Genomic DNA, 263,738 nt, shown 5'->3' on the forward strand with positions numbered 1-263,738 from the left:
ATTGCACTCCACGTTACATTTCTTTTTATATTATAAAATATTTATCTCTCACATCAAAAGTTTGTGAGAAATTGTGCATTTCTTTGGTAAGAAACTGTGTAAAAACACAATCTGCTCTGCATTGGAGTCCTGATCATGGTTTATTTTGTGATAAAAACGGTTGACAATACAATTCCTTGCATATCAAACAAATACAGACAGAAACATTAGTATTAATTTAGTACTCACCGCATGTCCAATGTTGCTGGTCCAGCTACATCTTTCAAAGTTTCTTTGCAAAGTCTGAATCATAATAATTCACAGAACAATCCTTAGAGAAATGTGCTGACCAAACCATATAATCTACGGAGCCCCTAAAGGGCCAAGGTGGTGGGGGGAAAAATAGTGGCATGGGAAATAATAAGCAAATGCTTTTGTGTTCTCTCTCAAAACTTTGTGTTCACCTGACAAACTTTGCGTGCACTCGCAAAACTTTTGCATTCCCCCGAGAAACTATGCATTCTCTCGCAAATTATTTTGCCTTCTCTCGCAAAATTTGTGCTCACGTATTTGCATTCCTGCTCCTGAATGCTCTCATCGGTTTATGACACAAAAAGTATCAAAACTTTAGGGGCTCCATAATAATCCACATTGACAAGTTCAGTAACAAAAACAAACATTATCCTTCAAAAGGCTATGCAGAGATGCTAAATTTCCAAAGCCAGGAATGTCCCAACAGATTCAACTCTTCCCTGGCATTGCATTCACTTTGTTAGTTCAATAACAACTACAGCCATAGTTCCTCTATGTGTAAAGGAATGGTTGTACCTGTCCAGCTCTCTCCTTGTCACTCACTCGAGCTGCGCACCAGTGGGTGGGACAAATGTTGATGTAAATGGAGGCGTTGATGTCGTGCTGTCTTGGAGGAGGTCATGCATTAATGAAAACCATTTGTGACATCACAAATATATACAGATGTAGAGAATGAGGCGTTTCTGAAGATTGGTGACATTAAATCCTCTGTTTGGAATGGGGAGGAAGTTCTTAGTTCTTAAACTTACTGTATGTTTTTATAGTAAAATGAACTCTTACAGTATATGTCAAAAGATCAAGGAAAATTTGATTCTTCATGACATGACCCTTTTAAAGGATGTAATCAGACCCCATATATTGATGTAGTTATGCATAATGACGTGCATGAATATTTCCCAATGGGAGAATGCTCAGGGCTCAGTTACCCGTGTGACAAGGCCGCCACGGCTGGTGGAACGCATCACCTAACATGATTGGTGAGAACCAAGCACTCGATTAAAATGAAATATTGCCACTTGAAAAGCGATAATGATGCAGTATAAGGGATATGATGAACAGAGAATTGAGAACATTGATAGCTGAAAGCCTAGACCCCAACACTACCAACTACCTGCATTGAAGGTTGTTCCCCCAAAAGATATAGATGGAGAACTTAGATTATTTTCCTGATGGAGACCAGCTAAACTGAGGAGCATGAACATCACGGTGAGTAGACCACGATGTATAATCCAACATGAAGCAACTTTTGCTTGAAAAAGCGAGGCATAGCATGTGACATGATTGTGTGTTTCACCCACATACGCATGAGTGAAAACAACAAGGCATTACGAGCGATGAAAGGCAGCTGTTTCTGCTTATAAGGCAGAGGCTTGATTGTGATTGGATTGGATGCCTGATTGAATAAAAGTGTAAAGATCACGAGTCTTCCTCCTAGAGCAACCGCTTATGCTTCCATTTCTCTGATCATGCCAAGGTTGATTGTTTATTAAATGTAAGCGAGGAAAAGAATTTGGGACCTGGATATTGGAAGTTAAATTAATTTGTTTACGTCTGTGGGTGAATGGTGGGAAGATCGTAAAATCAGAGTAAAATGATTTTTTATCAGGGAAGGTAAGAAAGTAGCGTCAAAGAACTGTTCTGTGCTTAATAGGTGTCAGAAGAAACTACAGAGCTTCTACCGTATGGCCAACTCAGGATTTGACATTGCAGAAGAAATTACAAGGTTAAAAAGAAAAATATATAAGATCTATACCTATCAAAGTAAAGTAAGTATTATAAGGAGAAGAATACAACATATGAAGTAAAAATTAAAAGTGTAGTCATTACTTCTTTAAGAAGGCTGTTAATCCAAAAAATACTACTAATAGTTTACAAATTTAAGAAGGTGATGTAATAACAGAGACACAGTGATTACTTATACATGTGCATTCTTTTTTACCAAAATCTGTATTGTTCTAAGAGTATTGATGAGAAAATTGTTTCAGATTTTTTTTTCTCCACTATTGAGAAAACTACAAAGGAAGACTCATCTTTTATTGATGCTGATCTTATAGTTAGTGACCTAATGAAGGCGGTGAAGAGTATGCAAAATAGTAAGTGTCCAGGTGCTGATGGTTTACCCAAAGAATTCCATAAAAAGTTCTGGGATGAATTAAGAAGGATATAGCTGCAGACAGGGCTTTAAAAAGGGTGGGAGCTCCAAAAAGCAGGCAAAGATATAGGGAGCCCCTAAACAAACCCTTTCCCTAACCGTGAGTGGAAGTGATGCCTCTTTTTGGAGCTGGCACAACCCCAATAGGTGCAAAAGTGGATGCTATGTTTTTAACACCTATTTTGAAAGCTTGTTTGTGTGAAGTCAAAGACAATATATGGTCGTACTTTGGTAGATTTCAGAGTCACTATGTGTTGAGAGTGTGGAGTGAGAGAGTTCCCCAAGACATACCCAATGCAGAATTTAAACCAGATATATATTATAATAGAGCTTTGACCCTCTTAGGTAAATTCAATGTTTTTGGTATATATATATGTAACTCGTAGTGGAGGAGAAGTTGCATCCAGCCATACTTAAAATAGCTACTTTAGGCAAACTTACAGAATGAGATTGCATTATAACTTGGAAAAATTGTAAACAGTAGTTTTTATTCAATGCCCATAAAGATATAGCCTGTCAAGTGGTACATGAATGTTTACCTACTCCTGTCCTAAAAAAGAGAAACTGTACACATAGTGCATGTTGCCCATGGTCAAATTGTGGTGAAGACGAGACAATTAGACATTTATTTTGAACATGCCAATATGCGAAGGATTTCTGGTCCTTACTATAGCCTTGGCTAGTTAATTTATTAAAATGACATGATGTATGGGGAGTTAAAAAATGTGAGTTGTTATTAATGTTGTAAAGGAAGGAATATGGAAATCAAGAAATATATATCAGATTATAAAAAGTATGACATACCAGTTAATCCAGTGATATCCTCAAGCTTGTTCTCTATTCAAGATTATGTTTTAAGAGATAAGAAAAGTTTTTCAACTCAGGTAATATAATATGTGGAAAGTCCCAAAAAATAATTTGTTTAACGTCTTTAAATTTTGGCGTCTGATATGTAATATTGTCATGGAACTGCAAATGTTATATTTCCTGTTGTGTGAAAGTTGAATTTACTCACTTTCATTAATATTATGTCATGAAGTATATTTCACTTAATTTTATACCATTTAAATATCCATAGAAAAACTGTGCAAAAACTTGTGAAATACAAATTAAGTAAATGCATTACATTTGAAATTCTTGTAAATTATGACTTCCTTGCAAGTTAATCACTTTTAAGTACATTAATTGGTCACACATTTCTATATAATTTTCACTTAAAATACATGCATTATGTTTACATGTACATCTGTTTGTGTTTCTGTGATGGTTATGCGACAATGAACTAAGAGGAAATAGACATTATTTTGAATTCGTTGAACGGAAACATCTGTGAAAACTGTTTTAAAAATAGTAACGTGATTACTTTTTCTGTTTAAAGTCAATAATCAGATTACAATTTTACAGAAGTAATTAGTCATTTGTAATGGTTTGTAATTTTTTATTAATATTTCTTTAATATTAATATTTCTACTTGATGATCTAACCCTTAAAATTTGTTTTATTGGTGGAAATTAATGTAGTCAAGTTGATTGATATACAGTGGCAATAATTTTTTTTCTGGTTTTCTGCAGTAATTGCTCATAAAATGTGATCTCATCTTCATTAAAGTCACAAGTATAGACAAACACAATGTGCTTATCAACACACAAACAATTATAATCTTTCATGTCTTTATTGAACACATCCCATTAAAAATTAAACAAAAGTGCTGTGGAAAATGTAAGTTAATCTCTATGCTAAGGATGAAAAAAAAGCAAATTAAAGTCAGTAGTTGGCAAACCTGGCATCCAATTAATGAAATGAGATTGGAGGTGTGGGTTAGAGCTACTTTGACTTATAAAAAGCATTCAAACATTTTGAGTTTGCTATTCACAAGAAGCATCTGCTGACGTGGACCATGCCTCACAAAAAAGAGATCGCAGAAGACCTACGATCAAGAATTGTTGCTTTGCATAAAGCTGGAAAGGGTTACAAAGTTATCTCGAAGAGCTTAGATATTCATCTGTCCACAGTTAGACAAACTGTCTATAAATGGAGACGATTTAGTATTGTGGCTACTCTCCCTAGAAGTGGCCGTCCAGCCAAGATAACTCAAAGGGCACACCGCAGAATGCTCAGTGAGGTAAAAAAAAGAACCCTACAGTGACTGCTAAAGACTTGAAGGAATCATTGGAACTGATTAACATCTCTGTTGATGAGTCTACTATATGGTAAACATTAATCAGGCTTGGTTTCTATGGTAGGACACCACAAAAGAAGCTGCTGCTTTCCAACAAAAACATTGCTGTGCCTGAAATTTGCCAAAGACCACCATAACACTCCACAACGCTACTGGTAAAATGCCTTGTGGACTGATGAAACGATGGTAAAAATTGTTTGGGAAGAACACACAACATTATGTATGGTGTAAAAAAGGGCACTGCATACCAACATGAAAACATCATCCCAGCGATGAAGTACTGTGGAGGGAGCATCATGATTTGGGGCTGCTTTGCTGCTTTGGGGCCTGGACCACTTGCCATCATCGAGGGAAAAATGAATTCCCAAGGTTATCAAGATATCCTACAGGATAATGTCAGGGTGGCTGTGTGCCAGCTGAAGCTCAATAGAAGTTGGGTGATGCAGCAGGACAATGACCCTAAACACTGAAATTAATTTACTACAGAATGGCTTCAAATAAAGAAAATCCACCTTTTGGAGTGGCCCAGTCAGAGCCCAGATCTTAACCCAATAGAGATGCTGTGGAATATGAATGTAACGGTTTCAAGGTTTCACAATATACCTCGGTTTTAAAACAGATGGTTATCATACCGTTTAACTCTTCTCATTGATGGTATTGCATGAATATAAAGACAGATATTTCAGAACTTTTCTAAAATCCAAATCAGTTTAATTAAGACAGAATCGGCGACATTTACACAGCATCATTTAAACTTGCCGAGATAAAATAAATCTTTAAATTGTGCCTTCCTCATGTTACATTCAACTGTCACTCAATTTTAAAGATGACATGCAGGTGTTGCGAGCGCAGCGCATCACAGGCACATCAGAAGTGCAGCATGAGTGCATCATACAGACATGTCTGAGCCCGAACCTTTATTTCCACCACCAAATCAGTTGAAGTCTGCTGTCTGGGATTACTTTGGGTATGTTAAAGACCCACGAGGCACCAACAATGATGATGGTTACCCAGTCTGTTTGTTGCAAAAAATTATCGGCTCAGGCAGGAAACACTTCAAACTTTAAGCAAAATCTCCATGAGATGAATATAAGTGGAAATACAGTACAAAGAATAATAAATTCTAGCCCATGTTTTATAAAAACTCCAGATTCTATGTAGTTTTACATGATTTGTAATGACTAGGTAGGCTAAAGTTATGTTTATGCTTTCTGTCACATTCACAAATGCAGCAAACGGATTTAAGCACTCGTTCAACATTACGAAGTGCCAACTGTTTGTTCAGGGATATTTAGCCTTTTTTTTATTTAAAACACGTGCTCAAAATATCCACAATGGATTTGTAAATAATGTATATTTGTTTGATTTATTTATTTGTTGTGGGTCAGATGAGGGGTCTGACTGTTTAAAAAAAAAAAAAAAAAAAAATGGAAGAGGATATTTGTATCGTTTTATTGTGCTGTTTTCTTTCTCTTCCAAAAAAAAAAAAAAAAAAAAAAAAAAAAGGCCCTTCTACCTGGCTATTCTACCTGTTGTTCTTTACATAGCTAGTAGCCTACATTGTGATATGTAGTCCCGTTTAGAGCACTGGTAATTTGGTAATCTTGAAAAGTTTGTATCTGGATCAGGGTGATCCAATCCAATGTTGCTTTGAAAAACCGGCACAAAAGTAAGATGGATTACCTGAAACTGGATAGCAAAACGTGAACTTTTTGAACAACTGGGCCCAGGACACTCTCTTAATCTGACAAGATAAAATCACAAAGAGGTAAAAAAAATAGTAACAAAAACACTTTGCAACATGTACAGTTGTCAGATGATAATAAATAAGAAAATATTTTGTTATTGTTGTTTTATGATTTATAAAATTGAATTGTAATAATTTGTAATGATTATTGCCCAGGTTAACACTTGAGATATGCATTTGTATGCATTCAGTAATTTGTTGCATTTGTGATTTAGTTTAATTCTAAACAATACCTACTGAAAATATTCATTTGCAGTTTATTTATTGGCATTTTGTCCAGTACTGTCTATTTTCTGCCATTGTCAATTTCCTGCACATCAAAAGCCATGCACTTTGTAGACCCTATTTAGTACAACAGTATGCTTTACAAATAAAACATATTATTAGTAGTATCAAACACATTGTTGGCCTACTATTGCACTGCACTTAGGCAAATGAACAAACAGTTGGCACATCGAAATGTTGAACGAGTGCTTAAATCCATTCGCTGCATTTGTGAATGTGACAGAAAGCATAAACATAACTTTAGCCTACCTAGTCATTACAAATCATGTAAAACTACATAGAATCTGGTGTTTTTATGAAAGAGGGGCTATAATTTATTTTCCTGTATACTGTATTTCCACTTACATTCATCTTCACAAATTCCGTGGAATGGTGCTCACGGAGATGGTGCTTAAGTTTCGAAGTGTTTACCGCCTGAGCCGATACTTTTTAGCGAAAAACTTTACAGATTGGGTAACCATCAACATGATGGTGCCGCAGCCTCGTGGGTCTTTAACATACCCAAAGTAATCCCAGACAGCAGACTTCAACTGGTTTGGCGGCGGAAATAAATGGTCAGGCTCGGACATGTCTGTATCATGTGCTCGTGCTGCACTTCTGATGTGCTCATGATAAGCCGCGCTCGCGACACCTGCATGTCAATGTAGCATGAGGAAGGCGCAATTTAAAGACTTATTTTATCTCGCCAAGTTTAAATGATGCTGTGTAAATGTAGCTGATTCTGTCTTAATTAAACTGATTTGGATTTGAGAAAAATTTTGAAAAAAATCTGTCTTTATATTTATGCAATACCGTCAATGAGAAGATTTCAACGGTATGATAACCGTTTTAAAACCGAGGTATATTGTGAAACCTTGAAACCATTACATCCCTAGTTAAAGGATTAAAGCTGAAGGAATCCAAAATAAAGTTCAAGAATTGGTTATAACTTAAATATTTCTCTGTGTGTTTATCAGACATATTTCAAAACCAAATATTAAACTGCTAATTATATTATTAATGCAACTCAATACCGTGATACCGTAATACCGTGGTAATTTTTGTGACAGTTATCATACCGTGAAAATGTCATACCGTTACACCCCTACTGTGGAATGACTTCAAGAGAGCCGTTCACACCAGACATCCTTAGAATATGGCTGAGATGAAGCAGTTTTGTAAGGAAGAATGGTCCAAAATTTCTTCTGAACATTGTCAAGGTCTAATCCATAGGCTACTGAAGAGCTAGATGTATTGCTGTCCTCAATCCCTGAGAACAGCCGGCACTCCGCTGGTGGTTCTTGGGGACACATCCACCTGGACAAACCTCAATCAGCTGACTTTCTAGCTCGTCTGACCTCATTTGACCTTACAAGATTGAACATCCCTGCAACTCACAGAGCAGGGAAACTCCTCTGCATATCTCTGACCATTTCTTCATCCAGTTTTCTCTCACTCCACCTAAGGTCTCCTTTCGCCGTAACCTTCAATCTCTCTCACCCACTCACTTCTCTTCTATAGTCTCTGCGTCCCTTCCCTCCACTAATCATTTATCTTCACTTGATTTAAATGAAGCTACAAATGCTCTTTGCTCAGCATTAACTTCTTTTCTTGATAGTGTCCACCCTCTTACCTTCAGGCCATCACATGCCACGCCCTCCAGCCCCTGGCTGTCAGAGACACTTTGTGAACACCGCACCGAGCTGAGGGGTGTGGAGAGAAAGTAGCGCAAGTCAAAAGACCCTGCAGACCTGAGCAAGTATCAATCACTCCTATTTTTCCACAAGCGTTTCTAGTGTTAAAATGGATTATTACCAGAATAAATTCAGTAACACTTCAAATTCACCCAAACTATTTTCAACTTTCTCATCTCTTCTCTATCCTCCTCCACCTAATACTTCTCTGACTGCTGATGACTTTGCCACATTTTTTACTGACAAACTAGCGAGCATCAGCAGCCAGTTCTCTACACCTAACACCCACAGCCACTCTCTTCCAACATCCAATCCTCTGTTCTCCTCTTTCTCCCCTCTCTCCGAGACTGAGGTCTCCAAAGTGCTTCTTTCTAACTGCCCTACCACCTGCCCACTTGACCCTATCCCCTCACATCTTATGCAAGCCGCCACTCCATCAGTCTTACCCACACTCACACACATTATCATATCACACTCACACACATTATATCTCTCACAACAGGAAACTTTCCCAATACATTAAAGCAGGCTAGAGTAACCCCACTGCTAAAAAAAACACACAATCTGACAGCAGTCGACAACTACAGACCAGTTTCTCTCCTGCATTTCCTGTCTAAAACTATTGAGAGGGTCATATACAATCAGTTGTCTGCTTTTCTCTCACAGAACAACATACTCGACAGACATCAGTCTGGCTTCAAACAAGGACACTCAACAGAGACTGCCCTCTTGTCAGTAGCTGAAATCCTGTGACTGGCAAGAGCTAACTCCAAATCATCAGTCCTCATCCTCCTTGACTTGTCTGCTGCTTTCGACACAGTGAACCACAAGATTCTACTGTCCACCCTCTCTGACCTGGGCATCACAGGAACTGTGCTTGGATGGGTTGAATCATACCTCATTGACAGATCTTTCAAGGTCTCCTGGAGAGGAGAGGTGTCCAAGTCACACCAGCTGGCCACTGTTGTTCCTCAAGTATCATTGCTTGGACCCCTCCTCTTCTCGATATACACAACATCACTCGGGCCGATCATTGAGGCACATGGCTTTTCCTACCACTGCTATGCAGATGACACGCAACTCTACCTGTCGTTCCAGCCTGATGACCCTACTGTCTCAGCTCGTTTCTCTGTCTGCCTCTCTGGCATTTCGCCTGGATGAAGAAACGCCACTTTGTGCTCAACCTTTGCCAAGACAGAACTCCTAGTGATTCCAGCCAACCCATCTGTTGACCACAACCTCACTATTCATCTTGGTTCAACTACACTAACACCAACCAGAACAGCTCAGAACCTGGGAGTGATGGTAGATGACCAGCTTAATTTTACCACCCACATCTCATCAACCGCCCGGTCTTGCAGATTCGTGCTCTACAAGCATCAGGAAAATCAGACCTTTTCTGTCTGAAGATGCTGCACAGCCCCTGGTCCAAGCTCTGGTCATTTCAAGACTGGACAACTGTAAAGCTTTGTTGGCTGGCCTCCCAGCAAACACAATTAAGCCACTGCAGAGGGTCCAGAATGCATCAGTGTGTCTGGTCTTCAATCAGCCAAAAAGGGCTCATGTCACCCCACTCTTGATTTCACTTCACTGGATAGCTGCCCGCATTAAATTCATGGCTTTGACTCTGGCCTTCAGGAAAGCCAATGGAACTGCACCCTCTTACTTCAATTCACTTCTCCATGTCTATGCGCCAACTCGCTCTCTGCAATCTATAAATGAGTGGCACCTGGTGGTCCCATTACAAAGAGGCTCAAAGTCTATTTGACGATCTTTCACTTTCTCTGTTCCACAGCACTATGAATGTTTAATGGGATGTGTTCAATAAAGACATGAAAGATTATAATTATTTGTGTGCTGTTAGATTAAGCACATTGTGTTTGTCTATACTTGAGACTTTGATGAAGATGAGATCAAATTTTATGACCAATTAATGCAGAAAACCAGCAAATTCCAAAGGGTTCACATAATTTTTCTTGCCACTGTATGTTAAATAATACTAGTAAACTTAGGTGTTACCACATGAATCACATTTTTTAAGTTAAACATTTTTTCAGTGTACTTTTGGACATGTAGTGTATGTTTTAATGTGCTATAAAAGCTGTTTTGCAATATTAGCACATGGATTAGACGTGCAATTATCCTCAACCAAATTCTTGACCATATGTTTTTATAATATTTTAGTATAAATAATATATAATAATAGTTCCACTGTAAAATCACATCAAAGAACAGTGATTATTTTAAAGTGATATTTATTCATAAGCTCTCTATAAAAAAAAAAAATAATTAATACTAAACCACGTTGATACTCATTTTTTTGTTTTGTTTTTGTTGTAAAATGTTTACCCATAAACCAAACCTTACTTTACACATTTACAATCTTTACAACATTTTAAAGAAAAGAAAAATACAATGAAACCAAATAAACAAATATAAAGATATACATCATTTTTCATTAACAATGTTAGAACATCTCAGTACTCAAAAAGAGACTCTCAGACAAGCGTAATATAAGTACATACCTCATGGCTTTTTCGCACATAAAGCAAAACCGACATTTAAAAAAGCTGTTTAATAGGACAGACGTTCCTGCGTCCCCCTTGTGATTTCTGTTAACTGTCAGCAATTGCAAAAAGCCTCAAAATGTCGAGAGCTGTTCAAATATTTAGCCAAAGTAGTATTGCACCTTTGCCGTGGGCAAGTGACCTGCTCTTGTAAAGGATCAGACATGCTGATCTGAATATCCATGTTCCCTCACAACAAAAACACTGATCTTCATTTGGGAACACTAATCATGTTCCTCTCCTGATTTAAAAGGAGACTATAACCAATAGCAACTCTGATTCTGTTTGTAAAGACTTACAGGCAGGTCTTAAGATAATACGCATGCTTAACTTATGCTAATACATTCATGACTCTATCCAGTGCCCTCCTGTGTCAAAACAGTCTAACATAAAGGCAAAGTACAAAAGGCACACATACTTGCTCACACACAAAAAACATTTTTTTTTTTTTTTTTTTTTAATAAACATTGCTCTGATTACTTGAGGAGTTTTATAAATAATCAAACCTAATCAAGTTCTAATACATGAATCATAGTCTAATGTCACAATGGAATGGAGTATTAGCTTACTACTTCGTGAACACTGTTAACAACCTACTATTTTTGGAATATAGTTTGTGAAACAGAATGCATTATGCAATACTAAATAGTAGTATGCTACACTGTTGTCGCATGACCTCATGTCGAATGGTGTCCAGTTAGGGTTAGGATTAGTTAGCGTGCAGTCAACAACATAGACACAGTAAAGTAACAATCTTGGAAATAAAAATGATTGTTGCATTTTTTTAATATAACAGGGTTCCTTTACATCAAGGGTGCCAAACTTTTTTGGTTGGGGGCCAAATGCAGAAAAAAATAAGGTGCCATGGGCATCCCTGTAATACTTAAAAAAAAAAAGTTTTAATCTTAAATTGTGCTCTATGCTTGTGTAGGCCCTACATGTAAATAAAGTAAAGGGTATTTCACTCACAAAGATCTCTTATAATGGAACAGTGATGCATCTTGCACAAATATTATATTCACATTTGTATCTTTCTGATGTCCATTTTTGTCAGAGGCACTGCAAAGAACATATAGAGCTGCTACAAGTGTTGGGTGTGACCCATCACAATAATAAGAATCAGATGACATTTTACTTTTATGATGTGATGCAACAAATTACTCTTTATTTTTCAAGGAATTACTCTTTTATAGCTATTCAATTATAGCTTCTGTTCTGCTATTACTCGTAACAAATACAATTTTAATTTGATCAAAATTATTGTGCTTCATTTTATTTTGTAGACGTGCATGTGCAAGCTGAGTGAGCACATCAGGTACAGATGTGCAAGTGTTTTAAGCGCTCTCTCTTCTACAGTGTGTCCTCACTCAAATGGCGCTGGGAAGCCCGTGAATCATTTTTCTTGTTTCAACTAAATATCAGAACGAACCAATTAATTATACTTCCCAGTGCTACAGAGGATGCTCTGGAAGAGTATGCTCGGTTCGCACGTCTCTGTACGTGCTCAATAAACTCTGGCAGCCGCTCGCACAACAGCAGCTCTACTCAGTTGTATGATGTGAGGTATCGGGACATTTTAACAAGAACAAGTGCATGAGTAAAGTATCTAACATGATGTCAATCCTTTAATAAATGCATCATTCTTTCTGCGGGGCACTTCATCATTGGAAATAAGGAGTATTCCAAACTCCTGTTGAACTCTGCCAGTGGATGAAGCTGATGGCAACAGCACAGAACTCACTAGAGGAGACGATGCACTGTGAATAGTAGCTGTACGTGATAGAGACATCCAGTGTCCAGAATATGAATTTCATATAATTTCTCCATAGCGGGCCTAATTCTGTTGTATTTCTAAAGTCTCTCGGACTTTGAACACCCCTGCTTTACATGTATCGCAGCAGTTCTGAGGTGAAATACCCACTGTGTTGGGCTAAAAGTGAATTAAATGTTCTTCCAAACAGACGAGGTTAAGGTTAATGCTCCGTCCAAGTTTAAATTGATAAAACCTACCTCTCTACCCCACACCATAAACCTAAACCTAACCGATAGAGTCATTAAAGCAAATTTTAAATTAAAAACGCAATTGCTGAGGCAGCCATGTCATTTTGTGGTGCTTCTAAGACACTTTTGGCTCACATGTTGACTCGTATGCTCTTCAGGACTCGTACTTTGCATAAAATGTGCAACACTTTATCAATTGTGCTACCGTGCAATTTGATCAGATGCAAACAACCTTGTAAATGTAGTTGATTATGTAATGCAAATGTTATAATGTGTCACCTTACAAGTCGTGCTATAGTAAAAGTGTTTCAATATCAGATAGCATAGTGAAAAGTGTTTATGAACTGATAATCTGCCGTTTTACTCCAGATGTGTCAATGTGAATAAGTCATTTTTCTTTCACTTCTAGTGTTCATTTAACCTGAAAAGCTCATTGTACATTAAAATATTTTAGCAAAAATATAGGTATAGTAATGTCTGAAGAGATGTTAAAAATTTTGGTTGATATTTTTTCCTGTACATTGCAGTATATCCCACTGGAAATGGAAGATCAAGTCAAACGCTGAGATATAAGGGTTTGGAACAACATGAGGGTGAGTAAATGATGAACTGGTGAACTGTAAATGGTGAACTATTCCTTTAAACAGATCCCATCAAATAAGACATTTTCATTCATATCTATTGGTTTTATGATGAAACAGCAACACTGACAATAAATAAACAAACACTAATGATTAAAAAGCAACAACATTACAAAATTACAAAATAAAAAAATAATACTTGTACAGTGAAGTTTGCATAATCAGATTTTTTTTTTTTTTTTTTTTTTTTGCGGCACAAACAAAGAAATGCTGTGATTGTGTGAGCCTTTCAAACAGTGCACGCTCCATGCATGAATGCGATTGTCGCTCACAGTGAGAAATGAGTGCATGAGATACAGTCTGACTGTCTGCAAACTACTCTACCAACTCCAGCTGTGCCTAGTGCTCCAACAGTCCCTTGTTTTAGTGCCCAGACCCTGGGATACTAAGACTAAAGGTTCAGGTCTCACGCACCCTTAATAGACACACCACTTTTTAATGAGTACTAAAATAAAAAATGTGGTCAAAACTTTGTCAAAAAAGCAAAGCAATATGTAAATACAGTGCAGGATGCATCTGACAACAAAAAATGCATCAGATACAGTAATAACACATGTTGAAATTTGAATGTACTTTTCAGTTTCATCTGGTACTCAATTCCAGTATTTTGAGTGAATCTCACGAAACCTGTCAAGAACATATGCAGGTCATATAACATAAAATCAAAAGGAAGGAATACATTATTTTGTACATTTAAAGGTGCACTCAGTAATTTTTTCCACATTAAAAAAGTTGAACTCCTAAAGACATGAATTGTAATTTTGCAATATATGTATGAAATCATGAGCACTCACATTAAATGAAGACTCCAGTCATATCAGTAACCTTATAAAATCTGTTTTATTCTACATGGAGAGGGTCCGCACATGGGGGCTGCCATGTTAGAATCACATGACCAGCCGAATACTACTCGCTTAATCTCAGTAACCGTCCTGTTATTTGACACTTTCACTCATTGATTAAAGCAATCATGACTGACTGTGAATACTACATTTCTACAATGGCATCTGAAACTGAAAACTATTGATTTTAAATTATGCTGCATCCAAGCCGCTAGGTGTCAGTGTAAGTTTAAGATGACACAAAGACAAAAGTTACTGAGTGTACCTTTAAGAAAATAAGGCCTAATTTTTTTTTTTTTTTTTTTGCATTGTGACTGCTTTCTTGACAATTCAGCATATGTTCCTCCTAAATGTTTATTGTTATGATTCAAAAAATCTTTCTCATCAGGGTTTCTCTGCCCGTACCCATGACCGCGTGACCCGACCTGACTTATACTGTAAAATTTTAATCCCCAACCCAACCACAAATCACTTACTATCTTTATCATTTTTACTCCAAGCAAGTAAAGGTGCTGCAATGTGCTGTATTTTATTTAAGCATTGTAGGCAACATTCGTAACAGTAAACATACACAGTTTTAACAAGGCACGGCACACCCTCAGCAAACCAGAGTAAAAGGGAAAAACATTAGTTTACCGTTTATTAAGAGCTGGAACATTGCATAACAGAGCCAATCTTGAATCATGTGTAACAGTGTAACAGTCACATTTAGTTCTCTTTGTAACCTGAACTTCTTCAGAATGGTGAATTGACACCTGTTAAGTTAGACACAGCACAACAAATGAAATGAAACGGAGGTGTCTCAAAGTTTTTTTTTTTAACTTAAAGGATTAGTACACCCAATAATGAAATATCAGTCACTGTTTACTCACCCCTGTGTTGTTAAAACCTATATGACTTTCTTTCTTTTTCTTAACACAAAGGGAGAAATTGTGAAAAAAAAAAAAAATTGTGCACAGTGATGTCATACAATGGCAGTTTATGGTGACCACCTCTTCAAGCTTCAGAAGAACACAAAAGTATAATTCAGAAGTCTAATACATTATTCCATAAGACTCGTGATTTTTATGAAAGCATATGATATCTGGTGAGAAACAACCCGAAATCTAATGTATAATTTAGTCAAAATATTTACTGTCCATTGATCTCCTGTGCGCGTTCATGATAGGGCACAAGAGCAACAGTTCTCGCAGCCCCCTCATGACATTGGGGCATTCGTATAAAAACAGGTCCGCCACAGCGATAATGACAGCAGAACTCAACACAACTGCACACAAAATAGAGAACAGAACTTCCTAAACATGTCTGAAGAGTTTGTAGTCAAAGAATTGATGCATTTCTATGCCCATCCTTATTATTTTGAACGGAGTATTCGGAAATCAAACAGAAACATGGAGGAGGCTACAGGCAACCACAGTCACACCGTGTCCTAACCTGACGGCAAACAACATGCGATAAAAGGTATATTATCTATGTTAATCAGATTTTTTGTCCTAACCAGTAGTGACGAGCGACGGTACATTCTATCGATCGCTTGTTTCCTACTTTCGGCATCAAGCAGGTAACTCCGTCCCCTGTGAACTAGTCCAAAAACTTAAAAAAAAAATTAGGCTGGACATAGAAATGCATGAATTCTTCGACAACAAACTCTTCAGACATGTTTAGTAAGTTCTGTTCTCTGTTTTATGTGCAGCTGTGTTGTGTTCTGTTGTCGCTTTCGCTGTAGAGGACCTGTTTTTAGATAAACAATACGAGTTTTCACTTGAACACCCCACTGTCGCGAGGGCACTGCGTGAACTGTTGCTCTCGTGCCCTATCATGAACGCGCACAGGAGATCAACGATCAGTGAACATTTTCACTAAATAATACATTAGATTTTGATTTGTTTCGCACCAAACTTTATCGTATGATTTCATTAACAATTATGAGTCTCATGGAATAATTTATTAGACTTCTGACTTTTTGGTTCTTTTGAAGCTTGAAGAGATGGTCACCATAAACTGCCATTGTATGACATCACTGAGCACAATTTTTTTTCACAATTTCGCCCTTTGTGTTAAGAAAAAGAAAGAAAGTCATATAGGGTTATAACAACACAGGGGTTTGTAAACAATGACTGACTTTTCATTTTTGGGTGAACTATCCCTTTAACACAAAGACAAATTTGGCAGTCCTGTGTGAGATTTTGAAAAAGTAGTGAGATTTGACGCAATGATCAAAGACATCTGTCCAACGTGTGTTTACATTGAAAAACAGAACAGATTCAAAAACACGTTTGGTGTGAACAGCCCTTTCTAGTGTTCATGCACATCGTTTTTCATTAGTTACAAACCCGAACCCAAAAAACGGTTTGTAATAAAACAAAATAATATGTAGCTTAAATTTTGAAGTATTTATGCAAGATGGTAGTATTGGTTGTTCTGAATAAATAAATTGTGCCCAGACAAAAAGATGAGATTTTTTTCACATTACAGTAAAATACATTTGTGGGAATATCTGCTTAATTGGAAATAATGTCACAGTGCAAAAAATCTTAATGTTCCCAAAATAGGCTTCAATTTCTTTTATGATGGGGGGTGGGGGGGTGAAATATGACCTGGACATTTCTTCATTTCTATTCTCTGTATATGTAGACTCTGTCATTTCCAATACTGATTTAATTTAAATACTGATAGCAAATTCTAACAGGTAGGTAATACAAATTTTGTGGAACAGTTTTAAAGTGTTTGCAAGACATTTTCCCTTCGTTTTAGCGCTAAAATGTTTTGAGTCTGCAAATATAGGCAACAACAAACAGAAGTTCGACATTAGAGAAACAAACGCCCAAAGTGCAGCCGATAGAGGTATGCTATCCCGTGTAAGACCAGGGCAGGAACCCAAACCCCTCACTGTCTCAGCAGGCCATTTGCAGTGCAATACATACATCTTCAGCTCACCCTCTTAGAGAGAAATCAACAACAACTACCATGTCAGCCACTTATACAAAAATAAACCAATCAGAACATGGTAAGATTAGCCTCTGTACATTACACTTATATAAAATAGTTTCATATATATACATATAGACAACCATGTCAAAAAAACAAAGCAAAAAAAAAAAATAAAATAAAAAAAAATAAACAAGCGACCTGTACAATATACACCTGAATAAGAAGACATGTTAAGAGGTACTGAAGTGTATGGCTTGATAGGAAACAATTCCCTATATACTGTATATACACACATAAATGAACTTAATATATCTTTAGATCTATATGTACTTAAATATCCCTGGAATCATGAAAGTGGTGTGCGGAGAACGCTCCACACGTCTCCTCCTCTGACATGGCTCAAGTCTTCTCAGTTAGACACCATGTTCTCCAATCCAAGTGTTCTGCTTTGGTGGTCTAAGACCATAGTCTGCTAGATGTCTGTTAGGTGAACTCAGAAGAGAATTAGGACCATGGACAAAGTGCCTATACTGATAAAGTATCGCTAGGGGATGCATCCAGATTTATCCCCAAAGTAGACAGAGTGTTTGGGTATGTAGGGTGGTACGCTACCTCCTGGTCCTCTTGCACCCCAATCGAACCATAGACAACTCAGTAGTATACTTGGATAAGCAAGTGCAGTGCTAACAGAGTAAGGACATCCCATCTGCAGTGAGCAGCTGGCCGCTGGTTGGGTCGTAGGTGCCGGCCAGGTAGTACAGGTCATGATAGCTTCCATCAGACTTCCTGTTGCGGGTCAAACACTCATATTCCTCACGGGTGACAACCTGACACTTATGAGAGATCGTCTGGACGTCATTCTCATCTTCATGACATGATTGGTACAGGGCATGCTTAAGAAAATGAAAAACTAATTAATATCCTCCAACACAATTTCCGTAGTCAACAGCAATAGCAGTGAAATCTGACAATTTGTAATTCAGTCAGAGAGCAACCTGGTGCAAATTATTCAGCAAAATTCACCAAAAACAAGAGTTTTTAAAAAGTTTTTATGTGGATTCTTCTTTTTTACTAGTCACTACAGCTAAATTTCAATCTCAGCAAACACTGAAAATCCACAAAGTGCTCCCAAGTTCAGTTCATCAAGACCTGTATGCAGAATTATGATTTCTGCTATGCTGAAGGCTTTACTCATGAATATTCATTATGTTTCATGATGGAATGCTTCAGGAAGCAGCATCCTAATTTGGTCTTATTAATATCCAAGAAGCTATGCCTTCGGCAAAGCAGGATTCGTAATTTTGCTACCCGCAAGTCAGATTGAGTCAGTCTACCAATGCCAAAGAATATTTTTCCAATTCTGGTATGGAGTTGGTACTGAACTACCTGTACACTGGACATCCCTGCCACCTGCAATTAAGCATATTTAATACCTTACTCATTGCATCATATTTTACTGTTCTCCAAAAGCCAAATTGTTTTTAAAATTTTGTCAATTATTCTGGTTATTTTATCATTACAGGCCTTCAAAATCATGGATACATACTTTGCCATCACGGTGTCTCTTGCCAAGATTGGTGTCTTCGGGGTGGTAGAACCACTTGACCTTCACGATCATACTGTTCTGCCACGATTCCCAGAAACTCTCAATGCGTCCAATTAGTGGCAGATGAGGCTGACCAGCCGAAAGGAACACTGCACAGTCTCCTATCCGAACCATGTCCTTGCCTCGTACAATGGCCTTGTAGAAAACCTTCCGGGCCTTACCCTTTAATCCACGCCGCTAATTAAATAGAAGGAGTTTAGATGTTTGCACTCAGTACACAAAAATAAATTAATCTGCATTAAAGTGTAATTTCTGCACCACTAGTGTCGCTAGTGATGGCTTTCCAAACAGGTTTCCCTAAACACTCTTACCACCCCTTCTACCCCACCCCTCGCCATCCATTGTTCAGAAAAACTTGTCAATTCCCCATTAAACATGGTAAAACATTTTTTGTCTCTAAAACATGGTATCAGTGCATCCCTAGTTGACCAGAATCAGTGTTTACATTCTTTATGAACTAAACCTATGAATGACTTTTATATAGTTGTCTCTGCACTTTCAACTGGGATTGGAGAAAGGATTTTGGATATGAAAAGTAAAGAGATTACACACTACATCTTTAAAATTAGTAATGACCTAAGCTGTTATCTTGTCAGCAGTCTGTAAAGATGTATGCAGTAGGCGGCTCACCTGTGTGGGGTTTCCAGACCACCTCCACATCTGTCTAGATGGCAGGATGGGTGACATTTTGGGCTTGGTCTGGTCTGTCAGAAGCCTTTGCCTCTTAAGCAGCTCCTTTGAGTTTTTGGAGACTGAGCTGGGACATTCTTTCCTCTTCGGTGGCTTGCTGCTAACACTGTGGTTGCCTTCTTTGGCACTGGACATGGCCACAGCTTTGGCCACAAACGAGTGTCGTGGAGGTCCAGCAGGGGGTTCAGTGGTCTGGGGCAGAGAGTGGTGTGTGGTCAAGCAGCTCTGCAGCAGCAGTGTGGAACTCTCCTCATCCTCCGAGCTATATGACGAGTCGTTGTCAGAGGAACACAAGCTAGAACTGGAGAGAGAACCTGAGCTTGTGGAGCTTGAGGAACCTGAGGAAGATGACGAAACTGAGATGCTCGAGAGAAATCGGCCAGCTGTTCTCAAACCTCCCGAGGCTTGAGCAAGTGACGCACTGCCTGTTCTCCTTCTTTGGTCTTCCTCTTCCTCATCCATTTCCGAGTAGGAGATGTGGCAGTCTCTATGGCAGCCGAGGTTTAGGTCTCCATACTCATTCATGCGCAAGGATGGTGAGGGCTTCCTCTGGACTTGACTCCCTTTTAGCAAGAGCTCTGCACGGGAACCATCACCTTTCCTATTGTCCTTGACAAGCAGGACTGGGTGGGAATAAGTCTCCGTCCTGGGCAGACCACCTACACCGTTGGAGCCAAAACCTGAAGCTCCTAGCAACAGCAGAGCCTTGCTACGCTTAGTCTTTGGAGATGTTACACCTTCATGGTCCAGTTTCACTAGAAATTCTGCTTTCCTACCCCGAGTTGGTGCTGGCTCCTCAGTTCTCTTTTTTTGAACATAAGAGGTGTTTTTGCCCTCCAGTGACATACCAAAGGATGAATAACCATTGGCTATGCTGCTGAACGAGTCCACCTCAAAGGAGCTACTACTAAAGAGACCTTTGGCTGGTGTCGTCATGGAGACTGAAGGTCGAAGAGATGTTTCCGGCACCCTGCCTCTCAAGGCTTTCTTCGAGGCTGATCCATTAAGCTGGAAAAAGTTTACCGGTGTTCTCCTCCTGGGTGCAGCTACTGATGGCCAGGTCAAAGCAGATGCTGAGGTCTTCGCCACATTGTTTGAGATAGACTTCTTCAGCCCTGAACCCTTAGGCCTCCCTGGGAAAAAAACATTCAAATGTCTGTGAAGAAACCTAAAGATCACAGGATTGCTGAAAAGGACTATACAGTTTTACCTTTGTGGGGGAAAAACACAAAGGAGCATTACAAAACCGAATGAGCTACCAGAGGTGGTGGAAAAATCAATATTGTAAAGTACTGCGATATTTGACTTCATGATACTGTATCATTACTTTTAGTTAAAGTTTTTACATTAATATATTTGGGGGAAATCATTGGGCTAACTTACCCCTGGTTTAGAGCAAGTGTGTGAGGAGACGAAACATAGTGCAGAATTCATACTGATCTCAGCATGAATTTACAGTAAGCGACAATAGGTTGAAAGTTCTTCAGCTAAAATCGGTCTGTGCTTACTGATATTCCAACCACTGCCCCCAGTGGCTAAAGCGGGAAGTGTTTTTAAATGTATGGGCATGCGTGAGCTCCAGTTTCTGGGTGAAATGTCCACAAAGGAATGCCAAAAGCAATTGTTTTTAGTTGTAAATGGTGAATGCATTCTATTGACTTTACACCCAAACCCTAACCCTAAACCTAACCATCAGTAAAAATGTAATCTTAGAGGGAAAATAGTACCTCTGATTTGTGCTCGTCATTGATTATGTGAACATAATTACTTTCTGGTTTTAGTGTAGGACAATATCCCAGGTTTTTGAGGCTGCTGAAGGAACATGCTACTGTATCAGTCACACCACAGGAAAAAGTATACATATTTGAATTAATGCAAAACTGTCTGATGGAAGATGCTGCTTGTCAGTAACTCAGCAGAATGCGGTCGATGTCAGGGTACTGGAACAATCAGTAGCAACATGTTGACTTCCCGTGTGATCACGTTGCAACATTAGGTCAACAGTACTTCAATGGCTCTACAAAAGTCAGCACGTATTGTACAAACCACCGAAATCCAATGAAAAAGAATGCAAAACTCTTTTTGAAAAGGTCACAATATATCACAGTTTTGAATGGCAATATTATTGTATAGTGAACCAGATGTCATTTCACCAGGTCCCAGGTGATTCCCACCCTTATGACCCACCTTTTTAGACAGTATTTTGGGTATTATAAGGGACCTTTGGAACATGCCTATTATGCCCAAACTGTTGTCTAAGTAGGCAGTCCACTTGTTTTGAGACACATTGCAAGGATTTAATTACAGGGTTCCAACACCTTTTGATTAACACATTTCCATGGCTTTTCCAGTCTTCCATGATTACTGGATAAAGATTTTTTTTTTTAATAATTTTATAGAGATTGTGTAACAATTTATAGATATTTAAATCCAATTAAATATTCAGACCCGAGAATAACTACCAAAATGTATACTCAATATAGAAATTTCCTATGACTTATCCCAATTTTTCAGGATTTCATTGACCTCTAATGGTTAATTTGCATACCTGGTCCTCTGACTGGTTTCTCCTGAGCTTTGGATCTGCCTGTACTTGTTGTCCTCTCACTCAGAGTCCCGTTCTCTTGCACTGAGCTACTTCTGCCAAACTGTCTAACAGAAACCAGCACAGTGTCCGACTCAGCACCTGTAAAAGTGGAAGTGGTGGAACTTTAATGACTTCACAGTGCATGACAAATGTATGAGAAACATCTATGTTTAAAGATCAATGATATTTGCTCTGTTCTAAAACTTAGTGAGCTGCCTACCAGCATTTGACCTCATCATAGGCATCACAGCCTTTTAAGATACAACATCAGATGTATCAAAATATTTCATGTAAGACAGTAGAAGGAATCGACATAAATTCAAATTTTATTAATTACTGGAAGCATTACAGTACATGAAAATTGTTCTAATTAAAATAGACTTTCACCCAAAATGTGTGTGTGATGTATTTTTTGTGGTCATTAGAATTTTGTCTTGTACTGGAATCGATTGTTAGCATTAGTCTTATGCGATTCTCGTAAGGGTTGCTGTTTGTGTGATGCGCATCAGTGACTGTTAAACAGAGTTGCTTTCTATGAAGAGTGTTTTAAATCAGTCACTTGTGATGCTCCATTTCAGTTAGGATGTTGCCTTACATAGTAGACATCTCACCAGGTATTGAGCTACTCTCCAAATGAATCAGAATCACAATTGAAATATACAAAACATTGTGAGACCTACATTGGATTTGGTAATCGGGTGGAAGGAAGCGAATATTGGAGAGAGATATCCACCCTCTGTCCCCGTCATCAAACTCCACCATAACTCCACCAGGTTTACCTGTATCACCAGCACCACCTAGAAGATCACCAGAATCAGACAATTTAAAGCTCCTATTGACCAAAGAAACAGCACTCAAAAAGCATTAAGTTTGTCCCACAATGAAAATCATTACTTATTAATCCAATTTATGTATTAATGGGCCAGCAGGACTAAAGACCCCCTTTAATAAAAATTTTTTTTGAAAGTGTATTTATATATATATATATATATATATATATATATATATATATATATATATATATATATATATATATATAAATGAAAATAGATAGAGTAACACAATTTAAAAAGAAATGTTAAAGAACTTGAATAAACAACTTTAAAATTGGATGTCCTCTTTACTGTTTATTAACATGTTTAGAAAACAGGATGTGTGAGGGGATAAATCTTTGCTTTTTTAATTTATGGACTTTACAAAAAGTTATTAAAACCTTTACAGATGTATAAGTCTACATACTGTAGGTTCACAGATGTAACAATTTTCAAAAATGTTTATTACTATAAATTAGTTCTATATACATTTTCCGAGAAGAAATGTTCTTGAAAATGTCACAAAAGCCTGGTTCCAATATCTAAACCTATATGGTATTTGTGATTATTTATATGGATTTTTTCTTTTCTTTACTAGATATGGGTTAAAAATGACCCAAAGTTAAAATAAGGGGTAATGTGTATAATTTCTGTGCCACTAGTGTCACCACGCCATGTGTTTTTAAACTGGTTTCATAACCCTTACAAAAAAAAAACGCAAACTGCTGCAAATTTTCCACTCATTATTTTCACATGCAAATGTGCTTGTGATTCGCCGCATGTTTGCCAGAAGTTTGCAGCTTTTTATCGGTAGTGGTGAACTTGCAGCAAACCTTTGGCAAGAATGGACAATTTGCACAAGTTTGCCATAAAGCTCATTTGCATTGGCAAATTTGCGGCAAATTTGCCATGAACTCTAGATTTTGTAAGGTAAACACTCCCACTATCTTCCACTGGACAAACAGATAGTCCTGCCCCCAAACTCTTACTACTGGTTTAGCAAATGTTGCTTTGTCAGGCTGTTTGAAAAAATTGTTTTGATAGTGCCACAGGTTCACTTTTTTTGGGAAACCAGTCCGCATAGGTTCACTTTTTTTTGGGAAACCAGTCCCCATGGCTTACTTAGAGTTATTACTGCATATTAAGCTTGGATGGGAGGATATCGTTGTACCAGCATGTGTTATCACCAAACTGTACTGGAATCAACTGTGAGCGTTATCAAGTCTCATAAGGACTGGATAAAGGTTTTAAACTTTACAAAAAAAATTACATCAGTTTTACACTGATGAGCCAAAACATTATGACCACCTACCTAATATGCTGTTGGTCCTCAGCATGCCACAAAGCAGCGCCGAGTTGCCGAGGCATGGACTGAAGGTGTTCTGTTGTATCTGGCACCAAGACATTAGCAGCAGATCCTTCAAGTCCTGTAAGTTGCGAGGTAGAACTGCCATGGATCGGGCTTCTTGGTCAAGCACATCCCACAGATGTTCAATTGGATTGAGATCTGGGGAGTTTGGAGGCCAGGGCAACACCTTGAACTCTTTGTCATGTTCCTCAAACCATTCCTGAACAATGTGTGCAGTGTGGCAGGGCGCATTATCCTGCTGAAAGAGGTCAATGCCATCAGGGAATACCATTGCCAAGAAGGGGTGTATCTGGTCTGCAACGATGTTTAGGTAGGTGGCACATGTCGCATGGGTCCGGCCCAAACCCTGGACCCAGGGTTTCCCAACATAACATTACCCAGAGAATCACACTCCCTCCACCGGCATGTCATCTTCCCACAGTGCATCCTGATGCCATCACTTCCCCAGGTAAATGGCACACACATACATGGCCGTCCACATGATGTAAAAGAAAATGGGACTCATCGGAGCAGACGACCTTCTTCCACTGCTCCACGGTCCAGTTTCGACGCTAACATGCCCACTGTAGGAGCTTTCAACGGTGGACAGGGGTCATCATGGGCACTCTGACTGGTCTGCGGCTATGAAGCCCCATACGCAGCAGGGTTCAATGCACAGTGTGTTGTGACACATTCTTCCTGTAATAATCCTTAAAATTTTCTGTGACTTGTGCAACATTAGACCTTCTGTTGGTTCGGACAAGACGGGATAGCATTCGTTGCCCTTGCGTATCGATGAGCCTTGGGGACCCAACACCCTGACACCAGTTTGTCCCTCCTCAGACCACAGTCGGTAGGTACTCACCACTGCTGACTGGGAGCGCCCTACAAGCCTTGCTGTTTCAGAGATGCTCTGACCTAGTCATCTGGCAATAACAATTTGGCTCTTATCAAAGTCACTCAGGTCTTTACTCCTGCTTATTTCTCCTGCATTCAACACATTGACTACGAGAACTGATTGTTCGCTTACCATCTAATCTACCCAAACCTTGACATGTGGCCTTGTTAGGAGATGATAAACGTTATTTGCTTCACCTGTGAGTGGTCGTAATGTTTTGGCTCATCAGTGTATATTTAATTTTAACATTTGATTACGTGAAATGAAAAAGACTTGTGATTTCAAGGGAAGGGAAATTTATGTCTCACCCCTTTGCACATATCCTGGGTAAAGACATCGTGAGCGCTCGCTCCAGTAAGCACACACTCTAGTCCCCTCTGTTAGCACAGCCTCGCTTTCAGGGCGTACGTCCAACACCTAACACATGCACACACACACAGACGGAAACAAACTTCTGTCAATCAGTGCATATGAAAGTGGTTTTTGGACTTCCAAGATAAAAAACATTAACCCACACGAATCACCGAGTGAAGCTCTTATGAAAGCGGCACTTATCTCAGGCCAGCATGTTGGGCTGAGAGCCACGGAAGCGGAGGTGTGGTAAACAGTAAGTTGCTGAGTAATAAGGAGCGCTGTGTGAATGGAGCGACTGTGATTGCGGGTTTGCAGCGTTTCTCTGGATAACAGAGCACCCAGATCCCACCATTCACATCCAACCCCTTTCAGGCTTCTTTAATTTACTGTTGCCATGGTGACGTGCAACTCTGACTGATGAGGTGTGAAGCTGGAAGCTTGCATGTGTGTAAATTGGTGTCAAAGGTACATGAAGGAATAGATGCCTGTGGAAAGTGGAAGTTGAGTGTAATTACAAACAGCTGCTGTTCACACAATGAAACAGCTGAATAAAGTCTGTGTGTGTGTGTGTGTGTGTGTGTGTGTGTGTGTGTGTGTGTGTGTGTGTGTGTGTGTGTGTGACCCACCCAAACAAATGTTGCGAAATATTTATGTGAAAATGTTTTTTTTAGGAAAAATAAGCAGGAAAGGTTTAGAAGGAAGCAGTAACAATACACAATATTTTATTCTGGTCAGCACACTTGATTTAGCAAACTATTTGTCACAATGAAGTAGCACTCAGACACTCTTCAATAGTTTAATGACAGTAAAAGCACCATTGTGTAAAGGGTTCTATGTGAGTACAGTCTTGAAGGTTAGGTGTGAACAGATGCAGAGCTTGATGTGGTATGAAGACAAGAAGCAAAATGTGTGTTGGAAACTTGGGCCTTTAGGAAACGCTGTTGTGGAAAGGAATGTGTGGAAAGAGGATATGGTTTTGTGTAGCTCTTTAATGGCAGAGGGGATTTTGCAGGATGTGTTGATGTGTGAGTCCTGAGAGGCCAGAGCTCAGAGCGTAGGTGGGTTTGTTTGCTGTTTGAGTGGGAAACTTACCGCTTCGTGCAAGAGCTGCTCCAGGGAGTAGATTCTGGGCCGGTTTCCTCTCTCCCCATCTATAACAATGCTGTAGCTGCAGAGAGTACAGAAGAGTTATTTTCAATCTTGTGTATAATGCTTGGCTGTCTGGGTCAAACTCCTACAGATGGCTCACTTTCATTGGTTGTTACTAATTATCTTCAGCAACACTCGTACTGGTGAACAGAGGGTTCGGAGGAAGTGATGTCACAAGAACTGTGGGAAACTAGCGGGTGATGCTCACTCATTTAAATGACTAAGTTCAGGTATGAAACTGATAGGTTCTTTGAACTTGTTTTCTGTTAGCCAATGAGCTCGCTCACATGTGGTATGTCAAACCAATCGGCTAACATGGTGTAAGTTGATAGGTCCTTTGACGTGTAATTGGGTAGCCAATAAACATTGAAATCTGCACAGTTTTCAAGTAAGCCGGTTTCACTGCAGCACGCTGCGAGAGTTTTCTCTGAAAACCTCCTCCTCCCCAGCTCCACAGTCCTAGATCTACTACATGTATAGATCTACTACATGTATTATGTGTAAATCATATGTTTATTGTTTTTGTCATACTGCTATGTTGCTTGTAACTGCACCCAAGACTTTCACCCACTGTTGCACTTGTGTATATGGTTGAGTGACAATAAAGGGATTTGATTTGATACATGGGGATTGTATTTATGTCTAATTGTGCAGCAGCATGTCATACATGTTTGATGTAGCATGTCTTGTGTTTTTCTAATTGTGCAGCAGCAGCAGCAGCAGCAGCAGCATATCCACATGCTTAACTCAGTATGTCTGTATATGTTCTAGCACCAGCAAGTCTCCGTACTTATTCTTCAGCAACAGCAGCGTAGCAGATCTAGTCCAACAAGACCAATATCTAATCAATATATCATACCCACATTAACATGCTAAATCTTTCAGAGAGTTGTCATGACTGAACTGTGCTACTGAATATAATCCCCATTTACACCTGATATTAAGATGCATTTTGGCAGATCTGTTGGGAATCAAAGACAGGTTGTAACAAGGTTCAAAACGTTGAGATTTGTCCATTTCAACCACTTTCTGAGGTGGTCAAAAAGCATGTGACCACAAAGAAATTTGAAAATAAATAACCATCCAATCAGGCAGACAGTGTCACCAAACAACACATTCCCAAACACTCTGACTTCCATTGTTCACACAGACAGATAGTCCCACCCCAAACTCTTGCCATTTTTGAGCCAATGTTGTTGAGTTTGACCCCTCAAACAAACAGAATTATGTTTTGCACTGCTAATCCATTCTGCATATTTTTCCTCTTATTAAAAATGCGAAAAAAAAGTGTGCCAATTCCTACTGGGAATACTCATAGGCTCAGTGAAAAACAATAAATGTTTTTAAGGGTATGTGTTGGTGATACACTTACACATCTGGAGACTCCATAGGTCTCACACGAGCTGCATACAGAAGCTCATCTTCTTTGGAGATCAGAATCTTCAGTCCATCGGTCAGCATTTCTTTGGTTAGCACACAGTTTGGAGGCGCTGCAAGACACAAAAACAACAACTCAAAAATACACATAAAACACAACAATCAAAAACGTTGTGATGGGCCTAACCACACCCCTTAACCATGGTAAAATCACTAACACACAGCCTCAAAATTACTAGCCGTGTTTCCACTATTGGGCCAAATGAGGGCATGCTAGTGCGTGCCTGGGCCAGCTGCGTTTGCACTGTAAGTTCTGAGGCTTCATCGTGCCTCCTCTGGGCTTTCTCGGGGCCAAGGCCAATGGGCAGTTGAGGCGGGATCAATGTCAAAGGCGGAGTTTCGTCGAACTTGCCAGGTTGTGTATCCAGAGCACAACGATACAGGTTCGAGAAAAATAAAAAAATTGTGGGTACAGTACAAAGCCATTAAAATGCACAAAGGACAATATGGTGCAAAAAGCAAGACATTTCCATGGTTCTAAATCATGGACGGTCTGCTGGGACATCGTCCCGCTGTTAGTGGAGAGACCACTCGGAACACCATGGCAGTTACAGTCCGTGAGTTTTCAATGCTAACCTATCTTGCTAGCTGTTTACAAACTATATAAACACGGTATTCTAGATAGCATGATACCTCAGCTTGAGTTTCCCTCTTGCTTGTGAAATGGGCAGGGTGTGTGACATTGGCACCAGGGCGGCGTGTTAAAGGTATTAAATATGTTTAATCGTGCAATAATATATTTTATTATTTATAGGTCCCACTTTTTATTAGGTGTCTTTACTATTTACTAACAATAAAATACATACTATACAATGTACTTATTGTGTAACTACATGTTGTTCTTCAAAATTCTCACAAGACTCACATTTGCTGCTACTGAGGCTGAGGTATGGGTAGGTTTAGGTGTAGGGTTAGGGTTTTTATTAGGGGTTAGGGTTTAGGGTAAGGGTTGAGGTATGGGTAGGTTTAGGGGTAGAGTTAAGGTTTAGATTAGGGTTTAGGGTAAGGGTAGGGTTGGGGTTTGCTTTAGGATTAGGGGTTAAGGTTGACAGTGTGATTACAGATGTAATTAAATGCAGGTACATTAAATGTATGTACAATGCAACAACACATATTTACATAAGTACATTGTATCAAAATGTACAGTTGTGCTCAAAAGTTTGCATACCCTGGCAGAAATTTTGAAATTTTGGCATTGATTTTGAAAATATGACTGATCTTTTATTTAAGGATAGTGATCATATGAAGCCATTTATCACATAGTTGTTTGGCTCCTTTTTAAATCATAATGATAACAGAAATCACCCAAATGGCCCTAATCAAAAGTTTACATACTTTGAATGTTTGGCCTTGTTACAGACACACAAGGTGACACACACAGGTTTAAATGGCAATTAAAGGTTAATTTCCCACACCTGTGGCTTTTAAAATTTCAATTAGTGCCTGTGTATGAATAGTCAATGAGTTTGTTAGCTCTCACATGGATGCATTGAGCAGGCTAGATACTGAGCCATGGGGAGCAGAAAAGAACTGCGTAACAAGGTAATGGAACTTTATAAAGATGGAAAAGGATATAAAAAGGTATCCAAAGCCTTGAAAATGCCAGTCAGTACTGTTCAATCACTTATTAAGAAGTGGAAAATTCGGGGATCTCTTGATACCAAGCCAAGGTCAGGTAGACCAAGAAAGATTTCAGCCACAACTGCCAGAAGAATTGTTCAGGATATAAAGAAAAACCCACAGTTAACCTCAGGAGAAATACAGGCTGCTCTGGAAAAAGACGGTGTGGTTAATAGGCACAATACGATGATACTTGCTCAAAAATAAGCTGCATGGTCAAGTTGCCAGAAAGAAGCCAATGCCACAAAAAAGCCCAGTTACAATATGCCCGACAACACCTTGACACGCCTCACAGCTTCTGGCACACTGTAATTTGGAGTGACGAGACCAAAATAGAGCTTTATGGTCACAACCATAAGTGCTATGTTTGGAGAGGGGTCAACAAGGCCTGTAGTGAAAAGAATACCGTCCCCACTGTGAAGCATGGTGGTGGCTCACTGATGTTTTGGGGGTTTGTGAGCTCTAAAGGCACAGGGAATCTTATGAAATTTGATGGCAAGATGAATGCAGCATGTTATCAGAAAATACTGGCAGACAATTTGCATTCTTCTACACGAAAGTTGCGCATGGGACGCTCTTGGACTTTCCAGCACGACAATGACCCTAAGCACAAGGCCAAGTTGACCCTCCAGTGGTTACAGCAGAAAAAGGTGAAGGTTCTGGAGTGGCCATCACAGTCTCCTGACATTAATATCATCGAGCCACTCTGGGGAGATCTCAAACATGCGGTTCATGCAAGACGACCAAAGACTTTGCATGACCTGAAGGCATTTTGCCAAGACGAATGGGCAGCTATACCACCTGCAAGAATTTGGGGCCTCATAGACAACTATTACAAAAGACTGCACGCTGTCATTGATGCTAAAGGAGGCAATACACAGTATTAAGAACTAAGGGTAAGCAGACTTTTGAACATGGGTCATTTCATTTTTTTCTTTGTTGCCATGTTTTGTTTTATGATTGTGCCATTCTGTTATAACCTACAGTTGAATATGAATCCCATAAGAAATAAAAGAAATGTATTTTGGCTGCTCACTCATGTTTTCTTTAAAAATGGTACATATATTACCAATTCTCCAAGGGTATGCAAACTTTTGTGCACAACTGTACATAGAAGTAAAAGTCACCTAATATAAAGTTGGTCATATTAATATTTACTTCTTTATAATTTGTTTTATGTTGCTAAATAAGGCGAAAACGCATCATCGCAGTCTGTGAAAATGATCCAAGCTTTCATACTCAAGTCACTATGCCAGAAAGAATTGTGAAACTTGTCTAATGACATGCTGCTATTTGGGAAACTGAACGGCCTAAGTGCATTCAAATCATTGAAATATTCACAGTATTGCCAGCAAAAAAATAGCGAAAATATTGTACATATTCAATATCCTCCAGCCCTACCACCAAGTACAGTTGTGGCCAAAAATATTGGCACCCTTGGTAAATATGAGCAAAGAAGGCTGGGGGGAAAAAAATCTGCATTGTTTATCCTATTGATCTTTCATTGAAAAAATTGCAAGAGGGGAAATATCTCATTATTAAATAAATATTTTTCTCCAAAACACGTTGGCATCAATTATTGGCACCCCTAAAAATTCTTATGAGTAAAATATATCTGAAGTATATTCCTATTCATATTTTTAATTTTTTAGTGCACCTGAGTGACTATGAACATGAAATTGTTCAGCCATGACTTCCTGTTTCATGTGGTAACACACAGGCCAAATTCCCTTAATCATCAATCACAGTGGGTTAGACTAAAGAATATAGTTCTGATGTGTGGCAAAAGGTTGTTGAGCTTCACAAAATGGGAAGTGGCTATAAGAAAATAGTCAAAGCATTGAAAATGCCCATTTCCAACATCAGGGCAATAATTAACAAGTCCCAATCAACTGCAGATCTTAAGAATCGGCCTGGAAAAAGACGTGTGTCTATATTGTCTCCACGCACAGTGAGGAGGATGATTCAAGTGGCCAAAAAATCTCCTAGGAACACAGCTGGAGAATTGCAGAAATTAGTTGGGTCTTGGGGTCAGAAAGTCTAAAAAAAAAACACATTTTCACATTTATTTATTTATCACACATGATACATTTGCACATATACAGTGAAATTATTTTTTTCACATATCCCAGCTAAGCTGGGGTCAGAGTGCAGGGTCAGCCATGATACGGCACCCCTGGAGCAGATAGGGTCAAGGGCCTTGCTCAAGGGCCCAACAGTGGCATCTTGGCAGTGCTGGGGCTTGAACCCCCAACCTTCGAGCAGTAACCCAGAGCCTTAACTGCTGAGCCACCACCGCTGAGCCACCACTGCCCCACCACCGCTGAGCCACCACTGCCGAGGCACCACTGCCCCCTGTTTGGGAGGGTTTCAAGAAAAAAAGCCTCTGCTCTCATCCATCAACAAACTCAAGTGTCTTTACTGGAACTTCAAATGCGACCGGGTTCTATGGTCAGATGAAACAAAAAAAAATTGCTTTTTGGTAGCAAACACCAGAGATGGGTTTGGCGCACACAGCGATGAAGAAGTACCCAATGCCCATGATTAAATGTGGTGCTGGATCTTTAATGTTCTGGGGTCCTGGACATCTTGTTCGGATACATGGCATCACGGACTCTATCAAATACCACAATGATCCAAAACAAACATCAAAATCAACACAAAAATGCTTCACTGACAACAAAATCAAGGTTCTGCCATGGCCATCCTATTCCCCTGACCTGAACCCCATAGAAAATTTGTGGGGTGAACTGAAGAGGAGAATATTTTGAGATTCTGTATGGAGGAATGGTCTCAGATCCCTTGCCAGGTGTTCTCCAACCTCATTAGGTATTATAGGAGAAGACTCAGAGCTGTTATCTTGACAAAGGGAGGTTGCAAAAAGTACAGAATAAAAGGGTGGCAATAATTATGGCCAATGCATTTTGGAGAAAAATATTTATTTAATAATGAGATATTTTCCTTATTTCAATTGTTTTACTTAAATTAATGATAGAATTTTGCGAATTTTTAGAATGAAAGATCAAAAGGATAAACAATGCAGATTTTTTTTCACAGTGTTCTTTGCTCATATTTACCAAGGTTGTCAAAATTTTTGGTCACAACTGTATATTATCCAAACGGAAGACCGTTTGCAGTTGCCAAGCAACGTAACAACTTGGCACAGATTTAAATTAATGTGTGATCACAGCAAAACAATGACTTTAGAACTTTCAAATGTTTCAAATGTGGTTGATCCAATCAGATGGAAATGATTAGTTTACCTGGAGGAGTTCTGCTATGAGATGAACACTTCCTCTCCTCTTCCTCGTCTGAGAAGCTGCTGTCTTCACCCAGGTGGAACCCATCATCTGCCGCAAAGCTCTCTAACAGACGGCTGACTGCTCGACCTTTAGACTGAACCACAGACACAGCAGAGAGAGTGAATCACTTGAAGAATCTCTTCTCTACATTCTTACATCTCCAGACTGAACATCAGAGAGTGAGAACATTACCTTTACATGAAGATACATCTTACTCAGCAAGAGGAATAGACAAGTGCTAAATGTATCAAACATTGTGAATGTGTTGGTGTGCACGTACCTCTCTCAGTCTGGTTCTCCGGGTGCTGCTGTTATCATCGCTATCTGGAGACTGAGCCCCTGTCGACCAGTAACTTCTCCTCTACAGAATCAAAAAGAAAACATAAAAGATTAGCTGCAAACAACCTGAGTATCTGATTTTAAGTTCAGTCTTGAAACTCTACAAGGCCCAAGGTGATGGGTCCTTTGAATCTATTAGTCAATCAACTTGGGTATGCTGTCTTTGTCTAACATTTAAATTGCTCAATTCTTTGCAGGTAAGCCGGTTTCACTGCAGTGTGCTACGATTTTTTTCTCTCTGAAACCCTCCTCCTCCCCCATGTCTAGATCTGCTTCATGGAGATTATACTTATTGTGTACATACATATTGACCCCATTTCCCCTTGGTATTCAGATGTGTTTCAGGTGATCCGATCACATGTGGTCAGCGTTGTATACAAGTCAAAACGGGGTCTAAAACGTTTTGTGATCGGATGACAAAAACCACATACAAATGTGCTCAAAAACGCATCTGTCCACATCGCATTTGAGGTGTAAACGCTAATCTGTCCTGTATGCGTCCCGGCAGCAGTAAAGCACCACCCCTCACCTGTCAATCAACTGCTGTGCTAAAACAAGAGTATAAACATTGCCGATTACAAGCGACCTTAAAAGGAAATAACCGTCTGATCAGAAAATTTTAAAAAGCGAATATATACACAATCATGAGAGCTAAACGGATCTTCTTTAGTGTGTCTGATATAAACACAGATGACAAGCACAAACACCTGAAGCTCCTTTAATACAGGTAATCCACTAAAATAACGGATAATTCTGCTTGACATGTTGCATTTGTGCTTTGAATAAATTTCAACCGTATCTGGGAGAAACAGCGTGTTGTTTTTTCACGCTAACTTTATTGTGCTTGTCATTGTTGCATTGTACTTATATTTAAAGTACCTGCATTTAATTACATCTGTAGTTACACTGTTAACCTTCCTAATCTTGCTAACCCTAAACCTAACCCTACCCTAACCCTACTTCTAAACCTACCGTATCTCAACCTCAGTAGCAGCAAATGTTAATTAAATATATATATATATATATATATATATATATATATATATATATATATATATATATATACATATATATATTGCAGAACAATATGTAGTTACACAATAAGTATTGTATTGTATGTGTTTTAATGCTAGTACATAGTAGTTAAAGACACCTAATACTAAGTGGGACCAATTCAATAAACTAAGTGTAAAAAAAATTATTAATGAGACTAATGAGATAATGAGAATTAATGAGATAAGAAACACCCAATAATGAATTTTGGGACTGCACTTAACTTGAGGAGTGCTATTGGTTTGTAAGTGTCTGTTAATGGAGTTGCTGTCCATGCTCGTCACTCACATTGCTTACCGTGGCTCTCAGCATGGAGGTCTTCCGAGTAGCTCTCTTTAACCGCTCACTGGTGCTGCTGGGGAAAGAGAGGAGGCCGCCACTCTTTCTGTAATGACCCGGCCTGCCTGTGATCCCAGACCAGCGTTTGTCCTGCAGTCTGGGCCGGCCTGGTCGTCTTCTGACACATGGGGATTTGGAGACCGTTATGGGGAGGGGTCGACAAGAAGCCCGCTGCTTCACCTTCACGTCCCCTTCTGTTACAGAGTGAAGCTGGGACCCTGAGCACGAAAAGAGAAAAGGATTGGAGAAAGAAAATGGGCACATGGGCAAATATACTAAACAAGTGCAGGATTTCAATCCAACAACCAGGATTTTAAGATGCGTTCGATGCATGTGTACTATGACTGTTTTGACCCTCAAAGATGCAAACTGTTCACGTGTCTAGAAAAACAGGATGTCCACGTGTATTGTTCTGAAGACTAAATGTTTCATGCACTGTGCGCAAGACATAACGGCATGCAGAAAACCGAGGTATACTTTGGTCTTTATTCAATAACCACCTGCAATCTAGTTGAAGTGTGCAATGTGCGTTCAAGTTTTGGTTGTCTTTGCACCGTTACCTGATTTGTATAATTCCTAGTGGGCACAATTAATTCTTAGAGAATCCCACCCAGAGATTTGGAGAGTTATTTCCAGCTCTGTCCTTTATAAAGGGCTTTACCGTAAAGTTCCTGCCGTTCCCGCTTAATCTTTGCCTTCTGATTGGCTTCCAGTTTGACGATGGAGAAAGGAGAGGGGCCTGTGGCAGACAAGCTGAATGATAAATCCCTGAATGCTGGAGCTTTGATGTCTTGGCTTTCCTCACTTCCATAACTGCCTTCCTCTTCATCTTCCTCTGTATCATGAAAATGACATTTCAATGGGACAGTTCACATCTGATAACAATATATTTAAATATTCAAACATAACATTCTGGATTCAAAATAAAGAGATGGTTGTAGTAAAACAACATCTTGAAGTCATTTGTAAATCTCTCCCAACACAAACATTTGTCCTCCATATGAAATAATGAGTTATTGGGTTGTTTTTGACAAGTATTCTGCCTCTGAGTTTTATAAGTGAGTATGCAGTGAGAGATAGTGGCCACGTACACACTGCAGCTAAATACAGTTGTCACTCTGAAGAACTTGTCATCAGAATTGTCAATGTTTACAATGGCTCAAATACACTACCTGGCCAAAAAAAAAGTTGCCGTTTGGATTTAAGGCAGTGTTATGATCTGGGGTTGCTTCAATTGGTCAGGTCTAGGCTCAGCAACACTATGCGGCAATAAAATGAAGTCAGCTGTTTACCTGAATGTACTGAATGACCAGTTTATCCTTTCAATGGATTTTTTTCTTCCCTGACTGCACGGGCATATTCCAGGATGACAATGCTAAAATTTATTAGGCTCAAATTGTGAAAGAGTGGTTCAGGGAGCATGAGGAATCATTTTCACACATGAATTGGCCACCACAGGGTCCTGACCTTAACCCCACTGAAAGTCTTTGGGATGTGCTGGAGAAGGACTTTACAGGAGTAGTTCGACTCTCCCATCATCAATACAAGATCTCGGCCAAAAATTTAATGCAACTCTGGACGGAAATAAATGATGTGACGTTGCATAAGGTTGTGGAAACAATGCCATGAGGCAGCTAAATATTAGAATATGCAACTTTTTTTATTTTTTTTTGGACAGGCAGTGTATTTGAATGACATTTAATTTTGTGGCATTTACTACTGCCCTACAAAGGCAAAGCGCAGCAACTTTGCAAAACCTGAAACTAAGAAAAATGCTTTCAAAATTACTTTTAGTCTGCATTTTGTAGTTACTCCAATGAACTGATAATCTGCCATTTTACTCGTGATTTGTGTGAAAGTGAATAAAAGTCGTTATTGTAGCAGCTCTATGGGGTTTTTTCACCTGGAAACTGCCGCAATATGTACAACGGAAAAATTATTTTGCAAAAATGTAGGTATACTAACCAGGTTGCATGTCGGTCTCAATTTTGACAAAATGTATAGATACTGCGATTAGCTTTTGCACTGCAGAATATCAAGTTAAAACTATATTTTCAAAACTGTGAATTCCACTTTGTTGATCTGTCGTTGAAATAATTTTGCAGATGTTTTTTGCTGTAGTAGTACCATTTTGCAGTACCATTTAAGGTATATACTGTATTATTTTCAGTATGTGTTTTTTCCCATGCTGGTCTATTAATGTGGTATTTATTTTAGATAAACCCTCCTCTTAAAATATGTAAAACTAAAACTAAATCTAAAATATGTCAGTCTTTGTTCCTGTTTAACCCATTATACTCTGGTGCATTTTTGGGCTGTCACCCACAATTTTTTACACTCAAATTTAAATGCTCACCATTCACACATACTGTGGACTAATTGCAAAAAAATTTATCTCATTTTTCAGAGAACCCCCCGAAAAAAAATAAAAAATAAACTCCAATTATTCATAAATAATATTGTATGTGTATAATCTTATGATAAACAGAATTTTCTTTTTTTTTCGGTAACTTTGTAAACGTAATTCTGGTTCTGTTTACTCTACCTCACTTTGAAAAGTCTCATTTTATTCCACTAGATGGCATCAAGCACTAGAAAAAATATTTTATTCTCTATCACATTCCATCACAATATGCAGATCTAAAATGTAGGTGGCGCTCTAACGAATTTTAGCCCTCAAATATGTCTCAACCATGGACATTCAGTCTAATTTTCAGTTCATGCACCACCCCCATTTTTCAAAGAAAATCTCGGCCCCTGAGTGGACTAGAAGCTCAGTCTAGGTGTCATTAGAAAGCTGAGATCCTCCGATGATATACATTTTATCATCAATAGTCAAAAAACAAATTTTTCTGATTATTTGTTTAGCATGCTTTTCCTGCTGGATGGCATATTTTGTTCTGGACATCTAAGATATAACATTGGATTATTCAACCTTTTTCCCACTGCAACCAACTTTTTTTCCAATTTCAATAAAAAAATAAAAATAATCATTTTCAATGTAACAGTTACATTTTCTCATGGTTTGGTTTAAATTTTTCAAAGAGCCATTTTCTCCCACATTCATTGCAATAAGGAAAACAGATATGATCAGTTCTGTTGTCACAGTCAAAGTCACTGTCAATTTATAATTCCATGAGTGTTCAACATCACACTCACCTGAGATACTATGTTCCAAAACAAGAGAGATATATCCACTATTAATTCCAAAATTGTTCCAGTGAGAAGTCAAAGATTTGTTCACCCTCTTTAGTGTTTTGCGGTGAAGTAACGCATATCACTAAATAGCATTTGTGTGGAGGCATCTCACCACCATTATTGCAGGATTATTTTTTTCTGTTATGACTGTTTCATGACAAGCAAATATCTCTGTTAAGCTATTCAAATGAGTTTGACAGATTTGCGCTGATGAGTGACTCTTAGGTGAGACTGAGAGCACGCATTCTTGATTGACAGACCGCACGTGTGCACACATACTGTTTCTATGAACGCGCCCGCTGACGGACCACCGCTTTCATTAAACATCAGCTGTGCTCAGATATTCTTTGTTGCTTATTTCATTCGTTTCACCATTTTGCAATTTATTTCCCTCTCGAACTGTGCTTCAGCCATTCAGAGAGCTACCGTAAACCCTCTAATAAAGGAACACTTCAACTGAATTCATGTACATTTGGTAAGCTACTGATAAATATATTTTTATGATGAAATCATAACACGGGCCACAAAAGATGGCTTGAGGGCCATATGCGGCCCACGTGCCGCGTGTTGTGTAGCGCTGCTAGCACATGCAACGCTATGTAAAGAGACCTTGTCCAAAAAGAACGATTCGTAGCATTTATGGATTATTGTGATTGGACAGCTAATAATTAACATCAGAGAAATGCAGCCTCTGACTTACGGTCGATTCGACAATAGAGGTCAATTTTGCCCCAAACATTGGAAATGTACAGTTCAATCCTTCTAGTTGGTAATTTGTATTCATGACAGAAAAGATCTCGCAACCCAGCAGACAATGATCCATGACCCAAAAGTGGACCCAGTGGTTGAGAAACCCCAGCCTAAGGTAAAAGCAGATATAAAGTTTTTGGCTACTTGGGGCTCACAGCAGCAGTTTTCAGAGCATAAAAGAGAAGTTTGTATTTGATGACTTTCAGAAATCATATTTCACTTTGTGATTCTTTTGAAAATATTTCGAAATGTGGTATTAGGGCAACAAAATAAAGTGTACAGTCACATTCCTGAGAATGAGAGCTTTTATTTGATTTCTGACTTGTCCATGTAGGTGCTATGTGAAAGACTTTACTTCCAGGGGGCACTCATTTGTGACACTACATTTTTTTATTATTTTGTTATATTATGTACCATAAATGCAGAAGTGATGGTTATCTCTGAAAATTTTAAATTCTAAGCTAACAAATGATACCTTATATGCCTGACTTATGTATATGGAAACTTTAACGTTTTATATGCAAACTTTTTTCGTGATATAGTGCAACCGGCGGGTCCATAGAGTTTAAGGGTTAAGTGAATGGTTTTTAGCCCAAATGAAATACACCATGTAACCAGATTTTATGCCAATAGAGCGAAACAGTCTGGCCATAAATATTCTATATTGATTTTTTTAACAATAACTTAAACCTTTCAAGAGAGACCAACCATGAGCTCTGAGATTGGTAATCGATGGTATATGCTTCTGTTGAAGCATCAGTCTGCGTTATTTCAATTGAAGAACTACACTATCCATGATCTTGAAGGGAAACAATTCACCAATCAGAGAATCGTGGCAAACAAAGCTCATCAAAAGAGCTCTGCAGTGACCACAATGACACACTGTGAATGACACAATCAAGTCGCTCTCCCTACACTCTCAAACACTGCAATAAACTTAAAATATTATGCTTATAATCAACAACTTTAAATCAATAGTTTTAGATTTTTCCATCAATTTCCAATGATGTCATTCACAATGATTAATGGGAGTGTAGTTCATTCCCTCATAAAAGATGCTAGGTACACAGTCTTGTACCTTCTTGTACCTTGAATTTCAAATACTATTTTGCTTCAAGTCAAAATTTGTAATGTTGTGATTCACCTTGGAGCTGGTTGGTTTGGTTTATGGCGTAAAACTCTTTTGTGAAGAATTTTGTGAAATCCATATGGAAAAAATGAATGGGAAAAGTATTCCAGAAGCAAGATGGCTGAAAAACTGGGCGGGCACTGTTTCGCTCTTTAGTCAAAAGTCTGGCTACACGAAAATAACTAACGTAACACACACCTTTTCTTGCTTGAAAATGAACAACTCCTCTCACTACCATTAGGGGCACACATGTTCATTTGGAATTTTTGAGAACGACTGCACTTGTGTGTTTGAGAGAGAGAGCAAGAGTGTTGAATAACTATGGTGCATTACAAACATCAAAAAAGCTTTTCATATTTTCATTCGCCATTGGCACTCACCTTGCTCAGAGGACTCGCTCTCTGGGGGGGACGTCTCCCCATCCTCATTCACTTCCTGTCCCCTGCCCTGCAAACATGCTGCTGTTCCAGAACTTTTCTTCCTGCTTCGTTTGATGGATGCAGGCTCGTGTCTCTTCCAGCATTCCTGAGCCCCACTGTCCCCACTGGTGCCTGGATAAGAAAGTCAGACACAATCATTTGCATTCTACATCAGGGGCTGGTGTGTCACAAGGATGTAGAGTAAAATCGCAAGGGTTTGCAAAAGTGATGCTCCATCATATTACCAAAAATCTTTAACTTTTACTGCGAAGTCAACAAATTACTAGGGATGTATCAGATGTTGATATCTTTGGCCGTCGCATCTTGTCTCACGGCACGGTTGTTGCGTCATTAAGACTTAAAAATAATTTCACTCTTAAAAATGGTTTGTCTAGTTAGCATGGGCAGTTAGCCCCTGCTGGTAGATGCTTTAGTTACACCAGGGTTGGATTGGGAGACCAAGAAATTCAGGATTTATCATAGATATCTATTATTAATTATATTATTATTATTATTGATCTGTATGAGTTTCATCAACTACGTTGTGCATAAATAGAACCGATCGGTCAGTGTGTCATGACACACTGATTAAATTTGACGAGTCGACAATTCACAAAAATTGTTACAAAACACAACCTAATTTACCCTCTGGATTTTCTCTCGGCTGCTTATCTTTATACAAGAGCTGAAGGCTTTTAAGTTATTTAGAATGCATTTTTGCATTTGTCCGCACTGTTTTTCAATTGTTTTCCTATGTAAACCTGCTTTTCTTTAACCATTGTGTGGCATTTCCCTGTTTTTTCAGCGTCTTGTGCAGGAGCGTCTCATTTTTTATATGCCAACTTGACAAGTTATATATCAAGTTAAAAAGAACTTCAACTGTTAAAAATGCATCTTTCTGTTATAGCTTAAAGTGTATTTCATTCATTTATTTTTATCTTGGAAGAAAGAAAAGTTGTATGAATAGTGTTCTAAGAATTATATAGATTATGTTTATGTATGTAATTTGTTGAAGGTCTTAAAACACATCTCAAAACACTTGCATTCTGCTCTTTTTGTGGTGCTGTGCTTAGCTTATTTTAGTGCAAGGATGCAAAAATATTGTCTTTCTTCAAATCCAACATCTTTAAATGATGACAAAGCTAGGCATGTGAAACATTGGGAAATGATGCATTATGAGGACTGTTTTTTTTATTTTTTATTTTTATTAAATATTGTACAATAATAATATAAAATGTTAAAGGATTTATTTGTTTAATTGACTATTTTTATTTAATTTATTTTTAAATCATAACATTCATCGGCTTGCTAGCGGCCCACCAGAAAAACTTCAGCCCCTCTCGATGGCCAATCCGACCCTGAGCTACACCATTATGGGGGCAACTACCCTTGAGATGAATAGGAATGCTAATAGACCTCTTTTCTTTATCTAATGTGCAGAGGTGTGTAGTAACGCACTACATTTACTCCACTACATTTACTTGAGTAACTCTTTGGAAAAAATTTTAACTTTTATGAGTATGTTTTATGGTGGGTACTTTTCAGTCTTACTCAAGTAAATGTCTGATGAAAAAAATGTACTTTTACTTTGTTACAATGGGTAGTGTTCCAGTCATTACATTACTGGTTATAATTTAATAAGTGTTAATAAATGCGTAATTTATTGAGATTTTTGAATGGGACTCTTACGACAGCGGAACTTCACAACTGCACGCTGTCACTCGAGTCGAGTTCAACACTACAGCAGCAAGCACACAAACAAACATTTCTTCAATCCAAGACAAGGATATATTTCAAGATTAAAACTGCAGCTCCATGATGAGGTAAGTTTTAGAGATTGTGAAATGTGGGCTCTGTGTCATGTCTCATTCATTTTCAGCGTGAATCTGTAACTGTGAGCTCTTATGTCCGCAGTTTCTAAGTTTACATTTTTATATCAGTGCTGCAACATATCAGTGACTACTGTATAAATCCTTGTAAACATCCACGATAAGTGCAAATGTTATGCCCTGCCGATAGCGATTGTGAGCATTTCTGCACGTGCAAGGTTGGCACGTACACAGCGTTTGACAGATGTGGGCGGCTTTGATTTATGAACAACAATCTTCCAAACACAGAGATAAGGTGCAATTTACCCTTAGTGTACAGAACCGATTATCTAAATTCTTTCGACACTGAAAATGCTGGAGCGTTACTGAACTAAAATCACGCAGGACGTAAAAAGCTGTGAAATGACACAGAAGGCATGAATAAAGCATGATCTTGCTTCAGTGTATAATTAAACATTATATATAACTTGGGACTGTGTGACATTGTTCATGTTTTTTACCGTAATAATTACTAGAAAAAGGTTTCCAAACTTCTAACTGACAGATTCGTCCAAATCTGAGAAGCATCCTTAAAGTGATAGTTCAGCCTTAAATTAATATTAAATCATCATTTCCCTGCCCTCATCTTCTTACAACCCAGTGAAACTTTCTGTATTCTGTGTAACCCAAAAGATGTTAGACAGAATGTTAGGGAGTGACAGTCTCAGTCACCATTACCTTTCAAAATATTGAGTGGGGAAAAAAAACATGCAGTTTAAGTAAATGATGATTAACATTAGCATTCTGTCTAACAACTCCTTATCCTTATTCTCGCATGATTTACTCACCCTCATGACATCCCAGATGTGTGTGGGTTTTTTTTTTCTTCAGCTGAACACAAATATTTTTAGAAGAATATCTAAGCTCTGCTGGTTCATAGAATACAAGTGAATGGTGAATGAAACTTTGACGCTCAGAAAGCACATAAAGGCAGCATTAAAGGAATTCAAATGACACTGGTTCAATCTATGTCTTCAGAAGGATATGATAAGTGTGGGAAAGAAACAGATCAATATTTAAATCATTTTTTACTAATAAATCTCCACTTTCATATACTTCTTGTGTATGGTGATTCAATTCGTTGTGCATATCACCACCTACTGGGCAGGGAGGAGAATTAATAGTGAAAAAAAGGACTGTATATATTATAAAGTTATATATATTTATCTGTTTCTCACCCACACCTATCATAATGCTTCTGAAAATCACTGGAGTCATATGAATTACTTTTATGCTGCCTCTATGTGCTTTTTGGAGCTTCAAAGTTCAAACCATTCACGTGCATTGTATGGACCAACAGAGCTGAGATATTCTTCTAAATATCTTCATTTGTGTTCTGCAGAAGAAAGAAAGTCATACACATCTGAGATGGAATGAGGGTGAGAAAATGAGAGCATTTACATTTTTTGGTGAACTTTCCCTTTAATTTGATGCATGGAAGAAAGAAGTCATGGGTTTGGAACAACATGATGGTGAATGATGACAATTTCCATTATTAACAATAAAATTCATAATAGTTTTATTATTATTAATAATAATAATAATAATAATTCTGTAATGCATGTTAAATGTGTATCATGTACTTGAAAATAGGAGAGTAAAAATCCATTATGTTATATGTGAAAGTAACTAGTTACTACTTGAGTATTTTTTTTATTGGGTACTTTCTTACTCTTGCTCGAGTAATTTTTAACATTATTACTTTTACTTCTAATTTAGTAATTTTTTTTTTTTTTTTTACTTGAGTAAAGTTTTTGGCTACTCTACCCACCTCTGCTAGTGTGTAGAAGCCTTCAAGGCTTTTGCACGCCAGAGGAGTCACGATAATCCAAAACATATCACCCACAAATGGCCTATGACATTAAAAGTGAGGTGAATGATCACCATTATCATATTCACACCTTTACAATAGGTAGCGCTAATTGACAAGAAATTTTACCCCGGTACGGTAGGAGGCGCAAAGCACCTTGCAGCTGGTCTGCCCTTCACCTATCACGGATGAGAAGAACTACTTTGTGGTGGTGGGGGCATGGTCAGGCGCCGGTTTGTGAATGGAGAGCAAGTTCGGGAGATGAGAGCGGTAAGGATTGTCACCTGTGGGAAATCATCTCTGACAGCTGTTTTGTGTAACAGTGAGAGTTGTGGGGAGATAAAGGAGCAGCCAGAGCCACGGTGGAGGGAGAGAGAGGAGCTAGAGTCCCAAGACGATGCTGTCTGTGTTAAAGAGGAAAATTGCTTTTGTGTTTATTATTGAGCGTCTGAGTGTTTTTGTGTTGGTGTGTGCACTGGAAAGCGACCTATAATAAATGACGCTAAAGAGTGTGAGCTGGTTCCCGCTTCCTTCGTTTTCCTTGGGACTGACCTGAGACCTGTCACATACTTATTTCCAAAATAACCATGAAACTGCAATACGGAAGACAAGCAAGTGATTTCTCTACAGAGCAGATCGAAAAAAGAAAAAGGATTCTCTACAAACTGCAGCAGCGATGATGATATTGAGTTTGCTCAACGAGAAAGAAAAAATTCTAGACACTTTCACAAACTATTTCAGTTTACCTGCTGGAGTTGACTGACAGTATATCATGTGTACAAAGTTTGAGGGGTGATTAGAAAGAATCAAGTGTAAAAAATAATATTAACTGTTAAAAATGTTATCTGATTATATGCCACTGCCACGCATACTGCACATACTTGTGTTACAATAAAATCACTGCGTAATGCACACACATAATGAATGCTAAAAAACAAATGTTGTCAATTGGAACAATACTGATTGTCTAGTTACTTCAGCGTTTAATGTTGGTGGTCAAACCAGCTTTCTGTGCTCTAGCGCCACCAGTTGTGCTGGTGTAGTTAACTGCAGCAGCTCCTGACACGTGATCCAAAGCTCATATTTTACTGGTCATGGCATTTCATCGCCGGGCGAAGAAAAAAAAACAACACACTCACCGTAAAATAATAACCTCGCTTTGCCGAAGCTTGAATGTTCACTCCAGGTGTGAATCGCTTCATAGGAATCGCTTATTTTGATTAAAAGTGTTAATCGCGGCGAGAAAAACGGCAAAATTTCGTGTTTGGTGTGCAAAGGTCTTTAGCCAGTAAATTTAATGTGAGACACATGATAAGACACAGTGGCATCATGTAGGAGTTGTACCTGTATCGCTTAGGCTCTCAGATTCATTGGCTGTGCTGAGGTGTATGGAATCTGCTTTGGAATTACTCTTAGAGGCTGAGGAAGACTCCCTGTCCTGGGACATAGCTCCAGAGGTGGTCTGTCCACCTGCAATCTTTTGCTTGAGTTGATTAATGTGTTGACCATGCAGACTGCTCTTACGACAACACTGTGACTTCATCTAAGAAAGAACAAGAGAATAGTTAGGAAAGTGAAAAAGAGGATAAAAATATTAAGACAAGCAAAAGAGCAGAGGACAACACACTGAGGGAACATGATCAACATCAAGTACTGTCTTGGGCCCTCTTAAAGGAAGTATAAGGCGTTTGGGGTGGGCGTTTTTCAACCGCTTTATTTTCTAAAATCGAGTGGTCGGTTCCCAGTACCTTTCTCACCTCAATAGACGCGTTTCCACTATCGGACCAGTTGCATTCCCACTGTCACTTCCGGGGCTTCATCGTGCCCCCTTGGTGCTTTCTTGGAGCCAACGGTCAATGTCCTTTGGGGACTGAGGCCAAACAAGCCCACCTGGCGATTGAGGCTAACTGGGGATTAATGAGGGGTCAATGTCAAAGGCGGAGTTTCACAGAACTTGCCAGGTTGTGTATCCAGCTGCCAACGGTACAGGTTTGGTCAAAATTAAAACATTGCGGGTACAGTATAACTCCGTCGGACAAATGGACAAAGCGGTACCCAAAGAAAGAACTTTCCATGGTTCGAGATCATGGACGGTGTGCTGGGACATCGTCCCGCTGTTAGTGGAGAGACCACTCGGGACACCATGGCAGTTACAGTCGGTGAGTTGTCAATGCTAATTTATCTTGCTAGCTGGGTAATGTTTACAAATGATATAAACTCGATATTCTAGATAACTAGATCACAGGATAACAGGATACCTCAGCTTGAGTTTCCCTCTTGCTTCTGAAATGGGCGGGGTGTGTGACGTTGGCACCAGGGCGAATATTAAGGGTGGGTTTTAGGGCAACGCTGCGGGGCTATTGGCCCGATGGTGGGAACGCAGATAGTTTTTGGCCTTGCGTCTATTGGCCCCGGCTGGCTAGCTGATAGCCCTGGCTTGCACTGGCCGATAGTTGAAAAGCGGCTAATGTTGTCTGAGCTCACATAGAGGTTCCCTATTTTAATTAGACAGTTAAAAAAACACTCATTGATTGGGAAACCCCCATTTTTGTTCTGCAGAGATATCAGTATTTTATAAAATACTGATATCTGCGACAGAATAGTTTTGCATTCTGTCGCAATAGCTTTCGTTCCCTCTCAATAAGTTTTGCGTTCCTTTTGCAATAATTTTTTGCGATTTCAATGATTGTGATTTTATTTCCAAAGTTTTGGTTTTCCTGTATTATTACAATGGTTTTACTGTGCCTATCATTGTTCAACTACAGTTACTGTAGTAAAACCATGGTTATTGGTTAATTATTAAGAGATGACTGCAAGGGAACGCAAAGCTATTATGAGGGAACACAAAACATATTGCGAGGGAATGCAAACTATTGTAAAGGAATGCAAAATATGAGAAAATAAAATTTTAAGTCGAGACGGGTTGAAGAGATGAGAGAGACAAGGAACACAGGGATACTGACCAGTGCAGAGTTAAGACCGCCAAAACCTCTACTGGACAGTTTTTTCTTCTTCCTCTGAGAGTCTCCACCTCCCTGCTGCTCCTCCTCCAGTGGACTTAGCCCCGCCCCCACTAACCTGTCAATCAAACAACAGCAGAGACTGTCAGTTCAGCTCTAACAATGGCAGTACGATAGGAGGAAGCAAAAGAGAGATCAGAGAGAGAACTAGGTTCAGAAGCCTCTCTGCGGTCTCAAATCGATGCCTGCGAAGAAAAAAAAATGTGGTCTCCACACCTCACAGTTGAGGAACTGCGATCAAACGGCCATCCTGCCACTGTTCAAGGGCAGTTGCTGGATAAAAAGCCCTGCGTGAACTACCAGGGGAGATTCCTGCTACAAAAGAGGGGCCCGCATCTTTGAAAAGACACAGCGAGCTGTTTGAGCGCACTGCGTTTGTATTTGACACTATTGTTCTGGGTGAATACCAGAGCTCTCGTGGTTGTATATCCATATCAGCGAGGCAGTGCAAACTCTCTTGGCTCTGAACGAGGGCTGGGAGAGAATTTCCTTGAATTTCCCTGGAAACCTGCCTATCAGACTGCACAAACACAAGACGGTGGCACTCACATAAAAGATTACCTTCCACCCTCTAGCAGGGCAAAGCGCTAGTGTGCAGTCAATCACATGAGCTGGAAAGGCATTGTTTAATCGCTGTTAGACATAACATGAGAGACTGTTTGATTGAGATTTTGTTTGCTGTAATGTTTTTCAGTTTACATAATCCCAAAATAAAATATTATTGCTCAGAGATCACTCTTTCATTGTTCAGGAAACTCAATAGAGGTCTAAGTTATGTTTCATTTTAGTAACTGATGAGATTGAGCAAATGAGATTATTGTTGACATGCAGTAAGAGTATAGCAATGTCAAATTAATGTGGATAGCATATCAAAGCATAGTTTGATCTTGGAAGAATTTGATGGGATCACTTGAATTCATATAAAAATCTCTGGGGGGAACTCACTGAAAGTAAGTTGTGGCAACTGATAGCATTTGCACATGCTGTCTGCACTGTTTAAGCACCTGATTCACTAAAGGAATTATGTAAATCAGTTACTGCCGCAAACACGCCCACAAATTGGTGCTGAACACAATTTGCATAACGCATTAGAGCGCAACAGTGCCTGCTCACTTTACAGCCGTCTTGGTTTTGGAAGCATTTTCCCCATTAATTTTTTCCATAGGGATGTCATAAAATACTTCATAAAAGAGTTGTAAACCATGAACCAAACCAACCAGCTCCAAGGAGAATCACAACATTACAAACCTTGATTTGAAGCTAAACAAGTATTTGAAAATCAACCAAATATACAAAGGTACAAGGCTGTGAACTTAAAGTATTTAACTAGGGAATGAACTACAATCCCTACAATCCCATTGCGAATAATGAAATTAAAATAAAAACAATGTAAAAATATAAAACTCTTAATTTGAAGTTGTTGATTATAAGTATAGAAACAATATATTTTGAGTTTACTGCAAAGTATTCAGATATACAGAAATATATAAGTAGTTAAAGCATATAAGGACAGAAACTTGGGTGGTTGCTGCAGAGCTCTTTTGGCGCACTTTGTTTTTGTTGCTATGCATGATTTTTGAAATAATGTGAAATAATGTGGACTGATGACTTCAACAGAAGCATCTACCGTTAAAAACTTCAGAGCTCATGGTAGATCTGTCTTTAAAGGTTTATAAATTATCATAAAAAAATCTATTCATGTTTGGAGAAAATGAATAGAATTTTTACTTCTGAAACCAGACTGTTGCACTCTATTCCCTATTTTGAGGAATACAATCAGACTGGCTGCGTTTTGTGCTGGGAGAGCATCTGTGTCTACTAGTGCCTTTATATTGTAGCAATGCATGTGTGTGTGTGCAAGAATGTGTGTGTGATTGACAGGACAGAGGCAGCCGTTGAGTGTGTTTGGGCCCCGTGAGGTAGACCCTACCGTGACACGAACTGACAAACACAACGTGACATGTCCCCTCTCGGAGCACGCTTACGGCGGCTAATTAAACACAACTCTCTGTCTATCTTAAACACACACACACACACATTGGGTTTCTATCACCATAAGGTATAACAGGCACAGACACACGCGTCAGATACAAACACACACACATACAGGAAGTCAGCTTGAGTTATTACCTACTGACCCACTGCCCTCAATCACATGACGCTCAATAGAAAGCAGCAAGTAACAATTGCATATCTTTACACATAGCGTCTCCAGCACTAGAAAACCACTGAATTCTGTCTTTTAACAGCGTCTCATTATACGATGCAGTGTCACTCTGAGATACCCACAAGTCCAACACCAGCACTGACAACATGTATGATCATAAAACAAACCAAAACAGCATAACAGCAGAAAATCTAGTGTGAATTTCAACAATGAAGAATCTGTCTGCTAGCCTGTTAAATGCTACTACTCACATTTCCCTCCTTTATACGGTCAATGCAAAAACACTCACATGCACACAAGTTTGCCTCTATTGAACTCATAAGTGTGAATTTGATTCATGAGCAGCTTAAATTGGAATTTGAATCTAATTACAGAAATTCAACACAGTCACACAACAAATCAAACTTTACAACAAAAATGATTTACATCATTCTTTTTGACTAAAATGTATATTTATTACCTGATATGTAGAATACAATTAATGTTGTTTGGCTCCAGTTTGAACTTTGAGGCATTTTCAAACTTTGGGGTAAATTAAAGCTTTCTGAGAAATGAAAGTGTTCTTTTATCATAAATCATAAAGAGAAAAGTCATTTGTTAAACGTATAAAGCTAATTTCTATAGGTTGCATTTCAAACATTGATATTTAATAATCTAATGTTAGTGGAAATACCTCATATGTTGTGTGTATAACAACATGTTTATGGGTAATTCGTACTGAAATATTAAAGATATACAGCAATTACTAATAACTTTACTATTAAGGTACTGCCTAAATCAATTTCTGCAGAAAGGTTTGGTTTTTCCGTTCAATGATTTTAAAATAATGTCTAAATTCCATCCTTGTTCCTAGTCGTTATCCCTTCAGCTGTCACAGAAACACAAACAGATGTAAACATAAACATAATTAATGATTTAAATGTATTCTACATAAATAATATTATTTTAGAAACATGTGTAACCCAATTAATGTACTCAAAATTAATTAACTTAATTGAAAGTCAGTAACTGTAATCTGATTATGTAATGTGTTACACTACAATCTGTCTTTAAAAGTAATCAGATTACAGTAAATAAATACTTTGTAAACAGATTACACCCAACACTGGTTGCTAAGGTAAAGCTGTGATAATACAATGGTATATGCATATGCTAATCATTCAGTTCCATGGTATACACTATATCTGTATACTCTACCATCATACTAGCACTTTTGTAGTAACAACCACTGTACTTTACTGTAACTATGGTATTGTGGCTGAAATTATAGTTACCATGATACATTTTTGTGAGGGATGTCTACACTTATTACATGTTTATATAATTAAATACAACAGCAGCAACTGTCATTACAGCTCCACAAATAATTACACATTAATTACATTGTTCATAATTTTTATTCAATAATTATATATGTAATTACTCTGCATACCTTATTGTAAAATTCCCAGAACAAAAAGCAGCTGCCTACTTGTATCATATTTATAAACACACAATAACACATACAGTGATAAATTTCAGTGAGTGTGTGTGTGTGTGTGTGGTGTGTAAACATGACCTCCTCCTCTACTGGCCTGCCCTGACCTCAGTGCTAAACGACAGGAATCTGTCACATATCTGGCAATGCAATAGATTAAAAGAGAATTCACAGCGCTACATTAACAGCCACGGTCTGTTGAACCTCTCCGGCTGCTGTGGGACAGTCATACCATTCACATCAGCGACAGACACAGAACAGGTTTTTGCACTAAGTGCAACAGTGACCGCCCACAGCCGTCTTGGTTCCAGAAGTTTTTTCCGCATAATTTTTTTCCATAGGTATTACAAAAACGTATTAAGTATAGAGTTCTAAGCCATGAACCAAACCAACCAGCACAAAGGTGAATGACAACATTATAAATTTTGTTTAGAAGCAAAAGCGTTCATGAAAATCTTTTATGTTGGATAGGCCCGTCGCAATTGTTAAATAATCACCTGATTGTGATTATATGAGATAACCACAATTATTGTGCCTTTCATATAAAATCACATTTTACTGTCCAAATAAGGCAAAAATATATAAATAAGCAAAAATAGAAATGTTGTTGGCACCAACAGTCATGCCACGGTCCAAATCACTGAGATCACATTTTTTCCCCATTCTGATGTTTAATGTGAACATTAACTGAAGCTCATGACCCGTATCTGCATGATTTTATGCATTGCACTGCTGCCACACAATTGGCTGATTAGATAATCACATGAATAAGTAGATGTACAGGTGTTCCTAATAAAGTGCTCAGTGAGTGTATATCCCTATTTTATAATATGATTCCAAGTTAAATTTGAATAAATGACTTCTTAAAGGAATAGTTCACCCAAAAATGAAAATTCTCTCATCATCTACTCACCCTCATGCCATCCCAGATGTGTATGACTTTTTTTCTTCTGCAGAACACAAAGATTTTTAGAAGAATATTTCAGCTCTGTAGATCCTCACAATGGATGAATGGGTGCCAAAATTTTGATGCTCCAAAAATCACACAAGTCAGCATAAAAGTAATCCATAAGACTCCATATCTTCAGAAGTGATATGATAGGTGTGGGTGAGAAACAGATCAATATTTCAGACCATTTTTGCTAGAAATTCTTCTCCCTGCCCAGTAGAGGGCGCATGCATACAGACTCACCAAAAACACAAGAAGAAGAATGTTAAAGTGAAAGTGGAGATTGACTGAGCAGGGAGGAGAACTTATAGTAAAAATGGACTTACATATTGATCTGTTTCTCACCCACACCTTACTTTTTTGTAAACTTTTATTCTGACCTATGTGATTTTTGGAGCTTCAAAATTTTTTCACCCATTCACTTGCATTGTATGGACCAAAAGAGCTGAGATATTCTTCTAAAAATCATCATTTGTGTTCTGCTGAAGAAAGAAAGTCATACACATCCGAGATGGCATAAGAGTGAGTAAATTATATGAGAATTTTCATTTTTTGGTGAACTATTCCTTTAAGGTTTATGGGTAATACAATTTGTATGACAATTAATCGCCATAATCGCAATTATTTGTAAGACAATTGATTGTCAGCCGAATTTCACAAACATAATGAACTACTCTTTCCATGAAGCCAATGAGGTAATCGAATAAAAAAGGATGGTATAATATAAAACCATTGACTTGCTGTCATTGATTCTAAGTATAAAATATATTTTAAGTTTATTGCAATATGTTCAAATATACAAAAAAAATATATGTTACAAATATATGACTCGAAAGCTTTTTTGCCTTAATTCCCATTTTCATGGCAACAGCACACACTGTGATTGGTGGATCTCTCTTCACAGTTATGGATAGTGTAGTTCTTCAACAGGAATTGGGCAAATATGTACTACAATCCCATGAAGCATTGCAAATGACATAACCAAATGAAAAAAGATGGAAAAATATTAAACCAGAAACTGCGTATATAAAACATCAGTTAAATAACACAAAATATACTCTTACTGTATCATTGCTGAACCTCGGAGATCATGATTTTATATTTTAGCATTAAAAAGTCGATTTCCATATGAAGAGAATAACTAGGATTTTTACTTTCAGAATCCTACTGTTGCACTCAATTGACAGGGCAGTGTATATACACAGATTTTAGATACTGTCCTGGCTCACAAGCTTGGACTATGCATTTACATACAGTGAATCCAAATACAGTGCAGAAGATACAAAGACACAGCCAACTGCTTTGTCCTGCCAAATGCATGTAATGCAATTCAGGTCCAGTGCTGATTAGGAAAGATACGGCATGACTTGACTTCCTCAGTGAGGTCATATGAGTTCTCCTGTCTCCTGTTTATGGTTTAAGGAGTTGTCTGCTGGGTTGTGCAGATATGGGAGGTTTATCTGTTGTGTGTGTGCATGAGAAACAAGCAAGGAGGACAGAGGAACGGGAGTTACTTACTTGACTTTTTTCTGGGGTTCTGTAAAGGTCCCGGGGCCAAGGCCAGGAGCTGATTTACGTTTGCGTGGTCTGCCAGGCCCTCGACGTGCAGGACTACGTGGAGTCTCCTCTTTCCTGAAGGAAAACATTTACAGTTTATCCAAAATGTCATTCTAAACTCTATAAGCTGTTTTTTTTTTTTTCAGTCAAACACAAAAGTAGATTTTTTTTTGCAGAAACCTTTGTAGAAGACTATACAATTATCATAAAAGTAGTCCATACAACTCATGCACTAAGTCAAATGATAGATTTGTGTGAGGAACAGACCTAAATTTAAGACTCAATATAATCTTTCCCTTTGCTAAAGCTCGTATCTAACCAACATTTACAGTCAGAATTCCAAAGTTGTGCATTATATTCGGTTTTTATCCAATACCATTTTCAGTGTTAGGTATAATCTGATAACAAAGTAACTATCAAAATTATCCTTTTAGTACATTTAGTACATTACATTTGAAATTCTTATTATCATATTGCAGTTACTGTCTTTAGTTAATTGCTTTTAAGTACATTATTTAGGTTTCACTTATTAAAAAAATTATATTATGTAGAATACATTTAAAAAGTAATTTTCATATGTATATTTGAAGTCAGAAGTTTACATACACCTTGGCCAAATACATTTAAACTCAGTTTTTCACAATTCCTGACATTTAACTGTAGAAAACATTCCCTGTCTTAGGTCAGTTAAGATGACTACTTTATTTTAAGAATGTGAAATGTCAGAATAATAGTAGAGCTTTTATTTCTTTCATCACATTCCCAGTGGGTCAGTAGTTTACATACACTTTGTTAGTATTTGGTAGCATTGCCTTTAAATTGTTTAACTTGGGTCAAATGTTTTGAGTAGCCTTCCACAAGCTTCTCACAAAAAGTTGCTGTAATTTTGGCCCATTCCTCCAGACAGAACTGATGTATTCGAGTCGGGTTAGTAGCCTCCTTGCTAGCACAAGCTTTTTCAGTTCTGCCCACAAATTTTCTATTGGATTGAGGTCAGGGCTTTGTGAGGGCCACTCCAATACCTTGACTTTGTTGTCCTTCAGCCATTTTGACACAACTTTGGAGGTATGCTTGGGGTTATTGTCCATTTGGAAGACCCATTTGCGACTGAGCTTTAACTTCCTGGCTGATGTCTTCAGATGTTACTTAAATATATCCACATCATTTCCCTTCCTCATTATGCCATCTATTTTGTGAAGTGCACCAGTCCCTCCTGCAGCAAAATACCTTCACAACATGATGCAGCCTTTCAGGTTATGTCGATATAGGACTCATTTACTGTGGATATAGATACTTGCCTACCTGTTTCCTCCAACATCTTCACAAGGTCCTTTGCTGTTGTTCTGGGATTGATTTGCACTTTTCGCACCAAACTACGTTCATCTCTAGGAGACAGAATGCGTCTCCTTCCTGAGCGGTATGATGGCTGCGTGGTCCCATGGTGTTTATACTTGCGTACTATTGTTTATACAGATGAACTTGGTACATTCAGGAGTTTGGAAATTACTCCCCAGAATGAACCAGACTTATAGAGTTCCACAGTTTTTTTTTTCTGAGGTCTTGGCTGATTATTTTTTGATTTTCCCATGATGTCAAGCAAATAGGCACTGAGTGTGAAGGTAGGCCTTAAAATACATCCACAGGTACACCTCCAATTCAGTACACCTCCTATCAGAAGCTAATTGGCTAATTGTCTAAAGGCTTGACATCATATTCTGGAATTTCACAAGCGCTTAAAGGCACAGTTAACTTAGTGTATGTAAACTTCTGACCCACTGGAATTGTGATATAGTCAATTAAAAGTGAAACAATCTCTCTGTAAACAATTCTTGGAAAAATGACTTGTGTCATGAACAAAGTATATGTCCTAAATGACTTGACAAAACTAAAGTTTGCTAATTTGAAATCTGTGGAGTGGTTAAAAAATGAGTTTTAATGACTTCAACCTAAGTGTATGTAAACTTCTGATTTCATTTGTATGTCTTGTACAAGAGTTAATGCAGAGAAACATGTTGAGTTTATGACTTGTGTGTGACAATGAACAAGGAGAAAATGTTGACATTATTTTAAAGGGGTCATGTCATGACCAGTCCAATTTTCCTTGATATTTTGACATGTAAGAAGACTTTCTACCACTTTCTACTTTCTAATAAAACATACTGTAAATTTCAGAACTCAGAACTTAATCCCCAATGCAATAAAAGTATTTATTGAAACCAAGCTGCAAAAAAGCCTCGTTCTCTACTTCCGCAACTTCCCTACATCATTTGGGGGCATATTAATTCATGATGCCTCTACAGCAAAAAAAACATCAATGCCTACTCCACATCATCGCACCCTTGGCCCCACCCAATGGTGCTTCAGTTCGTATACTCAGAGAGAAGGACAAACTTGGCCTACTGTGGCCTAACTATTCCTGAACACCAAAGGGGACCCATCTAGGCTATTTTGAATGATTTTTAAAAATTATTATTTACGCAATGGCTTGAGGCTGTCTACATCGGCGTGTAGACATGAACTTTCTAAACCATTTATTTCTGTTGTCGGCAGTTGTAGCGCCAATGCATGCAGTGTGAATTGGAATGGGACATCCGTTTACTGTCGGCACAATGCTGCACTACAAGGGACGCACCGCAATGGACGCCTCCGTGGTAGACAGCATCATTGATTATAATGGGTTCTATTGCTTTTGAAGCAACATGACGCAACTCTCACTTCTGCTGTAGACAGTTGTGCTTGAGATGAGCAGTTTAATAAATTCGGATGCAATGTGTTGGATGTGCATTTTGCGTAAACCCTGAAATTTAGTTTTATAATGTTGACGGGCTTGTTTCCTTCACTTCTGATTGAGTTTCAAATATGGCTGATTTTGAGGGGCTGCATGCTATTAGCCACTCAGAACAGTGGGTTTACATTGAAGTTTTAAGGAGGTGCTTAGGCCAAAACCGAACGTTCCCCTTCTGTCACTCACCCGATGTTTTGTCGATGTAGTGACACTAGGGGTTGCCCTTGGGAGCCCCAAACACCTCTGATCTTTGAGAAAAGGCCAATGGGAATTGGCGAGTGGAATTTGCATGCCACTCCCCCGGACATACGAGTATAAAAGGATCTGGCTTGCAACCACTCATTCAGATTTTTTCTTCGGAGCCGAGCGATTGTGTTTCATCGAGCTGAATTCCTCCGCTGATCCATTCACCTCTACAAAAGCTGTTGGATTTATGGCGCATTACAACGGCTTCTCCCCCTCTTGCGCCGGTTGAGTGCAGAGAATGCCCCTGGGCGCTTCAGCAGCCTAAAAGAGTATATTCTTCCTCTAAAAGAATATATTTCCCTTCTAAAAGAGTGGCACTCACGGAGAGCATCTTTTTAAAGATGCCTTTCCGTTTGTGTATATTTCCTGGTTGCGATCGTTACCTCTCCGCTTCCCACGGCCATGATCGATGCCTCACATGCTGGGGACAGTGTTCACGGACGGATCATGTTCTCACTGCGAGAGCATGATTATGGCAATATTGCAATCACGGCTTTCATTGCTCAGAGGGAAAGCCACCCCAGTGGCTCCTCGCCACAGTCCTTCTACCTACGGGTTTGAGGGCGCATTGGTTAGCACTGGGAGCGATTTGGGGATTTCAATGGGAGCCGCTCTGTTGGGAAACCCCCTGTGGACCTCCCATTCCCCAGCACACTCATTTGCCCCAGCAAGTTTTGCAATGGGACCGCAGGCTCGTCTCAGGGCAAGTTCACGATCTCATTCGCGGCTCGCGAAGTGGATGAGCTTTTGATTACAGCATTGGAGAGCGGGCCATGCGCAGCTGACAGCCTGAACCCTCGCGGCCCGTTGATTGGTTCTGGGGCCCCGAGCACCGCTCACGGCTGCACCCCGCCCCCGTACCTTTCTTCCCGGAAGTGCGTGATGAGCTTACGCGATCGTGGTGGGCACCTTTTACTGCCTGGACACGGCCTCTGAGCTTCTCCGCTCTCACTACCCTCGAAAGAGGGGCTGCCAGGGGGTACTCGGCGATTCCCCAGGTGGATAAGGCGATTACGTTGCACCTGTGCCCGCAGAGCACCGCCGCCTGGCGGAGCCATCCGAGACTCCCGTCCAAGGCCTGTAGGTTTAAGTCATCACTGGCGACTAAGGCCTACAGTGCCGCTGGACAGGCCGCCTCCGCCCTGCACGCCACGGCTCTCCTGCAAATGCACCAACCTGAGGCGCTCAGAGAACTGCATGAGGGTAGTTCTGACCCGAGATCGATGCATGAGCTGCGCTTGGTGACTGATCCCACCCTCCGGGCGACAAAGGTCACGGCGTGGTCTCTCGGGCAGGCGATGTCCTGGTGGTCCAGGAGCGCCAACTTTGGCTCAACCTGGTCGAGTCAAGGGAGGCTGACAAGGTACAATTCCTTGATGCCCCCATCTCCCAGGTTGGCCTATTCGGTGACACCAGTGAGGAAGCAGACGGAGGCCATCCAACATATCCTGCCCCGGCACAGCTCAAGATCCCGCACCCCGTCTGCTCATCACCAAGGGCATCCCCCTGCGGTGACACCAGCTCTGCCACAGCCTGCCCCAGCAGGCCGGCCCCGACCCCTGGCTACGAGGCACACAGAGGTCTGCCCGTCTTGCACTGCCAGTCCACATAACACAGTTCAGTTAGTCATGGCATTTTGTATAGGGACCCCTAGTGTCACTACATTGACACAACGTCGAGTGAGTGACAAAAGGGGAACGTCTCGGTTACTGTCGTAACCTCCGTTGCCTGATGAAGGGAACAAGACATTGTGTCCCTCCTGCCACAACACTGAACTATCCGCTGAAATGGCCGGGACCTTGTCTCGGCTCCACAGCACAAAACCTGAATGAGTGGTTGCAAGCCAGCACGTATGTCCAGGGGAGTGGCATGCAAATTCCACTCGCCAATTCCCATTGGCCTTTTCTCAAAGATCAGAGGTGTTTGGGGCTCCCAAGGGCGACCCCTAGTGTCACTACATCGACACAACGTCTCGTTCCCTCCATCAGGGAATGGAGGTTACGACAGTAACCGAGACGTTTCAGACAGAGGGCCAGAGACAAGGTGGAAAATGATCATATATTACTTTAATGCTAAAAATTTGTACTAACATTATCAGTGGCCCTCAGAGAAGATAATAAAACCATAAAAAAGAGCATTTCATGACCCCTTTAATTTTATAGAGCAGAAAAACAAAATCTTTTCCGTAAAAATAGTTTTAGAAAGTAGCTTAAAAGTAAAGTAATAGGGGGGGCCTGGGTAGCTCAGCGAGTATTGACGCTGACTACCACCCCTGGAGTCACAATTTCGAATCCAGGGCCTGCTGAGTGACTCCAGCCAGGTCTCCTAAGCAGAGGTGTGTAGTAACACACTACATTTACTACATTTACTTGAGTAACTTTTGGGAAAAAAATTTACTTTTAGAGTAGGTTTAAAAGTGGGTACTTCTTACTCTCACTCAAGTAAATTTCTAATGATTTTTTTTTACTTTTACTTCTTTACAATGGGTGGCATTCCTGTCATTACATTACTGGGTTTAATTTTAATTAATGTGTAATTTATTGAGAGATTACTGAATGGGACTTTTACGAGAGCAGAAGTTCACACAGAGGCGTGCTCTGCTGTCACAGACTGTCACTCAAGTCATCCGTGCTGCAGCATCATGCTCTTCAAACAAAATGAAACACTTTCTTCGCTCCGCACACGGAAAAAAAGAATAGTTTCATCATTCAAAGCCTTCATTTAACACCAAGACAAGCAGATATTTAAAGATTAAAATCACAGCTTCAACTTAAGGCAGCACGCTGAGGTAAGTTTTGGCTCTAATGATAACACAGGCTTTTCTGTGTAATGAGATGGTAATTTTCAGTATGATTCTGTAAATATGGGATCCTATGACATCAGTTTTTAAGTGTACTTTTTTTAAATCAGTGCAGCAATATATCAGTGCGCTTTGTCCCGCATCTCGCATGTCATGAGCAGTATTTACGCATTTACCCTGCACCCTCGTGGCGGTACTGGAAACTAGCGCAGCTACTTCAGGCGGATTAACTATAAATACATGTAAACATCCAAGTTAAGTGTAAATAAATGCCTTGGCTCTGCTGTTCGTGTGATTGACAACTTGAGCATGAACAGACAAAATTTCTGCGCATGCACAGCGAGGTGTGCGGGGCGCACGCGTGAGAGAAATGTGCAGGCGCGAGGCAATCATATGGCGAAGAGAGTGGCTGTGTCCGAAATTGTTCACTCGTTCACTATTTCCTATATAGTGAATGGCAGTTAGTGCACTATACCTCAGCAGTGAGTGAATGAAATGAGTGAGTGAATTCGGACACTGACGTATACACAAAGCGTCAGATCTCTGGGGCTGTCACACAAACAACATCACATATAAACTTTTAAAATACTTGGGCCTTACTTGTTATTCTTATTAAATAATATATTAATACAATAAATCTTCATTCTCTTTGTCATTTTTAACATATACGTGTGTTAATATAAAGAGTAAACACATTTGATCAAATAAAGAGTACATTTTAAAATGTATCTTTATGTTTTGCCTCTCTATATGTTATTATGTTATTTTAATCAAGTAATGATTTGTCAAAAAGTAATTTAATACATTCAACATGAAAGAAAACATTGCAGGAGTGAAGGAAGCAGTAAACTCCCAGCTCGTACGTCTTCCCCATGGTGGATTGTGGGAAATTAACCGTCGTCGAGTGTACATCAAATGTACGCTCGAAATTAGAGTGCATTGTGGGTAATAATGAGTGAACAAAAGTAAGGAACGAGTGGCTCACTCAGAATTCAGACAATCCTACAAAATGGCGGACACTCTAAATAGTGCACTGTACAGTGGATAGGGGGCGGTTTCAGACATAGCGTGTGTTCCACGACCGGGGTTGGTGCTCTACGCACTAGGCTGCGTACTCTGCGTTTAGAAAGCAGCAGTACTGCTGTACAGAACTAATGAACTAAATTCTTTCGACACTGAAAACTGTAACTACACTGAAATAAGAATCCGCGCAGGACTTTAAAAGCTATGAAATAGCGAAAGAAGGCATTAATAAAGCATGATCTTGCTTTGGTTTATATTTCAGCATTATATATAATATCCTTGTGGGACATTTTCACGTTTTCACTGTAATAATTACTCGAAATGTTTCCAAACCTCTCTTATTGACAAATTCATCCAGATAGTTCACCCAAAAATTCAAAATCTCATAATTTACTCACCTTCATGCCGCCCCAGATGTGTATGACTTTCTTTCATCTGCTGAACTCAAATGAAGATTTTTAGAAGAATTTCTCAGCAATGTAGGTCCATATAATGCAAGTGAATGGGTGGCGACATTTTAAAGCTAAACAAAATCACATAAGTCAGCATAAGAGTAATCCATAAGACTCCAGTGGTTCAATCAATATCTTCAGAAGTGATGTGATAGTTCAGAAGTGATGTGACTTGTGTTTTTGGTGATTCACATTCTCTGCATATTGCCCCCTGCTGTCTAGCAAAAAATGACAAATATTGATCTGTTTCTCACCCACACCTATCATATCATTTCAGAAGATATGGATTTAACTACTGGAGTCTTATGGATTACTTTTATGCTGCCTTTATGTGCTTTTTGGAGCATCAAAATTGTGGCCTACAGAGCTAAAATGTTCTTTTAAAAATCTTAATTTGTGTTCTGCAGAAGAAAGGAAGTCATACACATCTGGGATGGCATGAGGGTGAGTAAATGATGAGAGAATTTTCATTTTTGGGTGAACTACCCTTTTAAAGTGATAGCTCAGCCATAATTTTATATTCTGTCATTATTTCCCTACCCTCATGTTGTTCCAAACCAGTGTGACATTTTGCATTATGTGGAACACAAAATATGTTAGACAGAATTTTAGGGACTGACAGTCTCACTCACCATTCACTTTCAAAATATGGAGAAAAAAAACGTTCACTGAAAGTAAACAGTAACTCAGGCAAACATTCTGTCTAATATCTCCTTATTGTGTTGTATGGAAGAAAGTCATACGGGTTTGGAACAACATGATGGTGAATGATAACAGAATTTCCATTAATAATAATACTAATTCTGTAATACATATTAAATGTGTATTATGTAATGGAATATAGGGGAGTTAACATCTATTATGTCATTTGTGAAAGTAACGAGTTACTCACTACTTGAGCACTCTTTTAATTGGATACTTTCTTACTCTTACTCAAGTAATTATTTATGATAGTACTTCTACTTGAGTAATTTTTTAAGTAATTGTACTTTTACTTGAGTACAGTTTTTGACTACTCTACCCACCTCTGCTCCTAAGCAACCAAATTGGCCTGGTTGCTAGGGAGGGTAGAGTCACACGGGGTGACCTCCATGTGGTTGCGATTAGTGGTTCTCGCTCTCAGTGGGGCGCATGGTAAGTTGGGCGTGGATCGTGGAGAGTAGCATGAGCCTCAACATGCTGTGAGTCTCCGCAGTGTCATGCACAACGAACCACGTGATAAGATGCGCGGACTGACAGTCTCAGAAGCAAAGGCAACTGAGACTTGCACTCCGCCACCTGGATTGAGGTGAGTAACCGTGCCACCACAAGGACCTACTAAGTAAAGGGAATTGGGCATTCCAAATTGGGAGAAAAGGGGATAAAAAAAATAAAATAAATAAAAGTAACGTAATTAGTCACGTGATTACTTTTCCAATGGCATAATTAGTAATGTAATCTGATTACAATTTTACAGAAGTAATTGTGTAGACATTTGTAGTGGATTACACTTTTTGAGTACATTACTCAACACATCATTTTTTTTTTTTTTGTCCTTATTTGAGCTTGACAGACGGGGTTCAAAAATCTCTAGTTTTGTGTTCCACAGAAAAAATAACAACATGCGAGTTTGGCATGACATATTTTGCATGAACAGTTCCTTGACTAAACAGTATACAGTACACAACTTAAGCAGGGATGACACTATTTTGACTGAAGTCTTGTGTTCAGGGGTGTCTGACTGTTTTTTTCATGAAGAGGCTTTAAGTTATTAATAGTTAAGTAATTTTGAACACAGTCTTTAATCTGCTGCTTACTGGTGATCGTGTTTCCTCTGGAGTTTGGCCAGTTCCTTCTGTTTCTCTTTGTAACGCTGTTGAAGCTCTGCTAGTCTCACACGCATCTCTAGCTCTGGACCATCCATACTGTCCATAGCACCTTTCGCTGGACACACCTGGAACAACAAAATAAAACAGCTCAAGTCTTGGATGATATCTGGACAGATTCCAGCTCTGAGATAACACATCCTTTCCAACTACCCAAATTTCCATTGTGTAAGTCTAAAGACAACATGAAATGACAAGTGCAATTTTATTGTGTTCACATATTTCCTTTTGAAAAAGGAAGTTGGGGCGGGACATGTCCAATGGCTTTATTTTAAATGGTTAGAAGTCTTTAGTTTGTGTCACAGCAATTATTTGCTACTTACTATTACTCATTTTAGAAAGCTTTTATTGATCAAAAGTTTTGGCATGAGTCACATGAGTCATCAGTATTATTTGTCTGTTTTCTCGGCGTGCACTAGCATACAGATGGCCTCAAAGCTAACAGACATGGACTAACATGGACTGCTTCTGGACAGTGTTTATGTAGGGCTTCTGCTTTGCATAGTAAAGTCTTAACTTGCATCTGTGGGTGCAGCGGCGAATGGTGTTGACTAACAAAGGGTTACTAAAGTAATCCCAAGCCCATGTTCATGATATCCATTACAGATGAATGGCGTTTTTTAAGACAGTGACGTCTGAGGGATCGGAGATCACGCGCATTCAGGAGTGGTTTTTGTCTTGCCCTTTATACACTGAGATTTGCCCAGATTCCTTGAATCTTTTAAATATATTGTGCACAGTAGAGGTTGAAATGCCCAAAAACCTTCCAATTTGTGTTTGGGGAACATTGTTCTCAAATTGGCAAATTGACAAGTCTCGAATGATCTGCTCTTGAAGGACTAGGCTGTGTTTGGAGGCTCCTTATAGACTATGACACGATTGCCTCACCTGTTTAACATCTCTTGTTTCACATTGCCTTGTTATTTTAACTCGTCAAATTGTTACTCTTAAATTGCCCCTGTCTCAACTTTTTTGGAGCGTGTTGCAATCATCTGATTTGAAATTACTGTACATTAGAAAAAAACAAACAATGAAATTCACAAGGTACAACATCTTATAATGTGTAGTTGTAGTGTTTTCAATATAGCAAAGGGTGAATATAATTTACAAATCACTACTTTTTGTTTTTATTCGCATTCTTCCAATTGTTCCAACTTTTTTTGGAATTGGGGTTGTAATATATTTTCTGCAACTTAAACGTGTTTTATGTCCATTATACAAGAAAAAAGTGTCTATTATTATGAAGTTATGTTGCATAAAAGCCATTTAATTGTTCTCATTTGCTATGCATGGGGCTAGCCCTTTATCCTCAATGTTAGTCAACGGAGATCTGGAGAGCATCATGCGCATGTGCAACGAGCATTCAACGATGGCTTGAGGGGCTAGTTTGCCTTTGCCCCGAGCCAATCAAAAGCTTTGATCATATTTATGTCAAGCTGTTGACATGAGCATCGGAAGTAACCGGGTGCAGAGTAGACCTGCGTATTGTCCTTCATTGGAAAGTTTTAAAAGCTAATTTTATTATAATGTGCTGCTAGTTGGATTAGTTAAAGTGCACCGTTCATCATTTCAATGAATTGTATGCCATTGCATTGAGGTGTTGTGTTGTTGGTGCATTGGTTTGTATTAGATTACAATGACTGCTAAATATTGTGAGTCTGTTGTTTTGATTAGTTTTGTTATGCTGTTCATTCGAGTTAGTGAGATAATATGCACACCCTTTGAAGATTTGCCTATTTGTGATATACTTTCACATTTACTTGAGCTTTTTGACGTGGATGTGCACATTTTAGTGGTATTTTGTGCTGAGATTAAATCATTAGGAATGTTTGTATGGCATCATATTCAGAGGTTGCTCTAGAAAAAAGTCTTAATTCGTCACTCTCTGTACAATTTTTGTCATGATCTATTTTTATCAGTCATACTTGTTTTCATTTTATAAGTACTAGGGCATTGAGGGACGTAGCATCCATTTTAATGGCACAAAAATTACAGTAGACAGGCTATTATGATAGAATTTTTGACTCCACTTGTTTGAGTCTGGTAAAACCAGTGAGTTCTAGTGTGAAACTTCTACCTGTCAATCAACCGCTGTGCTAAAATGAGGTTTTTAAACTGTGCCGGTTAAAGCGCATACACACATGCACAAGTTCACAGAATTTCATAGTCCCTGACGTAAACAAAGTGTGACATGAGAAGCACATCTGTGACAGAATTTGGAATTATTTGTCAATGTTTCAAAGATCGGTCAAATAATTGATTGTTAAGTGATTGTGCCCCACACTAAATAATGACCCTGAGACCCCACTGACTGTACGCCAGCATTAGCTTATCTTTACACACATGTAATATGAACTGCTTATGGAAGATGTACATGCCATTTGAAAATCTATATACACAATGTGTTGCTGAAATAATCAAGGATGTGATACCGGCTCGTGGCGAGGCGTCCAGCTGCATTTTCTGCGAAGGTTGATAGTTCTTTGAGCGGGATACTGTTTCTCGGCATCTGTGGCACTGTTCTCCTGTGAGTTTAATTCAAGGGCACGAGCTGCTGCCAAAGTAGCAAGACTCTGTAGGTCGAAAATCCATTGATCCTCTACATTGGGGGGAAAACACAATGGAAAACTATTACTTTTTTCATACTGAGAAATCTACCATGTAAAACAGGCTTGATTAGTTAGCTATTTATTTGACAGCCTTGTTATCAGGAAAAAGTCTAAGTGAATCTTAGAAATATCAGTTCAGGCATGAAACTCTCAATGGCACAAGCTGATAGGTTCTTTAAACTTGTCTGTTAGCCAATCAGCTCACTTACTCACTTACGGCTCATGGTGCAAGTTAATAGGTCCTTTGACGTGTATTCGGGTTGCCAATCAACATTTAAATTTGCTCAGTTTGCAAGTAAGCTGGTTTTACTTCAGCGCTGTGAGTTCCCTGTCTGTCACTCACTCGAATTTGTGTCGATGTAGTGACACTAGGGGTCACTCTTGGGAGCCCGAGACACCTCTGGTCTTTGATAAAAGGCCAATAAAAATTGGCGAGTGGTATTTGCATGCCACTCCCCTGGACATACGGGTATAAAAGGAGCTGGTATGCAACCACTCATTCAGATTTTCTCTTCGGAGCTGAACGGTCATGCTCATTGAGCTGAATTCTACTGTTCATTCACCTCTGCTGGATCTGATGGCGCATTTCAGCGGCTTCTCCCTCCTCTGCACTGGTGCACTGCAGAGAACGCCCCTGGGCACTTCGGCAGAAAACAAAGAGAGTATATTTTCTGATAGAGCCTTTTCCTCTAAAAGAGTATATTTCTCTAAAAGAGCAGCACGCACGGAATGTCTTTCTAAAGACGCGTCTTTTTAAAGATGCCTTTCCGATTGTGTGTTATTCCTGGTTGCGGTCGTTATCTCTCAACTCCGGATGGTCATGATCGCAGTCTTTCATGTCTGGGCGCGACCCACACGGAGGCAGCGTTTGTGGATGGTTCATGTTCTCATTGCGAGAACATGACCATTGCAACGTTGCAGTCGCACCCCAGCGGCTCCCCGCCTCAGTCCTTCTACCTATGGGTACGAGGCCAGTGCGGCAAGCACTGGGGGCGATTTGGGGACGCCAATGGGATCGCCTCCGCCGGGTATCCCCCCGCGGACCTCCCATTCCCCAGCACGCTCGTCTGCCCCAGTCGGGCTTCCGGATGAGTCCGCTGGCTCGTCTCACAGCGAGTCTGGCTTCTTGTTCGGAGCCCGTGAAGATGATGAGCTCTTGAGCACAGCATCGGAGAGCGGGCTTATCCAGTCAGACGCAGAAGCCTCAGCGATTGCCCAGTCACAGGCTGATGCCGAAATGACGGACATGCTTTCCCGGGCGGCCGCGAGCGTCAGGTTAAAGTGGAACCCTCCGCTCTCCCCTGAACCCTCATGGCTTGATGATTGGTTCCTGGGCTCACGGCGCCGCTCAAAGCAGCCACCCCCGCTCCAGTGCCTTTCTTCCCGGAAGTGCATGAGGAGCTGACGAAATCGTGGGAGGCACCTTTTACTGCCTGACCCCGATTCCGCAGTTCCGCCGCTCTCACTACCCTCGATGGCGGGACGGCCAGGGGCTATAAGGCGATTCCCCCGGTGGATAAGGTGCTCGTGGCGCGAAGTCTCTATCTTTTGGGTAGTCGACTTGTCCCCAAAGGGCCGTTTGACACTCATAACTATGTTGGGGGAGGTTACGTGTTGACCTGGTGTGCTGGCTATGAGGCACACAGTAGTCTGCGCACCACACACCACCAGTTCACGTAACACAGTTCAGCCAGTTGTGGCATTTTGTATAGGGACCCCTAGTGTCACTACATCGACACAACATCGAGTGAGTGACAGATAGGGAACGTCATGGTTACTTGTGTAACCTCCATTCCCTGATGGAGGGAACGAGACGTTGTGTCCCTCCTGCCACAACGCTGAACTACCCGCTGAAATGGCCGGACCTTATCTCGGCTCCTCAGCATAAAACCTGAATAAGTGGTTGCATACCAGCTCCTTTTATACCCGTATGTCCGGGGGAGTGGCATGCAAATACCACTCGCCAATTTTCATTGGCCTTTTATCAAAGACCAGAGGTGTCTAGGGCTCCCAAGAGTGACCCCTAGTGTCACTACATTGACACAACGTCTCGTTCCCTCCATCAGGGAACGGAGGTTGCACAAGTAACCATGACGTTTTCTAGATATGTTACATGGGGATTGTATTTATGTCTAATTGTGCAGCTGCATGTCATACATGCTTGATTCAGCATGTCTTGTGTTCTAATTGTACATCAGCAGCATATACACTTAACTGTGTATGTTCTAGCACTAGCAAATGTAAATACAGTATTTTTTCAAGAGAAATCCTCTTGAACTAATTAAATGAATTAGTATGTTCTGTCAAACACCAAACATCATCTTGCATTAATAAAGAAACTCATGTTAATATGAAGGAAGCATTTAGAACAAGAGGTTAAATCTTTTAGCCAAGTCAGTGCTCTAGAGTCAGAAACGTCTGCTTTTGTGATTCCACATAGACTTTTCACAAATGTGTTCTGTTGAAGAGAGATGCAGAATTGCACAGAGATGTATAGACTTATCCTTAGTAAAAAAGCGTGACAGTATTGGTTCGGTTGTAATGCATTTACCAACAATTGCCATCATTATGCTATTTTATTTATTTTAGTCTTTAACATTTACACTTATGTTATCTGGATTTCGAACCCTTGACCTTGGTGTTGCTAGCACCATGCACTATTAATTGAGATATCAATTCAAAATGCTACTACTCTTAAGCAGTAGCCTACAACTAACTAAATTAACTCTTTATATTTGCTTGCTGTGATAAGTTAACAATGTGTAGACTTTGAGATGTTCTAATACCGTAAATACGAAGTAATGATTATTTCACAGACAGAAAACAAAGCGAAATAAACAGCACTGCTAAAATGATTATAATGGGAATTGTATTGGTTTTAATGGAAACTATAATAGTCCCTGTGGGTCTTTACTGATAATGTGTTGGCTTCTGTTGGTGGCATGTTATGTCTAGTTGATACCATTAGAGGCCAATACATATCTGTAATGGAAACTAGTAGAATCTATTCTAATGGTTCTTGTGTTTTTTCATCTGGGAATTCTGCTCTAAAATATATTGTATTTGCTATTATATGGCTTAAACAAGACTATGTATCTTTCAAAGGTTTAATGCACCAACCAAGTTGGGAAACTTTGGCATATGTGGCAGTGATTAGTTCCTTAGATGTGTTCATAATAAACTTTTAAACACATTTTTTCCCTGGAGGACTGATAAAAACATGTGCACTAAGACTCCCAGAAGTTGCATAGGAGCTGACTTAGGAACTTACCTAGAGTTTTACCACAATTTTGCTGATACTGTTGCAGTTCCAGATCAGCCAGCTCACTCAGCAATTCCATGCCATGACAGGTGGAGTTAAGTGGGCCACAATATTTCTGGTATGGGGATGAGGAAGGTGGAGAGGGTGGAGGACAGTCCCCAAAGAAGGCTGCAGCAATCAGGAGCTCTAAACTCCAGTAGCTTGAAGCAAGACTCTGAGAGCAGGCATTCGGCAATGGAGATAGTATTTCCACGCAGTTTTTCTGTTGATCTTCTTCTCCCATAATTGCAACCTCTGCCTGGGTGGTGGTGTTTGGCAACTGGTTGGGTAAACAATCAGAAACACTTGTTTGTTCTGGCAATGAAGCTCCTTGATCTTCCTGTGTCTCAATTTCTTCGTTCTCTTGAGGAGGTACGTTTTCACCATTTTCTTCTTCACATGTAATAGTTGGGTCACCTTGATGGATTTCTTCCTTAGATGATAGGATAGGTCCTTGTCCTACTTCACAAACTGGACCTTCAGCAGGTGGGCAGATGAGCAATTCTGGCTGTTCCTTTCCCTGATCAGCCCCTACAGGTTCACAGCAACCCATTACCATAACTGTCTCCATATCCTCCCCTTGTGCGAACTGCGGCTGTTCCTCAACCAGACTGGTGGCATCATCTTCCACCACTGGTTCTTGTGGCTCATTTAGTGACCTCACCATTGTATGACATTCCAGGCCTTTTCCTAAACTGGAGAGAGCTGGAGGGGCATGCTCAATGGCTTCAATTTGAACAGCTTCCAGATTAGCGGGCTCTGCCAACTGGATATCTTGAGACATTGCCATGCCAATTTCTGGATAGGTGTATCTAGGTGGCAGATCTGTGAAAGGGAGCATAAACAAAGCTCAAGAAATAGAAAGGCAAGGGGAAAATCGATACTTCAAAGTATCACAATATTTCACTTCACAATGCTGTATCTGTATTCTAATACCAAACAATATTTTTAGTTACATTTTTCACAGAGCAAGAGTATGAAAAGATGAAACAAACTACTGCTTTAGGTCAGTTAATACTCAGTTATTTCTATTTGACTAAAATGCAAACTCTGAACAAGCTAAAGGCCGATTTATACTTCAGTGTTGTGACATTTATACTTCAGCGAACCTATGCATAGCCTGATGTGCAACGTCCCTCCAAAAATATAACTGTGCGTCGCATCTACGCAGATCACAACAGCTGAGATTAGTCCGCTTTGTAGCCAGAGATTCTCCACCAGATAATAAAAAATATATTTATATAGCTTTGCATATCTTCCAAGATTAGTTTAGACTATGCGTCATGTCACATTATATTTGGGCTTGTTTTAATCGGGAGCATATGCTGTTAATCTATTTGGCCTGTGAGTGAAACAACATGCTTGTTGTTTTCTACAGTACCTTTCCGATCTGTACGTTTTTACTGTATGTTTTACAATGTTCACTGTAACCACGTCCGCTATTCCCTCACATCTTTTTGTTTTACTGACACTGACATGTCTATGTGATTTCTACGACTCTACGATGGGGTAAAGTAAGAAGTTTAGCAATTGTTGCACAATGCACCGAAGTCCAATGACAATGAATGAGAAACAAGTAAAAGATTGCAATATATCACAGTTTATAATCGTAATAGACTAAATACTCACTATATTATCATACCACGACCCAGCTATCGATATAATGTCGCTAATTAGGTCCTTGCTGATTCCCATCCCTAACATGAACACAGCATTAAAAAAATATCAGCAAATGTAATATATTTTTGACAATTTTGTAGGGGTGACATGTTTAATGAGCTTTGCGCCAGATATTTGAACAAGAACACAATTCATTTCACAACACAGCGACACAATGCCTTGATTCTAGTTGGAATTTTTGAAGTGCACCTGTTAGGGGGTAAATCTGAGGTGACACTGCTATATCCTCTGACATGCTAAAACAGTTAGCAAGGTGTAAATTATGATAAAGAGTGTGTAGGCTGGGGGGTGGAGAGTCTGGATGAGGTGTTTCTCCATCATTACTGGTGTGTTGCGCTGGGGAGTTGAGCTGGCTGACATTTTTTTTTTTTTTGCATCTATCAGCAACTAAGTCAATCGTGCTGTTGCCTATATAACCACCCACACAGAGCCGCAAAGTCTAAAAACAGCCATGATTGTTTCTGCATGAGGGGCTCAGCATGAATTACAATCAAAATGTGGATCATGTGTTTTTTAGACTTTTTTTTAGACAACAGCAAACCAAGACCAAGTCTAACCACAGAAATACCAAATCTCCTCTTGACTAGGGTTGTGCAAAATTCCATATGTTCAAAATCGACTAGTGAGTTTCCTGAATGACTAGTCGACTATTTGGTTTTAAGGATGCCCTATAATTTGGCTGGTTTCAGGTTCATCTGACCCCAATCAGATGCATTTTTGGGCGCATTTAAATAAGAGGTGTTCTTGTGTTTAAAAACAGCTAGATGGAGTGCAAAGGATCTAAGGAATCCAAGCACATTTTCAAGGTCACATCCACACTAATTTGTTTTCATTTGAAAGCTCCATTTTCAGTTTGCTAACATCATTTTCCAAAGTATATGGTAATGGAGAGTGTTTTTAAAATGCATTTCTGTGGAAGATGAATTCCTGATTTCTTCTATTTTTGTGTATTTTTCATACTAAATTGTTTTAGATCTTCAAACGAGATATAACATAAAACAAAAGCAACCTGAGTAAACACAAAATACAGTTTTCAAATATATATATATATATATATATATATATATATATATATATATATATATATATATATATTATTGAAACAAAACATTATCCAACACCTATATTACCCATGTGAAAACCTAACTGCCCCCTTAAACTTAATAGCTGGTTGTGCCAACTTTAGCAGCAACAACTGCAACCAAATGCTTCCAATAACTGAAGATCAGTCTTTCACAACACTGTGGTGGAATTTTGGCCCACTCTTCTTTGCAGAACTGCTTTAGTTCAGACACATTGGAGGGTTTTCGAGCATGAACTGCCCGTTTAAGGTCCTGCCACAGCATCTCAATTGGGTTCAAGTCAGGACTTTGACTAGGCCAAAGTCCTGACTTTAATTTTGCTTCTTTTGAGCCATTCAGAGGTGGACTTCAAGTCACCCTGGCCCTTAAGCAGCAAAGCATCCCCACACATCACACTACCACCACCGTGCTTGACCATAGGTATAATGTTCTTTTTTTTGGAATTCTGTGTTTGATTTACACAAGATTTAACAGGACCACTGTCTTCCTAACAGTTCCACTTTCGACTCATCAGTCCACAGAACATTTTCCCAAAAGGTTTGAGGATCATCAAGGTGTGTTTTGACAAAATTCAGATGAGCCTTAATGTTCTTCTGGGTTAGCAGTGGTTTTTGCCTCACCACCTTCCATGGATGGCATTTTTGGCCAATGTCTTTCTGATAGTGGAGTTATGAACAGTGACCTTTATTGATGCGAGAGAGGTCTGCCATTCCTTGGATGTTGTCCTTGGCTTTTTGGTGACTTCCTGGATGAGTCATCGCTGTGCTCTTGGAGGAATTTTGGAAGGTCAGCCACTTCTGGGAAGGTTCACTACTGTGCCAAGTTTTCTCCATTTGGAGATAATGGTTCTCACTGTGGTTCTTTAGAGTCCCAGAGCCTTTGAAATAGCTTTGTAACCCTTCCCAGACTTATGTATTTCAATCACCTTTTTCCTCATCATTTCTGAAATTTATTTCGACCTTGGCATAGTGTGCAACTGGGTGATATCTTTTAGCCAACCTAATGCTGCTGAAAAGGTTCTATTTAGGTATCGATTTGATTGAACAGGGCTGGCAGTAATCAGGCCTGGGTGTGTCTAGTCCAGCTGAAACCCATTAAATACTAAATTAATCATTTGGCCAATTAATAATTTTTAGCGATTAATGGGCGCGATTGTTGTTAAATGTGTGTAGCTGTAGCGACTGTGTTTTAAAGTGGATGAATTTAGCCTCTATGTATGGGCTGACCCATCACAGTAATGAAAGCCTAATTATCTTTTTTTAACACATTCACTCCATAGATTTTAAAAACTATCAGCTGATTAATTAGTTATGGGCTTTCTTCCAACACCTTAGTTTGATTGGTATCGTCAAAATCCAATATCGGTCGATATCTAATACAAACTGTCTAACTGGAAAAGCACAGTATGCTGTCAACATGCTATTTCAAGAACCACCACTAAAAATATAAAAACTACATAAATATTAGAAGAAATCTAGATAATCTAGCTGACCTCACTAATCGACTAATTGGTTGTTGGACAAATAGTTGACTTGTTGAACATTGTGACCCATCCCTACTCTTGATGCGACACCAAGAAAGACAAAACTATTTGTAAACAAACTTTGCATGTCAGTGAGTCTATTTTAGGTATGTAAAGGAGAATAGTTCCTTACCAGGCTCCATGGACTGAGGGTAGTCCTGGGGTGGCTGCCCTTCCACCTGCTCGTCCTGGGACTCTGCAGCTTTGGGCAGTTGTGATGGGGATGGGCTGATTGTGGGTGAGCGGGGCGTTGCAGCTACTGGACTTAGGGCAGGGCAGGGGGTAGAGGGTGTGCTTTTAGGGTGAGGTCGCATACAAGGGGACTGACAGCAGGGCGACAAGTGGACAGTGGAGCCCCTGGTAGGTGAGGAGGCCCGGTTAGATGGGCCATAGTCGTAGCACTTGGCAGGTTTGGGAGTCCTGGGGTCAGACAGGATGTCTTCTAGCTCCATGCTCTGCTCCTCTGGTTTCTTCTGCACCTAGCATTGAAGATGTATTAGAAGAGTTAAAACAGGCCTAGAAAAGGATTTAAGCATCATAATGAGATCTGGGCAATCTAGATAATTAAAGCAAACTGACAAACATTCTGAAGCCTGCCAAGACGTGCAATCTCTAGATCAACGGAAATGCAATTTGGCACCCCTATTTTGATGAATCAGGCTTTAATTTAGACTCTAATAGCTCAGATCTATTGAATTTGACATAGAGCTTGGTCTACTAATGCCAGAGTCTGTTGTAGACAGCAGTTTGTTCTGTATCTCTGGAATGTAACTAGACCTTGGAGGGATTCTAGGGAAGTTATGGAGCATTGGGAGCAGTTGTGGTTTGATAGGGGGATTTTTGGGATGAAACTCATGATTTATTGGCTCCAAATGTTGTTTACTTCCCTGCACACAGAGACGGCTAAATCGCTACAAGGAGAAGAGCACATCCTGTCATCATTCATGTTATTCACAGATAATCCTCCCCTCAAGAGAACTGTTAACTGTTACAACTGGATCATTGAATCTTGAGATGAACATGAGAACCAGATCAGTCTGCATTGTGAACAAATCATTCAGAAAGAATCAGAACTGAATCATCAGATGAAAAAAAAAAGATCCTACTCAATAGATTAACTGCGTTTCCACTATCGGGCCAAATGAGAGCATGTTAGTGCATGCCAGGGCTAGTTGCATTTCCACTGTCACTTCTGGGACTTTATCGTGCCTCCTCAGGGCTTTCTCAGGGCCAATGGCCTTTGCTCCACTGATTACCCTTGGGCCAAACAAGGCCAACCGGGGATTGAGGCAGGTTCAATGTAAAAGGCGGAGTTTCGCCGAACTTCCCAGGTTGTGTATCCAACGCACAATGGTACAGGTTCGGGAAAAAAATTAATAAAAAATGCGGGCACCGTTAAAAAAATGGAGGCCATCGTACACACCCATTTTAAACCTGTTAACTGTCACTGGCGAACAGGTGGCCCGTTTGAGTGTGGCTAAAAAAACAAATGCTTTGTTTTATATCAAAAATTTCATCAGTGTTCACATACTTGGTATCAAATTAAATTTAAAAACTCAACTTTCATCTTCTGCAGTCTATTTTGCAATTAGAACATTACACTGAAAACATTTTAAATTGTTAAAAGAGTGCATTTTTAAAACATGCGACATGTGAGTGACAGTAGGCTACTTATGTTTCATATTCACTGCTTATGATCCAACCCAATGATTGAAGAAAAAACAGCATGCTTTTGTGAGTTCACAAAGTGGACAGTGTCATTTCTTTCATGAGCGAGCTAAAGTGAGTTTGGTTTGATGAAAATAGATCTTCTACCTCTTTGTACATTTTTAAACAATAATTTCTAAGTATAAGGGCCACCTCACTGGGACAAGAACTGAATCCAGTAGGTATCCAGTGAAGGTATTTGCAGGTTTGTCTTTATTTTTTTTATTTTTTGCCGTGTGTATACTATTTAGTTTAGTTTAAACGTAATCTGACTCCATTATTAATTTTATCTGACTCCAATTGTAAAAGATCTAAAATTTAGGTTGAGATACCAATTATTATTGATCATTAATTGATATTCTATCTCAATTCAGGTACTTTATTATCCTAGTTAATTCTATACTTTTAAGTTGCTCTCGTTTATCCGGAATCCTGTTACTTGAGTCTACACACCGGCGTGTACACAAGCTCACATCACAAACTCATCAGTTTTGCATCATTAGCCATAGGTCAATGACTAATACTATTCAGACAGATTTTTCCCTGCTAACCTTTATCAAAATAGTAGTTTTGCTTAGTCCCTCTAGATCTGCATACACTTAATTAAAGCAACATTATCCTCAGCCAAAGGGAGTGACTAATACTTACTGGATGGGCCGACCAACGCTACCATATCCAAATAGTACTTTTGATTAGTCCCTATAGCAGGGGTATTTAATTAAAGTTTTAAAAGGTCCGGTCTCTACATCTCCTTCCCAGCAAAGGTCTGGAAAATAACATTTTTACAGTGTCAGTAATCAGTATGGCTTTGAAATTAAGTTTTTGTTTGTTTGTTTTGTTTGCTACACCGGCAGCAATAGTACTTTGTAAAAGAAAAAAGTTTTAAACAGTCAAAATAATCTCTTCAAAGCAGAGATGAGGACACTGGCCCAGAGACAAAGCCAAAGCAGTGGGGTGTCAGGGATCTTTTCTACCAAAAGATTAGGCTAATACATTTCATAGAGTTCATTAGTCGAGGGCACTTGGATATTAATATTACAGGATAAGATCAACATTTGTTTTCAAGCTGGGTGACAGCAGTCCAGTTTTTGTGTTTGAATATTTTTACATTCTGAATATTTATTTTTAATTATTTTTACATTCAGATAACTGTAATAGACATAGGAGTACTTCTGACTGAGAAAATATAGGTTACTCAATGGGGGTTCAGGGGTAACACGAAAGAAAATGTAGAAAATGTAAAAGTCTGAATGGACCATTTTTTTATTTTCCTAAAGTGAGAATCTAATAACAAATATAATTGCAAGCAGCGATGATGGGCCCAAGCACAACTGGTCCTTTTCCACCCGGTGGCTTTCGGAAAACAATGCAAGGTGGACACATGCATTTGGCATTTTACATTATTTAAAACAATTTTGAAGCAATTTGGGTAAATATAAGAGGACTATTTTAAAGTCTGTTTTAAGAGCCACACTTCTTTGTGGTGGCGCTATGACCATGACCCAAAATAGTCAAATCCATGTGATTAGCCCCCAAGACTAAACATACATCTCAATTTTTATCTAAATCACACATTGCACACAGAAGATATGAGACACTTCCTGTTTCCCATTTTTCGCCATTAATTTACCGCCATGGCAACACCATTCGATATATCAAAAATCCATTCGCAATTTAGCATCTACAATGTCTTGGAATGATGTTGCACAAATTTGGTACCAGTAACATGTATCCCTAAAAAGAGTATTTAAAGGTTCAGAGCCTGCGAGTTTCAGAAAATCCCAAATGACCAACTTCTTGTTGGGCGGAGCTAATGACTGAGTATAAAAGTTGTTTATGAGAACTATACATGTACCTGTTGACTGTAGGTGAACATGGGGGCACTACAGAGCCCTCTGCATACCCCCTGCAACTTTTTCCAGCCATAATGGCCGACGAATTTGATGTTTGTGCAAAATTTCAAGACTTTTCACTCATGTTAAGTACACCAAAAGTACCGAAAACATTGAAAAGAATAATAATAATAAACATAGCTGCAAGCAACCATGAAGGGCCCAAGCACCATGGGTCCATTTCCATTCAGTGGCTTTTGGAAAACAATGCATGATGGACACAGCAAAAACTCAACTAATCATGCAATGTGTATTCGATATATGCCACCATATAGTTTGACTACTACTTCATGTTATTTAATCCGTTGCCATGACAACACTATTAAAGCTATCAAGCATCCCTTCCAAATTTTCCTAAACAATTTTTAAGCAATTTGGGTAAATGTAAGATGACTATTTCAAAGTCTGTTGTAAGTGCCACACTTCCTGCTGCCAGTTGGTGGCACTATGACTGTGACCCACAATAGCCAAATCCATGTGTTTAGCCCAAGAAAAAACATACAACTCAATTTTGATCTAAATCACACAATGCACACAGAAGGTATGAGACACTTCCTGTTTCCCTATTTTTACCATTAATTTAGTGAATCGCCATGGCAACACCATTCGATATTTAAAAATCTGTTCGCAATTTAGCATCTTCGATGTCTTGGCATAATGTTGTCTAAATGTGGTGACAGTCTCATAAATCACCTAGGAGGAGTATTTAAAAGTTCAGGGCCTGCATTTTTCAAAAAATCTAAATTCAATCCAAAATGTCCAACTTCCTGTTGGGCGGAGCTAATGACTGTAATTTTGAAAGTTGTCCAGCTTGATGAGAACAATATATGTACCAAGTTTGGTGCATGTAGGTGAAACTGACCCCACCACTTTAGTCTAGAGGTGGTGCTATAGAGCCCCCCCCCAGTCACGCCCATGTACGAACTTTTGCCCAGTCCTAATGGTCAATGACTCTGATGTGTGTGCAAAATTTCATGACATTTTAAGCATGCCAAGTGCCTCAAAAACACCCAAATAGAGGAAGAAAGGAATGGTAACAATTAATGCATTGCCATGACAACAGTATTTAAGATTTTATTTATTCTTTAAAATTGACATCAGCAGTGTCTTGACATTATTCTAAAGAAGTTTGAAGCAATTCATGTAAACGCAAGAGGACTATTTCAAAGTCTGTTAAAAGTGCCATACTTCCTGCTACCAGTTGGTGGCGCTATGACGTGACCCATAATAGCCACACAAATGTGATTAGCCCCCATTACCAAATATACAGCAGAATTTTTATCAAAATCACAAAATGCACACAGAAGATATAAGGCACTTCCTGTTTTCCATTTTTTGCCATAAATGTATTGCTTCGCCATGGCAAAACCATTCAAAATATCAAATATCCTTTCACAATTTAGCATCTACAATGTCTTTGCATGATGTTGCACAAATTTGGTGCCAGTTACATGAATCCCCCAGGAGGAGTATTTAAAATTTCAGAACCTGCGATGTTCAGAAAATACAAAATGGCTGACGTCCTTTTAGGCGGAGCATAAATGTGAGTATAAAAGTTGTTCGGTTTGATGAGAACTATATATGTACCAAGTTTGGTGACTGTAGGTGAAAATGGGGGTGCTACAGAGCCCCTCTTACAAGCCCATTTTCAAGGGGGTGCTACAGAGCCCTTCACAATTTTCCATCAACAGTGTCTTGACATTATTCTAAACAATTTTGAAGTGATTTGGGTAAATGTAAAAGGACTATTTCAAAGTCTGTTTTAAATGCCACACTTTCTGCTGCCAGTTGGTGGCACTATGACTGTGACCCACAATAGCCACATCCTTGTGATCATCTCCAATTACCAAATATGCAGCTCAATAGACTTTTTTTCACAGATTGTGATGGCGTGTTTCCGCCTTATTTATCAGTGTAAATCTCAATTTTTTTATATTATAAATTTTTTTAAATATTGAGTGTAAATTTATAACATTAAGCTTTGTGTTATATTACCCTGGAATTAGTTTTAAAAAATGAATTACCACAGCTGCGAGGGGGTCTCTATTGCAGCTGCTGAGAGAGTGACAGTGAATTTGGCATCTTCACCCACTTTACTGTCTTAATCCACTGCTCTCTATATTTTTTTCTTCTTTTGGAAAGTCATTCAAACTTAACAGTGGATTTTTTCTTTTGGTCTTGGAGCAAATGGTTGAGAAAATAATATTTGCTGTGAAAATAATATTTCCCATTCACCGCTGTTGAAGTGTCTTGACATTATTCTAAAGAAGTTTGAAGCAATTCATGTAAACGCAAGAGGACTATTTCAAAGTCTGTTAAAAGTTTTTGTTATATTACCCTGGAATTAGTTTTAAAAAACGAATTACCACAGCTGCGAGGGGGTCTCTATTGCAGCTGCTGAGAGAGTGACAGTAAATTTGGCATCTTCACCCACTTTACTGTCTTAATCCACTGCTCTCTATTTTTTTCTTCTTTTGGAAAGTCATTCAAACTTAATAGTGGATTTTTTCTTTTGGTCTTGGAGCAAATTGTTGAGAAAATAATATTTGCTGTGAAAATAATATTTCCCATTCACCGCTGTTGAAGTTTACCCTGCAAACTTTTACTTCCGTCTCCCAAAACCCTGAGTGTGAAAAAGGTATATTTTGATCTAAATCACACAATGCACACAGAAGATATGCTAATGTTAAATGCCAAATGCATGTGTCCACCTTGCATTGTTTTCCGAAAGCCACCATCTGTTCACAATTTAGCATCTTCAATGACTTGGCATAATGTTGTCTAAATGTGGTGACAGTCTCATGAATCCCCTAGGAGGAGTATTTAAAAGTTCAGAGACTGTAATATTAAAAAAATCAAAAATGGCCGACTTCCTGTTGGGCAGACCTAATGACTATAATTATGAAAGTTCTCCAGCTTGATGAGAACTATATACGTACCAATTTTGGTTACTGTAATTGAAATGGGGGTGCTACAGAGGCCATTGTACACACCCATTTTAAACCTGTTAACTGTCACTGGCCAACAGGTAGGCCGTTTGAGTGTGGCTAAAAAAACAAACGCTTTGATTTATATAAAAAATGTCATCAGTGTTCACATACTTGGTATCAAATTACATTTAAAAACTCAACTTTCATCTTCTGCAGTCTATTTTGCAATTAGAACATTACACTGAAAACATATTTTAAATTGTTAAAAGAGTGCATTTTTAAAACATGCGACATGTGAGTGACAGTAGGCTACTTATGTTTCACATTCACTGCTTATGATCCAATCCAATGATTGAAGAAAAAACAGCATGCTTTTCATTAGGCTCGTTTGAGATGGGCAAGTTCTGTGCAGACCCAATCACCTATGTTCACTGACAGGTGCATGCCAGTTAGAAATCTGTCTGACTTGCTGTGATATCATGACCACGTATAAATAAAACACGTCAAAAATACTCCCGTGAGAGCGAAGCGGCCACAGTTGTAGCAGGCAGGCAGCACAGAAATATGATACCTAACACATATCCCATACAGAGATTGCATTAGTTGGGAATTGTCACATCACAGTTGTTTAAGACAATTAGCATTAAGCTGTCATCAGCCAGTAATTTCCCATCGTGCTTACAGTTCGTGCAACTCGGAAAAAGCAACTGCGCCGCCTGCCTGCTACAACTGTGGCCACCTCACTCTCGCGGGACATGTTTTGACATTTGTCTTCATGACATCACAGCAAGTCGGACAGATTTCTAACCGGCATGCACCTGCCGGTGATTACTGGTGATCGGTTCTGCGCAGAACTTGCTCATCTCAAACGAGCCTATTGAGTCTGTCCTTGCTGCAGCATGTAGCGCGATGACGTACTGGATTAAATCCTCTACATACTGGATGTTTGTAACCTCCATGACGTTGGCACCCCATATAATAAAATAATTACCAAATCTATACCATTAATTTAAGCTGCATTTGTGCTGCAAAAATTTGACATTTGTGCTAGTTCGGTGTTTGAGATATTAGATATAACTTTTTAATTATTTTTAATTTTTATTTTTTAATCATAATTATTTTTGGCTGTGTGATGTCACTTTCCACCCCATGTGGTCCAAATCTCTCCAAACTGGTCTCGTTTGTTTGTGCTCGATTTGTGCTGATTTGTGCCATTAAAAGAAACACCATATCTATTTACCTGAATTCTTCCGAAATAAGAATTTGAATTCGGTAGCAGTGACGTCACTCTCCACCCCATGTCATCCAAATCGCAGCAAACTGGTGTCGTTCATTTGTGCTTGATTTGTGCTGTAAAAATTAATCTTGTATCTATTTCCCTTCCTTAGAAATAACATGAAACTTTTCAGGAGCAGTGATGTCACACTCGACCCCTTGTGGTCCAAATCGCTCCAAACCGGTTTTGTTTGTTTGTGCTCGATTTTTGCCAGTTTGTGCCGTTAAAAGATACATCATAACAAATTCCTTTCTTTGTATTTAACAAGATAGCTTTTAGGAACCATGAAATCGTGGAGGCTATACCCCATGTCAATCACTCTCACCTGTCTTCATCATTTGTGCTTGCTTCTGGTTTGTGCCACGTTTGGTATTGTTGAAGAATTAATTTTTGGGCAAAGATTTAATCTTTCTCCACATCAAACTCAAACACATCTCTCTGTCAGGAAATATCAGATTTGGTCTGATATTTACATCAGGGATGCAAACTACTCACCTTTCAGCTAAAGTCACTTTTTCCGAAGCAGATTTGACCAAATTGTTTGGTAAAATTTCTAAATTGTCCTTATTAAAATCACTTTAAATGGTTACTTTAAGCTTAAAAACTTAAACTAAAAACTTGAAACTCAGTTATCCTCGATTTATCTACAGCAATAGCAAAACACAGCAAGATATGATACAAATCAAATAAAAAATAGTAATAAATAAAATTAATATCAAGAACTTATAAATATAAAATAAATATAGCCTACACAACCAGTTCAAAGTACACTGACTGAGTTTCTTTCTCATAATCTTAAAACCTAAAGGCTCTAAAGGATCTAAAGGCTTATGGTCAAACGCTTAGGATTATTTCTGTACTCAAAAATAAATTGTACCTAATTATAGATGTCTATACAAACATTTTATTTATTTGCTTTATTTATTATCATTTATTTTTTAAAGCAGCCAACAAGTATCCAGCATATGAAATCATTCAATACTGTTTAAAAAGTATCCCAGGATGCACCTGAAGTTGACTGAGAATATGAACTGTGTGCAGAGCTTGAACAGACAAAAGACACTGAAGAAGTTCAAATATAAGATGTTTCTGATTTAATTTGTTTTGGTCTACATAATTTCCATACTTTTGTGTTACTTCTTAATTTTGATGATGTTATACTCTAAAATCTAAAATGTGCAGTAAAAAATAATAAAGAGTAGGCAAGTCTTACACTGAGGGGCCGTTCACATTGAGCGCATTTTTGTGTCCATCCGCGCTGTTTTATAATTTATTTCAATGCAAACGTGCGCTAGATAGACGTCTTTGACGGCTTGTTCGTGTTTTTAGACGGCGTCAAGTTAAAAAGAATCTAAACTGTTAAAAGTCTCGAGTCGAGACACATACGTTTTGCTCTTTTGTGGCACTGCGTGTAATTTTAGTGCAACATCAACTCATTCCAGCAAGTGAACAGCACCAAACATGTTTTCAAACATTGCGCTGAAATTTCAAACAAATATTTGGAATATTAACTAACACAGGGATCGGGAACCTTTTTTCACTAAGGAGCCCATTTTTTAATTTTTGGTTGATGCATTTTTTTTGAAAGAGTCATAGCACAAATTAATAATTTACTATTTTCAAAAAGTTTTTCAATAAAATAAAATGTTTATATTGCCCATAGACTACTCAAAAACACAAAAACAAACAAATATGCAAAAAATGAATAGGTGTCATGTTGCAATATGGAACTGAGAACACATGTTTGTGCAGGTCTCCATAAAATTTATTCATTTTACAATTGTTCATGAAAAATGTAACTTCCCTTTTGGGCTGGGCGATATGTAAAAAATATTCGATTATATGGTCAACCCCCCTGCCAAGGGTAGATGAATATTTTTGCTTTATTGATTTTGCTTTAAAAATTAAATTAATTTATTTAAACATGAAAAACATAAAAGATTTTCCTAAATTCAAATTGCACTTTAAACGAAACGAAAAAAGCAATTAAAATAACGAAGTGATTAAAAAATCTTATATAACCACCTCCCCTAATCCAAACATTTACTGTCTCCAATGGCCCCATTTGCTATCACGCAAGCATCCCTCAACGACACCAGGTGAAAAATTACTAATAGCCTACAAATTAAGAACTAAAGTCAATTATAAATGTAAAGATAATTATAATAATCATCATAATAAATAAGCCTAATACTTTCCCTTGTGTTCCCAAAAAATGCTGCCAAATGTGTGTTATTATCGAATGTGTTTGTATTGCATTTGTTAATACAGTTAATGCTGCCTAAAGAAAATAAAACAGAACTAAATTTTAGGTTCAAGGTGAACGTGTCTTGTATTACTTTATGATTTAATCACTTTCATCTTTGTTTCTTTAATACAAAGATACCTGTATATATTACTGAACCTGCAGAGTTGCGTTCACAATGCGTAAGAGTGAACTGCTCCGTGGAAATAAAGCAAACTAAACTCACAGCACCTCATGAGATGATCGGAGATCATTTGCAGCATTTTCATAGACTACATTATTCTTGCAAATAGTTTTCAGTCAAATGAAACAGAGAAAAGGGAGTGATAACTCTTTACATGTGCTTGTTCCACGAGACAGGGTCCCGTTGCAAGCCTCTGAACAAACAGCAAATCAGACACGAGCATTGATGGCTTTTCTTTTGTCTGTTCTTAAAAATATAATAAAGCATGTTTCTTCAAGTGCATGTCTTTTTGACTAACAGCATTACTTGTCGTGTAACTCCGAGACATCAGGTCACCCACCTGATGCGGGTAGATGAGCAAACTTACTCACGCATGAAATACATTTGAACGAGGAGCTCGCGAACAGGATTGAGCGGGTGCTATTTCACACCCTGGATGCACATAAAAAATAACAAACATTTGTAAAATCGCTCAAATGCTCTTAACAGCTAATATCAATAGTTATTGGGATATGAGGCCCAGAACTCTATGAATGTGCGTGTCTTGGAGAAGCGCTTTCATTGCACTCGTGATCAGCGGAGCTCACTGCGCATACATATCAAACGTGCATCTTTGTGTCTAATTTTTTGTTATATATCACTCCGAGAAGTCTTACAGATCGCCTTCCACAGTGGCTGGTACATCAGCAAAATACTCCGCATGAAAAATCCACATTTGGCGGGTGTTCATTTCAAACCTTGTTCACCAGGAGTAGGCTGTACGACAAATTCGGGAGAAAGGAAATAAAAACAGTGTCATTGACTTCAAGCTTTGCAATCGCACCCACATTTTCTGCAGGAAAGTTATATCTAGTAAGTTTTAAACGATCATGTGTTGGTGAATGGTGAGACACCACGCAAGCCACTTGATTTTTAACAAAGAGCCACTTGTTGCTCGCGAGCCATAGGTCCCTGACCCCTGAGCTAACATTTAGGACAATGCAATTACACAAACACCATCAACACAAGTCGGGCCAGCTTCTAGCAGAATTAAAACTAATAAACGAATTCAGAGCTGAATACTGTGGCTGTTTACTAGTGAAAAACTTGGAATAATTTCACGGCTCCCAAAAGCCATCTTACTAAATACAAAGAAAGAAATATGTTATGATGTTTCTTTTAACAGCACAAATCGAACACAAATGAAAGACACTGGTTCAGAGTGATTTGGAGTGACATCACTGCTCCCAAAAAGTTTCATCATATTTCTAAGGAAGATAAATAGTTTCAGTGTTTCATTTAACGGCACAAATCAGCACAAACGAACAACACCGGTTCGGAGCGATTTGGACAACATGGGGTGGAGAGTGATGTCACTGCTCCCGAATACAAGCTGTTATTTCTAAGGAAGGGAAATAGATAAAAGATTAATTTTAAATGGCACAAATCAGCACAAATCGAGCACAAACGAACAGTACCAGTTTGGAGCGATTTAGACCACATGGGGTGGAAAGTGACTTCACACAGCCAAAACAATTATGTCTAATATCTCAAACACTGAACCAGTACAAACGTTAATTTCTGCGGCACAAATCAGCACAAACAAATGTACAGATTTGGAAATGTTTTAAGTATATGGGGTGCCAACTTCACAAAGGTGGTTTGTTTCATACTGGCTATTTATACACATCTAGCACGTTAAAAATGACAAAGCATTTTACACACATTAAATCTACTAATTGCTTATGACTAATCACAAAATTAATTTAGCTTTAAAACCTCAGATCACATGATAAAAAATTAATTAATCTCTGCAACAAACACAAACATTGAGCATGCATATATCATGAAATATTAATGATCTATTTTACATGTGGTTATTGTAACATCCATAACAAATATGCATATATTTCATTAAACCAGAAATAAACAATGACAATTTTACCACACAAAGACAACATGAGCACTAAAACACATACAATAACATTTCATCTGTGCCACTGATTTAACGCATGCATGTTCATAAACAATTATGATGTCACCAAAATCCACTCCAGCACATGAGTGTTACAACTTCCAGTACATACTGGATCTAATCCAGTGCGTCATCGTGCTACAGGCTGCAGTGAGGACCTCTTGGAGCTTGGCTGTCCTCTGACCAATGGAGCATGGCTGTCCTCTATTGGACATTTCTGGAACTGCACCTGAGCACTTTGCCACTCGATATAAAATTTGGAACAGAACTGACTTTGATTTTCTAGTATTTTTACATTTCAGTTCATATTTTTATTATATTTTATTTATATAACAAATAAAAAGTTTGTGCAGTACATTTTCATTACAATAAACTTAGACATATAGCTTTTTTATTTCACTTTAAAAATTGCTTTCACTTGCAATGGCAACAGTATTTAAGATATCAAATATGTCTTTACAATTTTACATCAGCAGTGTGTTGACATTATTCTAAAGAATGTCTTGGCATAATACTGCCTAAGTTTGGTGGCAGTCACATGAATCCCCTAGGAGGAGTATTCAAAAGTTCACGGCCTGCAATTTTCCAAAAATACACATTCAATCCAAAATAGCCGACTTCTTGTTGGGTGGAGCTAATGACTGTAATTTTGAAAGTTGTCCAGCTTGATGAGAACAATATATGTAGCAAGTTTGGTAACCGTAGAAGAAACCGACCCCACCACTTTTGTCAGAAGGTGGTGCTACAGAGCTCCTCAGCCACGCCAGTGTGTTAACTTTTTCCCAGTCCTAATGGCCAACAACTCTGATGTGTGTGCAAAATATTATGAAAATTCAAGCATGCCAAGTACCTCAAAAACATGTGAATATACATAAAAAGGAATGATGACATTTAATGCGTTGCCATGGCAACAGTATTTAAGATATCAAAAATCCCTTCAGAATTTTAAATCTGCACTGTCTTGACATTATTCAAAAAAATGTTAAACAATTCAGGTAAAAATAAGCGGGATATTTCAAAGTCTGTTAGAAGTGCCACACTTCCTTCCGCCAGTTGATGGTGCCATGACTGTGACCCACAATAGCCACATCAATGTGATTAGCCCGCTTGGACAAACATTTAGGTGGAGTTACAGAGCCCCTGCACTGCCATGGCAACAGTATTTAAGATATCAAGAATCCCTTCAGAATTTTAAATCTGCACTGTCTTGACGTTATTCAAAAAAATGTTAAACAATTCAGGTAAAAATAAGCGGGATATTTCAAAGTCTGTTAGAAGTGCCACACTTCCTTCCGCCAGTTGATGGTGCCATGACTGTGACCAACAATAGCCACATCAATGTGATTAGCCCGCTAGGACAAACATTTAGGTGGCGCTACAGAGCCCACCCCCCCACCATCTTTGCCCAGCCCTAATGGCTGGTGACTCTGATGTGTGTGCAAACTTTCAAGAGTTTTCACACATGTTAAGTACCCCAAAATTACCGAAAACCTTGAAAAGAAGAAGAATCCTGAAAAGAACAATATGGCCTCCGCACTTTCAGTGCTTGGGCCCTAATACATTTACATTTACATTTATTCATTTGGCAGATGCTTTTATCCAAAGCGACTTACAAAAGAGGAATACATTATAAGCGAATCATCTTTAAGGAGACAGTGGAACGAAAAGTGCTGCATTATAAAGTTTCACTAGCAGATTAAAGTAAAAATCCTTAGAAGAACAATAGGGTCTCCACACTTTCAGTGATTGGGCCCTAATAATAATAATCCTTAGAACAAAAGGGTCTCTGCACTTTCAGTGCTTGGGCCCTAATAATTCTTAGAAAAACAATAGGGCTTCTGCACTTTCAGTGCTTGGGCTCTAATAATAATCCTTAGAAGAACAATAGGGTCTCCGCACTTTCAGTTCTTGGGGCCTAATGAACTAACAATTTACATCTTACATGTTTGCTTAAGTTAAGTATAAATGGGCCGACTATGAAATAATGGGAACTTACTCATCCAGGATAATTAATCATTTCTATACATTATAGCTAATAATCAGAGATGATGACATCTGATTAATTTTCACAGAATTAAAACAAAAAACTGTCATGAAAGGCACGTAACATGCTGATTAATAAAGCTAAATTTAGACGGAAAAAGATGTTAGTCTAAAAAGGTGACACGTGAACTTGTCCTGTCACAAACTTGCTTTAGATGAACCGTCCGAGTAATTTATCAGACAGATGACGATAGTTTCACTTTGCATTATTCTCATTTTCTGCAGTGTGTTTTAGCGAAAGATGCCAGTCTCCATCTACATTGCTGCTCACCGTGCCTCCACTGCTGTTGTTAAAATAACTGCACCTGGAACTCTACATAGCCTAATCAGGCTTTATGCAATGCCACGTGTATATTGCAAGGGAGAGAGGCAACATGCATGGAGCAGGAATGAAGCGTGTTTTCCACTTGTGAAAAAGATGATATAGTGCTGATCGCCCGAGTGCTTGTGGTGTGTATAGCTCTGTTGTTTTGACGCACTGCTCACTAAAACTGTAGAAACTTTAAGATATGACATCACGGTCCGCTAATTGGTGACCTCTGCCCTATAGTTTCCTATGTATCCTTAACTGGAATAATATTAACAGTAATCAGAGGTACTGAGCAGCACCATTTTGACGGGTTGATCAACATTATGTTGTTCTAAATAATGATTATATTTAGTCCCTACAGTGGCCAAATTATAGGGCATACTTAAAAACGATTAGTTAACTAGATGTTCAGGAAACCCACAAGTCGATTTTGAACATATGGAGTTTTGCACAACCCTAGTCAAGAGTAAATTTGTTAGGTACACTTAGCTTACACCAAATATTTAGAAAGCAAAAGTTCCAGAAGATTTGCCTGATGCGCCATCAACGCTGGGGTGCCCGAAACACAACACCATGGGGCTACAGAATACCGCTGATTACTTTTTAAGCTTTCCATAAATATCTAGACAGAATTAACATCATTGGCCAATAGTAAAATTCGGAACTGAATAGAATCCAGTGACTCAGGAGGTCACAGCTTCCTTAGTCCAGGTAGTCATTTACATTGAAGACCCCTGGAAGACACACCCCTACAGCAGAGACATAATTTCTCTAAATTCTAAAATCTTTGTTATGACTAATTCTACTAAGTCTGCAGTTGAAATGAGACCACTGTACCAGTCACACTGAAACCTTTTTAATTGGTATCAAACTTGAATGTTAAAACCCCCTCGCATTCACAAAACACAAGGTATTTTTATACAGTCATTTTAAATTATTTGAGTCTAAAGAGAATGGAGTGGAAGAGAAGGGAGTGGGGCAGAAGAGACAAATGTTGAGAAAGAACTAATGAGAAAGGAACTTTCCATTCATTCCCTCTGTGGGGTGTGGAGACAAATGTCTGTTTGCTAATTTACTGTACATGTATTGTCTGTCTCTCAGGAGACCAATGTTTCTGGGGTTCTTCCAGCCTTACATAAGCAAAACAGTGAACTGATGAGTAAGCAAGCAAAATATCAGTATTGGCATATAGTTTTTGTTAGAATCGGTATAAGTATCGACCAAGGAGGCGGCAGGAGGCCCGGCTCCACCCTCCTCCTTGCCACAGTTATCTAATGGCTTCAGAGGCCTTGGAATACAGCATATGTTGCATGGGCCACTTTCATGGTGCTTTTGCGTCATTTTTTAAGCTAGAAAGCTCCGGTCCCTACTCATTGTAACAGCATGGGGAAAAACGACAAGTACATTCTTCAAAATTGCTCCTTTTGTGTTCCACAAACTAGATAAGTTAATATGGGGTTAGAATGACATGAGGATGAGTAAATATCATTATTTTCAATTTTCATGACAGAATTTTCATTTCATTTCAAAATTTTTCCTTTTAATTTTTTACTTAATATTGGTATCCACAACAAACCACAAACCAGTGACAGGGTATTGGGTGCCCAAGGCTCATCGATGCATGAAGGCAACAAAGGTCAGGTCTGAACCGACAGGTCTGCTGTGGCATAAGTCAATTTTAATGATGGTTAGGGAAGGAATGTGTCACAACACACAGTGCATCGCACCCTGCTGTGTAGGGAGCTGCGTAGCCACAGAGTGCCCATGAGGACCCTTGTACACCATCGACAGCGCCTACAATAGGCGCGCTAGCATCGGAACTGGACCTTAGAACACTGAAAGAAGGTTGCCTGGTCCCGTTTTCTTTTAAATCATGTGGACGGCCATGTATGTGTGAGCCGTTTACCTGTGGAAGTGATGGCACCAGGTTGCATTGTGGGAAGACGACAAGCCAGTGGAGGGAGTGTGATGCTCTGGGCAATTTTCTGTTGGGAAACCCTGGGTCTGGCCATTCATGTGGACGTCAATTTGACACGTGCCACCTAACTAAACATCGTTGCAGACCAGGTACACCCCTTCATGGCAATGTTATCCCCTGATGGCAGTGGCCTCTTTCAGCAGGATAATGTGCCCTGCCACACTGCACACATTGTTTGGGAATGGTTTGAGGAACATGATGAAAAGTGCAAAGTGTTGCCCTGGCCTCCAAATTCCCCAGATCTCAATCCGATTGAGCATCTGTGGGATGTGCTGGACCAACAAGCCCAATCCATGGTGGAACTTACAGGACTTGAAGGATCTGCTGCTAATGTCTTGGTGCCAGATCCCACAGGACACCTTCAAAGGTTTTGTAGAGTCCATACCTCAGGGGGTCGGCACTCTTTTGGCGGCACACGGAGGACCAACAGCATATTAGGCAGGTGCTCATAATGTTTTGGCTCATCAGTGTATGCATATGGGGGTGACCATTACATAAAGTGATGATATCACATTGTAATCCCATGGTACTTTGATACTGTATAAACCATGACTGTTAAATTCATGTACCAAGGTTTTTACATGGTACTCCAAAGTACTTTCAAGAATACCATGGTAGTAACATGGTACTTATCCAAAAAATCATGGTAGTATCATGGTACTTTTTGGCACTTTTTAGTAAGTGTGTGTGTGTGTGTTACCTGGCTGTGTCCAGCTCTGTGCTGTGGCTCCATGTTGTTTGTTGCTCTGTGGGGTGGAGCCGGAGGCTGATGGCTCGGGTGCTGCTGATGCTGCAGCTGCTGGTGTTGCTGGAGAGCATAAAGCTCTTGTTGCCGTAGAAACTGCGAGCGAGAATACACAGCAGGATGCTGCATGTGGGAGTGGGCCCCTCGGGCCCTGTAGACTGGAGGCCATAGACCAGGCTGGTCCATCATGTCTAATGAAAGAGAGGGTGTGTGATAATGTTAGAAAACAACATGTTAATATACGAATCTCACATAGTGATCACTTACACATCATACTCGCTTCCATACAGATATAAATAGGTGAGACACCCACTCCATTTTATGCAAACAGCCTACACTGAGGGTAATATCATACAGCAGCTGAGTCCTTTTTAAGAGTGATAAATAAAGTTATGTTTAATTATAAATGAGAATGACAACCACATTCTATAACCAAACTGACAACAATTTTTAAGATATAATAAGAAAATATTATTTTATTATTTGAAGAAAATAACTTTCAATCATTTCCAATCTGAGCCACTTTCAATGTGGTTCAACATTCATCATTTGCATACTTGGTTTGCACCATACTGCATATAGGCCTTTTATGATTTAAAACATCATGCATTTTTTGTTAACATGTTCAGTTCCTTTTAAGGAAAGAAAATACAATTATAGGAGTTGTGTTTAGCAATTTGTTTACATTTAATGAAAATAATAAAATATGCGCATGTAAAGATACCAGACAGGTAGATTTCTGTAGCTCTTGTCACTTGCACAAGATTTTTTCAAACTGTATCAAAACAAGATTGCAAGTCAATACTAATCTGAAATAGTTATAAATAAATGTAACAAAGTCCTGCTGCCCTTCAGATTTTATGTTGTGTTTTGCTTGTAAGTAATATTACATTCTTAAGCTTCGATGACAATGAAAGTCCACCATATGACTGGAAATGACTTAAAACTACTACATTAGCCATCAAGAAGCCTTTTTCCATCACTTGATGATATCTGATTATAATTTTAAGTATTTAATTACAGTAGCTATACATATTAGGATGAACATACCAGGGGTTGTTATCTGCATGCTCAGGGAGCGTTATACGCATAGTGGTCAGTTTAGGAGCATCGGGTGTTCAGACCATTTAAAACGTAATCAGATTTGAACAGAAAATCAGATCTGAGCCACATTCAGCTGCGGTACGTAGCCTATGCTGTTGTAGGAACAGGACAATTTAATACTCAGACCTGTTAGTAAATACAGTTCTCAATCCTAAACACTGACTTTGTGAATGCAGCCTGACATTCCACTTGAGAATTCTCTAACTGATATGTGTAGCCGTGTGAGCAAAGAATGATACATGTTTCCAATGATTATTATTTGATTAAAATCAATGGATGCAGTTCCTATTAGAATAACTGTTAGCATGAGAAGCTTGGCATTTGGTAATCTGTATCCGCCCCCTTGAAAAATCCCCTTTGAAACCCACAGTGGGCAAGTGCTGCAGTATGTAGTCTAGGCGACTTCTTAGTTCCCATGTCAGGATAAACTCCAGCCATTCCCCTGGCAGTGTCAGACAGCGAGCTGGCCACGCACATCCAGCATGACACATAGCCAGACCCGCCTTTAAAAAAAAAAAAGATTCTACTCTTCATATTACACGTGTAGTCTTAAAGGAATCGTTCACCCAAATTCTGTCATCATTTATTTGTTTACCGTCATATCGTTTCAAACCCGTTTGACTTTATTTCTTCCATGGAAAACAAAAGGAGAATTTTTGAAGAATATCCAAGCCATTTTTTTTCCATGTATTGACAGTGGAAGGGGACTGGGCTGTCAAGCTCCAAAATGATAAAATACCACCATTAAAGTAGTACGTATTACAAGTCTTCTGAAGCTAATGTATATCAAAGTGACTGTGTGACGAACAGACCAATTATCTGTTTTAATCTGATAATCGTCCCCTCCAATGAGCTGTTAACAACTGCAACCAAATCAGTCCATTCTGTGATTGAATCAATCAGAGTGGCACTTCCCAAAATCATCGTAACCCTAAGTAGATCGTAGAAACCATTGGCGCCACTCATTTTTTAAAATAATTTTCCTTGATATATTTTCCTTTTGATATTTTATGAGATCTTTCTACTTTAAAAACATACTGTAAATTTCAGAACTCAAAACATAATCCCCAATGCAATAAAAGCATTTATTGAAACCAAGAAGCAAAAACACCTCGTTCTCTACTTCTTTTCACTAGGAGTACATTAATTCATGGCCACCTCTACAGCTCAAAAACATCAATGCCTACTTTTACATCAACGCATCCTTGGCCCGCCCACTGGTGTTTCAGTTCATAAACTGAGAGAGAAGGACAAATAAGGCCTACTGTGGCCTAACTATTCCTGAACACCAAAAGAGACCCATCTGGACTATTTTGAATTATTTTTGTATATATTCATGCATGAGACAGACATCTTTGACCACTTGATACATATCTTGCGCAGCTTTTAAAAGACGTGGTGTCAAGTTACAACTCTGAAGAGGAGAAGCAATTCGGTTCCATTCAGCTGCTGCTTGTTGTTGTTGTTTTGAGAACAAATGCATCATGGACACGTTCTTTGCTCATCTGCACTATTTTTAATTGTTGGTGTATGAAAACAAGCGCTAGACTGGTGTCTTTGAACGTTTTGATACGTTTTCGGTGATGTGATGCTTTATGTGTGCGTCTAGATCACACTGTGCTTTGGACTATGTTTGTGTGTCATGTGGATGTGTCTTCATCGTATTTCAGCGTGGATTGCATGCTTTTTCAGCTCATGTAAGCATGGATTGCTTATGAACCAGTCATAATACGATTCAAGCTTTCCAAGCAAACTATTGAAGGATGGGGCATCTTGCACCCGATGCAAAACAGTAAGTAAACTGTTTCATTCTTGAATATTTCAAATGTCATGTATGTTTGATATTTATGGTGCTGAGTTTAACAGCTTGTAACAAGGTTCTTAAGATGGGCAAGGAGGAGGCGGGAACCAGCTGAATAGTCAACCTAATACTTTAATAACAAACTGAAGTCAAACATAACTCCCCCCCCCCCCCCCCACACACACACACACACACAATTTCTAGGGAGGGAGCTAGAGAGAGAGAAGAAGGAGAGAGAGGAGAGAGAGATGGGCTCGTTGGCCCTGGACACACTGTCGACTGGTCCTCAGCCACTCATCCACCCCCTGGTGGATGACAGCCGCTCCTCCGCCTCCCAGCGGATGACAGCAAGTCTTCTGTCCCCTGGCAGATGGCAACAGCTCCTCCTCCTGGTGGATGGCAGCTGCTCCTCCTCCCAGCGGACAGCAGTGGCTCCTCCTCCTCCTGGCGGACGGCAGCGGTGAGGACTCCACTACAGCGCATCCTTCCTCCTTCCTGGGTTTCAGCACCAGTGCAATGACTCAAGGATGGGAAAGGAGGAAGCTGGGACCGGCTTGACAAACACGTAGAAATGTATTTCTTAAACATAACATAAAACAGCTTCACGTGCTGCATCCCCGCAGCTACGCCGAACACACACACACACAAAACCATAATGATGGACGCCCGACGCTGAATCAGCCCAATCAGCCGGGAGAGGGATAAAGAGGAGGTGGGATGCCAGTTCGAGAGAGAGAGATGAACAATGTAATATATTCAGATGCAATGTGCTGGGTGTGCGTTCTATGGAAACCCTGAAATGCAGTGTCATAATATTGTGGGGTTGTTCATTCTCTTCCAATTGAGTTTCAAATATTGCTGATTTCGAGGGGCTGCACGCTGTTAGCCAATCATAACAGTGGGCATTTATGTTAAAGTTTTAAGGAGGCACTTAGGCCAAAACAGAGCGTTTCAAACAGAGGGACAGAGACAGGGTGGAAAATGATCTTATATTAAATTATCTTAAAACTCAATAACATTATCAGTGGACCTCAGGGAAGTTAATAAAACAAAAAAAGAGCACTTCATGGCCCCTTTAATACTTCTGGACATACACTGCCGGCCAAAATTTGGAATAATGTACAGATTTTGCTGTTTCAGAAGGAAATTCACCAAAGTGGCATTCAACTTATCACAAAGTATAGTCAGGACATTACTGATATAAAAAACAGCACCATCATTATTTGAAAAAAGTCATTTTTGATCAAATATAGACAGGCCCCATTTCCAGCAGCCATCACTCCAACACCTTATCCTTGAGTAATCATGCTAAATTACTAATTTGGTACTAGAAAATCACTTGCCATTATATCAAACACAGCTGAAAGCCCTTTGGTTCGTTAAATGAAGCTTAACATTGTCTTTGTGTTTGTTTTTGAGTTGCCATAGTATGCAATAGACTGGCATGTCTGAAGGTCGATATTAAAGTAAAGAGAAGACTCAGGGGTACAGGCCTTATGGGAAGAATTGCAAAGAAAAAGCCACTTTTGAAACAGAAAAAGAAAAAGAAAAGGTTAGAGTGGGCAAAGAAACACAGACATTGGACAACAGATAATTGGAAAAGAGTGTTATGGATCTTAACCCCATTGACCTTTTGTGGGATCAGCTAGACTGTAAGGTGTGTGAGAAGTGCCTGACAAGACAGTCACATCTATGGCAAGTGCTACAGGAAGTGTGGGGTGAAATGTCATCTGAGTATCTGGACAAACTGACAGCTAGAATGTCAAGGATCTGCAAAGCTGTCATTGCTGCACATGGAGGATTTTTTGATGAGAACTCTTTGAAGTAGTTTAAGAAGTTCTGAATATTTTTTTCAAATTGTAATAGTAATTTTCCACGCTATTAATGTCTTGACTATACATTGTGATCAGCTGAATGTCACTTTGGTGAATAAAAGTACCAATTTATTTCCACAAGAGCAAAATCTGTACATTATTCCAAACTTTTGGCTGCCAGTGTATAGGCACTCTAACTTTAGAAAAACAACACAAAAAAGTGCTTTCCCATTACTGGACACCCCCACCCCCCCTTAGTGTGCTTAGCAGTAGCAAGTCGTACTTATTGCATCTTTCTTTTTTCCCATACTATTGAATTGAATGGTGACAGAGACTTACATTCTGCCTAACATTTCCTTCTGTGTTTCATGAATGAAAGAAAGTCATATGGGTTTGGAATAATATAATGGTGAATAAATGATCCCTTTAAGTACCTCTGGTTGGGAATCACTATGCTTTGCAAGGGTTTGTGCTAGTTTTGTCAGTAGGCTCACTTAAGTGAGCACAAAATGTTTCTTCAGCTAAAAGTGAACTTATAACCTTGAAACCTGAGTGGATTCATTGTTAGCTGGCATAATTTCTCAAGCTTGGCAGCATTACAGTAGATCTTGAGGGACAAACCCTTGAGAGCTGCTGTGTGCTTTGCAAAAAGAATGAATGCTAAATCTGACAAATGGGTCAAGCACAGTAGGTCAAATAGATGGAGGATATGGGAGGAAAGGAGGATATGTGGCAGAGAGCAGCATGGCATACCAAGGTGGCTGGCTGGGTGTGTGGCAGGTTCGCTGGGCAGCACCACCAGTTGGGCGGAGGGGTCCTGGGGTAGTGGAAGGACTGACTGAAGGGGGGCAGGCATAGCTGCAGAGAACCCCGGGGGCAGATTCTGATGCAAAGCTGTGTGGCCAATGCCTAAAACAACAAGAAAGTCCTATTAGGATAAAGCAAAGTTCATCATTTTTTAAGTTAATGCTGGAGAATATGACAGTATTTACTGTGTCAACTAGTAGAGATTTTGCTATACCATTTATATCATGGTAACATATATTTGCTAGGCTTACATTGTCCATGGTCCATCTGTATGCAGGAATGCTTTATGTTATTTTTACATGAGAGCAAGAAACATTGAATAATGTGAAAATACAGAGCAGGACGTGTCACAAACAAGTCAAGATGATTAGTCACAAAAACAAAGTTTTGGCTCTTTAAGGTTGCGAAGCAACTTTGCAACTTGCCACATTAATATAGAATTCATCTGTTGTGTGGTCACAGATTTGCTTATCAGCTATTTTACAATGGCTTGGAATGTGGCTCATCCAATCAGAAGTTGCAATCTACACAATCCATTTTATAATTTTTTGTGTTTACGTCTTCTGTTTTTAATTTAAGTTTTACATAATGTGAAGCAGTTGAGTTAATTGACTTATCATTAATATGTTATGAATGTTCATATATTTTGGTTTGCATCTTAAGTTCCAAATAAAAACTGAAAAGAATTGATTTATTATTAGTAGTAGTAGTAGTATAACAGTGAATATTAAATTTCTGTCATACTTTATTAATTTAAATTGAGCTTTTATTGTTACTGAGCTTTTATTTTGAAGTGTTTCTGTGTTGTTATGACCAAGGTGTTCACTGTTCACTGTCATCTGCTACAGACAGCACTCAATGCTCATGACGATGTTGTATGAGCCACGGTACGTGCAGCCGGCATCGGCACCACACTGTCTCCATACATTCACAAGTTCTCACATTTGCAGCTCGCCACTCATGCAAACTATATATTTATATCATTAAATCACAGCTTTTGCAGTAAAATAATCTCACTAGGACATAACAAGATTTTAATTTGTGCACTGAATGTTTACAAAATGACATTCGTACATCAGATGGTATCGGTTTTTGGTTTCGGAGCATTTTTACAAGTACGAGTACCAGTACATGACCACGGTATCAGACCTGAGTCCAATACCAGTACAGGTATCGGAACATCACTAATTTTTGTGTACATGTGGTTTCAGTTGGTTATAAATTTTATCCTAAATTCAGAATAAATTTAAGCGTGAACTTATTTATGAATCTTAATAAAAAAATTAAACAAAAATTATACCACTCACCCTGCATTAAAACATGAGCATCTGTTTGGTTCTGATTAATTAATTGATTATTTTAACAGGAAATAAAAACAAAAAAAGAAGAATGGAGATTGAAATGTGGATTTCCCCCACATCTAATTTTCTACTCAACATTACTAACCATAAGAGTGATCCGTCATCCAGAGGGAGGGACTTCCTGTGCGTGGCATCCAGTGGTGGTGAGCAGAGTGTGTATGCGCAGTCGGGTTTCCTAACTGGTTAGGCTGCACTGAAGTGCCACCTGGCACCATGATATGAGAGGTGAGGTCACCATGGCAACTGTTAGATGGATGGATGTGTGCAAATTCCACTCTTTCCTTGTTATCCCTGTAAAACCAGATGAGAGGAGGTTGAAAGGTCAGTGGTTGAGCAAGTGTAACAATACAAGAAGTATGTGGGGGGATGGGTCACTCACCTGATATAAGTGTCTCGTTCTCTGTCAAGGCACCGATGACCCATGTGCTCTACACTCATCCTTTTCCTCTCCTCCTCACCAGGTGAGTCTGAAGGGTACATGGAGCGTGGAGTGCCTACAAAATGGTTAACATCAAAAACTTTCTCTTATCTGCAAAATATTCATGTAAAGCCAAGTGTGCCACTCTTAAAACCAGTTTAAACACAATAAATACATTTTACATTAGCCAAGACTACACATGTTTGACTTTTTTTTAAGCAGAACCTATGCCAGGTCATGCTGTAATGTGATAATTTTTGTTGCTCTGAAATATTTTGGCTTAACATATTCCATGTTTACAGCATCCCGGGACTCTTTGATTTTTGTGTGCATGTGGTTTCAGATGGTTATAAATTTTATCCTAAATTTACAATAAATGTAAATGTTAACTTATTGATTAATCTTAATTTTTGCGTGGAAACAGTTTTACGCACATGTGTACGCTCGGTTAGTGAATGACATGCACTGTCGCTGGTACACTGCATGTAAACAGCTGCAGCACAACCTTTCTCTCCCTGTACCAGCATCTTTGTGTGTAAAAGTAAAAAGCTGTTTCCACTTTGGGTCTTGGCGAGTTTTGCTGTTTATTTTTCACCAGTGAAGTCTTCCAGAGGTCATGCATAAACAAACTGCTCTGTGTCCCTGCCCATTGTTTGTTTAAGAAGGCCCTGACAGTTCAAAGGTCAAGCTTACCTTTCATGGAAGACAGCACCCGCCCCTGTCGGCTACCGGGATGGCTGCCTGATGTCTGGCAGGCTGGGTCTCTCTGTCGTGCCACAGCAACTGCAATCCCCACTGGAGGCTGTCTCACCTCCCCTTCTACATGTGGGTCCTCTCCTATCTCTCTGCCCCGTCCCCCACAATCAGCTCGCTCACTCTCATGACTATGACCTTTTCTGGAGGGAAGGGTCTGCTTGCTCCCCTGAAGAGAGCAGCTGGTGCTATTTGGCCCTGTTTTTAGGCTCCCGAGCCCTCCAAACGGGCTCTTCTGGGAAAGGAGAGGCTGCTGGTTGCTGTACTTCAGAAGGTTCTTCATGGCACTGTTCTCTCCCTGTGAGCCTGTGACCTCCTGCTGATTTTGAGGAGGGGCCGGATGAAGCGGAGGAAGAGGGGGACCCATTCCAGCTGTCTGGTGCTGCTGCAGCTGTTGCTGTGTAGGCGGTCTGTTGTTGGCAGCTCCACTGTTCGATTCAATGTAAGATTTGTGCTGGTCCCCTTCAGAGTGCATTTGGTGTGGTTGCATGGTCCAAGGTGGCACTGACGGCTGTTGATGTGGGGGATGCTGCATGTTGTTGTTGTAGTAGCTATAAGGAGATATATTCCTCTTCAACTCCTGGTTTCCATTAGCCTGGTTTAGATCTGCACCAGTTGTCTCTGGGCCAGCCCTACCGTGCTGTTGGTGGCGAATGCGGGCAACCTTTTGTCCATCTCTCGGCATGGAGCAGCTTCCTTGTCTTCCTGCACCCACGTGCTGGCCCATGGTCTTTCCAGCAAGAGGTGAAAGAATGGTTGGAGGTCCAGAGTGGGAGCAGTCCCTGTAGGGTTGGGGGTTGGTGTTGGGTTGGTTGGGTAAGGGATGAACAGCTTTTGGCTCATGAGCCAGAGTAGTTCTGTAGATGTCTCTTTCCATACTGTTAATGCAGTCCGCACTTCTGGAACGCACAGTCTGGTGTTGCTGAGAATGGTTCTGCTGCTGCCGTTGTGGTTGCTGCAGGTGATGGTGGTGGTTGTGTATCCAATCTGAGGCTTTTTCAACTTTTCTGTAGGGATGTTGCTGCTGGGTTGGAGTTTGCTGCTGTTTCCTGGGCCAGTTCCCATGATGCCCCCCATTGGAAGTCTTTTCCAAGGCCTTCTCCTTGACACTATTCCTTCCACCCCCAACCCCTTGGCACTCAGAGCTGCCCAGCTGGAAGTGGTCTTCAGTTTTCTCCCCAAGGTGGCTAACAGACGGTACAAATGTGGCTCCAGTCACTTTGGGTTCTCTACAGCCACCACTATTGATCCCTTTATCATGTAAGGAAGGGTTTCCCACAGAGACTGGCGGAGGAGAGCAGAAGAAGTCTGGGTGATGGTGTGAGTGCCGGTTGTGGTTTGGGTAATGGGGGTGGCCGGGATGAAGCTGCAAACAGTGGAAGCCACCTGGATGCCCCCCTCCAGCAGCAGAGCCCATGGGCAGTGGAGAAGGCACTGAGTAGGGCAAGGAATGCTGCATTGCCTGACTCCGCTCCAGACAGGTCGTAGGAGGCTGCTCACTGATCCGCATCTCCCCACTTACCTCCTCTTTGGTGCAGCGCCCATTACTGCTTCCCCCAACGTGCCTGCTTTGGACACTATTGGAGCCTACATTACCTCTACCCACTCCATCCCCACCACAAGTAGCCATAGAGACCTTTACTCTAGTCCCGTGGTCCCCATTCTGCATCTTCCCGTTGAGCAGACAGGCACTAAGAGGCTTTCCCATGATCTGTGGATGATCCTTGCACTCCATAGGCAGGTTGGCTTTGTGTCCCCTGCAATTAATCTCTTCCAAAGAGACTGGGTGTTGTGGGTGGAGCTGGGATTGGTGAGGATGATGATGGGGTAGTTGATGGTGACTGTGGTGATGGCGGTCCTGTTTACTACTAGGCCTGTCTTTATCCTTGGAGACTGAAACTACGCCTCTGTCTATGCTAGTATCTTTAAGGCCCTTGTGCAGGCTTACCCCACTTCCTGCATCTCTGTCCCTGCTACATGAGCCCTGGGATTGTCCAGGCCCCATCCTCGATATGGGCTGGATGCTGTGATTGGCTGAGATGAGTGGGGACTGGGACGGAAGACTTCTTAAATAGAAGTTCTCTGTGAAACAAAACAAATGGAAATAATAATAATTCAAAATTAGCCCTAGCAGAAGCACTTCCCTTGAGGGTTAATTTATGGACCTATGCTGTCATTTTTGTTGGAGACTACAACAGAGAAGTAGAGACGCATATGAAATACACTGGAAAAAAATATTTTGAAATAAAGTAAATATAGCAGAAAAGATGAAATACTCTACATTTGAAATTTTTACTCAATTTAAACATTTAGACATTAATGCTCTAACTTATAAGTATTATTTACGATTGTTTATTATCTTTACAATGCGTTCTCAAGTATCAATCATAAAGTTGAAAAACTTTGTAATATTTATTAGCTGATTTGAGTACATTTCATTGGTAAAGAAAATAAGTCAATTTAATTATGTTTTTAAAGCTGGTGTTCCCAGCATGCAACAGGCTTGAATAATTAAATAGCTTGCATAGTTTCACAGAATGGCAGTTTAATTTACACTGCTGTTACTGTTGATTTTGTTGTCACAATTTGTAACTTGTTGTTTTGTGAAATTTTCTACTCAAAATTAACCGTTTATACTGAAAACATTATTAATTGATTGTTACTGTTATCATGTTTTGTGCACCAAGTGTAAAAGTCTGTGTGGCACCATCTTTTGTTTCTTCCACCAATAATTTCTGATAGCACACGTACATCACCCTGATGTATATATGATGTGTGTGTTTAAATCTTGAAGACGCCCTTACAAAAAATGAAACTAGCCGCAAACTTGCAGCTTGTTATTTTCACATGCAAATGAGCTTTTCATTCGCTGCAAATGTTTGGCAAAAGTTTGCAGCTCTAAGCTGGTAGTGGCAAACCTCCGGCAAACCTTTGGCAACAATGGACAGTTTGCTGCAAAGCTCATTTGCATGTGAAAATTATCAGTGCCGAATTTGCGGCAAATTTGCCATGAACTCTCGATTTTTCTCCTCGTATGTCAAAAGGACATTCAGCAAATGTCTTTGAGATGTTTATGATTTAGAATGTGTGTAAATCTCCTCTTTTTGAGATGTTTATCAGATGTTAATTTGAATGCGATTCTTTCCAGATAAAAAACTCTCTTAAACAGAAGTCTCGGAGACGTACATTTGCTATTTGGCAATACAAAGTGATGTTTTGAAGGAAAGTCCAAAAAATTAAACATTTGTATATAATATCCTTTCAAATGCTATTAATTAAATGCTGTTTTTATGTTAGATTTACTCACTTTTCTTTTTCAATATTATGTCACGAGGTTACGTTGATTTTACTTAATTTTATACCATTAAAATTGAATTCGAAAATCTGTGTGCAAAAACGTGTAAAGTCAATTTTACTAGTCATTTTATTTTTCAGTATATGCAACTCGGCAATCAATACAATGTTTTATGAAACAAGTTTGTGAATTTCTATTTTATTTTACCCACCTTTTTGTGTGTCATAGAAACGGTGTTGCCCATAGAGCACCCCACTGTTGGCATGGTGATCCAAATGGCTTATGGGAAGAAAGGTATGGGCCAGACTTCCTGAGAAGCGAGGATACCCTGGGACTGCTGAGAGAAAAGGAGGAAGAACACATCAGTGGAAGCGTCCAGAAAAATACATTCAGGGAGTAGGAGGTTGATGTAACTGCAAAAACAACGTGTAAGTAAGAAGGAGAGAATGAAAGAGAAAGAGAAAAAGTAAAGCCTAGTTTATACTCAGCACATTGCTTCCGCAAGGGTATGTTATGCATCATCGTGCACCTCTGATTTTTTATAACTTTGAGTTGCGTTGGGTGAGCAGATGTGCCTGTTTATCAAAAACCTTTTGAGAATACCTACTGCAAATAATGTTAAAAACATTGAAGGTTCATACGACAGTGCCAAGCTAAAGTATAAACAAGTTTAAGAGAGGAGAAAGTTCTGGAATCAAGAAACACTCTAATAACAAGATGACAATCACTGAGCAACATTTGCTCTGGCCGCAAGTGTTTTGGTCCAAATCTTATCTCCCCATTTCAATGCAGTTGGTGCTCCATATTCACCAATAACCACAGGCTTTGGATGTCATATTTGCCATCATATTTGGGTTTGCAATGCAAACAACAAGACAAGTTCAGTCTTGGGGATTTTTGGGTAATGGATGAATGTTGTCTCCCAAACATATGGCTGTCACTGTGCTAGTCTCAACACTATCTCAGCGCTGAGATAAGAGGTAATACAGTAAAACAATAAATAAAATAGTCTTCAGTGCAAGGCATGCAGTGATTTAAGACAAAGGCCAAAGTTCAACTTTATTTCAGCTGTCTAGACTCTTCAACATCTGTCACTAGCAAAACAACAAAACCTTGTGGACAGAATTTACGAGAAAACCAAACACCTTTCAAACACAAGTCTTTGAAGATAACCCACAAGTAAATGAGTAGTCTTTAAACTTTCAAATATGTGACAAATGTTAGTGCTGGTAATTACAGAGCTCCAATTAATTTTAGAATTGCCAGAGAGTGATGTGTAACAGATCTCATCCAGAATTGTCATGCCGATTCCATATTTTTGAGCCAGAGGATTTTGTTTGCAACTTCCAAAAACATTTATTTGTTTCTTTGATAATTAAGCATGATTATAGTAGGTAAACAAGTGTCTAAATCACATGTCTAAATTTAGTCCATTCAATCACACCTATGTCACTCAAAACTCATATTACTTTTTCCTGTGGAAATGTTATTAAAGCTGTTCTTTTCCATACAATAAAAATGCATGGTTATCATTGGCTGTCAGGTTAAGTTGCAGTTTATTTTTATATATATATATATATATATATATATATATATATATATATATATATATATATATATATATATATATATATATACATACAGTTGTGCTCAAAAGTTTGCATACCCTTGGAGAATTGGTAATATATGTACCATTTTTAAAGAAAACATGAGTGAGCAGGCAAAACACATTTCTTTTATTTCTTATGGGATTCATATTCAACTGTAGGTTATAACAGAATGGCACAATCATAAAACAAAACATGGCAACAAAGAAAAATATGAAATGACCCCTGTTCAAAAGTCTGCATACCCTTAGTTCTTAATACTGTGTATTGCCTCCTTTAGCATCAATGACAGCGTGCAGTCTTTTGTAATAGTTGTCTATGAGGCCCCAAATTCTTGCATCCACGTGAGAGCTAACAAACTGATTGACTATTTATACACAGACACTAATTGCAATTTAAAAAGCCACAGGTGTGGGAAATTAACCTTTAATTGCCATTTAAACCTTCTGATTCTGATTCTGATTTTGCTCTCGTCACTCCAAATTACAGTGTGCCAGAAGCTGTGAGGTGTGTCAAGGTGTTGTAGGGCATATTGTAACCGGGCTTCTTTGTGGCATTGGCTCAGTAAAAGCTTCTTTCTGGCAACTTGACCATGCAGCTCATTTTTGTTCAAGTATCGTCATATTGTGCTCCTTGAAACAACCACACCGTCTTTTTCCAGAGCAGCCTGTATTTCTCCTGAGGTTACCTGTGGGTTTTTCTTTGTATCCCAAACAATTCTTCTGACAGTTGTGGCTGAAATCTTTCTTGGTCTACCTGACCTTGGCTTGGTATCAAGAGATCCCTGAATTTTCCACTTCTTGAGTGATTGAACAGTACTGACTGGCATTTTCAAGGCTTTGGATATCTTTTTATATCCTTTTCCATCTTTATAAAGTTCCATTACCTTGTTACTCAGGTCTTTTGACAGTTCTTTTCTGCTCCCCATGGCTCAGTATCTAGCCTGCTCAGTGCATCCACATGAGAGCTAACAAACTCATTGACTATTTATACACAGACACTAATTGCAATTTAAAAAGCCAAAGGTGTGGGAAATTAACCTTTAATTGCCATTTAAACCTGTGTGTGTCACCTGTGTCTTTAACAAGGCCAAACATTCAAGGGTATGTAAACTTTTGATCAGGGCCATTTGGGTGATTTCTGTTATCATTATGATTTAAAAAGGAGCCAAACAACTATGTGATAATAAATGGCTTCATATGATCACTATCCTTAAATAAAAGACTTTTTTGCATGATCAGTCATATTTTCAAAATCAATGCCAAAATTTCACAATTTCTGCCAGGGTATGCAAATTTTTGAGCACAACTGTATATATATATATATATATATATATATATATATATATATATATATATATAATGTGTGTGTGTGTGTGTGTATGTATATATATATATATATATATATATATATATATATATATATATATATATATATATATATACAGTTGAAGTCAGAAGTTTACATACACCTTAGCCAAATACATTTAAACTCAGTTTTTCACAATTCCTGACATATAATCGCAGAAAACATTCCCTGTCTTAGGTCAGTTAGGATCACTATTTTAAGAATGTGAAATGTTGGAATAATAGTAGAGAGAATTATTTATTTCAGCTTATATTTCTTTCATCGGATTCCCAGTGGGTCAGAAGTTTACATACACTTTGTTAGTATTTGGTAGCATTGCCTTTAAACTGTTTAACTTGGGTCAAACATTTTGGAAAGCTCCTCTCAATAATTTGCTGGAATTTTGGCCCATTCCTCCAGACAGAACTGGTGTAACCGAGTCAGGTTTGTAGGCCTCCTTGCTCGCACATGCTTTTTCAGTTCTGCCCACAAATTTTGTTTCAGATTGAGGATAGTGCTTTGTGATGGCCACTCTAATACCTTGAATTTGTTGTTCTTCAGCCATTTTGACACAACTTTGGAGGTATGCTTGGGGTCATTGTCCATTTGGAAGACCCATTTGCGACCAAGCTTTAACTTCCTGGCTGATGTCTTGAGATGTTGCTTCAATATATCCACATAATTTTCCTTCCTCATGATGCCATCTGTTTTGTGAAGTGCACCAGTCCCTCCTGCAGCAAAGCACCCCCACAACATGATGCTGCCACCCCCATGCTTCACAGTTGGGATGGTGTTCTTCGGCTTGCAAGCCTCACCCTTTTTCCTTCAAACTTAACAATGGTCATTATGGCCAAACAGTTCCATGTTTTTTTCATCAGACCAGAGGACATTGCTCCAAAAAGTAAGATCTTTCTCTCCATGTGCACTTGCAAACTGTAGTCTGGCTTTTTTATGTTGGTTTTGGAGCAGTGGCTTCTTCCTTGCTGAGCAGCCTTTCAGGTTATGTCGATATAGACTCGTTTTACTGTGGATATAGATACTTGTCTACCTGCTTCCTCCAACATCTTCACAAGGTCCTTTGCTGTTGTTCTGGGATTAATTTTGACTTTTTGCACTAAACTACGTTCATCTCTAGGAGACAGAATGTGTCTCCTTCCTGAGCGGTATGAAGGCTGCGTGGTCCCATGGTGTTTATACTTGCATACTATTGTTTGTACAGATGAACATGGTACCTTCAGGCATTTGGAAATTGCTCCCAAAGATGAACTAGACTTGTGGAGGTCCACAATGTTTTTTCTGAGGTCTTGGCTTATTTCTTTTGATTTTCCCATGATGTCAAGCAAAGAGGCATTGAGTTTGAAGGTAGGCCTTAAAATACATCCACAGGTACACCTCCAATTGACTCCAATTAGCCTATCAGAAGCTAATTGTCTAATTGGCTACAGGCTTGACATTATTTTCTGGAATTTTCCAAGCTGCTTAAAGGCACAGTTAACTTAGTGCATGTAAACTTCTGACCCACTGGAATTGTGATATAGTCAATTAAAAGTGAAACTATCTGTCTGTAAACAATTGTAGAAAAAATTACTCGTGTCATGAACAAAGTAGATGTTCTAAACGACTAGTCAAACTATAGCTTGCTAATATGAAATCTGTGGAGTGGTTAAAAAATGAGTTTTAATGACTTCAACCTAAGTGTATGTAAACTTCTGACTTCAACTGTAGCTCTTAACACATCTGCACTGCTCTTACACTTTAGTTTAGAATGGCACGAACACAAGCAGAGTGATACACACAGTGAAGTGTCCGAGTGCTGATGGTGTGAGACCATAAGTACTCATGGAATGTCTCTCGTCCAATCAGATTCGAGTACCGGAACTAACTGTTGTATATTCATCATTAATGTGAGCAAAAGCTGCCACAGAGAATAGAAGATGGATACAAGGGAAATCGAGGGCTTGGAGAGAAGAGAGAGAGAGAGAGAGAGAGAGAGAGAGAGAGCTGCTCTCTCCTCACTGCAAAAGTGTACTCACTGAACCTATCCCAAACATGTTCGTGTTCCACTTTTGAGCTTTGGCCAAAGTTGTGGGATTATAAAAGAAAACAAAAACAAGATGAAGTAAGAAACATGAAGGCAGAAGTATTTATGTTGGCACGTGTCTGGCATGACCACAACATTTACATTTACTTGGACTGGCTGTGTTTTAAAGACGTGTGGTGGCAGCATGTTGAAAGCAAGGGTAACAAAAATTATTATGAAGATGAAAAAAAAAAATTGCAGTAAATGTTTTTGTGTAAACTAAAATAAAAATAAAAATGGGAGTTTGCACCATCTGACAAGATCTGAGCTGATCCGGTCCATGCTGCTGAATCATAAATGCCCTAGAGATGCCAGACTGATGGTAGTTACTTAATTTACTGCTAAATGTAGCAATGATGGCATATTTATAACACATTTCATTGTCCGTAAGTACTGTAGTATGCTGTGCTGTTGTGAAATTGACAAATAAAATTAGCAACTTAAACTTTGATGGTATAATTTTGAGTATGGTGCAGTTTCTGATTTTTAAAGCTGCCTTTTTACTGCACCCGACAAACAACAGACGATGACAGGAAGTCAGTCTCACTGGGGCTGCACGGAGTTCTAATCATCTGCGGATGTGGAATTTTTGGATCCAATTTGAGCTTGAAATACTTCTGCGACTGGACCATCTGTGACCGCCCAACCAGATGTGATGTATTCCATTCAAAACTATAAGCACAAAGTGAGAAATATAACAACTTTTGTCTTAAACTTTACTGTAAATGTCTGCTACTTCAGCAGATTGGAGGGTTATGTATGTAGAAGTCAGAAATTATAAATTACGTTGCAAATATATCAAAAAAATGCATTTGTAAATAAATGTATGATTAAATCTCTTACAAAAAATCTAGAGTTCTGACTTGCTGCAAATTTGTCACTCATTATTTTCACATTCAAATAAGCTTGTGATTTGCAGGAAATGTTTGCCAGAAGTTTGCAGCTCTTCACCTGTTGCAAAACTTTGGCAACAATGAAGAGTTTGTCGCAAAGCTCATTTGCATGGGAAAATAATGAGTGACTAATTTGCGGCAAGTTTGCCAGAACTCTTGATTTTTGTAAGGGTGTACATGTGTTATTCATTTCTGCATATATAAAACCTTAATATTTAAATCATATCAATGAATTTGTACTGCCTATTTAATGAATTATTAGGGGCCAAGCACTGAAGGTGCTGTGGCACCTATTGTATCCATTAGTATTATTATTCTTCCTCCCCAATGGGAGTCTATAGCAGCCCATAAGACCATAGTCAAATTTTTTAATCTGGCACAATGATAGTTGTGGGCATGAATAGTCCCCATAGCAAATTTAGGACCTCTAGGACACACTCTATTGTGCCACCACCAGTTCAAAAATTCACTTTTCTTTTGGGGGTATCTTGTGAACGTTTTGCCTAGAGACACTTTTTTTTTTTTTTTTTTTTTCTGATTACTCTCCTCTTGATGATTCAAATGAACCCCTTACAAAATAACTCTGCCCATTACAGTGTCCGCCATCTTGGATTATGATGTTTACAGTTTAATATTTTCATGTCCTTCAAACTTTGTCCAATTTCTGTAAACAATGTCTTTAAATATTCTCCAGACCGAAGCACACAGAAATGATAGTCTTTGTTTAAAAGTTATAGCATCGCAAAGTTAACCATGTCGATGTGAAAATGGATTTGAGGCTGTATCTCAGGAACACTTTGTCCTATTGAAACAAAACTTGGTATGTTTCATGAGGACCATGGTCTGAGGGCACATGCAGAGTTTCGCGACATCGCCACCTATGGGTCAAGAATTGTGAATTTGAACCATATGTCCTAAATTTGTAGGTTATGCAGATTTCAACAATATCAGTTTTCCCATATCAGCCATACTGCCTCTCCAGCATATTGAATTTGAATAAAAAGTGATATATATTTTAAATGCATTGTCAGATTTGAAAGAAAATAGGTATGCATCATCAACATCATGTCCTGAGGATCCCTGAGCAGTTTAAAGAAAGCGCTACCTATAGTTCAAAAGATAACCCACACTTGTGTGCTGACTCTAAACTCTGGATGTCTCTACCATGGTTTAGCTATGTCAATTGAGTGGCACACTCTGTAGAGTATTGGACTATAGTTCTCACGGTTGTGGGTTCAATCCCCACCTTGACTAGTATTTGGTAAAATTTTGTTCTGGATGTTTTTGTGTTGTACTTACTGAATAATTGCAGGATTTACCCCTGATCATTTCTGCTTGCAGGTATTCTTATTGTTCTATTTTTTCTCCCCAATGGAAGTTTAAGGCAGCACAATGAAGCATAATTTTTGTTTGGAGGCAGCATCCCTTCTGAAAATCAGGAGTTCATGGCAACTTTTGATGCAAACTTGCCACAAATTGTCCATTGTTGCCAAAGGTTTGCCGAAGGTTCACCACTACCGGCAAAGAGCTGAATACTTCTGTCAAACATGTGGCGAATCAAAAGCTCATTTGCATGTGAAAATAGCGAGCTGCAAATTTTGCGGCTAGTTTAGATTTTTTGTAACTTAAGTTCAAAAGAAAATTTTACCATGGTCTTTTACCATGGATTTCATGCTACATGCTATGAAAGTGTAGCATGCTACTCAGTAAACATGCTAACTGTAGGATATTCTATCTTTTAAGGCTATTTTATCACAATGCTATCCATAGGAAACATTAGCTTAGCATGCTAATTGGTTAGCATGCTATCCAATGCTTTTGTGTGCTCACTCTAAACTTGTCATGTCTTTTTGGCAGTGTTGAGATTATTATTATTATTATTATTTTAAATTAGTCTACAAAAGTAATTAAATATACTCAAATACTCTTTAGTTCCCAATCACTGTTGTTTGTTAAGCAGCTTCACTCATGTGCCTCATATCAGATATGCCTATCATCATTCTTTTGTCTGTATTCTGCCCATTAACAGTCTTTTATACACCCATCTTTGCAGTATCAGTGTCATCATAAATTACAATAACAGAGTATAACAGGCACATATTATGGCCGTGTATAGCATGTTAGCGCATTAGCACCATGAATGCAGAATGCAAACATGACAGTTTAAACATTATCTACTATATATTCCTTTAAATCATCATCGAGTGGCTTCTTTTACTGATCTCATTTCAATTCTACACATAGAATGAGGCATAAAGTCATTGATAACACATTTTAATGTCACATTAGCAGGGTTGGGGATTAACAGAATACATGTAACAGGATTACGTATTTAAAATACAAAATATAAGTAAGTGTATTCCACTTCGGTTACAATTTAAATCATTGGTAATTAGAATACAGTTACATTCAAAAAGTATTTTGATTACCAAAGAGATTACTTTGCATTTTATTGTCATTTGTTTCATTTAATATTTAGTCCTTTCAGATGGAAAACATTTATCCAAAGTGCATTTGAACAGCAGTGAAACACTTTCTTATGATGTGTTACATTCATACGAGCAGACAGAGAAGTAAGTTTGAAGTAAGTTTGGAGCTGAAGTAATAGAAATAAACCTTGTGTAAATTGACAGCTTTACGCTAAACTAAGTGAAAAAATCTACCAGTGCTGAAGAAGTAATCCAAAGTATGTAGATTACGTTACTGACCTTGAGTAATCTAACAGAATACGTTACAAATGACATTTTTCAGCATGTATTCTGTAATCTGTAGTGGAATACATTTCAAAAGTAACCCTCAAAACCCTGCACGTTAGTTAAGGTTTTACATGTAGTCTTGAGTGTCCTCATATTTAAATACTTCTAAACGCCTCCCACAGCAGCGTGGCCTGTGTCTGAATGTTCGCAAACAGTGTACTGTTGCTCAGCTGTTTTGAACCTCTTTTTGGCTCTCAGTGAAGAACGAAGTAGAACTTCTCCTTGAGTATATCATGGCCTTTAAGTGTTGTACAGTACATATCGTTATATATACACATGGAAAATTTGTGTTTTTATGTTGTAAGGGATGAAAACAAAACTATACCGAAATGAAATTAAACTACACAACTAAAAATCACAAATTAAAAATTAATAAATTGTTAAATTGAATGTACATTATTAAAACTAAAAACTCAATGAAAAACAAAATACAAAATAAAAGCTACTGAAATTTTCAAAAATATAGTATCTCTAGCTGAAAAAGCAAAAGAAACTAATAGCAGTTCTTATGTATTGAAGAAACAGTTTATCAAACCTTAATTAACACAGTTCAAGCTGATGAATATAAACATCCCTCCAATCACATGGAAGCTCGGTTTGCTATAGACACACAGAAGAAGGTGATAATTGCATAAACTATTTTTTTCCTCTCACTGCCTGTCAGCATTAATAAGAGCATTATTTTATCCAAGTTCATTTAAGAATAGAAAAAAAAAAAATAAGGCTCCCTTTGAACAACACATTACTGCTGTGGTTTTAAAAAAAGAAGTGATAAAGTGCTTGCATTATGCAAATCCGGCTTCAGATAGTTTCTCGGGTGTCTTTGTGTTTGTATGCATGACACTTGGCAGCATAATCCCGTTTCACAGTGTAGTCTGTCTGCCCCCGATAGTGTCGGCTGCTCACCGCTAAGCAGCGGTCTCTCAGGGCAGGTGAGCGGGCACCGCCGGGCATCGCGCTGCACATTCAGCTGTTAATCTGGACAGGACAAGGGAAGGTGCTGTGCCGGCAGCCAAGATGAGGCAGGTTTACTGTGTAGTGCTGACATTAACATCGCTAACACTGTTGCGCTCTCAGCGACAACAGCTGTCTGTGAGTGATTGACAGCAGCCCACTCAGAACATGCACAACCGTTATTATCTGTGCAGGATGATAATGCAGCTCATAGCAGGGTATTCACAGGCATAAGAACATCAGGCTTTCCTCCCAATCAGCAAAAAAGATGCTTAAAGGCTCAGAGCCGGTGAAATTTACTTCCATAACTTTCATGCAATGCTGCCATAGAACGATACCATGAACGTCTTTGAGGGACAATCTACCTAGAGCAACATGGGATTAAATTCTTGCTCAAGGGCAGAATGGTGATACCTTATGGCTGGGATAGAAGAAGCAATCATCTGGTTACCACCAATACACCACACCACCCCTTAGGTCATGTGATCTGAAAATGCAACCTTCTGAGATCTGGAGTCAGATGTGCTACCACATCATGGTATAGTTTACAGTATCTGCCATTAGTTACTTTGTGTTATTTTTGCATGTAAAAGTGCCTTTTTCTCTCTGGCACATTTTGTCTGAGAGTGCTAAATCTCGCTTGCTCTCGATATAAATGTATATACACATGTAAAAATGGTCAAAATGAAAACTGATGCACTAGTTCTGTTTCTGGCTGCCTAAATGGTTTCTTTCTTGGTAACGCCGTCAAGCTTTCTTACCTGCCGCTATAGAGAGAAGCAACCACACCAAGTAAATTACCTTAAATAACACCTTTATTAACGGTGCAATTATATATAGTATAAAAAGGTTTCCAGTGTTTATTGGATTTTTCCATAACAAATGTGTGATTAAAGTGTTTACTTTTCAATCATTGCAGATGCTTTTAATGTTCAACCACAGGTGCCTTATTTTTTCATTTTATTTTTATGCTTCAATTAAGCGGCAAAAACAGATAAAATAGTATTTTTTAAAAGAATTCTTTACTAATAAAGTTTGTTTTATTGCAATGTATATGACTGTTCAAATATTTATTTAATCTATTTTCAATATAAATGTGTATACTGTATATCGTGTTATATACATTGTAATCGACCAGCAAAATCAAGAATATTGTGATACATAATTAATCAAATAGATCTACTGTCACTCAAATCATGGCTAGTATTAAAAGTGACTGATAGCTCTTTGATATCATCTGCTGGGATAATCCTTAAACTGCAAATGCAGGAACTGAGTTTACACTTTGTGGCGAGAATAGACATGCTTCTCAGACATCTTGTGCAAAGACCTATTTCGATCGTAAGACAATCGCAGGTCGATCTCTTTAACAGGTCAAAAGGGAAAGGGATATCAACTACACAAATAACGATACCCTTAAAGATCAGGTTTTATTTCCTTATTCGTCTCCCCTGTGCACTGATTTCCAAAACGCAGGATGGCAGGGGAAAACTGATTCATATTTATGAGGGAAATGATACCCGATTGGATAGTGTTAGGTTTATGGGTAGGGTTAGGGTTGAGTTATATTTTCTTTGACCAATCAGGTATCGCTTTCCTCAATAATATAAAGGACCTATCCCCTTGCCATCCAACGTTTCGGAAATTTGCCTCTACACACTGTCTGACTGACTGACTCCTCCTTTCCTGACAGACCTGCCTGTATTAATATTAGACTTTAATATTAATCAAACACAATAACAAAAAACCAAGACTATTTATTGCTCTTGGCTGGATAAATGTAGTAGCTTTAACAACATTAATGTATTATAATCATACAGTGAAAACCAGTGATCTATTAAGTTTAATGGTAAATTTATTTATTTATTTATTTTTAATTTCTGAAAATTTAAGTACTGTTTTCTTCATTTGTTTCTTTGTTCTTATTTTATTACTGTTGTTTCCTTGTCTTGAATAATTACTTCAGAACTTAAAACAATGTTTACCTAAAATAAGTTAGTATTAGTTTTGGTATCGAGAATTATCAAATTACACTACTGAATTGTTGGTATCTTGACAACAATACATGGTAGATCTTACTGTAATAGCATTATGAAAAAGTAGATCTCATGCATAGAAGTGTGAGTACCCCTGGTGTAAGCACTCCCACACACGGGCACTTGCGCTGGCACGAGAATTGAGCTGGCAAGAAAATTGCTCTTAGAATTAGCGCTATCATGGCAATTGGATAAGACGTAGCGCACAGTCATTGCTCGTAGCGCTGCACCTAGCATGGTCACAAAAATAGAGCCCATAGGCTCCAACTATTTTTAAAATACTGCTTAAATAAAATGGCAACTGAATATAATATTATGAAAACAGAACAATGGCCTCAAAATGATTCTCAAAGAGTTTTGGAGAAAACATGCACATCTTTACCCTACAATGTATTACATCAGATGTTGCATTACTATCTCAATTTCTGTACTAATGCATACCCTTACAAAAATCGAGAGTTCTGGCAGCTTTCTGCAAACTTGCTGCAAATTTGCCGCAAATTCATCACTCATTATTTTCACATGCAAATGAGCTTTGTGGCAAACTCTTCATTGTCGCCAAAGGTTTGCTGCAGGTTCACCACTACCAGTGAAGAGCTGCAAACTTCTAGCAAACATTTGCAATGAATCAGAAGCTCATTTGCATGTGAAAATAATGAGTGCCAATTTTGCTGCAAGTTTATGGCAAGTTCTTCAGAAGTCTAGATTTTTTGTAAGGTTAGGGGTCATCTGTTAGAGAACACGCTCCTACTCTTGTATGGTGTTCGGGTCTGTGGGACCGTTTTCATTTTTTTATCAAAAGAAAAATTATACGATTAATTATTTTTTCAAACTCAGACACACTGGCCTTGGCTCATTTTCTGTGAAGAACATATATCAGAACACATTTTCAATGAACACACACTGTACACCCCCCTACACATTTATATTACATGTGTGTGTGTGTGTGTGTGTGTGTGTGTGTGTGTGTGTGTGAGAGAGAGTGTGAGTGTAAGTGTGAGTTTTGTGTTTCTGCCCCTGCCGTTCCCGCACAAGGTTGCAGCATTGTTGCAAAATTCAAACCCGCACATTTTACCCTCTGTCTTGCAGGTAAACCAATCTTTATTTTCTCATACTCAATCCCAGCTGCAAATTGGGGGCGGGACACAATAAAATATAGCTTTGCCAGTGTGGTTCCTTATCACAACTGATCAAGATGGCCAAAAGATTCGCTGCTCAGAGGGCCTTGCAATTGATTTTGGAAGAGAGAGAAGCTTTTGATGATGTAGAGGAAGAGGTTTCAGAATGTGAGGATCACATTTCTGAAAATTCAGGGTCTGACAGTGACTTTGAAGAAGAGGATGAGACTGAGCATCAGCTAGTTCCAAAACGAAGACGAGCCACAGGACCAGCCTGTCAGTAGCCAGCCCCAGGACCAGCCCATCAGCAGCCAGCTCCAGGACCAGCCCGTCAGCAGGCAGCCCCAGGACCAGAACAAGCCCGTCAGCAGCTCGCAAGTGAAGAAATATGGATGTCAAAAAATGGTGAAATTGAATGGTCCACTTGCCCAAGAAATGAGCCACCCCGCATGGCTGCCAATGTGATAAGGATGCAACCACGGCCAATACGGATGGCCGTTACTCATGTGCAGGACATCAAGTCTTCTTTTGAGCTTTTCATCCCAGATTCCATCCAGAAAATTATACTGGATTGCACTAATTTAGAAGGAACGTGTGTTTTTGGAGAGAGGTGGAAGGAGATGGACCAAACCCATTTACATGCCTACTTTGGGGTTCTTATCCTTGCTGGAGTTTTCAGGTCCAAAGGGGAATCCACAGAATCCCTGTGAGAGAACTTTTCCATGCAACAATGTCTCTGGAAAACTTCCACATAATTTCCAGGATTATCCACTTTGATAACAGAGACGACAGACCAGCTTGACGGCAGAGAGACAAGCTAGCTGCCATCAGGACAGTGTGGGACAAGTGGGTGCACTGCCTCCCTCTGTTTTACAACCCTGGGCCTAATGTCACCATTGATGAGCAACTGATGCCATTTAGGGGCCGCTGCCCCTTTAGGCAGTTTATACCATCTAAACATGCAAAATATGGTATAAAGATCTGGGCTGCCTGTGATGCCACTTCCTCATATGCTTGGAACTTACAAGTCTACACAGGGAAACCTGATGGAGGAGCCCCTGAAAAAAATCAAGGAATGAGAGTTGTCCTGGACATGACTCAGGGACTCAGTGGACACAACATCACATGCGACAATTTTTTTACCTCGCACAAGCTGGGACAGGAGCTCCTAAAGATGAAGCTGACCATGGTGGGAATGATACGGAAAAACAAGTCTGAGCTCCCACCCCAACTGCTGACTACAAAGAACAGGCCTGTCAAGTCTTCCAAGTTTGTGTACACGGCTGACACGTCCCTGGTATCCTATGTGCCAAAGAAAGGCAAGAATGTGGTACTCATGAGTACACTGCACAGGGATGGGAGAATCTGTGGCCAGGAGCATCAAAAACCAGAGATCATCATAGATTATAATGCCACAAAAGGAGGGATGGACAACATGGACAAGCTGGTGACTGCCTACAGCTGCAAAAGGAGGACCCTACGCTGGCCACTGGTGATATTCTTTGACATATTGGACATCTCAGCGTACAACGCCTTTGTCATCTGGATGGCACTGAACCCAGATTGGAACAGAGGGAAGCTCCAGAGGAGACGCCTCTTTCTCGAGGAACTGGGAAAGGCACTGGTGAGACCTCAAATCCAGAGAAGACAACATGTTCCAAGAACCCCAGCCTCTGCAGCCATCATGAGGAGGATTCAGGAGGAGAATGCTGGTGCCCCATCCACCTGACCTATAGAACCACCATCTGCAGAGCCTTAAGTAAGTGTGTGATGCTGTTGCAGTATATGTATGACACTCATGCCTTGCGAGAGAGAGAGGTGTTAGTAAAATTCCTGATCTTTTCATTATTCTAGGTTGTGGCCAGCAGCAACAAAAAGAAGCGCTGCGAAGTGTGTGGACCCAAGATGGACAGAAAAACACATTATACATGCATCAAGTGCAAGGAGTAGGTATGCAGCACACACAGTAAAACTCTGCCCCTCATGTGTTGTATAGGCTGGTATGAAAAGGCAATGTGTTCAATGGGGCTGATGTGTCGTCTAGACTGACATTGTTACTGTATGTGTTCAGCTTGTGTTGTGTAAACTGACCTGAATGGGTTAGATTTCTAATGAAGTTCAAATAAATAAAAATCAATAGTTATGAAAAACCTTGCTTCATTTGTAAATTTGTTGAATTTTTTTCCACTCATATCTTGATTATAATTGATTTTCTTTTTTTATTACATTTTATTGAAAAACAAACAAAAAACGAGTAGCACTTTAATTCATAAACGTGATCTAACAGAGGTAAAGTGCAAATATTAACCATATATGCTGTTTATATTGCTTGTAATTGGGATGAAGTAAACATCTGTTGAGTATTTTAACATAAAATCATTTGATTGTGTTGAATTAAAAACCCAAAAATGCAGCGGGTCCACCAGACCCACGAACACTGGCTGAATAACAAAAATATGAACACCACACAAGGGTAAGAGGCTATATCCATACCCTATCACTTCTAGGGGAAAATTCAAATGGCAATATGCACTTTTAGGTATTTAAAAAATGTCACACATTTTGCATGCACAACTAAGAAATGCAAATGTAAAACTGAATTTGTAACTGCGCTCAAAATATTTCCACAGTGTGCTTTCAGTCTTCAGAGTGATTGTTTTGCTGTTGTGCTCATTGTCTATCTGGCCCAGTTTCTTGGCATATTTTCTTTAAAGGTCAAAAACCTGACTGTGGCAAAATATTTGCAAAATATTCCATTCATTATACATATCGTGTCAATCTCAAGATGAAATGTCCACTTTAGCACTAAAAGTGAGTTACATTTTCTAAAAGAGATTTGGTTTTTAAGGTTAATGCTATATAGAGTTTTAAATCAACAATACCAACCTCCCTACCCTAAACCTTAACCTAACCGACAGTGTCATAAAAGCAAATGTGAGATGAAAATACAATTGCTAAAGCAACTATGTAATTTTGTGTCATGACACTTTCGGCTCACGTGTCGACGCGTAATATTCAGGACTCGAAACTGAATAAAAGTCATTGCCGTTGTAGCGCCTCTAGTGTTTGTTTCACCAAGAAAATGCTGTGGTAGCAACATAAAAATGATTTAGCAAAAATGTACATAATGTTATTCTGTGAGACCAGATTGAAACTTTTGATGCATCCCAAACTATTTTATAGCTACTTGCATGTGGAGAAAATGTGGATTCACCCCATTACCTCACACATGCTAAGTGGGCAGTGGGCAGATTGTAGAGTTAATTCCCTACAATCCAGCTTCTGTTCCCAGGGGCATTTTTTACGAGGAAAGCAGGGAACTTCCGCAAACGGTAATGGTACACAATTTGTCCATTCCCACTAATCCTATCTCTCAATCTTCCTGTTCACATGAACAGCCCATCGTTCTCCCAGTGTCTGCTCATGACAGCTCATACAAGCATGCATCTGTAAACAGCCCAGAGTAAACTGTTTAAGAAGGGCCAGATAAAGCTGCCTGTCGAGACTGCTAATTGAAAAGAAGTGACAGGGCAATGCAGAAATGGCAGAGGGAAGAGAGTAGCAAGAGAAGATGGAAGGAGGTGAATGGTACTCGTCAGGATGGCTAATTGAAAGGAAGTGATGGAGCCTGGACGAGGAGGGGGGGACAACCTGCATTCTTCAGCGAGAGTAAAGACATGCTTGGATGGAGAGAGATGACAGAATGTGTGAGGATCATAAAAAGACAGAGAAAGAGGGGGAATGAGGGAGCAGGAGAGGAGGGCAGCCTCTGTGTCTGGCACAGTTAAAGCTGTAATTTGGATCCAGACCAACTGGCAGTGGGCCTGGTGGGCTTTCCTTGTTTTCCTGTATTTCAATTCCCCGCTTTCACAAAAAGAAAAAAAAAATTGCTGGTGTTTATGGGATGAATTGATCAGAATGTATGCTGGTGATTTCATAAACTCTTACTGCATTATAAGGTCATGCATCAGCAGACTATTACAATTGTAATCAGAGCCATTTGGTGTCCAAATGGATACCCAGAGCAAAGATACCATTTTCAAAATGAGCTTCACTGATGTAAAAATGAAGGGTTTTACTTTCTGGATCTGCTTGTATTAAAAATATGTAGCAGGTTTTTTTTTTTTTTCTGTCAACCCTACTGGGTATAAAGTACTTCCGTAATTATAAATACAGATGCATAAAGGGTCAGGTCTACTTATGTACAGGCAAACATATTTATTTTTGGGAAAAAGAGATTGAGCACCACTCAGAGAAAGTGTGTGAAGACGAAACATACTAATAGCATTAGATCAACAAACACTCAGTTATTTCTATTCGACCAAAATTCAAACCCAGAATGAGCTAAGAATATCATTATCCAAAGCACTCAAGTCCAGACGAATAAGAAACAAGTGGGTTAAAGGTCAGAATATTTACATAGTTTTGAATAACTATGCAAAAATAATTAATAAATCACAATATTTTTGTATCGTGACCTCAGCTACCAGGCTAATGCTAGCGGCTAAAAATAGTAGGCTAACTGGTTAGACAGCAAGCAGTGTTGGGTGTTATCTGATTACAGAGTCATTAGTTACTGTAATCTAATTACTTTTATGTCCAAGTGTAACACATTACATTTTAAATTCTGTAATCCGATGAAAGTTACTGACTTTCAATTAGGTTAAAACCTCTTCAACTCTGCGGCCCTGCCAAAAGTGTGCACTATGTCGTGAAAAAAGTTCACGCTTAAAATGTTCAAGTCTCCAAAAACAGAAGTCAGGCATATGTGGTATCATTTGAAAGTTTAGAATATGAACTTTTCATAGATAAACAATTAGAATCCCTTCTGTAATTATGTTACATAAAATAACAAAATAAGGCCTGAAAACATTTGCATCGCAAATCAGCGCCACCTAGTGGTAATGTCGTAAAAATATTAATATGAAAATATAAAATTTTCAAAAAGCACTTTAATAGAAAAATCATATCAAATGAAAGCTCTCATACACTAATACCACAGTTTGAAAGATTTTCAAAACAATCACAAAGTGAAATATGATTTCTGTAAGACATCAAATACAAACGTCTCCTTTATGCGCAGATCACTGCTGTTGTAAGCCCCAAATAGCTAAAAACTTTATATCTGATTTTACCTTTGCTTGCGTGACTAATCCAATGTTATATCTTAGATGTCCAGAACAAAATAGGCGGTCCATCAAAAAAGCATGCTAAACAAATCATCAGAAATATATATAATCGACTATTGATGTGTAAATAAATGTTTTGCATCATCGCAAATGGGAGGATCTCTGCTTTCTTATGACACCTAGATTGAGCTTCTAGTCCACTTAGAGGCCGAGATATTTGATGAAACAATGGGGGGTGCATGAACTGAAAATTAGACTGAATGTCTATGGACAAGCACAACTGTGAGGGCTAAAATGCTTTAGAGCGCCATCTACATTTCAGATTTTTGATGGAAGGCGATTGAGGAAAAAATATTTTTTCTACTACTTGCTGCCATCTAGTGGAATAAAATAAGACTTTTTGGAGGGAGATGGAGTGAACAAAACCAGAATTACATGCTTACAAAGTTAGGACAACAACAACAACAAAAAAAATTTTTATATATATATATATATATGGGGTTCTAAAAAATGAGACCAATTTTTGGCAATTAGTCCACAGTATGTGTAAATGGTGAGCTTTTAAATTTGAGTGTGAAAAATTGCAGGCAGGCAGCCAAAAAATGCCCCAAAGTTGAAGAGGTTAATTACTTTTAAATGCATTCCTTGGGTTACACATATTTCTAAAATAATATTATTTATGTTGAATAATACTTTAAAACATGAATTATGTTCATATGTACATCTGTTTGAGTTTCTGTGACAGCTGAATGACGTGCGCCCACAAATTTGATGTGAAAAAAAAAAAAAAACATTCTGTGAAAAGTGTTATAGAAAGTAATTTAAAAGGAAAGTTATTAGTAATGATTACTTTTCTCATGAAAAAAAATAATAATAATTTAGAAATTAATTAATAATTGGTAGTGGATTACTCTTGAGAAACTTAAACAAGATACACATATAATTTGACCATTTATAGCTTTGGTTATACTGTATAATATATATAAAATACTTAAAAAGACATTATTTTTCATATTTAGATGGTTAAGACAACATACATCATAAACAATTTTTTATTTTTTGTAATCAGGTACCAAATAGAGTACCCATTAAAAGTTCATTCAGCCAATTGGAATGCTTTGGGGTCCAAGGAAGATGGGATTCTGCGAGCGTATGGTATCTTGCATCCGTTATGAAATGGGATGGAATTTGAACTGGGAATTCTAGGACATTGAGGCACAGGGAATTTCATGAAATCTCAAAGTGCTCTTGCGTATACACTTGTGCTGCTGTTGGTGGGAGACCCATCCCATAGGGTGCAGGGAATAGTCTGGGTAATTGTGCTTTTCATTTTGATCGCTTGCTTTTTTTATGCAAACCGGAGAAAAGACAATTTGCAATTATCTTAAAGAGGAGAGAACAGAATGCTGCTGATGGCAAGCCAGGATTCATTCATTTCAGCGTTATGCACAATTAAACTGCAATAGAGATAATAGCCAGCTATAATAATCCTACTCATAATCAGCCTTATTACTTAGTAACGTAACCATTATCATCATTCTTTTTAAAACTGTTCAGCTTCTTTGGGAAAATTATCGATGTGCCAAGCCCATTCACTGGCCAAAGGAACAGACCACAAACCAACATCTCTTCAAGGCATGGTAGGCACAGTAGTCCCCTTGCTCCAACAAGTTATGTGGTGGAAATTTTGTGCGGAAAATTTTTTAGTGAGCAGATCCTCTCCTAAACGAATCTACAGACAACACACCCATGGACCATCTGATGCATATTGCCCATAAAAATTACAGGGATTTTCTCTAAATTGCGATCTGACTACCCAAATTGGTGCAATTTTCAGGGGGTACAGTGGTATAAACCTTGGAATTTATAGATTTACATGATTATGCACAATGGTTTACAAATACTCCAAAAAGAGATTGTGAAATTTGCATCTCCTTGAAGAAAATAGCTTTGTTCATCATGTAGTTAGAAAGTAACATTTGCCACCCAATGAGTCACAAAGGTAACAAGTCTCAACAAATGGACTGAAGGTTTTTTTTGGACAGAGCTTTAAACTAATTCTTAAAACTTACTTTAAAATGTACATGACTTAAAAACATTTTATTAATTTCTCTGGCTTTTCCCAGGCCTGGAAATCCCAAATTTACCTCATATTTGCAGGTTTGCCTTGACCATGGGAACACTGAACATCAAAATCAAACAGTGGCTAGTAGTTGGACACATAGATCAGGTGTTCTCTTCCTTTCTAAGAAGGCAGTACTTGGCCAGAATAAGCTGAAAAGTGAACCAGACTTTATGTTGATAGTTAAAAGTCTGGCTCTACAAGACTAATCCTCTCCAAACACCCCCTACATGTGTAAACTTCACTTTTTTAACAGCATGCCAAAAGCAGGCCATGGGGAGAAAAGAGTGAAAATAGACTGGGGTATAGTGATAACTGGCATGGGGATAGTGCGGCTCTCAGAGATGCTGAGTTTCCGGATAACACCAACAACACACAGATGAGCTCCTAATGCTTCACGACTGTTTGGCACATTTGACGTGACCCGGAGGGGACTTATGTGTGAATACATGCCAAGTGGGCATCAGGCATGCCTGGACATCTCCTACTCTTGCCGTCCCTCTTGATATTCCCCTCTCTGCAGATTTGCAGTGATCTGAAGCCAGCTCTGGAAGAGGACAGCTGTTGGTTTGGCAGGCTGGGGGTCGGGTGTGGCTTAGAGTTGGGCCAAGCTCGTATAAGGCGGGGGTGGGAAAAGCCACACTGGCTTTTACATGACAGCTGAGACCACTGTTGACCTTTAAACTTTCTTCTTCCATGAATATTTTGTGTGTGTCTGTGTTGTGCAGCATATGTGTGTGTTGTGCGCAAAAATTATTGTTGATGCACATAACAGACCACAAGATTTCTTGCCTGAACTTTTGCCCACTTTGTGACTGTGGAAAACCACTGGGGCAGTGCCGTTCACAGAGCGGGAAAAAGAGAGAACTACTTTAACTTGATGGAAGCACAAACACTTAGATCAGTGCTATTTAAATCTGGTTCTGGACGGCTACAGTCCTGCAGGGTGCTTCTCAATCGGAAGGCAGCAGCCTAGTTAGGCTGTGTCCTTCTTAGACCAGTCCTTCTGAGGCTGTAGGCTAGGTTCCTCCTCAGCATTCCAGAGCTAGAATGAGACGGTCAAGTGCGTGCACATGTGCAAGGGATTGTGGTTGATTCAAGGCTGCGAAGGATGCACTTGATGCATCTTCCAAAATATAGCGAAATAAGGCTGTGAAATGAGGCTGTCTTCCAAAGGTCCTCAAAATTGAGACAGCCTTCGACAGTGCTTGATGACATGGCAGCCGAGATATCTAGCCTAAACTAGATCTAGCTCCAACCCTAATCAAACACACCTGAACAAGTTAATCGGGGGTGGGGGGGGGGCATCTCAATTGGCTCCCTTGTTCAGTAGGCAGTGCACAGAGTTGTGTCTAGAAGGGAACCGTCTGGCTAGGTAGGTCTTGTGGGAGATGAATTTGCTGTTCTACGGTTAGGGTTAGGTTTAGGGATAGGGGTAGGTGTAGGGTTTCTGTTGGACTCCAAATAAACAGAATATACACAGTGTATAAATGCCACATGCAACTCTCATGAGACTTTCCCCGACCATATGGTTAGAAACGACCAGTGCACAAGCCAAAAGGTCGGCCGGATCTAGGGCTGTCCCAATGTCAATGTCAGTGCACTGAAATGTTCACATTTCAGTCAAACTAAAGGGTTTAAATTGCATTTAAAGACAAAGTATTGTTATAATCCAACTGAAAATTGAACTTTTAAGTGCATGTAAACTAATGTTTTATAAAATAACACCCTTGCAACTCGTGTTTACAATATACTGATTCACAACATAGGGAACTAGGGAACTAGATGAGGCACTGCCTAGGTCTTTAGGATTACTTGAAAATTACAGGCACTAAACTTTGTTGGGAGGATTTGCAAAAACCTGACACAGATAGACATATTCAGACAGTAAGATGATCAGGTGAGTGGCACTGAGCTGTCTTACCTTCATGTGAGTGAGGGAACCAGATCTGTGAGGCGCTGGAGTGCGGACCCCCACGATAAGGAGGAGAGGAAGGAGAGGACGGAGGTCTGGAGGGGTGTGGCGGGTGCGATGGAGGGGAGCCTAGACTGCTGGCCAGGAACGTCCCCATGAATGAGGCTGAAGAGTTGCCCATCAGTCCACTGCCTGTGTGGAGAGAGGAAGGAGGAGGGAGCGGTTAGGTGTGTGGACCTGAACGGGAGCGCTGGATTGTGGTGTGACGGTGGGCATGCCTGAGCACCAGGATCCATCCACTTTTATATTGTAATTGAAAGACCTAACTTCCTAAAAACATTCTACAGTCAATACGCTCTTGGCTCAGTTTAAATGCTTGTTCAGAGTGTTATTGGGTAATCTTGCATAGCCTGATTTTTAACTATCAGTCTAGCCCATGTAGACAGGAAGACGACATATAAAAAAGCAGTTTGGGGTGTTTAGGGGTGTAAGGGTAAATCTGTTGTTTAAGATAAAAAAGCGTTCAAGACTATTTCCTCCTGATTATCTCTCAAAAATACAATACCATATACTTCACAAATCTGGGAAATAGAGCAATTATTTCTTCTTTGGGAGTGCACATTGTAGCCTTGGAACTTACAAACTCTATTTTCCCGATGGACCGATACAAATATGTGCACCTTGACTCCTGGAAATTGCGCAAAGCCAGCCAACCAAATTTGAGCTTGCTATTTTGAGAAACATCTTACCTCTTTTGTCCACAATATAGGAGGTTGAGACTTGTTACTGGGTGAATTTTGAAATAACAAATTTCAAACTGACTGACCTGTACCCTCAGAGCATGTCTGGTCAGCTCAGAGATCAGCTGGTAATGTCTGCCAGACCCATTCATTGTCTACAATCAAGAGTGGACGTCATCCATCCAACACACATACATTATAAAGTTTAGCCCTAGGACAATAGAGTCCGAGCTGGGATCCATCAAGCAAGCACTGGACAGATATCTTATCTCACAGATGAATACACACTCTTCTCTATCTCTGCTTCTCTTCTGTGAATTCCCTTCCCAATTTTTCATCCCTATTCTCTATTCCCTTCTTTTTTCAGTCACTTACTTTCATGGCCTCAATCTTGCCCTAAACTCTGTTCTCTTTCTCTGGCCCCCTCCGATGTGGTACCTACTTTGTGCTAGAATGAAACCGGTGGATGGTGGAAAATTCCAGTAGAACCACTCTACACACCAAAGCTCTGTTCTACAACCTAGTGCCTCGCCACCAACACACACAGCTTCCTTCTAAGGCAGCACTGTAACTATCATGAAACCTCATAAATGACCACTTCGATAATCTGTAAATAGGCAGCAACTCACACACCACATAAGTCTCCTCCCGTGAGACTCAACTCACAATTAATTTCAACAGAATTTGACAGGTTGCTAAACAAATTTGTTATACTCTAACAAGCATACAAAAACACAGCATGAAATATTTCGGTAGAGTGTTATGTTAGTATGTTGCTAAACTAATGGTTTGATACTCTAATAAGCATAAAAACAAATATTACAAACATTGGGAAATATAGTAAATTTTTAATTACACTGAACTATTTTTATCAATACTTTTCAATACTGAATGAAATATAAACTGATTTTGGTTGTTTGATGTTAGCATGTTGCTAAGCTAAGGGAGTGATAAATAAGTATGAAAGCACAGCACATACAAATATTAGGAAAAATAATACATTTTGATTTACACTGAATAGTTTATATATATATATATATATATATATATATATATATATATATATATATATATATATATATCATTTTTTCACTATTTAATGAAATATATTGATTTCAGTAGAGTTTGATGTTATCATGTTGTTATGTAACCAGTCCTGCTCGAACCTCTCTGAGCGGGACTCGACTGGTGTCAGCCGGCATGGGAGGTGGGTGGGCACACTAACGAGGAGGCTAAAGGTTTCAGCTTCTAACATCAGTCGCTAGTGCGCCTCTTGAGGCCAGGGGAGTGAGGTTTTCACATACTGCACAGCTATCATGTACCATCTGGCTCTCGTTACAATTAAATGGTTTAATACTCTAATAAATATAGAAATACACAGTTATTGGCTAAATTGTCAACTATTTTTATTGATATTTTTAGTATTAAAATATATCTTGATTTGAGATAGCATTTTGCTAGGCTAACATTATGATATTCTAATAACAATAAAAAAACATAGAACAAACAAATATTTAGCAAAATAATACATTTTTAATTACTTAATTATGTCAATACTTTTTAGTACTGAATGAAATATAAGTATGTATAATCTGTATTTCTCTCACCTCAACCAACATTTTGGATATATCATGTCACTTATCTCATCGCCATGCATTTTGGCACTGCCTTCTCTATAAAGGGATACATGCAATGCAGGCCAAAATGAGTTATCTTAGGAGGCAGCACAATTAAGATGCCTACCTTTTGGAACAACCTTCAAGTCAGGAGCACACCTATGATGCCTTAGCAGTGCTGGCTATGTATGCAGCTCTACTAGGTTGTGGAACACAACTCACAAACCCAAATTGCAGCATATGTATGACGCTCTCCAGAACTTCTCTGTGTTTAGCGCTGTGAACCCAGAGAATGAGCAAAAATAGTTTCTCAACCACTAATTTGGAGAGAATATTGGCATGACGAGATCTTCACAATCATGACCTAAAAATGCTAACAGTTTTTACAGCTTTGAATGGTTTAACATGCCGTAGTAAATCAACGTTTTAACTTCTGACCCCACATCTCGACTCTGACATCATAAATCCTAGTCTTCGCCTCTTCGTCGTAATTAAGGAAGTTTGACATTGACTACAAAACACAGCAAGTCCTTTCTCTGCTGTCACCATGACCCTGTTTGCCTTAGTGCTTATAGATAAATGCTGCTAGGATTTGAACTCTTGCATTTGCCTGTACTTAGCTAGACAAAGATGAGTAATTGACCAGTCAAAGCAACACTACTATAACTGACAGCTGATGGACTATTATTCATTATGGGATGACAGAGAAAGACAGACTGATTAAGCATGGTTTTAATTGTGCCCCCAATTTTCGGACAGCAGGTCTGATGAAGTCTATACTCCTGCACATTCATCCCTTTAAGCTGCAGTATTGGATACATATTCATAAGTGGGAGCGGCAGACATTCATGTCCTACATAGACTCACACAAATACCGGACACTGTGTAGGAGCACATTTCCTACAAAAAAACTTGAGTCGTTTGTCACAGGAATGGAGCAAGGCCAAGAGGATTGGGTTTTCTTAGTCTCAGACTCAGACAGGGCTCCAGGCTGCGACTAAACGGACGCATTTTGCGACAATTTTTCCCGTCTCTGTAACTAAATTTAGATATAGGTCGCACTGGTGCAACTACAAAGTTGGCCGACTCTTTCTCTCTTTCTGATTATGCTCAGCAGTCTTCTGTTGCGTTTGAGAAACCACAAACTGTAGACTCTCCAAAACCGAAAACCATTTGAATTCAGCACTGAATTCTCTGCTACAAACTGCTAAAAATATTTTGTATAGTTTCTAAATGTGTTAAGGCCAGTGGTTCTTAACTGGTTTTGCTTTGGGGTCAAGATTTTTCATTGGACATAAAGTGACCCAACAACCAAAAACTGAAACTGTAGATGACCCAACAAGCTAAAACGGAACTTGTAGGCGACCCAAAGCACATTTTCTTTCATCTTGCATACAGTTTAGTGCAGTGGTTCTCAACTGGTTTTGCTTTGGGACCCAGATTTTACAATGGAAATCAAGTGGCGACTGACCATAGTAAAATTGTTACCTGTATTTAATGCATGCTGGTTCTCATTTCCTTTTATCTTGCATAGTTTGTTCATGGTTTTCAAGTATAAGGGCATGCATCAAGTGACATATTTTTGTTGCTGATGTCAACAACAAAAGCTACAGGATGTTTTCTCTCCCCCCTTTCAAAAATTGAAGAGCATATTCATTGAAGAGCCCATTATTATCCCATTTGTTTTCTAATTTCAAACATCATTCAAACAGAACATACATATTACACAGGAGGAAAGGCTCCTCATTACCATGGTTAGGTCAGCATAGCTAGTCTAATAATAATAATAATAATAATAATTATTATTATTATTATTATATAGTATTTATAAGTTATAGCCGAAACACATCTTGAAACTTTAACTACAACTGCCACTGTTGAAATAAAAATGAGGTCTAATAGATTCTCCCTATAAATTATTACATATGAAACTAACATTTTGTTGAAATGTAAAGATGATGATGTCTAATGATTTTTGTTTTGTTTTTTAGCGCATAGCACAGTGTTGCACTTTTCCTCAGTGCTGTTTGGCATGTCAGGGCTGCCTACTGTTCGAGAGGTTTGACTTGACTTCCTCCGTAATACTTTAAACTAGAAAAGTCTCACTAGAATTTAAATGGGTCGCATCAGTTTTGAGGTCTGCGTACCACAATATCAATGGAAGCATGGTTGTTGCGCACGCGCACCAGAAAACAGAGCGGATCATTAGTGCGAGCTGGTTCCGTTACACTCGTGCAAAAACTTTAATCGCACTGTGAAAATATCGCAGTGCAGATGAGAAGCTTTTAGCTGAATGCGAGATTTTAATAAAATTCGCCTCGGCAGTCCTAAATTGGCTATCGATTGGACGGTCACCCTAAAAATCTTCAATGGGAGAACCATGGCATTCTCCCTGCTGGTCAGCGACCCAGTCCGAATAGACCTGCGACCCACTTTTGGGTCGCGACCCACCAGTTGAGAAACACTGATTTAGTGTATTGTTCATGGTTTTCAAGTATAAAGGCTTGTATCTAGTGACATTATTTTTGTTGTTGATGTTAACAACAAAAGATACAGGAAGTTTTCTCTCACAAAAGTAAATGAGCATATTTATATATAAGAGCCTATTATATTTATTACCTTGTCCATTTACTAATACCAAACATTGTTCAAACAGAACTTATTACACAAGAGGAAAACTTTGTCTATAATTTGTCCATAAGCCTTCAAGGTCCAGACTTTAAAGCCCTTTATGTACTTAACACTTGCGAGTGGTTCCATGATGGCTCGTGCCATGCTCGTGCAAAAACAGGCATTAATCGCACTGCGGAAATATCGTGTTGCAGATGAGAATCATATTCAAAGTGCCTTAAAGATTATCAATAAGTTTGCCTCTAAAATATTTAAATGGAAGAAAAACCCTGCCATTGTTATTTCCCTGCTGTCCATGCCCCAATCTGAACAAACCTGTGACCCACGTTTGTGTGCAACCAACCAGTTGAGAAACACTGGTTTAGGCTACTGTTTCTCATAACAAAAATTCCATAGTTTGTTTTAAAGAAGCCATAATAACATCTAACATGCACATCTAAAATAACAGGATTTGAATGCCTTTAGAAATTCCAGAATATTTTAATTTAGCCCTATGTGAAATCAGCAAATTTTCTGTATCCCAACTCAAAATCAATGCAGTACCATCAAATATGCATTTCAATTGGACACAATATGCGGACCCACTTTATATTAGGTGGCCTTAACTACTATGTACTTAACCATGTGATACAATATACTTGTACTGTATTATGTACATACATATTGTTGCATTGTAATTACATTTAAAGTACCTGCATTTAACTACATTTGCAGTTACACTGTTAAATTTACCCCTAACCCAACCCTTACCCCAAAACTTAACTCTAACCCCTAATCCTAACCCTACCCTTACTCCTAAACCTACACGTACCTCAACCTCAGTGGCAGCAAATGTGGGCTTTTTTAACTACAACATGTAGTCACACAGTTACACAGTCTTGTATGTATTTATTGTTAGTACATAGTAGTTAAGGCCACTTAATATAAAGTGTGACCCAATGTGCAATATCTTTTATAATTGCACATTTTTGTAAAAAAAATAATAATAATAATTTTATAGGACAGTCAAAAGTCTGAAAAGGTCTGGCTGACTAGTATTTCCTAGAGGAAACCATCATTTAGTTGTGAAACATTGTAAATACATGACTGAAATAGTGAAGGCCAAATGACATAGTTAATGAATATAAACAACAGTTCCTTCTCTCAAAAAGACACACCTGTGCCTAACTATAATGGAAAAACACAACAAATATTGGCAGGCTTACTACAAATTTTCATGTATGCCTGATCTCAAGAATACAAGTCTGAGCTCATGTTTTACTCGCATTCACCCAAACACCAAAAACTAAACAGTCAAGGCTCCATACACATGGACAGCACTAGTTTAACTGAAAACAGACGCCTCCCTCCGTTGCATGCCATTGACGCAACAGAGAAAAACATAGCCACGTCACTGTCAGGGCCAATCAAGTCTGATCACAGAACTACAAAAGACAAAAACAAAAAAGTGTATAACAGGGTGGGATACGCACCCAGGATGTGAAGGGAAATGGAAGTGGCCTCCATAAGAAGGAGAAGGAGGAGTATTGTAATTACAAACTGCGAACAGCAGCCCACTCTCTTTTTCTATCTGACCAGAAAACCGTGGGGTTAGGGTTAGGCAATACCAAGACATGGAACAGATAAGAGACCCCAGACTGAACTAAGATCTTGCCTTAAAACTGAAAATGAAAAAGAGACAGAGAGCTATTGTTTATATGTTGTTTCATTAATTGGTACGGACAAGCCGTGGGCGGAACAAGAACTAAGTCTGTCTTACTCTCTCACCCACACATTCAAAAATAAAGCCGATGCCAGTCTGGAACGGCCCTGGTTTTAATGTCTCTACTTTTAACACGTCTTCGTAATGCAGACATCCTCTTTAAGCTACTGCGCTGATTGGTAGAGGTGTAAACACACACACAGCCAGGGCCTGCTGCCAACAAAAGCGGGCACTGAAGTGGATCTGGGTTCCAGGGCATGAGAACACAGACCAGATCCTGGCCACTGTTTATTTAGCAGGTCATTAAAAGAAGACGGGGCTCGGCTCAGCTAAGCCAGCGCTCATAACTTGGTGTTTTCTCTGACCTGACTCTGTTTACAGCTTTACTAAAGAATCTTAGGTCATGCCAGTCCGGAGCTTCCATGCACGCTTAAGAAAATCGGGTCATGTACATCCTAATCGGCGACGATCCCTGACAGCAATGGAGATTAATCCTATTAGAGAATTTAAAAAGAGGGGTTGTGCTGCCTATATCAACATACACATACAAACACACACATCCTTGAATCAATGATATCCGCGCATATACCCACACCTGGGTTCTGGCACATCCTGCTTAGGAATAGAAATCGTAAGGAATGTTTTGATTGAGGTTTTGATTCTAATTTTTTTTACTGATTTTTCTAATAATTCCAACTCATTAACAATTTCATTATTGTTTCATGATTATTTTAGTACTTTTGAGAAAGAAATACAGGAACTACACATTGTCTAATGAACAACCAGTCACTAAGTACACTGATTTAAGGCTACGTCCACAATAATCCGGATACATTTGAAAACAGCGTTTTCAAAATGCTCTCTCCACACTGCCGTTTTAAAGCATTTTCCAAAAGTTGCTTGTCCACACTGAAACACTCGCCGTTCCATGTGCAGTCTGAAACGCAATTGTCCTTGTGTTCCGGTGCCGGACAGCAATTCCGAGTAAATTTCCCGCCCGCCTTTAAAGGAATTCAATGAGAAGGTGGTACAAAGTAACAATTATCTTAAACAACGCTATCAAAACTGCGCTACAACATTGGCCTCCATCTTGATTGTTTTGGGTTGAATGGATCACATGACTGCATCACATGACAACAAATATGTCATCGTTTTTAGATATCTCCATCTTCCCTGTCCACACTACAACATGAAGATGGTGTTTTCAAATTTTTCCACTTGGGAAAGTATTTTCAAAAAGCTCCATTTTTTCTGTCAAAAATGCAGTCTCAGTGTGGATGGAAGGCCAAAATGTAGAGAAAAAGATGCTTTTTCAAACAAAAATGTATTAGTGTGGACGTGGCCCAAGTCTCACAAGCCAAATTGGTGTTTAATTTACTCCAAAACACCATTGGCAGAAAAACGGGGTATGCAAAATGTGCAATGAATATGAGCGCAACGCAAACAGGTCTGACAGTGAAACTTCAAGGGGGCACCAACATTGATATTGCATACACCCTTGTGCACCTCTGCATAACACAATAACAATTCTCGGTTCAAGTAGGACATGACAAAATTAATTAATTGTAGTTTAATACGTAAGTCTATTTCAAAATTTATGTGAGATTTTGTAAATTCAGTAACCGCTCCGACTGGTTTAGAGATGTTTTTGATTCACTGAAAAGAACCAGCTCATAAGAGTAATTTGCTCACGAATCAGACCACACTGGTTGCGCTGTAAATTTTGCAATTTAGATTTAGTAGCGACGCAACTGTCAGAGTTAGATGGTACACAAATTCATTAATTGCAGTTCAGTAATAAGTCTAATTTTAAACTAATTGGGATTTAGTAAATTCAGTTATTTCATAAGTGTTTTTGATTCATCGAAACGAACCTGCTCGCAAAAGTGATTCACACAGGAATCAGACCACACTGGTCACGCAGCAGTGATTTTGATTCAGTAGCGAAGTGTCAGAGTATTTTAGTACAGTGTTCTACTTTGCATCGGGGAAAGAATGCATGTTCGAGAACAGTTAACAGAAACGAAAGTCATGAAAATCAGTATTGTTTTAAAAATGGAACATTAGCCACCATGGGGCCAAACGGTTTTGAGCACATTGAATAAAGGTTCCAGTAGCATTTCTACTTGAGCACAGTTCGGTACGATTACAAACCGTTCCCAGCACAGAATTCTCAGCACAGCTAACTAACCAGACTCAACCATACTGGTGGAACGGCTTAAGTGTCATGACAACTCATGACTGGTCACTTGCCCAGTCCATTCTAATTCTGATTTCACAGCACAGTGAAAAAAGACAAACGTAACCATACTTACAAGCCAGAATTGGAACGGCACGGTTCCGCAACAAAAACCTTTCAGCCTGATGGTAGAAAACCACCTATTTTGTACACACCGGATCTCATGTGCTGCCAAAGCACATGCTGCAGCCCTGCCACTCGTCAGCGGATGCCTGGAGATTCATTCAACTACCCATCAGCTCAGTGGGAAGTGTCTGACGGTGCTGTTGTCATGGAGATGGCAGGAACAGGAGCGATGGGTGAGAACAGTATGGCCTCATCCAAACCAGACTCTCTGTGGGCAGCGCCTGTCTGGAGTGTTGGTAACATGCGCCTATTCAAACTGATCACATGTCAGTTGAAGAGTATGTATTCTAGTGAAGAAATGCAGACTTTGAAAGTAGGAACCAATCATAGGTCAGTGTTAAAGGCAGTAAGTAACACTTAGACATGACATCATCAGTTTGGACTTGCTGTCGGGATTGCTCATATGAACCATGGAATCGTACCACATCAGTGTTGACGGTGAAAGCACACACACACACTTTTCAAATTTGAATCATCACTCTTCTTCCCACCATATAAATCTAGAGTCTAGAGGTGAACACAACACCACACAGCTTAGGACTAGAGGTGGGAGGAAATATCAATATTTTAAGGTATTGTGATATTTTAATTCACAATACTATATCGATATTCTAACACCAAAAACTGATATTTTTAGTTACATTTTTCACATTAATATTTTTCTGAAAAAAAAAATAAATAAATAAATAAATAAATGAGCACCTCTCTTTCAAACCTGTAAGAAGGTGAAACATCATCACATCATGATACAGATATCAGTATTATATGGCCAGGTGATTTCCACTCCTATTTAACAGATACTGCAGGAACAGTTCTGAAAGTATACGGACAACAGTGTAGAGAGCCACAGAACGCAGAAGTGCCCCAGCCACTTTTTCAGCCGTCTTGTTTCCGGAAGTATTTTTAGGGATTTAAAAAAAACCTTCCCAAAAGTGTTCTAAGCCATGAACCAAACCAACCACATCTGAGGTAAATCACAACATCTGAAGCAACAAATTATTTGAAACTCGGACAAAAGATTGTTCAAGACTGCATATTTAACGTCTTTAATGGAGGAATGGTCTACAATCCCACAAAGCACTGCAAATTATCTAATCAAATGAAAAACAATAGAACATTTTTAAACATCTGATTTAAAGTTGTTGATTTTATGTACAGATACAATATACTTTAATTTTATTGCAAAATATTCAGATATATGCAAATATTTAAGTAGTTTGAGAGCGTAGGGAGACCGTTATTGGATTTGGCGGTCGCTGCAGAGCTCTCTTGGTGCACTTTGTTCACCACAATTCTCTGATTGGTGGATCTTTCCTCCTCAGGATCATGGGTAATGTAGTTCTTCAACAAAAAATTCGCTACTAAACACCCTTTTTTTTTTAAATAAAGTTGAAATAACATGGACTGATGACTTCAACAGAAGCAATACCACCACTCAGATCACACTGCAACAACCTTGGCACTCCCAGTTGGTCTGTCTATTAAAGGAGAAATTTAATGGGATTTTTACTTCTGGGACCCGACTGTTGCGCTTTATTGTAGTCTTAATGTGACAGTTGAACAAATCAGCTATTTCCTCTATCTACTTCACACACACATACGTACACTCAAAAAAATATCTAGCGAAAGAACTGTAGTGTTTGATTTCTGAGGAAATTGTCTAGAAGTCCAAAAGAACAGTTGTCCTGGTTCTGTATGTATTGCGTTCCATGCAAACCACACCACTGAGTGTTACAACCCAGATCACGTGGAATAGAAGCGAATAAGTCTTTCAGGCTGTCTCACTTTGACTTACCCAGTAAAAACATCCCGTAAAGGTCGCTCAAGTGCTACGTCCTTGATCTTTTATATAAAACAGATGTTAGCTGTGGAGTTCAAGAAATCAGAACCCGTCTCCCATAACGAGAACCTCGGCACCATGTACGATCCTCACGTAGCGAAGGAACTAGCAACATGTGCAGTTCTCCAAGCTCCCAAGCCTCAGACAGACTGAAACGCACGGCTGGCTCTCGCCCTGTGACTCAGAAAACGCTTCCTCACTGTAAAAAAATGAGCAGGAATTTCAAGTGGCTACTCAAGTGGGGAGATTTCCTTGTAACAGCTAAAGTCATCTTGAAAACATTAGAAGAGCTGGTAGCCAAACATTCCTATCGGTTTGTAGACAACTGTGATGGCGTTTCTGTTTCACAACGCTGGAAGGACGCAGAGATCAGGAAGTGGCGGGACCCTTTGGGGCCGGAGTGAATGAGTGGGTGTGTAAATTTGAAGGGGTTGGTAAGACAGCAGCCTGTGGGTCGATTTGACCAGAACCGGAGTGAGTCAAACTGGAGCAAGTACAGAGATCATGTGGGAAGAGGATGAAAGATAGTTTCCACATGCTTTCGACACGCCACTCTCAGCGTTCTTGTCAAGTGAGTCCGGTGGATGTGGTCCGTCTGTGGGTGGTGGTGAAAAAAAGAGAAAAAGAAACGAAAGGGTGTGTATTTAGAGGAGAGCGACTGAAAAGTGAAAAAGGCAGCTGAACAGATAAGGACAGAGGAAGTGGATATAAAAAGGCTGTGTGTGTGTGCCTGAGGTGTCAACCAGTGTTTGTACAGTGGCTTGGTGGTTAGCCACAAAAACTCAAATCAAAGCGGGTGGGGTGACAAGCATTTCTTGTCCAAGATATTTGTCTAATGTAAACAGAACTGACACATAATTTCTACCAAAACTGCCCAGACTTTTTTACACTAATTGTTTACTTTAATTGAGCCGACATGACAGGGATAAATCAAACTAAACCTCAGTGAGTAAACAACTTTCTTTGTGGGCTCTGGACTAAAAACCCTTCAAACAGCAAGTGCATATACTTAAAAATGTAATATAAAAGCTTGTACATTTTCAAACTTGGCTACTCAAGATGCTTGTGAAGAAAAAAATTATGTTTCAAAGTATTGCAATATTTTACTTATTGATACTTTATTGGCATTCTAATGCCAAGAATCAATATTTTTAGTATACATTTTTTCACATTAATATTTTGGACAAAAGAGATTGACCAGCACTCAGAGCATGTGTGTGAAAAGAAAAAATATACTCTTGCATTTCATCAATGAGCACAATGCACCAAAATGCAAACTCAAAATTAGCTGAGAGGGTCAATTAAGTTGTTTAATTTTAAGGATGTCCGAACAGATCCTTCGTACAGCTATACTGCGAGGGTGTTGTGTGATGATAAACACCCTTGAACAAAAGTACATGACACTGACATACCAGTGTGTTGTGTGACGTCTTTGGCTCTACAATGAAGTAAATTAGAAAGTTCAGCAATTGATGTGCAAAGCACAAAAGTCCAATGAAAATGGTAAATATCAATTCTGAATCACAATACACTTAAATAATCATAAATTATCATAAAGCAATTAGGGCTCTCAATTAAACTGTAATTCAGTGCAAATATTTTTTTTTAAATTAAAGCCATTAATCATGTCCCCAGAAGTAAATACAGAATCTTCCTAACCTCGGAGCAATTTAACTTGAAATACCACCTGTTTTCAAGACAAGGGGCAGTCTGCAAAACTGTACAGGCAACACGCAGCAGTACAGACAACAAACCACACTCAGACTTGCTTGACACTAGTGACAGCACAAGATGAGAATGCATTTCTGCATTCAAACACAGCTGGACAAAGCGCAATTACAAATGCAGTGTTCTTGAGATGTGTTTTCCAAAGTTTCAAACTACGCTTAACTTGACACAGCAATCCAAAATGTTCACGCATGTGTACATTGATGCATCCTTAGAAAAGCCCTTCGAATAAATCTGTCTCAGATAGATTGACAAATTTAGTTGTAAAATGGAATGCTGTGGACTGTACGCTAATTATGGGCTTATGTCCAATAATATGGAAATAAACAATATATTGCTTTCTAAAGCCACTTTTTGAATCGTCTTATCAATGCTTGTCTGCCACAATAATGAAATGCATTTAATGTATCTGAAATATTCTATTTATAATATATATATCATACTTGAAATTATGTAATTATAACTGTTTGTAATTATTTAATCATACATTGAATTATTATGTAAGGGCCTTTCTCAGCGAATATTTATATGCGATTAACTGTGATTAACTGTATTAATTAATCTGCATATAATAGTAATTTTGGGGGTTTTCAAGGAGTTTGACAGATGTGGTTACTATTTTCACATTTATAAATTTGTTTTCCATGGAATAAAGAATGTCTTGGAACAACAAGAGGGTGAGTAAATGATGACAGAAGTTAATATTTTTTTAACTATCCCTTTAATAATGATGTATGACTTGATCTTATAAAGTGGAGCAGACTTGAGTCCAAATAGCAACCAGTTGAACTCTTACAAACCAAGTATGAAAGAATGTGTGACAATGTGTGTGAAATTGAGAAACGGAGAGAGATGAAATAAAAATCATAAGTCGCCCTGATAGAGGCACTGAAGGAACACATGCTGTCTTCATACCTGCCGCATCAGACTCGGCCTGGGGCGGCACAGGGCTTCAAATTTACAACAGTCAGTCATCTCTAACGGTCTGTCTGCATACAGTTTACTCATTGTCAGAGGCTCGAACCTCAGACCTCCTGTTCTAGCAGTCAGGACAGACCAGGCAAACAGATGGCTAATGGAGCTGTTTGAACATCCAACCCAGCAGAAGGCACATTTTATGTCCCGGTAAATAACAGGGCCAGAGTGAGCAGGAAGTCCAGCAGCCTTCAGACAATGAGTGCTTTCACTGAGAAACCAGCTAACATGGGTCTATACTGGTTTTATGTGTGTGTTGAGTTTATATACATGTGCTATGAGTGTGTGTTGAAAGAGAGCAAGAGAAAGACATGCAAAGAGAGAGAGAGAGAGAGAGAGAGAGTGTGAAACAGCAAAATAGAAGTGTATGTGTGTGTGTGGGGGGGGTTGGATTGGCAGCATGCTGAGTCATAGCTTGTTAACATGGTGACTGAGGTCTTCCAAATTTGGAAATTCATCAAAAGATCAATAGAACAGAGAAGGAAGTTAATCCTGGTGCTTTCTCACATATACACTAGGGCTGCCTCTAATAGTCGACCAAATGTTAGTTGGGGGGGCGGGGGGGATTGGCAGCATGCTGAGTCATACCTTGTTAACATGGTGACTGAGGTCTTCCAAATTTGGAAATTCATCAAAAGATCAATAGAACAGAGAAGGAAGTTAATCCTGGTGCTTTCTCACATATACACTAGGGCTGCCCCCTAATAGTCGGCCAAACGTTAGTCGATGAGAAGAGTCTTGGTCAACCAAGTTTTGATAGGTCAGTTGGTCACAGAAAAAAAAAAAAAAACTCAACAGGAAACCGACGAACACCGATATTACCGCTGGTTGGATGCTAGGTGGTACTATGGGGTAATTTTCATTAGGCAGGGTTAGGGTTAAGCCTACACAATAAAGCAAGACACCTTGATTTCAAACTTTGGACTTTATTTTTTATTTTAACTAAAAATTCAAATGAAATTGGAAAACAATTAAGTGCAATTAAACACTTTCAACCTTTTGAAAGATGGCTTTACAACATTTGTGAAGAGCAACATCTCTTTGGAAACTAACCTACTTCATCTGTGCATTCTCTACTGGTCGGGTATTTTGTTGTCTAGGAAAATACATCATGTGTGTGCATAAATTTGTTTTGTTCCCTCCTTCACGATATATAATGTAACATAAAGGACAGGCAAGGAGGAGGCGGGACCCGGATGAACCATCAAAGTAATATTTAATGAAAACTTAAACAAAAAGACACAAACACACGGCAGCTGCATGTGGCTCTCTCTCTCCCAAACTGCCACATCCGGCTCATCTTTATCCTTCTCCTCGGCTGATTAGCCCGATTGGGGGCCGGGCGTGCGCACTCACGGCCCGGCCCCACCCTCCTCCTCGTATAGATATATATAGATATATCGCAATATCCAATTACATTGGTAACACCCGGGCTGAGGGATCAGTGAATATTCATGATTTAGTGCATTGAAAATTACATTTATTTAAAAAACGAAAAACTTAAATCAAATACATTTCTAAATTCAAATTGCTCTCAAAACGAAACAAAAAAGCAATTAAAATAATGAAGTGATCGAAAAAATTATTTATACACTAGTTTTGAAACACTCATTCTTTATTATAATTTTTTTTTTCACATTTAGAATAATAGTAAAGTCATCAAAACTATGGAATAACATAAATGGAACTATGGGAATTATGCTGTGACCAAATAAATCCAAAATAAATCAAAACTGTGTTATATTTTAGCATCTTCAAAGTAGTCACCCTTTGCCTAGAATTTGCAGACATGAACTCTTGACATTTTCTCAACCAACTTCTTGAGGTATCACCCTGGGATGCTTTTTAAACAGTATTGAAGGAGTTCCCATCTATGTTCTGCACTTATTGGCTGCTTTTCTTTATTATTTGGTCCAAGTCATTTTTTTTAATTTTAATTAAATTTAAGTTTTATAATGAAATAAATTAATATGGTGGCACAATTATATTTTTGTCTACAAAACTAATTTCAAACATTTAAGCATATGCCTTCAGATCAAAAGATTTTTAAGATCATGAGAAACATTTCAGTCAAGTGTTTCAAAACTTTTGACCGGTAGTGTATATATAAGTTATATAGTGTATATTTCCATTTACCGTCAGACAAGTATCCATCTAAACATGTAGGCAGGTGGTTTTAATGTTGTGGCTGATCAGTGTGTATATATATTATATATATATGTATACCAATGAGCCAAAACATTATGACCACCTGCTTAATATGCTGTTGATCCTCCACGTGCCACCAAAACAGTGCCGACCTGCCGAGGCATGGACTCTAGAAGACTCCTGAAGGTGTCCTGTGGTATCTGGCACCAAGCAGCAGATCCTTCAAGTCATGTAAGTTGTGAGGTGGCGCTGCTACGGATCGGACTTGTTGGTCCAGCACATCCCATAGATGCTCAATCAGATTAAGATCTGGGGAATTTGGAGGCCAGAGCAACACCTTGAACTCTTCATCATGTTCCTCAAAGCATTCCAGAACTATATGTGTAGTGTGGCAGGACGCATTATCCTGCTGAAAGAAGCCACTGCCATCAGGAAATACCATTGCCATGAAAGGGTGTACCTGGTCTGAAACAATGTTTAGGTAGGTGGCACATGTCAAACTGACGTCCACATGAATGGCCTGAGCCAGGGTTTCCCAACAGAACATTGCCCAGAGCATCACACTCCCTCCACCGGCTTGTCGTCTTCCCACAGTGCATCCTGGTGCCATCACTTCCCCAGGTAAATGGCGCACATGTACACTGGCGGCCAAAAGTTTGGAATAATGTACAGACTTTGCTGTTTCGGAAGGAAATTAGTACTTTAATTCACCAAAGTGGCATTCAACTGATCACAAAGTGTAGTCAGGACATTACTGATGTAAAAAACAGCACCATCACTATTTGAAAAAAGTACATTTTTGATCAAATCTAGACAGACCCCATTTCCAGCAGCCATCATTCCAACACCTTATCCTTGAGTAATCATGCTAAATTGCTAATTTGGTACTAGAAAATCACTTACCATTATATCAAACACAGCTGAACACTATTTGGTTCGTTAATTGAAGCTTAACATTGTCTTTGTGTTTGTTTTGAGTTGCCACAGTATGCAATAGACTGGCATGTCTGAAGGTCAATATTAGGTCAATATTAGGTGTAAGGTGTGTGAGAAGTGCCCGACAAGACAGCCACATCTATGGCAAGTGCTACAGGAAGTGTGGGGTGAAATGTCACCTGAGAATCTGGACAAACTGACAGCTGGAATGCCAAGAATCTGCAAAGCTGTTATTGCTGCACATGGAGGATTTTTTGATGAGAACTCTTTGAAGTAGTTTAATTTTTCAAATTGTAATAGCAATTTTTCACTTTATTAATGTCCTGACTATACACTGTGATCAGTTGAATGCCACTTTTGTGAATAAAAGTACCAATTTCTTTCCATAAGAGCAAAATCTGTACATTATTCCAAACTTTTGGCCGCCAGTGTACATGGCCGTCCACGTGATATAAAAGAAAATGGGACTCATCAGACCAGGCGACCTTCTTCCACAGCTCCAAAGTCCAGTTCAGACGCTAACGTGCCCATTGTAGGCGCTTTTGACAGTGGACAGGGGTGGGTGCCACTTGATGATGGGCACTCTGACCGTTCTGCAATGCAATGTACTGTGTGTTGTGACACATTCCACCCGTAACCATCACAAACATTTTCTGGACCAGACAGGACAGCCTTTGTTACCCTCGCTCATCGATGAGCCTTGGATGTCCAACATGCTGTCGCCAGTTTGTGGTTTGTTCCTCCTCGGACCACTGTCGGTCGGTACTCACCACTGCTGAGCGGGAGCACCCCACAAGCCATGCCGTTTCAGAGATGCTCTGACCCAGTCATCTGGCCATAACAATTTGGCTCTTGTCAAAGTCACTCAGGTCTTTACTCCTGCACATTTCTCCTGCATTCAACACGTTGACTATGAGAACTGATTGTTCGCTTACCATCTAATCTACCCAGACCTTGACATGTGGCCTTGTTAGGAGATGATCAATGTTATTCACTTCACCTGTGAGTGATCATAATGTTTTGGCTCATCAGTGTATATGAAAATATATTTTGCATAATGAAAATTAAGCTTACATTTAGGACCATTATAATGTTTGCATTGTAACATTATTTTCAGGATACTTAAGCACATTTTACCCCTTATTTCTCATTATCGTAACAGTAACTTGTTTTTTACTGCATTACAGTAAAAAGATGCTGTTGTACAATGATTTGTTTTTAATTATTATTATGAAAATCAGCGAAAATGCAAGGCAGTACCAAGGGAGTACTGCTTATGACAGGAGTACTATTTTTGATGTATAAATACTGTTTACAATAATTAAAATAAATACCACTTACAATAAATTATACTTTACAGTTTACAATTTATATAACATATAATTTTTCCACATTACGGTAATGAAAATATCATAATGACCAATGACTTTTTTTGAATTGCAGTAATGAGAATTGGGGAGGGTAAAATGTGCGTAATTGTCATGAAAATAATGTCACAATGTAAAAAAACTTAAATGGCCCTAAATAGGGTTAATTTTCTATACAAAGTATAATTTCTTATTTGTTTCTTTTGATTTTGCAGTAAAAGAGGACCAGGACATTTTCTTGACAGGTTTCGTGAAAATCACCCATATGACAACAATATTTGTTCACAGCTAGATGGACTGCCATTTGTTTCATTGACGTCAAACCTGGCAAAGCTTTGAAATGTGCATGTGTGAATGAGATTTGGAAGGAATATTTCTCAGCAAATAATGTCTTAAACTTCAGTGCTGTTCTCCACACAAAGCTATCATAGGACTTCAGAAGGCTTTAGCTAATGAGTTTTTGTCCTTTTTGGGGTTTGACGGACATTTTCACCATCCACTTTCATTGTATGGAAAAGAGAAGCCTGTACATTTAGCTAAATAACTCCTTTTATGTGCCTTTTTTTAAGAGAACTATTCATTAAAGTGAAGTTTAAACACTGAGCCACAGCTGCCAATACAAATTCAGAACTGGCCAACAAAGCACATCTCAGTTCTCTAAGCTTCCTGAAAGCTTCATTACATACATCACATCACAGGAGCCACACTTCACGCCAGACTCTTGCCATTTGGCTCATAGAGGAGTACACTCCTGTGACACACTGTTTTCTCTCCAAACACCTTGTATTGCTCTTTCATCCCACTCTCACTTTATTAAATTCCACTATTCACCACCAGCTAACAGCTAGTGTACAATGAGAGTGAGCAATGCAGCGTGACAAAACTTGAATGCTCCCGTAATAATTAACAAAGCTGTCTACACTGCAAGAGCATGTCTCAAAACTTCCAAGATCAAATGATTTTTCTGTCCTTACTGAAAGTGAAATACAGTGCAAAGTGATAAGAATCACAGCAAAACAAAACATATTTCGTGTTTAAAGGTGAAGTGTGCAATTTCTGCGCCTATACAGGGCTCGACATTAAGCATTGTCGTGTGCTTGCCCTTCGAACAAATAAATTGGTCATTCACTTGTCAGAGTAAAAAAGTTACTTGTCCGGAGACAAAAACAAAAGAAAGGGCGTAAGAAAATAAAAAAAGAAAAGCCTCCGTCATCATCATTTACACCTGACAGGGATTGAGAACACAGTGCAGAAAGACGGTAAATCATTACTCACCCTCAAGCCTGTATGAATTTCTCTCTTCTGAGGAAAATTAGATTTTTGGCAGAATGTTAGTCACAGTCACTATTCACTGTCACTGCACCATTTTTTTTTCTCCATAAAATAAAAATGGATTGAGACTGAAACTAACATTCTCACTAACATCTCCTTTTGAGTTCCACAGAAGATAGAAAGTCAGACGGGTTTGGAACAACATAAAGGCGAGACATTTTTGGTAACACTTTACAATAAGGTTCATTAACATTAGATAATGCATTAGCTATCATGAACAAACAATACTTTACAGCATTTATCAATCTTAGTTCATGTTAGTTACTAAAAAAAAAAAAATACAATTTTTCATTGTTAGTTCACAGTGCATGAACTAATGTTAACATATACAACTTTTTATTTTAATGGATGAAAATGTATTAATATACTGTATGTTGGAATTTACATTAACCAAGATTAATAAATTAACTGATGTAGTTAACTGACGTTAACAAATGAAACCTTTTTGTAAAGTGTTACTCAATTTTAATTTTTGGGTAAATGAGAGTACAAGTCAATTTTCACCAGTTGCATTAAAAACAGCTGTTTAATATTGACAAAATGCATTGAAAATGTGAACAGATAAAATCCTGAGAGAAATCAGTTATGTTGTATATTCAAAACAGATTTGCATATTAAAGACAGATCATATGTTTTCATTGTGTGTAATTTATTAATGTTATAATATTAATATTATTATAATGTATATTGTTATATACTTTTTAAAATTAACTGATTCACATGGCAGAGAAAATACCTCGGATTCATTAGATGGAACTCTAGAAAGATGAGAGATGTAACGGGCGCATAAGTCTGTTTTAAGCGTTTCTCTTCACTCTACAGACGGTATTATTACACAAAGCGTTTTTGCAAAATCTGCCTTTCTTGCTGTTTTATGAGATGTGACTAAATTAGATCTCTCCAATGTTGCACGCTTGCAATGAAGACAGCTTTGTTGATTACAAACAGCAGCATTAGTTTTATCGCATTGCTCGCTTACAGAGACGTGGCACAACACCATTCGCATGTCCAATTAACAGGTTCAGGTACCCGTTTATATGTCATATCTAAAGTTCAGACTCACACTCACAAGCTGTTGAACGCTGCAGGAGTGAAGGCGAGAGGGCGACGCGATAGAGGGAATTCCCTGCATTTTGAAAGTGAAACATGCGGGAATGATTAAAATTGTGCTCAATCCCTGCAATCCCACGCTATTGAGCTAGCATTCGTTATTGAGATTTTAATCAGGCTACTTGTCCGGTCGAGCAAGTAAAATTCTCTTTAACTTGCCCGTTCAAAATTCCACTTGTCCCGGACAAGTGGACGAACGTTAATGTTGAGCCCTGCTATAGCGTCACCAAGCTTTATTATACATGCATATGGAGCAGGATTTCAGACCAGTAAGATTTAGCTGTGGGTGGAATCTGGAGATTCTTTTCTTTATATCTCTGTCTAACTTTATTCGTCCAGACGCAATTTCAGGATTCAGAATCTGTTTCAGCAACACACAATTTCCATTATTGTGTTCTGTCTCTTCCTCCACGTTCTCATACTCAACCACATAAACCGCTGCATTAGCCCATATCCCTACAATCCAATCTGCTTCCCTTTCCCATGGTGCTCTCCATTGGCACAGCAGAGAGAAAATGTGATTTCTTCCCCCAAAGGGCCTGTGTTGTAGAGCTGATATGGAAAATGATTTTAGAGAGCTACTCACACCCATAAAGCTTACTTCAGTCCGCTAATGAGATGCTGTCTTTCCAACTACTGGACTCACATGACTACATATTACACACTTGTATTATGTGCATTAGGGATGTCAAAAGTAATTCAGTTCCAAATCAATACTAAAATTATAAGATGTAATGATATCAGCCTTTCTACAGTTCTGGTAGAACATTTGTATAAAAGAGTTTTAAGCCATGAACCAAACCGACCAAATCAGATATGAATAACAACAACTTTGATTTGAAGCAAAAAAGTATTTAAAAATTGGACAAAAAGACAAGGTATAAGACTTGTATACTTAAAGACATAATCAAATTTAAATCAATGGAAAAACATAAAACTATTCATTTAAAGTTGTTGATTATAAGTTTAAAAACAATATATTACAATATTATATATACACAGTATATCAAAATATATAAGTATTTTGAGTGTATGGAGAGCAACTCGATTGCTTCATTCACAGTGCATCATGGAAGTGGGCGGTCACTGCAGAGCTCTTTTGGTGCACTTTGTTTGCCACGATTCACTGATTGGTGGATCTTTCTCTTCAGGATCATGGGTAGTTTAGTTCTTCACTAGGGCTGCACAATTAATCGAAATCACAATATGATTTTGCATGATTATTAAACCGCAAAGGACTTTGATTTAATTGAATAAATAGTGTGCGTACGTTACTTTAAAGTTTCTCTGCGCTGCTCTGTCCTGTCTGTATTGTGTTAGTGTATCACACATTTTAAGAGTAGGCGTGAGGTTCAGTGTTTAATGGTTACAGAGCGGTTCTGTGCATATGCAACAATTCCATCTTGTGCTGCGAGTGACAGATGTGCTCCGAGTTCGTTTCCGTTTGCTAATATGCACTGAGCGCGTTGCATTTTTAAAGCGCTCCAGATTTACTTGAATTTCACTTTTGCCTAATTCCAAGTATGTTTGGCCCAGGGTATCTGCAGGTATCAGCTCATCCAATTTAATACTTTTTAATACCCTTTTCAAGACCTTTTCAAAAATATTTAAGACTTGCTCGTTACTTCAATCACTGTCTGGGTTAATGCATATACTTACACTGGTGGCCAAATGTTTGGAATAATGTACAGATTTTGCTCTTATGGAAAGAAATTGGTACTTTTATTCACCAAAGTGGTATTCAGCTGATCACAACACGGTGTACAGCGTTACTGGTTTTACTCGGTACAAGGGACAACACCGGTGTGAAATTTTATACCGGGTAAAAGGTGGAAACATTATGAATGGAACTTCCAATATCAATACAATAACCTAACAAATAGAATAGCCTTAAATAAAGAATAGTTTCCTAATGAAGAGTTTGCGACCCATGATAAATGAACCTAAATAATGCATTGAAAGCCAGATGTTCTTTACCAATGTATCAAATTACACAGGCAGCACGCACACTGACAGAAGATGTTTAATTGCAGGTAGCAAATATAATGTGCATGGTGGGCAACTGTAAAACGTCTCGGATTCGGAATGACACAAGAAATGCTCTTAGACACACAGACACGCTTGAAGAAACACACTTTATTATATGATTTTTTTTAATAAATATATCATGAACATATTTCTTACATATTGCACAGCCCTAGGAGGGAACGAAACAAATTTATTCACACATTCAATGTCATTACCCTTCTGAAGCAGCTACACTGGGTCCTGGGATGAAAGGCAATAAAACACCAACATTAAACCTGCAACAACCCACAATAAGTGTTGTATTTGCCTGGACAACGAAATACCCGACCGGTAGTCCATGACGAAGAAAATGCACAGATGAAGTTGGTTCGTTGCCAAAGAAATGCTGCCCTTCACAACTGTTGAAAAGCCATCTTTCAAAAAGTTGAACAATACACATTTTAATTGCACTTCATTTTTTTCAGTTTCATTTGAAATTTTAGTTAAAATAACTACAAAATAAAGTTCAAAGTTTGAAATCAAGCTACCTTGCGTTATTGTGTAGGCTACTGCTTAACGAAAATGACCCCATAGTACCATTTAGCATCCAACCAGCGGTAATACCGGTGTAAGTCGGTTTGAACGTGAACACTATGATATTGTGGCAAGTCTAGTGGCGGCAATGAACCTTTCATTGTATGCCAACCACCATAAAAAATTAAGAAGAAGAAGAAAGCACAGGATAGCACCAGTTACAGCTACAGATGCACAAATTGTGTCACGCTCAATAATTTGAATCAGATGCAATTTTTTAAGATTAAACTTTTAAATTATGTTTACTGTTATCTCGAAATTCAAATACAAATAAATGTTGTATTTATACTCTTTAATGGTGTGTGTGACAGATTGTGGTAGCAGGCCATTCAAACAGAGCGGGGCACTGCGTGCTCTCTGAGGGTATGTTGAAAGATATGGTACAACTTAGTGAAATGTGTCTTCTCATGTAATCGCCCAGTCTGTTAATGTTGAAATGACAACGGAAAAAATGAATGGGTAATATCTCGAGCCCCGGAGCAGCACTCATTGGATCAGAGCGCATATGTACACTAAACGTGCACGTGAAAACCGCGTGCCCACTCTATTCTCTGCTATCAGCGGGGCTTGAAAGGTTTTCATTCAACCTTATGGCCCAAGGAGGGAAATGTTCAAACAAACAAAAAAACTAATACCTTGGGTATTGTAATTTAAGACTTTTTAATACTTTTTACTGGCCTTATTTTTCACCAAATTGATTTAATACCTTTTAATACTTTTAATGACTCACAGATACCCTGTTGGCCACTACAAGTTAATATACAAACACATATAATATACCCTGTGGCACCAGGTTTTTGTGGACAAAAGAGGAGATTATGTTACAATGAGGAGCACAGTATACAGCTGTTGTGAATGTGAACTAGGCTACAAAGGTCTTCCTGCTGTTGTCTGACAAAATAAGAGCTTGATGGTAGTTCCTTTGTTTAACTGGACCGAACAGCAAAGTTAAGACAAGATTTTATTATAGAAATATATTACTTTTGTATAAATAACAAAAATAAAAATATATTCAAGTATAATATTCAAGTGGAATATTATATAATAATAAATAGTGAGCTGAGACCCTATTATAAAGTTGATAAAAACATGTAAAGCGTAAACATGAAGAATTCTCTTTGTTTCACTGTTTTATTTATTTGTGTTTGTTTGTTTGTTTGTTTGTTTTTGGCTGAAGTGAAAAGGGTCTCAGTTTGATTCTTTTTAAGAGGACTCAAGTATGAACCCTTAAGGCCTCTTTACACCAGCAACTATAATGATAACTATATCGATAACTTTGTTAGCGTCCACACCAATGGACGATAAAGTTCTTTTTTTTTTTCTAAGTATGCGCTGCAGTTATGTTCTCAGTCAAGAAAATAGTTGTAGATGACCTGCTCTATGTTTCGCAAAGAAACTAAAAGAAAAATAGACAGATATGTGTTCCTTCAGAGATGAGAAGAGTTGGGACAATCCAACACTCTACTGAGGGAATTGTCATCTTTTGAAGACAAATTGTATTCATACTTTCATGTGTCAACATCAGTTTGATGGTATCCTGGACATCATGACAAAGGATATCCGCAAGAGCCAAACAAATGTTAGAAATCCAGTTAGTGCCAGAGACCATTTGGCAGAATGTCTCAGGTAAGAAAAAAAAAAAATTATACAGTATACACACATACACACAGACACTCACCGAGCACTTTATTAGGAACACTATGGTCCTAATAAAGTGCCCTACATGGTCTTCTGCTGTTATAGCCCATCTGCCTCAAGGTTCAACGTGTTGTGCATTGTGAGATGCTATTCTGCTCACTACAATTGTACAGAGTCAGCTCGAACCTGTCTGGCCATTTTCCATTGACCTCTATCATCAACAAGGCATTTCCATCCACAGAACTGTCACTCACTGGATGTTTTTTGTTTTTGGCACCATTCTGAGTAAATTCTAGAGACTGTTGTGTGTGAAAATCCCAGGAGATCAGCAGTTACAAAAATACTCAAACCAGCCCATCTGGCACCAACAATCATGCCATGGTCGGAATCACTGAGAATCATTATCACGATATACATTCACATTTGCAAATTTTTTTGAATTTCCTAGTTGGTAGAAGAAAAAAAAATTAAATCCTAAACAGTCAAAATAGTCTATACAAAATTGCACTGGGGGCTCAGAGACAGCCAAAGCAGCGGTGTCTGCGGGATCTTTTACCAAAATATTTTAATATTTTATAGAGTTTTTCAATAGAGTGCAGTGGATATGAATGTTATAAGATCATCAGTTCGTTTTGAAGCATAATGTCAGCATATCATTTTTAGATTAAAATTATTTTTACATTTGGTCACATTCAGATAGCAAGTATAGGGGCATAGAAGCCATTGTGAATGAGGAATGATACTGCATGGGGGTTCAGGGGTATCCCCTGAGAGAAAATTTTGAAAATGTAAAAGTCTAAATGAATTATTATATTTTCAATAAAGTGAGAAAGACTAGGCTACAAACTAGTAATTTTATTGTTTTTCCTTGTCATCCATGCCAGAGATGATGACATCTGATTAATTTCACAAAATTAGATCAGAAATCTATTTGGTTTTTTATTAAAGGCCCGTAACATGCTGATTAATAAAGCTAAATTTAGAAGGAAAAAACGTTATGGTCTAAAACCGCTCTGGAACCGCATTAACTTATGCAGCATCTCATGTCTACTCACATGCAGGGAAAAGAGGCAACACATGCAGAGCGGGACAGGGCATTAATGAAGCGTGTTCGTTGCTAGAAAAAAATATTCAAGAATACAGCGCAGAAAGATCAGATCTGGTGAACACAGCACTGTTGTTTTGCTGCTCACTAGAGACGATGGGAGGGTGCAACCGTCATCATGATGTCTTACAGTCCGGATGGAATTAATCTAGGGTCCCGACCTAGACCGAGGTGACTGGCATAGCGGTGACATTAGAAACTTCATACAGCCTGAGGCTGCGTTACCACTGATGCACTGCTTTTAATTCTACAATCCACCTCGCGAGCGTGGCATTTGGCTTCCATTGGAATTAATTGGAAGCACTCGCTCATTTTCGCTCACCACGCGCCAGTGGAAACGTATGATAAGAAAGTCGAACTGCTTGCATTTTTAGCAACACGCAAATGATCGTCTGAGATGTAGAATAAAGGCTAAATATTGAAAATTACTCAAAAGCTTATCATCAATATCGTGGATTTTTTTTTTTTTATAGCAATAAATATTGAGATAATTTTAACGCCCAGCCCTAACTGAGATCAAATTTTTTCCCATTCTGATGATTGATGTGAACATTAACTGAAGCTCCTGACCCGTATCTGCATGATTTAATGCATTACACTACTGACACATGATTGGCTGATTAAATAACCATAAGTAAGTGTACAGGTGTTCCTAATCAAGTGCTAAGTGTGTGTGTGTGTGTGTGTGTATATATATATATATATATATATGGGTTAGGGTTATATATATATATATGTTTTTGTTTTATTTATCATTTACAGCCTAGCTAGCTCAAGCCCTTTAAAGTCAAATGGAGTTTGATTGGCTGTCAATGTGTCAAAGTCTTTTAATTGGCAGTAGAACATGGGCTAATCATTACCAATTTTTTGTCAAACAGAATCACTTTCTAGTTTTTTGTTTATCATATCACAGTTCAAATCGCAATTGCAATATTAAAAAAAGAAATATCGCAATATGGCTTTTGTCTAAATCGTGCAGCCCTATTCTTCACCAGGAATTCCACTATTAAACATAATTTGTAAAGAAATGAAGTTAAAATAACACTGACTGATGGATTTAACATAAGTATACCATTCATTTACAACCGTTGAGCTCACAATAGGTCTGTCTTTAAAGGTTTGTAAGTTGTTGAAAAAACTAATTCACCTATGGAAAAAAAACGTATGGTATTTTTACTTCTAGAACCCAACTGTTGTGCTCTGTTAGGCTGCATTTACACAGATAAACATTGGTAGAGTGACATTTTCTTGTTTTATACTTGGCAAAAAGGGATTGTAATGACCACAATTCTTCTTCAAAGACCCTAATGCTCACCCTAAACAGTCAGGAACAGAGTTGTGGTGGACAGAACTTGAACAGCTTTAACTTCTGTTAGGCGTGTTTCTAACAGACCTGACGTTAAGCAGGAAACACAGCTATTGTACAGTGTAGGTGGTGTGGGCCATCTCATCTGAGACTTTAAGAACAGATCTCTCCCATTGTTAAGAGCTGCCATCTGTTTGAACAGAGCTTTACTTGAGTCATCGCGTTTAATACCTTCAGCATTCTTATAACAAGCCTCTCTTTCCACCCATAGGGGACATAACATCATGACTCCCAAGTTTGGAGAAAGCACGGGGAATTTTAAACGGATCTGGTTTGTTTCGACTGCTGTTGCTCAATCCGTTGGTTTCTCATTTCAATGTAGGAGTGAGTAATAACATGTCCCAGAAAGCACTGGACATCAAATGGGGACTCAACACAGTGCAAAATTGTTAATCAAACACAAGTAAACAAAGTTGTCCTTAAAATCAAAACATTACAACATATTAATATTAAATAAAATGATATAATATTAATCTGGGCTGTCAATAATTTATCCTGCAAGTGAACCCATATTAGTCTGGGTTGTATTTTCTGTTACCTTGCATAGTTTTGCAAGGTTTCATGGTTCATGTCACACAACCTGTCCATGTTGGCATCTGTCTAATTTGACTAGCTACCAAGTAACAGATGAATTTTCAGCAAAGTCCCATTGAGTTTTATTGGAAGCAGGCCTTATACGTCAACAACAAATGATTGCTGTTCTGGAAAATGTTTCCTCCACCCTTTCCAAAGTTGATAAGCCTGTTTATTTTGCTTTCCTGACTATGCACCATTACATATATGGTTTGTTACATTTAGCATTATTATTTGCATTTAGCATTGTTTATTTCCTGCTGTCTGTGAACCTATCAGAACTGACCAGCGACCCATTTTCTCTGGAGTCGAATTAAAGCAACTGTGTGTTGCGCAAATATTGTTACGGTTTTTTAAAATGCCTCTCCTAAACTGGGTTTAATTGAAAAATAGACATTAACAGTGTAATGTCCAGATTGCGTACTTATTTCTCTTCCAATAATTTGGCCACATGATCCAAAAGTGTGCATGAAAAATGATGTGTAGTAAATTTGAGTGTGTAACATATGCCTTAGACTACATACACTGACGCCTCTCGGGAGGCTGTAAAAGTGTGTGAGTGTTTTTTAAGAGGGCTTCATATCCACTGCCCACATATTCACCCATGCCACATCAAACATCGCCCCGCAGTAAAGAACTGGGTGGTCTCTTTCAGCTGTGCGACCAATAAGAGCAAGAAAACAGGTAACCACGGACAACAAGACAATTTGGGCTGTGAAGCCTACCTAACTCGATCAGACTAGACTGAGAGTGAATATTGGGAAAACTGTCTTGACCAAAAATGTCTTTAAATGTAGTCAATAAATGTATGACTGGATTACTTCAATCAATTCTTTCTAGATTTTTCCTTATTTAAAAAATTAAACAAATAAAAATTGTTAGTGCATTGTTAATATGGTGAGAAAAATCCTTTTTGAAGCATGAAAGCTCCAGTCCCCATTCAGTCCAACTGTGTGAAGAAGACTGATCAGTATATTCCGCAGACGTGTCAAAGGGGGGTACTATATCATGAAAAAAGTTTACGCTTAAAACGTATACATATAAGTCAGGCATATGATGTATCATTTGAAAGCTTAGAACCTGGACTTTGAGACAACCATCACTTCTGCATTTACGTTACTTAAAATAACAAAATATGGCCTCAAACATTCACGTTGAAAATTTGCGCCCCCTAGAGGTAATGGGGTAGAAATATTTATATAAAATAAAAGTCCTTCACATAGCACATAAATGGACACGTCATATATCAAATGAAAGCTCTCACTCTCAGGAATGTGTTAATTTTGTTGCCCAAATACCACAGTTCGAAAGACTTTTAAAAGAATCACAAAATGAAATATGATCTGTCATCAAATACAAATGTCTCTTTATGCTCCGATAACTGCTGCTGTGAGCCCCAAATAACTAAAAGCTCTATACCTGCTTTTACCTTAGGGAGTTTTATAAAAATGATCCATTGTTTACTTGTCTGTGATTTTGCTTGGCTGAATAATCCAAAAGAAAAAGCATGCAAAACAAATCATCAGAAAATATTTTCTATTGATGATAAAATGTTTTATATCATCGCAAAGGGGAGGATCTCAGCTTTCTAATGTCACCTAGATTGAGCTTCTAGTCCACTCAGAGGCCAAGATATTCAATGAAACAACAAGGGTGGTGCTTGAACTGAAAATTAGACTATATGTCTATGTACGAACACATCTGTGAGGGCTAAAATGCATTAGAGCACCACATACATTTCAGATCTGTATATAGTGATGGAATGTGATAGAGAAAAAATATTTTTTTCTAGTTCATTCTGCCACCTAGTGGAATAAAATGAGACTTTTCAAAGTGAGGTTGAGTGAACAGAACCAGAATTACATGTTTGCAAATTTAGGACAAAAAAATAAAATAATAAGATTATAAACATATACAATATTATTTATGAATAATCTGATTCTTATTCTTTTTTTTTTTTTTGGAGGTTCTCTGAAAATTATTATTTTTTTTTTTTTGCAATTAGTCCACAGTATGTGTGAATGGTGAGCTTTTAAATTTGAGTATGAAAAATTGCGGGAGGCAGCCGAAAAATGCACAAGAGTTTAAGGGGTTAAATGTTTCTTGTTTTGTGTTCACGGAAGAAAGTCTTAAAGTTTTGGAATGACATGACAGTGAGTTTGTGTAAAAAAAATTTATGGTCTTATGGGCTTCATTCATATTTTATTTTATTGAGATTTGGGATGTTCTTAGGTCCTTTGGAGCACATACACACACACACACACACACACACACACTGCTACAGTCACTTTAGTTTCTATGATAGGTAAAGATCTCTAGAGAGGCTATTCTATGGTTAATATATGATACATGGAGCAACACTGTATAAATCTACTCCACATTACTGCAGTGAGTGTTTACTCTTCAGGCTTGATTTACTCTTCAATGTCCTTATGTTTCCTCTTCCCATTTCTTCCATGCATCTTTTTCCTGCACTCCATCGCTCACTCCTCTACGGATTTCCCTTGCTTTTCATTGCTCCTTAGTCACTCTTACTGCTATTTCCCATTTACCTGTCTTCCCATCACCTCCCTTCTCCTCCTCTTCCTTATCACCCTTCAACTTTCAAAGTCCTTTTCCTTAACAAATGTCTTGTTCTCATTGTCTTTGGCCCTGTAGACTCGTTCATCAGCTGAGAAAGGATCAGTGGCCTGTGTTCTTCTGTTACACATAAATCACATTCCCAGTACACCAAAGAACTGCAACATCCTGTTTTGCTTTCACATTTTCACTGATAATTTAAGTCAAGGTTTCTTACAAGGATGTCTATGATGCCTGCACCACCAAAACGGATCTATTGGACAACTCGAAACTCTGAATTTTCCCACCTCCTACATGGAAATAATGTCTAGAATGCTGCCCGAAGTCAGACATCGTACATGTGAAGTCGGGGTAGATCGATCAACCACGACTTCCAAGATGGCGGCGACCAATGAGCTGGGTTTTGTGAAACATATATTGTATCTATTTGTAATTCTGTTTGTTAATTGGTTAGTGTGAATGAGAATAAAAGTCATACCTTTACGTACGTAAGTCATCACCGTACGATAGTTTTAGATTCCGCCACCTCGTACAAATGATTACAAGTTGTCATGAGACTGCGTTGGCCATCTTTTCTTCATGGGCATGTATTTTTGTGTGCATCTGCCCTGTTTTTCAAATGTTTTTCTATGTAAACAGACGGACAGACAAATGTCTTTGACCGTGACACCTACATTCTTTTTGATTTGCTGCACTGAATCTAGCTTTTTTTGCGCAGGTGTCGTTTTTTTGACATTCTGAAGATGTTCAGGTTGCAAAGGGGACTTCATGTGACTGTTACACTGCTGATAAATGGTAAGCCAATGTTTTTTTCCCTTTTGCTCCGTTGTGCTGAAGGATTGCAGCATCTTGTTAAAACTTTTTATGTTTACTGTTGCGATACTGTTACGAATGTTGCCTACGATGCTTACATAAAATACAGCTTACTGAAACAAATTTACTTGCTTGGAGAAGAAATTATGAAGAGTGCGAGTAATTTCGGGTTCAAGCTTAAAATTTGACGTTACCGGTCGAGTCCGTTTGGGTCATGCCGTCTCGGGTACAGGCCAGGTTCGGGCTTCAACTTAATGCCCGTGCAGACCCCTATTATAGACCTTCTTGGTTTCCAATTGAAAATTATAATTCCTTGTTCATAAGACACTAATGTGTGTGAAGGTACATGCTCTGTCATGAACATGTATGACCTTTCTCCTCTGCCTATCGTATTCTGATGCACTCAAGGTCACTGCACACACAACCGACACTAAACATGAGCTGCATCTGCCAGGGCCAGCTTTAAACTTGAGTTATGCTGCTAATGAACAGATCCTGGTCATCCATGGAATGCGGCTCTGAGTCTGTTTAACATCTGCCTTGGAAGGGCCTTCAGTGGGGGATGAGCAAAATTAGGAGTATTTCCTGCAATCTGTACAGAAGATAGAGGTCATGGTTGCTGGCAGAGGAGCATGTGAGAAGAAACATACAGCAGAGGGGCTCATAAAAATGGCTCCAGCGTGTTTGGTTTGGTTGAGTTAAATTCTATACTAATGTGCCACATTGTGGCGATGTTGCTCAGCAACCATAAACAACTTAACTCCAATTTATGTTACACCCCTGAATAACAAGTTCATCATTTTAACTAACAGTTGACACAGTTCTACCATTGCACAGCATATACCGTCATACCGGCCAGGCCAAGGATCGACTCATCCGTAATGTCTTGTGTGATCTGACTATTTTTATCTCAGTTTGAAAAGAGTTTCTTTTAGAGAACTTCTAGTTAAAAATGACTTACATTCACTTTCACACATCACAATTAAAACGGCAGATTATCAGTTTATAACACTTACTTTTCAACCTGCTCCTCGCACAATGCAGTCTTATGAAATCTAATCACTTTTACTATAGCACCTGACTTGTAAGGCAACATTTGAAAGTTTTACATTATATTTACAAGCTTGTTAAAGTGTGATGAAATTGCACAGAAATTGCTCCACAAATAGAGCGTTGCTCTTACGATGCAAAGGACCGGGGTACGAGTCTTGAAGAGCACGTGAGTCGACATGTGAGCCAAAAGTATCATAGAAGCCACATAAAATTACATGGTTTTGTTTTTCATGTCACATTTGCTTTTTATGACACTATCGGTTAGGTTTAGGTTTAGGGTAGGGAGGTAGGTTTTGTTGATTTAAAACAAGATGGAGCATTAACCTTAAAAACCTCGTCTGTTTGGAAGAACATTTAACTCACTTTTAGCGCCACAGAGTGGACATTTCACCTCAGAACTGCTGTGATGTGTAATGAACCATGTAATGTCATTTTGCAAAAATGTCACCACAGTCACAATTTTCATGAGATCAGGATGAAAAAGTACTAGTTTTTCTATAGTTTTTACTAGGGATGTGCAGAGGTAATTGATTAATTGAATACTCGTTCTGCACCAGCTAGTTGACTTTACACTTGAATATCACAAATTGATTTTCTTTGCACATTTGCCTGCTGTAAGGAGAAGGATATAGCTGCAGGCAGTGCTCCAAAAAGGGGCGGAAGCTCCAAACCGCCATTAAAGATAAAGGGAGCCCCTTACCTGACACTTTCCCTAACATTAACCATAGGTGGAAGTGATGCCCCCTTTTGGAGTTGGCACAACTCCTTTTTGGAGTAAACCCACCCCCTTCTGGAGTAATCCTGCCATCTTTTGGAGATTCTGCCCTCATTTGGAGATCTCCGGCCTACAAATATACCTACTTGTCCGTGAGCAGCACTGAATACTGTATTTTCCTTCTGAGTCTCTCACCAAATTTCGACAGAAGAAGATATGATGCTGTCTGTGCTTTTAAAAGCAAAGCCTAGTGTAGCACTAGCAATACTTGTAATATTTTGATTCTTTTTGAATTCTACCCTATTGATATTTGGTTCTTGTTGGGGTCATGCAAACCAACAGACTAGTCTTCTTTTATTGTGGAAAGAAACTGTGAAGTAGTACGAGAAACTCAGAAGCTTATCAGACCAGTAGGTGTATGTATGTGCATTAAATCTCTTAACATGGGCGTTTTTTATAAAAAGCCAACATTTTAACCACTTGTTTTTCTGAAAAATAACATATGAAATGATATAAATGTGATGGCTTTTATGTAGATTTAGAGTATACATGCCTTACCCTAATGCTGTCAGCAATGATTTCTATGTTTCTAAGCTCCAGGTGAGTGCAAATGTTTTTTTTTTGTTTTGTTTTTTATTGAAGCATAATGTTCATTTCTTTTCTTTTTTCACCAAAAAGCAAAGCATATTTTTTAGAAGTTACTTTATTTTGAAACTGCTCTTGTAACAGTTTCACTTATTTTTAAGTAAATTTGATGTACTTGTTATTTTTAACTTGTGTTGTAATTTACAAGTATTCGATTACTCGTTTTTTGTGGGTTAGATACTTGACTACAAAATTACTAGAAAATGCTCATCCCTATTTTTCACATCACATTGTATTGTTTATGCGATTATTTTGGCAAATTGGTTTGTTCGGACTAATAATTTCAGTTCAACTTGTTCATTTTGAAAACCGATACAAGGATTCATATTAGTCCGCACTTAATACTGTTCTCAGAAGTCCCTGCAAGGTTCTCTATTTGACAGAGAAATATTTACATACAGTATAAACATTTATATACAGTATATACAGAGTATATATAAGTAGTTTATTTGTTGTATTTAGTATAATTTATGCATTCAAGTTTGATGCTGTCACTGTAATAGTTCATTTCCACTGGTACAGAGTGAGCAAAGCCAAGCAGCCATTTTTACAGCAGAGCAAGCAGTTAGAGCATCAAAATTCTGAACTTTACACAAATTTACGGGCATTTAAAAGGCAAAAAATGGTGGCCGGCAGCCAATCAATGTGAGCCGAAAGCAGTGACGTCTGTCATAAGTGCTTTGAAATCTGCCGGTAGTGCTGGAGTTTCTGCTGGATTCAGTGTCTAAATTACTATATTTTATTCAGATTTCAGTCTGTCTAAATACAATCTATGCGAATCCCTCTCAATCAACACTTTTTTTGATTAAAGAGGTTGAAACTCTAGGGTCGTTGTGTCAGCGTGTTGAAGCAAATGTCACACAGCAGTTCTATTCCTAAAATGCATTTGTGCCATTCTGATTGATTGTGTGTTTCTACAGAACACACTCACATGCTGAGGTGTGAGCTCTTTCCAGAAACCATTTCTTTCATTCTCTCAGCCAAGGCATAAAACAGCACAAACTTTTCCAGACGACTTCTCGCAGAGTTGTCACCATTTATCTGAAACGAGACTCAGTCTCCCTCTACAGGCATTACATGCAGAGCTCTGACGGTGTGGTTTAGCATGTACTGCATTAGCAGAGCCTTTTTTTACATTAAGCCCGCATTGCCATAAAACATTTCAGGTGCCCTGGCTGAGTGTTGACAGAGCATTTGGGAGAAAAGCAAGAGTTCTGCTGTGGATCTTGGGAATATTTCAGGATCATCAGATAAAGAATGAGAGCAGAATGAGGGGTTTAACATGACAGAGTCTTTTTTACAAGCGTTCTCACACAACAAAGCCAGAACAACACCTTTTATGTTGCTTTTTGGCACCATATGGAGTAGTTCAAGCATCTACCACCAGGGGCTAATGGGGTGATACTAACTGGCCAATTCCTGACCCCCTGGTGTGGACCATGTCATGAATAAAAAAGCAGCAAATTTGACAGGAGCACTGAAATGGGTGATTGACACTCTAATCTCCATTCCAACTCCTCATTGTGTCTTTTACTTACCCCAGACCTAAACTTTAAAGGCCCAATGAAATCAAAATCAAAGTTTTGTGGCATGTAGTTCATGTCTGTTAGCTTTGAGGTTATCTAGCTAGTGCACCCAATTATGTAATTACACTACACATTCAACATTTACAGTCTTTCTCTTCCGGAAATAAGATGACTCAATTGATAACTCATACTGATGACTCAATTGATAACTAATTTCATCCAATTAAATGCTATCTAGAATGGGAATGCCCATATCCCTAAAACCACCTGCCTTTTGTCAAAAAAGCTAAAAGCTATTGGATATTTTACAAACAGAGACAAGCTCTTCAATATAATCGGGCCGCAAGCATTCAGTGCTCGAGCACTTTGCTGATGATGCGATTTGCGTCATGCGTCCTGTACGCAGACGCCTAGCATTTGCGTCTTACCAAAATATACTTTGGGCTTTAGGGTAGGGAGGTAGGTTTTGTTGATTTAAAACTCGATAGAGCTTTAACCTTAAAAACCTGTTGGGAGAACATTTAACTCACTTTAACGCCATGTAATAAACCACATAATGACATTTTGCAAAAATGTCACAACAATAATTATTCTTATGAGGCAATAAATCGGGAGACATGTGCAGAGTGAAATACCATATAGCAGTAAGGCCATCACACACATACACATTATATACTGTACAGACACACTGATTTACACACACAACACACTCTCCCAAAATGGAGTGTGCTGGAAAGGCAGCCGGCCCACCAGGAGACCGTGAGTTGGCGGGGTGTGCTGGCACGCAAATAAACCCCTCACAGTTATAGCAGCGTTTCAGAGTGGCATTTTTACACAAACACACAGACTGTCACATAAAAACATCTGTCACATATAGTTAAGGTGAGAAATACAGCTGTCACATACTAGAAACACATACACTTCACCTTCATGCATTATATTCACATTTATTTGGAACAGTTTTATCCAAAGCGCCTTACAGTAAATTCACAAAATTTTGTAATCAGTTTCTATTCCTCAGGAATTGAACCCCTGGCCCTGGTGTTGCTGGTGTTATGCTCTTCCGGGAACTAGAGTCAAATAATTAAAGAAATACTTTATTTAATCAGAGATCAGCAAATATATCAATATATCAAAACTACTCAAACCAGCCCGTCTGGAACCAACAATCATGCCACGGTCGAAATCACTGAGATCACATTTTCTTTCCCCATTCTGATGGTTGATGTGAACATTAACTGAAGCTTCTGACCCATATCTGCATGATTCAATGCATTGCACTGCTGCCACACGATTGGCTGATTAGATAATCGCATGAACAAGTAGGTGTACAGGTGTTCTTAATAAAGTGCTCAGTGAGCGTACATCTGCATCTTTGACATAAATACAAGAACTATATCCTAGGGTTTGATCCATTAATGTTCAGAATTTTTAATGAAATTTAATACAGTAAGAGAATCCAATTCTGAGGTAGAACTGAATACTTCAGAGTATCCCATTTTTTCAGCAGTCTGCCTAGAGACACATTTCAACTATGGCAAAATTCGTTGCCTATCCTAAAAGACTGAATAGAAATTAAATTAAACACAGCCATGTGGTGAAGTGATAATAAAGAGTGAAGGACTTCATATGAGTGTTTATTATGAGGAACGGCCATCTGTTCAGCGGTGGTATAAATGTGCCTAACTGAACAACATTGCCTGAGATTAGATAAGTCTGTATGTATGTATGTATGTGTGTGTTATAAAAGGACACATTTGCATGCCAATTAGCTCTCATATTCCAAACAAATACCAACTTTCAATATGACTTTAAATATTTCTTTCAACAAGTATGCACATACATAAAAGGTTGTTTCAACAGCAACAAACCTGTCAGGGGGCCACGGCCAGATCAAACTAAACTCTGAAGCCTGAGCTTTGCTCCAAAACTTAGACGACATGGGCTCACGCCCGATGCAAAGGCTGTTCCAAATAGTAGGCATCCAAACATGAAACAATTACGTTGTCATCCACCGCATCGAATTTATCTGACACAGATTATGCAATCCTAGAATGCATTGCCACGAGACTCATCCAAGATGGCAGAAAGAGAGCAATGAATACTGAAAAAAATAAAAAAATAATAAAAAAACAAATTTATCTAATAAAAATTTTACTATATTACACAGTAGTGTGCTTTGAAAGTATTGAGTCGTTAGCTTAGCAACATGCTAACATAAAAAAAAATATTGATCGGGGTCATAATTCTCGAGTGTTTTGAGTAAAAGATCAGTTAAACCGATATATTGGTCAACCTCTTCTGTTATTTTGTACAGGGGGGTAAAAATGAGAATGATGATGCGTTTGAGAGCTTTGCAAATGTACATTTCTGAATTCCCAAAACTATATGTATTGCACTAACTGAAGAGCCACATGTGTCACTTATTCTTAATTCTAGTGTATTTTGGACTCTCGGTAAAACAGACTTTGGATAAAAGTGCCTTTAAGGTATATATTTTACAGCCTATGAGTGTTCCATGGGATTCAAACCAATGACCTTGGCATTGCTAGCATTTGCTCTACCAGTTGAGCTACAGTAACTCAAGGAACTCAAAGCAAATGTGAGCAAAATTCTTGCCTGAAAGCAGATGAGTGGCAAAGCATGGCAGAAACCAACAAACAGCCTGTTAAGGCACAAAACACACACACCCATTTTTACAAAGGAATGGTCACAGGCTCCCAGGCACTCGAGCAGCTCCTGACACAAGCCAGAAAAACAGCATCAGGCAGCTTGAAATCATAGCTTGACCTCTGTGCAATTATCACCATCTCAGAGGAAACAGCGCACTGTCCTGCAACTAATGCATAACTCACAATTCACAGCCAAGCAACATACACACACACACACACACACACACACACACACACACACTTACTAGAGCTGCCTGTTTGTTACCAGAACTTTCCACTAGTGATGGGAAGATCAGATAATTTTACTGACTTGAATCTTTGAGTCTCGTTCAGCAAAATGAACGAATCTTTATTGAAGTAATTTCGTTCATTTCGTTCCTTTGAGCAGAATTAAATTCAAATGTCACATTTTCAATAGCCAAATCCCCCCAACACGTCTACTTACGCAAACTTTGATTATAGTCCCATTGTGAGCAATGCATAGCATATACGGCTGTCACGTGACAAAAGAACGAACGACTCGGACCAGATGACTCGAGAGGTGAACTAATCATTTCTGTTTCCTGTGTGAGCAATGCATAGTGTATACGGCTGTCACGTGATAAAAGAACGAATGACTCGGACCAAAAGAGTTGAATGGTGAACTAATCATTTCTGTTTCCTGTACACCGCCTATGCGGTTTTCACGTAACAAACGAACGGAGGTTGAGCAATGCACATGCGCGGCCAACACAAAATTAACCATTCACTCTCTGAGACTACTCGTTCTTCTGAGTCACATAAAAGATTCATTCAGAATGAACGAATCGTTCATGAACGACCCATCACTACTTTCCACAAATACGGTACAAAACAGGGCCTGAAACTCTGTTAATTTTATTTCTTTGTCAGCTAATGCTCAGTGATAGCATTTTGTGATAGGCTATGTGTTAGAGGCATAAAATCAAATAGCGCTCTTAAACCGCTATAAAAAATGTGTCAGTTAAATATAAAAAAAACTTTAAACAATTGTTAATACATTTCGGAAAATGTATAACATTTATTCAAACAGATTTAGATTAATGATAATAAAATATATAACATAGGCTATGAAAACTATCCTTGTGAAAACCTGTGCTCCTGAAATAATAGCATTTAAAGAGTATAAAGTATTAGCTAGTATTAAAAAATTCTTAATCTTTTTCTTGTCGTCTTCGTTATCGTTTATGAAATAACAAATACCCCTATACATATATATTCGTCATTACTTTCGTTAACGAGATTCAAACAGAATACGACGGTTTTCAAATAACATTAATGAATTGTCATCAATTTTTCATGCATACACTGTTTTGACAGCCCTTCACAGGAGGATATAGCTGCAGGCATTATATCCAAAAAAAGGCATGAGCTCCAAATCACCACTGAAGATATAGGGAGCCCCAAACCTAACGCTTTCCCTAACCTTAACCGCGAGTGGAAGTGACGCCCCCTTTTGGAGTTGGTGCAACACCCTTTTGGAGTAACCCCACCCCATTTTGGAGTAACTCCACCCTCTTTCAGAGATTCCACCCCCATTTGGAGGTCTCCAGACAGCAGCTACTCCTACTTGCTTCGCAGGGTGGGCTGGAACGCCGACAGGGGGTGCTGCAGCACTCTCAGAACCCCCACCCGTGGCTATGGTAAAATAAGTATATTTTTCTTGCCCCATTGGCAAATATTCTTGTTGTTTTAGCATAAACCCATTACATGTTGTTAGATTTCCCTGAAAAAAAAAAAAAGACAAAGGAATAGTTCCCCCAAAAATGAAAATTTGCTGATAATTTACTCACCCTCAGGCCATCCAAGATGTATCTGAGTTTCTTTCTTCATCAAAACAGAATTTAAGACTTTTAGGATTTCATTTCAGGCCTCCTCCTTTAAACAATGCAAGTGAATGTACTCCATCTTTTGATGGTCCAAAATGCATATTTAGGGTGCATCAAAATAATCCACACGCCTCCAGTCGACAAATAAAGTTCTTCTGAACCCAAACAACTGATTATTTTTAGAAACAAAACAATACTTATATACTTTTTAACTACAAATGTTTGCTTCCGTACATCTTCCGTACAATGACATGCTTCCTGCCTCCTCCTCCACGTGACGCGTGACCTTACCAACGAGCTTACGTCATCCTTCTCATGAGCGCGCGTCACAGAGATGCACGGAAGCGAACATTTGTAGTTAAAAAGTATATAAGTTTTGTTTCTAACAATAATCAATCGTTTGGGTTTAGAAGAACTTTATTTGTCGACTGGAGTCGTGTGGATTATTTTGATCCACCCTAAATGTGCATTTTGGACCGTAACAAAAATACAAACTGGAGTACATTCACTTGCATTGTTTAAAGGAGGAGGCCTGAAATGAAATCCTAAAAATCGTAAATTCTGTTTTGATGAAGAAAGGAACTCAGATACATCTTGGATGGCCTGAGGGTGAGTAAATTATCAGCACATTTTCATTTTGGGGGGAACTATTCCTTTAATATCTCATGTTTTTCTGCTTAAGTAATTTTATTTTATTTATTTTTTTGAAAATGTTTTTACCAGAAAATAAGACAAAAATACACAGTAAGGAAATTATTTTTTGCAATATAAAACTATCTATATTATTATACTGTTAAAACTAGCTACATTTCCTGTTATGTTACTAGCTACATTTAATGCTGTTTAAACTAGCTACATTTCCTGTTATGTTACTAGCTACATTTAATACTGTTTAAACTAGATACATTTCCTGCTATGTTACTAGCTACATTTAATGCTGTTTAAACTACCTACATTTCCTGCTAAGCTAAAAATGCTACATTTCATGCTGTTTAAACTAGCTACATTTCCTGTTATGTTACTAGCTACATTTAATACTGTTTAAACTAGATACATTTCCTGCTATGTTACTAGCTACATTTAATACTGTTTAAACTAGATACATTTCCTGCTATGTTACTAGCTACATTTAATGCTGTTTAAACTACCTACATTTCCTGCTATGCTAAAAATGCTACATTTCATGCTGTTTAAACTAGCTACATTTCCTGTTATGTTACTAGCTACATTTAATACTGTTTAAACTAGATACATTTCCTGCTATGTTACTAGCTACATTTAATACTGTTTAAACTAGATACATTTCCTGCTATGTTACTAGCTACATTTAATGCTGTTTAAACTACCTACATTTCCTGCTATGCTAAAAATGCTACATTTCATGCTGTTTAAACTAGCTACATTTACTATTGTTAAAACTAGATATATTTCACGCTGGGTTAAAACTAGGGGTGCGTCTCAATCAGCTCCCATGTTCAGTAGTCAAGGCACTGATCAGGGAGTCAGCCATTTTAAGGGCTGTCTCAATCGCAAAACCGTTCCAGGGCACTGAAACATTCGCTCCCTAAAAAAATCCCACAATGCACCATAAAAACTAGGGAGCATCGTTGCTCACTATGTTACCGGAAATATCATGTCTTCTGAAGTCCCTCAAGTCATTAGAAGATGAGTACAAATGTAAATATATGATGTTAAAGCATTATTTTCTCTTTAAAAGAGATGTTGTTTGTAATGTCTTTCATCCATAGTTACAATGAAAGGGAAACAATCTAAATAAATATTAGAGTTTAAAGTAGGTTTAAAATACACTCCTTTTTTACTTCTTTATTTAATGTCATTTATCTTTCATGATAACAGTATACGTTTGAATATCTTCAACAAAAATGAATGAGAGTGCCATTTATATATCGATGGTGCTGATTAGTAACAGCTGTGCTTGAACGCGCGAGCTTGTTGTCGCAGGTGATTGAGTGAAAATTCTCCCAATGTTCAGTGGATGAACACCTTCGCCAGTGCCCAAATTAGTGTTCACGATATACTGATTCACACATAGGAGCAGGGGAGCTGATTGAGATGCACCCTAGCTATATTTCACGCTATGTTAAAACTAGCTACGTTTTCTGCTATGCTAGAACTAGTTAGCCTATGCTTCATGCTCTGTTAAAACAAACTACATTTCCTTCCATTCTAAAACTAGCTAGCCTACATTTCATGCTATGCTAAATCTAGCTACATTTCATGCTGTTAAAACTCAGCTATATTTCATGCTATGTTAAAACTAGCTACATTTCATGCTAAAACTGGCTAGCCAACATTTCATGCTCTGTTGAAACTAGCTAGCCTACATTTCATGCTGTTACAGGTAGTCTACATTTCATCATAGATATCTATACGTAGATACCTTATTAGCAGCTGTTTCTAAGGACCGCGATATGTTGGTGTGTCCGCCATATTGGATAGGTCAGAGCTGTCCGTAAACACATGAATGTAAATTGACAGATACGGTCTGCAAAAGTCTATTGTCTTTTTCAGCCATCTTTCAGATTATCTGATTTTCCATAAATATTGGGCAATATTTTAGATATAAAAATCCTGACTTCACTTCTAAAACAGTTTTTCTCCCCATAGCAAACTGCAAATAAAGTCCTCTATAAATAAATATATCATGGCCAACATACTGAAAATGAGCACCCAGTCAATCAATTCATTACATGATGAACTGTTTCCACACAAAAGCTGTTTAAGCAGCGGTCTGAGGCTTCTTCTCCATTCACTTCCTTTCAACAGCTCTTCTTGTTGACCGTTCCAAGATGGCGCCGCGGTTAACATATCCAAACAAGCCGAATGAGGCATCCACGTATGTATATCTATGCATTTCATGCTGTTAAAGCAAGCAAGCCTACATTTCAAGTTAATGTTAAAACTAGCTACATTTGTTGCTGTACATTTTTGGTATGTTAGTTAATAATTGTATAAAAGTATTTTAATATTTATCTAATCATATAATAGTTCTCAAAACAAAAGTGCAATTTGTGCCTTTAATTCTTTGAAAAACAAGCAACGGTACACCAAAGTGTACTCTATGCATGTAAAGTCACAGCACTCGTTTTCCTCTTCATGTTTTGAGAGCCACAAAAAAAGAGAAACAATTGGCAACTTTACGGAGCACAACAGAGAAAAAATGGCAGCAAAGTGTGAAAAGATGAAAGAATAAAAGTGGCATTATTAGCGTACAGTAATGACGCCTGTGGAGGAAAGAGGTCTCACTGAAAGAATGCGGGCTAATAAAGACAGAGGAAGTAAAACACGCTAGCACCTTTACCAAGTGTGCTGCTGCGCTTGGGTGTCACTTCAAAGCATTCCCAGCTATTAATCAGATCCTATCCTACACCCCCACACCACATTCCCAACTCCTCCCTACACCACCAATCCAAAGCCATTAACTCATTTATTCAACGCAGTTGATGCATTTACCAATTTTGACATTATAATCGTTTCATTCTGTTCTGTGGTTTCTGGTGCCATTTTCAGCTCGTTTCAAAATACTATCTCACTTTAAGATTAAACTTGAAATTTTAATATAAATAACGATTCTGCAACCATTTAATCATTACTTAATCATTGAATTATTTGTATTTTGTTTGCTGTGGGACACAGAAGGCATTTTTTGAATATGCCTCCCAAAAATTAATGGCAATGGCAGCAGGCAAACAGCGCTGACTTTTTTTTAAATAAGGCACATTTTATAATAAGCCTAATTTACACAAAGTATGCGCATTTGCGCAGTTACATCCTCAGACATATTGTGCAGCAGGTGTACTGCGTTGTTGTGGTCTCTCCCTCTTTGTGTTTTCCCTCTCATTCTCTTACTCTCCTCCCCTTTCGCAGGATTGGGCCGTGTTGGAATCAGCTACTCCATGTGATTGGTGCGTGTCGGAGAGTCTGGCCTATTTAAATGGAATGTGCTGCTCAGGAGGAGACTGTTTCCGAGGCCAGGGTGTAGCCCGGATGGTCATATCTATTTGTACAGCTTTTCCTCTGTGTAGTGGTGCTGTTGCTGGTGTTTAAAATCAATTTTGAATTTATTGTTGTTAGGGTGTGAGCTAATGTGTTCCAGAGTTAAAGTGTGTGTTAACTTTGATCAACAATTGTGATGGCTAGTGAGCCATAGCTCTTTACCAGACTCATTGTGAGAGTCTAGTTAATCTTAAATAGGAAGCTGTAGGAGGTAAGGGCCCTTTTCTTTATTCCTGTAATGTAATTTTCTCTTGTTTATTTAGTTAAGGAGATAACTTTTATTTTATTTTTTTATTTTTTTTTTAATTAGGAAATTTATGTCTTATTTGGGGGAGTTAGAAATATTTTGTTTATTGTTTTGGCCAAAGTCTTTGCTTCCTTTCTTTTCAACATACATTTTCAATAAATTAAGTTTTATGATTATTCTGGTTGTGGTGTCACTTATGTTGCATCCTTACCCCTAGATGGGACATAACAGCGCTAACAATAACAACTTTTTAATTTGAGTACTCATGGCACAGCTCTAAACCAGCACAGATAGCACCTATTTAAACTTGATTGCAGGTAGTTAGTGAATAAGATGTCGTTTTTTGCACTAAAATACTGCGCACAAAAGTGCCACAACTGTTTCGTGAATGGGCCCCAGAGGGAGGGAGGGTGTTGACACCTGGCTCTTGTTGCGTACAGTGGGCTCAGTGCCTGAACGTGCAGCCGTTTAACGAAAACACCTGTCACTGCGCGGCGGGGGGAATGTTGATATGTCCAGGCAGGCCCAGCGCGGGTCTGTTCCAGCCAAGCTTCAGAGTCGCAACCATAAATCCAGTCTGGATTTCCCCGCGGTCTCCAAAGAGGAATCATCAGTACTCCGGCCCCATTGCACAGGATTAACTCCTCAACCGCAGCTGTCTCTTTCATATTAGATAGATGTTATACAAATCTAATCCCTCGCACTAACTGCTTTACCCTCTCTTCACTAACCGATGTGCTTTTCACACAGATCCTTGAAGCTCAGGGTCTCAAGCAAAATCACTATTTAAAATTAGCTGCAGAAAAAACTCAAAATTTTCCTGAAGAATATATGCACGGAGCTTGCCTGTGGAAAAGTCATCACTACAATGCTAGTGTTGTGTATTTTACATTTGAAAACTCAAGGTTACGGAGAGCGCTTTCGAAAAGTCTCTGTTTTCAGTGGAGGAAAATGCTGTTCCAGAGTGGATGAGAGGCATAAACAGTAAAATGAACACAATTTCAAATGAAAATGTATTAGTGTGGACATGGCCCAAGTCTCTATCATATTGTGGTCTGTAGATACTGCATGGCTTGTGTCCCTCCTTCAGTGTAAGTCTATGGAATTTATTTAGTGTCTTGTATTATCCATCAAGTAAAAATCAAAAGTATGATGATGCCACATGATGTCTCATTGAGGTATCATTCAAGTCTTCAGTACAAACAGTGTGAGATGAGTAGCACGCCAAAGTTTAATACTTAGGGTTAGGGTTGCACGATAATGGGTAAAATGATAATCACGATTATTTTGCTTAAAGTGTTAATCACAATTATTAATCATGATTATTCTGCCCTTTGAAGTTTTATTTATTTTATTTTTTTATTGCAGGGCTGCACAATTTGGGGGAAAAAAATACTGTTGCCACAGCTTTGATATTTTTTTTTCTTAAACAATAAAATTACATTAAACAGCAGCTCTCATGCTGAACAAGGTGTTAAAACTACAAATAAGTAAACTATTCTTTTTGACCAAAATTAAGTCATGTTTTGCCCACACTTTACTTCCAGTTTTAGGGTTTTTACTCTTAAGTTCTCTTTAAAAAATGATTTACTTTTATTATAATAATAACAATTTTGGCAGGCTCTGGTGCTCCATCCAAACATGGTGAAATGCTCTTATCTCCTCGACCCACAAAACCCTGGTGCCATGGGTTTACAAGTGACTACAAAATCTAAAGTAATGGCCAAACATAACTGAAATTAAAAAATTTTAGCGCGTTCAACACACGTTAGCGACACGCACAAACCGAACCGAAAATGAACACGAGATGAAATTCATCGCTACTGAGCACAGAACTGCTCTAAAACCGCTGTAACACCACACTGCAACCAAAGTTTATTCAGCTGACTTGCTGCATAATCAGTTAAAGGCTGAACAGAGAGAGTTGTTGAATGACTGGTCTCAAAACAGTTTGAAAAGCACCTGATTTTCATCCTACCTCCATATACAGTCTCCAAAGGCAGCATGTTCCAGCTTTCTAATGCGAGCCTGCTTTCAATCAAAGCGAAGCACATAAGAAACATACTCGTAAACAACTGTGGCTCCATAGGTCAGCGTGTGCTCAAAACGGAAAAAGTGATTGGTCAGTGGCGAACTTCTGGAGAGAGCTCGATTGGTCAGGTGAGGTGAAAATAGACTTCAAAAGCACTTGTGATTTGACCTATCATATGTAGACACAGCCTTATTCAGCCTAGCTGATAGTTTCTGTTTGTTAGCCTGCTAATATCGCAGACGATTATGCTTGATTAACCGTGAGAGGCAGAAATCTTGAACGCGATTAAAATACGATTAATTGTGCAGCCCTACTTAGGGTATTGTTCAAATTGTGCAGAGAAAACTCTCAAAAACATCACATTATTACTGAAGAGAGAGAGAGAGAGAGAGAGAGAGGGGAGGGGAAGCAGTGTACCTTAGTGGTCAAAGTGAGCACGAAAGAGACTATGCATACTATCAAACTACTACTACATACTATAAACTATTTCTGCAGTATTTAGTATACTGTGCACAATGCAATGCACTCAAAAAATGTAAGTTTGCTTAATCCAGTTGAGTTTTGACTGCATTAATACTTTTTGTGGTGTTAATGTAGCATTGATGAAACTGGGCAGGGGATTTCCATTTCCCAGCATGATTTGAATGGGACTCGATAGGAAGATTTAACATTATTTTATGTGTTTTTGTGCAAGATGAATATAAAGGGGGATACTTGTTAGTGTTTAATGTTTGTTACGTTAAGATTTAGAAGAGTTTCCGTTATGTTGGAGTTTTGGGGGTTACCATTATGGTGAAGACTGAAGCTTCAGCTAACGATGAGGACAGATAGCTGAGCAAATACTATGCTGCAAACCATAGTATAGTTACCAAACTTCACTGTAGTGCTTCCAACCAGCATGTATTTAGCATGCTAACATTCACTTTCACTAGTTGGTACATAAAGAAATTAAAAAGATTAATTTGAGTTACATTGACACATCTAAATGTGTTGGGTTTACCCAATTCAACTAGGTTCTTTCTACACGGTGTTTTTGTTGAGATTACATAGTAATTTTTAGTCAAGAAAACTCATTTCAAACACGTAGAACCACTGCCCACAATATAATCAAGTTCAGCCAAAGTGCTATTTTTTCGGTGAACTTGACCTTCCAGTCCAGTCCATTTCCAGTCTTGACTCATATTTTATAGGACAGTGAAAAGTTAACACATTTGTACACAAAACTGGATTAATAATGTAAAATAATATTTTTATTTCTGAGATGGTAAATAGATACCCCTCGTAAAATTAAACAGGCAATATAGTGAGGACAATGTAGCATCTTATCTGACAGGTACAAAACCCAATAATTCATAAATGCCAAGAATTGACATACAATGTCTGTAAGACATTTAACAGAGAGAGGAGATCAGTTAAAATCACGCCATTCTATACACTCACTCCAAGTGCAACAAGACACTGTGCGTTTGAGATATAGGCAGCTGCGTTCAGGATCCCTCGAGACTCATTAAAATGGCATTTCGAGCTAATCTTTGTTTTTACACAAAAGGGCTGTAACATCCTTGAGAAGAATGCAGCATGTATATTTAATGGTACAACTCTCGATCAGTGCAAGTGCATCAGTGCTGTCCGTTGCTCTGGCGACTAACACAACCAGAAATGCTTTGTGTTAGAAACAACAAGATTCTTATATACTCTCAACAAGAGTATCTTGCCTATGAATAGCAAACAAAGTTTATACATAACTAGCCCAAACTGTATTAAGAATTGTATAATTATTAATAGTCAGCATGACTATTGCAATCCACAATGCAAGTGAACTTCTGTAATGTGACTTATTTCCAACAGAAACTAAATATTCAGTTGGAATTAGTTGCGTTGGACTACATTTTGTCAATCAGGATTTGATTTGATCATGACAAGTAAGCTATAAAATTATTGTTTAATATTATTTGTCCTCGCCTGCCCTGCCCTGCCCTGATTACGTCATCAGAAAAGAAACGTCATTTCAGAGGCGAAGCACGTTATTACAATTTGATGTGAGATTATGAAAACAGACTTTACATAAAACAACGTAATGGTGAATGGTTCACAATAAGACCAATGAAAAAAAGCAATGACAAAAATTAACTCACAATGGAGGTCAAAAGGGCAATATGAGATATGATGCCCCATAAACTTCTATTGAAAGTGGGGGTTTTTTTGGTTTGTTGGGGAGCAGGTCGAAATGGTTTTCTGTGGTAATCGACATAATATATTGTGTCACAGATGCTAGCCATAGATCTTGGCATATGTTAAAACCAGAACATCCATTGGTGGTCACACTAGGCTTTGTCTTAATTATTTCTCAGACAGCACAACTGACCAGGATATAACGTCACGCTGGAGGGCTTTTGATGTAAGTATATAATACATCACAAATTGTGCTTTGAAATATGTATTCTCTGAATTGAGCCAAGAAGTCGTGTGATGTTTAGATCTTTTGGTCACGCATCCACCGATTCGCAGGTTAGAGTTTGCCAAACAATGAAGCACAGTATGAAATTTCCTTACATGAGGTTCCAGTCTCCTGTATTTGAATAGAAAATGATTGGAATGCAAAGTGTAGTGTGACCGCCCTTTTGAGATGCTATTAATGATCAAATTTTTTTGCTCATTTTCACCATTTCAACAACACTTCAAAACTCTGCCCTGTAAAAACATGTAATCCAACTGGAACCAAATTTCTGAAACGCAGGATGGCAGGGGAAGACTCAAGCCTCATATTTATGAGGAAAGCTCTATCTGATTGGTTAGTGTTAGGTTTAGGGGAAGGGTTAGAGTTGGGTAATAGTTTATCCGACCAATCAGGTAGCGCTTTCCTGATTAAATATTACTGATTCGTCCAATCAGGTATGGCTTTCTTCATAAATAAATAAATTCCATCCTACATTTTTAAATTCGCAACCCGGATGGGTTTGTTTTCTGATTGGCTTTAAAAACGAACTCTAAAAAATTCTTTGCTCTTTGCAAATTCTGTCACAGAGACACAACACCTGTTTATTTCACTGATATCTGTCAGGTAGTAGGGATATTTTATGTTTCCAAAAAAGAAAAGCTTACATCAGCTTTAATAATCATCATAATAATAATTAAAGCACCAGAAGGTTCTCCATGAGGCACCACATTATTGAGGTCAGTAATGGCTGTAGGGCGTCCCTCAAACACATACATATCCCACCTCAACCCTAAGCATAACATGGCTTTCTCTGAAAGATTACAATAATAAAATTGAAATTAAAAATAAGTAATCTGGATTTTCTGCTTGAGCTGTTAATAATGTCTGACAGCTGTCACATTCAACACAGATGCACGTGGTTGGCCTGCAGCTGCCTGATGAGAGACGGATAGACAGACAGAGAGAGAGAGAGAGAGAGAGTTCCTTTCTCCTGATTTTAGTTCTCTAAACATGTCTTTTTCTCATGTTGTCGAATGTTTTTTTTTTTTTTTTTTGGAGTGCTGCAGTAGTTTGAGGGAAGTGTGAGCTTCCTCAGCTCAAGTGTAACACACACGGCAGAGTTTTAATATGAGGTGTGGGTTATGTGATACAGGAAGGCATTGCCCGCCCAGCTTGTCTTCTTTGTGTAAGGTTTCTGTGCCCGCATGACCTGCAGTCTTTTGGGATGCCACGGCTGTATGGCACAGTGCCACACTACACACACAAACACTCACACATTTACTTAGCTATCCAAAAACACAATAAAATTCTGTTTTATGTTTATATATGCCATATATTTTCATATAAAGCTAATTGTATCTAACCAAAGGAACTTCTGGGGACAAATTTGTGTGCGCAAACCACACACACACACACAAAAGTATGAAAATATGATTTAATTATATTTAGGATACATAAAACGTTGATATTATATTATCTTTAACAAGATAAAGGAGTCTGCAATTTTACTTTTTTAAATTTTATTTCCATCAGCAACATTTACTGCACTGAATTTTTTTAGTGACATTTATTGTGATTTAAACACAATCTGAAATGTGCTGGAAATGACACTGTGGTGGGAATTTTTACAATTAATGTTATTTAATAAATGTATTGTGATGCATGTATATTGAACATGCATATATTTTAAATACACACACTCCGAGCGATCAGAAAAGCCTAAAGCTAAATCTTCCCCAGCACAGCGGACAGCTGTTGGCCAGGTCAATAATAAGCACAAAAGGCATATATACTTAAATATCAAGCATATGTATAATTTGGGGATGCTTTCTGACATCATCAAAATTGTTGAGAGAGGCCTTTAAACACTGATCTTAGACCAGTTTGTGGTTTCTTGTAAAAGGTGAGGAAAAAGTGGCGGTACAGTCAGTCAGGTGTTGCTTTCTGTCTGGTTGGGGTTGCTATAGAAGAGCCAGTGACATCACGTCTGCTCTCTGGTCATGTCCTCAACAGACCCACACACATACCAAAACATCAAACCTCATATGACCCCTCAATCCTTATTCAACGGTCAGGTAACCAAACGCCTCTTTAAAAAAAAATTAAATAGAAAAAAAAGGCTTTTGCAGTTATTATGTTTTAGCATCGGCCTGTATTAGATTTATTACAGGGTTACTCCATGTCAAATCAACCAACATGCTTCCCCAGCTGGAATTTTAGATTTTCTGAAGATAAAAATAAAAGATGATGAAATCCAAAATATTAAATGTCATGGATCAATATTTACTGAGTAACGGCCGTTTCACATAGCAAGTGTGATCGGCAGCGTAAGCAAAGTGTATTTTTTTTTCGTCGTCCATAACAACAGATTAGAGCATTCACATCGGAAGTGTCAGCAGCGCATCAGAGCGTAGCGTGAGCTGCAGTGCAGGTTTCGGCTACGAGTCTATTTTTGCTGCGCTGCTCACGCTCAAAGTGACCGTGCGCTGTTGATGGATAAAATGAATGTGATTTGACACAAAAAAGTACACAATGCACAGAATAAGCATGTATTAGTAGTCTATTGTGTCTTTATACTGTATAAATGTGTCTTTATACTGTATGAATTAGAGCATATCTGAAAAACAAATGAAGAGAAAAAAAGAAATTCCAGGAGATCTAACAATTTAAACCAATTTAAAATATTTACATTTTACATCTTAATCAGAAGTACGGTTTGCCATATAAAACTACAGTAAACTACAACTTATGAGCCTGAAAATATGGGACAAAAATATGGGTCTTTTACATACTATTAAACATAGAACAGGTCTATAGGCTTCAGCAATACCCAGTTACAGCAGAATTTGCTGTCACTTGTAAACACATGGACGTGACAGACCGTGACATCGGTAAATTCAGAACTGCCCGTGCCTGTGATGGAGCTGGGGACGGTGGTCTGGATCCCCGACACTCCGCAGGCTGCCCCCGACCGGGCCGGAGTGTACCAGATACCGGTAAGTGTCAAGGGGTGTACTCACCAAGCATTGTTGGACACGGGTTGTAATCAAACTACTATCCACCAACACTTGGTTCAACACGAGGCTTTGGGCACAGCTAAAACAGTGAGGGTGAAGTGTGTGCATGGGGATATTCACAACTACCCTGTGGTGACCCTTGTGATTAAATTTCGGGGGACAAAACATAGAGTGGAGGAAGCGGTTAGTTCCCGCCTCACCCATCTGCTGATTTTGGGGACTAACTGGCCTGAATTTAGAAATATGATTCGTAAGTTTGTGCACGAGAATGCTAGAAATTGGGACAAATGGCTTGATCCCGTTATTCACGGTGCGAGAGTTGGGCGATGGCCACGCGGCATGCTTGATGTTGTACGCGAAGCTTGGGAGGAGGGACCTTCAAACAGTAAGAATGAAATTCAGTACGTTCTTGATCTTAGAGCAAAACTCCACACCTTGGGGCAACTAACACAGGAGAATTTGCTCCAAGCTCAAGAACGACAGAGCCGACTGTATAACAGGGGAACTCGGCTAAGGGAATTTGCACCGGGAGATAAGGTACTTGTATTACTCCCCACATCAAGCTCCAAATTACTCGCCAAGTGGCAAGAACCCTTTGATGTCACACGACGAGTGGGGGATCTCGATTATGAGGTTAAGCGAACCGATAGAGGGGGCACATGTCAAATATATCACCTCAACCTCCTGAAATTGTGGAGGGAGGCAGTCCCTGTGACGTTGGCTGGGGGCCGTACTCTCGCAGGTGGTGGAGGGGGAGGAGCGCCCGGTGCTGTACATTAGCCGCAAGCTCTCGCTGAGGGAGACAAGTACAGCACCGTGGAAATGGATTGTTTCGCTATCAAGTGGGCGTTCCTCACTCTCCTGTACTACCTGTTGGGGAGGACCTTCACCCTCTGCTAAGATCACACCCCACTCCAATGGCTCCACCGCATGAAAGATACCAACACGTGGATCACCCGTTGGTATCTGGCTCTACAGCCGTTTAAGTTCAAGGTGGTCCATAGACCGGGAGCGCAGATGGCTGTCGCCGACTTCCTTTCCAGAAATGGGGGGAGTGGTAGACAGGCCGGATGTCTCCCCGGCCTGAGTCGGGCGGTGGGGATATGTGGCAGTGGGGGCATGGTCAAGCGTCCACTGGAGAGAGAGAAAGCAATAAGGGCGATTGCACCTGAGCTAGATTATGTTTAACACCTGTCTCTAATTCCAGTGAGCATGGGGAGAGTGGCATATAAGCAGTCATGCCACCAGCAGAGGAGAGAGAGAGTCTGGCACAAGGAAGGCCACAGTGCTTCTGAAGCTGTTGCGTTTAATCTATTGTGTTTGTGAAACTGATGTGTTTAAGTAACTACGTGCCTGTGAAGCTGATGTGTTTAAGTGACTATGTGCCTGTGAAGCTGATGAGTTTGTGAAGTTGTAAAGCACTGAAATGGCTGATTAAAAGTCTTACCTGAGCCTGGAAAACCCGCTTTCCTGTGTTCTCCTTCCCTTCCGCTGTGTACAATAACAAACATGGCATCTGAGAAAGACTTCACTATTTTATTCTCCGTTGCTTCGCTTTATTTCCAGATATTCTAAAGTTGTTGCTGTGTTTGTTTCCTTAACTTTGCATTGCAACCTGCAACGGCATTGTGCTGCAATGCAATACATAAAACTCTAGGATTCCCCCAATGTACAAACACATATATGCAAACATGATGGACCGTCAATATTTTACACTGGTGTGTATAAATGGGTATAGTTTATAGTGCATGTGCTTTTCCCACTGTAGTCTGAAAAATGTTGAATTTTTCCACTTTGTTGACTTGTTGTTGGGCTCGATCCTATGACATTTGTTACTTAGTCTGTTCATGCACATGCGCACTCTTCAAACACCTATCAGAACACCGTTTATGTGTTTACATGACCACATAAACCATATTTGAGGAAAAACCTAGTTTTCTCTTAATCCCTTAAATGGCATAAGAAATCGCCGTTCTCATTTACATGACATTTCAGAACACCGCTTTCTGCAAAACCCTGAAATGAACTGTTTTCTTAAGGGCATGTAAATGTAGACAATGTGGCTTCATGCGAAAATTGTCGAAAACCAAATGTGGGTCACATGGTATGAAGTAAATAAGAGTTAGGTGGGGTACGTTAATGGGGTCAGTTTTTATTTCATGTTGACTTTAAAGCAAGACAGAATAGAAAGCAGTACTGACAATATCATTAAAGCCCTTAATGTGGGCCCTAAAACTGCTATTTCAAATTGTGTGGACGTGAGAGAGACTTTACGACCAGCAGATCTCACATCTCCCTACAAACCCCTTCATCAGGTCGGCCATAAACACCAAACACACTTTCATAACACCACTTAATACCTGTGTCTGCATTCACACCCCCATAACCCTTCTGAGAGATTCACACAATCAGCTCTAATAAAATCTCTCAGTATAGATTAATGTTTCCCTCTGAAAAACACAACAAAAGAGGAAGAGTCACCCAGCAGGGTTAACCTGTAAACAGAGGGGTTGCTGGGATATCCAGGCAGGATATAGGAATGGAGGGACACACTGGGACATTCTGCCCCTCCAAGACAATTAAAGAGGAGGGAGGGTGTGTTTTTATCTTTCAGCAACATGCTGTAAAACACACACAATGCTGCAGAAACAATGGTCCTGGTTTGTGTGTGTTGGGGGATTGCAGGAAGGAAGCCACATCAAACCCCCCCCCAAACAAGACATGAACCGAAGAACAGTTAAATCAAGGGTTTGCAAGGAAATGGAGACCAAATGTGTACTGCAACATCAAGCCTCTATAATAAACATTACACATGACAATGCATTATAATTTTAAAATGTAATAAGAAATCAAAAGTTTAATTCCTAAAATATTACTAACATTTTTTTATTTATTCCCCCCCCCCAAGTAAAAAAATAAATAAATAAACAATAATGGAAAATTATATCTGGTTATGATTATATTTTGGGAAACCATGTTTTTTGCTAAACCGTTTGATGCTGAAATTGGCAAAGAGATTTACCTTTAAGTTTATGGTTTCTGTAACAGGTAAGTTAGGAATTGCATTTACTGAGCCCCTTGAAGGACAGGAAGGGAATTTATATTCTGAAATAGTTTTGCATACCCTTACAAAATATTTTGCATTCCCTCACAATAGTTTGCATTCCCTTGCAATATGTTTTCATTCTCTCGCAAAAAGTTGTGTTCCTTCGCAATAAGTTCCGCGTTCCCTTGCAATAATTTGCGTCCCCTCGCATTACGGTTTTCATTCCCTGGCAGAAGTTTGCTTTCTTTTGCAATAAGTTTTGCAACGCTTTTATAAAAATTTGACATTCCTTTGCAGCAAGTTTTGCCTTCACTTGCAATAATATGCATTCCATCGTAACAAGCTTTCCATTCCCTCGCAATAGTTTGCGTTCCTTAGCAATAATTTTGGCGTTCTTTCACAAAAAGTTTTTAATTACTTTGCAATAGGTTGCATCCCCTTGCAATATGTTTTGCCTTCCTTGCAATCATTTGTGTTCCATCGCAATAAGTTTTCCGTTCCCTAGCAATAAGTTTGCCATTCTCTTTTTTTAAATTGCTTTGCAAGTTTTGCGTTCCTTCGCAACAAGTTTTGCATTCCCTTGCAATAATGTGCATGCTCTCGCAATAGTTTGCATTCACTTGCATTAAGTTTTGCGTTCCCTCGCAATTATTTTGGGTTTCCTTGCAAAACCTTTATCCATCACTTCAAAAAATTAACCGTGGTATTGCTACAGTAAATATTGTTTAAATGTGGTATTTGTAGTAAAACCAAAAACAATGGTAACTACATGGTTAGTGTAGGTTTACTATAGTGAGGGCCCTTTTCTGGTGGAAAAAATTTGTTTAAAAACCATCCTTTTTTTAATACACAAATTTACCATGGAGTTACTATAAAAAAATTTAGTAACCAGTTGTTGTTGTTTTTTGTTTTGTTTTTTTGGCCAAAGGATTACGTTTTTCTGTATTATTACAATGGTTTTACCTCGAAATATCTTGGTTAAAATATGGTTACTGTAGTAAAACCATAGTTAATTTTCGTAAGCGATGGATAAAGCTATTACTTATTTCAAGAAAAATGTATTCCCTCCATGTCCTCTAAGGGGCTCCATAGAAATTAACCCAATGTGAGCACAAAAGTGCAACTTCAACCCCCGCACAAGCATAATCAATCCAAGAGGAAAGACCAAAATATCCGAGTGAGAAGTGAAATTTAGAGTTTTCTCAGAAATGTGTACATTTCATAAGTCTTTTAGGAACATTGCTGAGGAAGCATGGTGACAGGGGCCTGAATAATAAAAATACTGAAAGACATCACAGAGGGTCTTTCACGGAGCAAGGATCCAAACCTGCATCTCTGCAGTTCTACATCAGTTCCCTGAAATATTCATGTTCTTTGAAAAGAATAAATGCAAAGCTGTGAGGGAGGTGAGTCCCTGAGGGGACAGAGCAAAGAGACGTCCACTAATACAGTATTCACACATTTTACATCTTGGATGCTATTGACCGATCCATTCAAAACTGGCTTGGTGACTGTCCAGCGTGGTTTGCATGACCATGGTGCTTTTCTTAGCTTTGCCTTGATTAAATAAACTGTGTTTTTTGTTTAATGAAGTTACTTCATATACATTTGTGGTTGACAAATATTTTAGTAATGTGGCTGATGGCCGATTTATTTATATATAATGGCCCCGAAAATATTTGGAAGCTAAAATATGTCAAGTCATATGAATGTATGCCACTGGATTAGATAACAAAATATCAAAAGCACAAAGAAAACAGAAAGATAGCACAAGCACACTTTTAGAGCTAAATATTTCATTAAACAGAAGTTTGTTACCTTAGATTATATCAGTGTATCACTAATATGCTTGGTTCAAAATCTTTTCTTCCTTCTAGATAGCAACAGCCTTTTGGAAACCTGTGCTTTTATCAAGCTCAGTTGCTCTATGCCATTCTATCCTGGTCTAAAAGAAAGGTGTAGTGATGGTGGTGGTAATAATACACTAGTTGAAAGCCACTACATGAATCAAGCAGGAGACATGGCTGAGACAGTAATATTCCAGACAAAGCTATAAAACACTGAGGTAGGTGAATTTTATTTCTAGGCACAATACAGTCGCTCACCTGTCTCACATACTGAGGAGTGATGACAGTTAAGGGCCAGTCTGCATAGTGGCACCACTGAAACAAATGCCATATCTGGTTAACAGCACACCTGTACCCTACAGCTTACATTAGCCTAACTATTTATTTTTAATAAATTCTAGATATTCAAGACATATGGTTTTTTTCTTTTTTTTTTTCTTGTTTTTTTTCTTAAACATTTCAACAAATAAAGATCAAATCCTTTTATAAGTAGGCTGTATTTTGGTATATTAATCATACAGATCTAGATTAATCATGATTTTGATAACAAAATTTGATGGATTTCAATTTACATCTACCACCAAAAATCTGAAAATGGTAGTAATGTGCTTGGGAACATTAAGGCCTAAACTGTGCAAAAAAATAAATAAATAAAAAATAAAAAAAAACTTTTATTAATTGGTTTCAAATGTATAATTTTCTGTTGCCTGTGAATTACTTGTCATGTATTGCCAGAAATCTAATATATGCAAAACACATATGAAATATATATTCATATATGTTTTCAAAAAGATATCAAAAAGTCACATATTTTACATAAAGGCAACATATTTTTCAAGATACTACATAATGGCTTATATGTAAAATATTTTTCCCAAACACTAGTGGAATGTGAATATGTGCATATATGCTTAAAATATGAACTATAGTTTTAAATATATGTATCATATTTCTGTATGGGTCTTAACAGCTAAGTTCTTCATGTCTATATTAATACTGTAAACGTCTGGTCAAACTGTAATAGACAAAAAAAAAAAAAAATTAAAGTAGGCCTACTTCAAAAGACGTAAAAAAAAAAAAAAAAAAAAAAAAAAAAAAAAAAAAAACTTCTTTAAATAGATTTAACCGATGTAATTTACATTCTGGCACACACCCACACACACAAAAATAAAAAAATAAAAATAATAAATAAATAAACCCAAAAGACATCATCAAATATATACAGTAAGCCTATTCTCAAACCGTAATTTGAAAACGCAATTTGCAAAATTAACACTAATTTTACAATGCATTATAGATAACATTAGCTGCTATAAAAACAATCTCCTCATAAAAGGATTTGGTAGATTCTCGTTCGAGCATATTTATACCTACACGCTTTTGCTCATTTGGAAACAATGATTTTCAGCCTAATCTTCTGCAAAGACGAAAACACAAAAGCACAACAAATAATATCGTAGATCTTAAAGGGTATCCATACATAAACACGTAGGCTATCGACAATCACACTGTATGAGGGAGAAACGCAACAAACCTGAATGCGCCGCCATTGGTAAATGCGATGGATAATATTTCCCGGGTGGAAAATGAGGCGGGTGTTGAACAGAGCCGTGGCCGCTGGAGGAGATGCGAGAGGCGGCGCGATGCACCAGAGTGGCCCGCTCTGAAAGGAGGTGCGCTGGAGCGGAGAAATCACGGCCCTCCATCCCGAAGAATATAGCCGATATAATCCAAAAATCGAGCGGAAATCAGATTAAATGTATGTACTGTAATCCGTATGGGGTGTAGATTTTAGTGGAAAGCTCTCCTCTCCTGCTCACGCTGACGTTCACAATCATCTTTTCTACAAAGAAGAAAGAAGACACGTTATAATCTCACCACAGCTAACATGGAGCGGCTACGGTGCTCTAAATGTTCGACAATGAGAAAGACATATGCAATATAAACCCGACCTACATTCATTCTGAATTGGTGTGAAAAGGCCAGAGATGGTAGAGATTGAATAGGCCTTAGAGATTCTCGGTGAATATGAAAAGTACCTGATACATGCACACCTTTTCCAACACAGATATACAAACATATGATGACAAACATAAAAAAGCAACACTATACTATACATTTGGATATCTAGAATTATATTCCCATTTGTTGGTTCCTTTTGTTGTAGACAGCGATCCCTTTACAATCCATTAACATCTGATAGAGTAGTGTTTTTAGAGTGTGCATTAGGGGAAGAAATACATGTTTCGAATTTGTTATAGGTGTATTTGATGAATGCAATCAAAAACAAATATTTTAAGATTCATGTTATTTAATTATTAAGTTATTAAACCAAAAAAAAAATGTTTCACATACTATAAATGTATTTCATCTGAATAAACAGACCATCAGTTCACTTCCACTGGGATTAAAAGCTTTTGTGCTGCCTCTGGTTTATACTAGCCCATATTAGAGAAACTGTCATTAGATAAAAGATTAAGATTTCAACCATTTCCACCCATTTCTGCGCGAACTGGAATAAAATATAGCATTTTCACGAAATGTACGCATAAAATAAATTCAGTATGTCCCATTTCAATCGAATGATATTGTAGAAGGCCATGCATACAAGCCGAGGTGGCCTTACAGCAAGCAGCTTTTGTCTCCCCGTGAGGAAGCCATTAACGTACAGCCACAACACTCCAAACAAGCCGTCCATTTCGAGCTCACAAACACGCAATCCCAAACTCCATGCTTTGTTTTCATGCAAGCATTTACATGCAACTGAATGTTTCAATGCTTTACACCGACAGCGGTAAAACAAGAATGCTGTCAATATTTGCATAATCTTGAGGCAAAGAAAGCAATTGTTGTTGTCGCGTGCATGACAATGCATGAAGTAAAATGCCTTGGTCTTTATATACCGAAGCGAGCAAAAGCCATAACTCAACTGGCTATCTTGTGTTCATCGAAAACAGAGAATCACAAAGACAAATCACATTATTTTCATAGGCTGGATGTCGGCAAAGTTATTCGGGAGTGAGAACGCGCTAACCGGACAACAGCAGCGAAAAGAGCCCTTTTCCTGCCGATTTGAAATGAATTAGAATTAATCGGAATTGATCATAACAAACAAGAACTGATCAATGCTACCACTTAATGTAATCATAAATGACAATTGGAAATTTAGATGAAGCACGTTCATTTTTATTTTTCAAATGATCGACTGCGATAAAAGATTCCCCCAAATTAAACATCAGACAATCATATTTAAATTGCAGTTTTAATAAAAGTTATTGACCGGAATAGCGCTAACACTGCTATATGTATACAATCAATTTTCAAATGCAATCTACATATGTACGCCGTTACAGATTTCATGAAAGTGTATTGGTAATTTAAGTAGCTAGCTGAACCAGGCCGTACCAGGTTCAACTTTAAAATATGTATTTAAAGACAAATTTCTTAATGGCTAAATACCTTGGAAATATATATATATATATATATATATATATATATATATATATATATATATATATATATATATATGAATGGTTAAATGAAGCGGATATGCGGGCTATTGCACGGTGACTATACATCCTTATTAATTAATTTATTCAATTTCAGCTCCATTTTTGACATTTGTATTTGTTTGTGTTGTTTCTGTCATCAACCTTATTTTTTAAAGTATTTTATTATTATTATAATTTTAATTACATAAATTCACATCATGACAATAAAATTAATGAATTACTTACTGGTTTGTTATATCCTTGCATAAAAATAAATAAATATATATATATATATATATTTATTAGAATTAAAGAAAGATATTCAGATCAAATATGTCGCTTCTTTTAAAAAGCATATTTCAACGGTTTAGTCCAAGTGTTCCCTTGTGTGGTTGTCGCTCGCCGATCTCGGGCTTCTACGGGACGCCACTGAAGTCACGGATCGAGTCTCCAAACGGCGCTTCTCTTGCCGAGCGCCGCTCGTGCCTCTCAACTCAGAGACAGTAAACACAAACGCTCATTGGTTAGTTTCACGAATAATAATAAGCTGGCGTCACTCGCCCAAGGACACTCCACACTCTGATTGGTTTAAACCAGTGACCAATAGAACTTCGACATGGAGATGTCTCTCTAGAACAGTGAGGCGAGCGGCAAATTCAATCGGAGTTCTAAAGGATGGCATCGGATTGCTTGTGCTTTTGTCAGTAATTCCTTTGGGAAAACGAGATCAGGATTCCGACCTGGAACATTCTTCACAGGTGTATGTTGCAACTATCCTTAACAATGTCGAAAAGGTTAAGAGCAAGACGGATTTATAACGGTGTCGAACCCTTTTTGCCCCCCTTATCACAAGTAAGTATGGTGCGTTTTGCGTTTAATAAAAAAATCAAAACATTGTATTAAATTATATACAGGTTTTGTTTATTGCCGTTTAATATTATCATATGCTTTCTAAACACAACGACTCGTATGCACCTGTATAAAGGTAGTTTATTTAAGTAAAACGACTGTATAAAATAGTTTATTTAATACTGTCTGAGGTAGACTACAGTTATGAACACGTTTTGTAAAGGACAATCCTGTCAAGGAAGGATTTGATTGGTTGGCGAGTTGCGGAGTGTAAACAATACTCTGATTGGCTGCTCGCCAGTCCGCATCGGGCTATCTGAAGAAAAAAATAATAACTGGATCTGCGGTTTCAAGGCGTCCCAGAACTGGAAGATGAAAACAGATAAGAAGGGACCGTTTCAAGGCGCTCTTACTCTCAATGGCCCCGGAGCTACACTCGGACATCACGGCGAAGTGAAATAAATGTTACTTATTTATCCGCGTGCGATATCTTCAGCTTTGAAACGGATAAACGCGATATAATCACAAGACGGATCGCACATTGGTAAGAGTGGGGAAAAAAAGAGGATCAGAAAGAGGTTGGATCAGATTGAGGATTTATCCAATGCTTTAAATGTAGATGTTTATGTTCTAGATGTTTTTTGTTTTTTTTAAAGGGACATGAAGGTGATCGATATACAAAAGTAATACAATACCGGTAGAATTGAAACGCTATAAAAAGGCAACAGAACATATTTTATGAAGCAAGGCTCTGTACGTCTGTTTGAATGGTTTGTTTATATGCTGTTTTAACGTAACTAAGACTATCTTGAGATAATTTGTTTCCAATAAATGACTCATTTGTGTGTACTGTGATGTATTTATTTTTCCCCCCACATGTGCATTTGGGAATATTCCTGGTTCAATGCAAGTGAAGCGCAATGGACAGCATTTATGACATAATGTTGATTAGTACACACAAAATTCTTTCTTTCGACTAGTTCCTTATTTTCTTTAAAAAGAGCGAAAATCTGTGTTACAGTGAGTCACTTACAATGGAAGTGAATGGGGCCAAGCTTTAGAGGGATTAAAGGCAGAAATGTGAAGCTTATAATTTTATAAAAACACTTGCATTAATTCTTCTGTTAAAACTTGTGTATTATTTGAGCTGTAAAGTTGTATAAATCATCGTTTTATGGTTCATGGCGTTTTCTCGTCATGGCAACAAAGTTGTAAAATTCTTTATAAATGTAAAGAGAAAAGGTTTTTAAGGGATTTTATCACACATACATACATTGTAAGTGCCTCACTGTAACACAGATTTTTGCCTTTTTAAAGAAAAGGAGGGGCAAGTCGAAATAATTTTTTTGTGGTAATCAACATCATGACACAAATACTGTCGATTGAGCTTAACTTGTATTGAACCTGGAATATTCCTGTAAGTGAGAAAACAGCCTATTTCTGTATTGAGTAGGCTGTTGAAAATCATTTAGGTTATTTGACTGTTTCAAATGGGGTACTGAAACTGCATCCCCATTTGCATTGTAAAGAACTAAATTGGGCAAAAACAGGAGGATTTTGCTAATTGCTGAAAATTTTTTTACAAATACCTAACCTTTTCAGGATGATAATGCTTTTAGTGAGAAATGTACAGTTTGCTATTAAAGCACAATACTGAATATTAGCTACCAATTCATAGATTAATGTTGGCTGCAAAACCGTTTAAATCCCCATGTCATGTATAAAAATTGGTTGCCAAGTATGTACTTCTCTCATGCACAATCCTCAGGTCCTAATTCTTTTATTTGTTTTTAAATGTTATGTTTAATGATGTAATTTCTCAAACATCTGAGGCGTTCACTGTAATGTGAACTGAGAAAAAATTAATACACTGCATGTTTTTACTTTAAGATTAATCTTACTCTTTGTTATGACCATGCCGGTGCAAATTAAATATATATATGGGAGCACAGTAAAAATGTGCATGGCGACAGAGAGATGATTTAATTATACACAGAGGATTATGCTCAATTAATGACGCACCAGTGATTGACAGCCCACATTCCTCTTGAGAAACTAAATGGTTCACCTGGACATGGTGAAAATAATTTTTCATTAGTGGGTAATTTCTTTAATTCTGTAATATTTCAGTCCCCCAGCCTTTTTAAAGTAGTGGTTAACTAAAATGAAATGTTGATAATGGATATGTCTGTTATAATGAATTAAAATAATATTTACCCTAAAAAGGATGCCTGCTTACTAAGTTATACCAAGCATTTAGTCCCTGAGGCACTTCACTGAATTTGTACCTAGAAAAAATTTATAAAATGTACACACTATATGATTTTTGTCATTAATCTAAACATTTATTTGTGTTCCTTTGCTGAGAAAGATATAAAAAAAGTGCATGATTTATATATATATTATATACATACATACATACAGTTGAAGTCAGAAGTTTACATACACTTGGTTGAAGTCAGGACCATCGGGAGAGCCAGGAACCGGGTTTTCCCGGTGGGCCGGCCACGAAACGGGGCCGAATGGGCCGCGATAAGCTGAAATAGGCCACCGCATTATGCAGAATGGGCCACAAAACGGCGCTGCGATATGCAGAAAAGGACAGCAAACCCCCCCCCCCCCCCACACACACACCTGAAGGTACCACGTTCATCTGTACAAACAATAGTACCAAGTATAAACACCATGTGACCACGCAGCCATCATACTGCTCAGGAAGGAGACGCATTCGGTCTCCTAGTGATGAACGTAGTTTGGTACGAAAAGTGCAAATCAATCCCAGAACAACAGCAGCTTGTGAAGATGCTGGAGTAAACAGGTAGACAAGTATCTATATCCACAGTAAAATGAGTCGTATATCGACATAACCTGAAAGGCTGCTCAGCAAGGAAGAAGCCACTGCTCCAAAACCACCATAAAAAAAAGCCAGACTACAGTTTGTAAGTGCACATGGGGACAAAGATCTTACATTCTGGTCTGATGAAACAAAAATTGAACTTTTTGGCCATAATGACCATCGGTGACCAGGGTGAGGCTTACAAACTGAAGAACACCATCCCAACCATGAAGCATGGGGGTGGCAGCATCATGTTGTGGGGGTGCTTTGCTGCAGGAGTGACAGGTGCACTTCACAAAATAGATGGCATCATGAGGAAGGAAAATTATGTGGATATATTGAAGCAACATCTCAAGACTTCAGCCAGGAAGTTAAAGCTCAGTCGCAAATGGGTCTTCCAAATGGACAATGACCCCAAGCATACCTCCAAAGTTGTGGCAAAATGGCTGAAGGACAACAAGGTCAAGGTATTGGAGTGGCCATCACAAAGCTCTGACCTCAATCCGATATAAAATTTGTGGGCAGAACTAAAAAAGCCTGTGCGAGCAAGGAGGCCTACAAACCTGACTCAGCTACACCAGTTCTGTCTGGAGGAATGGGCCAAAATTCCAGCAAATTATTGTAAGAAGCTTGTGGAAGGCTACCCAAAACATTTGACCCAAGTTAAACAACTTAAAGGCAATGCTACCAAATACTAACAAAGTGTATGTAAACTACTGACCCACTGGGAATGTGATGAAAGAATTAAAAGCTGAAATAAATAATTCTCTCTACTATTATTCTGACATTTCACATTCTTAAAATAGTGTTCCTAACTGACCTGAGACAGGGAATGTTTTCTACGATTAATGTATTTGGCTAAGGTGTATGTAAACTTCTGACTTCAACTGTATGTGTGTGTGTATATATATATATATATATATACACACTACCGGTCAAAAGTTTTGAAACACTTGACTGAAATGTTTCTCATGATCTTAAAAATCTTTTGATCTGAAAGCATATGCTTAAATGTTTGAAATTAGTTTTGTAGACAAAAATATAATTGTGCCACCATATTAATTAATTTAATTATAAAACTAAAATCTTATTAAAAAAAAAAGTTTTTGAAATTGATGACTTGGACCAAATAATAAAGAAAAGCAGCCAATAAGTTCCCAACATAGATGGGAACTCCTTCAATACTGTTTAAAAAGCATCCCAGGGTGATACTTCTAGAAGTTGGTTGAGAAAATGTCAAGAGTACATGTCTGCAAATTCTAGGCAAAGGGTGACTACTTTGAAGATGCTAAAATATAACACAGTTTTGATTTATTTTGGATTTTGTTTAGTCACAACATAATTCCCATAGTTCCATTTTTGTTATTCCATAGTTTTGATGACTTTACTATTATTCTAAATGTGAAATATATATATATATATATATAATAAAGAATGAGTAAGTGTTTCAAAACTTTTGACTGGTAGTGTATATATATATATACATATATATATATGATTGCTAATGTGGACATGCCATCCATGGTTGCTGGACTACTGTGTGTACTGTTATTTCCTTCCTATTTTAACAATTTCTTCATGTACGAATAAATTACTAAAATTTGATGACTAAGCAGAAATCTGAAGAAACTGCTATCTACCATTTAAAATAATTTTTATTTTTTAGTTTTGTGTGAAATTGAGTAAATATAGTGCTAAATAAGTTCTTGACCAGTCTGACCTGAGTTGCACAGTTGGATGTCAGGAATGAGGTTTTCTGTGTTGGTCCTGCATTTAGGGGTGGCACGGAAATTTTTAACTGCTCATTGTATGCTAACTTTAAACCACATCTCTTACCTGTTTGATGGAAGTACTGTATGTTTGATGGAACAATCTTATGTCAATAAATGTATCTTAAGTGACCTCACACAAATGGGAAATATGTCATTATTTCTTGTAGTTATCCTTTATATGTAACCGTATATATCATAGCATAAACATTGTTAATTGATTGTTAAACTGTGAATAATGTGTGTTTATCGAGATAACCTGGTAGATATGAATGTAAGCATGGACAAACCAGCCTGCAAATAATTTAAGGTTTTAAAAACCCTTCATACAGACCAATGTTATGCTTGCTTTAATAAGCAATAGTGACAGCTGATGTCACATATGACAGACCAGTTCTACCAGATCAGTGCTGATCAACTTATACCTTTATGTATTGTTTATTAGTGAATCCCAGGTGGCATGTTAACAAAATCATTTTGCTATGTGCTCTCCACATAGCAAAATGATTTTTGTCAAACTTTCAGAACTTGTAATAGTGTTGAATCCACACACTAGTGCAATATATTTATTACATATTGCCTTTTGTGTATTTTGGGCTATACATCATGATAATTGTTTTATCTAACACATTTTACAATTCAACACGAGCATAATTCGTAACACATTAGCCATGATGTTAAAAGGCTCATTCCTGTGCTCTGATGTTTTAGTTAGGGTAAAATTTGTCCTGGAGAGACAGTGAATTCTGATCCTGAATGTTTTATTGCAACGTGTTTTTACAGAAGAGTGTCTAGAATTATGGACAGGTGGACGAGGGCTTGTTTGAAATACATCATTTTTTGTGCGGGGTGATAATACAAACAGTTTTGCCTTTACTTGTGCATTAATTTAGAAGCTAAATCACATGGCTAGATTATACTTACATTTTTTATATACTTTAGAGAACATGTACTGTATACAGATATACAAATATAGACAGGATGTGGAGTCTTTTTCAAGATATAATTTTTGTAAGGCAACGACCGCATTGCTCAGTTATTTCCCCATGTGCTTCTTTGAAAGTCAAGTTATTTTTGCATGTGGTCAAATTAGGAACAGGAGCACACTTTCTGCAATGTATGTAGTTCTACCTGGTTAGGCCTACCGCACATATTTCTGGCTCAGACCGTTCTTTTAAAATTTAGGAGCATAATTAGTAAATGTTTCTAATTTGATTATGTAATCCATTACTACCCAGCACTGGCAGTCCCGCTAATGTGTGGCAACACTGAGAATGCAACACACATGCGTTGCATTATGAACGGGATACTGAAACATTTGGAAATGCAATAACACATGAACTCACAAACAGTATGTTTTGGGCCTAATTAGATCCATTTTGAAATAAAATAACTTGAATGTGTAGGTTCTGCTTGTTCTCTCTCTCTCTCTCTCTCTTCTTAATTTTGGGAAGATTTCAAACTATTTGAATCATTTTCTTTAAGGTAATACAAGACCAGTGCATATTGCTAAGCACAGATGTCTTGTAAAGGGAAATGTACTGTCAGTCAGTCATAAACCCAGATAGGGTGGTCAGGGTACTTGGTTTACCCTGAAGGGGTTTATTTTGTCATAATGACCAGCTGACTGTACATTATCCCGCTTATTACAAAGCTAAGTACTAAGTCTAAATTATTTTATTATTTGAATAGAGAGTGTGGAGTGATGCAATAGACATGAAATACAGCTATGTATGAAATTGGTTGCCAGGGACAACAGTCAATTAGTATACAGCAGGAGTCGGCAAACTATGGCACGGGGTAATCACTGGCACGTCAGCAACAGCGAGAGAGAAGTAGACTATTTTATTTATATAAATTCCGCACATTCCAATCAACATCTTGATGTGATCCTCATGATCACGCAGCGTGTTTTCATCAGCTGAATGGGAGGCTAAACAAAAAGTTAAATTGTGACGAGACTGCAGAATACCCAACAGACTTGTGCAGCGCGTGCAAGCCATTCGCGCATCACGAGCCGGCAGCGCTTCACTTTCGGTTACGGCCATAGACCAGGAAAAAAATGCCACTCCATGTCAAAATGGTTGCCGACCCCTGGTATACAGTTTTGTTGTACACAAAATCTTTGACTGCAGAATGCTGCGATTGACAAGTCACAATCAAGTATTCAGAAAAAGGGGCCCATTTCCCCTGATTTTTGCATTGCTTCTTCATTAGCCCGCAGCAGAACTAGAGCGGTTCTGAGCTTCAGTAACTTTCTAATCTATAAAAAGAGTCCATGTCCTTTTTTGCATATCACTGCCCCCTTCCGCATATCGCGGTGCCATTTTGTGGCACGTTCTGCATAACGCGGCGGCCCCATTTCGCGACCTGCCCACAGGGAAAAGTCCCAGTTCTCCCAATGCCCAGTCCACCACTGCATCACAGTGTGCCCATTTTAGCCCAGATCAGCTGACTAAATCTGAACAAAAGAGACAAATGGTTTGAAAGCCACATATGTGAATGAAAGGTTGTTTCGGACTCTGCAGACAGCCTGAGGAAGGCCCAAAGAGCTCTGCAGGGAAAACTTTGGCTAGTGAGCTGTTACACATATTCATTTAAGCCTTCATTTGAGTCTGGTGTATGTGCGTTGATCCGTAGTCTACCTTTCCATCTTAACACTTTAAAGAGCACACACGGAGAAAAACAATGGAAAAAAAAATATTACTTTGCATTTTGTAGTTCTTCTGGACAATTATAATTACTATGCTTATTTAACAAACATTTACCCTTTACCAAATATGGTTAAAGTGCATTTTCATCATTCTGCTTTGACTTCTATCATTTATATTTAAATTAAAGGCTTTTTCACCTAAACACAGAGGGAAGATGCATCATTGAATAGATCAACCAAAATATTAGAAACATTTAATAATTTAAAATTAAGAAAAGGGGCAAGGGCAAGAAGATTTAAGATTTCAAATTCCACCTGTGAGTCACTATTGTAAGTCATCATCTTGAAAATACCGTCCACAGACGAAAGTGCTTCTCCATTTAATAACGAAGTTATCTTCTTCACGTTAAATTGCCAGAACCAACCGATCTTGTACTAAGTTCAGCATCTTTTGGAAATTCATGGAAACGCAAATCTGTTTTTCCATTTTCTTTTAGAATTTGTGCAAATAGGAACACTGTAGTGGCACTGGTTATTACTGTTCTTCCCGATCGCCACCATAGTTTACCCAACTATGACGCCGCCTTCTTCATGAATGCAGAAGTGTGAAAAGAGTCCATAACTGTCACGTATAAATCTGTTTTTGTTTCACGTTTAATTCTAGTTCATGAGTTCATGTCTTTTATTTTGATAGTTTAGTTCCTGTTTTATAGTCATGTGTTCTTGTCATGTGATTTCCCCTGTACACGTGTCTTGTTTTCATTGGTTCATTGTTTGAGTATCTTGTAAGCAGTCTTGTCTTTTCATTTGTTAAAGTTTATTAGTCTTGTTATCTTGTTTACAGGTCTCATCATTGGTTTTTGTTCATTGGTTCTGTCTGTTGATTGGTTGTCATTGTCATGTGTTTGCCCATGTTCATGTATTTAAGCCCTCATGTTTGCCCTTGTCAGATGTTAGGTATTGTTTTGGTGTAATGTAGTCAAGTTGTGTTGTTAATGTTTGTTTGTTTGTTTGTTTGTTTGTTTGTTTGTTTGTTTGTTTGTTTTGGATTTCATTTTGTAAATAAACTTCATTGTCTTCATCTGCCTGTTACTGCTAGCAACGTTACAATAACAATTCTATTCAATGTAATTCAATATCCAACATGATAGAATGTCACGTCACTATTTTCTAGTGACACAGAATTAAATATAATTTAACCTCCTGTTCTGATGGAAGAAATCTCATAAACGTTGATTTGCACATTCACTTTTTTAAGACAGCCCACGATATCCATTAAAACATATCCTTTTGTGTTTTGCATAAAAATGAAAGTGATACAGGTTTGGAACAACAGTTATGACAGAATTATAATTTTGGGTGAACTGTTCCTTTGATGCCTCAATCAGGTTGAGGTCAGTAGCTGCAAACATTTTTGTATTATTTTTAACCAGGATATCACGAGGCGGTTGAGAGCCACTTGAGTCAATCCTATCAACAGGCCTGAAAGCATTTTTCGGGATTATGCTGGCTTTTGAAATTATATTTAGTACAGTTGTTTTCCCCCTAGAAAATAGCCTTGTTTATAAATGAAACAAAGCAAGTGAATGAAATCTTTAAAACTATTTCAGAGGGTTCGTGACTTAGGTGATCCTAGCACTGTATCAACATGCCTCACAGCTCCCTCAAGACAGATTTTTATACATTAAACAGTTTAATAATAATATCCATCCATCCATCTTCTATAGCTGCTTACCCTGTGTAGGGTCGCAGGTAGTGCTGGAGCCTATCCCAGCTGTCTAGGGCCGAAGGCAGGGAAACAATTCTGTTAGTCAAATAATAACATAATACAATATATTATTTTTATTATGCAGTATATCCAGTTCCGCAACATCACAGATTTTTATAAAAACAATGGTAAACCATCATTGTGGTTTCTCACCTCATAAAACCATAATGAGGATATCCTAGCCCTTATAGACAGTATGCAATACTAAAATCATTTTCTTAATCAGTACGTGTGTGTTGTTTTCAGGTAGAAAAATTATAGTTGCTTTTCCACAGCATTAAAAAGAAAGAAAAAAATCAGTTGTGGAATTAGCATCTAGTACAAAAAACAATCAAAAACTAAATCAGAGTGCAAGGCTACTAAAAAGTTGAACTGTCTAGCATTTCTCTACAACTTAAGGCTCTAGTGAACCACATTAATGTGACACTAGAGATGGAAATGACACAGGCTACTTTTGCCAGTTTGGTCTATTTGGGATACCACTAACTGTAGTTAAAGAATTAGGACTTAACAAGCTGACGGGAAAGTTGAACCTCAATGGCAGTGAAGCGCTGTCTTCATTGGGATGGGACTGGTTTCACATTCATTTTTACCAGACATTGTGTCTGACAATGTTTGAATTTTTTTGGCACTGGGACTTTTTAATGGTCAATAAACAGTATTACCAGCTAATGGAAACCCTGATACATTGGTGATGTTCAGAAAAGCAAACTAGCTTACTGTATACAGCAAGAAAATGCCAAACCACAAAATATACAATGTAGCTTTAGGGGAATAATGCTAAACCGTCCTTTCTATTCATCTCAGTTCCAGTTTTGCATATTGAAGGACAATGTCCCATTCAGATCAAAAACCAATAAACCTCAAAAATCAACAGTCAATAGGCTGCATTGTCATGTAGAAGGCCTGGTGGATACAACAATGACTTATTCAGAGTATCCTGAGAAAAATGAGCCACTGTACAGCCTCGTAATGAAAAATGAGGATATTTGAAGACAGGGAAAGACCTTCACGTTCAGTTCATTAACCTAGTGAGCTGCCTTGCTGTCTACTGCCAACATAGGCGGCTTCTTAGGCAGCATCCTAAAAGAGATTATCTCATCATTTACTTACCCTTATGCCACCCAGATGTCATCCCAGGCTTTCTTTTTTCTGTCGAACATAAACAAAGATTTTTAGAAGAATATCTAAACCCTGTAGGTCAATACAATGCATGTGAATGATGGCCAGATCTATGAAGGTCCAAAAGCACATAAAGGCAGCATAAAATTTATCCATACAACCCCAGTTGTTAAATCCATATCTTCAGAAGCAAAATGATAGGTGTGGATGAGAAAGAGATCAACGTTTAAGTCCTTTTTTTACTATAAATTCTCCTTCCTGCCCAGTAGATGGTGATATGCACAATGAATGTGAAAATGGAGACTAATAGTTAAAAAAGGACTTAAATATTGATATACTGTTTCCCACCCACACCTATCATATTGTTTTTGAAGATATGGATTTAAGCACTGGAGTCATCTGAACTACTATTGTGCTGCCTTTATGTCCTTCGTGGACATCAAAGTTCTGAACACCATTGACTTGCATTGTATGGACCTACAGAGCTGAGATATTTTTCTAAAAATCTTAATTTGTGTTCTGCAGAAGAAAGTCATACACATCTGGGATGGCATGAGGGTGAGTAAATAATGAGAGAATTTTCATTTTTGGGTGAACTATTCCTTTAAATGGAATGGAACCACATTTGTTACTGACTATGCTCTACGTGGCTGTAAATCATATCATACTAATATTGCTCATCACATAGTGCACATAAGAGACTTGACTCACAACTGATTACAAGAGTTTGGCATTAGTGTAATGCTTAGCTAAATAATGGTGTGATTCACAATAAAAATAAAAATACATAGCATACACAAATATTGGGTAAAATTGTGTTTTGTTTCGTGACTTTTCGGTATTAAAATAATTCTATTGTAGGTATACAGTCACTGAGCACTATATTAGGAACTCCTATACACCTACCTTCAGCCAATTGTGTGGCAGCAGTGCAATGCATAAAATCATGTAGATAAGGGTCTAGAGCTTCAGTTGATGTTCACATCAACCATCAGAATGTGGGAAAAATGTGATCTCAGTGATTTGGACCATAGCATGATTGTTGGTGTCAGATGGGCTGGTTTGAGTATTTCTGTAACTGCTGATCTCCTGGGATTTTCACACACAACAGTCTCTAAAATTTACTCAGAATGGTGCCAAAAACAAAAAACATCTAGTGAGCGGCAGTTCTGCGGATGGAAACACCATGTTGCTGAGAGAGGTCAACGGAGAATGGCCAGACTGGTTTGAGATGACAGAAAGGCTACAGTAACTCAGATAACCGCTCTGTGCATTTGTAGTGAGCACAATAGCATCTCAGAATGCACAACACATTGAACCTTGCTACAACAGCAGAAGACCACGTTGGGCACTTTATTAAGACCAAGTGTTCCTAATAAAGTGCTCAGTGAGTTTAGTTTTAATCTTTAAAGAAAAAGAAAAAAATTATCATCATCTTTGGTGATTGTTTTCACTGAGATTGCCTTAACGGCAAAGTAAATGTGATGCTGCCTTCGAATTGTGCCAAAAGTAGGTATCTTAGAAGGCTGCATAACTATGCTGTCAACCTTTTTGGAACAGCCATCGCATCAGGAGTGTGCCTTAGATCCCTTTAATGGCTGCCTATGTAGGCAGCTCACTAGATTTTAGAACAGTCACTGACAGTATACACTGATCAAACCCTTCTTACCCCATCATTTCAATGAAGCCATTTGTTTATAAAACTAAACTCAGCAAAAAAAAAGAAACGTCCATTTTTCAGGACACTGTATTTTAAAGATAATTTTGTAAAAATCCAAATAACTTTACAGATCTTTATTGTAAAGGGTTTAAACAATGTTTTCCATGCTTGTTCAATGAACCATAGAACAATTATTGAACATGTCGTTAAGACACTAACAGCTTACAGATGGTAGGCAATTAAGGTCACAGTTATAAAAACACTAAAGAGACCTTTCTACTGACTCTGAAAAACACCAAAAGAAATATGCCCAGGGTCCCTGCTCATCTGCGTGAACGTGCATTAGGCATGCTGCATGGAGGCATGAGGACTGCAGATGTGGCCAGGGCAATAAATTGCAATGTCCGTACTGTGAGACGCCTAAGACAGTGCTACAGGGAGACAGGAAGGACAGCTGATCGTCCTCGCAGTGGCAGACCACGTGTAACAACACCTGCACAGGATTGGTACATCCGAATATCACACCTGTGGGGCAGATACAGGATGGCAACAACTATTGCCTGAGTTACACCAGGAATGCACAATCCCTCCATCAGTTCTCAGACTGGCTGAGAGAGGCTGGACTGAGGGCTTGTAGACCTGTTGTAAGGCAGGTCCTTACCAGACATCACCAGCAACAACATCGCCTATGGGCACAAACCCACCATCGCTGGACCAGACAGGACTGGCAAAAAGTGCTCTTCACTGACGAGTCGCGGTTTTGTCTCACCAGGGGTGATGGTCAGACTTGTGTTTATCGTCGAAGGAATGAGCATTACACTGTGGCCTGTCCTCTGGAGCGGAATCGATTTGGATGTGGAGGTTCCGTCATGGTCTGGGGCGGTGTGTCACAGCATCATCAGACTGAGCTTGTTTTCATTGCAGGCAATCTCAACGCTGTGCGATACAGGGAAGACATCCTCCTCCCTCATGTGGTACCCTTCCTGCAGGCTCATCCTGACATGACCCTCCAGCATGACAATGCCACCAGCCATACTGCTCGTTCTGTGCGTGATTTCCTGCAAGACAGGAATGTCAGTGCTCTGCCATGGCCAGCGAAGAGCCCGGATCTCAATCCCATTGAGCACGTTTGGGACCTGTTGGATCGGAGGTTGAGGGCTAGGGCCATTCCCCCCAGAAATGTCTGGGAACTTGCAAGTGCCTTGGTGGAAGAGTGGGGTAACATCTCACAGCAAGAACTGGCAAATCTGGTGCAGTCCATGAGGAGGAGATACACTGCAGTACTTAATGCAGCTGGTGGACTGTTACTTTTATAATAATGTGTTATGTGTCCCTTTTGTTCAGGGACACATTATTCCATTTCTGTTAGTCATATGTCTGTGAAACTTGTTCAGTTTATGTCTTAGTTGTTGAATCTTTTTATGTTCATACAAATATTTACACATGTTAAGTTTGCTGAAAATAAAAGCAGTTGAAAGTGAGAGGACGTTTCTTTTTTTGCTGAGTTTATATTGCAAATACTTTTTTTAGATCTTTATTCCTCTTTGTGGAATGACTTGCTATAAGTAGTCTCACCCTTAAATAAATAATTGAGTGGGACAGAAAATCTGGCAGGTAGGAAGGTGGAGGGGGGTGTCGTTTATTTCAGGAAGAAGTAATAAAAGTAGATTTATCAGAGATTTATACTTCAATCCTCTTAAAAAATAAGAGTTGCACTTAGAACCAAAAAGAGTTTTTTAGCCTAATGCCACAGGAGAACCTTATTTATTTCCACAAACATATGTGGAACAGATTATGGAGGAAAAATGCCTTATGTGGAAAAACTTGTTGGATTATATGATGACAATATGTGATGCAATAAACCTAAGATTATTGTGTCAAAATCAAATTCAATGGTTTTTTGTAGATCTACATTAGAAACACAATGGTATCCAAGGGACATTAAGTGACATTCTGTAAACTGTATTATACAGCATTAAACAAATGGAAATCTAAACAAAAGGTGGGCTAAATGAACAAGTTACTTGTCCAAAATGACACCTCAAGACAGACAAATTATGGGGAGAATTTACATTTTACCCCATTTCTACTTTCCAACTCCCCTCACTCCCACATATTTCACCCCTTTCCTGGCACAGTCATTCAAATTCAAATATGTCTTTCTTTAGAGGGTGCTTACCAGCCGTAAATACAGAATCTTCCACTGGGCTGAATGCAAAACTCAGGATTTTTTTTTTTTCTTAGACAGAAAATATTTGTACACAAAAAGTATGCTTGTATAAATCTATAAATTTCAAGGATTGGACCTCAAATACAAATGGAAATTCACCCGTGTGATCTCCAGAAAATTATTTCAATATATATAATATTTATGCAGTAAACAAAAATGTCATCCTGAACAGCGCTAAGAAAAGTAACAGAAACAAAGTATTTTCTATGTGGTAAAATATGTTGGTGGGGACATGTCTGATTTTCTAAAAATTGGTAGGGACATGTCCATACCATACCTACCTAAATCTGCACCTATGGTGTAAATGCAAAATGGACAAAAAAAAAAATATATTTTGAAATATATTTGTCAATAATTCAAAGTCTGCCGCAATACGATTCGATTCGATTCAGAGGCCTGCGATCGATATTCCAATATTATGTGCCTATTTTACACAATCAATTATATTATTTTTTTTGCCCTCAAATGCAACCAAAATATAATTTGATTATTTTATTCAGCTCTCTGTATATACATTGGGACATCCACAACAAAATAAGGTTCTTTAGAAAAAAATTATACATATAAATAATTAAAAAAATAAAGTCACACACAATTGATCATCACTCGTTTGATGACAGCTAATTTTTAAGTTTAGTCCAATTCAAAGTACTTACATACCCATGACTTGTTTCCAACTATCCGTGCTATCTGCGGTTTTCTTGGCTACAAATTCCACAGTTGTAATGAAAAATTATATTACAGTTAACTGGGATAAATGTTAGTAATGGTGTTGATGTGTAGATGTGTAAAGTCTTATAACTGATGCTAGTGCAGAGCAGGTGTTTCACTTTTCCTCGTTAGTGCTGTTCAGAATGTCGGCGTTGTCAAGACGTTTCACATGATGGTTGAACTGCTCCATTGTACTTTAAAATAGCAAATTCTCATGTAAAATTCAAATGGGTCACATGCGTAACGATATCGCTGGAAGGCCGTTGGTCATTGTATCAATGCATCGGTCCAGATCGATAGATCGTTACACCCCTAGCAACTAGGGTCAGTGGTTTGAATTACAGTTATCACAGACTGGTTTCAGCTGAAGAACTTTTGACTAGCTGTTGCTGAATTCACAGTGAAATTAGTCTGGAAACAGCTGATGAATAATTTTTCTATCTGTGTTATAACATTTTATTGGACAAAAATGTATATATGCTATTGACCAGGAGATGATGTCATCAATGCAGTTTTTTTTATTTTATTTTTTATTTTTTTGCAGGCCCCATGCTTTTTGAATTCACGGTGTCTTTAAGGTACTGCAAAGAACCACTAAAGTTCTTTTATAGATCTTTTGAAGAGTGTACTCATCTTTATCCTTCTGCAGTTAAAAGTTTAAAATCAATAATTTGTGTTTTCATCCTGTAGGGATCGTTGCTCACAATGGTACTATAAAACAGCAGAGACATCCCTTACAAAAAATCTAAACTAGCTGCAAACTTGACACAAATTTGCCGCAAATTATTTTCATATGCAAATGAGCTTGTGATTCGCTGCAAATGTTTGCTAGAAGTTTGCAGCTCTTCACCGCTAGTGGTGAACTTGCAGCAAACCTTTGGCAACAATGGACAATTTGCCGCAGGTTTGCCAAAAAGCTCATTTGCATGTGAAAATTATCAGTAGCAAATCTGCGGCAAGTTTGTGGCAAATTTGCCAGGAACTCTCGATTTCGAAGGGATATCATATCTGCAGATGTGGATGTTTTCCATACGTTGGAAAAGTCTGGTTGACCATTCCTCTCAAATCAATGCACAGTTTAAATATAGACAGAGTGAAATGAGAAGATGGCCAGTTTTTGGTGTTTTCTCACTATTATTTGTGTCGACCGACATCAGGTCCACCCTGCCGAGGAATTTGGGCCGTGGCTGGTGGGCGACATGCATCTCACACGAGCTTGAGATGAAGACCAGAACAAAACAGGAGAAACGTACTTTCTATGTGGTATCTCGATGTGATTTTGCTGTTCTCAGTCTACAGATCGATGACAGTGCTGGTGGAGAGCATGGCAGGGGGAACGCAAGTGAAAAATTACAGTGGAGATGAGAGTACACTGGGTGTCTCCTCGACTGGCGTTTCCTGTCTGGAAAAATCCATTTATCATTTTCACGTCTATGTGTCACAGCTTACTTTGGCAATGAGGGAGACTGTGGTAATGATGACACGTACGATTGATGAGGTGTGGGCGGGGGGGCGTATCGATGGTCAAACCAGATGTGGACAGTGAAACTGGAGGGGGAAGGAGAACACTGAAGGTTATTATGATATTCTCTCTATATTTATGGTCACCATAAAGGAATGTCCACAGCAGGGTTGGGCAAAATTCTGAACTGAAAGGAAAAGCGTGTAATTTCCACACCATTATCAACAAATGGAATTGCAAAAATAATGGCCATCCACATCCCAATATGCCTACTTTCCTACTATATTGTATGCCAAAAGCAGCATGTTAAATGAAGAGGATGTCTGAATGCTTAGTATTCATGATACAGTAGGCAAAAAATACCTACGGAAAATTCTGAAGTGCGCAACCAGTGGACAGTTTAGGATACTATCCCATAAGACCACAGGAGCCAAGGAGCTGTCATATTATAAACGCTTAAAAACCTTAGAGAACCACGAGTCAGGTGGCTCTTTTCAACTGTAAAAGTTATATATACCAGGAAAGTTGTTCATTTTGGTTGAATGGCAAAACCAGAGCTAATGATTTTTGCAGTTGTTACTACATCATTCAGTACGTTTGGGTCACAGGACAATGCCCATGTTTCCAGATGAAGTGTGTCAAGGAATGTATTCATACTATTCACCTGTATACCTATGAATGTACTTTATTAACAGCCAGAAAGTAAAAACCCTATCAAATACGGTACATACTCTGACAGTATGTAAATTTACCTATCAGTAAACATTAAAATATACGCTGTTTCAAATGTATAGCCACAAGACGAAAACAACATGTGGCTTAACATGATTTAGAGTGATAAAACCACTTGCTAACCTTTTCTATATAAAGTTATTATGGATGTACCGATATGAAACTTTTTGGACGATACCGATACCAATATTTTGCCACTTACCTTATTTTGCTATCAGATCACTGTTTTGCTCAGGAATTGTGTTTTAAAAAACATACAAAGAGGTACAAAAGCTTTTGTTCTAACAATAAGTAATTTCCATTGAACATGGATTGGATCACGAACACATGACATGCCAAATTTTTAAAAAAGCCACAATGAAAGATAAATAGAAAACAAATACTGAAAAATCACTAAATATCATAGCATGATGCTTGATGTAAAGAAAAAAGTTTATTTTATCATTCTAAAACATTTTTGCACTTCTGTTTTTGTAGTTCAAAATAACAGAACTCACATTTTACATGTTTGTACTGTATATAATAGAACATCAAAAATTAATATTATGCAAACATATTATGTTGGACAATTCCACTGAAATGTCAACCACATCAATTAAAAATAAAAAGTTATCAAAAGACCAAAATGCCCTTTTAAATTCTATAGTGGAATAATGGATAATTGAAAATGCCACCCAGAGGGTGCCGCTTGCTTACGCAATGCTGACTGAAGAGCTTATTGCAGTCTATTTTCAAACGCAGCCTTTCAAGCTTTTATAATCGCATAAGACCTTATTGCGATTTCAAACTTAACTCAATAAATCGTGCAGCCTTAATGGATACCATACCAATGTCTCAGAAGTCAAAGTTTGCTGTTTTCAAAGTGTATGATTTGCCAGTTGTTTTATTTTGGTCATTAATTGGCCGATAAATATCGGCAGACGATACATCGGTGCATTCCTAAAAGTTATATAATTTTTAATAAAATTTAAATTGATGTAAAATTGACGATGTAATGTCAACAAAACCTAAAATCCTAAAACGACTGTAAAAATGACGATTTAAACAACTTTACAGCTCAAATAATACATGTGTTTTAATAGAAGAATTAATATAAGTGCTTTTATAAAATTATAAGCTTCACATTTCTGGTTTTAAACCTTCCAAAAATTGGCCAAATTCACTTCCATTGTAAGTGTCTCTCTGTAACCTCAATATTTGTGGATCACTTCCTGTGCATTTTTGGATCGCTACATGCATTTGTTGATTTTGAAACAAATCTTGTGTCAAGACCTGCACACAAATCTACAAACAGGTGGACTCCACCCATCATCTACTCAAGCCAATCAGATAATGGCCACATTACTCGGACCAATCGTAGCACGTTCTATCTTCAACCAATCACGCTTTGTTTTACTATTAGGGCGGGACCAGAGTCACAGTTCTCATGAGCATGGAATCAAGCACATACAGATAAACTCCAAGGCCGCAAACTTTTAAAGAAACGGACAGCATCAGAGGAATACTGTGACTTAAGGTTCGTATCATTTTCTCTCAGTTATAAACATGTGTAGTGTCTTGTTAAATGTCGACAGCTGAAAATTGCCCATTTGTAGAGTGTCCTGATCATTAGCTTTATAGCTAACCTGGCTGACTGTATGAGTCTGCTATTTTAATTTTAACCAGGTTTTTTGACTGAAATGTGTCATCAAAACCTGTAATTTGTAGCTAAAGACTTGCTTTAAAGTGTTAAAAATAGACACTCTTTAAAACCTATTTTCCTCAAAATGCCATAATAGACCTCAGTAAAAGATTTGTCAACTAAATGACAAAAAATATTTTGTCAAATGAGTCATCATTAATACTCATTCATGTTGTTCTAAAACCAAACGACTGACTTTCTTCTGTGGGGGGAACTCAAAAGGAGACATCAGGAATTATGATAGGGACTGACAGCCTCGCTTTCATTTCGGCCTGATTTGAGTAAATGACAGAATTTTCATTTTTAAGTAAGTCAACCCAAAGACAATGTTACGGTTTATTTAAATGTTGTATTGCACTTTCATTTCAAGACATGACATTGTAACTTAAAATAAATCTGACATAACAGAAAAATAAAGAATCTCATATTACACATTTTAAAAGGTGTCCTGTATTGGAGCTGGAACCACTGAGTTTTGGAGCAGGTGCTAAATGTTGATGGGCAGTACACAGGGGAACATCTGAAAAAGATGGCAATAACTAATGAGTCAGAACATGATGCTGTATTTTAGAAAGGGACCCTGTAATAGTAGTACCTCCTAAAACATTCACACAAAAGTGCTCAAATGTAAAATTCTAATAAATATTACCTTACAACTGCTTTTATTAAATACATTAACATCATGTGAAACCAAATTATTGGCATAGCAGATCTTGTACACTGTATTATAGGGTATTAATTTACGGTTTGTGCTCCTAAGATCATCTAATATGATTCATGTTTTATAAAGGCACTATCTGTACTACTGATTTTGTAGTGTCTAGTAGTGTATCTGTTTGGATCTGCCATGTAACATTAAGAGTAAAGGTTCTGATGACACATTTCAGTCAAGAAATTTGGTTAAAATTAAAATAGCAGACTCATACAGTCAGCCAGGTTAGCTATAAAGCTAATGATTAGGACACTCTACAAATGGGCAACTTTCAGCTGTGGACATTTAACAAGACACTACACATGTTTATAACTGAGAGAAAATTATACGAACCTTGAGTCACAGTATTCCCATGGCGTCAGTTTCTTTAAAAGTTTGCAGCCTTGGAGCTTATCTATGTGCTTGATTCCATGCTCATGAGAGCTCTGTGACTCAGATTGCTGTAGTGTCCTTTAAATTACATTTGTATGAATTTGAGTCCTTAAAGGGATAGTTCGCCCAAAAATGAAAATTCTCTTCGCCTTTACTCACCCCCATGCCATCATAGATTTATGACTTTCTTTCTTCTGCTGAACTCAAACAAAGATTTTTAGAAGAACATACAGTATCAGCTCTTTAGGTCCATACAATGCAATGAATGCTGACCAAAATTTGATCAATATTTAAGTCACTTTTTAACTATCAATCTCCACTTTCACTTTCACATTCTTCTTATGTTTTTGCTGATTCACATTCTTCATGCAAATTGCCACCTACTAGGCAGGGAGAAGAATTTACAGAAAAAAATTACTCACCCACACTTATCATATCACTTCTGAAGATATGGATTAAACCACTGGAGTCATATGGAGTACTTCTGTGCTGCCTTTATGTCCTTTTGGAGCTTCAACATTTTGGTACCCATTCACTTGCATTGTGAGGACACACAGAGTTCAAATATTCCTCTAAAAATCTTTGTTTGTGTTCAGCAGAAAAAAGAAAATCATACACATTTGGAATGGCATGAGGGTGAGTAAATGATGAGATAATTCAAATATTCCTCTAAAAATCTTTGTTTGTGTTCAGCAGAAAAAAGAAAATCATACACATTTGGAATGGCATGAGGGTGAGTAAATGATGAGATAATTCAAATTTTTGTGTGAACTATCCCTTTATTGAGCTATGAGTGTTATAAATTAAAAGTATTTGATATTTACATTTTTTACTTCGGCTTTTTCTTACACTTCAAGTATCACTTTTATTTAATTCACCACATATATTCTCTGTATTGTCTATTTCAATATTTTAAGTACTATATATACTTTGGCAATATTGTAAATGCTGACAATCGTGCTAATAAAGCTTTGTTGACTCTAACTCAGTGCAGGTCTTCCTCTAGTGGTTGAAAAGAAAACTACTACAGATATGATCTCCAGTGTCAAAGGTAATGTGCTTCAAACAAATGTTAATTCCTGAACTGTGCCAAATGGCTAAATAATGACTAATAAAAGATGTTGAGATGAATTTCTCCTGAAATGACTGAGGGATCTCCTCTGTTCTGTTGCTCTGGGCGCTTCATTGTGTGCTTGTCTTTCTCAGTAGCTGATCAGAAGCAGGTGTGAGGTTTCAACATGTGCTTTCCATTTGGGCTGATGAAACTGCTGCTCAATTAAAACCAAACGCACAGCCTGTCAGTTGAGGAAAGAGCTGAGCTTTGTCAAAGCAGATAGCAGATTCCCATTCTTAGAGGAAAGACAAACAGAAGTGCCACGATTACCTGAGCTTGTGAAGACTTGATGATTTTCAGTAGATGCTATCAGAGGCACATTTTATCTGCTCACACTGAGCTTCAGTCATTTCTAGATCAAGTTCCTAGAAAAATGATAAATACCTTGAATGTACAAATGACACTTTCCATGACTACAGTACACTTTGGTGTCCAATTAGTTTGTCCAGTGTTCGAATTGAGTCAGAGCTCTTGGGGGCTCCCCAAATTTGGATTATTTACGAAAACTGGGACAAAAAATGGACAATGTTGCGTTAAAAAAAAAAAAGTCTATATTTATGTTTTCTAGTGTTCTAGATTTAATGACACCAGGGGACCCCCAAGTTATATTTTTTACCCCCTTAACTTTTATGGGGGGTCCAGGACCAAGCCCCCAGCCCCCAGCCCCTTCTCAATATTTTAATTTAATTTAATTTAATTTATTTTCTCCCCTTTTCTCCACAATTTGGAATGCCCAATTCCCAATGCGCTGCAAGTCCTCGTGGTGTTATAGGATGAATCTCAGTTGCCTCCACGTCTGAGACCGTCAATCCGCACATCTTATCACGTGGCTTGTTGAGTGCGTTACCCAGAAGATGTAGCGCGTGTGGAGGCCCACGCTATTCTCCGTGGCATCCATGCACAACTCACCGCGCGCCCCACCGAGAGCAAGAACCACATTATAGCGACCACAAAGAGGTTACCTCATGTGACTCTACCCTCCCTAGCAACCCCGCCAATTTGTTTGCTTAGGAGTCCTGGCTGGAGTCACTCAGCACGCCCTGGATTCGAACTTGCACCTCCAGGGGTGGTAGTCAGCATCAATACTCGCTGAGCTACCCAGACCCCACCCCCTCAATTTAAACACCGAAGCCACGTCCACACTAATGCATGTTTTTTTTTTAAAACACATATTTTTGTCTAAGTTTTGGCATTCCGTCCACACTGAGATGCCGTTTTTGACAGCAAAAACTGAGCTTTTCGAAAACACTTTCCCAAGTGGATACATTTGAAAACGCCATCTTTACGTTGTAGTGTGGACAGGGAAAACAGAGATATCTGAAAACTATGACGTATTTGTTGTCATGTTACGCAGTCATGTGATCCAATCAAACCAAAACAATCAAGATGGCGGCCCATGTTTTAGCAGAGTTGTTGTACCTGTTATTCACGTTGATGCCGTTGTTAAAGATAAATGTTACTTTGTACAATATTTACATTGCATTCCTTCACAGGCACGGGAAGTGTACTCGGAATTGCTGTCCAGCGACGAAACACGAGGACAATTGCATTTCAGACCGTACATGGAACTGTGATTTTTGGCATGCACAGTATAGGGATTTAAGAGTTTTCATACGTTTCAGTGTGGACGAGGAACTTTTGGAAAACACTTGAAAATGGCAGTGTGAACGGAGAACATTTCGAAAATGAAAACGGCATTTTCAAATGTATCCGGATTAATGTACTTTTGTCTTAAAGCATCAGAGGCTCAAATCCCATTTATTTTTAAAGAGAAATCTTATTAACACATTACATTAATGTTCCCTTTGTTAAAGATTTATAAAGGTGTTCATTAATGACTAATAAGTAATTTACAAATGTATTATAAATCACTGAAATGCGGTTATAACAACATGAATAAAAAGGGTGACTTTCTTGCAATACTTGCCAAACAGTGAACATTTTAACATATATATGTTTAATAAATACACTTATTCATACTTATATATTAATATATAATAACGTATATACTAACTTTGATTATAATAATCAAAAACATACAATGCCATAATTAATAATTTGTCACAATACAACGAAAAACAGACTATTATAGGGAGATTAAAATGAGGGATTATGCCATTTTGGGTTTATATTCATTACTGTAATGTCTTGACTCACTTGTGTTGTTACTTTCCTTGTCATGTTGATGTCAAAGGAATGGTGCTACTTCGAGTGCTGTCCCAACTTACCTAGTCTACATTAATATGTTGCATTAATTTTCAACTCATTAGTAAATTAAATACAATTTGAATTAATTAAATATTTATTTAATAATAATAATTTTGCATGCTACCCTCTTGCAGCATGATATGCCCTTACTAAAAAAAGTAATATTCTTTAAAAGTGTGACACCCAAGAATATATTTACTCAAATTCTAGTGTTCACAGCATTTGCCAAGCTCAACCATTTAACTCTGTTACCAAAGTTATTGTAAGAAATAAATATTAAATATAGATTTTCTTAATTTATGGGAAATATACTGTAAATTCATTAACAACTACAAGCTACCATTTTGTCCCAATCTAGCTAGCCCCATGTGAGGGTTGGCACGTTTACATGCACAGCAAACAATGCAAGAAACTGCGTTAAAAGGCAATTACATGACCACACACGTTGTCCGCTAAGCATAATAGTGTAAAATTGTGCATGTAAGCGCACTCAGAGTGTATGCAGTGCTGTCTAAAATTTGATTTGATTCACTTAAAATGAATTCAAATCAGTTCAACTGAGTTTGATTCAATATATTGCAAATTTCATAATACAATTTATTCTAAAGCAGCATATTGCAGAATTCACCACTGTCACATTCTTAATTGTCACATTACTGCTGAGAGACTCTTTTTCATGTATGTGTCAGAGAGTCTTCAAAGCAACTAGAAAATTGACCTCAAGTGGCCTATTTGCAGGGGTTTGGGGTTCTGGGATGATGGCATCCAACTAAAGGAATGGATAATTCTGTGCCTCCTTCTCCTCCACTATCACAGCCTCAGAGAAAACCGTTTCTGCTCTCTTTCTATATAAATGCTAGCGAACTGTGAACAACATTCTTGCCACTAAGACAAACTGCGATCAAGAGCCGAGATGAAATCAGGATGATTAGAAGAATAGAAGTGAACACACACAGAGAGAGGCATTTGATTGAGGTGGCAGTGAGATGGCGAGGGCCATGTGTGGGGAGGGGCAAAGAGAACACATGGTAACCAAAACAAACCAAAAATCAAGTGTAAAAACAGAACCAAAAGAAACAGGGCAGGATCCTGGCACAGCTCAGATTTCTTAGGGTGAATCTACAAAAATATTTTCAAAATTTCCTATATACAGTATAAATACGTATATATATATACAGTGGTGTGAAAAAGTGTTTGCCCCCTTCCTGATTTCTTATTTTTTTGCATGTTTGTCACACTTAAATGTTTCAGATCATCAAACAAGTTTAAATATTAGTCAAAGATAACACAAGTAAACACAAAATGCAGTTTTTAAATGAAGGTTGTTATTATTAAGGGAAAACAAAATCCAAACCTACATGGCCCTGTGTGAAAAAGTGTTTGCCCCACCTGTTAAAACATAACTTAACTGTGGTTTATCACACCTGAGTTCAATTTCTCTAGCCACACCCAAGCCTGATTACTGCCACACCTGTTCTCAATCAAGAAATCACTTAAATAGGACCTGCCTGACAAAGTGAAGTAGACCAAAAGATCTTCAAAAGCTAGACATCATGCCGAGATCCAAAGAAATTCAGGAACAAATGAGAAAGAAAGTAATTGAGATCTATCAGTCTGGAAAAGGTTATAAAGCCATTTCTAAAGCTTTGGGACTCCAGAGAACCACAGTGAGAGCCATTATCCACAAATGGCAAAACATGGAACAGTGGTGAACCTTCCCAGGAGTGGCCGGCTGACCAAAATTACCCCAAGTGCGCAGCGACGACTCATCCAAGAGGTCACAAAAGACCCCATAACAACATCCAAAGAACTGCAGGCCTCACTTGCCTCAGTTAAGGTCAGTGTTCATGACTCCACCATAAGAAAGAGACTGGGCAAAAATGGCCTGCATGGCAGAGTTCCAAGACGAAAACCATTGCTGAGCAAAAAGAACATTAAGGCTCGTCTCATTTTTGCCAGAAAACATCTTGATGATCCCCAAGACTTTTGGGAAAATACTCTGTGGACTGACGAGACAAAAGTTGAACTTTTTGGAAGGTGTGTGTCCCATTACATCTGGCGTAAAAGTAACACCGCATTTCAGAAAAAGAACATCATACCAACAGTAAAATATGGTGGTGGTAGTGTGATGGTCTGGGGCTGTTTTGCTGCTTCAGGACCTAGAAGACTTGCTGTGATAAATGGAACCATGAATTCTGCTGTCTACCAAAAAATCCTGAAGGAGAATGTCCGGCCATCTGTTCGTGACCTCAAGCTGAAGCGAACTTGGGTTCTGCAGCAGGACAATGATCCAAAACACACCAGCAAGTCCACCTCTGAATGGCTGAAGAAAAACAAAATGAAGACTTTGGAGTGGCCTAGTCAAAGTCCTGACCTGAATCCTATTGAGATGCTGTGGCATGACCTTAAAAAGGCAGTTCATGCTCGAAAACCCTCCAATGTGGCTGAATTACAACAATTCTGCAAAGATGAGTGGGCCAAAATTCCTCCACAGCGCTGTAAAAGACTCATTGCAAGTTATCGCAAACGCTTGATTGCAGTTGTTGCTGCTAAGGGTGGCCCAACCAGTTATTAGGTTTAGGGGGCAATCACTTTTTCACACAGGGCCATGTAGGTTTGGATTTTGTTTTCCCTTAATAATAACAACCTTCATTTAAAAACTGCATTTTGTGTTTACTTGTGTTATCTTTGACTAATATTTAAACTTGTTTGATGATCTGAAACATTTAAGTGTGACAAACATGCAAAAAAATAAGAAATCAGGAAGGGGGCAAACACTTTTTCACACCACTGTATATATATATATATATATATATATATATATATATATACACTCACCAGCCACTTTATAAGGTACACCTGTACATCTACTTATTCATGCGATTATCTAATCAGCCAATCGTGTGGCAGCAGAGTAATGTATAAAATCATGCAGATATGGGTCAGGAGCTTCAGTTAATGTTCACATCAACTATCAGAATGGGGGAAAAAAATCTCAGTGATTTCAACCGTGGCATGCTTGTTGGTACCAGATGGGCTGGTTTGAGTATTTCTATACCTGCTGATCTCCTGGGATTTTCATGTACAACAGTCTCTAGAATTTGCTCAGAATGGTGCCAAAAACAAAAAACATCCGGGAGTGGCAGTTCTCTGGATGGAAATGCCTTATTGATGAGAGAGGTCAATGGAGAATGTCCAGACTGGTTCGAGCTGACAGAAAGGCTACGGTAACTCAGATAACCACTCTGTAAACCTTGAGGCGGATGGGCTACAACAGCAGAAGACCACGTCGGGAACCAATTCTGTCGGCCAAGAACAGAAAACTGAGGCTGCAGTGGACACATGCTCAACCAAAACTGGACAGTTAAAGACTGGAAAAACATCACCTGGTCTGATTAATCTAGATTTCTGCTGTTGTACACAGATGGTAGACCCACTGCATCCTCAGCTTTCTGTTCTAGGCTGACAGAAGTGGAACCCAACATGGACTTCTGCTGTTGTAGCCTATCTGGCTCAAGGTTCGACATATTGTAAATTCTGAGATGTTATTCTGTTCTATATAAACAGTATATATATATATCAGTGGCGAATTCGCAAGGCCAGCAAAGCCTCCTCTGCTGGCCTAACATGCCTGATAAATAAATATTTTTTCATCCTTTCATTCTCATTAACCTTTTTGCCTATGAATTTTCAATCCCTTGCCACTCCTAATTCATCTATAAACGAATAGGGGAAAAGTTTATCCAATCACAATTTATTCCTTGATGCTTAGAAACAAAACATGATGGCTATTTCACAAACCGCATGCCAAAGCCATGCGTGTGTCTGAACTCCACCCCGTAAGGCCTGCAGTATTTCTACAGAATCCCTCATCAGCGCAAGTGAATAGGCATCTAAAGTTAGAGTGTCAGATTAATCAGCCAATCAGATTGATTTATTTGTTCTTGGTGGGTGTGGTCTTTAGGATATGTCCCAGTCAAGGCCTTCTAGCTGGCCTTGAGTGATGCGGTCACGCTTTAAGTGATGTACGTAATTTGAAAGCGAAGAGCGCGAGATCTAGCTGAAGAGCCTGCTGTCATCACTGCCGTTATCGCAATTGAGAAAGATCTTTATGGACTGAAAAACCAGAGATGTTCTGCATGACCGTGTGATTGCCTTAATTAATCATACAGGAAAGGAGGGCTGATTTGTAAACTGGTAAGTGCTTTTTGCATCAGGAGTTTTCTAGTTGTAAATTACGCTGGTTTGTGCATTCAGTTGCGGTTCAAGTTTCGAAAAGTAACCTTGTACCTGCAAGCTACATTAAAATCACAAATATTATTAGATAGCTTTTTCTAGGTATTATAGACCTCCTTGGTAGATTCATAAGAAAAATTATGATTTTTGAATGTCAGTTCGGGAGACGTTCATTTCACAAAACAATCATGCTGCAGTTAAAATTAGGCTTACTTGCGCATTCAGAGTCGTTTCAAGTTTTGGCTTTCATGCATGGACGTGTTTTTACTATATCAGTTGGTATTATTAGTTGGCTGCGACATAATGTATGATGTCCATACGGCGTCTTATTTATTGTGAAACTGTGTTTTCTTAATGGCATGAATCCACTGAAGGCCTAGACTTAAAATGCACGTGCCACCACTATATAAATGTAAGCAATATCACACGAGCAAGAGTGCGATATGGCCCTACATCAGCGCTGCTGTGATTCGGCCGCATTTGTGCATGGGACTACTTTCTTACACGACGGATCAGAATCTGCCGTTGCTGGTTCAAACCAAATGATGCGTCCAAGCCTTCATTAGTAATTCAAAAATGTCAATTCAGAAATAGTATCATGGCTTGTGCTGTTTCTAACCAGTTAGTGGATAAACAAGGATGTGTGTGTGTGTGTGTGTGTGTGTGTGTGTGTGTGTGTGTGAGAGAGAGAGAGAGAGAGAGAGAGAGAGAGAGATGGAGCATATGCGATCACCTGTTGCAACGCCCAAGCAGAGATGCTGTCAGCTTTCTCAGTGGAAAAGTAGCCGTCCAAGCGGGGGTATTTGTCCCTATTTCGTGGTAGCCAGTGCGCAAGAGTCGTTCACTACAGAAACCGCAGTCTCCTCCACCATTTTAAACAGCACGTCCTCTCCAATGTGGAAAGTCTGGTAAGAGGTAAGCACCACGAGTTTGTGTAATTAATCAGTCTGTTGTGTCTCTCAGCTATTTCCTAGCATTAGTAGTGTAGTAGTAATACGAGTGATCACGTAGAGCTGTTGTATGTAATCACTGACTGACGCAGATTCACTTCACTTCATCAACTGGATCTTTTGCCACCAACTGCTGGCAAACATATGTAATGTAAACAAAAAATACATGTAAGAGACACATATGCAGTAACTCTTAACACATATGCACTGCTCTTACACTTTATTTTAGAACGGCACGAACACAAGCAGAGTATGCTGATGGTATGAGATCATCAGTGCTCATGGAACGTCTCTCGTCCAATCAGATTTGAGGACCGGAACTAACTGTTGTGTGTGTATATATATATATATATATATATATATATATATATATACAGTGTATTCAAAATATAATAATTCAGATAATTAAATTGCATTACATCATTGTGACAGACGAGAAAATTATTGAAAAGATAATACAAAAAGTGGCTTTAGAAGGCAATATTTTGTTTATTTCCATATTATTAAACATAAGCCTAGCATTGGCCTACAGTCCACAGCAGAGCATGTGAGTGGAGCGTTGAGTGGAGCAGTGATAATTCCACCTGAGCAGAGAGCGCCTTTTTGAAGATTCCAGTCCGCTCGCTTAGGCCGCTCAGTGCCACTCGCTCAACCCAGAATACATTTCGTGATATGCTGGTTTGAGAATCTGCAAAATAAGCAATAGGCCTGAGGTTATGAGCTCTAACATTGTTTTAGTGAAGTTGCAAACCTTATAGCCTAAATAAATGCAAAGTATAAATCAAAGCTAAGAATGAGGAAATTGAAAGGGAGTGTGGAGAGACTGTGAGAATTAGCAAATATTCCTTTTGGAATCGTACGCGTCACATTGCCTGAGAGCAGGAGGATGTGCTACGTGAACATGGTAGTGCAGCAAAAGGTGAGCTAGTAGGCCACACTACAATTCGATAATAAATTAATAGATAAGTAATGTATCTTGTTGTTTTGCCATCATGTCAGTGCAGCTGCCAGCTAGATGCAAGCCCGGTTCTGCAGGGTTGCGAACGTTAGAGCACCCTCAATTGAATATGTAAGATTAATAATACTGTATATTGGCAAAGCATTTTTCCTTGAATCCCGGCGAACACACACAAAAAATCCCTGCATCAAAGCCAATAAACATATATGATCTTGCAGATCAGTGTGTCCTAATTTGCAGGCGGAGCATTCTGCTTTCATGCCTCTATTGTATTAGTAAAGATTTCCGCTCTTGCATAGAGAATTTCATAGTGGAATTATCTCACTTAATCGACCAGCTTTCGATTTCTGCTTCGGGATAAAGTGGCACATAACTGCTGGTTAGTTTCCCAAAGCCAAATCCACACCTTAACGAGAAGTGAAACGTAAAAAAACTGACTCTAGATTAGTGGTTGCAGATAACATCTTCAACATCGCTTGCTGCATTCATGAGCAGAGAAAAAAGCTGTAAATGATTGTACATTAGAAAAAAAAACTTTTCTTAAACGAAGGCAGTGTAATTTGTGAATTAAATCATTTTTATTTGTTTTGGGATCATTAAACATGATTTCATCTAATATACATATTGGACAAAATCTCACTTTATGCAGGACAAATATTTTCGATTTGTTAAATCCATTGCTGTACATATAAAGAGCGCATGCACAACGTTTGATCGTTTGACGCATATAAAGTCCAGATTCACTTTATAATGCTTTAAAAATATCAAGGAAAAACAAAGGGGGCACATGCTATCTACTAATATAATAATTATTATATAAATAACCACAGTCATTTAGATTGCATTTGATCTGTACATATAAAATTGTAGGGAATATTAATAAAGCAACAACACTTAAAAAGAGAAAAACATTCACTGCTCTTTTCTGGATAACTTAATACACCCTTTAAAACTGAACACAAAATTAGGATGAGAAATTGCTCATTTTAATTTACAAACCCAAAGTCTGATAGTATTAAATCAGAAACATATTTATTTATCAAATCTACAGTATAATCATTCTGAACTGAAAAACAATGATGAATTTCACTTTTATCTGCAATATATTTCCTGGTATCAGTCCATGTTTTCATTGTTGCCATGAATGACTCGAGCAAACTTTGAAGTTGAAAAGATTGTGGTTTTCTGGGTCGGTCGTATCACTCGGGTCCAGTTTAAACTGAAAAGTGCAAATTTGCACATATGCGAGCTTCCACGCCAACACACATTTTTTATCACTTGTAGAGGCATGTTTGATGACTTGTTTAAAGTAAATAAAGGTAATTTAGAACTGAAAAAAAAATGTCAAGGCATTATCTGAAGATGTTCAATGACATACAGGATGTGCTAACAGAGAAATATTTGACTGATTACAAATGATAACGAAGGTCTGGTAGACCCGATTATCTAACAGCCGTTGTAAACCAGTCCAAAATAAGCAGCGAGATTTTATATACTATAACACAACAATACAATCACATAATTTCAGATGTATACTAATCATTTGATAATTGAATAAATGTCAGCCTATAGTCTATATTTCACCCAGAGTAGCACCTTAGCCCATGTGGGCAAAGGAGCAGTTGCTCGGGCCACTGTAGCAACCCCCTCTGTACATGCTTGGAACCAAGTACACTACAGAGAATTTAAAAAAAAATAATTATGTTCTCCCCTTTTTCTCCCCAATTTGGAAAACCCAATTCCCAATGCGCTCTAAGTCCTCGTGGTGGCGTAGTGACTCGCCTCAATCCAGGTGGCGGAGGACGAATCTCAGTTGCCTCCACGTCTAAGACTATCAATCTGTGCATTTTATCACGTGGCTTGTTGAGCGCGTTACCACAGAGACATAGCGCATGTGGAGGCTTCACGCTGTTCTCCGCGGCATCCACGCACAACTCACCACGCGCCCCACCGAGCGCGAACCACATTATAGCGACCATGAGGAGATTACCCCAAGTGACTCTACCCTCCCTAGCAACAGGGCTAATTTGGTTGCTCAGGAGACCTGGCTGGAGTCATTCAGCACACCCTGGATTTGAGCTTGTGACTCCAGGTGTGGTAGTCAGCATCTTTACTCGCTGAGCTACCCAGGCCCCCCACAAGATTTATTTTTTTTAATGAAATTGAGGGATGAGTCAAAATAAATTTTTGTGGTAAGCATCATAATGCCACAAAGGCTGTCGATTGAGCTTAAGTTGTAGTAAACCTAGAATATTCCTTTAATGCCCCCTTGATGGCATGCGTTTATAGTAAGAAATGCTTTCATACTGAGCGCATGTATGATGTTAGTGTGCACTGAGCGAGAAAGTTCATGCTCGCTGTGTGTGCTCTGAAAACTCCAGTTTTAATAAAGCACATTCACTCTCTAAATGCCAATGAAAATAAAGAGAGAGAGAGCAATTGCACTCCGAAGTAACAGTGCATGACTGGGAGAGAAAACTAACACAGCTTGAAGGACTTCATAAGCTCTTATGGCTCTCTAATATATGATGGTTGTAATTCTGTATAGTCTCTTGTTAATGTTTTCGAGGTTACACATTTAATGTGTTTCTTCAGATTATAGCAAGAGAGTTTCACTGGAAGATCAAATGTTCATAGTTAAAACAAACACAAACTAGACAGTATGATTTCTTACATTACTCAAATGTCTCAAAAACAACAGTGAAGTGAAGTGTAAATGCTGTGTTAGCTAGTGAGACCACTCTTCTCTGACCTCAAGAACAGCTTTTTTAAACTGCTAAAACAGACTACCACATATGACAGAGGGTCTGTTCCAAAACCTTGTGAGCTGCCTCTGGAGGCAGCATTTTAAGGCATCATACTGTAGGTGCATTTCTGACGTGAATGCTGTTCCAAAAGTTAAGTACCTTAATTATGCTGTCTCCTAAGATATCTTGTTTTGGCCAATTTCTAAGGTAGCATCCCCAGGTAGGCAATCCCAAAATGCACTGTGAAAAATAAATCCAAGATGGTGGATGAAGCAAGAGAAATGTTGATTGTAAATATACATAATAAGGGCTGTCGATTTAATGAGTTAATTCAGTGTGATTAATTATATAAAAATTAACACGTTAAAAAAAATAACAGATTTAATCATGTCCCTGGACCATAATATGGAATATTCCTACCATCGGAGCAATTCAAGCTTGAAGTACCACCTGTTTTCTCCAGCTCCAGCTGATTTCCATCCCATAAGAATAACCCATCTGCCGATCATAACACTGGTCAGGACCCAATTCTTTATGTATTTACCCCCTATATTAATGACCAACCCATCGCCTAAAATACAGAGTCTGGGGCAAAATGAAATTTGAGTGCCCGATACGTCACACATAAAACTCTGAACCCTCAACCAAAATTCTTGGATATTAACACACCACCAAAACACGTGGGTTGTGTCCCCATCTTCTGATTGACATTGCCAGCAGGTGGGTGTGTCTTTAAGACCAAGCCTACACAATCTAGAGGGGGTCCAATAGAATTGATATAAAATCTTAAATTGCATAAGGCGCACCCTTGCATCTCTAGATGTAGACTTGATGTTTTTTAGAATCCTAGCCCACACTCCCTCCTCCAATACCAAGTTTAAATCTTTCTCCAATAATCTCTTGAGAGAAGCCGAAGTTCCGTCCCCCAGACTCTGAATTATCAGGGAGTAATACACTGCCTCATGACCTTTTCCAAAAGTAGTAATCACCACTCCCAGAGTATCTGCTGCTTTAGGAGGGTGTATGCTACTCCCAAAAATAGTACAGAGAAGGTGGCACAGCTGTAAATACCTAAAGAACTGAGACCAGGGAATCACAAAATGTTGAACCATATTTTCAAAGGATCTCAACACTCCACTCTCATATAGGTCACCGAGCGTATTAACCTCCCTCACAATCCACTCTGTCCAGCAGAAAGGGGACTTATTAATATATAATTTTGGGGTCAGACATATGCTCGAAGCTACATTTAAATAAATGTCCGAATTAAACACTCTGGACACTTTTGTCCATACTGAGTGCAAATGCGAAATAACGGGGTGTAATTAACTTCTCCACTTAGATTGATAGAAAGGCTTTGAAATGGAGAAATAGAGGCAAAAACTTCCTGTTCAATACAAAACCAGGGAGGGGCTCTCTCAGGTGGGAGTGACGAGCCAAATGTCTGAGACCGAATGCATAATAATAAAACACAATCTTGTGTAGGCCTAGCCCACCATTGTCAGTCGTCCTATGTAACTTACTGAAATGTAATCCGGGACTTTTACCATTCCAAATGAAGGACTTCGCTATGTTATCAAATTGCTTGAAATAAGAGAGGGGGGCATCTATAGGGAGAGATTGTAGCAGGTAGTTGAATTTTGGAATACAATTCATTTTAATAACATTAACCTTCCCAGTCATAGATAAATGTAATGAAGCCCATCTACCAACATCACACGAAAACCTTTTTTTAAAGGGTCAAAATTAACTCTAACTAAATCAGACAAATTTGCTGGGAATAAAATATCCAAATACTTAATGCCCTGTTTGGGCCAATGGAAGGCGCCCGGCTGAAAATTCATTACCGGGCAGTACGTTGTCAGAGCCAAAGCTTCGGATTTAGACCAAATCACTCTGTATCCTGAGAACTTAGAAAAGGAATTAATAATTCTGTGGAGGCAAGGCATAGATCTAGAAGGGTTGGAGACAAATAATAAAATATCATCTGCATAAAGCGAAAGCTTATGCGCCATACCTCCCACCACCACCCCTGGAAAATCATCCTCCTTTCTTATTGCGGCTACTAATGGTTCCAGGGCAAGATAGAACAATAATGGGAAAAGACGACAACCCTGCCGGGTGCCTCTATCCAGAGTAAAATAATCTGAAATTAATCCATTCGTTTGAACAGCTGCTACCGGGTGTCTATAAAGTAACTTAATCCACCCAACAGAAACATTCCCGAACCCGTACATTTCCAAAATCTTAAAAAGATAATCCCATTCTACCATATCAAATGCCTTTTCGGCGTCAAGTGAGGTGGCAGAGACCGGAGTCTGATCGTTCGCCACTGCCCACATGATATTGATGAAACGCCTAATATTATCAGAAGAGTTATGGCCCTGAATAAACCCCACCTGATCTATATGTATAAGAGATGTCATAACTTTACTTAATCGGTTAGCCAACATTTTTTACAATATTTGAATGTCTAGCTGGATCAGGGAAATTGGACGGTAACTCTTACACTCGCTTGGATCTTTGTCTTTTTTAAGAATCAGACTGATCTGGGCTTGTGTCATGGTTGGTGGAAGCTTTCCATTCTTTAATGATTCCATATAAACTTCTAGCAAAAGTGGAGTCAGTTCTGTAGCATAAGATCAAAAAAACTCAGCGGCCAAGCCTTCTGGCCCCGGAGCCTTGCCTGTAGGCAAGGCCTTAATTACCAGAATCAAGATAATTTTTTTGCTCAGTTGTCAGTTTAGGAAGTTCTAATGGTTCCACAAAATGTCTAATATTCTCATCAGTAGACGAAGATGTGGAACTATAGAGATCAAGATAGAATTCTTTAAAAGCATTATTAATATCAATGGCTGAGGTGAATGTTTCACCACCAGCAGATTTCACTGAGGGAATGGTAGAAAAAGACTCTCTCTGTTTTATATATCTAGCCAGTGGTTTCCCTGCTTTGTCCCCCAACTCAAAGTATGACTGTCTTGCCCTGAATAGGCCAAACTCCACCTTCCGCAAAAAATTAGTATTATATCTGTATTTCAATCGGGTCAATTCCCTGAGGCCATTCGACGACATTCGGTGCTTCAGCTCTGCCTCTGCACTTTTAATATTCCCTTCCAATTCCACGAGTTCTTGTGCTTTGGATTTTTTGGTAAATGAGGCATACTGTATGATCCGACCCCTAAGAACCATCTTAAGTGCCTCCCAAGACACGCCCACAGAGGATACTGAGGACCAGTTGGTCTCCCTATAGACATTGATTTCAGCCTTTAGCATATGTTGGAATTCAGGATTTTGAAAAAGGGATACATTAAAGCGGCAACTATATGATTTCTTTTTCTCCTTATGTGGCAACACCTCTGAACACACCAGGGCATGATCTGAGACCAAAATGTTTCCAATTGAGCAATCAGCAACTGATGAAATGAGGGACTTCTATTCTAGAGTAAATATTACGGACTGATGAAAAAAGTGTATAGTTCCTCCCAGATGGGTTCAAAAGTCTCCAAATATCTGTGAGACCAAGATTTTGCACATCCTGTGAAGCATCAGTGTTGCTCTAGGGGACTTGCACACTTTTGCTTCACTATGATCAAGGACTGAGTCCATCAAAAGATTAAAGTCTCCTCCCAATATTATATCATGAGGGGTGCCAGTGGCTTGCAACATCCCTTCAAGATCTATAAAAAAGCCCTGATCATCATGTTAGGTGTTAGGTGCATAAATATTAGCCAAAATAAGACTTTGCCCCTGAATTTCAGCTAAAACAATAATGACTCTTCCTAATTTATCTTTAATCTGTTTGAGACATTTGAATTGTAGATGTTTACTTATCAGCATAATGACTCCCCTGCTCTTACTCGAGCCAGCACTAAAGAAAACATGCTCACCCCATATCCTCCCAAATTTTTCAGCTTCCTGCGGAGAAAGATGCGTTTCATTTTCTGCCCAATTCCCAATGCACTCTAAGTCCTCGTGGTGGTGTAGTGACTAGCCTCAATCCGGGTGGCGGAGGACGAATCTCAGTTGCCTCCGTGTCTGAGACCGTCATCCCACGCATCTTATCATGTGGCTTGTTGAGCGTGTTACCGTGGAGAGATAGCACATGTGGAGGCTTCATGCCATCCACTGCGGCATCCACGCACAACTCACCACGCACCCCACCCAGAGCGAACCACATTATAGCGACCACGAGGAGGTTACCCTATGTGACTCTACCCTCCCAAGCATCTGGGCCAATTTGGTTGCTTAGGAGACCTGGCTGGAGTCACTCAGCATGCCCTGGGATTCGAACTTGAGAACTCCAGGGGTAGTAGTCAGCGTCTTTACTCACTGAGCTACCCAGGCCCCCAAAAGATGCTGTGGAGAGCTGGGCAGGCCGAGCGACGATTGTGTGGAGCGAGGCCGGGATGGACACCTGGAAATAATTATCTCGGCCAGCTGTTGGTGATTGCGGTGTTGGCAGACGGGGGATAAAGCCGCGATGAGAGCAGTCGAGAGAGTCTCTGGGAGAGAGAGCGATACAACAAAGCTGTGTGTGTCTATGTGGAGCTGAAAAGCACCCCGTCAATGTGTGCTCATGCTGCTGAAAAGCAGTGGTGTTGAATGTCTTTGTTACACTGAAAAGTGCTGACAATAAAGTGTCTTATGTTGGATGCTTGACCGGCTCCCGCCTCCTTCAGAGAGTCCACTTCCTTACACTGTTGCCGAAACCCAGGACTTTGAAGGACGACCACACTGTCCTAGAGATCTTGCTGCTCCCTCAAGAATGCGACGCAGAGGATACACAATCTGGTGGTTCTGAAGGGGCTCGTCAGCAGGCTACCAAAAGTGATGGCTGAGCGAGTCCAATACCGTCGCCTGGCATCGCTAACGGAGGTGTTCCAGCTGGCTGAGGAACGGGTGGGCGGCGTGTTCGGGAGCTGAGGAGTTCTCTCTCTCTTTCTCTCGCTCCTCCCTCCCCCTCTCCTTCCCCTAGAGCTGTTCCTGTTTCATGGAGGCAGGGAAAACCATCCAGTGCTGGGTCGGCCGAAAGGGTAGTGGCTTCTCTCCAGAAATGGGGGATGGGGGATAATAGTAAGGCACAAGCCAGAGAGCTCCCCGGTCTGTGTCGGGTGATGGGGGTATGTGGAGAGCGGGGTGGGCCGAACACAGATGTGTTTCGTGAAGAAACACTATATCATATTTCTTACGCTTAAGAAGAGAAATAACCTTCCTTCTTTTTATGGGGTGTCCCAACCCATTCACATTCCATGTGGAGAGAGACAATCCACTCATATTAACATTTGACATTTTGACATATAAAAAATAGATAGTGTGTCAAAAACAAGATTATAAAGACCACATTCCAACATTAGTGCAACAATCAAACCCCGAACAGTCAATGCACGCCTATGAGAACCACCACGATAGTTTGCCGTTGGATTGCTCAAGTCCGGTGTTTCTAAACAAATTTTGTGAGACAGAATTACACAACAAAAGATAATCTGTAAAACTCCAGCCAATAGGCAGAATAAGCACAAAGAGCGTGTAGATTCATCCATAGAACTGTCCTGAAGGTGTGTTACTCAACAAAATAAACTCCAGCCGCTGGGTGGAACCAGCACAAAAAAAGCGCACATATTCCTCAAACAGTCAAGCGAATGTTCAGTGAGCCGGCCCACTCGGCTGCAATGTGAGTACAACAAGATGATTCACTCCATTAACTTTGCAAGAAATACTCCACAAAAAAAAATCAAGCCAATAGGAGGCATAAGCACAAAGAGCGTGTAGATTCATCCATAAAACTGTTCTGAAGGTGTGTTACTCTACAAAATAAACTCCAGCCGCTAGGCGGAACCAGCACAAAACAAAGCATGCAGGTTCCTCAAACAGTCAAGCAAATGTTCAGTGAGCCGGTCCACTTGGCTGCAACATAAGTACAACAAGATGACTTACTCACTCCATTGACTTTATGAAGGATATCACTTGCTGTGGGCATGTGAATGTTTTACGGCTGTCCTTAGCATCTATTCTCAATTTGGCCAGGAATATCAGTGCAAAAGCGACCTTCCCATTGATGTAAAAGTTTCTTGCATTCCTTGAATAGACGTTTCTCTCTGGTCAAATTCGCAAAATCTGGGAACAAGAAAATGCTGTGGTTCTTCCAAGAAAGCCTTCCTTTACTCCTAACGTAACACAAGATCTTTATCAGATGATTTCAGAAATTTGGCCAGAATTGATCGGGGCCTGTCTCCCTCCGCAGCTTGCCAAGCAGGAACCCTGTGAGCTCGCTCAATTTCCAGCTTATGGCCTGCTATGTCAAGCAGATTCGGAAAGAACCCATCCAGGAACTTCAACATATCCTGTCCCTCTGCTCCCTCAGGAGTTCCTATGATACGGATGTTATTCCACCAGCTATGGTTCTCCATGTCCTCCAACTTCTCCCAGACATGCTTATTCAGCAGGTTTATACATTCTGAAGGCTTTTTCAGGAAATTTGATCCATTGTCTGTGACTTTACCTGACTTTTCATGCTGAATGCACCAGCTCTATTTCACTTGCAATCACATCATATTTACACCTTCTCTTAATTCTTGCACAGGCTATGGGATCTTTTTCATGGCTAAAAATCACAGGGTTAATCTAATGGGCTATCATGCTAAGGAAGCTTTTATTATTGTCCAAATGTCTGTGGTTGTGGAAACATACTCTTAACACTCAAATGTCTTTTTGAATTCATACTCCATATCAGCATAATAATTTATCCAAATACCTTGCAAATATCTTTCGTTCCAGCAGAGCATGGGTGCAACTATCCATTTACGAGGATCTATGCAATACCTGCACTGGCGCCCTCCTTTTGGTCTCTGGGGGGAGGGGAAATTGTGCCCCCTTGGTGTGCCGCCAGTGCCCCCCTTAATATGGTGCTCCTATTCATTGCATACATTTCATATATGTTGTTTGCGCCTCTGTGGCAGAGGCATGCATCTGCCTGTCACAAGTATGTTTGTAACTATGTCTCTAAATTACTGCAATTCAACAGTTGATAGGGGAAGCATTTCCTCCACCACATATGCTGCTACAACTCTATTCATCTGCTCTGCGGTTACCTTCCCTCCTGATACAGAAGAAAATTCCAGTCTGGCTTGTTTAGGTGAGGTTGGACCACTCTCTTGTTGGGCGCAGGTATCCTCCCTAGCAATGAGTTTTGCCAAAGAATGCTTTCTGTTTAGGTGCTTCAACAAATTGCTAGTCGAGGTAGGAGTGGTAGACAGTTCTTTGCAAATTGGGCATAGTTTGCATTTAACAGTAAGATTTTTGTTTTTACGTTCAATGAAATAAAACAATTTGTTTTTCCATTTGAAGAAACAACCACTCACCTTTGCGTCCATTGTAACACACTGTTCACTCATCTGCCATTGCCTCGATGCGTATCGTCTACGATGGTTCATTAGAGAGTATGCTCATTAGTTGACACAGCAATGCAAATAGAAGTACTTATGTAGGAACGTAATTCATTTTAAAATGCATTCTACTAAATTAATATTATTGTCTTAGCAATAAATGTGCAAGCCAAATAACGTAATTTTATTCAAGGCAGTAACTGTAATCAGATTACAATTATTTTACTTTAAAATGTAACACATTACATACCTACATTTTCACAAAATGTAATTTGTAACAAGCTACTCCCAACACTGGTGCTATGTATATTTATGCTCATTAGAGTATTGCGTCATTAGTCTTATGTAACTTGTTTTGAAATCATTTGTGAGTCAAGTCTCCCATGTGCTACACATGAGGAGCACTATTTAAATGCCTGTGTAGAGCATTCCAAATCGGTCACCTTTGAGGTTCTATTTCAGTAAGAATGCTGCCATAGAAAGCAGCTGCCTATGTAGACAGGAGACAGCAAGGCAGCTCACAAGGTTTTGGAACAGACCCAGATTGTGGCCAAAAACATAGACCCTGAAACATATTTTACACAAGTACATAAATGCAGATGCTTCTAGCTACACAAGGTTTTTCTCATGAGTTGTTGCATTCTGAATTCACAATGTGTCAATACAAACGTACTTTTTGTCTTTCAGGTCAACTACTGTCATGGCAACATGATCACACGGGAAGTCGCCATATTGCTACCGAATGTTTCTGTACCCTGACATCGATCGTATTCTGCCCCATGAGTTTCTGACAAGTGCCATTTCCCATCAGACATTTTGCATCAACTCAGAGGCACCTTTTCCTGTCGTGTGATTTATCTCAATGGCAATTTCAATGACCCGGGTTCGCGTCAAAACCAGGAAGTAATTGCGTTCTCAAAATTAATGGCGAATGCAATTCAGAGATTGCATTTTCACTTTTTCCTTTATTATTTAGATTACAATTTAACTACACTGAAGGTTAGGTTTGGGCTTGGGATTTGGGGGTAGAGTTAATAAAATATGCATTACTCTTCACTGTAGTACATCATTTACAACTAAAAACAACGTACTCAATGCCACTGATAAAAGCCACAACGAACAATCATTATAACATAAAAAATAACAAAACCAAGTGCTGGGTCGCCACATATAACACACAGAAATGAAATGGAAACTCCTGCTCAAGAGCTAAGCTATTTCAAAAAGTGGTGGACAAAACTGGCAAAGGTAAAAAGTGGTAGGGACATGTCCCACCCATAAATGACACCTATTTATGGACCACATGCTTGTAATGTGATAGCCAAGCATGTTTCTCACACATTTCAGAATGCTATGACACGTGAAATCAAACTTGAATAGCTAGAAGCGTTTGTGTTCACATACTAGGGTAAAATACTGTACTGTTTCAGGCCTCAACGTGCATTTTTGCATTACTAGTCTGTGGTTGTAATAAACCTCAGATTTTAATGGAGTTACTTTTAAAATGTCTGTTCCAAGACTGATCACACTGAATTGGATGACAGAAGGTTGAAAGTTCTGTTACTGAAATGTATCTGTGCTTACTGAAATTTGAACCAATGTCCCCAGTGGCCGAAGCTGGAAGTATTGTTGACTTGAAATGTCCAGAGTGGCGCCAAAAGTAAGTTGTATTTTTAGTTACGAAAATTACATATTTTAGTTACTTATTCAGTAGTTCGTATGTTAATGTAGTCTTGTGTTGAAGCAGTAAACGTATTTGGCTTGCTGTCCGTATACTGGAGGGCTCGGAGCTCAAGACTCCACTCAAGTCCTGATTACCCCCAAAAAGGCATTAAGATGAAAAACAGTACCATGACTATGGCAGAAAGTATTTAGGACAGCAAGCCAGCAACAATTCTATTTGGTAAATTGGCTTGGCGGATGCTTCTGAATTGTTTTCCCCAAAAAAATGTGTACAGAGGGAGTGCTTTAAGCATTTGTTTGAAGGTGCATTCTTGTACGATTGCTGGTCGAGAGGGCTACGCTGCGATTCAAACGAGAGACCACCACTCGTCGTAGGGGAGAATGAGAATGAGAGTTGGTTTGCGCTGCGTTCGAAAGGGAGAGTTCACACTGCAATTTGAACGGCAGACTGCTCCATAGAGAGTGAGCGCTCGTGGCATTCGAACGGGTAAGCCCAGCAAGCAATCAAACGTGGAGAAGGCTCGCGCAGTGTTCGTAAGGGAGGGCTCACACTGCGATTCGAATGGGAGACTGCTCTATAGAGAGAGAGCTCATTTCGACCATGAGCAAAGGAAATGCCAATGCCACGGTTAACGGGAAAAGATAAAAGGCTCTTAAGATTACTGCACCACCACTACACTCGAGCAGGAGTTTCAGACGGGAGAGCCCATGGAATGAATGACGTGAAATCTCACACTGCATTCGAATGGGAGAGCCCACCCTGTGATTCAAATGGGAGAGCCTGCATTGCGGTCAAACGGGAGAGCCTGCGACCAATGCGCTGAGGTTCACGCTGCATTCGAATGGGAGAGCCCACACTGGAATTCAATGGGAAAGCCTGCATAGCGTTCGAACGGGAGGGCCCACACTGCATTCGAATGGTGGGTGGCGCAGAGTTAAGAACCTTGCTGAATAGTGGTTTGATGGGTATACATTTATGAGCTGTGCCCCTCGAGTCTTAATAAGAGGAAACATAAGAGGAAACAGGAAACATGATTGCGGTGTTGTGGGAGATTTAATGGCAGGGCCTGAAAGGTTCCGCAGTTGCGGCACCTGGAAAAACACATTTGAGCTGCTTTGCGGTGTGGTGGGAGTTTATCGCATGGTCTGAAGGACACCGCAGTTGTGGCACCTGTACAGCACGTTTGCGCTGCTTTATGGTGTGGTGGGAGTTTTTTTTTTTTGCATGGTCCAAAGGATACCGCAGTTGCGGCACCTGTACAGCACATTTGCGCTGCTTTGCAGTGTGGTGTGAGTTTGTCGCATGGTCTGAAGGACACCGCAGTTGCGGCACCTGTACAGCACATTTGCGCTGCTTTGTGGTGTGGTGGGAGTTTTTTGCATGGTCCGAAGGACACCGCAGTTGCGGCACCTGTACAGCACGTTTGCACTGCTTGCAGTGTGGTGGGAATTTGTCGCATGGTCGAAGGACACCGCAGTTGCGGCACCTGTACAGCACATTTGCACTGCTTTGTGGTGTCATGGGGGTTTGTTGCATGACCCAAAAGACGCCGCAGTTGTGGCACATGGACAGCACATTTGTGCTGCTTAGGGATGTTTTGAGCGGAAGGCAGAAGCACCGCAGTTGTGCTTTCTTAACTAAAATGGTTGCCTCTTTGGCTCCTCAGTAGGTAATGGTGAAGTCTTGGAAAGACACCTAGATAGAGAAAGTGAGAGGTAAACCTGCGTACTCTCGCAGAGACCTGCTGGAAGTAATATTGGTGAGACCCTGCGGAAGGCACAATTCCAGGCGTTGTTGTAGAAAAGACAAAATAATTTAGGTGAAACTTTAGAAAAAATGTGCTCGGGAATACAGTACATCTTCATAAACAATGTGAAAAAATAGCATACAATGATCTGAGAAATAAGAGCTTTGACTCTGTGCCGCATACAGATATGCATGGACTTGCAATCATCATTGAATCACTTTAAGCCATTTGCTCTTTAGGAGTATAACTGTCACCTGTAGTACAATACACTTCTTGCATAGGAAATGCATCGCATAGCAATAGGTGTGAATTATCTAGGAATGCATTGAGTTGCAGCTCTGCACTGCATACAGAAATGCAGGAGATATGTGCTCGGAAATACAGTACATCTTAATAAACAATGTGAAAAACAGCATAAAATGAAATGAGAAACAAGAGCTTTGGCTCTGTACTGCATGCAGATATGCAGGAGAAATGGACTTGCAATCATTACTGAAGGATACGCTTGTGGTCATTTGCTCCTTAGGAGAATGACTGCCCCCTGCTGTACAATATACTGTATGTCAATATATGTAAATAATGCTGAGAGGGAGCGAGACACATTGCAGAATGATTATGAATGAGTTGGAACGTGGCGCATGATCCGCCTCTTGTGGAGCCCAATTTGGCTCGTGTCTGTACAGGCAGAGTCCGTGTATAACTGCAGTGTGCTGTGGAATGGTCAGAGCCAGTGCTGCGTGGCAGCAAGCTTGCGTTTAAATGTCTGCGTTGGTTTGAAAATAATTTGTCATTAGATTATCGGTCGATTGAAGGGAGTTCTGTGTTGCATGATGCCCCTGTGTTCAGAATGAAATAAATCACGCTCCAAAGGGCACTTTTGAGGGAGAAACAATCGTGATATTCATGTTAGAAGATGAGGAACAATCGCTGAATAAAGCATGCCCCCTAAACAAGCTGTGGTGTGGTAATGAGGCTGACTTGTGTGGCAAAACCTGATTAAAAATGCTGGGGGTTGAAATGGAGGTTGGATTGAATAGTTAATCTTTGTTTCTTTCACTTTCAAATAAAATTGAATTCTAATGGCATGAAGCCAGAACGGCGCCCGTTCGCGGAGGCAGCTGGTACTGCTTTCCGGGTGGAAAGTTTAGATAAGAGAACATATGAGCAGCTGTAGAGTGCAGGAGCAGCCAGTTTGCAGCAGCAACTTCGTGCTATAAACTGCTTCATCGAATGGAGCATAGAAAGACAGACAGGATAAAAATAAATATATATATATATATATATATATATATATATATATATATATATAACACAACGTGGTAGCCGTCAATACTGTTAAAAAACAAAGAGCTGCTGTGGCATCTTCTGTTGAATAACGAAACTGTTTGGATGGAAGAGCTGTTCTGGTGGAGCCGAATGCTTTGCAGGGAAGTTGCATCCGATGATCCGTCTGCCTGTGTCTGTTCGTGGGGAAATGGGCGGGGCTGAATGCCAGAAAGACTCTCATGTCAGGAGAGTTGTCACAGGAACAGGTAAGCAGTGGCTTATATACTCCTGCTCGTGGGCTGTGATTTGTCATATTAAAATGAACATGCTCCTCCCGAACCTCTATTAATTAACTCCATTTAATGGTGTAATACAGTCAACAGAAATGCATATATTTTTTTAACTCTACCCCCTAACCCAACCCTAAACCTAACTGTTAGCAGAGTAAAAATGTAATTGAAAATGCAACCTCAGAATTGCATTCACCATGGTTTATGTGATGTTACGGCCAGCTCGTTCAAGACCGCAATACAAAGAGGAGTCAGACACAAAATGCAATTAAAAATATAGTTTTATTGTAAATTAATTCAAATGAACATACTGTAATAAAGCAAAAATGTGTATGGATTTTAAACAGATGAACAAATATCATATTGAGTTGGTTACTGCAGGTGAGTATAGCCTAGTTGTGGCTCCTCTGGAGAGGTGAAACTACCCCAAAGACAGAGCAGAGCCACTAACAAAAAAGGTTACTTTTATACAACACACACCTAATCATATCAATTAAACAATTACTCCTTCAGCCAACCAGAAACTATCCCACACTGCCACTGTAGGACAGAGAAAGGAAGGCCAGGGTTGTATCAGTGAATACAATAACTTTCCAGATTCCACGGGACCCGAACCTGTGTCACATTAGTGGTGACACAGGGAAAGGTGAACAGTTTGAATATATGGAAAACTAGATTCTCTTTAAGCTATTGCTCTGCCATGACAATAGCTGACCTGAAAGAGAAAACTGACAGTAGAAAAAGACAGTTTATGCTAATGTCCACCACAGCGCCCCTTGTGACAATGCTGAGAGTGCAATGCGTACTTGCGTTGCATTGTGAATTACATTCTGACACAAATTTGAGAATGCAATAAGGCATGTAATCGAGCTTGCATAGCTAGAGTTTGCATTCACATACGTGGCTGCTAGAGTATATTTTGGGCCTTTTTCTGAATGGGGCGCTGGGTAAAGCAGGACACACTAGTGTCACTGCTTAAATGATCATTTAGAAGCACCATGATCAGACCATGAGTGAGATCACCGTCACGAACAGCCGAAGGGCTTCACATCCTGAGCTGCTGCTATTTCAGATTTTCTGGCAGTAATTCTGTTGAAGTGGGCCTGGGCTTTATGTAGGTCATCTCGGTAATGAGATCATTGCAGGGCTGTCACTCACTGTGATGCATCCAACAGTCGTTTGAAGTCTGTGTAAAAAGAGATACATTTTGTTTGCATAGTCCTTTGTGAGACTGTCTTTTGTTGTCTTAGAGTCACAAGGTTTTGTGGTGGAATAATAACAAGGTGATTATCCCTAATACATAGATCAGGGGCTGGATTCAGCAGCTAACAACTTGCCTTGTGAACGGCAGATCATAATGAAATTTGGCATCCATTTACAGGTTGCCAAAATTAGGATGTATGCCAATTTTTGTGAGAATTGGCCACAAGGTGGCGCTCTAACGAGCTAATATATACTTTTTTGGTAATAACTCTGGAACTGCAATTGCTAGCATACAAATATTTTTTTCTTCAGAATCCTTAAGTGCTCCTGAATCAGTTGGTCATATGGATTTATGCAACATCTGCCTGGAGAAATTGATTTTTTCAAACCTGTCATGCAAAACAAACTTGATTTATAAATTCTTTGGGTGTGGTCTACAATGACAAATTGGACTGTATCTTGTGAATGCAATGTCCAAATTTCACAAAACTTGGTACATATGGACAACACGACACTCTGAGGACATGTGCCAAATGTAATTTCCATTAAAGGGGTCATGAAATGCTCTTTTGTTTATAATTTTATTATCTTCCCTGAGATTCACTGATAATGTTAGTAAAGGTTTTTTTTTTTTTTTTTTTTTTTTTTTTTTGCACTAAAGTCATAATTTAGTAATATATGATCATTTATCACCCTGTCTCTGGCCTTCTGTCTGAACGCTCAGTTTTGGCTTAAGCGCCTCCTTAATACTTCAGTGTAAACACCCATTGATTGGCTAACATCGTGCAGTGCCTCGAATACAGCCATATTTGAAACACAATCAGAAAAGAATGAACAAAGCTCCACAACATTATAAAACTAAATTTCCGGGTTTACACATAACGCACATCCACACACATACACACACACGCACACACACACACACACACGCACACACACAGAGTACCACATCGCAGGAAATGCATCAAAATGGTCAAATACATCCATCTAGGTCATGTTTACATACACCAGCAATTAAAAATAGCGCAGATGGGCAAAATAAAATTTTGTTGAGCATTTTGTGCTGAAAACAGCAAGAGGGAGAGCAGCTGAATGAAAGAGAATGGCTTTTCCATTTCAGAGTTCACACTGCCTTTTAAAAGCAGCACCAGATACATGACAGTGGTCAAAGATGTCTGTCTAGTGCATGTTTATATAAAATAAATAATTCAAAATAGTCCAGATGGGTCCCCTCTGGTGTTCAGGAATAGTTAGGACACACTAGACCTTTTTGTCCTGCTCTCTCTCAGTTTACAAACTGAAGCACCAGTTGGCGGGGCCAAGGATGCGCTAACATAAAGTAAGCATTGATCTTCCTTCACTGTAGAGGCGGTCATTAATTAATGGGCCCCCAAATGATGTAGGGAAGTCACGGAAGTAGAGAGCAAGGCGTTTTTCCAGTTTGGTTTCAAAAAATACTTTTAATTGCATTGGGGATTAGGTTTTGAGTTCTGAAATGTACAGCATGTTTTTATAGTAGGCTTCTTATATTTCAAAATATCAAAGACATTTTGATTCCTCATGGCATGACTCCTCTAACAGTAAATCAAAATGATCAGCAAGTCAATTGAACTGTGAATAACAAATGAAAGATGTACTACTGGTTGTGTTCATCAGCTACAGGATAAAAAAAAAGAATCCTTGTATTTCTGCAAACAAGTAACTAGAGTACTTGGAAATGAATTCTGTTCTGATCTGTACTTTCAAATTTAGGAATGTTGGCATTTTCTCCACTTTTACAAACTGCTTGGACCCCGTTAATAACTTGTGGCTATGTTATCTAACTTAAAAAAGTTACAAATATTTTGTATACCTTTGGTTTGCCTACGAGAAACCTTGTCTGTTTTAGACGTGAGAGTTTGAGAGTTCTAAACCTGTTTCAAAGAGCTGAGCTCTCTGAAAATGTGAGTTTTGTGTTTGCTGTACATACTAGGAAAGAAGGCTTTGCATAGCATAGTGCAGTAGAATAACAAAGAGATGATGTGTGTGCGCTTTTGTTTGCTTTTGGCATGGGATATAGGTCTCTCACTGAAGCAAAACACTGAAATACAGGCCACTTATTAAAATACTGACATGAAGTGACTGTTACCGGTACATGATAAATGTGTTTAATAAAGGCTTCACACTGCCTGAATTTGCCTCCATTTAAAGTTGCTTTCATTACAATACCCTCACCATGCCAGTAAAGATGGGTTGTTTAATGATATACATGCCTTACAGGCTTCATCTTTAGCAGTCCTTTAAAAGACAAAACACATGTTGATGCTTCTGGACTTGATGTGTAGTTGTCACAAGGTTTTTCTCTTTCCTAAATATTCTTTTGGAGAATAAATCAAATCAAATCAAATCAAATCACTTTATTGTCACCATCAGAATAAATCAAAGGGTGAAGTGATAGTTAAGTTTCAAAATGCCTCTCAATGTCACATGAGCATCTAATCTTAAAGTCCCCCTCACCTTCTTTTAAAATATTAAAAATAAATATTTTGCAAACCAAGATAATTATGTTATCCTTATACCGTATGTTGAATGGTTCCAGGTTTTGTACTTTGCTGATTGCCCATTTTCGGCCCCTGTATGCATGTTGCTTTTGGTTGTATGGTGGCCATGCTTTGGGGGCCTATGTTTTATTAATTTGGAAATGAGCTCAGCTATTGATGGGGTTGGCAGCCCATGGGTTCAATTAGGATAATATGGGGAGTGGAGGAGATTATGGGCTGCTATTTAAGTGGGGGTATATCTCTTCCTGACAGTTATAGTCCAAATGGAACAAATTGCACCTTGTCTGCCGCTAGAATGCAGCGCAGGAATAAGTGCATGGGTCCTGCACAGATGGGACATGCCAGATCTGCCCTGCATCTACATATGAGCCTGTTAATGAGGGTCTTTATTGATCTCTTTGAAACCAACCACATATACTCTTAAAAATAAAGGTTCTTCAATGGTTATTTGCAGCATCTTAAGTTCACCAAAGAGCCAGCATTGTTACCGGTATATGTTGTTTTTTGGATGCTGGTGTGCTGGTATCGTTAGCTTAACCAGCAAAGTCATTGCTTCAACAGCTGGATCAGCACCAAACCAGGATGTTTTCAGCCGTGTAAAGAACCATTTCTTGCTGTATAGGGTTCAGATAAAACTGATAAAAAAGGTTCTGATGTTACATTATATTGTAGGTTCTTCAGATCAATGTATATTTATGTATGGGTTTTTAGATGGTTTGCTAAGTACGCTTTCACACTAGAGTCTCTTTAAAAGGTGGTCTGGGGTATGATTTTTTCCATAGGGATTTCATAAAAGCATTATAAGCCATGAACTATGGATGTCCTGATATCGGTATTGGAATTGAGTCTGATATTACGCTCACATACTTGTACTCGTACTCGTAAAAATGCTCATATACAAAAAACAAATATGGTCTGACATACAAATGTCATTGCGTAAACATTCAGCACACAAATAAATTTGCGATATGTCCTAGTGTGATTATTAAATCACAAAGAATGCGATTTAATGAAATAAATATATAGTCTGCATGTGCTGCACGCTTCAAAGTGAATGTGTGAAGGTGGCTGTTCGTACACTAAAAAGACCTCATGAGCATCTCGGTTTGTAGTAGATGACAGAAAGCATTCACCCTGAAGCATGCAGCACATACAGACTACATATTTTGATTTATTAAATCACAGCCTTTTGTTGTTTATTAATCACATTGCATAATGTGGCGACCTACTTTTCTCAAGGTGTGAAGCTGTCGTCAAAAACATACAAAGTGAAAGCGCTTCACTCGGTTTTAAAAGTTCCATTCAAATGGAAAAAATATGACTGAAATAGATCACTACTGTAATACTTTTACTACTACTACTACTACCACTAATAATAATAATAATAATAATAATAATAAATCAATAATAATTGTATCGTAAAAGTATTTCATATGATAAAAATAATGCAATGTTATGTTTTTCATGATCCTGCCATTTTGGTCTGGTTTTTTTATGTTATGTGGCATGATTGTGACTTCTCTCTCAGGTTGTCCATGTGCTTTTGTTTTCCTCCTTCCCTTGTGTTTCCCATGGGTGCTGCTCAGCAGCGCAATCAGCATTGTCATGGCAGTGCTGATTCGCACTGCTTGTGATTACTGGCAGCACCTGTGTTCAGTCTTCCCTTCCTCTTTATATTCTCTCCTTTGTATTGTCTTCCCTGTCAGATTGTTGTGTTATGTTCAGTCTCCAGTTCTGGTCGTGTTGTTTGTATCCTGTCCTGTTTTCCTTTTGGTTCGTTCTCAGTTCCTTTTGTTTCGTTGTTTGTTTTTTCTCCTTAGTGAGAGTTTTGTTTCTTGTTTGGTTTAGTTTTCCTTGTCGGTTTGTTTTCAGTTCTATTTTGTCTTATCTTTTATATCTTCCTCAAACGTTTTTTTTGTTGTTGTTTTTTTTCGTTTCAATAAAATACCTTTCATTGCCATCCTGCATACTGGGTCTTTCCTCAAATATATTGTGCAATGTTGAAAATTAATTGTACTATTTTCATTTGATCAAAGTTTTGAAGTCATTTTTAGACACACTTTTAATGATAAAATTGAATTAAACTGTCGAATATGGAATTCAGAGTGAAAAAAAAATTTGGAAAAAAGAAATGTATTAAAAAAAATTGATTTGATAGAGTCCTACATGTTTACAGGCAGAAATGCTTCTGTTCATGAATGCTTCTGCCCCTTACATTTGCAAAAGAATCTTTATTGATAAACATCCTTTACATATGGATTACTGAAAAATAATGCACACCCCAAGGTGGTAATGCGGTAATGAAGCGCAGCAGAGTTACACCTCGGGTATGCATTATTTTTCAATAATTCAACGGGCCAGAGTCAATTATTCCAATTATACCACATTTACTACACCTTAAGACATCGTTCAGGATTTATATCAAAACATTTTCTGGCTTTCGACATAATTTCGTCCTACTTTCTTCCGCCATGGGTTCGGTGTCTAGCTTTGACACAGCCTAAGCTTTCGTTGCTATTTCGAAAATATCACTTTAGAACAAGCAACGGAGGATGCACTACTTTTCAGCATTATAGTAACAAGATAGTGTGTGTGTGTGTGTGTGTGTGTGTGTGTGTGTGTGTGTGTGTGTGTGTGTGTGTATGAGCGAGAGAAAGAGAGAAACTGAGAAACTGAGAGAGATCACGTGTGGAATTTCCTGTGTGCGGCTCTCGTCAGATTCACTTCAAATTGCAAAAATTTATGTTTAAATATACTTCTCAGCAGTAGCAAGAGTCACAATTCTTGTATATAGCATTTCTATTGCTAAACAACTGTGCACTGACTTGGCTACCAAGTATGTGTGTCCAAGTGTGAGCGTTTGTGTGAGAGCTAAAGAGACGAGTAGGGGGAGCGCGAGGGTGCTCTCACTATGGGAGGCTGATTAGGGTGAAATACATCGAAACACTTGCACATATTAAAAGTTATTTCAGATCAAATAGAAACTGTTGTACAGTATTGATCAAGTCGCAGGGGTGCAGCTCTGTTTGTTGGTTGTGACTCAAGTCTCAATGTGTATGTGTGCGTGTGTATGTATGTGTGTCAGCCTATGAGTGTGTGTGAGATGAGAGTGAAAGAGAGTGAGAGAGAGAAGGAGAGTGATGATGCTTTTCAGAATCAGAATCAGAATCAGCTTTATTGCCAAGTATGCTTACACATACAAGGAATTTGTCTTGGTGACAGGAGCTTCCAGTGTACAACAATACAAAAACAGTACAAAAACAGCAGCAAGACATAGATAATCATAAAAAATAAAAAATAATTATACACATACGTACAGACACACACATACACATGAGTAGTGCAAATTTAATACAATCTGTTATGTACAGTGCAAATACAAATCTGTTATGTACAGCACAAAGGTTTTTTTTTTTTTTTTCAGAAGAATGAAATGGCAGAAGAGGTTGGATGTATTGGATAAATATAAGAAAAACTAAACTGTGTATTGCACATAGTTATTGCTCAATGGGGCAGTTTAACTGTTCATGAGATGGATAGCCTGAGGGAAAAAACTGTTCCTGTGCGTGACGGTTCTGGTGCTCAGAGCTCTGAAGCATCGGCCAGAAGGCAACAGTTCAAAAAGGTAATGGGCAGGGTGAGTGGGGTCCAGAGTGATTTTTCCAGCCTTTTTCCTCACTCTGAAAGTGTATAGTTCTTGAAGGGGGGGCAGGGGGCAACCAATAATCCTCTCAGCAGTTTGAACTGTCCTTTGTAGTCTTCCGATGTGTGATTTCGTAGCTGAACCAAACCAGACAGTTACTGAAGTGCAGAGGACAGACTCAATGACTGCTGAGTAAAACTGTATCAGCAGCGCCTGTGGCAGGTTGAATTTCCTCAGCTGGCGAAGGAAGTACAACCTCTGCTGGGCCTTTTTCACAATGGAGTTGATGTGGGTCTCCCACTTTAGGACCTGTGAGATGGTAGTGCCAAGGAACCTGAATGACTCCACTGCTGCCACAGTGCTGTTTAGAATGGTGAGGGGGTCAGTGTTGGGGTGTTTCTCCTAAAGTCCACAATGATCTCCACCGCTTTGAGCGTGTTCAGCTCAAGGTTGTTTTGACTGCACCAGACAGACAGCTGTTCAACCTCCCTTCTGTATGCAGACTCATCGCCATCTCGGATGAAGCTGATGACAGTGGTGTCGTCTGCAAACTTCAGGAGCTTGACAGAGGGGTCCTTGGCGATGCAGTCATTGGTGTGGAGGGAGAAGAGTAGTGGGGAGAGCACACATCCCTGGGGGGTAACAGTGCTGATTGTACAGGTGCTAGAAGTGAGTTTCCCCTGTCTCACAGGCTGCTGCCTGTCCATCAGAAAGCTGGTAATCCACTGACAGATAGATATGGGAACAGAGTGTTGGTGTAATTTATTCTGGAGTATAGCTGGGATGATGGTGTTAAAAGCCAAACTGAAGTCTACAAAAAGGATCCTTGCATATGTCCCTGGTCTGTCCAGATGTTGCAGGATATGATGCAATCCTATGTTGACTGTATCATCAACAGACCTGTTTGCTCGATAAGAAAAATGAAAGGGATCTAGAAAGGGTCCAGTGATGTGCTTCAGATGGGCCAACACCAGTCTCTCAAATTATTTCATGACCACAGATGTCAGGGTGACAGGTCTGTAGTCATTAAGTCCTGTGATTTTTGGTTTCTTTGGGACAGGAATAATGATTGAGTGTTTGAAGCAGCATAGGACTTCACACTGCTCCAGTGACCTATTGAAGATCTGTGTGAAGTTGGGGGCCAGCTGTTTAGCACAGGATCGAAGACACGCTGGTGAGACGCCATCTGGGCCTGAAAGACTTCCTCGTCTTTTGTTTCCGAAAGACGCGGCTCACATCATCTTCACCGATCTTAAGTGCAGGTTGATTAGCAGGAGCGGGGAGGAGGGGGGTTGCAGAAGGTGTTGGTGTTTGTGTGAAGTGAAGGTCAGAGTGGGTGTGGGGTGTGAGATTGGGACTTTCAAATCTGCAATAGAACACATTCAGGTCGTCAGCCAGTTGTTGGTTCCCTACAGGGTTAGGGGTAGGAGTCCTGTAATTTGTGAGTTGTTTCATGCCACTGCACACTGATGCAGAGTCGTTAGCTGAAAACTTGTTTTTCAGTTTCTCAGAATATCTTCTTTTAGCCACTCTGATTTCCCTGTTTAGTGTGTTCCTGGCCTGATTGTACAAAACTTTATCCCCACCCCTGTAAGCATCCTCTTTGGCCTGACGAAGCTGCCTGAGCACTGCTGTAAACCACGGTTTGTCATTGTTGAACTTTAATTAAGTCCTGGTAGGAATGCACATATCCTCAAAGAAACTGATATATGATGTAGCAGTATCTGTGAGCTCGTCCAAGTCTGTGGCTGCAGCCTCAAAAACACTCCAGTCCGTGCAATCGAAGCAGGCTTGTAGTTCCCGCTCTGCTTCACTGGTCCATCTCTTTACAGTCCTTACTACTGGCTTGGTTGATTTTAATTTCTGCCTGTAGGTTGGAAGAAGATGAACCAGACAGTGATCAGAGAGTCCCAAAGCTGCTCTAGGGACAGAGCGATATGCATCCTTTATTGTTGTGTAACAATGATCCAGTATGTTCCTGTCTCTGGTGGGGCATGTGAAGTGCTGTTTGTATTTGGGCAGTTCATGTGTGAGATTTGCTTTGTTAAAATCCCCAAGAATAATAATAACTGAGTCCGGGTATTGTTGTTCCATGTCTGTGATTTGATCAGCCAGCTGTTGCAGTGCTGTGTTCAAACACACTTTGGTGCGATATACACACTCACCAGAATAAACGAGGAAAACTCCCACAACGAGTAGAAAGGCTTACAGTTAATAAAGAGCACTTCTAAATTAGGACAGCACATCCTCTTTAACGTTGTTACATCTGTTCACCAACTTTCATTGATATAAAAGCATGTTTTCCCCGTTAACTCCGCGATGAGATCCGCTCTGAACAGCAGAAAGCCCAGCAGATGTAACGCACTGTCCAGAATGGCTTCACTCAGCCAGGTTTCTGTGAAGCACAAGGCAGCAGAGGTTGAAAAGTCCTTGTTTGTGTGGGTGAGGAGATGTAGTTCATCTGTTTTGTTAGGAAGAGAGCAGAGATTCGCTAAGTGAATACTCGGCAGCGCTGTTCGAAATTCATGCCGACGGAGTTTGACCAGCGCACCGGCTCGTCTCCCTTGCCTGCATCTCTTGAACAGCAGAGCTGCGCCTCCAACTAAAATGTCTAGCAAAACGTCTGAATATTCGAAAACCGGGAAAAGATTGTCTGGTATGTGCTGTCGAATGTTCAGCAGTCCGTCTCTGTTAAAACTGACTGGAAAAAGATTACTAAACACAGGACAAACAAACAAAAACAACAAAAGAACTGAGGAGCTCCACACCGAGGCACCCATCTGCAGCACCATCATGATAATTTCAAGTGAAATTGAAATAAATTCAGGATATTATAGACTTTTTTTGTCATTCTTATCCAATGTACTTAACCCATTTCTTTGTTTTATTTTGTTATTTTGCTGTGGTAGCCTTTACAGCTCTTTGAAATAACTGAAATAATTTGGTGAAGTAATATGGAACCGTTATGTGGTCAAGACCTGGAACTACTTCATAGCCGTGCGTTTACTTGAAAAATAATTGCACACCTTAGAATGTCTGTCAACCAATCAGAATCAAGCATTCAACAGGTTTGTTGAATGCTTGATTCTGATTGGTTGGCAGACGTTATAAGGTGTGCAATTAGAACAAAATAACACAAAGACAGTGGACATTGGATAAGAATGACAAACAATGTCTATAATATCCTGAATTTATTTGAATTTTGGTTGAAAAGCATCCTCGCGCTCTCTCTCGCTTTCGCTCTCATCTCACATAGGCTCTCATAGGCTGACGCACATACATATGTGTGCGCGCGCGCACACACACACACACACACACACACATAGAGACTTGAGTCGCGACTAACAAACAGAGCCACACCCCCGCGACTTGATCAATACCGCTGCGTCGTGACCTGTTACCACCTTGGGTGTGCATTATTTTTCTATAATTCAATGGTTCGTTGTTAGTTATTCCATACTTATTTTTTTCAGTGATATTTTAGAGTTTTGACAATTTTTGACAATGTGAGAGCTAAAAATGAATTATTATGTCTTTTGAGTAACAGTTGCTGAAACAGATGTGGCGGAATGATCCGCCCCTCCGGCTCGTCATCGTCGCCCCGCCTCTTAGGGCCGCCCTTCAGCCTGGCTCACGGGAGTTGGGCGTGAGAGCAAGAAGAGGTTCATAATTAATAAGCCTCGTTCATTCAACGGTGAATGAAGCACACCTGATGGGAATAATGCTTCATCACCACTGTCTTTAAAACACAGAGCGCACCTCTTCTCGGGGAGCCGGCTTCAAATCTCCATGTGTGCACACCCAAGACCAGAGCTGGGAGGGTTCGGCGCTGGACCCGTTCTTCGGACCCGTTCTTCGGACCCGTTGAACAGCTTACGTTGCCACCGACGGGCTAGATGCCGGGCTGCCTTCCCCTCACGCTTGCCGCGCACCTGGGAAGACAGGCCGCCAGTGACGCCGCCACCACTCTTGCACCGTGGACATTGGAGGGGAGCGTGAGCGGCCGACTGACCCTGCCCATGCCTGGGCTATCCTATGGACACTACCCCGCCCTTTCACGGAGCCCCGTTAACCGTGAGGATGCCAGATTCCCCCTTTATGAACACTATTTCCCCCTTGGACACTTTATCCCTTTTGGACATTTTACGTTTATTATTGTTTCCAATAAATGCCACTCCATTGACGCCACCCCCACTTTGTCTGTCTCTTGCTCATCCTGCCACACATAATAAACATGCCATCCTCAAATCATCAGTCTCACAGTACTGTATTTGAAAACTGCAACATTACAAAAAAAACAAAAAAAAACAAAAAAAAAAACAGGAATCATATCAGCGATCACCAAAAAAGTATTAGTACTCCTACTTGGTCTCCAAAAATGGTATTGGCATATCCCTACCATGAATCAAACCAACCAGTTCCGAGGTGAGTCACAACATTACAAACTTCGATTTGATCCAAAAAAAGTGTTTGAAAATGAGATAAAAAGACAAAGGTACAAGGCAGTGTACTTACCATCTTTAATGAGGTAACGGAATAAGCAACGCAAATGACATAATCAAATGAAAAACCATTGAAAAATATTTGGACAAAGTTTGTTGCAAAATGTTTAGATATACACTGGCAGCCAAATGTTTGGAATAATGTACAGATTTTGCTGTTTTGGAAGGAAATTAGTACTTTAATTCACCAAAGTGGCATTCAACTGATCACATAGTATAGTCAGGACATTACTGATGTAAAAAACAGCACCATCACTATTTGAAAAAAGTCATTTTTGATCAAATCTAGACAGGCCCCATTTCCATCAGCCATCACTCCAACACCTTATCCTTGAGTAATCATGCTAAATTGCTAATTTGGTACTAGAAAATCACTTACCATTATATCAAACACAGTTGAAAGCTATTTGGTTCATTAAATGAAGCTTAACATTGTCTTTGTGTTTGTTTTTGAGTTGCCACAGTATGCAATAGACTTGCATGTTTTAAGGTCAATATTAGGTCAAAAATGGCAAAAAAGAAACAGCTTTCTCTAGAAACTCATCAGTCAATCATTGTTTTGAGGAATGAAGGCTATACAATGCTTGAAACTGCCAAAAAACAAGATTTCATAATCAGCTGGTTAACGGTGTACACTACAGTCTTCAGAGACAAAGGACAACTGGCTCTAACAAGGACAGAAAGAGATGTGGAAGGCCAGATGTACAACTAAACAAGAGGATAAGTACATCAGAGTCTCTAGTTTGAGAAATAGATGCCTCACATGTCCTCATCTGACAGCTTCATTGAATTCTACCCGCTCAACACCAGTTTCATGTACAACAGTAAAGAGAAGACTCAGGGGTGCAGGCCTTATGGGAAGAATTGCAAAGAAAAAGCCACTTTTGAAACAGAAAAACAAAAAGAAAAGGTTAGAGTGGGCAAAGAAACACAGACATTGGACAACAGATAATTGGAAAAGAGTGTTATGGATCTTAACCCCATTGAGCTTTTGTGGGATCAGCTAGACTGTAAGGTGCGTGAGAAGTGCCTGACAAGACAGTCACATCTATGGCAAGTGCTACAGGAAGTGTGGGGTGAAATGTCACCTGAGTATCTGGACAAACTGACAGCTAGAATGCCAAGGATCTGCAAAGCTGTCATTGCTGCACATGGAGGATTTTTTGATGAGAACTCTTTGAAGTAGTTTAAGAAGTTCTGAATTTTTTTTTTAATTGTAATAGTAATTTTTCATGTTATTAATGTCCTGACTATACATTGTGATCAGTTGAATGCCACTTTGGTGAATAAAAGTATCAGTTTCTTTCCATAAGAGCAAAATCCATACATTATTCCAAACCTTTGGCTGTCAGTGTATATGCAAAAATATAACCAGTTTGAGAGTGTAGGACGACTGACTCAATTGAGTCATTCACAGTGCATCATGGGAGTGAGTCACTGCAGAGCTCTTTTAGTGTGCTTTGTTTACTGCGATTCTCTGATTGGTGGATATTTCTCTTCAAGATCATGGGTAGTGTAGTTCATCACCACAAACCCTGCTATTAAACACAACTCTTTAAAAATTATGTTGAAATAATCCAGACAGATGCTTTAGCAGAAGCATATTAGAGGTCGACTGATAGTGGGTTTTGCCGATACCCAACTAAGGTGGGAAAACAGGTCGATAGCTAGTTAATTGGCCAATAGTTTTTTAAATGTAAAATATGAATATAACTTTTCACTTAATGTAAAATAGTGCTGAACTTTAGTAAGTACCACTTTCGGTGGCAATACTTTATACATTTCTCCCATAGTGGTACCTTCTTCAGAGCCTTTGTCATCTGAAATTAATGGAAATATTAATAAAAATATTACAGGTCAAATGTGTTTGTTATTCAGCAGTAACATAAAACACTGCCTTACAAAGTCAAATAGTGACTACTGTATGCTTCATTACAACTGACAATATTTATTATTTTATTTTATTGTCATATTAAATATATGAATGATGTACAAGAAAGGGAGGGAGAAAAAGGGATATAAATAAAATCAACTCAATTCTTGTCTTTTTAATGGTAATTTTAGAATGGCATTTTATATATTATATGAGCACTCACATGACCACACTGTATTATATAACAATGGTGCTCTCTCATGAATATCACATTTATATGTCAGACGTATATATTTTACCATGCTCTTACATTTTGTTTTGCTTTGATTTTTGTACATAACAACCTTTAGGAAGCTTTGACAGAAGTTCATTTTGTCAGAACAGAGAAAAATTTAGGAAACTTTATAGTAAAAAAAATATAAAACTGTTCCTGTGCGCGTGCATTCACGCAATGTCATTTCCTAGCGCTTGGTCTTCTGAAGCATGCGAAGTTGCGAATGGCCAAGCAAAAGCCAAAACTCAGGCAGCATATTCATATAAGTTTGGCATTAATGATTGATTTACTATTGGTTATTATAAATAAATATTATAACTTATAAATCTGCTTCTCAAAAAAAAAAAAAAAAACTCTTCGGAACACTCATGTTTATAACCTGCGTGAAACATATTGGACACCCCTCAACCCCAGAAAAAAAAAAAACTCAATGGATCTGCACGAATTCATAAGTGACTTTTTTTATTTTATTATTCAAAACAGCGTATTAAGTGGAAAGGTAAGTTTCCATCCTTGACTTGTAACATTGTTCTAACCATTCGAACAGCTAATGTTAGCTTCAATTTTAGTGTCCTCTCCACCTTGTTGGCAATGCAATTCTCCAGTGCAGCGATTAGTTATAAACAAATTTATTATCAAACCACCTTTGGTTGACTTAAATGACTGATTTATTGTACCATGACAATAATGATAAGATGTATTGTATATATACCTTGGCTTTTCACTGTCAATGTTCTAAATCTGGTTTTGAAGTGTCCGTCTCTATAAATAGCCTAGTCACCTTGCAAAACAAACTCCATGAGGAGTCACTGATTGTTTTTATTTAACCTCTAGAGGACGCGTTATATTATTGAACCAAGGAGTTCAGACTGTAGAATGCCCCAGCGCCGGCCACGGAGAAATTAAACAAAAAATAACTATCGGAAACTATCGAAGTTGATTTTTTCCGATAGTCGATGGTTGAAAAATGCAACTATTGACCCCGATTAATCGGTAAATCCGATATATCGGTTGAGCTCTAAAACATATACCATCGATTAACAACCAGGGAGCTCATGGTAGGTCTGTCTTTAAAGGTTTATAAGTTATCTTTAAATTTGCCTATGGAGAAAATGAATGGGATTTTTACTTCTGGAACCGGATTTTAGCACTCTATTGGTATTAAAGCAATCTGTTCTTACCAGGGTTTGGCTGGATAAATTCAGAAAAATATTCTCTGTTAGTAGACATAACTATTGCATATATGTCTTTATTGACAGCCATTCAAAAGTAGCCATGTGTTGTGATGATTCTGAAATTGAGTGCCCATGAAGCAAAGATGTAGCATCCAGGTCACGTATTTCTGACACTGCTAACACAAACATACTGCGATTCGGACCCAGAACTACAATCAAGTGGGATGGGGATGGAAGTCAACTTGGGTTCGAACCAAATAATCGACCTGTAAAAAACATCCTAAAGAACTTTGTGGAACTTTAAAAGGTTTTCCTGTGGCATCAGGCTATAAACCACTTTCAAAATAGAAAATAACTTAGAGTGTTAGAGTTGAGATAGACAATACATCAGCTTCACTCAAGTCTGCTGGACTTCTTTTATAAAGTGTTTTGTTGGACCACCAAATCTGTCATGTCAAATCATTTATTTGTGTTTATTTCCATCTAACTGACAGTAGCAATAGTAGAAATGACCCTTCACCCTCAGTGCACATCACGACCCTGTAAATCAGCCCAAACCAGCGGACATCTGAAAACAGAAACATTGTTTTTCTAAAGAAATAAAGACATCAGTCAGTTTAGAAAACCCATCACTCAAAATACAGTAAGCATAACAGGCCATTTCCTTTTGTTATTCCATAGATGTGAAAGCAGTAGAGGATTTCAACATGGCACTCTTAAAGGGGTAGTTCACCAAAAAATGATAATTCTCTCATTATTTACTCACCTTTAAGGCATTTGCACACCAAACGCGACTATTTGGCGTGATTTCTCACCGTGATCAACATTTTGAATCGAAACAATAGATTCCTAATGAGCCATTCTGACCTGGAGCGAACATTCGTACTGAATAACGCAGCGACAATGCAAAGCTTTTTGTTATGGTAAGTGTGTCTGGTTTTTTTATTTGTCCTGCGAAGAAAAGCCCTGACCAACAATATAAACTTTAGATCATGTATCAGAAGCTGTAGCAGTTACCAGAGCAACTGGTGGCGCTAAAGCGCAGAAAGCTTCTTTGACCACCGACATTAAATGCTGAAGTAACTCGAGGAAGAAATCCTGAAATCCAGAAGTGAAGATGCTTATTTAATCTGCATCAAATGTCTTAAATACTGAAACATTTTTTCCTCATATGAGTTCTCGTAACATGTAAATGATATTGCTGCATCACTGCCTTGCACCCCCTTTAAAAATGATCTGATCTTATGTGGATTGTCTTCATAATGTATTCCATATTGCTGCATTGTTTGGCCTTTGCATTTGATCTTACGTGAGTTCACTTGTATCTCTAATATAATATATATTGCGCCATCTTTCCCTTTGTATCACTTTTTTAATAAACAACTTTACGGATCTTAAGTGTTTATAATAATATTAATACTATTGCTGTGATTTGCAGTGCACTCTGTGTGCCTTTGAATACCAAAAAACAAAATCGTTATTGCTGTGCTGTTTTAATAGTCGTTAGCAGTATTAAAGTATCTAATAATGGGTCACACTTAGGATGGGTTTTGTTGGGTGAGAACTGTGTTTTATTGCTTGCACTCTTGGAGCGTTTAAATTTCATGACGTTTAATTAGTAACATGCAGGGCTTTTAGCATGTATCCATTTTATTTTTCCAACCTGCTTGCTAGAGAATCGTTTGCTTTTCTTGTTTGTTTTGTAAACTTGTCAAGTGGTTATTTCTTCTCACTCAAAGGTGTGTTGAGCCACCTACCGTACCAGGGTAAAATTGCTTGTCGATGAGCGCCACCTAAAAACATTTTGATTATCAACTTGTTTCTTACACAAACCTATCGATTCACTTTAGAAAACATTCAATGATAGACTGGAGTCGTGTGGATTACTTTTTTGCTGCCTAAATGTGACTTGGACCGTCAAAGTGCTGGCACCCCTGTACTTCCATTATAAGGACCTGACAGAGCTCTATCTTCTAAAAATCTTCATTTGTGTTCTGCTGAATAAAGACAGTCATACAAATCTGGGATGCCATTAGGGTAAGTGAATTATGAGAGAATTTTCATTTTTGGGTGAACTAGTCCTTTAACCTAAAAAGGCTGCGTTTCAAAATATAGCCTACATTCAGTGCTTCACTCAGTGCTGTTTAAGCAAGCGGCGCCCTCTAGCGGTCTGGATGTCTTTATTTACATTTATGCGTTTGGCAGATGCTTTTATCCAAAGTGACTTACAGTGCCCTTATTACAGGGACAATCCCCCTGGAGCAACCTGGAGTTAAGTGCCTTGCTCAAGGACACAATGGTAATGGCTGTGGGGATTGAACCAGCATCCTTCTGATTACCAGTTATGTGCTTTAGCCCACTATGCCACCACCACTCTTTATCCATTATACTATGATAATACATCATTTTAAAGGGGGTTTTGTTCCTTTGGTTAAATCTTTTTATGTTTCCATGATGTGGTTGACGTTTCTGTGGAACTGCCCAACATTTGCATAGAATGAATTAGTAATTTTCTATCATATACAAAACATACATGTTTAATGTGAGTTCTGTTGTGTTGAATTGCAAAAACAGGAGTGCAAAAAATGTTTTAGAAGTACAAAATAACCTATTTTTATATTTTGGCCTGTCACTGTGTTCAACAGATCCAATCCATGTTCAATTGTTATTATTTTTTTTTAGAACAGTAAAAAGAAAAAGAAAAAGCTTTTGTACCTCTGTGTATATATTTTTAAGTAAAATAGTGATCTGATGACAAAATAAGGTAAGTGGCAAAATATCTCTATCGGCCTATGAGACCTATTTCACTTTTGCTGCGTATCTAAGGTGTTTCAGTGCTATCCTGTGGAGAGTGAATATATAACCTTCAGCTAACTAATGTAAGTTATTGTGAATGAGCTCTATACAATGCACTGAAAGTTTCCCAGAACTGTTCATTAGAGATGGGAATAGAGTTTTCGCAATCAGAGCATTTAGCCATTAATGTGTCCATCTAACAGCAGGCTGCATTTGCACCTCTCTCCCCTGTGGTTTCCCAGGATGTTCCTCTCCTCACTGTATAGAGTTGTGCTAAGGTAATGCAGCTTTAATGACATGAGTGGCCAGCCGTTAGCAGGAGTGTTGTGGTGGAGGAGGCCAGAGAGAGCTGTTTTCTACTGATGGATCAGATGTTAGTGTGTTGGCTTATGATGGAAGATCAACAGCATCTGTGCCAGCTTCATAGCAGGCCAAAACTATCCAACAGCTACCTAAACACCTCTAGTACGGAGCAGAGACAGTGGACAGAGCTGTGTGTAGTCACTCAACGTCATTCAAGGGTGATGGAAAGATGCACGCAGACCATATAAACCTCTATAGTCGAAATTCTGGCTGCAGTTTCCCGTTATATAAGAGGGACAAGGACCAGCAGGCCTTGAGTCTAACCCAGATTTTCATGGTGGATGGTAAAAATAAAAAGTGTATAAGCATCAGACACCAGAACAAGGGCAGACGATTTAACTCTCTCCTGTCCCCCGTGAGCTGGTGTCATTGTGCTGTCCATCTCACCATGACATGTCTGAGTGTGGGCCAGAGGATACCAAAACGCATCTTTGTGTGTGAGGCCACGCCCACCCTAAGTGCCAAAACATACTCTACGCAAGTACGGAAATGCAGATGCATCTTGCAACGCAAGCTTGATTTCAGATGTTGTTGCGTTCTTAAATGTGTCAGACTGCAGTTCTTAATGCAACTACGTGTTGCATTCTCAACGTTGCCGCAAGGGCCACTACTGCGAGACTACTGGTAACTGTCAGCTCCTGCAGTGAGTTTTCTCTTTCAACTCAACTACTATCATGGCGGAGCAACAGTTTGAAGAGAATATTTCTGAACAATTAATTTAAAGTCAGTATATTTATACCAACTTACCAGAATAATAACACATCCAGTTTAATGGCACTGATGTTTGAAGATAACTCTTTTGCCCCCTTGAGTGCTGAGGTTTTTTTCTCACCATGGTAACGCAGAACGCATGTTAAAGCCTAAAGTATACTTTGGTCAGACATGAACGCTTTTCTTATTAGCAGAGTGCTTGAGCACTGAATGCGTGCAGCCTGATTTTAAACATGCAAAATGCGCATGTACCTGATATTATTTGCACTAATTTGTGGGTCCACAAGGTGGCAACACTCACATTTAAGCTATAAGAAAGATATAATCGCAGCTAAACAACAGGAGACAAATGTGAAAACAACAACAGTGGATGTGCAAATCAAAAGTGCATGTGTGAGGATTTCAGGAGATACCTGCAAATGAAGGATACTTTGACAGGCTCGCATTCGACTGTACGCAGACGCTAAGCATTCGCGTTAAAACCGAAGTATACTTTGGGCTTAAGCATGTTCAGCCAGACCGTGTGTTGGCAATGCAGTGGCCTAGCACTCATATCTGCATTCACGTACTTGAGTATAGGATGTTTCGGCCTTAATATGTTTTTGTTTGAAAGCGCATCGATTTTGCTACGTTTATGCCTCTCATCCACCTAGAATGCCATTTTCCCCCACCGTTTCGAAAATGCTCTCCTTTACCATATACAGTAACATTTTACATTGATGTTCTCTTTGTTAAAGGTTTATAAAGAGGTTCATCATGACTAACAATTCATTTACAAATGCATAATAAATCATTGATATGCAGTCATAACACCATGAATAAAAAAGGTAACTTTTATGCAATACTTGCCGAATAGTGAGCATTTTAACCTACTTTGTTATAAATGCTTAATAAATACACTTATTCATACTTATATTAATAACATGCTCTAATTCATTATTTTTGACACAAAAAAACAGACTATTATAGGGAGATTAAAAGGAGGGATTTTGTCGTTTTCTGTTTGTATTCATTACTGTAATATCTTGACTAACTTGTGTTATTCAACTTGTATATATTGTGTTACTTTCCTTGTCACTTTGTCATCAAAAGAATAGTGCTACTCCGAGTGCTGTCCCAACATAAGTCCTCTGAATAAACACTTTTAAGCTCTTCATGCTCATTTACAGCATATATCATATAATAAAGCCTGATGACCATTAACCCATACTGAACTTTATAGGTTTCTAATGTTGGCAACTCATTAATAAATGCTTCATATGAGTCAACTTTACATTAAGGTACATTTTCATAGGTTACTAATTAAGTGTTAATAAACATTTTATAAAATGTGAGGTAAAATGGCTCACTATTTGGTAAGTATTGCATGAAAGATACCCTTTTTATGCATGTTGTTATAACTGCATAACAATGATTTAAAATGCATTTATAATGCATTTATAATACATTTATAAACCCTTAACAAAGGGTTGTTACAATAAATGTTACCTCACATGCTTTGGAAAATGATGACATGAACGGATTAGTGTGAATGTGGCCTCAGAGAGATCACATTGGTTCATTCTTGTAGCATTTGACCTGTCTTTTTAATTTATCATGACAGTTATTCATTTGTATATTTTCACACAGTCTACACCCTTGTATGTGCTTTACAAGAAACATTTTGATTTAAACATAGTTTAAACTCTGCTTAAACAGTTACAATTGTCATGACACCTGCATGTTGAATTTTAAGACTTTTGCTGCCATCTGCTGGTCTCCTGAAGCATCAGAGGTAGAATAATAAGAATAATTTGAGGGGGCTCTATGCCCAGTACATGGCACTCCAAAGAAGAGAAATTATTTAGAATTCACTCAAATGTTTATTAAATTATTCTGATATAGTTCTAAAAGAATACTAACTAATAAGATCTTAAAAAAATGGCAGTTAAAAGCTGAAGTGTCTAACTATTTCTGTTAAGAGATTTGTAGGTTAATTTTCAAAAAGATTTAAACACTGTGTCTCTGTGGTGCTATAAAAATAGCTGTTTGTTTTGATTCATCCAGTTTAAAACATTGACTCAATCAAAGGTGTGAGTTGGGGTCGGGACTATCTGTTTGTTTGATCAACGGCAGATGGGGTGCGTATTCGGAAAGCTGCTTGAAACCAATGTTTATTTTTGCTTGGTGGCAAATTACACACTTCAGTTTTAATATTTTATAGAATATATTACAACATAAATGATGAGGACATTCAAATTTACTGGATATAATGACCTGATTTACACCATTTATGTTTGAAATTAATGACTTTATTGTGGTCATTGTCAATTCCGGTGAAGGGCAGTTAATAAAGTCATTAAACTGCAGCACAATGTGACTTCAATAGTCTATTGTGTTAATTACTCCCCTTTGGCCTGCCAATCATCTATTTGTTAAGAAAGATTTCCCCGCAATTATAAATTTCACTGATGAACAATGGTTTTCTCTATGAATAAGGTCTTTTGTGGCAAAAAAAGTAATTGCATTTTCTGAAATTTTCATTCTAGCCGCTTGTAAGGGCCATTCAACTTAACGTGCACTTTCAATCACATAAGTTATTACAAAAAAAATGTAATGCGGTCCTGCTGACAACCACCCACAACACCTTCACATACTGGCGTCAAGTTTTGCACAAGGAAAGCACCACTCAAATTTTCTAGAGAATGTGAAAGTCTAGATGCTCATTGAAAATAACTAAATCCAGCTTTTGTGCATCATCAAAAAAATCACAGTGCAGTAGAATATATTCCAAATGAAGGCTGTGTGTTAGCTCTCAGCGCACTGATCAACTGATCCAGGGTCATTTTGAACACATTTATCATGAGCCTGCAGCGGAAGAAGGCCAGGATTCTGAAGACTCTCTAATGAGGGAGTTGTGCTTACCAGAGGCACATTAATATGTGTAATCTGTTATGCGGTGCAATGTGACAAGACAAGGACATGTAGTGCTCTAATTAAAGTGACCTTTTCCAACAACTCCTTGAAGCACAGGCCATTCCTCATAAATGCACCATCTCACACTGAGCTCTTATTTACTACACATTCACAGCTATTTTTCCTCTTGCCTCTGCCATCTATTACACTTAATGTGGTACGGCAGAATATGCAAAACCAGATTTTTCAGAATGCAGCAGAGCTCAACTGCCACATATAATAGAGCACAAGAGTGCTGTTGAACATGCTGGTTGAACGTTCCCAAGTTTAAAAGTCCAAAAATATCGAACTTGAACGTCATTGTATTCCTGTGCAGTTTGATCAGTGAACGAGCCCACTGGGACATTGGTGTCAATCATAATAGAAGGATTTACCTTTGTCTCATTACAAATGAACAAATGGAAAACAGAGATGGAAGCACTTCAGCCAAAATGCCCTTACGACAATTAACCATGGTTATACTATAGTAATACTGTAGTAACCACAGTTTTTTGGCAGAAACACTGGTTTTACTATTTATATATATTCATTTAGCAGACATATTTACCCCAAGTTACTTACAAAATGAGGAAGGATACAGCATAAGTGATTCATCTTAAGGAGATAGTAACATGAAAGGTGCTCCATTACAAAGTTTCAGTTGTATAAGAAAAGTATGAGCCAAGACAGAGATTAGAGTATAAACAATCTTTTTTTTTTTTTTTAAAGAGTGTAGGGTTATTTGCTTACAGAAAAGTTGTTTCTTTGGGTGTTTTTTTGAAGACAGAGTGAGAGTCTGCTTCACGGATGGTTTTGTGAAGGTCATTCCACCATTGAGGTACAGTAAAGTCGAAAGTCCGGGAAAGTGATTTGGTGCCTCTTTGTGTTGGTACCACAAGGCGCCACTCATTTGCAGACTGCAGCCTTCTGGTGAGAGCTTAGCTCTGCAGGAATGATTTTAGGTAAGCTGGCGCAGACCAGGTGGCTCAGTGTGTAGCACTGTCGCCTCACAGCAAGAAGGTCCCTGGTTCAAGTCCCACTCACCCAGGGCCTTCCTGTGTGGAGTTTGCATGTTTTCCCTGTGTTTGTGTGGGTTTCCTCTGGGTGCTCTGATTTCTCCCACAGTCTAAAACATGCAAGTTAAGTGAATTGGAAACTGTAAATTTCCCATAGGTGAGAGTGTGAATGTTTGTCTGTGTGTGTCAGCCCTGTGATGGACTGGCCACCTGTCCAGGGTGTTTCCATGGCCCTACATAGGACAAGCGGCTATAGAAGATAGATGGATGGTGCAGACACAGTGACTGTTTGGTGTGCCAGCATCAGATCCTTGAACTTGATATGTGCAGCAACTGGCAGCCAGTGTAGGGAGACAAGGAGGGTGTAACATGCACTCTTTCTGGTTTGTTGAAGACTATCTGTGCTGCTGGCTACTGGATCATTTACAGAGGCCAGATTGTGAATTCAGGAAGGCCGGCTAAAAGAGCACTGCAGTAATGCTAGATAGTCTAGCTATGACAAGAGACAGAACAAGGAGTTGTGTGGCATGATCAGAGAGGAAGAGGCTTATCTTCCTAATGTTGTGGAGTACAAATCTACATGATCGGGCTGTTTTTGAGATGTGGTCAGTGAAGTTGAGCATGTCGTCGATGGTTACCCCCATGTTTCTGACTGTTTTGGATGGGGTTATTGTAGACGAACCCAGCTAAACGGTGATGTTGTACTCAACAGCAGGGTTGGATGGAAAGACAAGGATTGCTAGGTTTAGTTGAAGGTGGTATTCCTTCATCCAGGCCGAGATGTCTGTCAGTAAGGCTGAGATCCGTGCAGTCACAGTGAGGTTGTCAGGCTGGAAAGACAGTTAGAGCTGCATGTCATTGGCATCGACTGTTTAGCTGGGTTCATTCTTGATGTATTTTTCCACCAATATATTATTAATTACATCTAAAGCTTAATTTGGCTGAAAACCAAGTCAATGCTTCAGTATCAAATTAAAATAATAATGTAAACCCCAGCTCAGTTTGAGCTTCTGACTCCAATACAGACCCCAATTAAAAAAAAAAATTCTGCACAATCCACAGATATACTTTCCACTCTACACTTTCAGATTATCAGTTATTATACTATCATTTATCCTTTCTAACTTTTCTTAACCTAATATTCTAAGGGTGGGTTGCACCAATAAGGATTAAATTAAGCAGGGTTTAGAGCTAATCCAGGGTTTGTTGATCCAAGTTTTATTTTAATTTGAGTTGTGTTGCACCATATAATTTTAAATACAGTTTAACAAATAAGAAATTAAACTTTTAACCTGTGTTTAAAATGATCACCTGCGATTAATTTTGTCCGCCATGAAGGATTCTGGACTTAGCTGTAGATCGTTAGTACACAGGGCCAATCAAGGAGGTTAAGAAAATGTTGCAGCAGCGTGTACAACGTCACAAGCTTTCAAATATGGCATCATAAGAAAAAAGGACCACACGGGTCTCGGATCGACCGCCTCCTTTCATCAGCGCCACTATTGTGGCCAGAAATTAACAGCCCAGGCTGCTGACTGAAACGAGTATAAGAGAGAAGGGGAGCAATAACGATCACCTGTCACTTATAACCATTCTCATTAAATGCCAAAATTACGCTTTACTCTCGCTTCTCCTTGAGAGACCCGTCTCTGTCCGGTGTCTCTGCATGTAAAGGATGGGGACGCAGGTAATCGAGACGAGCCGCCGCACTCGCACACCGAATTTGAAAGCACACATTGCGGCCAACGGCCCAACATTTCGGACCATAATAAACATAAATAATATGATAAATGTCTCTCAGAGGGCTGATGGCACATCCTCTGTTCGTTTACCTAGTCATTCATGTTTAATTGTAGGTCTGTTTTATTTAAACCACCTCAGCTGCAAGTTTAAAGTTAAACCCTAACTGAGATTTAAATAAGAGTTTAAAGTATTGGAGCAATAGGATTAATTCAGATTTACTGTAAAATTAAAATTGGGATCAAATCGATGGTTAAAATGTAACCCTGATTATTTTTAAACAAAGTTTAAAGTTTGGTGCAACAAAATTATCAGATAAACCTTGATTTAATCTAAATTTAAGATTAATCCGTGCTGGTGCAACCCACCCCAAGTAATTTACACTGGCGGCCAAAAGTTTGGAATAATGTACGGACTTTGCTGTTTCGGAAGGAAATTGGTACTTTAGTTCACCAAAGTGGCATTCAACTGATCACAAAGTATAGTCAAGACATTACTGATGTAAAAAACAGCACCATCACTATTTGAAAAAAGACATTTTTGATCAAATCTAGACAGGCCCCATTTCCAGCAGCCATCACTCCAACACCTTATCCTCGAGTAATCATGCTAAATTGATCATTTGGTACTAGAAAATCACTTGCCATCATATCAAACACAGCTGAAAGCTATTTGGTTCGTTAAATGAGGCTTAACATTGTCTTTGTGTTTGTTTTTGAGTTGCCACAGTATGCAATAGACTGGCATGTCTTAAGGTCAATATTAGGTCAAAAATGGCAAAAAAGAAACAGCTTTCTCTAGAAACTCGTCAGTCAATCATTGTTTTGAGGAATGAAGGCTATAGGATGCTTGAAATTGCCAAAAAACTGAAGATTTCATTCAAAGGTGTACACTACAGTCTTCAGAGACAAAGGACAACTGGCTCTAACAAGGACAGAAAGAGATGTGGAAGGCCAGATGTACAACTAAACAAGAGGATAAGTACATCAGAGTCTCTAGTTTGAGCAATAGACGCCTCACATGTCGTCAGCTGACAGCTTCATTGAATTCTACCCGCTCAACACCAGTTTCATGTACAACAGTAAAGAGAAGACTCAGGGGTGCAGGCCGTATGGGAAGAATTGCAAAGAAAAAGCCACTTTTGAAACAGAAAAACAAAAAGAAAAGATTAGAGTGGGCATAGAAACACAGACATTGGACAACAGATAATTGGAAAAGAGTGTTATGGATCTTAACCCCATTGAGCTTTTGTGGGATCAGATAGACTGTAAGGTGCGTGAGAAGTGCCCAACAAGACAGCCACATCTATGGCAAGTGCTACAGGAAGCGTGGGGTGAAATGTCACTTGAGTATCTTGACAAACTGACAGCTAGAATGCCAAGAATCTGCAAAGCTGTCATTGTTACACGTGGAGGATTTTTTGATGAGAACTCTTTGTAGTTTAAGAAGTTCTGAATTATTTTTTCAAAATGTAATAGTAATTTTTCATGTTATTAATGTCCTGAGTTGAATACCACTTTGGTGAATAAAAGTACCAATTTCTTTCCATAAGGGCAAAATCTGTACATTATTCCAAACTTTTGGCCACCAGTGTATATCCCCATGGAATTCATGAATTAATGTACAGTACATTTATTTTACTAGTGACAAACATATTAATCGTTGTTTTTCTTTAGACTTTTAGGCATATATTGGTTCAAATTTTAACAACATGATATCAAAGGACCCATTGAAGAACAAGCAGCTGTTACTGGACACAACAACTTTGTAGGACATTTTATCTTTTTGAACAAAAAATGGCAGTGAAGTGAATCGTGAACAAAGTAATGAACGCAATGTCAATTTACTGAGTAAAACATTAATTAATAGCACTAACTTTGACAGTTCTAATGCTTATTAATAATTTTTTATCTTTTTCTCACACACAAACTAGGATGACCTCTGACTTAATATAGCTCTACAATATAGCACTAGAACCGGTGATGCACTCAGAGCTCATTTTCTATTCCACACGTTTGTCTCTCAATGACTAATGGTGCATTCCTGACAACTCGGAACTTTCCCACCTCCTACTTGTAAATAATGACTGAAACGCCGCCCAAGGTCAGACATTGGACATGTGAAGTCAGGGTAGATCGATCAACCCCAACTTCAGCGAGTAGTGTCATTTGACGTCATTTCCGAGATGGCGTCGACCAACGAGTATAAAACAGAGCTGGATTTTGAAACTCTTAAGTATTTTCACTGCACAAAATGTATGAATATGCAATATCCAATAAATGTACAAGAGGATGTTAAGAAGAATTGTTTGCATACCAATCGATGCCTAGGTTTTTACCTATTTTGCTCATGATATTCCCACCTCCAACTTCGACTGGTACGCAGCATTATCATTGATTCTTTTATTTCATGAAGTAACAACCTCCATATTTTAAGAGCGTAACGGTCCACTAGTGTGTTACGACAGTGGCACTTTTCCACTGCACGTTATGGTTCAACTCAACTCTGCTCGCTTTACTTTTCTGAGCTTGCTTTTCCATTGCAGTTTAGTGCCACCTCAACGTGGATGGGATTATAGGCTGATTGTCATAGTTACACCACCTCTACTGCCGTGACATCATCTTAAACGCGACACAAACATTACTGACCATAAACAATAACACGACCGCTAGCTGTTAGCTACTAGCTCATTGTGCTGCATAAAGCAGTTGTTGCATGGTGATTTTACACAAGTGTAACAGTTAAATTGGCCTGGTTGTTTTAGAAGCAAGCTTTCCAGTAGCTGGTCAACTAAATAAAGTGAAGCTTTCAAGCAGAATATAGAGTTAACGTACCATCAACAGGGCACTCTCCCTCCCATTGCTCGCCGGTCTATTGCCATAGATAGCGTCCATTTGGTCGAACCACTTCCATTTTCTTCTGTTTGAACCACTTCTGTTGTGGTCCTTGATGGTTCTGTAGTCACTTTTAAGTTTTTTAACTTTTCCCTACACTGTTGGTAGGTCCGGTGGTAGCCGTGTGCAGCAAACAGCAGAGACATTTCCTGAAAGACTTTTTCGTTTCATGTCATTTCATTTGTCGCTAACGAGAGGAACGTCTACACCTTGTTTACTGACCACGGCGTGGTTTTGCGCACAGCCATTTCTTTTTACAATTCCAAAGTTGCGTGAACAAATGATACTGCTATCGCTGTTGCTAACTTTAAAACTAGCGGGTTGATGTCCCATGTCGCAAATCCAGTGACACTGGTAGTGACGATTCTCTCTGACCAGTCAGTGATCTGCAGGGTTTTGACGTCACATTTAGTATCGGCTCGGCTCGCTTGGAAACTCGACCGAGGTGGTACTAAAAAAAGTACCAGGTACCAGGTACTATCCACAGTGGAAAACCCCCAAAAAGTGAGCAGAGTCGAGTCGAAACGAGCTGTACTGTGCAGTGGAAAAGCCCCATAAGTCACCATTTGTGGATACCTTAAGAATTAATTGGAAGAGTTGTAAACTGACACCCACTTGTCACAAAATTGTCCATATCTTCTCTTATAAAACAGCAATTTTATCATAGTAAACGCCACACATAGTTCATTCTAAAAGGAGTGTTTAGTGTAAAACTTGTTGAAGATTAGCGGACAGGCGGTCGATTCATTAAGTGATAAGCTGTTTCCTGACATCCTGTTTCCTGCAGTTTATTCAGCACACAGAAGCATCTCCTCCACAGACATCCATAAAAAACAAACACACACATCTTGTCTCCTCTTCAGTGTACCGCCCATAGGATGTCTATGGGACTGCCACGTTATGCATTTTGTTGCTAACTTTGTAGGCTCAACCTGGTAGAAGGACTCTTGCATAATTATCACTTATAATTATTCACACTACAGCTGGGCAATATGGCAACAAAAATTATATCTCGATATTTTTCAGCAAATTGACGATATTCAATATATATCACAATAATTATGTACAGTATATTTGCTCTAAGATGGTTTTTAAATCAGATTAGAGTCTCCAGTTTCATCCGATATGCGATTTATCGCAGAACGCCACGCTGCTAAACACAATGTACATTATAATGGACAATAGCACAAGGTTTTTATTAGAAATCCTATATTTACTGTGCATCATTACATTGAGTAAAAAAATGCTTTCAGAGGCTTTATATGGAGTTAAGATGAAAATAAGGTGCACTTCACACTGTTCTGAAACCAGTGCAGACAGACAGCACACTGGAGGTTAAGTCATTCACTAAATAGGGAGCAAGGGAGCATCCTATAACTCTGTATGCAGCTAAGTGCATTCAATTCTAAAATCCGACCAAAAGTTCAGTTTCAGGCTGCAGATGATGTTTGGACCACTTAACATGTTTGGCAGATATGGGACAATTTTAATCTGTACATAGATTCAGAATTCATAATGTATAATTTTATTTGAACATGGTTGGCAGTGATTGGATGATGCTGGTCATTACTTTGAATAAGAATTATTTATTCAGCTTTACAGAAAATCAGCTGTAATGTCTGTAACATCTAAAAAACTTGAATAACCAACACTCCTGGAAACATAATAAACAATTTGATGAAAAAAGTATGACTTTCTAAGTCTTAGTGTTATTTAAAATTTCACAACGTAGTCTCGCTGTCCACATGAGGACATACATTTTTAGGAAAACTATTTGCTCTCGATTTTTTTTTTTTTTTTCATGTTTATTAGCAGTCACACGTGGGGTCTCAGGAGGATACTGTCAGTTTATTTAGTCAGTCTCATCATGCAAGTTAAACACACACAGATTTGCTTAAGAACATCCAACTTTATTTAGAAATGTAGATGATCTGAATGTAAAATGTAATGTACATCTTTCAATACAAAAAAGATATAGTAAAATAAACAACAATCTGTAAAATGCAATCAGTTTGAACAGCACACAAAAACCAACCTCCACAGGGTCTGGATGACCTGATGTCTGGGTGAGCAACCAGCTTTAGAGTTGGCTGGGAGGCAAGAGAGCAGATTCTGGAGAACTCAGTGCCACTGTGTCAAAATTACAAGGAAACCCCCACAGATTTACCCATTTCACCATGTTACCATCAGCTCAGAGTCTTTAATATTGTAATGATTGGCTGATTTACACATAAGCTACAGCACTGCAATGAGTTCACTAACTAGCCGGAGGTGTATTGTGGTATTTTGGCATGTTCGGTTACAGCCATTTAATGCCTCCTACCTAAATGTGCACAGCGTAATTGCAGTATGGTCCACATCAATATCTGATAATCCCTATAATAAGATAAAAAAAGAAACACAATAACAACAGTATCCCAAGTGCAAATCCCCACTACACTGTGTCTCAGAATATCACTAAACCTGTCAATATTTCACCCCAAATCAAAAGAAAGAAACAAACAAATATATATTCTGCAAAAAGAAAATGAAACTTACATTTAGGACCATTAAAATGTTGTGACAACTAAGCACATTGTTCTAAAAATTACTGTAATGCAAAAGAAAACAATTATATACATTACAATATATTATTATGATATATTGCTATAGTTAAAGGAGTATTCCGGGTTCAATACAAGTGAAGCTCAATCAACAGTATTACCCAAAAAATTATTTAGACTCGTCCCTCCTTTTTTCTATTTTTTAAAATCTGTTACATTGAGACACTTACAATGGAAGTGAATAGGGCCACTGTTTGGAAGGTTTAAACAGAAATGTGAAGCTTATAATTTTATAAAAGAACTTGCATTAATTCTTCTGTTAAAACTTGTGTATTATTTGAGCTGTAAAGTTGTTTAAATCATTGTTTTTACGATGGTTTATGGTTTACGGCTTATGTCGTCATGGCAACGTAATTGTAAAATTGGTGATAACTTTCCACGGATGTGGTTATTAAGTGATTTTATCACACTAAAATCATGTTTATAAGCATATTGTTTACATCTTGTGTCTATACTTTTGAAACAGTGAGTATTTAAATGTTTACAGATTGGCCCCATTTACTTCCATTGTAAGTGCCTTATTGGAACCTCAATTTTTGCCTTTTTTTTTTTTTTTTTAAAGGAGGGACAAGTAGAAATTAATTTTTGTGGTAATCAACATTATGACACAAATGCTGTTGATTGAGCTTCACTTGTATTGAACCCGGAATATTCTTTTAAGTATCCATAAAATGTGGTAGTATTTCTTGTACTACCTTCATGTTTTACAGTAATGTGAATCAAATGAATGTTAAAATAATAATAAAAGTTAAATGTCCAGATGCATTACAGTAATGAGACTTTGGTGGGTAAATGTGCTTAAATATCATGAAAATGTCACAATGGTCCTAAAATGGGTTTCCTTTTCTTTACTCAAAATATAATTTCCAAGTTTTTTCTTCTTCTGAATTTGCCATGAAAAGTAACTTGTTTCTGTGAGTTTCATCCACCTATTCTCAGTTCAGCTCTCAATGCTGACTGTTAAGAGGACAAATACACAGTGTAAATATCACAAAAGTTTGCATCATAGTCAAGCCGTTATTGCTTTCAATGAACACTTTTGTGCTCTAGTTAGTTGACGAGTTTACAGTACCAGGGCATATTTTCCATCCAAATACATAACATGAGCTCTTGGAGAGAGATGTAGAAGTAGGAGGAGATCTGAGTTAGGATGCGATGATGGACTTCAAGGGGTCGGTATGGGCATAAGCGTGTCCCTGAAAGTCACCTGTGCTTTGACTGAGTTCGGCTTTGTAAGCTGTGGAAATGGGCCTCTCTCAGGACCCGGTTGATGTGTTGGTACGGGAGCAGGTTCACGGGGCCCGACTGCTTGGAGGCACTGACGGGACTGCAGGGGCTGGGGCCAGTGTGCGGCCCGATAATGTCCGGTCCACAATGACTGCTGCTGCTGCCAGCGGCATGTTCTGGACTGCTGATGCCACTCTCACTACTGGAAGACTGCAGATGAACACTGGATCAGGTTAGCAACACAACATCATAGCAGCTAAGTTCAAATAATATGACAATTTCTGCACAGACAATTGAAGTAATGAACAGCTAAACTTGAACTAAGTTGCACGCTAGTAAGAATGCGTAACTTGCGTTGCAATGCCCTACACGTAATAACGAAATATCCTAAACTGTCTAAAGGTGAGGAATTCACAACAGAGTAACCTTTAAAATGAGCTAATACTTCAGGATATTTATTAGATGCTATTATTTCAGGAGCTCAAGTTTTCAGGACAGTTTTCTAAGGTTGTTTCATCTCACATATTAAACATATACAGTAGAAGTCAGAAGTTTACATACACTTAGGTTGAAGTCATTGAAACTCATTTTTTAACCACTCCACAGATTTCATATTAGCAAACTATAGTTTTGGCAAGTCGTTTAGGACATCTACTTTGTGCATGACACAAGTCATTTTTCCAACAACTGTTTACAGACAGATTGTATCACTTTTAATTGACTATATCACAATTCTAGTGGGTCAGAAGTTTACATACACTAAGTTAACTGTGACTTTAAGCAGCTTGGAAAATTCCAGAAAATGATGACAAGCCTTTAGGTAATTAGACAATTAACTTCTGATAGGCTAATAGGCTAATTGGAGTCAATTGGAGGTGTACCTGTGATTGTATTTTAAGGTCTACCTTCAAACTCAGTGCCTCTTTGCTTGACATCATGGGAAAATAAAAAGAAATCAGCCAAGACCTCAGAAAAAAATTGTGGACCTCCACAAGTCTGGTTCATCCTTAGGAGCAATTTCCAAATGCTTGAAGGTACCACATTCATCTGTACAAACAATAGTATGCAAGTATAAACACCATGGGACCACGCAGCCATCATACCGCTCAGGAAGGAGACGCATTCTGTCTCCTAGAGATGAACGTATTTTGGTGCGAAAAGTGCAAATCAATCCCAGAACAACAGCAAAGGAACTTGTGAAGATGCTGGAAGAAAAAGTAGACAAGTATCTATATCCACAGTAAAACGAGTCCTATATCGACATAACCTGACAGGTTGCTCAGCAAGGAAGAAGCCACTGCTCCAAAACTGCCATAAAAAAGCCAGACTACAGTTTGCAAGTGCACATGGGGACAAAGATCTTACTTTTTGGAGAAATGTCCTGTGGTCTGATGAAACAAAAATTGAACCGTTTGGCCATAATGACCATCGTTATGTTTGGAGGAAAAAGGGTGAGGCTTGCAAGCCGAAGAACACCATCCAAACCGTTAAGCATGGGGGTGGCAGCATCATGTTGTGGGGGTGATTTGCTGCAGGAGGGACTGGTGCACCTCACAAAATGGATGGCATCATGAGGAAGGAAAATTATGTGGATATATTGAAGCAACATCTCAAGACATCAGCCAGGAAGTTAAAGCTCGGTCGCAAATGGATCTTCCAAATGGACAATGACCCCAAGCATACCTCCAAAGTTGTGGCAAAATGGCTTAAGGACAACAAAGTCAAGGTATTGGAGTGGCCATCACAAAGCTCTGACCTCAATCTGATAGAAAATTTGTGGGCAGAACTGATAAAAGCGTGTGCGAGCAAAGAGGCCTACAAACCTGACTCCGTTACACCAGTTCTGTCTAGAGGAATGGACCAAAATTCCAGTAACTTATTGTGAGAAGCTTGTGGAAGGCTGCCCAAAACATTTGACCCAAGTTAAACAATTTAAATGCAATGCTACCAAATACTAACAAAGTGTATGTAAACTTCTGACGTCAACTCTAAAATAGGGATGTGCCAAGGTGATCGACTAATTGACAAGTCATCCAACAACTAACTAGTCGATTAGTGGGGTCGAATACTAACATTAATATTTTTAGTGGTGGTGGTATTAATGGGAGACACAATTCTCAAATTAATAATAGAGCAAAAAAGAAAAATAAACAATCTGTTCGTTTTGACGAAAATCAACCCCTGGGACATGAAAGTGTCCGAAGCTGGAGCAGTTAAATGATAATCCTGGTAATAAACGATGTGTTGATGACTGATTGTCTCACCTCAGACTCCCATGATTCTCTGGCAGTGTCAGTGCTCTGGAGAGTTGAACTCAGTCTTTTGGACGGAGGCATTTGAACATCTTCACCATCACCTTCAGCACGCTGACGCTTCCTGTAAAACATGATTAGAGGTAAAAGACTGTCAACAAAACGATACGGACTAAAGTAGCATCATTGTGAACACTACCAATCGCGTCGACCGTAATATAATGTTTGCTCTTTTCTGTGTTTACTTTTCCAATTTTGTACTGTATAATATAATACTGTAATATAAATTGTGAACCCTATTTTTAATGTATAGATTTCTAAAGTCCTGTGTTATCGATCTACACCAGCAAAGGACCGCATCATAAACGTGTTGACGTTGACATCTCACCCGTTTTCTGTTAGCATAATGTCTCCTGGATAAATCCCACAGCAGATAAAAAAGATATAGTATCTTTGATGGTTTTATTCATCAGCATGCGCTCTTGAATCAGCTCTGTTTTGATCAACAGTCTGCTGTGTCATGCTACACTGCACTACTCATCATCATCATCATCACACCTCTGCTACATACACACCAAATATACACATCCCTGTTCAAATGAGAACTCGGAAAATTATCAATCCAATACAAACAAAGAAAAGGCGACAGTATTGGATTAATTCTCAGGTAAGTGATGTCTCCAACTGATCCGGCATAGCTGCTAGCGGACACTTCGCAAGCCGTGAAATCACGCGTTATATTCCAATGTTTACCCGCTGTGAACGTCTTACAGTCGTTCTCACCTAAACGGAACAAACGAAATAACGCTCTCCGTAAGTATCTCGCGGTTATTATTATTACTGAATGAGTCTGTGCGATACAAAACAAGCCACAGCGGCTGCTGTTATTTACATTCCAGAGCGCGTGCGCGAAACTCCAGCCTGATAACAGGAGGAAGCCGCGGGATTGGGTAACCCAGCAGTGACGTCACTTCCGATGTCCTCAATCAGTCCTTTTTTTAATATAATTTTTATTTTTATTTTTTTTTAAAAATTTATACAACAGTATACAAAAATATACAAGTTTACACACACACACACACACACACACAAAAACAGCCAGAGTGTACATTCAAATCTCAAATATTCTATATTCATGAAAAACTTTGCAAGTCTTCTTTGCTTTTTTATTACCAATGTTCTCTAAACAGGTGCTATATTCTTTAGTCTCCTGGAGGAAGTGAATAAACTTTGGCTTGGAACTTGACCATTTCTTTTTGTGTATGTGAAATTTCCCCAAAATAATAAAAAGTTGTATAAGAAAAATACAAATCTTATTGTTATCTACATTTGAATAATACATACAGATGTCAAAATCGTTCAACCCGACTAACATATCAGTTTTATTTCTAATAAAGTTTTCCATATCCACCCAAAACATCTTTGTGTATACACAATTATAAAAAAGATGGACATTAGACTCTTTTTCTAATGAACAAAAATGACAGGAATAATCAATATCTAATTGAAACCTCTCTAGTACACTTTTAGCTGTATGTACAATTTTAAATGTGACCTCTTTCAATTTATTGTTTACACAAAATTTTTCACAAATTTTCCATGATTTGCTCCAGTCTATATTTTTAAATGCAGAGGTCCATAATAAACCTTTGTGAGTAGCTGTTTCATCTGTCATGTTGATTAGTACGATTATGTTTGAGAATGCCTATATCGCCTATAAACATGCTGTCTTTTACAAATCAAATCTCAGAGACATCACTTTCATAAGCTTTAACAAACTGCACAATTTGTTGAGGTATGGCATCATTTGGCAGGCAATCAAAATTTCTCTAAAAATTAATATAAAACAATAAATTGCCATCTGAATTTAAAAGTTGTCTAACTAAAACAATATCTGATTAATTTTTATATTGAATACTTCTATCATTCCAGATAAAATATTTGTTTGGGGTAAAATTGTTTATACACC

At 38.8% G+C, this 263,738-nt stretch overlaps 2 protein-coding genes and 1 long non-coding RNA gene across 3 annotated transcripts; 1 reads left to right on the forward strand and 2 right to left on the reverse strand.

The window, feature by feature from the left end:
- Positions 1-16,434: 16,434 nt before the first annotated feature.
- On the reverse strand, positions 16,435-181,099 carry LOC127452142 (BAH and coiled-coil domain-containing protein 1). The gene is made up of 28 exons (XM_051717370.1): positions 180,928-181,099; positions 123,136-123,318; positions 101,381-101,506; positions 97,815-99,956; positions 97,083-97,197; positions 96,789-96,994; positions 95,289-95,444; positions 89,772-90,007; positions 72,686-73,031; positions 68,239-69,093; positions 64,791-64,957; positions 62,290-62,426; positions 53,149-53,262; positions 46,981-47,095; positions 45,362-45,560; positions 40,301-40,471; positions 35,505-35,678; positions 34,802-35,061; positions 33,393-33,473; positions 33,074-33,206; positions 28,126-28,243; positions 26,697-26,772; positions 25,559-25,667; positions 22,873-22,989; positions 22,154-22,291; positions 19,546-20,738; positions 18,856-19,092; positions 16,435-18,202 (listed from the first exon to the last, which is right to left on the reverse strand). Exons 1-28 carry the CDS (start codon positions 181,097-181,099, stop codon positions 17,993-17,995), a joined length of 8,286 nt encoding a protein of 2,761 aa, XP_051573330.1. The 3' UTR covers positions 16,435-17,992.
- LOC127452195 (uncharacterized) lies at positions 162,314-167,092 on the forward strand. The gene is made up of 3 exons (XR_007899215.1): positions 162,314-162,564; positions 165,538-165,607; positions 166,639-167,092. It is a non-coding gene; the product is annotated as an uncharacterized LOC127452195 (long non-coding RNA).
- Positions 181,100-257,576: 76,477 nt separating the features above from the next.
- LOC127452186 (protein FAM104A-like) lies at positions 257,577-262,681 on the reverse strand. Its single transcript, XM_051717491.1, has 3 exons — positions 262,158-262,681; positions 261,782-261,893; positions 257,577-259,727 (listed from the first exon to the last, which is right to left on the reverse strand). Exons 1-3 carry the CDS (start codon positions 262,172-262,174, stop codon positions 259,494-259,496), a joined length of 363 nt encoding a protein of 120 aa, XP_051573451.1. The 5' UTR covers positions 262,175-262,681; the 3' UTR covers positions 257,577-259,493.
- Between the last annotated feature and the right edge of the window lie 1,057 nt (positions 262,682-263,738).

The sequence above is a fragment of the Myxocyprinus asiaticus genome, chromosome 14, assembly GCF_019703515.2.
Source record: "Myxocyprinus asiaticus isolate MX2 ecotype Aquarium Trade chromosome 14, UBuf_Myxa_2, whole genome shotgun sequence".
NCBI classification, from domain to species: Eukaryota; Metazoa; Chordata; class Actinopteri; order Cypriniformes; family Catostomidae; genus Myxocyprinus; species Myxocyprinus asiaticus.

Excerpts from the sequence above, each read along its gene's own strand:
- LOC127452142 (XM_051717370.1), bottom strand. The coding sequence starts at position 181,099 with ATGGAGGGCCGTGATTTCTCCGCTCCAGCGCACCTCCTTTCAGAGCGG. Across the intron at positions 53,263-62,289 it reads CAGAGGAAACACGATCACCA|GAAAGAGGAGACTCCACGTA; the intron begins GTAAGCAGCAGA and ends GTTTTCCTTCAG. Across the intron at positions 28,244-33,073 it reads TCATAGCAGAACTCCTCCAG|CGCCTCCAAACTGTGTGCTA; the intron begins GTAAACTAATCA and ends TGTGTCTTGCAG.
- LOC127452186 (XM_051717491.1), bottom strand. Across the intron at positions 259,728-261,781 it reads GAGAATCATGGGAGTCTGAG|TCTTCCAGTAGTGAGAGTGG; the intron begins GTGAGACAATCA and ends GTTCATCTGCAG.